Source organism: Erpetoichthys calabaricus, chromosome 2 (genome assembly GCF_900747795.2).
Source record: "Erpetoichthys calabaricus chromosome 2, fErpCal1.3, whole genome shotgun sequence".
NCBI classification, from domain to species: Eukaryota; Metazoa; Chordata; class Cladistia; order Polypteriformes; family Polypteridae; genus Erpetoichthys; species Erpetoichthys calabaricus.
Genome location: NC_041395.2, coordinates 89599046 through 89812277, shown reverse-complemented (window position 1 = coordinate 89812277; position 213232 = coordinate 89599046). Strand labels below are relative to the sequence as shown.

Below are 213232 nucleotides of genomic sequence, written 5' to 3'. Positions count from 1 at the left end.
ATGCTAAACTCAACCCCAGTATCATGACCATTTGTGTGTTGGATAGTGGTTGATTGTTTTAGATCTTTACTACTAAAATAATAAGTAGTTTTGGAAAGTTGATGGACTTATTTATTTAACAAAATCATAATAATATAACAACCCAATTATGGTTTTTATATGTCACTCATTATGATATTACACTCACTCTCAAGGTGCCTGACTATTCTAGCTCTTTGTTGTCTTGTTCCCAATGAACTTGGTGCAAGCAGACTCCATGTGCACAGCCTTTTAAATAACCCTTAGAGTTTATGCTTGGGAACATCAATGGACTGCTCCCTCCAGGTTTGCGGATGACATACAAAATACAAGTCAAGTGGCTTCATTGTCATACCATCCATACAAAGTACTGCAGCATACAGTGGCATGAAATAACATTCCCCAGGATCACGGTGTAGCATATAAATAAGCACAGGACAATGGCAAGACCAGTAAAGAAATATAACATATGATACTAAAAAGAGATAAATAACTGGTAAATAAATACCGTAGATAAAAATAAATTGAAATAGATAGTAATGAATAAATGATAACAACAACTAATAATAATAATAAAAAAACAGCAGTAGTAACAAATGCACTGCATATGAATAATCTGCTAGGAGCAGATCTGAGGGGATGGGGGGCTGAAACTGGTGGTACTGGTTTGGATGCTACAGAACCTTCTGCCAGATGGAAGTGGGACAAAGAGACCATGGAAGGGATGGGAACAGTCCTCCACAATGTTGTAGGCCTTACGGATGCAATGCTGGATAAAGAGGTCTTTAATGGAAAACCGAGAGGTCCCTATATGATTCTTTTCTGCTGTGTGCATTATATGTTTCAGGACCTTGCAGTCAGACAAACTGAAGTTCCGAATCCAGACAGTGATGCAGGTGGTCAGAACACTCTCAATGATCCCCTGTAAAATACGCTTATAATATGGGGAGGTAGGCTTGCCTTGCTCAGACAGCAAAGGAAATGGAGATGCAGCTCTGTCTTCCTAGTTAAAGTGGTGGTGTTACTTGACCAAGTAACATCAGCCACCATGTGCACACCAAGAAATTTGGTACTGATGACCAATTCCACCACAGAGCATTTAATGTGCAGTGGGGTGTGAACAGCATAGGCTTTCATGAAGTCAACAACCATCTCTTTCATATTATCTATCTTACACTTGCACCAGTCTGCCAATTTTCGTTTCTTCATTCTGTAAATTGACTCATCCCCATTGCTGATGAAACCATCCATTGCTGTGTTGTAGCTAACTTAATGATAATGTTGGAGTTGTATGCAGCTATACAGTCATGAGTCAACAGAGTGAATAGTAGTGGGCTGAGTATATAGCCTTTGGTGGATCAGTGTGATAGTGCTGGTAATGGTGTTTCTGATGTGGACTGTCTAGGGTCTCTCTGTGAGGAAGTCCAAGATCCAGTTTGTAGCTTAGCAGTCTCAACTTTCTGATGAGCTTCTGAGGGAAGATGGTGTTGAATACTGAATTGATGTCTATGAACAGCATTCTAACATGTCTCTTTTGTCCATTTGGGACACGGCCAAATGAAGAGTAGATGACATGGCATTCTCAGTGGAGTGGTTTGGGTGATAAACAAACTGGAGAGGGTCATGTGAGGTGGAAAGTCTGGTTTTAAGGTGACCTAAGACTATGCTCCCGAAACATTTCATGATGACCGGTGTGAGTGCTATGAGGTGATAATCTTTGGGGCAGGAGGTAGAGGACTTCTTCGGAATGGGTATGATAGTGGTGGTTTTGAAGCCCTTGGGGATGACTGCCTCAAAGAAACATTGAAGATGTGCATAAAGATGTCCATCAACTGGTTTGCACATCCCCGGAGCATACAGCCAGGTATGTTGTCTGGTTTAGCAGCTTTATGTGGGTTTTAACTTCAACAATGCTTTTTCTCATTTTAGATGAGGACAAACACAGTACCTGTTCTTCCCGAGGAGGGATGGACTTCCTTGCAAACGTCGTCCAGGGCATCAAACTGTGCACAGAAGTTGTTTAGAACATATGGAACTTCGGCATCACCCCTGCAGACAGGCAGCATTACAGGCTTCTAACAGTGCACGTTCCACCAGTGTCATCCACTGGTTCTGATTTGCACATGTTCTGATGGTCTTTGAGACCATAATATGTTAAAGCACAGATGACGAGACCTTTGATCAAAAACAGCCACAGGAAATAAAGTGTACATCGTAGGCTACTGAACGTTAGCCATTACCTTGCAGTATTTTCACACACGTGATAGCATTGCTAAAAAGCTACTTAGACCTAGTAATGATTTCCAGGTTTCCAAAGCGTAGCAGAGCTCCAACTGAAATATTTTAGTGAACAGACTTGGCTTGCACTTATGATTTGCACTGGTTTGTTATCACTTAGATCCTGGCAAAATTAGTATTAGTATTAGTAACCCTGAACAAAATGACCAATTCCCTTCTCTGTTAAAACTTGTTTATAAACAGTTACGATCTACCGAAATGCTCAAGCTGTTAATTACATATCGAGGGTTCCTTGAGGTGAAAAGCAGAATTCAAGGCAGCTTCACTACTGTAACAAAGCGAAGCTCTTACGATTTACCTCCAATAAACATAATAGACCGACGTTATGCACTGATACGGGTCTCTGGGGTTTTTCAGAATGATTGTTTCCGGATGCTGAGGTAATCACTCAAGAGAAGCTTCAGCCTTGTGATGAAAAACATCCAAAGAGGCACACACTTCCCTGGTTGTGTATAATATGGTACCACTGAGCGCTAACACAGCACTTCACCTGCGTTATGTCTGTAACAAATGAACAGGGTCACGTGGGGAGAGTTAGTCCAACAGCTTGTCGCTTATGCGCACTTCTGAGATGCTGAAACAAGGAAACTTGTGGTTGGTAAGCGCTCACGTGACCGACCGCCTCAGACAGGCAGCGCTGGTCCCGCCCAACGGCGTTCATCTCGCGTTATTTCGTTTCGGCCCTCACCGTGTTTGCGGGTTCACTGGCGTAATGGCCGCTGTGGGCTCGTTGCTGCAGAGAAGGGTGACTGGGGAGGGGAGCTGAAGGGCCAGACGACTTTAAGAAACATTGAAGATAAAGGCACCGACCAGACAGTTACACACCACTGGAGGTCGACGCCTGCCAGGGGCTGCGTTGCAGCCACGGAAGCGTTCGTCGGGCACGGTTCTCCGGCACGTTGGAGAGAGCGGACACCGGGCTCCCTGGCGGGATGAGCGGGCCCGGGCAGGACACCGAGCCCGAAGCGAAAATACTGCACACGAAGCGACTGTACCGGTGAGCACATTCACTGACGTTCTGTTGGTCAGTACCGCGGCGATGCCTCACACCCACTCTGTGGTGTTACAATTCCTTTAATGTAGCGCGATGGTAGAGACGATTCTATAACAGGGGCTTGGTGTTTTCGGAAGAGCATCTTGGTTTCAGGTGGCTTTTAGATTCTATTTTTGTGTACGATGGTTGCAGCTTTATAATTTGTATTAATCAAATTGGCAGTTTGTAACGTTAGTAGACATAGTGGCTAGTGATGTGGTTGCATACACGATCTACTGGTTGCAGTGTACACCTGTGAAGGTGTTAAGTGGAAAGAACGTTCAAACACGTAACTAGTTCCACCATCCTGCAGAAATTGGGCTATTCAGTCTTCCCTTTTTTAGGGTTCTGGTAACAGCGCGTTTTTATCTCGGTTATGTTTTTAAGTTCAATTATGGAGGTTCCGCAAACAACTGGTTATACATCTTTAATACTTTTGATCTGCACAGTCGTAAAGTGACTTTGGAAGGTGGCAGGACGTCTTTGACGCTACATCATCAGTGAGTGAAGAATAAAATGTTCTGATCAAGTGTTGCGCCGCCCCCACCCTCATCCTCCCCAAATATAATTTGTGTATTTCTTGTCTGCAGTTAAGATCTTGGTGAACAGGCAGTCTAAAACTGACAGTTATCAGTGCAAAAAGAGCACTGAACCTCGTCCTAGGAAATGACTTTTTAAATCTGTTATATATGAATGGTTGCAGAGTTGAGAAAAAAAAAAGTAAGCCGGCTTCACAGTGATTGATTGAAGTGTCTCCTTACACCGTTTGGCAGGAAATGTAATTTTTGCTCTGAGTTTTATTCAATTCACTTTCACTCAGTGTATATCTGTGTGAAATGTACATACATTTTCTGTCAAGTACAATTTTTAATTGTGTAAATGAATTTAAAGCTTACTTAGTACTAGAGTGTTGTACCGTGTTAGCCATTATGGATGTAGTGAGAAGTCCAGCAAAATGACACCTTTTATTAGCTAATTGAAAATATTACAATATGTAAGCTTTCCAGGCAATTCAGGCCCGTTCTTCTGGCAACACGTAATCAGTTTCTAAGCTTACTTAGGACAATGAGATGGAGATTTGTGTGTCAAACAGTCGGACAGATTTGAATATGAAACTCCTTTTTGAGTCTAACAAACTTTATTAAGTATATTTCTGAAAAATGCTTTTCATTGAGTATGGTCTTGGAGCGCTGTAACAGGTTTACCAGTAAACTACAATTAGCTGACTTTATAAATTTCATAATGTGCACAACTAACCACAGATTCAATTAAACATAATGCAAAATAAAGCAATTTCAAATTTATTCACATAAATAAATCCCAATGATGTTTGTTTATTAATGGTGTGGTTGAGGTATGGCCATTTGACAATGGACCAGAGGAAAAGAAAACCTAGTCAGCTGTATTCCTGAAGAAAGTAATCCTCTGGTGAGGGTACAGAGTCAGTTTAACACAAAGTCAATCACAGATTTGGAGACCTAAAGTAATTGCTCATCTCCTTCTGGGTTTTTATAAGAATGATATAAGTTTGTCCTTTGTAGCCCAGTAACAAGGCAACCCTTTCATCCTTGGATTTCAAGACTCCCAATTATTTTTGGTGTTTCCCATGGGCAGGAGAACAGCTGGTTGGCATAGCGGTGACAGTAAGTGTCACAGAAGGATTTTGAGGAGAGAAACGCAGAAGAGTAAGGGAAATAACAGTTCAGTATAAAAACAACACAACATGCTGGCCTAGTCAAAGAATCTGGACCAGTCCTTAAATGATAATTTTGATGTTTTTCAAGCCAGAGTTATTTCTTCAGTCATTTTGTATATTAAGTAAACACATTAAATTGTTTTACAGTGAATTGTTTTTATAATGTAAAAAACAATATGTTCTGTTCTTGCATATTCTTAAGGAAGTGATGGGTTTAACATATGAAAATAAAAGCCTTTAAACTTACTGATTTACATCTGTTTTTCAAGGCCAAAGGTGTTATTTAATATTGATCCATGTCATAGGACTGTACATGTGTTGCAAAACTGTGTTCATGTTGTTAGAAGAAGAAAAAAAAACAAATCTTTTTGATGATTTAACCTTTTTTAAAGAAGACCGGCTGTGCACTTTAACTGTGTATGGTTTCACACCTGTCTCAAAACGCTGTTACAATGGAAAATATTGAATATTGATTCAATAATGCGGTGTAATTGGTTCCTAATTCTCTGTATGAAATGTCCTGAAACTGCCCTCTATGTGTTAGAAACTAGAAAAAACACTCCCAAAAAATGCATTTTCCCAGGTTCCACATTAAGCATGGCAATAGGGATGTTTCTGTAGGAGTTCACTTCAGCTGCCATGGACAGTGTGAGAAGGACTTTAAAGCCACAGTGCTTATGGGCAACTTCAAGACATAGCCACAGAGAACAGAATGGGAAGTTAAACGGATGCTAAAATTTAACACATTACAGCATGGTTTATATAGAGACAAGACTTTTATGGCTAGATATGAGGATTGTTTACATCACCCTGACTCACCCAGACAACCTGACTACAAATTCACATTATATGGAAAAACTTATTAAAAACTTAAAACAACTTTGCTTTACAGTTATCAAAAGATCTTGACTAAACATTGTTCTCCCCTCTCGTTAAATGAATGTTAGCCTGGAGAGGTCTGTTAATTTTTTTTACATCTAAGATGTCTCCCTTAAAGGTTTTCCAATGCTGTATCTGCCCTAGTGTCTATATAAACACAAGGAATTTCAGTCTCTGCATTACATCTTGCCTGAAGAAGGGGTCTGTCTGAGTTGCCTTGAAAGCTTGCAAATTGTAATGTTTAGTTAGCCAACGAAAGGTGTAATTTTGCTTGACTTCACACCATGTATTTTAAAAGTAATAAGTTGATTTAAAATTGCTGTAAATTACAATTCAAAACTAACCTTGTCATGTGTGCTTCAGTAAATATCAACCAGTAAGAAACAGTGAAACTTGGTAATTATGTTTACTTACTCAGTAACTTTGTCCATGGTGCTGTAAAATAACCTGAAAATTGCTCCAGGGGCACTCTACAATGGCTGACCCTACGCTCTGATCTCCAAAGGTCATGCAAAAAGATAATTTAACCCCAGTAACTAAAGAATATAAAAAATCAACAATTGGTTTGTAATGCATCAGTCTATTTTCATCGTGTTTTGGTTCAATTGTACAGTCTGACTTTTTTGTTTTCCCTGTATTTTTTATTTTTATTGTGCATGCATATGCCATGCCCCAGAAGGTACATAGTGGTGGGTATCAATTGGCAATGTGAACTTAGTATTGATGTGTAGGTGATCTTGGCTCTTTCAAAACTCGAAGGCTTTTTATAAACAAATGCAATGCTGTGTAATTGCTTAACACTAGAATTCCTGAAGCCTACGAAAAAACTCGTAATCCCGGCCCACTTGCAGCTCAATCAGCAAGTAACCTTCTATACACAGCCCCCCCCACTTGATGGAGCTCAACTTGGGCAAAAAGTTCACCCAGCTCAAGGCTCCTTATCTGCGTGTGAGGTGCCTGGAGTTGCACCAGCTAAAGTCAGTTTAGTATGTGAGCAATTCGCCATGCTAGTGTTTAGATCTGGCAGTGTCATGCAAATGGTGTATTGACCACAAAGAAAAGAAGCATTTGATTTCAGTCTGTAACAGCTGATGTAAAGTTTTGCTACCTGTAAAAGATATTACTGAAGGGGTATAAGCAGACACACAAATGCTGTTTTCTTGGTATCTTGTTGTCACTTGAATTTTTTGTTACTTAGTTTTATCCTCTTTAATAAAATCCCTGTGTGCGTCCAGGTGTCCGTGTGTGTGTGTCTTCTGGTGAAGTGCGCATGCGCGGGGCACGGTGCGATGCACGATATTACTGTCAGAGAAAGTTAGAGGCATTTTACGGAAATACAAACCAGTATTACTGCAAGAGGAAATTAAAGGTACACAATACAGTGACTCATATTACAGCCACATACAAGCCAGTATTACCGCCAGAGAAAATTAAAGGTATATTACGGACGTACAAGCCAGCGGATGTACAAGACAGTATTACTGTCACAGAAAATTAAAGACACACAATACATGGCGGCAGCCCATGAAGAACGGTCAGCTCAGCAAGTAAACATCAACAAAACAAAGGCTGAAAAAGAGAAAAATACGACCAACAAAAAGAATGAGGTCAAAGTCCCTTGCCATTTAATATAGACTGTTCCTACTAATGTTTATGCAGTACTGTTCTAGCGCCCGTTATTGTAACGGGCTAAATGACTAGTTCTTGAATAAAAGCATACTTGTTTCATTATACCTTTGTGAAAGTGTTAATTTTATATTCCGGTAACCACTTGAATGAGATCGAATCTGTCTCTGCTTCTCTTGTGCATGCACACACACACAGTCATACGTGAAAACGTTACTATTTGAAATCATTCTGTCATTTGAACATTTTTTTTTGGTCCTGCTTATACTGTAAGAAGTCTGTCTACATTTTCAGAATCATGCACCATAATGTGTAGTACAGTGAAACCCTTATGTGCACCCTTCATCAGCACCCATAAATATTGGTTCATATGCTATGTGAAGTAACAACAAATAATGTAATGGGTGAAAAGTAGGAGTTGTTTAGGGAAAAATAATCGTGATTTGTGTGTGTCTCTCTTTAAACTGCTTTGTCTGTGCGTGATTCAGTATGTCTGTCAGCAAAGACTGTTGAATAGTATATACTAGTTGATTACCCAGTGGCTTCGCTCACTGAGTGCAAGGGAAAAAAATAAAATGTTATTGAACAGCAAAACATTAACATTTAAGAAGTAAAGATATATTGAGCACTACTGGAATGTTTTGGGATAAACTACATTTTAAAGGTGCTATAACACAACAGGTAAATAGTACTAACAGCAGCTGAAATGTATTTGGATTATCTCTTGGTAGTAGATCCCTTGTGAAAGGTGCTACACGAATGCTGTGGTATAGAAATTACATTTTCTATGTGATTGTCCAAATTTTTGTCTGACAACCTTGCACTACGTGCCTGTGATTTACTTCTTAAAATAATTAATCACAAAAGGAACCTTGAATGTTGCTGGTTTTAGTGACCCGAACTTACCTTAAGGGACAGTAAGTAGTAGTGCAGGGTAATTTACAAACAGAGTCCTGCTTCGATGGCGCCGATTACACTCATTCGCAAAGATTTCCACTCTCCCAGGAGCCGACGGGGCACTTGAAGTGTCACAAACAGTGCGAGAAGAGAGGACGCTGCCCGAAACTGCGAAGCTCTCGACCCCGCGGAGCAGCCCGACATTCCGCGCCTCCCAGCGTCCACTTTGTTCTCGCGCACATTGTTTACAGCTCGCCGCAATTAAAAAGTAGAAAGACGCAAAGCTGTTTTCCTCATTTCTTCTACTATCAAGTACTGCCAACTAAAAAAAAAGTTACAATGTGGCAGTTTCCGCGACAGTCACGTGGACGAATAAATAAAACGTCTGTCAGAATGAGCCTGGCGGCGGATGGCTCAGCGCTGTAGTCCAGAGAGGATGATGCGGGGTGCACTTCTTTGGGATAGATCGGCGTGTTTGTGTTTACTTCTTTTCAATATCAGTAAAATAACTCTCTCACAAATAATAACAATTCGTAAAGGCGATATAAAAATGGCGTCCACAAACGAACTGATTAGTTCCTATATTATAATATGTTCTGTGGTCATACGTAATTTCCATATCGCGTGGTCGTGCGTAATTTCCATTTCATATGTAATTTCCATATTGCATGGTCATATGTAATATCCATTTCAAACGCGAAAAGAATTTTATATATATAGATATTTGATGTGCTCTGGATGTTGTGAATCATGGCAGATGCATACTGAAATCAGATGGCATACTGACTGCTCTGACACTATATCAGACATGCTTTTTTGCAGAACACCATTTGTTATAAGCCATGGCAAAGAGTAACTGTCAGAGAAACATAGGACCGAGAATGGGCAAACAAAAAATGTAGTATACCCAAAAGCACTGCTGTAGTACTCAATGTATCTTTACTTCTTAAATGTTAATGTTTTACTGTTTAATAATTTATATTTATTTGCAGTGTGCTTCTTATATATTCATATTCTCATATGATAATGTTAATAATGTTGTTTGTTGATTTCTGTTATTGTAAATGCTCTGTATTTGTTGAAAAATAAAACTGGCAATTAACAAACTTATAAATACATTTTATTTGTTTCCCTTGTACTCCGTGAGCAAAGCCACTGGGTAATCAGCTAGTCTCTAATAAAATTCATTACTTCTATTTTACTTTAGCTGTCAAATGAATGTCTCAGAAACACAGAAGTCGCATTTTCCTATATCAAAACCTTTCTTGCCTCAAAGTGAGTAATTGTGTGTGGCAACATAATATATAACATGATTGTGATGAAAAAACATGAGAAATATCAAACTTATCATTTAAACATGAACCTCATTTTGTTTCAGTTGATCACCAGCTTTAAGCTCAAGTGGAACTTTAATGTGATACAGTGGCAACACTTGCTGTATCTTTTAATTCTAAGCAACTTCTCAATTAGGAGGGAATTTAAGCAATTATAGTATTAATTGTTGTACTGGTTTAGAAAGAAATGAAGCGGATAAGTGTCACTTTCTTAAGAAACCAGACTAGCTTGTGAAAGCCTAGTAAAAGAGGAAAACACATTTAGTAAACGGCTTGAAGTGCATCAGTACCAGAGCAAAGAAAGTGTGAAATAGAGCATCTTAAGCAGTTAATACAGAGGCTTAGAGAGGGCAATTAAGTACTAAAAAGTTGCTTGTGTTTGTTAAACTGATAATTTATATTTAATTTCAAAAGGATTCAACTATCTCCAAACAAATTTAAATTTCTTGAATGATTCAACCATGAAACTGTTTCCTCTTAGGTTTTCTCCATGTAATGAGGATGCCAGCTGTTCCATCACTTTGGGTACAGGGTCGCTGAACTTACATTTATATTTTCATTCATTTGCTTAGTACACACTTTAACCCAAAGTAACTTTCAAAGGAGTGTCAACATAATCAGTAACATCAGTCTAGGGGCTGTTTTAAACAAGTGTAGCAAGACAGGTTACATTTATATTTATTTGAATTTGAGGAGGAGGAGAACCTTGCAGAGCTGGACAGTGGCTCTGAGAATTCTGAGGTAATACGTTGGGATGAGGAGCCCCAGTGAGTCACCTCAAAACAGTCCTCCACAAAGAGAGAAACAGTGATAATGAAGGATAGAAACACAACTGTGCTTCAGAGACAGCGAGTTTTGTACAGATTGTTGCCTTCTGTTTGCACAGATGGCAGATCTCCATGAAAGGATAAATGGGCTTTTGGCCAAAGCAGAGGTGCATCTAATTGTCATTTGTCCATATTGGGTTAAATTACATAGTAAAAGCAGGCGGCCATTTCTGCAATTCAGTTTGAAAGCGTTAGGTGCCAAGCTGTAGTAAATAACTGACAAAGGTAGTTTTTTGAGTTCTACCTGTGAAATGAGCAAGTTTATGTAAGGCTTAATGTGTGGCTCAGATCTTCGTGTTGAATAAAGGGGCATAGGTTTATGGAGCACTGGGAGTCCTCCTGGATCAGATGGGAACTGCTCCACCATGACTGGCCTCAGTTGGAGAGGCATATAAGAAATTTAGTCAAGGATTGCTTAGGGTGTGGGTCAGGGGGGGTGCAGAGAGTTTAGGATATGCCAAATTTAGAACTTTGAGCAAAGGGGGGTAGGGAGTAGTACAAACTTTATAATAAAGTGTACAAATTTTAAAGTTTATATTACACTGTTAGAAAGCCAAAGAAAAGTTATACATAAAAAATGCTGTCTTAATGTCCGAAGTATGAAGAATAAAATAAGCCTGATTTATATGTAGCTGCAGATAACTGCAATATAATAGGAAAATTAGAAACCTAACTTAACAATAGAGCCAGAGACGAGTATAACATAGATGAGTACACAATATTTAGGAAATTTAAGCAAACACAAAAAGGTGAGAAAGTTGCCATTTATCTAAAATAGGATTTAAGTGCAAAATTTCAATTAGATGGTGAGCCACAACTTAGTGAGAATGTTTGGATTCAATCAAAGTATTAGGGATTGAGGTCTTATATTAGGAGTGTGTATTACGCCCTCTAATACAGACAGTAGTTTGAATTTACATCTTTTTAAGAACATTTAAAAAGGCAAATTTAGGGGGAATATTATGGTTAGGGGTGGGCGGTATGACCAAAATTTTATATCACGGTATTTTTCTAAATTATCCCGGTTTCACGGTATTCGACAGTATTTTTTTCCCCATGCATGAGTGGATGTTAACCGCATTTCCCACTGCAATTACTGCCTAAGAATAACCTATTCCACTGTCAAGAGTATTGTACATTGTACAAAAAATAAAAACATTTTAATGTGCACACAAGTATTAATACAGTTTTGCATTGCCTCATAAAGTGATAGTTTTCAAGGGGGTGGCACTAATGGAGAAGGTATCACATTGCATGACAGATGCAGTCAAAATATAGAACCTTTTTATTGAACAAATTTTGCAAAAACAAACTATAATTTTGACAACATATTTTCAACCATACAAAGAGGCATTTAGACTTAGTAAAATATCCAGAAGTGCTTGTCAAAAATTGTATTGCACCGAATGTCTTAGAAAAGGAATAAATTGTAAATATTTTTTGTAAACCAACTACACTTTCTGTTAATGTTAACAATCTCTGTCCACTGTCACGTTAAAGTGATTTTTAAGCAACTTTATCATCATTAAACTGCATAATATTTAAACTAATAAATAATAATAAATAATAGTATTATTACTGATAGTTGCACTATTACTTCAAGACTTAAAGCCCAGGTGCATTACACAGTATTCACCAAATTAAAATAAAATGCAACAAGTGCAACTTGGTGATGACATCTTTACCAGCTGAACCATCATTTAGGCAAACTGCATTAATATGGACCTTGCTTCAAGCTAAGCTATACTGGGAAGAAAAAATACAAACTATATGTCAAGAACAAAGTCAACATTTCCACTTTATTCTCATAGTTTACTTCATAATTAAAGTAGAATGTCATAAACTAAACTTCTTCCTAAAATTAATGTTTAATCAATTACTTAATTTACCTACTTAATTTACCCTGTCATAAATTAATGCAGCATATTAAATGCTTTGTGTTACGTTCCCCGACCCAGTGGTTAATCACTACGCTTCTTAAACTGACTTCCTCCGCACTAAGAGAAGACAGCGATCACTATACAGAATCCATTCACTTCATGATATTCCTGCTTTCTGAAAATTTAGAATGCTAAGATAAATACTTGATATCATTTTCATGATGAAATGCATTAAAGCAGGTATTACACATGCACGGTAGTGAGGCGGTAGTGCTGCTCCCTCGCAGGAAGGGGTCCCTAGGTGTATGTTCAGTGTAGAGAACTTTATGGCAGGTGTGACGAGGCTCCAAAAAACTGGATGTATGAATAGCTATCGCACAGGTTTAACTTAAATATTGTGTAAATGTTGGGTTTGTGATCTGCTGGTCAGAGAGACGAACACAGAATTCAATGCATGTTCTTCTGAGCGGGCTATCTTTATTGCATGCATGCTGTCTCTATCTGACGTAGGCTACCAAAACCCCAGTTCCTATCCTTCCCTTTTTCTTTCACCACATAACCAATCACCACACGATAAACGTCTTTGTGAAATTAAAACTAGTTACAAACTTAGCCCACGGAGTGTTCAGAAATTTAAAAATATCTTCGTTATACATGTTTAATTATGCCATCCATTCAGAGTTGCACCCATCTCTGAACGAATCACTTAACACAAAGCATTTAATGTGCTATATAACTTATGATGGGGTTTGAGAAAATCTAGTAAATTAAATATTCATTTTATGATGAAGTTTAGTTTGCGATGTTCTACTTTAATGACAAATTACGAGAATAAAGTCAAAAGAATATATTCTCGTCATAAGCGTCAAGATTAAAGTGGAAATGTCGAGAATAAAGTCAAAATGTCGTCACACTATTACACAGTACCCAGGTACATTACACTGTATTGAAAACAAATAAAACAAGTACAACTTGGCTTGCAGTATTATCCAGTAGTATAGAAACAGTATTTACACATCTGACCTTTTAAAACGAAAGCATCTCCAGGCGACAGATGTGACTGCTTTTTTTCGGCTCTCTGTCCATTTTTTGAAAAAGAGCCCTAGTGCAGCAAATCTGTGTTTAGCGGTGTAGCAGTGAAAAAGGTCCCCACTTGAACAGTTTCCCGCTGCGCCACGTTCCGAACGTCGTTTAGACAATTTAAACCGGTGTTGCGGTATAAGAAAAATCCATATCATAAAAAAAATAAAAAATGGTTTTCGGTATGAACCGGTATACTGCCCAGCACTAATTATGGTCATTACACAAATACAGTGGTACCTCGGTATACGTCTGCTTTGGAATAAGTCCATCTTGGTATACATCCTGTTTGGACTCGAAAAATGTTGCTTGGTATACGACTCGCGTGCTAGAACACCGTGTGTGGTATAGTGGGTCCGCAACTTCAAAAAAAGGGCCAGGTTTTAACCTGTATAGCCGTGTCATTCTCCGTGGGCGTGATTGCACAACCGCGGGGAAGTTAATGAGGTACTTGGAGCGAGTCGCACCTGCACAGGTGGGCTGTGATCGGGAAGAGTGAGATTGCATTTTTAACCTCGGATTTTATCCGATTTATTTATTGTTGTTTTTATCCCCACTGAACACTTGGTTTTATGGATATTTATTAAATAATTATTTATTGAAACCAGATGCACTGCACTTTTTGTTTGGACACTGATTTTTGTTTTAAATAAAAGTACTTGGCATTCTTGCACTATCCCCTGGCTTCATTTGAGAATTGTCCTCATTTGTCAGCTCATCTCGGTGACATTATCGACTCTGTCGGGTTCAGGGCTCCCCGTAAGGACATGCATCGTCACACCGCGTGCTACCCTACGCTGCCCAGGAGCGTCAGTATGCCAGTTGCTAGCATTCAGTGAACAACCCGCGCTATAACTCTATGTGAATTTTCATGTGATTTTGTGTTTTTTCGCGTAAATTTGAATTAATTGTTGAAAAGTATGAAGGTGGCATGCGTATCCGAGACATGGCTGCTGCATACCGTATGCCGAGAACGACGGTACGATTGTGAAAAACAAAGACGTTATTAAAAAGTAAAGTGAAGTTAAATTTTAATTTCATCTAATTGCTTTTGTATTTATGTATTTTAGTATTAAGCAGTGTTTAAATTATTTTATACAACCCCATCAATGTATAATATGCCAATAACAATAGGATTTTTTTTCTCATGGGAACGGATAAATCATTTTTTCTTTATTTCTTATGGGAAAAATTTGTTTGGTATACGTCCTGTTTGGTATAAGTCAAAGGATCTGGAACGGATTAAGGATGTATACCGAGGTACCACTGTATTCACTAGGCTTGCCTTACAAATAGCAGAGCACAATAACAGGGGTTAAAATTTTAACATTGTTTGTTAAAGCACCAATGCAGCTGTCTAGATTTAGTTTTCATTAATTATTAAGATAGGATTCACGGGATAGATGTCATTGAACTATTAGAATCTAGAGATCATAATGCAGTACATGTTTTTGCAAAGCGCATGTTCAAAAACAACTAAAACCGCTCAATTTAATTTTAGTAGCACAAATTTTGAGCTAATGTTTCAAAGCCTACATAAGATAAATTGGGATATTCTTTTAAGTATGGAGGTAGATGAAGAGATGTGGGGTAAGTTTATTACATTTTTACATATTACAATTTTACATATAATGACAAAAGTTTGTCCCAAAATTTAGAAGCTGTAACAAATTAAAATTAACTCGATGTTGGATAAATATAGAGCTAAAAATAAATTAACATGAAAAACAGCTGTGTAAGGCTTATCTGAATAATAACTCCAGTGCTCATCATAAGACATACAGTATGAGAACAACAGTTAAAAACGATACTAGGAAATCAAAAAGGCAGAAGTATTGCAGAAGAAGAGAAAGATGACCCAAACAGATTCATACAAAGAGTGTAGTAGTAAAAGAATGGTCATGGAGGAGGTGCTGAGTATTAGGAACAGTAAAGGTGAGCTAGAATGTACAGACATTAGAACGATCTAAACGAGAACAGGCCATTCAGCCCAGCAAAGCTCGCCAGTCCTATCCACTTAAAAAAAAAAAAAAAAATTAAGAAGAATAATTAAGACTTTAGGGACTTTCAAAACTTATCTACAAAGCTTCTTGGTTGGTTATTCCAAGTGTCTATGGTTCTCTGTGTAAAGAAAAACCTCTCAATGCTTGTGTGAAATTTACCCTCAAGTTTCCAACTGTGTCCCTGTGATCTTGGTGAACTCATTTTAAAATAAGTCTCAGTCCACTCTACTAATTTCATTCATAATTTTTAACACGTCAGTCATGTCACCTCTTAATCTTCTTTTGCTTAAACTGAAAAGGCTCAGCTCTCTAAATCTTTTTTCATAATTCATCCCGTGTAGCCCTGGAATGAGCTTAGGCCCTCTTCTCTGGACCTTTTCTAGTGCTGCTGTTTCCTTATGTAGCCTGGAAAACAAAACTGCACACAACACTCCAGATGAGGCAACACCCCATAATGACAATGTGAAAAAAGTTTACTTGAGGTTTTTGCAAATTTATTAAAAATAAAAAAATTGAGAAAGCACATGTACATCAGTATTCATAGCCTTTGCCATGACGCTCGAAATTGAGCTCAGGTGCATCCTGTTTCCCCTGATCATCCTTGAGATGTTTCTGTAGCTTAATTGGAGTCCACCTGTGGTAAATTCAGTTGATTGGACATGATTTGGAAAGGCACACACCTGTCTGTATAAGGTCCCACAGTTGACAGTTCATGTCAGAGCACAAACCAAGCATGAAGTCAAAGGAATTGTCTGTAGACCTCCGAGGCAGGATTGTCTCGAGGCACAAATCTAGGGAAGGTTACAGAAAAATTTCTGCTGCTTTGAAGGTCCCAATGAGCACAGTGGCCTCCAACATCCGTAAGTGGAAGAAGTTCAAAACCACCAGGACTCTTCCTAGAGCTGGCCGGCCATCTAAACTGTGCGATCGGGGGAGAAGGACCTTAGTCAGGGAGGTGACCAAGAACCCGGTGGTCACTCTGTCAGAGCTCCAGAGATCCTCTGTGGAGAGAGGAGAACCTTCCAGAAGGACAACCGTCTCTGCAGCAATCCACCAATCAGGCCCTAATGGTAGAGTGGCCAGACGGAAGCCACTCCTTAGTAAAAGGCACATGGCAACCCGCCTGGAGTTTGCCAAAAGGCACCTGAAGGACTCTCGGACCATGAGAAAGAAAATTCTATGGTCTGATGAGACAAACATTGTACTCTTTGGCGTGAATGCCAGGCGTCACATTTGGAGGAAACCTGGCACCCTAACCGTACAGTGAAGCATGGTGGTGGCAGCATAATGCTATGGGGATGTTTTTCAGCGGCAGGAACTGGGAGACTAGTCAGGATAAAAGGAAAGATGACTGCATCAATGTACAGAGACATCCTGGATGAAAACCTGCTCCAGAGCGCTCTTGACCTCAGACTGGGGCGACGGTTCATCTTTCAGCAGGACAACGACCCTAAGCACACAGCCAAGATATCAAAGGAGTGGCTTCAGGACAACTCTGTGAATGTCCTTGAGTGGCCCAGCCAGAGCCCAGACTTGAATTCGTTTGAACATCTCTGGAGAGATCTTAAAATGGCTGTGCACCGACACTTCCCATCCAACCTGATGGAGCTTGAGAGGTGCTGCAAAGAGGAATGGGCGAAACTGGCCAAGGATAGGTGTGCCAAGCTTGTGGCATAATATTCAAAAAGACTTGAGGCTGTAATTGCTGCCAAAGGTGCATCGACAAAATATTGAGGAAAAGCTGTAAATACTTATGTACATGTGATTTTTCAGTTTTTTTTATTTTTAATAATTTTTCAAAAACCTCAAGTAAACTTTTTTCACGTTGTCATTATGGGGTATTGTTTGTAGAATTTTGAGGAAAAAAATGAATTTAATCCATTTTGGAATAAGGCTGTAACATAACAAAATGTGGAAAAAGTGATGCGCTGTGAATACTTTCCGGATGCACTGTAACCTAACATTCTTTTTGCCTTCTTAATGGCTACTGAACACTGTTTGAAGGTTGATAGCGTAGACTCCACTGTGACTCCTAAATCCTTCTCATAAGGTGTACTCTCGTTTTTCAAACCTCCCATTGTGTATTCAAACCTATGTGTAATACCCTACATTTACTGGCATTAAATGTCACAGCCTGCATGCTGTCCAAGTCCTTCTGTAACTATTGAACAGATTTCAAGTTATCTGCTGATCCACATATCTTGGTTTCACCTACAAACGTAACCAGCTTCTTACTTATATTCCTATCCAAATCACATATGAACACCACTCATAACATCAGCCAATTCTGATAAGGTTCCTCACACCATAACCTTCTGCTTCCTGTGTCTAAGTCAATTCTGCATCCATCTACAAACATCACACTGAACTCCCAATTCTTTTATTTGATGTCTAACTTCTTGTCTGGCATCTTATCAAATGCTTTCTGAAAATCAAGATAAATTATATGTTGTACTTTGTTTATACCATTTTGTTGCTTTGTCACAGATTTCCAGCATGTTAGTGAAACATCCCTCTTCTGATCCCATGCTGACTGTTGATAATTTAGGGCCCTATGGAATCCATTTTATTTTTTCACAAATTACATTTTATATTTTTTGATTTTTTTACACTGTTTTATTTTTCCTTGATTCAGATTTCTAGGTTAAGAAGTGAGGTGATGATTAGTGAGCAGCAGTATGGTTTCATGCCAAGAAAGAGCACCACAGATGTGATGTTTGCTCTGAGGGTGTTGATGGAGAAGTATAGAGAAGGCTAGAAGGAGTTGTATTGCGTCTTTGTGGACCTGGAGAAAACATATGACAGGGTGCCTCGAGAGGAGTTGTGGTATTCTATGAGGAAGTCGGGAGTGGCAGAGAAGTACGTAAGAGTTGTACAGGATATGTACGAGGGGAGTGTAACAGTGGTGAGGTCTGCGGTAGGAGTGACGGATGCATTCAAGTTGGAGGTGGGATTACATCAGGGATCGGCTCTGAGCCCTTTCTTATTTGCAATGGCGGTGGACAGGTTGACAGACGAGATTAGACGGGAGTCCCCGTGGACTATGATGTTTGCTGATGACATTGTGATCTGTAGTGATAGTTGGGAGCAGGTTGAGGAGACCCTGGAGAGTTGGAGGTATGCTCTAGAGAGGAGAGGAATGAAGGTCAGTAGGAACAAGACCGAATACATGTGTGTAAATGAGAGGGAGGTCAGTGGAATGGTGAGGATGCAAGGAGTAGAGTTGGCGAAGGTGGATGAGTTTAAATACTTGGGATCAACAGTACAGAGTAATGGGGATTGTGGAAGAGAGGTGAAAGAGTGCAGGCAAGGTGGAATGGGTGGAGAAGAGTGTCAGGAGTGATTTGTGACAGAAGGATATCAGCAAGAGTGAAAGGGAAGGTCTACAGGACGGTAGTGAGACCAGCTATGTTATATGGGTTGGAGACGGTGGCACTGACCAGAAAGCAGGAGACAGAGCTGGAGGTAGCAGAGTTAAAGATGCTAAGATTTGCACTGGGTGTGACCAGGATGGATAGGATTGGAAATGAGTACATTAGAGGAACGGCTCAAGTTGTACGGTTGGAAGACAAAGTCAGAGAGGCGAGATTGCGTTGGTTTGGACATGTGCTGAGTGTATTGGGAGAAGGATGCTAATGATAGAGATGCCAGGGAAGAGAAAAAGAGGAAGGCCTAAGAGAAGGTTTATGGATGTGGTGAGAGTGGACATGCAGGTGATGGGTGTAACAGAACAAGATGCAGAAGACAAAGATATGGAAGAAGATGATCCGCTGTGGCGACCCCTAATGGGAGCAGCCAAAAGAAGAAGAAGACTAAGTAGTAACAGCTACAACAAAAAAAAAAAAAAAATGAAATAGCACTTTACATTCCTTTTAACACTAGAATTACCAAAGCCTATGAAAAAAATTCGTAATCCCGGCCCACCTTAAATCTGTTCGCACCTCTCTGTCAGCGTCTTTTGTGTTGTAAATGTGTTGATCAACACAAGCAGCCTGCTATCCCATCACCCAACCCCCCCCCTCCCCCCAATGCAGAAAGGCCAGAAAGTTCTCTCAGCTCAAGTCTGTTTACCTGCTTGTGAGTTGCTGGGAGTTGTATAGGGTAAATGTATCATTATTTGGAATACATGCATTTCTTGTGTGTACAACAATCTAATGTAAACACATTGTTTAAACAAACATTTTTCATGTTTTAGTAAAAATTGACAAAATGTAGACATGAAGTGTATAATGTGTGAAGCCTGAAGTCCAGATATCAAATAAACACTTTCACAAAAGGTACAAGTATAACAAAACAAGTGCGCTTTTATTCAAGACTATAACTGCAGAAAAGATCTCATGTTAGGGTGCGACATTTAAACGTCCTTAATACAACTGCTTTGGTGGTTCAGCGGTAAGTGCTGCTGACTTGTAATCAAGAGGTTTGTGGTTCGATCCCAGGCACTTCTGTTTTGAGAAGTGAGCTGCTCTTATTCTTAATATTTTATAATATAAACAACATACATTTCATTCGAGTCTGTAACAGCTGGTGTAAATTTATGGTACTTGTAAAGGTTAGCTTTTTTTTTTTTTTGTTTTTTTTGGAGCGCTCCATTCCACTGTTATGGTTCTGCTTTTGCCCAGAAACTGTTTCTTAAGCTTTATGACTTTAGTCTCGGAAAGTCTGTTCACCGTGGGGCAATTGAGATCTTTTCATGAATGGGATCAAGCACAGTTGTGTAAGGTGCGGCAGGAGCTTCCACCTGCAGCTGAAGTCACTTCAGTGCACAGGTACTTTGTGAGCATGCCTGTGTCAATCAAACAGAGGAAGCTCTGCAGTTTACTTGTGACTTTACGCTGTAGAAAGATAAGTAAATAAATATAGGTAAATAATATTTGATCTGGCTTTTATATAAGTAACATATACATGATTTGCATTTAAAGACCATCACAAAACCTTATCACAAACAGGACTTTGCATGATACTTTGGCAAGCTCTAGAAGCTGTGCTGTTTTTTTGAAGGACAGGTGTAGGGCAGACTGCATGGCAGATGATGTCCGACCTGTTGCTGCATCCAAACGGTGCCATCTTTCACCTTTACGCCTGGTGCACCTGCATTGTTCTTATATGTGAGTGGACTTTTCTTGTGACGAGAGCTTCTGTTTCTCTGATGTGGAACCCTCGTCCTCATCTGAGTTCACCTCTGCTATAGCACATCTTTATTTGAAAACTGCAGTGTCAGATCGGGGTGAACGTGACTGAGAGAATAAAACTGAATAATAAAAAAAAGCTAACCTTTATAGGGCTCTGTGATTTCCGCAATGCGGAAAACACGGACGGAAGCATGGAATTTACACATTAAAACGGATTTTAGATCTAAAAATGGAAATGTGCAGAATTTAGAGACAGAAGGGGTAACTGTTACAAAACCTCCCAATCAATTAAATGATTTAATAATCTGTAGTTCTATCTTTCAGATACTATTTTCTAGTTTGTTGTTTTTCAAGCAAACGCAATTCTTCGTAGAAATTCATTCATGCCTCTCTCTGTCTATGTGTGTGTTTCCAATATATTTTCTCGTTAAAGGCACATGAATTAGCTAGCTGCATGAGACAAATGTCGAAGCGAGCAGTATTGGATATCCTAACTACGTCAAAAAAACTAAAACACTGGTTTAGTTTAACTGCAAAATTGATGGCACAACAATATCCCAGCGACTTTTACGAATCTGAACTTTTCTGCAAGTTTTGCCAGCATACCATAGACTGGATATGAAAATGTACTTGCAGTAACCATGTCAAATCTAAAACCCATCTCAAGAACAAGGAGATATTAAGATCAAAAAGTGTTCCCCTTTAGGTAACAACAGAGGAAACAACAAAATTGTCGGATGCAAGACGCCAGTTTGTGGAGGACTTTGTGTTCATGCGAGTCAGACATACCACTCGAAAAAATATGTCCTTTCTTTATTAAACATTGTAAATGAGGATGCACGCTGGCAGAAAATGAGAGCAGTCTTCGTCAAACTCATTTGCCCTGTGTCTTTGAACAACATATGGACGCCGTTCTTCGAAAGATTTGTGGTAATAAAATTTATGTTGTAGTTGATGAAACCACTAATCGCTGATACCACAGCATTCTCAACATAGTATTAAGTGAGTAAACATTTGACTGCATGGTAATTCTTTTATGTAGGCAGTTCTAATCATACATAAAATTATATTTAACTGGTCTTCCCCGTAGAAAAATGTTATTAGTGAACGGCACTATTTGTTAACAGGTTGCCTTTTAAAAAATTAACAATGATGTTTCTGGATTTAATAAATGTCTTGCCTCTCAAGAAGGCACGCGAGGTCTACATTTGACTCTTCAGTTATAAACTCGGCACCTACGAACCTGGGCAGAACAGCAGGCTTCACCTCAAGCTTATCCCAATCTATCCTCCTTAGACTTCACCACATCTTCTCAAAATTTGCCCTACCAAAGTTAAACTTAAGAATTTAAGTCTTTGCCATCTGCACTCTTATAAAACTCTGAGAGTTGTATTATGGGCACTTGACCCTAGTGATTCAGTCACCTCTACACCCTCAATTCTATGCTATCATTTATTACAAAATACAAAATCCTGCTTTGGTGCTTTAACATACTATGTTAAAAAAAGTCACTGAATACTTATGTTCTTGTGCTCCACAAGTGGTTTTAAAATTGCATTTAGTTTATACATATGAAGAACTTGATAAGCTCCAACATGTAACAGGGAATAAGTAAGGAAGAACTTGTTGATGTGAAAATTGTAGGGGGAGTGTCCTGAAAAGTGCTTAATGACATTAGTGAGTACAGTGATCCCTCGCTATATCGCGCTTCGCCTTTCGCGGCTTCACTCCATCGCGGATTTTATATGTAAGCATATTTAAATATATATCGCGGATTTTTCGCTGCTTCGTGGGTTTCTGCGGACAATAGGTCTTTTAATTTCTGGGACATGCTTCCTCAGTTGGTTTGCCCAGTTGATTTCATACAAGGGACGCTATTGGCAGATGGCTGAGAAGCTGTCCAGCTTACTTTCTCTGTCTCTCTCTCTCTCTCTCTCTCTCTCGCTGACGTAGGGGGGTGTGAGCAGGGGGGCTGTGTGCAGCTGCTTCCTGAAGGACATGCTGCACGGAGCTTCGCATACTTAAAAGCTCAAAGGGCACGTATTGATTTTTTTTATCTGTCTCTCTCTATCTCTCTCTCTCTCTCTCTCTCTCTCTCTCTTCCTGCTCCTGACAGAGGGGGTGTGAGCTGCCGCCTTCAACAGCTTTGTACCGGCGGTGCTTCGCATACTTAAAAGCCAAAAAGCCCTATTGATTTTTTTTTTTGACTGCTTGCTTTGCACTCCTTTGAAAAGGAAGATATGTTTGCATTCTTTTAATTGTGAGACAGAACTGTCATCTCTGTCTTGTCATGGAGCACAGTTTAAACTTTTGAAAAAGAGACAAATGTTTGTTTGCAGTGTTTGAATAACGTTCCTGTCTCTCTACAACCTCCTGTGTTTCTGCGCAAATCTGTGACCCAAGCATGACATTCTAAAAATAACCATATAAACATATGGTTTCTACTTCGCGGATTTTCCTATTTCGCGGGTGGCTCTGGAACGCAACCCCCGCGATGGAGGAGGGATTACTGTGTATATATATATATATATATATATATATATATATATATATATATATATATATATATATAATATAAACCCCTGACACACATTTTTTGGAGAATTCACACTGGGGAAATACCCAAGGACTGCATACTAGCAAATATCCAATTGTGTCAAAAGGGTGATCGGGCTGACCCAAGTAACTGTAGGCCAATAAACTTAACACGATTCACAGGTAAATTAATTAAAGCAATTCAGGAAAATATCATGCAGCACATGCTAAACACAGGTGTATTGGGAGATAGCCAATATGGGTTCAGATGGGGGAGTTTGTGCTTTGCTAATATACAAACGCAACAAAAATCTATGTTAAAAGAGGTGCATATGTTATTATTTATCTTGAATTTTCAGAAAGCTTTTGATAAAGTAGTACATGAAAAGTTAGCCAATAACTGCTTTTTCTTCTTTCGGCTGCTCCCGTTAGGGGTTGCCACGGCGGATCATCTTTTTCCACAAGGGGGCTCCGCCCCCTGCTTTCTTTGCTCGCCTACCCCCGGGGTTGGGTAACTCGAAATACATTGATGAATGTATGAGATATATTGGAGTGTAAAGGTGTAGATGACGAACAAAGGAAGTAAAGAACCCATAGCATGGCACATTAGAAGGATCTATTGGAATACTTCTTTATACACAACATTTGTAGTAAAATCGTTGATAGATTGCGTCATCTGGATCTAACACGTAGATCTGTACATATTTGCGTTCGTGATTTGGCTCAGGGTGCATCGTTCCAATCCGATGTAATATTTGTCCACATACGCGAAAGCAGTATGGGCCATTGCCAGCTGGTGGCCTGATATTTACCCCGGTAGATGCTAAAGCAAATGAACTATTGTAGGATCTAATGCAGTCCATAATGTTTTTACTTTCGGGTACATTGTTAGTTAGAAACATCCGTAGATATTCAGGATATTCATCTAAAGGAGGCAGTCTAACCTGACCCCTTTGACAATAAACGTGTAAACTCATTAGTTGTATTGCCAGTTGTTTCTTCAGGGAAGTTAAGTGAATGACAATGACAGCAAATCATATTCATTAATCCTAATGAATGTTCATTAATAGTGGATGCACTTAAAACCAAAAAGCCCTCAACCTGGGCGGGACGCTAAAATACTTTTGAATTTTACTGCTTTCATATTGTGTACCTTTGTCTGCATGTGTATCGCGCCATCATTTGTTTGAGCCTTTCGAATTCCACTGCTTTCATAATCTCTTATCTGCCTTTTTTTCTCTCCAATGCCTTTGGGTCTCTATTCTCCATATTGTCCTTATACGCTTTCTATACGCTGAGAGCACATGGTTTGTGTGTACTATGTGCTTTTACACGATTGATTTTTTTTTTTGATTGTTGTGCTCTTATATATTCCGTACTATTTTTATTGAACTTTGCGGACCCCGTAGTGTCTTAACCCGTGCCTGCTTTGCTTCCGCAGCTTCTGACGCGCGTTGTAGGCGCCTGCGTTCATTGATCTTATTCAGGTGGGCTCGTGTGTGCATCGTTGAGCTGTATTGTGTTTGAATTTGGTGTAAAGCGTTCAGCGGTTTGTACAATCCCAAGCAGCACATTATTCCTAACTTCACTCCGCAGTAGTGCCATTCACAATATGGCGGTTGTTTTATTTGCTATTTCCATTAGTTGAGCTGTATGCGCCTGCGCAGTACGTCTCATGGTCCCATCGCCGTGTACGTGCGTCCATGCCATCCGGTTTACCATTCTCGGTTAGTAATATGGATATCTTCCTGTCCTCTTCATCTTGCTCTGTTACTCCCATCACCTGCATGTCTTCTCTCACCACATCCATAAACCTTCTCTTAGACCTTCCGCTTGCCTGGCAGCTCTATCCTTATCATCGTTTTCCCAATGTACCCAGCATCTGTACTCTCCATAAACCGGCCAACCTGAGCTTACCCTCTAATGTATTTGTTCCTAATCCTATCCACTCCCAATACAAATCTTAGCATCTTTTAACTCTGCCACCTCCACCTTTGTAATATGTTTTTTGGTCAGTACCACCATCTCCAACCCATATAACATACAGTGCATCCAGAAAGTATTCACAGCGCATCACTTTTTCCACATTTTGTTATGTTACAGCCTTATTCCACAATGGATTAAATTCATTTTTTTTCCTCAGAATTCTACACACAACACCCCATAATGACAACGTGAAAAAAGTTTACTTGAGGTTTTTGCAAATTTATTAAAAATAAAAAAACTGAGAAATCACATGTACATAAGTATTCACAGCCTTTGCTCAATACTTTGTCGATGCACCCTTGGCAGCAATTCCAGCCTCAAATCTTTTATTAAAAATAAAAAAACTGAGAAATCACATGTACATAAGTATTCACAGCCTTTGCTCAATACTTTGTCGATGCACCCTTGGCAGCAATTCCAGCCTCAAATCTTTTTGAATATGATGCCACAAGCTTGGCAGACCTATCCTTGGCCAGTTTCGCCCATTCCTCTTTGCAGCATCTCTCAAGCTCCATCAGGTTGGATGGGAAGTGTCGGTGCACAGCCATTTTAAGATCTCTCTAGAGATGTTCAATCGGATTCAAGTCTGGGCTCTGGCTGGGCCACTCAAGGACATTCACAGAGTTGTCCTGAAGCCACTCCTTTGATATCTTGGCTGTGTGCTTAGGGTCGTTGTCCTGCTGAAAGATGAACCGTCGCCCCAGTCAGAGGTCAAGAGCGCTCTAGAGCAGGTTTTCATCCAGGATGTCTCTGTACATTGCTGCAGTCATCTTTCCCTTTATCCTGACTAGTCTCCCAGTCCCTGCCACTGAAAAACATCCCCACAGCAGGATGCTGCCACCACCATGCTTCACTGTAGGGATGGTGTTGGCCTGGTGATGAGCGGTGCCTGGTTTCCTCCAAACGTGACACCTGGCATTCACACCAAAGAGTTCAATCTTTGTCTCATCAGACCAGAGAATTTTCTTTCTCATGGTCCGAGAGTCCTTCAGGTGCCTTTTGGCAAACTCCAGGCGGGCTGCCATGTGCCTTTTACTAAGGAGCAGCTTCCGTCTGGCCACTCTACCATACAGGTCTGATTGGTGGATGCTGCAGAGATGGCTGTCCTTCTGAAAGGTTCTCCTCTCTCCACAGAGGACCTCTGGAGCTCTGACAGAGTGACCATCGGGTTCTTGGTCACCTCCCTGACTAAGGCCCTTCTCCCCCAATCGCTCAGTTTAGATGGCCGGCCAGCTCTAGGAAGAGTCCTGGTGGTTTTCGAACTTCTTCCGCTTACGGATGATGGAAGCCACTGTTCTCATTGGGACCTTCAAAGCAGCCGGAATTTGATTTGTGCGTCGAATCAATCCTATCTCGGAGGTCTACAGACAATTCCTTTGACTTCATGCTTGGTTTGTGCTCTGACATGAACTGTCAACTGTGGGACCTTGTATAGACAGGTGTGTGCCTTTCCAAATCATGTCCAATCAACTGAATTTACCAATTGGTGGACTCCAATGTAGCTGCAGAAACATCTCAAGGATGACCAGGGGAAACAGGATGCACCTGAGCTCAATTTCGAGCTTCATGGCAAAGGCTGTGAATACTTATGTACATGTGCTTTCTCAATTTTTTTATTTTTAATAAATTTACAAAAACCTCAAGTAAACTTTTTTCACATTGTCATTATGGGGTGTTGTGTGTACAATTCTGAGGAAAAAAATGAATTTAATCCATTTTGGAATAAGGCTGTAACATAACAAAATGTGGAAAAAGTGATGCGCTGTGAATACTTTCCGGATGCACTGTAGCTGGTCTCACTACTGTCTTGTTGACCTTCCCTTTCACTCTTGCTGATACTCGTCTGTCACAGATAACTCTTGATACTCTTCCTCACTCTAAATACAATACCACAATTCCTGTCGAGGCAACCTGTTATATGCTTTCTCCAGGTCCACAAAGATGCAATGCAATTCGTTCTGGCTTTCTCTATACCTCTCCATCAACGCCCTCAGAGCAAATGTTGCATCTGTGGTGCTCTTTCCTGGTATGAAACCATACTAATTTTTCACTAATCATCATCTCCCTTCTTAACCTAGCTTCCACTACTCTTTCCCATAACTTCATGCTGTAGCTCATCAGTTTTATCCCCCTGTAGTTACTACAGTGCATCACATCCCCCTTATTCTTAAAAATCGGTACCAGTACACTTCTTTTCCACTCCTCAGACATCCTCTCACTTTCCAAGATTCATTTAAACAATGTGGTTAAAAACTCCACTGCTATCTCTCCTAAACACTTCCCTGCTTCCATAGGTATGTTATCTGGACCAACGGCCTTTCCATTCTTCATCCTCTTCATAGCTGTCCTTACTTCCTCCTTGCTAATCCGTTGCACTTCCTGATTCACTATTGCCACATCATCCAACCTTCTCTCTCTCTTTCCATCTGTATCTTTTATCACCCTAACCTACTTCACATCTTTCTCAGCTGAGTCCCTCTGTCTAGCCAATCAGTACAATTCCTTTTCTTCCTCCTTAGTGTCCACCCTCCCATAAAACTCATCATACACCTTTCTTTTTAGTCTTTGCCATAGTGCTGGGCGATATACCGGTTCATACCGAAAACTGTTTTTTAATTTTGTTATGATCTGGATTTTTCTTATACCGCGGTATAACGGAGTACATGCGTTAGTGGAGGTATTGAGCAGTGATAAAGGACAGAACATTATTGTCTGCTACAGCTTCAGTTTCGGAAAGTTGAACATGATGACATAGATGAACTTTTGCCGAAAAAAGGAGTCATGTCTGTTGTCTGGAGATACTTTGGTTTTAAAAGGTCGGATGTGGACCATTGCTATGTTCAAATGTGTGAATACTGTTTTTATACTACTGGATAATACTGCAAGCCAAGTAGCACTTATTAAATTTTTTTTTCCTCAATTCTTGAATACTGTGTAATGTACATGAGTACTGTGTAATAGTGTGACGATGCCGGTCCCCTGCAGACTCCCTCTTCCCACATGGGAGTCTGTTGAACCAACACCATCGACAGTTATGACCGAGATGAACTGACAAATCTCATTGAAGCCAGGGGATGGTGGAAAGTGCTCAAGTGCTTTTATTAAAAACAGTCAAAAGTAAAAACCAAAAGTGTCCATTGTGCAGTGTTAAAAAAAAATACAGTACCCAAATAAATAGCAAATCCATAAAACCAGTGAAATGTGGGGATAAAATCCATAATAAATAAATCTGTTAAAACAGAGGTTAAAATGCAGTCTCTCTGCTCACCCGATTGCAGCCCACCACCTTCTGTCTCCCCTGCTCACCCATCACTCATCTTGCCAGTGGAGCCTTTTCCTGCTGCCCCCCATCTTGGCTGCCACCACACTGCGCAGCCAGACCGTCTGAGGTCGGCACACCTCCCGTCTTTCTTGGCGCTTACTCAGTCGCCCCTCAGATCCATTGGGAGGTGTTAAATCTTGCTTGCCCCACTCTACATGCTTAGTCAGTGGGGCAAAGCAGCCCCTAGAGCACCTCAGCCTGTGCTCCCTCACGGAGCCCTAGCTCATGCTGCCTTCTCCTTACTGGTGTCTGGATCGTCTCCCATGACTGTCTTTTCCCTTCTTTAACCTCCTTCTGTTCTATCTTCTCTTTTTTCCTTCCCCCTATCCTGCTGGCCCATAAATATATGTCTCCGTTTTGCGACTTGCCCCAATTACCTCATCAACTCCCCATGGTTGTGCAATCACGCCCATGGAGACGGACACGGCTAACGATGTAAAAACTGGCCATTTTTTTTTTTTTTGAAGCCGCGGACCCACTATACCACAAATAGCATTATAAATGCAAGTTGCCGTTTTATTATGCATATCGCTTAGCTTGAAGCAAGGTCCATATTAATGCAATTTGCAATATAATGGTTCAGTTCGAAAAGATGTCATCACCAAGTTGCACTTGTTTTATTTTATTTTTATTTGGTGAATATTGTGTAATGTACCTGGGCTTTGAAGCCTTGAAGTAATAGCATTATTATTGGAAGTTGCACCATTTACTTTATTTATTAGTTTAAATATTATGCAGTTTAATGAGGGTAAAGCTGTTTATAAAGTCACTTTAACGTGTCAGTTGACAGAGATTGTTAATCATTAACAGAAAGTGTAGTTGTATTTATTCCTTTTCTATGACATGTTCAGTGCAATACAACTTTTGACAACTCTTTGGATGGTTGAAAATATGTTGTCAAAATTATAGTTCTAAGTTGTTTGTAAAATTTGTTAAATAAAATGGTTCTATATTTTGACTGCAACTGTCATGCAATGTGATTCCTTCTCTTCATTAGTGCCACCCCCTTGAAAACTGCCCCTTTATGGGGCCATGCAAACTGTATTACCCTAAGTTCTTGTCTATAAGCCGCGGCTTATCTAAGGAAAAAAGTTGTGAAAATGAAAAAATAGAATATCGGCTTATACATAAGTCTGGCTTATACAGTAATCCCTCCTCCATCGCGGGGGTTGCGTTCCAGAGCCACCCGCAAAATAAGAAAATCCGCAAAGTAGAAACCATATGTTTATATGGTTATTTTTATATTGTCATGCTTGGGTCACAGATTTGCGCAGAAACACAGGAGGTTGTAGAGAGACAGGAACGTTATTCAAACACTGCAAACAAACATTTGTCTCTTTTTCAAAAGTTTAAACTGTGCTCCATGACAAGACAGAGATGACAGTTCTGTCTCACAATTAAAAGAGTGCAAACATATCTTCCTCTTCAAAGGTGTGTGTGTCAGGAGCACAGAATGTCACATAGATAGAGAAAACAATCTCTAGCAAACAAATCAGTGGTGCTGTTTGGCTTTTAGGTATGCGAAGCACCGCGGCACAAAGCTGTTGAAGGCGGCAGCTCACACCCCCTCCGTCAGGAAGAGAGAGAGAGAGTTTGTTTTTCAGTCAAAAATTAATACGTGCCCTTCGAGCTTTTAAGTATGCAAAGCACTGTGCAGCATGTCTTTTCAGGAATCAGCTTTACAAAAAATAGCAACGTGAAGATAATCTTTCAGCATTTTTAGACGAGCGTCCGTATCGTCTAGGTGTGCGAACAGCCACATTGCTCAATCCCCATACGTCAGGATCACAGATAGTCAGCGCAAGAGTGAGAGAAAAGTAAGTAATCTAGCTTCTCAGCCATCTGCCAATAGCGTCCCTTGTATGAAATCAACTGGGCAAACCAACTGAGGAAGCATGTACCAGAAATTAAAAGACCCATTGTCCGCAGAAATCCGCGAACCAGCAAAAAAATCCGCGATATATATTTAAATATGCTTACATATAAAATCACAATTTAAATGACCGCTACGCGCGCGTGTTGACTCGGCGACGCCCAGAGCAGAAAGAACGCGCTCCGGCCGCTCCAACCGCGCCATGCGGGGAATGAGAGAGACGCCAATATCTCACATTCTCTCCCCCCTTAAAGAAATTAAATGGGTGCGAGTGAGACCACTGACCTCCCTCCCTTCTATTAGTTATAGGTTATAGTATGTTCGGCTTATCCATGAGTCCGGCTTATCTATGATACGATTTTATTTTAAAAATTCGTATGATTTTTGGTCTCCGGCTTATACACGAGTCCGGCTTATAGACAAGAACCTAGGGTAATACTTGTGTGCACATTAAAATGTTTTACTGTACAATTCTCAAGACCGTGGAATAGGTTATTCTTAACCAGTCTTCTGCAGTAATTGCAGTGGAAGATGTGGTTAACATCCACTCACGCATGGGAAAAAAATACCGTAGAGTACCGTGAAACCGGTATAATTTTGAAAAATACAGTGATATAAAATTGTGGTCATACTGCCCAGCACTACTTTGCCACCTCTCTCTTCACCTTATGTCTTATCTCCTTGTACTCTTGTCTACTTTCTTCATCTGTCTGACTATCCCACTTCTTCTTTGCCATCCTTTTCCTCTGTATACTCTCCTGTACTTCCCCATTCCACCACCAGATTTCTTTTTCCTCCTTCCTCTGTCCAGATGTCACGCCAAGCACCCTTCTTGTTGTCACCCTTACTACTTCTGCTGTAGTTGCCCAGCTGTCTGGTAACTCTTCACTGCCACCCAGTTCCTGCCCTACCACCTCCCTGAACTCAATCTTCCAGTCTTCATTTTTCAGCTTCTACCATTTGATCCTGTGCTCTGCCCTCACTCTCCTCCTCTTCTTGATCTCCAGCGTCATTCTACAGACTACCATTCTATGCTGTCTATCTACCCCTTCCCCCGCCATTACTTGGCAGTCTTTAATCTCCTTCTGATTGACCCTTCTGCATAGGATATAATCTACCCTGTGTGTATCTTCCTCCACTCTTGTACGTCGCGCTTTGTTCCTCACTCTTCTTAAAATGCGTATTCACCACAGCCATGTCCATCCTTTTCGCAAAATCCACTATGATCTGACCTTCTTCATTCCTCTCCTTGACACCATACCTACCCATCACCTACTCATCTCCTCTATTTCCTTCACCAACATGTCCATTGAAATCCGCTCCAATCGCCACTCTCTATCCCTTGGGTACACTGTCCACCACTTCCAGCTCACTCCAGAAATCTTCTTTCTCACCCTTTGCACACCCAACATCTGGGGCACTAACAACATTTATCATTACACCTTCATTTTCCAGCTTCATAATAATCACTTGTGACAATTTTTTTTCACCTCCAAAACACTCCTGACATTCTGTTACAGGGATCCCTCCTCGAAAGGTGAAAATCCGCGAAGTAAAAACCATACGTTTATGTTGTTATTTTTATATTGTCACGCATGGGTCACAGATTTGCACAGAAACACAGCAGGTTGTAGAGACAGGGACTTTAAAACACTGCAAACAAACATTTGTCTCTCTTTCAAAAGTTTAAAGTGTGCTCCATGACAAGACAGAGATAACAGTTCAGTCTCACAATTAAAAGAATGCAAACATATCTTCCTCTTCAAAGGAGTGTGCATCAGGAGCAGAGACGGACAGAGAGAGAGAGAAAAAAGCAAACAATCAAAAATCAATATGGCGGTTCGAGTTTTTAAGTATGCGAAGCAGCACCCGACAAAGCAGCCGCAATAAAGGGAGCAATGTGAAGGTAGTCTTTCAGCATTTTTTAGAGGAGCGTCTGTATCCTCTAGGCCAGTGTGCGAACAGCCCCTCTGCTCTCACCCCCTCCCATTCCCCATCCAAACCCCCTGTCGGGAGCAGATAATGTCAGGGAGAGAGAGAGAGACAGAGAGCGAAAAGCAAACAATCAAAAATCAATAGGTGCCATTAGAGCTTTTAAGTATGCGAAGCACCGCGCGGGAAGCATATCGTATATCATTGAGGAGTTTTATTTAATACATAATACGTGCTCTGATTGGGTAGCTTCTCAGCCATCCGCCAATAGCATCCCCTGTATGAAATCAACTGGGCAAACCAACTGAGGAAGTATGTACCATAAATTAAAAGACCCATTGTCCACAGAAATCTGCGAACCAGCGAAAAATCCGTGATATATATTTAGATATGCTTACATATAAAATCCGCGATGGAGTGAAGCCGCGAAAGTCGAAGCGCGATATAGCGAGGTATCACTGTATAAAATAATAACCCCTACCCCATTTCTCCTCTCATCCACACCATAGAACTATTTGAATCCACCTCTGAGTCACCTGGCCTTACTTCTCTTCCATTTAGTCTCTTGCACACACAATATATCAACCTTCCTTCACTCCATCACATCAGCTAACTCTCTCCACTTACCAGTCATACTGCCAACATTCAAAGTTACTACCCTCAGTTCCACTCTCTTTACCTTTCTCCTGCATCCAGACACGTCTCCTCCCTCTTCTTCCCCTCTTCTTCTCCTTCTTTGGGCAATGGTAGCACAGTTTCTGTCAGTACCCTGTTGGCTAACAGCACTGGTGGCAGCCGTTGTTAATCCGGGCCTCGACTGATACGGTATGGAAATACTGATCTGGCAAAATTTTACACCGGATACCCTTCCTGACATAACACTCCCCATATATCCGGGCTTCGGACCAGCACAAAGAAACACACTGGTATGTACATCCCCTGTGGCTGGGTTGAAAAGTTAGCGAATAGCAATCAAACTAAAATAAGTGGGAATTCAAGCCACAATGTGTCGATGGGTACAAAGTTGTTTCAAACATGGGAAGCAAAGGACTAGGTTGAAGAGAACTTTCAGAATTAGGTGATAAAAGTGGTATACCTCAAAGATCAGTGCTGGTACACTCTTTAATATACGTACATGATCTAGAAAAGAATATAAACAAGAATTTGGTTAAGTTTGCACATGGTACAACTATGTATAAGGGAAGATAATGTACAATCAACTAAATTTTTACAGAGCAACCTGGGCAGCATACTGGCTTGGGCAAATTTAAGGCAGGTGAAATTGAATATCAGTGAATGCTAGGTATGACATGTAATAAGTAGAAATGCTAGATACGAATACACAATGGGAAGTCTGAAACTTGAAAGTACCCCTCATGATAACGACTCCCAGTGTCTACATTGAGAGTGTGTACAAAATGGAACAAGAAGGCTAATAGGATGTTAGGTTATACACTGCCCTCCATGGTGTTGGATACAAAAACACATTATTTCCTCATTTTACCACTCTGCTCCACAGAACCTTAACAGTATGTTTGGGATGATTACTTTGTTGTAGGATGAAGCGCCGTCCATTGAGTTTAGAGACATTTACTGGAACTTGAGCAGATAAGACATTTCTGTACACATCCAAATTCATTGTGCAATTTCTGTCAACAGTTACATCATCAATGAAGTTTTTTTTTTTTTTGTTTTGTTTTGTTTTGTTCTTTATTTCGCCTTATACAATTTCTTGTATTAGGGATTTGTTAGTTTGTTAGCATACCCCTTGGGGTCAGAGTGCAGGGTCAGCCATTGTACAGCACCCTTGGAGCAATTTCAGGTTAAGGGTCTTGCTCAAGGGTCCAGCAGAGTAGGATCTCGTCTTGGCAGTGACGGGGATTCGAAACGGCAACCTTCTGGATACCAGCACAGATCCTTCGCCTCAGAGCCACCACTCCGCTCCAACAGAGTGTGCCAATACATACAGCCATACATGCCCAACCCATAACACTCCTAGTGCTAAGTTTAACAGATGAGGTGTTGTGCTTTGGATCTTGGGCTGTTCCTTTTCATCTCTACACTTTGCTCTTGCGATCACAGGTTCATCTTTATCTTGTCTGTCCACAAGGCCATTTCATAGAATTGTACAGGCTCTTTTAAGCACTTTTTCCACAAACTATAAGCTGATTTTGTGGCTGACTGGTAGTTTGCATCTTGCTGTATGGCCTCTATATTTCTGCTTATGAAGTCTTCTGTGGATGTTAGTCTCTAACACATACACATCTGCCTCCTGAAGACATCCTGTGTCTGGTCTATTTTGGGCAGGTGTTTGGGGCTTTTTCATAGGATTCTTCTGTCAACAGCAGTGGATGTCTTCCTTGGTATACCAGTCCCTTTGTAATTAATGAGCTCACCAGTCTGTTCTTTCTTCTTAATGATATTCCAGTTGATTAATGTAATTCTAAGGTTTTGCCAATGTCTCTAGTGATTTTATTCTTGTTTTTCAGCCTAATAATAGCTTCTTTGACTATTGGCACAGCTTTTGTCCTCATATTGAACAAGCACAACTACAGACTCCAACGGTAGCCTGTAGGTAGAAGCAAGTCTAGATATCTCATGCCTGCATGAATGAAAAAGTAAAATACACTTGAGTAATCACAAACACCAGTGACACAATTGTCCTAAATATTTTGGTGCCCCTGAAGTGGGGGACCATGTATAAAATGTGTTGTAATTTCTACATGCTGTGACTGAAATGTATGCAAATACCCTTAAGTGAAAGTCTGCAATGTGCACTTTAATCATGTTTGAATTGTAATTTTAAACCGGGGAGCAGAGGAGTTAAGTAAAATTGTGTTTTTGTCCCAAATGTTACAGAGAGCACTGTACGGTGAGGTTAGCTTATTCTTAAGTTATGTAACGTACTAGTGAGGGTCTGCATTACAAAGATGATGTGGCAGCACTAGGGAAAGTCCAGGGGGAGTAACAAGGCAGGTTCTGAGACAGAGATGTATGATCTATAAGGAGAGGTTAAAGGAGTCGAACCTTTTCAGTTTAAGCAAACTGAGATTGAAAGGTGACATGTTTCATAATTTTAAACACTTTGATCAAGTTAGACCTGTTGATCCAAGCTATTACTTTAAAATAAATTCTTGAACAAGTACAATGTTATAAATTTGTCGATTGCATATTTTACACTGTTAGAAAGGTTCTCTTTACGTACAGGACCCTTAGACTCATGAAAGAAATTACCAAGTGCTGTGGTGTAGAGTAGGATTTAGGAACCTTCATATTGGATGTACAAGCTTGATGTGCTGAATGACCGTGCTGTCGCAATTGTTGCAGTGCTTTAATAAACCAGTTTTACAATTTTTAAGTGCTTTCGTAGCTAAATGAAGGTTTTATACTTAGTGTTTTTTTTCCAATTACCATGTGCATATTGAAATATGTATGCATAAGTTATTTACCTTTTTTTTTACAAAATATGAAAATTAATAGTGCACATTTAAAGAAATAGCTTCTTTAAAATTTTTGATTTTAGCCAATAAGTCATCTTGTTTATTTTTTCACCTTCATTATGAATAAACCGGTACAAATATTGCTGAATGTGCTGCAGCTGTTTGCAGTGCATTGTCATTGTCTCCTGTGTTATTACCCAGTGTCATATTATGTAAAGTTTTAAAATTTGATGGATAAACTACCTCACATCAAATAATATTTGCCGGAATAAAGCACTTCAGATACTGCTAAAGTTAAGGTTACTTATCACCCAGTTTTGATTGGTATAGTCATAAAGCAGTATGTAATTCATATAAACTAATTTCAATATAAAATAGCAGTTTTTTTCAGCAAATGACATGTCAGACAACTCGTTCACAGATTAGGATTTATGCCTCTGCTGTTAGATTCTCACTATTTCAGTCATGTAGTAATCCCAGCAATAAACCATTTTAAAAAGCAGCATTATGATCTGCTTATTGCTGACAGTATGTCTGTACCAACCAGCATTATGAAGGCTGTATACTAAGTTCTGTGCCTGTATTTATCAAGTGTCTCAGAGCAAGAAAACAGTTGTAACTGGCACCACTAATTTACTAACTTCAAATGTGATTTAGGAAATCTCGTGAGCTGTCCCAACTTGCTAAGAGCTGCCAGAAGATTTAGTTCAGGCAGAGATTGGTATACACATCACAGGAAAGATTGTTTTGGTAACGCTGGTTAAAAACAAGCTCATAAAAAGATATCAATTTGACAGAGATAAAATAATATTTGCACAAAGTTTGTATATTACATGATCGCTCCATCTATGTGAAGAAAAGTGCTGTCATCTGAAATGAAAGTGTTTGTAGTGTTAAGTAAAATGCAACTGTGTATTAGCAGTGATCTCTATATGTCAAATCCAACTATTTTTCAGATTTTACGCCAAATTGTAATTACTCTTACAACACATGAGGTAATACGCAGGCGTGTACATTTTCCCACAACTTCACGTGAGGTAATATTAAAGCAAGCTGCGTTCAGGCAAAGCGGTATGGCCATAAAAAGATTATTGCCCCAAATCTGAATCATAAGCAGCATTACAGTATCAACATACACATGATCATGCATGCAAAATGTATTGTATAGCCAGAAAATTACCCTGAAGATAAGTGGGATTGAATAGACACACAGGTACCCTGGCCTTTGCATTCCGTGTACCCCATGAGCATTACTGGCACATTTTACAAGCTTGGGAATGTCCTAGAAAGTAGATGGAGACTCCCAAGGCAATGGGAAACTAGAGCCTTGCAGAAGATAAGGGCACAGTGGTAGGTGCTAGGGACACTGGAATTGAAAATGTGCCTTCAGAAACAGTGTAACAATAGCCGTGGTTAGTTTCAGTAAAAGTGTTACTATGCAAGGTGTTTTCTGATGGCATAACTGCTGAAATGTAATTCATATGAAAGTATGGCTGTGGCTCCACCATCCATCCACCATCTGTTTTATAAACCCGCTTTACCCTGAGTCAGATCCGCAGGGAAGCTAGAACCTGTCATACTCTCATTCGTTGTGTGTGTGTATTATATTCATGTTGTAAGGTGGCAACAATTATGTGCAGCATAGTGTAATAGCCTACCTTACAATAATATTTTCTTTTTAATTACTGTTATTATTTGTGGAGAAACTTCAGTGTAAGCATCAGAAAATTACAAAACGTCATTGTGTCTTCAAGTTTATGGCTTGGGGTGTTGTGAAGTCATAATGTCATTCAGTCTCAGACATGGCCTCCTGTTCCCTGCTGTGACAAGGACTATGACGCTTTGTAAATGCTTATGTCCTACTCTACTAGTACAAATTTTTATCCTAGTTTGACTTTTAATGCAATTCATTGGAGTAATTCCGAGACCCCTGATAGTTACAGGTGCTCGTCTAATTTATGACCTATTGAGAAATTTTCTAAACCCTAGTGTAAAAAGCACACTATGGTTAAACGTTTAAAAGTTGTAACTCATGCTGCACGATAAGCTTGACAACCTAATGATTAATTTCTTCTGTATTCTTCTCACTGCTATACAATATACCAGATTGAAAGACTCTTGCATTCTTAGATTGATCATGTTTTTAAAACTGTAGTATGATAATTGTTAAATGTGTGCATTTTATCAACTTAGTTTCACACACCATACATGGCTGAAAGATCCAGCAAGAAAAGAGTTTTAGCAGTGTTTTTTTAGTGTGTAAAGATCACATTGGATGGCTCGTGAGAGACTAGCACTTGGAATCTATTTTGTTTTCTGTAATTTTTGTGGTGGTTCATTCTAATTTTTCACTATATTTCTTTTTTTAGGTCAGTGGTGGAGTCCGTTCACAAGCTGGATGTTATAATTGCCAACAAGTCATCCTACAGGGAAGTCTTTAAACCAGAAAACATCAGCCTCCGCAACAAGTAAGCATAAAGATGGCCAAATGTAGTGTTATTCACCAGGGTCTTTATGTATAAAACCTTGCTTAGATTACATTCAAAAAATTTGCTTATGCTTTAAAGGCAAAAAAAGGTGTACACGTTGAAAAAAAATTGCATTTATAAAACCAAACATACACTACGTGCCACACAAGGTTCCTTTATAAATCTCAAATCAACTTAAAACTCTTGTGTGTGTGCTCACACTTTTTGCTGTTCCCCATCACTGCCAGTTCTGCAAGTAACTATGTATGGCTAATAAAATGCATTTTTTGAATATTCATGATCTAATATCCATATATATTTGCCATTTTCTGGAATGAACCCTTTACTACAAACCATGTGGAAAAGAGTAAAGAAAGAAAACTTACGTGAATGTGAACTTGAAGTATTACTGATTGAAGTAGAGAACCTCAGACACATTCTTTTTGTTGGTCTCTCCATGGGAGTCACAAATGAGAAAAAAAAAACTAGAATGGGAGCATGTGACAGCAGCTGAATGGACATTGTAGAAGCAATGTGCTGTCTTGCAGTGCCCAGACCACCACCAGTACACAGAATTGACACACGATGTATACACAGAACTGTGAGGTATTAAGAACATTCTAATTGAACATGTAAAAAAGTAAGATCAGTTTGCTAAGTAAATATCAGTGTTTCAATACAAATATGTCTTTATATTTGACTTACAACATACAAATGTCTTTGAATTGCCATTGTGTTGATGTTCTGAGGGGCAAAGTCTGGGTAATCCATGTACTCATCTTGGCCTATCTCAGGTGGCAGAGACAGTCCATGATTCTGCGCTATGTTGATTAGTACTGCACAAGCCATCACAATGTGATGAGTCTAAGGATTGACATCTACCTTTTAGTGAACCAATTGTCTATTCTATTATTATTATTTATTTAGCAGTATGTGGGAGTGTCTTTTATTATATCTCCTCTTTTGTGGTCTGTCCATTATCACTTGACAGAAAGAAAGATTGCCACAGCAACCACAGGTTCACAGCGCAGCAGCAGAGTGCCGCAGAAACAGCAACGAACCGATCAAGATAGTGCTATATGTGTCTGTCGCCGATGGATGATGCAAGGGACATTATAAATACAGGGAACAGTATAACTTGACCACTGACCTGGCCCCGACTATTCCTTTTTGCTGTGTCTGTGTATAGGAGAGTGGTAGCTCCCGCTGCAATAAATAACCCTTCTGTTCCTGTTTCAAGTTGAATAAAGCTGGTTTTGCTAAAGTACTGAGACTCAGCCTCATGTTTTGGGATGCAAGACAGTGACTTACACATCACAACATAATAAAAGAATCATGGGTTGAGCCGGGATACCTCACAGCAATGTTAGTCCAACCCATTTGAGCATCACATATTAGTTGAATATTAATTGAATGAAAGTACTTTCTGTTTACAAAAGCAATTAATTCTGTACTTGTGCCTTTGTTGCATACTGTATGCAGTTAATTGTGGTGATTACATTATTAAAATCAGTAATCACTGTAAATTACCTTTTGATCTCGGCTTGGTTACCTTGACTGTTAGGAAATTGTGGGTATCAGAGTAGCATCCTAATTATACCATCGCATTCAGATGACATGATGCAGCTCATAATGAAGCCACCCATCACCAAATATCCTGCCGTTATTAAAATCTGTAACAGAACAGGGATCACGTGATTTTTGTGTGTTGGTCTCTGTAATGTAGTCTTCAATTCAGTACACGGCTTCCAAGAGGATGGTTTTAGGGAGTCCAAATTGGCTGAGAAACCAGTTTTCATCCAGAGCCAAAAAGTCATTGTGTTCCCTGACAACCACTCTTTGGCAGTATGCTCCAAAAGAACAGCTTTTTCCAGTAAAGTGATATAAAATGCGCAGCAGAAGATACTTGTTTATTTCCTTGTTGCTGAAATGCCAATTCCAAAAGTCTTTGTAGGACTTACTGATGGTCGAAACTTGCTGTAATGTTAAGCCAAATTTTATGTCAAGTTTGTGTTTAATAAATTCTGAGTTTTGCTTAAGAAATGGCTTATGCATGTTTCCAAGCATGAGCAAAATTTATACACGAGGACCCAGATATATTGGTCTGAAAGTTATTTTTTTGCACCTTCAGCTTTCTTAATTTTCCAAACAAATGAAAGCATTTCTAACATCTCCAAGCCCACTGTTACTGTAATCTAGCAAAGCTAGTAATATGTAATTTAGATATACTTTTAGTATTTTTTGAGAATAAATTTAATACTAATTATGCTAAACCTGGATAAGTTATAAGTAATTTGGGGCCATATGGAAAAATTTCCACAAATTTCTGTTTGCTCAGTAAAAGACGTTTATTGTAAATGTAAAAATGCCATACTTTGTACACATTTATATTTAGAAATACATATTTGTCATTTTATCCAAAATAATGATAAAATGCATAATATGTTTGTTTAATTTGGATGAATTTTTATTTTTGTTTTGCAAGGGATATTGAGAAACATTGCATTGAGCTGATGTTTGATTTGGTAGTTTTGTGTGCAACTATAAGGGTTTATTCCTGTCCACGTACTTACCTACAGGTATATCTTGAACAATAGTACCAAAGTAGCATGTAATACTTCAAATATGTGTGTGTATATATATATATATATATATATATATATATATATATATATATATATATATATATATGCGAGCTACAGGTGATTTAAAATCCTGGACAGACAAACCAATAGCCACGGTAGCAAATTACAGAAGAAGATTTTACTGTTTAATAATTTATATTTATATGAAATGTGCTTCTTATATATTACTTCATATTCTCATATGATAATGATGTTAATGTTGTTTATATTGATTTCTATGTTATTGAAACTGCATGTTTGTGTGTGTATATATATGTATGTGTGTATATATATGTATGTGTGTATATATATGTATGTGTGTATACATATGTATGTGTGTATACATATATATATATATATATATATATATATATATATATATATATATATATATATATATATATATATATATATATATATATATACTAGCAAAATACCTGCGCTTCGCAGCGGAGAAGTAGTGTGTTAAAGAGGTTATGAAAAAAAAAGGAAACATTTTAAAAATAACGTAACATGATTGTCAATGTAATTGTGTTGTCATTGTTATGAGTGTTGCTGTGTTTTATATATATATAAAATACAGACACACACATATAAACATATATATACATATACATATACACATATATCTACATATCTACATATCTACATATCTACATATCTACATATATATATATATATATATATATATATATATATATATATATATATATATATATATATATATATATATATATACATACATATCCACATCCACATATCAACATATATATATATATATACACATATATACACACACACACGCTTTATGGGTGATGATCGTTTTACTCTTTTTATCTTTATTTTATTTTATTGTAGAATCAACTCCTATCTGCGCACAGCAGGGCAGCCGTGGACGGATGCGTATGGTGTATTCACTCCATGTTATCGTGCATTGCGCTGTCAGTGGTATTTTGATAAAAGAATTTGAACAACATATAAGAAGCGTATAAATTATTAAACAGTAAAACATTAACATTTAAGAAGTAAAGTTACATTAAGTAGTACTGCAGTGCCTTCGGGTATACCTCATTTTTTGTTTGCCCATTACATGCTTAAATGTATACATTTTTTGGTGCACCTACCCGAGAACACGCGACATATAACCGAGCGTGGGAGAAGCATGGATTTTAAACACGCGTTGAGTTCATCTGCTGGTCTCCCTCGTGGAATAACTGGTAATGTTTGACTAAAATCTACAGCGAGTAAAACGACATTACCTCCTATTTTTTTTTTTTTTACGATCTCTGAGATCTTGCTTTTTTCGGTTCAAGGCTTCATAAGCTCTTTTATGTTGTATGGTGTACTTATCCCAAACCATCATCTTTGAATGTTGCAAGACTTTCGCCTTGTATGTAGATCAGGGTAATTACATTCATTGCATTACTAGTCTGAATCACAATCTGATTGTATGGGTGGTTACCTGGCACTGTAGGGTTGCCACCTGTCCTTTAAAATACGGAATCGTGCCGCGTTTGAGAATGAAATTGTGCGTCCCGTTTTGAATCAATACTGGACGGGATTTATCCCGTATTTTTTTTATCATTTTTTTTTTTTAAAGCAGCGTCTCATGCAAATCATCCCACACGCATTTTATGAAGATGCCTCCTTTCCTACTTTTGATTGGGTAATACTTGATGTCATCGTTAGTTTGATTGGTGTTTTTAACTGTCCAGTGAGGAGGGCGTGTCTTTTAAGTGAGTGAGTGAGTCAGTCAGTGAGGGCTTTGCCTTTTATTATTATAGATATATCTATAATAATAAAAGGCAAAGCCCTCACTGACTGACTGACTCACTGACTCACTCATCACTAATTCTCCAACTTCCCGTGTAGGTGGAAGGCTGAAATTTGGCAGGCTCATTCCTTACAGCTTACTTACAAAAGTTAGGCAGGTTTCATTTCGAAATTCAAAGCGTAATGGTCATAACTGGAACATATTTTTTGTCCATACACTGTAATGGAGGAGGCGGAGTCACGTATCGCGTCATCACGCCTCCTACGTAATCACGTGAAATAAAAACAAGGAAGAGATTTACAGCACGAGTCACACGCGGGAACGAAGGTAAATGACGTTAATTTTTGACTGTCTTTTAATACTGTGTAAGCATACATATTAACACATGTGCAATTAAACGTGTGCATTTACGGGGTGATTTCTCAGGCTTAAAAGCTCACCTTTTATCAAATGCGGGAACAAAGGTAACTGACGTTGTTCACTGTCTTTTAATACTGTGTAAGCATACATATTAACACATGTGCAATTAAACGTGTGCATTTACGGGGTCATTTCTGAGGCTTAAAAGCTCGCCTTTTACTAAAAAGGTAAATGCAAAACTATTTTCAATCAGTTTATTGAAACGCTCCCGTTAAGGATTGCAATAACATATTCGCGAGATAAAAGAACGAAGTAGGGGGAAATGGAGGAACAGCCGCAAACAGCGAAGAGCAAAAAATTAATTAAACAATTGAGAACGGAGCGAGTTAAGCATACAAGCATGTTCATAAGGGAAACAAAGCACGGTGTAAAACGTAAGTTTAAATTAAGTTTATAGAAACGCTCCCGCTGCGGATTGCAATAACATATTCGCGAGATAAAAGTTTAATGAGAAGACACGAGGTATAAACGAACCACACGCCGTGGCGCAACGTTAGGGGCAACAGTTTCAACCATTCTATGATCTGCTTCTCGCAACTGAAAGACGGCACATGGCGGATGTTAGCCGACTTGCTGACCGCAACGTTAGGGGCTTCAACTATGGCGCTGACGCCACATCTCAGTGCCAACACTTTGCAGACTGTACTTAAAAGACACGCCCTCCTCACTGGACAGTTAAAAAGACCAATCAAACTAACGATGACATCAAGTATTACCCAATCAAAAGTAGGAAAGGAGGCATCTTCATAAAATGCGTGTGGGATGATTTGCATGAGACGCTGCTTTAAAAAAAAAAAATTATAAAAAAAATACGGGATAAATCCCGTCCAGTATTGATTGAAAACGGGACGCGCAATTTATGTGAATGTATGTATGTATATAGCTATGTCTATATATATATATATATATATATATATATATATATGTAGATATGTAGATATGTAAATTTGTATATGTATATATATGTTTATGTGGATGTGTATATACGTATGTATATGTACATGTAGATATGTATATATATATATATATATATGTATATATATGTTTGTGTGTGTGTGTGCATATTATATATATAAAAGACAGCAACACTCATAACATATATATATATATAATATATGTGTATATGTATGTGTATATATATATATATATATATATCACAGCAACACTCATAACAATGACAACACAATTACATTGACAATCATGTTACGTTATTTTTAAAATGTTTCCTTTACTTTTTCATAACCTGTTTAACACACTACTTCTCCGCTGCGAAGCGCGGGTATTTTGCTAGTATATTATATATATATATATATATATATATATATATATATATATATATACACACACATACATATGTATACACACACATACATATGTATACACACACATACATATATATACACACACATACATGCAGTTTCAATAACATAGAAATCAATATAAACAACATTAACATCATTATCATATGAGAATATGAAGTAATATATAAGAAGCACATTTCATATAAATATAAATTATTAAACAGTAAAATCTTCTTCTGTAATTTGCTACCGTGGCTATTGGTTTGTCTGTCCAGGATTTTAAATCACCTGTAGCTCGCAAACCGTTTCACCTATTGACTTGAAATCTGGTACACATATAGAACGTCACGTCTACTATCCGCTTTATGGGTGATGATTGTATTACTCTTTTTATCCATCCATCCATCCATTTTCCAACCCGCTGAATCCGAACACAGGGTCACGGGGGTCTGCTGGAGCCAATCCCAGCCAACACAGGGCACAAGGCAGGAAACAATCCTGGGTTTTTATCTTTATTTTATTTTATTGTAGAATCAACTCCTATCTGCGCACACCAGGGCGGCCGTGGGCGGATGCGTATGGTGTATTCACTCCACGTTATCGTGCATTGCGCTGTCACTGGTATTTTGATAAAAGAATTTGAACAACATATAAGAAGCGTATAAATTATTAAACAGTAAAACATTAACATTTAAGAAGTAAAGTTACATTAAGTACTACTGCAGTGCCTTCGGGTATACCTCATTTTTTGTTTGCTCATTACATGGTTAAATGTATACATTTTTTGGTGCACCTACCCGAGAACACGCGACATATAACCGAGCGTGGGAGAAGCATGGATTTTAAACACGCGTTGAGTTCATCTGCTGGTCTCCCTCGTGAAATAACTGGTAATGTTTGACTAAAATCTACAGCGAGTAAAACAACATTACCTCCTATTTTTTTTTTTACGATCTCTGAGATCTTGCTTTTTTTCAGTTCAAGGCTTCATAAGCTCTTTTATGTTCTATGGTGTACTTATCCCAACCCATCATCTTTGAATGTTGCAAGACTTTCGCCTTGTATGTAGATCGGGGTAATTACATTCATTGCATTCCTAGTCTGAATCACAATCTGATTGTATGGGTGGTTACCTGGTACTGTAGGGTTGCCACCCGTCCTTTAAAATACGGAATCGTCCCGTATTTGAGAATGAAATTGCGCGTCCCGTTTTGAATCAATACGGGACGGGATTTGTCCCGTATTTTTTTTAAAGCAGCGTCTCATGCAAATCATCCCACACGCATTTTATGAAGATGCCTCCTTTCCTACTTTTCATTGGGTAATACTTGATGTCATCGTTAGTTTGATTGGTCTTTTTAACTGTCCAGTGAGGAGGGCGGGTCTTTTAAGTAGAGTCTGCAAACTGTTGGCACTGGGATGTGGCACCCGCTGCAGTATGCGTCCCTTATTTTTTTGTATTAAAAGTGGTAACCCTACCTGGTAGGTAACACTTATGTTTGGTCATGAAGTCGTCTAAAATCCGCCACGTGCCCTCTTTTAATTGTGAGAAGCAGATATATATAGCCAAATTCTTGCGCTTCGTTGCGGCAAAGTACTGCTTTTAATTTTTTAAGAAGAAAATAAAACCTTTTTAAACGGATCGAAAATATACCAATAACAATTTGTTAAGGATCTGTTTTTTTGTGAACCTCGCTTTTGACAGCTGTCCCGCTACGGTGTGTGTTTCGTTTATTTGACAGTATGTAGATTGTGGTAATTAAATTCATGGCATTCGTTTTCTGAATCACAATCTGACTGTATGGATGGTTACCTGCCAGGTTACGCTTGTGGTTGGTCAGGAAGTTGCCTTACATCCGCCACGTGCCCTCTTTCTGTTCCCAAAAGCTGATCATAGAATGGTTTTAATAGTTTACTTTCAAATAATGCAGAGTATGCGACACGTGTTTCTCCTTAATTCTGGGCTCATCAGGCATACGCACTCACTGCATCCCCTCTCGAGAATCGAATATCGTCAGCGCCAAAGTTGAAGCCCCTAACGTTGCGGTCAGCAAGTGGGCTAACATCCGCCATGTGCCGTCTTTCAGTTGCGAGAAGCAGATCATAGAATGGTTGAAACTGTTGCCCCTAACGTTGCGCTACGGCGTGTGGTTCGTTTATACCTCGTGTCTTCTCATTAAACTTTTATCTCGCGAATATGTTATCGCAATCCGCAGCGGGAGCGTTTCTATAAACTTAATTTAAACTTACGTTTTACACCGTGCTTTGTTTCCCTTATGAACATGCTTGTATGCTTCAGTCGCTCCCTTCTCAATTGTTTAATGAATTTTTTGTTCTTTGCTGTTCATGGCTCCTCCTTCATTTGTCCCTACTGCGTTCACAGTCTTTTGACGTAATTACGTGGAAGGCGTGATGACGTGACACTCAACTCCTCCTCCCACGGCCATCGAGCTGCCGTCCATTACAGTATATTGTGAAAAAAGAGGTTCCAGTTATGACCATTACACATTGAATTTCGAAATGAAACCTGCCTAACTTTTGTAAGTAAGCTGTAAGGAATCAGCCTGCCAAATTTCAGCCTTCCACCTACACGGGAAGTTGGACAATTAGTGATGAGTGAGTCAGTCAGTCAGTCAGTGAGTGAGTGAATCAGTCAGTGAGGGCTTTGCCTTTTATTATTATAGATTCTCTGCTAAACAGCAAAAGAGGGAGGTTTTGGTTTAGGGAAACGTGTTCAGTGATGTTTAATTAATTTCCAAAGTAGCTTTTTCTTTGTATAGTGGCAGCTAATGTCCTTGAAGCAGGTTAAAAATCTGCCAATGAGGGGACATCAGTACACTGCAGTTTGCATGCATACAGTTTACTCATGCTAAACCAATTAACTTAAACTGCATGACTTTAAGTTTTGAAAGGATAATCAAAGAAGACAGATGTGATCATGCAAGCTACATACAGATATTGACTAGACTCAGAAATAACCCAGTCAGTTTCAGCTATGAGGCAATTGACGTAACCGCTGATTAGTGTTGGATTGGTACCAAAAATTTGACTTTGATATCAATGCCAGCTTTTGGAACTTGGAACAAGTACCAAACAAATACCTCACATCCCAACTACAGATACACTGTTACAGGATCTTGCTCCATTTTCTTTAAGACCTTCTTGGAAGACATCTATGATTTTTTTTTTTAGTCCACATGCAGGACTAGAGTTTAATACATTTTTTTTGGTAGACTGAAGCATCCTGGACTATTCATGATATATTTAAGTATTTATCATTGAGATCACTTCCAACTATTCTTGGGAGCCAAAAAAAAAAATACAAAGTGAGAAGTTTGTCTAAAGTTTGCAAACTGAAAACACAACTGTATCTTTCCTATTAATTCAAAACATGTATTTTTATTATTATTGAGAAAAGGTCTTAGTAAAGAAAACAACTTTCTGTGCAAACATTTCTGTACTTTTTTTTTGTAGTTTGTTTTTACATTTGCATCCCTTGCTCTTTTTCCCTGTGGCTCTGCTTAGACTTTCACATCACTTATGGGAACTTTTTCTTAAACTCTTCCTTTTGTACCGTACTTTTTTCTTCAAAAAAAAAAAAAAAAAGTTTCACTTGCAGATCACACCAGCCAGTTTCTTATATTTATTATAACTACTGGCAGGATTGGCCCAAACTACTTTGTGGCCTTAGGCAAGTTTTTGCTGTTGGGCCTCAGCTTGCATAATGCAAACCTGTATTGTGACATTGTCATTTTTTTATGAAGATAGTCCACCGTTGAGGTTCAGCTGTAAAGTACCTATAAAACCTGTGCAGATGTCCAAAGAAAGCAATGCTATCAGTTGTGGCTGCATCTGTTACCACTAAATTTAGGGTGTGGGCAGCACAAAGCAAACAGGGATTTTTTTTTTTTGTTTGTTTTTTTTACTGCAGCAGTCAGGCATGCACACCTTTGTGCTTCCAAATCATGTTGGGAGTATTGTCATATGATTGACCATTGCAGTCATCAAAAGGAATATGTAGCTATTAAAGTCTGTCCAGGGTAAGAGAAGACAAAAATTCTCCAGTTCAGGTGTGTTGCTGAAAGGAGTCCCATAAAGTGCTCTTTAGTCATGGGTACTTCATTCAGTGTGATGATTCTTGTAATTGGTGTCATTTGCTCCTCATGGCTAACATTGGGTGTACAATTCAAAATAATGCAGTAATATTTGGAATTCTTGATGTTACTCTGTATGCTTAATTACCTACTAATTTATGGAATTAAACTACTTTTTAATTGTTTTTGCCATGGTAGCTTTTGTGAGTGCCGGTGGCACTCAATGTGTTCTATATACTGTTTCACAAGTACCTTTTTGTTGAAGCAAACAATGATAATCCGATTCCTTGAACAGTGAACATGAAAGCTTACCACTTGGTAAATGCTGAAGACTTCACATATATTATAGTGGGGAACACCAACCTTTATATTTATTTATTGTTTCTCGTTTAAATAAATAAAAAAATAAGTATTAGCAGTCCCAACCCTATTTTGTTTCTCACACGCAACAAGTTTTCCATCTTAGAGATTTCCAGTTGATTATTATTTGGTTCAATAATTTGAAAATGAATTCTCATTCTTATGAAGGGAGACGCTGCTTTTCTTGTGGTGTATTCTGCGTTGTAAATAAAACCCTCAACCGTTATTAAAGTGATAAACTTTGATTAGTGGGCTTGAAACATAAAAAGTGATTTAAAAGAAAAACCACTTAAACATTCTACCACAGCTTGAAGGTTAAATACATACAACTTTCTCTTCTATACAGTGGTTTGAAGATGAAAGCTACATTGTTGTGTTATGACCACAGTGCAGGCTCTTTCAAGACAGAGCTCCTTTAGTTCCTATTTATAATGGAGACATACATAGAAGATAAACATTTAAGGGCATAGAATAAAATTTGCAGTCACGGCAAGAAATGATAGAGCTACTGGCTACGACAGTGTTAAAACAGCTACTGAAGAAAAATATTCAGAGTGATAACGTGCAGCTCAGAACAGCTGTATGAGCAAACCATATGTTTCATGTCTTTGTGCATGGTTTAGTTGCTATCCAGTTAATCTGTCTGAGTTAGAATTGCATAAAGGATTTTTACTAGTAATAATGCAGGGCCTTTCTCAAAATTATTGTCACATTTTGTTGGAACAAAATATTTTATTAGTAGATGATCATTAACACTGCCAAAATTACTAATCTGAGAGGAAATTTTGCAGCATCAGACATGAGCCTATTTCAGGCTCAAATACAGTATTTAAATAGTAAATGTGGAAAAAGGCAAGGGTGAAAGGGCTGTAATCCAAATCAATTGATACTATTTATACAGTTTCTGCTGTTTCATTTTATATACCTGTATGTTACCATTTTGCTTGGAAGTCATGAGAATAGCAAGTAGCTTTGCATTTTAGTTTAGAATGTTCTCATAACAGGGATATTTTATGTGCATTGTGTCATTCTAAGTAACATTTTACATCAACAATCAATTATAAAAAGCAAGGGTTAAGATTTGTGAATTCTTAGCTACTTATTGCTGAGTTTACAGCAGTGAACTATTTTGTATAAAATGTTAAGCAAGCCTAATTAACTTTTTCTTCAGAACATATAGTGTGGATAGCACTTCAATTGATCCAGAATGCAGCTGCAAGACTCGTTTTTAATATTCCCAAATTCTCTCACACTACACCTCTGCTGCGGAACCTGCACTGGCTCCCTGTGGCTGCCCGCATCAGGTTCAAAACCCTAACACTTGCCTTTAAGGCCAAAACTGGAACTGCACCACCTTACATATCAGCACTGGTTAAGCAGCGTGTCACTTCTCGCTCTCTCAGAACATCAAGCACTGCTCGTCTCGAACCACCCTCTCTTAAAAGAAGAGGACGACATGCATCAAGACTCTTTGCAGTGTTGGCTCCTCAGTGGTGGAACGAACTTCCTCTTGCTGTACGAACAGCGGAGACCCTCACTGTCTTCAAACGTCGTCTGAAGACACACTTCTTTAAACAGCACTTGGGGGACTAAAGTCCCCATACTTTTTTTTTCTACCCTTTCTCTTTTTTAAAAAAAAAAAATTGTACTAAACTTACTCTTTTCTTCTAGCATGGTTTTGTGTACAACTTGGTCAGCGGTAACTTGTTTAATGACAGTAGATTTAATCCTAGCCTAAAAAGACTGAAGAACAGTCGTAGACTACTAAGCACTGCTGTAAGTCGCTCTGGATAAGAGCGTCTGCTAAATGTTGTAAATGTAAATGTAATAGCAGCCTACTATCAGATCTAATTAAGCAACACAAAATGGTTAACAGTTTCTTGCTACTTATTTTGGTTTGTTTACATTATTGATAAAAGCGTACAACTTACAAATTGTATTTGTTGGTGTCTCCAGAAAATAACATCTGATATTTGTGTTTCATCCTTAGGCTAAGAGAACTGTGTATTAAACTTATGTTCCTTCATCCTGTGGATTATGGGAGGAAGGCCGAAGAGCTACTTTGGAGGAAAGTTTATTATGAAGTTATACAACTCATCAAAACTAATAAAAAGGTGTGTGTTTGCTTTCTTTTTTCCCCAGCAATTATTCATTATGCACTGTTCTGAATTTGTGAAAGAATCCATTTTTATTTTGCAAAAATTCTGAATGCCTAGTTTTTACTACGTCATGCTCGTAGTGATGTTCTGGTTACTTGAAATATTTTTCCTGCTGATGAATAACTTTAGTAAATGTAGAAAAACATGATCAGATTACCTCTGGCACATTTTGGGAAAGCTTTGTTCCATAGGTTGTAAAGTTACTTAACAGGCACTCATAGTGACAAGTATTCAGAACCTTTGCTGTGGCACTGTACATTTAGGTCGGGTCACTGATGTGTCTAGAACTTGATTGCAGTCCACCTGTGACAAACTTAATGGATTGGACATAGTTTAGAAAGGCCCACACCTGTGTATATGAGGTCTCTCAACTTGCACTGCCTGTCGGGACAAAACTCAAGCCAAGAAATCCAAGGAAATTTCTGTGTTCAGATTGTGGTGAGGTACAGGTCAAAGCAAGAGTATAAAACCACTTCTAAAAATGTGTGTGTTTCCAGGAGCACAGTGGCCTCAATAATTGTGAAAAGGAAGAAGTTTGGATTCTCTTGAACTTGTACTAGAAATGTCCTTCTGGCCAAATTGAGTAACAGGGTAACAAATTGATTTTGGTGTAATGTCTGTGAAAAATTGAAGTTGATTTTCACATCTTTAAAGTATACATTTTTTGGAAGAATTATGCTTTTTTGCACTGTGTAGCGCAACGTGACAACCACGTCTCAATAAAGAGAAAACATTTTTGAACAAGCAATTTCTGATATACAGACATGTACAAATTTGTTGGTTCTCTTGCAGCTCATTGGAAAAAGTGCCATGTCTTCTGAAAAGTGATTAATTGAAAAACAATTGCCCCATGTATTCCTGCATGCCTTTGATATGTCAAGCAAAGCAAGTGTTAAAAAAGAGATAAAGCATAGCTTTTCTACAGATATTCTAAAATGACCTGGACAGATTTGCTGGTTCCCCTTAAAAGAGTGATTTCTTTTTCAAACTTAGCTGTTTTCTTAATTAGTATCACATGTCTTCAATCATGCAGTCATTCAGTCTATTTAAATGGAAAAAAGTAGTTTAGTATCATGTTTACAATCCCTATGTCCCACGCTGATCATAGTCCAGAGAAAGCAAAGGAGAGAGTTGTTTGAGGAGATCAGAAAGAAAATTTATAGACAAGCATGTTACAGGCAAAGGTGATAAGATCATCTACAAGTAGCTTAATACTCCTGTGACAACAGTTGCAAATAATATTAAGAAGTTTAAGGTCCATGGAACTGAATCCAGCCTCCCTGGATGTGGCCGCAAAAGGAAAGTCAACCAAGCATGGGCAAATCAATAATGAGAATGGTAGACAAAAACGCAAGGACAGCTTTCTAAAGAGATACAAGCTGAACTCCAAGGTCCATCAGTGTGTTATCGCACCATCTGTCACTTTTTGAGTGGCAGTAGGCTAAATGGACAAAGAACCAGGAGGACTCCAATGTTGAAAGAAAAATATTCTAGAAGAATGACCTTTGGACAGATGAGACAAAACTGGAGCCTTTTTGCCAATCACATCAGCTATGTGTCCACAGATGAAAAAAATGAAGTTCTCAAAGAAAAGAACACCATACCCACTGGGAAACATGGAGAAGGCTCTGTTATGTTTTAGCGCTGCTTTGCTGCATATGGCACGGGTTGCCTTGAGTCTCTGCAGGAAACAATGAAATTTCAGGACAGCCAACAAAGCAAATCTCTTTTTTGTTATAGAATAAACAATGATGAGTGCGAATTACTTTTGTCACTTTCAAGTTATTTCAGAGACAATTATGGGTTCTTTTTTATGTGGAGATAGAACAACAAATTTGTCCACTATGTACAACGATGACTTCTGGGGGGGAAAAAAAGTGACCTGTCTTCTTCAAACATGTTGCATCATATTTACCTTGTTTCAGGTCTATTGGTTTTGGTCCAGTTTGGCCTATTATTTAACTCTTCTCTTCAGAAATTGTTTGACCTATGTCTATTTGAAACAGCTGTAGGAATTGTTTAATTTAAGCAGGATTTTGCAGTCTACTCCATTTAGCTCTGGAACCAGACCTATTTTTTTTTTTTTTTGCAAAAGTAGTTTTGAAGATGCATAATTTTTTTTTTTTTTATAATTCATTCATAGAGGTACATATACACAGTCAAAGAAATTTATAAGTGAACATAGCTGACAGCTCGTTTTCCCTGCCAGAGTGTACGTTTGATGGTTAAGAGAAAGTAATTAGCACACAAATATAGACACACCTAGATTTATAAAGGTTGACAGAGACATTAAACTCCAGCATCACTCACACTCAGAATTATATATTCACTTTCACACTGCAGGAAGTTTTTTTCTCAATCCAGGGATTTTTTTTAAAACTCTAGATCCTTTGTACCATTCCCATTACAGAAACTGGTACTTTTTTTAGCTCCTTCTCCAGGGTATGAACTTTTCCTTCAGCCAGGAGCTATTGTGGGTAGGACTCAGGCGATGAGTTGATATGATTAATTAACTGTAAGCACTGGCGCCATCTTACATATCTGTTAGTTTGTTGGACTCTGGACAGTTATCAGTGTAATGGAGTACCGCACTAGTGTGCAGCACCTTGCAGTGCATCAAAGCTGTTGTGTTGTGGGGTGAGGCGGGTTGTTCCTGTGAAGTCCAGAGTGCATTGAAGCAACAAGCGGGATGATGGTCACCCATTAATTCCCTAACACACCTCACTTTTCACAGCATCACTCTTCTTTTCATGTTACATATTATGCATAAAGGTTATAGCTCCTGTTGTGTGGTGGGAAAGCAACACACAAAGTGTGTTAACTACAGATGTCGCATTGACAAAGGCTTAATTGAAACAGGGCTGTTGGCTGATGCTGTTGAATATTTTAGGTTTCCGTGAGTCACTTCATCTGAGGAGACCATCCACCTGACCCTCTCTGATTAAAATGCCCATTTATCCAGTTTCCTGTGGTACCTTGACCAGGGAAAAATATAAGGCCACCAATTTAGACCTTTAAGTATCGTAGAAGAGAGTGGCGGATAACAAATTTGACATCCTGTATGTATTTGAATACATAAAATATTTACACTGTAAGGCTATCCAGTGGGGCTTGGCGATCATAAACCAGCATAGCCTTAATCACAACTTGGATAATGGAGACCACAAACTAAATGATTGCAAGAAAAGTGTAGTAGGTAACAGATGGCTATCCAATACATATACTGGTGCTGTCTTCATAGTGATTTGAATTGTGTGCTCAAAACCATGACATTTTTGTGTTTTCAGGAAGAAGAGAGAAGAGGGTGAAATTGGTGATACCATTGATTTTATGTGTGGTTTTGTATTCTGTTTCCATTCTCTATTAGGGTCAATGTGTATGGCAAGCAAATATCTTATGAACAAACATTTTTTAGAATTATGTTAATACATTTTTTGGAGTCATCTTGCATCTGCAAAAGGAAAAATACTGTGTATATAAAAATATATTGTAGCTCCATAGTGATTAACCCACACAATGTTATTTTTGACCTACTTTTTCTTCTGGATGGTTCTCTGCTTATCAGTTGTCTTAAACTGCTCTTGGACACCCAGTTAGATGTTTTTTTTTTTGGTAACTCTGAACCATGCATTCTTAAATTAGCAGACTATATAGGGTGAGCCAAAAAGAAGTACTGCTTTTCAAAGATTTATTCTAAAAAAAATGCTACAAGATATAATAAATTTCATTACGATACACAGGGTATAAAAATAGATTTTTTTCACTGTGTTTTAAAAATGTCTTCAAGGTGGTAGCCATCATTAGCGATACTCTTCAAGACAATTTCTGAACGCTTGCATGACTCGTTCAGTCATTTCAAGGGGGATACCGGCGATTTTGAGGCAAATAAGCATTCTTGAGTGCTTCAAGGTTTTGAGGTCAGTGTGTGTATACCTTTGACTTGAGAGAGCCCCACAAGAAGAAGCCACACGACGCGAGAGCAGGCGAACGTGAACACCACCCGACATCTTGGGGCTGCAAAAAGTTCTCTAGCATTTCAGTGTAACGTTCTGAAGTGACAGTTACCATTGCTCCCCCCTCCTCAAAAAAAGTAAGGGCCTACAATGCCAAATTCTGCAAGGGTGACCCAAACTGTAACACGCTTACTGTGCAGGGGTCTCTGATGAAGTTCACGGGGGTTGGTTTCAGCCCATTAGTGGAAATTTTGCTTATTTACGCAACCATTCAAATGGAAATATGCCTCGTCACTGCACATGAAGATGGCATTTCGGAACGATTTGCAGAATGTTTGCGCACAACTCTCTTCGGCTCTCCCAGTCTTTCACAGCGAGTTCCTGCACTACCATCATTTTGTATGGATGGAAATTAAGGTCCTCATGCAAAATCCTTCTCCAAGACGTGTTGGAAATGCCTCAGGCAGAAGCATGTTTACGTGCTGAATGTCTAGGAGACTGCAAAATTGATGCGCTTGCAGCGTGGATGTTTTCAGGAATTTGTATAGTCAGGACGACCTGGAGATTTTCTGTTCAGTGTTGTACCCATCTGTCTAAATTTAGCCACTGAAGCATTGTTTTCCGATTTGAGACATCCCTGTTAGGAGAAATGCTGAAGTGTGTTCAGAAGGCGCGTTGCGTAGTGATGATGGATTCGTTGTTTTTGAAGAACGTTTCGACAGTGATAGCACGGTGCGCACCAGACCAAGGCATTTTGCATACTGAAAACCACAGGGGATCGCCTATCAAAGGACCCCAACCCACTCGGCTGTCTCTACCTCGCACAGTGAGCTTGAATAATGTAATACTTCATTTTGGTTCACCCTGCAGATATACATTTTAATTTTGTCTTCTAATTTGTTTTCACCACTGATGAAATCAGTACCACTTTAAAAATGTATTTTACTTTTAATATTTGAATGGAATTTTTGTAGGAATTATTTTTTGTAGTGGTACTTAACAAAATTGTATTGCTCACAACAGTGTTGTATAAATGTGTTGAAAGATAAATTACACATACAGCATTAGTTTAACACTAGAATTACCAGAGCCTACGAAAAAACTCGTATATCCGGCCCACCTTAAATCACTTCTTAAATCCGTTCACACCTCTCCGCCAGCATCCTTTGTCCTCTAAATGTGCTGATAAAAGACAAGCTGCCAGCAGCCGGCTATTCCATCCCCCCACCGACTTAGAACGTGAGCGAAGTTTTCCCAGCTCACACCTTGATTGATTATGTGGGAGTGAAGTGGAGTTTTACAGTGGAAATAGGTCATTATTCTAAAGTAATCTGTGTAAACACATTGTTAAAACAGAAACTTTTTCATATTTTAGTAATAAATGTTACAAAATGTAGTAGGCATAAACTATAGAATATATAAAGCCCGAGTTCCAAAGATCAAATAAACACTTTCACAAAAGCTTCAAGAATGATTCAACAACTTCAGTGGCGTAGCACGTTAAGATTTGCCTCTTAGCGCAGAGCAGCTTTTCCTTGCCTCACAGACCTGAGTTCGATTCCCCACTGGGGATGAAGTGTTGCTTTTTTTTTCTTTTCTTTTAAACCTCAAACGGACATAAAATTTATACATTGGTATGCACTGTCAGTTACTGAGATAGTTATATTTTCATGTGGGAGGCTCCTTTTCAAATATTTTTTTAACAATTGAGACTGCAATTAACAGGAACAACTGTCCTTATAACTTATTTTTAAGATCCATAACACACAGACAGACAGAGCACTGCGTAATAGAGAGACAGACAGGCAGAGAAGTCACTAGATATAGAAATAAACAGGGAAGCCATGTGTACTGAAAGAAAAAAAGAACAACATGTGCGTTGTCCCTGACTCTCTAAGTAAGATCGGGGAGGGGTGATGTTAGAGTGCCTGCGCTTATTCAGTGCAGCTGGGACAACGCACATGTTGTTCTTTTTTTCTTTCAGTACACGTGGCTTCCCTGTTTATTTCTATATCTAGTGACTTCTCTGCCTGTCTGTCTCTCTATTACGCAGTGCTCTGTCTGTCTGTGTGTTATGGATCTTAAAAATAAGTTATAAGGACAGTTGTTCCTGTTAATTGCAGTCTCAATTGTTAAAAAAATATTTGAAAAGGAGCCTCCCACATGAAAATATAACGATCTCAGTAACTGACAGTGCATACCAATGTATAAATTTTATGTCCGTTTGAGGTTTAAAAGAAAAGAAAAAAAAAAGCAACACTTCATCCCCAGCGGGGAATCGAACTCAGGTCTGTGAGGCAAGGCAAATCTTAGCGCGCTACGCCACAGAAGCTGTTGAATCATTCTTGAAGCTTTTGTGAAAGTGTTTATTTGATCTTTGGAACTCGGGCTTTATATATTCTATAGTTTATGCCTACTACATTTTGTAACATTTATTACTAAAATATGAAAAAAGTTTCTGTTTTAACAATGTGTTTACACAGATTACTTTAGAATAATGACCTCTTATTTCCACTGTAAAACTCCACTTCACTCCCACATAATCAATCAAGGCGTGAGCTGGGAAAACTTCGCTCACGTTCTAAGTCGGTGGGGGGATGGAATAGCCGGCTGCTGGCAGCTTGTCTTTTATCAGCACATTTAGAGGACAAAGGATGCTGGCGGAGAGGTGTGAACGGATTTAAGAAGCGATTTAAGGTGGGCCGGATATACAAGTTTTTTCGTAGGCTCTGGTAATTCTAGTGTTAAACATTATCTTAAAATGCTACCTAAATGTTGTTGTTTTCAAGGTAATATAAAATGCTTGAATTAGCCAATCAACAGTTGAAATTATCTTTACTTTTATAGATGTGGTTAATATGTGAAATTTACTTCTTTGTACAGGTGTTTATTATATTCTTTTTCTTCTCTTTACAGCATATTCATAGCCATAGTACTCTGGAATGTGCTTACAGGACCCACCTGATTGCTGGTGTTGGGTTTTACCAGCACTTGCTTCTTTACATACAGTCTCATTATCAATTGGAACTGCAAAACTGTATTGACTGGACCCATGTTACCGATCCTTTAATTGGTGAGTAGTTGTATTATTTATTTGGACATCTCTTTAGCCAAGGCAGTTATCGATTTTAGGTATGGTGCAATGGTCTCAGAGCAGCTAGATGATAAGCTATCAGCATTATTAGAAAATTGAGTAAGTGCAAATATGGCCAGACTGTTGTCAGGTATCATGTGAAGATGACAGTAGTAGATAATGTAATGAATTTAGAATTTAGGTTTAAATAGCTAACATGTTATCTTCACTAGTAAAACTTACCCATTCACAATGGGTTTTTTTCCCCCAGTTCAATTAGTGTACACATTCATCTACAAATGTACTCAGTTTTTCCAAACACTTCTGTTATGTCTTTAAATTATTGTTTTGCATCTTAAACCTGCATTCCCTGAGTGTTGGTTAATGCTAAGGCCTGCTCATTAAAGCAAAAGGAAAGTAGTTGCCATAAATCAGATTTTCCTTTTATTATAATGCTTCCAAGTACCCAACTTTAAAGAGCCTCGATAGCCAACACAACATGTCACACAGTTAATTTGTGTTACATGGTTACTGGCTTGACACACAAAGCCTAAAAAAAAAAAAAAGGTGTAATTAAAAATATTAATATCACTTTTAATTAAACATTGGTGCACCTGTAAAAGGAGGGAAAAGTGGACAAATTTTGCAGACACTGACTTTATACTGTTACAATCCCACTTTTGAGAGTGAGTCCACAGGTGCTGACTGACTTTTTATTCTGAAAGCCATGCTATAAATGTTACCCTCCCTTTGCTCATTAGACATTACCAAAATAATTAAACAAGTATGCCTTCAACCTGCCTATCCACTTTTACTTTAGTTGCTTTTCTTACCTTGTTGCTGTCTGACTAACCAACCAACCCATATGTCGGAGCTGAGTCATCTTGTAGGATTATATTGAGAAGCCAGAAACTGGAGTTAGCGTAATGCAGAAGAGAATTACAGGGAATTATGTCAGGATGCAAGAAATGGAATAGACCTTTATTCACAGAGCAAAATAGAGGACTATTGTGAGTATAATAAGGATCAGAAATAGAAAAGACTGGTTGAATAATAACATTTTGGATGAACTGTGCAGGTAAAATTGTTGGTAGCCTTTCTAGCAGTGAGTTAGTCGTTGTACCAAGAGCATGAGAGCCTGAGCAAGCAAGTGTTGTTTAGTTTGAAGTAGCATGGAAGGAACGATTTGTATGCATATTATGAAAAAAGAAATTACGTTAAGTTCAGTGAAGGAAAAAAAATGATTGGAAGAGAGAATTATTGATGGTCGTAAGGATTATTGACATCTTCTGTGGGAAAAAGGTTCTGTTAATGGAGAAGCAGATGGTAAATGCAAGTGCATTTTTACCCTGAAACATTTCAGTTTAATTCCTTATGCACTGAGGGGTTTTTGGCATTATTGCGCCTAAATTATATACCCAAAAATAAACTGTTACTCTGCTTATGACGTAAAGGAGATATGAATGGCTAAATATGTAGCGAGTACAGCACTTCAAAGTTTTAAAAGTACTTATATGATTTAAAACCTTTGGTTGCATTAATATCACACAAATAATTTGGTGCTTTAGGGATTTTTCACTGAAAAACTGGATTTTATAATGTATGATAGTGCTGGGCGGTATGACCAAAATTCTATATCACTGTATTTTTCAAAATTATACCGGTTTCACGGTATTCAGCAGTATTTTTTTCCCATGCATGAATGGATGTTAACCACATCTTCCACTGCAATTACTGCAGTAGACTGGCTAAGAATAACCTGTTCCACTGTCATGAGAATTGTACAATAAAACATTTTAATGATAACACAAGTATTAATACAGTTTGCATGGCCCCATAAAGTGATAGTTTTCAAGGGGGTGGCACTAATGAAGAGAAGGAATCACATTGCATGACAGTTGCAGTCAAATTATAGAACCTTTTTATTGAGCAAATTTTGCAAACAACTTAAACTATAATTTTGACAACATATTTTCAACTATCCAAAGAGGCATTTAGACTTAGTAAAATATGCAGAGGTGCTTGTCAAAAGTTGTATTGCACTGAAAATGTCTTAGAAAAGGAATAAATAGTAAATATTTTTTGTAAACCAACTACACTTTGTTAATGTTAACAATCTCTGTCCACTGCCACGTTAAAGTGACTTTTTAAACAACTTTACCATAATTAAACTGCATAATATTTAAACTAATAAATAATAACAATAAAATAAATAGTTCAACTTCCAGTAATAATATTACTTCAAGGCTTCAAGCCCAGGTACATTACACAGTATTCACCAAATAAAATAAAACAAGTGCAACTTAGTGATGACATCTTTACCAACTGAACCATCATTAAAGCAAATTGCATTAATATGGAGCTTGCTTCAACCTAAGCTATATACATAAATAATAAAACTGCAACTTACATTTCTAATATTATTTGTGGTATAGCGGGTCCGTGGCTTCAAAAAAAAAAAAAAAAGGCCAGTTTTTAAATCCAGTTCGCCACTGGACACGATTGCACGACCGCGGGGGGTTGTTGAGGTGATTAGGGCGAGTTCTCAATTGCTTCATAGGCTTCCTGCGGTGTGTAAATAAGGCGCTGCGCCCACGGAAACGTATATTTATGGGCCGGCAGGATAGGGGGAAGAAAAAAAGAAAAGATTGAACAGAAGGAGGTTGAAGAAGGGAAAAGGCAGTCATGGGAGACGATCCAGACACCAGCTGGTGCTCCGTGAGGGGGTGCAGGCTGAGGCGCTCTAGGGGCTGGTTCGCCCCACTGACTAAGTGTGTACAGCCTCCCAATGGATCTGAGGAGCGACTGAGTGAGCGCAAGGGAAGACTAGAGGTGTGCAGACTTTGGATGGTCTGGCTAGCAGTGTGGTGTCAGCCAAGACGGTGGTCGGCAGAAAGGAGTTTGTGCTGCAGAGGCTCCGCTGGCAACGCCAGTGAAGGGTGAGCCGGGGAGACAGAAGGTGGTGGGCTGTGATCGAGTGAGGAGAGAGACTGTATTTTAACCTCTATTTAAACGGATTTATTTATTATGGATATTATGCCCACATTTCACTGGTTTTATGGATTTGCTATTTTTTTGGGTACTGTGGGTTTTTTTTAACACTGTACAGTGGACACTTTTGGTTTTACTTTTGACTGTTTTTAACAAAAGCACTTGAGCACTTTCCACCATCCCCTGGCTTCAATGAGATTTGTCAGCTCATCTTGGTTATAACTATCAATGGTGTTGGTTCAACAGACTCCCATGTGGGAAGAGGGAGTCTGTAGGGGACCGGCATCGTCATACTATTGCACAGTACCCAGGTACATTACACAGCATTGAAAAAAAAAAAAAACAAGTACAACTTGGCTTGCAGTATTATCCAGTAGTATAAAAACAGTATTCACACAAATTGAACATAATGTTCCACATCTGACCTTTTAAAGACACAGCTACTTTTTTTGGCAAAAGTTCTTCTGTGTCATTCAACTTTTTCATCTGTTACAGCTTCAGTTTCGGAATGTTCTCTGTCCATTTTCACTGCACAATATCTCCACTAACACGTACTGTGGTGCAGCAGTGAAAAGGATCCCCTCTTAAACAGTTTCCCGCCACGCCTCATTTCCGAACGTTGTTTAGGCTATTTAAACCGGTGTTGCGGTATAAGAAAAATCCATATCATAACAAAAATAAAGTTTTTGGTATGAACCGGTATACTGCCCAGCACTAGCCGCTGCTTATAATTTTAGGTAAATGAGAGGCACAGACTCTGACTAGACTGATGTATTTTATCTAGCTGAGTCCTCCTTTTCATAGTGTTCTGTTGTTTAATTTTTCCTCCATTTTTTCTTAGCTTTGCAACTGTCTCTTTTGAGTGTTCAAACAGGTTCAGTTTGGCATGGTACTATTGTAATTTTTCAGGGATTACTGTGTCAGTGCTTCCTTCCACTTGGCTGTTAATATTTATGGCTTCTTTATTTGTTTCTTAGAATAGCAGCTAAGTTCCTACTGACTATAAATAATGCTAGAAGATGCTGAGGCAGCTGCTGCATCAAAATACCGTTTATTAACAACATGTTTATTTACTAATTATTTTGTTACTAATTATTTACTTGTTGCTTTAGAACAGGGTTCTCCAACTCCAGTTCCGAAGTGCTACTGGGGCAAGAGGTTTTCATTCTAACCCTTTTCTTAACTAGGGACCAGTTTCTTGCTGGTAATGAACTCTTTTGCGTTAAGTTTAATTTACTTGCTATATAAGACTCGGACACCTTAATTGTTTTATCCATAATTAGCAGCCAAACAGTAATGAGATACAAAATTAACCAACACATGAACCTGTTTCTATCATACAATATCTGAAAATAAAGATAAATGAAGGTCTAAATAATGTTGTTTTGTGGACTTGAGAAGATCATTTTGATGGTAGTAAATCAATAGTTTTGGAAATGTCTGCAGTGGTGGAATGAGAGCACCAGCAAGCCATGAAATTAAATTAACAGTGAGAATCTGCTGCTAATTAAAAAAACTGGTTTGAGTGAAATTGGTTGGATTTTGAGGCCTCAACTTAGCTGGTCATCTATTGGCTCAATTAACATCTCATTTCTGTCTTGGTGCCATTCAAGGAAAAAGTGAAGTGATTCAAGGGACTGAATATTAACACTAGAATTCCTGAAGCCTACAAAAAAACTTGTAATCCTGGGCCACCTTAAATTCCTTTGCACCTCTCCATTAGCATCATTTGTTTTGCAAATGTGTCGATCAGCACAAGCAGCCTGCTATTCCTTTCCTGCACCGTCGTAGCTCTACTTGGGCAACTCGTTCTCCCAGGTCAAGTCTTGTTTATCTGGGTGTGAGGTGTTGCTGTTTTGCGTTGAAGGACATGCGTGTGGCAGGATGACGCCTGACCTGTTGCTGCATCCAAACGGTGCCATCTTTCACCTTTATGCCTGTTGTATGTGCATTGTTCTTGTGTATGACTGGACTTTTCTTGCAAGGAGAGCTTCTGTTCTCTTTCTCCGATGTAGAACCCTCATCTGAGTTTATCTCTGTTATAGCACATCTTTATTTGAAAGCAGCAGTGTCAGATTTAGGGGAGCGTGAATGTGACCGATTTAAACCGGCTGTTACATATTCAAGTCAAACGTATGTTTTTAATCTTTAATAGTAACAATAAGAGCAGCTCAGTACTCAAAACTGTAATTCTGGGAAGCGGCTGGAACTGAGCCGGTGACCTCTTGATTATGAGCCAGCAATTCTTATCGCTGCGCCATTTGTTTTGTTTTATGTGGACCTTTTGTGAAAGTAAAATTTGATATTTGGACTTGTCATTAGTATTATAACGTGAAAAATATTTCTGTTTTAGGTATGTGTTCAACGTTTCCTGTCATCCTTCATTTACCCAGATCATTGTAGAAAAGGAACACACATGAAATGTGTGTGTTCCAAATAATGATATTATTTACCCTGTACAACTCCAAGCACCTCACACCCAGATATACAAGGCTTGAGGTGGGAGAACTTTTGCGCTGCAGCAGTGGGTGAATGGGATGGCAGGCTGCTTGTGCTGATCGACACATTTGCAAAACAAAAGACGCTAATGGAGAGGTGCAAAAGAATTTAAGGTGGCCCGGGATTACAAGGTTTTTCATAGACTTCAGGGATTCTAGTGTTAAAAAACAAGTCAATTAAAATGAAGGGAAAAGAAGTTAGTTAGCACCAAAATTGGTCATTAATTAAGAAATGGTTTGAATGAAAATCGGTACCCACAGTAGCTCTCCAGGACTGTAGTAGGATACCCCTCCTTCAGGGGTCTACAGGGAGGTAGATGCCTTGTGGCAAACAGTATAACTTTGCAGTGCTATGGGATATAACATCTAAACTTGGTACAATGATAGCTGACAGATTGCAAACCAAAAGAAATTTGATTCAATAGTTGTGAATTATAAAATTTCTTGGTTATGTACTGTAAAATCTAGGATTTTTGATGAGAAATCCCTAAAGCATCAATTTTTTGTTTTATTTAGTTGTTATTGATGTAAACAAAGGTTTTTAACGCTTAACTACACGCACCAGTTCTCATCTCATAAGTACTCGTGTGGTGTACTTTATGTACCATAAATGGCTATTTATATGCCCACTGTGAGGTTGTAATGTAAAATTTTGCAGTCATTTTAAATTGTACATGTTTTTAATGTAATTTAATACCGTATTACTGAATAGTATGACATAGTCTAGGACTATATGAAAATAAATCTTCTCCAGTGCTCATTCATCACCGGTTGCACTTTCACCCACTGCAGGATTTGCACATGTATCACATTTCACTTGAGTTGTTGAATATTCTACACAGACAAAGTCATTGCAAAAAGAATATCTCATCATTGTCATACATACTAAGCACCTGTGCGGTGTTCCAAATGCACCATATGGAACTTGCAACTGTGCATCCACTCATAAAACCAGCTGGAGGCACACTGGAGGGAAACCATTGCAACACTGTACTTGTAGTGAATCAAGCTGAGGATAGATGATGGATGCTGCCAGTATGTTCAAGTTAAAGGACTTTGGACAAAAATAACTGAGATTGGTGTACAAAATACACCAGTGCCAATATTTAAGGGTTAATGGTATATATACTTTCTTTTAAAAATTTGAAATGCTATACTCGCTACTCCAGCTATTTTAAAGTGAGAATTAATTACCTGAATATACTCTGAAGTGGAGCAACATGGGGTTTATTTCTTGGGTGCCCCCTGCGTCTCACACATTATAATTAGATTGATTGCAGCTAGTAGTAAGAATGTAAGCTTTTTTATTTATTTTTTTTTTAACTCAAGTCTTTCTCACCTTTGATTTAACTTTACTTGCTGTAATAAAAAAAACAAGTGCCTTGACTTGCTTGATTAAATTCAGTGGCTCAATTTGACTTGCTTGAATGTAATCTTTTCAACTTGAGACTTGAAGGTAAGGACTTGAAGCTTACTTGGGACTTGCATATGTAGGACTTAGTCATTTTTTCCGACTCCAGTAACCTAATAATTGGTTCCAACTCCACAGCTATGCTTACAAAGCGGAGGACTACAAGACGTGTTTGTCCCACGTATACTGCCTGACATGCACTGTATGGAATGCTGTTAACTGTGTTTCTTGTCTCTGTGGTTGACCTTTTGCTTTTGGCATTGAAAGGACAGTCTGTAAAGTATCTGCTGGTTTGTTCGCTATCTTGATCTGGACAGGTTGCATGTGGTAGTTTACGACACACCACAATGATAAGGGAGGATGTGGTAAGTGCAGTGGGGAACCAAGTTGGAGCTGACTGCAGAGGTCTGGGGTATCTCTTATATAGGCATTGTTAAATAAATGACTTGGAGTAGCTTTTTGATGTGAATAGATGGGGGGAAAAAAAAGACGAACAACTACCCCAAGACATTTATTAAACAAACAGCTAACGGTCAACTCCACTTTGGTCCAATCCCAAGGGAATAAAATAGTAATTTATAACTGAACTACAGGTGCATGAACATTACAGTCTGGATAAACATAGACTGTTCTGAAGTAAGGTAAATTGTACAGCATACAATAAAGAATAAAAATCTAATATACTTTAGTGTACAAATCCAAAGTTCTGTCTCATACTGCACAGGGAAAAAAATATAGCATTTGTAAATGAGTTACGTCATAAAGATATAGAAAAAAACCAAACCTGTAACATTTTTAAACTAATTACTAACGTAGACTTCTGCCGTTCTGAACCATACTATATATCCAAACTGATGTATCTCAACGTATCTCTCTTTTTCTCTGTCCTTCTATCTCTATATCCATATATACCAATGTATATACTGTATTTAAACCTATATATATACAGTAATCCCTCCTCCATCGCGGGGGTTACGTTCCAGAGCCACCCGCGAAATAAGAAAATCCGCGAAGTAGAAACCATATGTTTATATGGTTATTTTTATATTGTCATGCTTGGGTCACAGATTTGCGCAGAAACACAGGAGGTTGTAGAGAGACAGGAACGTTATTCAAACACTGCAAACAAACATTTGTCTCTTTTTCAAAAGTTTAAACTGTGCTTCATGACAAGACAGAGATGACAGTTCCATCTCACAATTAAAAGAATGCAAACATATCTTCCTCTTCAAAGGAGTGCGTGTCAGGAGCACAGAATGTCGCATAGATAGAGAAAACAATCTCTAGCAAACAAATCAATAGGGCTGTTTGGCTTTTAAGTATGCGAAGCACCGCAGCACAAAGCTGTTGAAGGCGGCAGCTCACACCCCCTCCGTCAGGAGCAGGGAGAGAGAGAGAGACAGAGTTTGTTTTTCAGTCAAAAATCAATACGTGCCCTTTGAGCTTTTAAGTATGCGAAACACCGTGCAGCATGTCGTTTCAGGAAGCAGCTGCACAAAAGATAGCAACGTGAAGATAATCTTTCAGCATTTTTAGACGAGCGTCCGTATCGTCTAGGTGTGCGAACAGCCCCCCTGCTCAATCCCCCTACGTCAGGATCAGAGAAAGTCAGCGCAAGAGAGAGAGAGAAAAGTAAGTTGGGTAGCTTCTCAGCCATCTGCCAATAGCGTCCCTTGTATGAAATCAACTGGGCAAACCAGCTGAGGAAGCATGCACCAGAAATTAAAAGACCCATTGTCCGCAGAAATCCGCGAACCAGCAAAAAATCCGCGATATATATTTAAATATGCTTACATATAAAATCCGCGATGGAGTGAAGCCGCGAAGCGCGATATAGCGAGGGATCACTATATATATATATATATATATATATATATATATATATATATATATATATATATATATATATATATATATATATATATATATATATATACACACACACCCATGTATTTCTAAACCAGAGATACTATATATCTAAATCAGAGATTTAAAATGACTGTTCCTGCTTCACAGATAAATGATGTTTAATTCTTTTTATAGTTAAACTAGGCCCGCTTACACCTTGCAAGGACAAAAGTAACTGTTCTGGGTATTTACTTGTCCCTTCTCACTTTAAGCACAAGACATTGCTCACTCAGTAATGATAAGGATGATGATGATTTTATTTATACAGTGCCTTTCCTGTGCTCAAGTAGTTTACTGCTGTGAGCGTCCAATGGTACGCGCTTCGGGGGCGGTAATTTATATTGTAATATACATTGATCAACATCAGTTATTTGTGAAACAGTAATATTCTGATCAATGTGTATGTTTAAACACTGATCGGCATTCATAAACATCTGTGCAGCTACCCTTCCTGCTCTGAATTTCTCTTAAATGAAACAGTGCCAATAAGGAATAACAGAAATTATCAGTACAGATGAGCTGTACTATCTTTGCAAAGGAGAAATCATTTTTTTACTTTTTCATATACGAAGTATAGAGAAAGTATAGTAATCATGAAAAAATTCAACCTCGATATTTTGATGAATCTTGACATTATAGACTAACCAGTGTCCAACAATACTGTTTTTTGGAATTGTGTGTGTACGCGCACACGTGTATATGTGTGTCTCTGTGTGTGCATAAACAAAATAACTCAAAAACGCAACTAGTTAGATGGATGAAATCCGGCTTGTGGTTGTTACACCACAATTATAGATCTGTATTAACTTTTGGGACAAATCCATCACCTGGAAGTGGTACTTTACCTGAACACATACTCGATTTTTATTTATACAGCTGCAGAGTTCGATTTATTCAACTTTACTTTTATAATAATTGTTCAATATATTATTAATTTGATTTGTTGTTGATGGTTCCTTAATGTACATAATATAAAAATATAATCATTGTCTTGCAGTTTACTCCTCAAATATCCATCCCCATATCTGAGTATACAAGAAAGTCGAGGGGAGAGCACTCCCGGTTTTTGAAAATAAAACGGCACTAATCGAGAGACTGACTAGGTCATCATACAAGATCAGCATATTGTTACTGACCAATCACTTTTGCTTTAAAAACATCGTTTAACAACGAAACGATACAAACAAAGGTAGAGAGTCTGACAAGAGATGAAAAACTAAACATACTGTGTTTTTGTATTTATTCCATATTTATTAATTTATCTTTTTTTGTACATAGTCACAACTCAAAATACCTGATATTGTGAAAGTAATCCATTATCAGAATTATATTTTAAAATATTTGTCTCCCTTTTTTCAATGTTTTTCTCTCTCTCTCAAAATAGATAGTTGAAATATAATATTCTTTTTGTTCTTAACATCAGCCATATCATACATATTGCATACCAGGGATTTTTCCTGCCTTGCATCCAAACCTGCTGCAGTAGGCTCCAGATTTCTTGCAGTCCTACTCTGGATAAACAGGTTTAGATAATGTATATATTGTTCTTAATCTCAGATGCTGTCTTTGTTGTTTTATGCCTATCTGTACTCCTATTACCTGCTCTTGCTCAGCTTATTATGGGTTTACTGTCCTTTATGGTGGGCTGTTCAAGTCTCACTGCACCTAACCATGACACTACATGCTTGTTGTTCTTTGTTTCCCTCGTGGGGTCTGCACACTGATTCAAGTCTAAGAGCCCTGTACTTCCTAAGCCCCTGTGATTTTCATGAGAAAATATTTTAAAAATTGTGTAAAATTGTTCATATTCAGTCTAGTTTTGATTATGCTTGTTTTCATCAGACAAAACAAAAACGAGATAGTAAACCAGGCAGTGTAGTAAGCTTCCACTAACATTAAACTCATATCTAAATCTGTTAAGTGTATAGTTCTCTCTGATTGTGACACAAAACTAACTCCGTAGGCACTCCATGCCAAAATTACTAAAACTAAAACTGAAACTAATATACAGTATATAAAAATAAAATAAAAATGTCTCTGTGAAATAAAAACTAAACTAAAACTAAAAATACATGATGAAGGAAAACTAAAACTAAACTGAATTTCCAAGTAAGGTCAGAAAAAATATAGAAAAAAAAGGCAAAACTATAATAACCTTGGTATGTATATGATACTATGCCTCACAGTGGGATAAAAGGTGTCCCTTCCAGAGTTATTCTACCTTGTACAAGATGCTTAAAGGATATTATTAGAGAGACTCTGTCATTAAAAAGAAAGTGTAAGCAAATAATGCATAAAAACACTATTTTTGTTTACCTTTTCAGGGAGTCGGTTTTGATTTACATAATTTCGTTGTGTTTTAATCATAAAAGATGAGTCGGTGAGATGCTTTACACTAACCTTTTTGTATATGTAGGGATATATCATCAAGAAACAAGAATCACTATGTGCTTCTCTTTTGTTACACCTTTTAACCCAATACATAGAACTGTACAAATTATATTTTTATTTATCTAATGTTCAAAATTAATGTATAATTTCAGAAAATGTGCACTTGCTGACTTTCTAATATTTTATACAAATGAATTTTTTCACAATACCTGTTTAGGATAATATTTTGCTTTGTTTATTATTTATATATGTAATTCAGGACGAAAGAAGCCAGTTTCTGCTACTACAAAGGAAATGGAATGGGCACAGATGGCTTGCCACCGATGTCTTGTCTATTTGGGGGATCTCGGTAAGAAATGCCTTGAAATAATAGTATTATTGCTTAATATTTTTATTTGTTTAGGAAAAAATTAAAAATGTCATGCAAAACTCCAATACAGTTAATGAAAAAAGCTGTTTAAACTTGAAGTCTTGCTAGAAAGGAATTACCACATGGACCACCTTTGATGAAAACAAGCCTTAATGGGTCCTCTAAGAGTCAAAACACATAGGAGACCCTATGTAATAATAACAAAATATTTATTACTATTTATAAGACGTTTCTATCTTCTTGATGTATAATAAAAGTGCAAACCATCTGCTCAATTCGAAATCAAGAAACATGTGCCAGCTGCTTGAAGCGTGACTTCAAAAAATAATAATGCCGTTTGTTGCATGACCAGTTAGTGTCCGGAAGACTTGAACTCTGTGAGTTGCTCTTTATTTTTTTAAAACTTTAAAACTTGCTGCTAGTTTGTGGCAAATTCAAGCCTGTTGTAGCTGAAAATTTGTTATCTCCATGAAAACATGAGAGTGAATGTTTTTCTAGACCACTAAAAACAATGTGGGATGTGCAGCATGTGTAACAGCTATCATTTTTGGGTGTAGTATTTCTTTAAAAGTGATTTAATGGTACCGCCTTGTGGCCTATTAAACTTAACAGCATAGTGTTCTTTGGCATCATGTCAAATGTTAAAACATACCATATTTGTATTTTTAGCTTTAACCACTATACCACTTGTTTGCAGACAGTCGTATGTTCCACGACTGTCCCACATAGGATCCTTGGAAAATTGTGTAATGACCGCTAGTCATTAATTTGCATTTTTTCATTATAGAATGCTACTTCATTCAGGACAAATCAAATAAAGGAGTGTGTTTCCCTGGTCACTAATGAACCATTTGGAAGGTTTAGAAATGTGTTTTAGGGCTTCCTTTAAACACATAGCTGCATGAGTCTCACCTGCCTCGGGAAAGTAGTCTTTGTTTTAAATGACTACAGCTCAATCCTAGCATTTCTTGTATATTTTGCTGAATTTATAGGGTCATCAGACGTTTAAAAACAATTCCAAAATATGTTCCAAAAGATTTGTTTCAGGGAAATAATTAGAATGTATCATATTCAAATTAAGTTTTTCAGTAAGTTATAGTAAACATGAAGGCAAGACCGGACTATGCTGTACACAAACATGCCAGTGTTTCTTACTCTGACTCTTTCCAAACTATTATTTTCAATATTTTTGTCGCCTACATAATTTATGACTGGAGTTTTAATCCCAGCATCCCTGATGGTAAATTATTTTTTACATTAATTGCACTGTGCTGGTCATGCTGTCTAGGTAGCGTCCAAGCACAGTCTAGTTTCTCAAGGTGATTACAGTAATCTATCATTTCCTAAAATCTCTGGTTTTATTAAAGAGTATAAAGATGCCATTCAAAGACATAGTTATTCAGTTAATACAACTTGCTTCTCTTTAATTCATAAAGTTGAATGATTCTATGATGGTTTTACTGTCTTAAATGTCACATGTACATAGTTTATAATGCTAAAATACAATTTAAGGTTTATAATGGAAAATGAAGTGTTGCTTTACACTTTTAATTAGTTGCGCCATAGGATAAAAACTCACATTTAATGTATAGAAAATTTTAAAAGGAATACTCCACCAAAAATGTTATGTTATTTATCCCATGCAGCTTGTAGTGATGCATGAGAAAAATGTTCAATCTCATATTTTCACATAGAATGAGAGATACAGTGATCCCTCGCTCTATCACGCTTCGACTTTTGCGGCTTCACTCTATCGCGATTTTTTTCTCATACACGCTTACATCACTACTCATGCGCTTTCTGAGAACTTTTATCTAAGCCCCACGATGGCTCCTAAACGTGCTGCTTTTTCTAAGCCTTCTGACAATGAAACTAAGCGCCGGAGGAAGATGCTTACCATCCAGGAGAAGGTGAAACTTTTGGATATGATCAAAGATGGCAATACCCTACAAAAGCCTCCTCATGCATATGAAAAGACAGCACCAGCAACTGCCTATCAAGATGTTCTTCAGCCGCACACCCAGACACCCACTGCCTACTCCTAGTATTCATTCAACGGAAGAAGACAATGACGCACCTGCTGAAGATACTGCACCACCTTGTCACGCTTGGGTCACAGATTTGCACAGAGACACAGGAGGTTGTAGAAAAAAAAACTTTATTCAAAGCACTGTAAACAAACATTTGTCTCTTTTCAAAAGTTTAAACGTGCTCCATGACAAGTCAGAGATGACAGTTCCGCCAGGAGCAGAGAATGTCTGAGAGAGAGTGAGAGAGAGAAAAACAAAACAACCAATTCCAAAGCTGAGAGGCGCTGCACAATACTTTTAAGTAAGCGGAGTACCGCGTGAGAGGTTTATCGCGCATTCTAGCGCAAGTAAGAAGGGTAAGGAGCAATGTGAAGGTAGACTGTCAGCTGTTTCAGGGGTTTTCCCAGGGGCGTCTGTGTCCTCTGAGGGTGAGATCAGTGCTCCAACTTACAACCTGAAGACTCTCCTACTGAGCTCGTGCCTTCATAGGTTAGTGGTTGTGTGTGAGAACTGTGTGTGTGTAATTAAATGTACAGTACAATAATAATAATGATATTTGTAATGTCTAATGTCTTATTTTCTCTTATTTTGTCTAATATATTGGGTAATATGAGTGTAATGGTGACTAAAGGGTGTTATTTCATGTCTAGAGGGCTCTAATAATGTTAAAATACGTATTTAGAATGTCGTAAACAAGTTTTCTATACTCTAATTGCGGAAATATTCAATTTATAAATAAAGAATCCTACTTCGCGAAAATTCATTTATTGCGGTAGTCTGGAACGGATTAACCATGATAAACGATGGTTCACTGTAATGGAGTCTAATGGTGACCTGTTTAAAGCAAAGGCAAACAATGTGAAAAAGTCCATGGAGGAAAAAAAAAATGCATTAGTCATGTCACATAAATACATGCCTGTTATTCAGCTGGTAATTCACGGCATGTAAAATACATGGTGGTTTTTTTTGTTTTTTTTTTTTTTTTAAACACTAAAATATTAATAGTTATATCCTGGAATGGTAGCGGTCCTAATAAACGGCAAACTCTCATTCCCCGTAACTCTTTGTTTTTGAATTGCTCTCCCACTTCCCTGTTATTCATTAGTAGAGTACAGTCTTCAATTCAAAAATTACAGGTTATTTTTATTCATGTTTTTGATTGACTACAGATTTTGCAGTTTGGTCTAGTATTTACTTTCTGTCTTGATTACCTGTTAATGTGACTCTGTTGGATATATAGACTTGCATAGAGTTTTTATTATTGCATATAGTCTCTCCCAAGGTTTAATATCGACACCTGTGATCTAGATTGAATTGGTTCTAGGAAACCGGTTTTGTTGTTTTTCATTGAAAACAAATTTCCTGTTGTGTTTCATAAAGAGAGTAAGAGGTTCAAAGGCAGTACAGGCAGATTGCCTTCTCCTTCAAATGAAATGCATTAAAATACATACAATCAATTTGACAACCTGTCATAATCCTACTGAATTTAACAAAAGTGCCAGACAATCAGCATGGGCTGCAACGGATATATAGAATCTGTAGTCAGTAGGTTTGGAATTTTTAAAGCACTCCCAAATAGATTGTTCAGCTGTGTAAGCCAATTTGCTTTCACTTCTGTTTTTCACACATGTATTTTTTCACTGCTGAAGAGTTACTAAGCAACAGTCGGAAGAAGATATTTATCTACTGTTCATGCAGCTTGATATTCCTTATTATAACACTAGGGGGCTCCACCCCTCCTTGCTTCGCTCACCCACCCCGGGGTTTGGTTATCCAGCTATACAATTTAAAGAGATTATTTTTATGGGAAATGTTACATACTCTTTTGATTCTATGTTGCATCACTTCTCTGTGATCATAAATATATAGCGTATGGTCCATTATTGTGTAAAGCTATGTTTTGAGCATTGAATGATGCGAACGCGAAAAGATTATTGTGGACTCTGATTTTTTTTTTGTTTTTTTTTTGCCTGTAGTGTTTTTGGATTTCACTTTCACCAAATAACAAATCTTTTAATTCTCACGGATATGCCTCTTCATTGGGAGGCAACACTACTTTTCCCTGATGGCAACACGAATTAGACAATCTACAAGTCTTGGACTTAAACTTTAAAGCTTTACAATATCTACATACTTCTGACGTATCACTTAATGTCCATATATTCAATCTCATTTTGCTGTTCCGTTATTTCACCGAGTAATAATTTCCATTTGTTTTTCTTTGATACTTTCGAATTTTACTACTTTCATAATCTCTAAACTGCTCTGCTTGTGTATCGCGGCAACATTTTTGAACGTCTTTATGAAGTCTTTTATTTCTGACCCCGATTGGACCTACAAGGTTTTCAATTCCACTTGGTCCAGGCTGATAATTACTTTCCGAATTTGCACATAGCTGCTCTTTCTTCTTTGCTTAGTCGTTGACGTGCCATCTAGAACATTTAAAATTTTTGGGTTTGGTCTTGTCCGTTATAGGAGATGGACGTCTGAAGCCGAGCTCCGCTAGCAGCAGCTTTATTTTCCCATGTATTTCATATTGTTTAGAGGTATCCTGTATTTAACCCGACCAAGGAACTTCCACTACAATATACAAGCATGAGTATCAAGAAGAAAAGTCAGAAAGAACCGGAAAAGAAACTTAAAGCTGCTTCAAAGTCTGGACAGACATCCGGCCAGAGTGCAAGGTATGGCCTCTCAGAAACTGACCTGGAACAAGCAGACGAATGCACAGATTTCCTAGGACCCCACTCCATTGTATCGTCTCCAGTCGAGAGTGAAAATGGGAGTGAAGGTGCAAGCGATACAGGTCGCGATGGATCGCCAATTTCTGAGGATCATTTGAGACTAGAAAATGCCCTGCAGGATGTGCTCTCATCTACTCATCGCGAGCCTGCAGCACCTGCTGTAACAGGAGCTGCATTTCCACACACGGAGCACGAAAACCGAAGCGAACTGTCCGAACTGAAAGAGATAATTACTACACTGACTGCCACCATGGTAACGGCCATAAATGAGCTTAAGAAGGATAACAAGAATGAGCTTAAGAAGCGCTAACAGTGAGCTTAAGAAGGATATCATCGAGATTAAAAAGGATAACAAAGACCGGGAAATGCGTCTATTTAAACGTTTTGACGTGAACTTTAAAGGCATGTTGGAGAAATTAGAGGAACACATCGAAGAAAATAGATCCAAACTGAAAATGCTTGCCAACCAGATTAATGATGTTACAGATCAGCTGGATGACGTTAAGCAGGCATTCACGGCTCGAGTTGAAACAGCGGAACAATTGGCGTCTTAACGCTGATGAAAAAGCTACAGCTGCGAATTCCGAATGCAAAAAGCTTGGAGACAGACTTGAGGCCCTGGAAGATGGAAACAGAAGAAATAGTATAAGAATTGAGGGTATACCTGAGAAACGAGAAAGCTCAAGCCCAGTGAAATTTGCAGTAAAATTACTGTCTAAAATTGGAGATGATTTTAAACTCGACATTGAGATAGAAGCTGCTTATCGCACATACAGATCAAGTACCTTTAAACCTAGGTCTTTTATTGTCCGCTTCGAGCGACTACGATGTAAGCTTGATGTGATGGCACTTCTCAGACACAAGCAAGAGATTATATTTGAAAATAATCTTATTTGTATTTTCCCCAACTTCTCACCATTAACAGCTGCAAAACGCGCAGCCTACTTTGACATTAAAAAGTTGCTACAGAAAGCCGATATCAAATACAGCCTCTTGTATCCCGCCAAACTGAAAGTGGAAGTTCAAGATCAATATTATATTTTTTCAAGCAAGGAAGAAGCTGAAAAGGAATTAAAGAAGCTGTTTCCGACACACTCTTGAAAGTTAATAAGGAGCCGTATTCTATCAAGGCATGGGAAGGACATATCATCTGCTCTCGGATCCAATTTTAAAGAGACTGGTATTATAATTATACATCTTTTTCTTTACTTGGACATTATATGTTTATGTCTTAATTATAGTTTTAGATGCGAGTGTGGAAGTAATTAAAATAGGAATTTTTTTTTTACTACCTTAAAGTAGACTGTTTAACATCATACTCTTGGTTTATTGCTATTTCTACTATTACATTTATACTTTTACATTAGGAATTACCTTTGTTTATCCTAGACTACTTTTTAAAATCATTCCCAGGGTTCATTCTTTTATTATCTTAATATCTTAAAATTGCTGAAGATTATTTTAAGTTTAAAGACTGTTAATGATTATATTTTCGGCAGATAGTATTAAGAAATCAGCAACAATAGATATCTCTTTGTTTTAATTCTCTAACGCCGCTGCGGGGTGGGGTTTGTTTTGTTTTGGACGAGCTCTGTCTCTTTGTATGTCAGAGAACCGGGACATTGCGAAGTGGGATCAAGCCTCATGTGGGGAGGCAAAATGGTGTGTGGGGGGATAAAGGGGGGAGAGAAGGAGAGCAGGCTATATCTAATCTATTCTTCTAATCCCTATAACTATAAATATCAATGCAACAATAGGCTAAAATGCAATAACTCATGGGGAATTTTGAAATTACGATTAAAACTGTCTCACTAGCAGTTAAGACTATAAAATGACATTAAAAATTCAGAATCAATTTCTCCATGATGGGACAGTTAACTTTGTGAGCTGGAATGTTAAAGGCCTGAATCACAAATTAAAGAGAAAGAAAGTATGCTCTCACCTAACAGGCTTAAACGCTAAAATAGTATTTTTACAGGAGACCCACTTACTAAGCAAGGATCAGTTCAGACTACGAAAAGACTGGACTGGCCAAATGTTCCATTCTAGCTTTACAAAGAAAACTAGAGGGGTGGGAATTCTCATACACAGCACAGTTCCATTTGTAGCATCAGATATAGTATCGGACTCTGAAGGGAGATATGTGATGGTCATGGGCAACTTATATAACAGTAAAATGATTTTGATAAATGTTTATGCACCCAATGTCGATGATAAGGAATTCATGCAAAATCTATTTGCATCCATTCCCAATGTGAACACTCATAAAATTATAATGGCTGGAGACTTTAATTGTGTTTTAAATCCACTCTTGGATAGGACTCCTGTGACAGGGGGGGATGACGTCTAATACTACAAAGACAATTACACAGTTTTTAAATGACCACAACTTATCAGACCCCCTGGAGGTTTCTTAACCCAAACTCAAGAACATATTCGTTCTACTCACCAGTGCATTATAGCTACCCAAGAATTGATTATTTTTTATAGATGATAATTTCCTGCCTACGATTAAATCTTGCAAATACGACACAATTGTTATCTCCGACCATGCCCCTCTAGTCTTGGAGCTAAAATCATTAAGCCCCTCACACTCTCCTCGTAGATGGCGCCTTAACCCTCTTCTATTGGAAGACGAGAACTGCACAGAATTTATATCCAAACAAATCAGCTTCTGCCTAGAGACAAACACGCCCACAGAGGTTTCTGCAGGAACACTGTGGGAAACTCTAAAGGCCTTCTTAAGAGGACAGATTATTTCATATCTTTCCCACAGAAATAAATTAGAAACCAAGAAAGTGTCAGAGCTACGAAGCGAAATTACTAGAATAGATGAACAAGCCAGGCGTCCAAGTGAAGCTCTCCACAGGAAAAGGTAGGCCCTGCATACAGAACTTAACATCTTAATAACTAAAGAAACTGAACAACTTATTTATAAGTCTAGACATCATTACTATGAACACGGAGAAAAAGCTAATAAGCTTTTAGCTCAACAAATTCACAAACAAGAAGTTCGCAATGCAATACCAGTAATCACCAACACAAATGGGGAAGAAATTATTGACCATAAAAATATAATGCACGCATTTAGAGATTATTATAAATCCTTATATTCTACTGAGCTCAAAGACAACACACAATCTAATGCATTTCTGGATACATTACAGACACCACAAATAGATGCTTTAAGTGCTGAGGAACTGGATAAACCTCTGACGCTAACAGAATTACTAGATGCTATAAAGTCACTTCAGAGCGGGAAATCAGCAGGCCCTGATGGTTACCCTGTAGAATTTTATAAGAAATTCTCCACTCAGCTAGCTCCCCTCTTAATGGCAACATTTATAGAAGTTAGAGACAACCAAATACTACCTCAAACATTTCATCAAGCATTAATCACCGTCTTTCCTAAACAAAATAAGGGCTTGTTACAATGTGCATCATACAGACCAATTTCACTCCTGAATAATGATGTTAAGATACTCTCAAAAATTCTAGCTAGAAGGATGGAGAAAGTGCTGCCCTCTGTAATATCACAGGATCAAACTGGATTTATTAAAGGCCGACACCTATCTTCCTATCTCCGACGCTTGTTTAATGTTATATATTCACCAGCAAAATCAAACACCCCAGAGATATTACTATCATTAGACGCAGAAAAAGCATTTGATATGATTGAATGGAACTACCTTTTCACTGCATTGGAGAAATTTGAGTTTGGCCCGAATATTTGTGCATGGATCAAACTACTGTATACCAATCCAGAAGCTTCAGTTTGTATTAATAACATTTGCTCAGACTACTTTAAGCTAGAACGTGGTACCAGACAAGGATGTCCCTTGTCGCCACTGCTGTTTGCAATTGCCATTGAACCACTGGCGGTTCACTGCCGAAATTCTTTTCAGATAAAGGGGGTGTCAGAGAAGGACTGGAACAGAAAATTTCTCTATATGCAGAAGATATGGTTTTATATATATCAGTCCCAGAGAACACTATCCCTGCAGTTTTAACAGCTCTAAACGAATTTCAAAAGATATCTGGTCTAAAAATTAATCTGAATAAAAGTATACTCTTTCCAGTGAATTCACAAGCATATATTAGATTGGACACCCTACCTTTTACCATGGCAGATCAGTTTAAATACCTAGGGGTAAATATCACAAGTAAACATAAAGCTCTTTATCAACAAAATTTTGCCGTCTGTATGGAAAAAATTAAGCAAGACTTGCATAGATGGTCAACCCTTCATCTCACTCTAGCCAGAAGAATTAACGTGGTTAAGATGAATATCCTTCCTAAACTTCTTTTTTTATTTCAAAACATTCCAATATATATCAATAAATTGTTTTTTAAACAGATTCAACAATAACCTCATTCATGTGGAACTCAAAACACCCACGAATCCGAAGAGCGACCCTACAAAGACCTCAGGCAGAAGGTGGCATGGCTTTACCTAATTTTCAGTTTTATTACTGGGCAGAAAACATACAAGCCATAAAAACCTGGACACAAATATATGAACATACACAGGCTTGGTCCGCAATAGAAGTAAAATCCTATAATAGTTCTTTATACTCCCTGCTCTGCTCTCCAATAAATGCAAGTTATCGCAAATATACTAAAAACCCAATTGTGCTTTACTCACTCAGAATATGGAACCAACTTAAGATTTTCCATCTTAAAATGCTTTCTATCTGTGGCACCTCTGCAAGAGAACCACCTCTTTCAACCCTCGCAAACATATCCAGTTTTTAATACCTGGAAAAGTTTTGGGATTAAAATGCTCAGAGATATTTATATAGACAACATATTTGCATCTTTTGAACAATTACGTTCAAAATTCAACCTCCCAGCTACACATTTCTTTCACTATCTTCAAATTAGAAATTTTGTTAAACAGAAATTGCCCGATTTTCCCCACCTCGCACCCTCCACAATGCTGGAAAAAATACTGCTCAACTTCGAGGAATTAAACACCATTTCCGCACTATATAAAATCCTATTAGAGTCCCTACCTTTCAAAGATCCAAGAGGACATTGGGATGAAGATCTCTTAATCAATATATCAGAAAAGGAGTGGAAGGTAGCAAAGCAGAGAATTCAGTTGAGCTCCATATGCGCAAAGCATAGAATTATTCAACTAAAAATTATATATCGAGCTCATCTGTCTCGTTTAAAACTGTCCAAAATGTTTCCAGGGCAAGATCCAACCTGAAAACGCTGCAACCAAGCTCCTGCCTCACTGGGTCTCATGTTCTGGGCCTGCACCAAGCTAACATCATTTTGGACCAAAATTTTTAAGTGCCTTTCAGATAGCCTTGGTATCACAATTTCTCCTAACCCATTAACAGCTGTGTTCGGTGTTCTTCCAGACGGACTTGAAGTGGAGAAGGACAAGCAAACGGTGATTGCATTCACTACACTTTTGGCACGCAGACTTATTTTGTTAAATTGGAAGAATCCTAACTCTCCTCTGATAAATCAGTGGGAAACCGATGTTTTATATTATTTGAAATTGGAAAAAATCAAATTCTCAGTTAGAGGATCTGTACAAAATTTTATCAAAACCTGGCAGGATCTAATCAATATTATTTTAGAATAAGAGAAATAACTATTACCGCATTTAATTCCCTTCTCGATTTCTTATTTACTTGTATATTTATTCCTCCCTTTCTTTTGTTTATTGTTGCCTTATTAAAAAGCCCTAAGCAATTCTCCTTTGGCTAAGCTGTCCTTCTCAGGGGTGGGGTTTGATTTGTCTTCAGTTGTTTGGTTATAAATTGATCTATTTGTATGGAATGATTACAATAAAAATTAAAAAAAAAAAAAAATTTTAAGAGCTGGGAGCGCATGAAGTGTGTCTGCCAAAAGCATTCTAACAACTGAGAGGTTAGATGTCCATGATCTTCTTTTAAATTGTTTGTAAGTAGGGTGTGACATGCAAAAGTGACCATCTCACGGGTCTTGCTTCCAAAGGTTGTAAAGTCTAGTCTCGCGGGACGTCAAAGTGTCTTTCCAAGAAGATCACGTCTCGACCCAAGATTTTTTTATTATAATAGAGAGATGTAAATTCAAATTAAGAAAATCTTTTTTTTAACATTTAAATGAAATAATACAACAATCAGTTTTTAAATGTGCATACTGAAATTCTAAAATAGCAATTTTGCATTAGAAATCAGGTACAATGGATTAAAATTGGCCCTAACAAATTCCTAAGGTTCAGTTGTGAAATTTTGTAACTTACAACTTTCTACACTCTTGCACAGAATCCAGTTGAGTCCCGTTTGAAGAGAAAATTCAGTGCAAAAAGGGACTGTTTATTTTTTGGTTAAAAAGTAAATCCTTATCAGTAAAATGTCTGGTAGATAGTATGTAATGGTACAGTTCATCTTACAAGGATTTCAAGAATGTGTGAGAATTTGTTGATAAGCAGACAAAATGTATATGAAATACATGATTTCACTTCCAGAAAATTTAAAAACACTAATATTATTAAAACTTCTTTCTGGTTCCTCTTTTTCTAGTCATAATTGCAGAGCTGGATTGTCAATCCATCTACCTATTCATTTTCCAAGCCTAATTGCTTATAAAAAGCATGAAAGGTGATTTAAAAAATTGATTGCATATTCAAAAAGTGAGGACTGTTTTTTTTATCTTTTAAATGAGAGCCATATAGAAATAATGTGCTTTATCTAGTTGTTCTCAATATATATTTTCTGTTAAAATATTACATGATTTTTGACTTTTGATGTTGAACTGCAATAAATTAGTTTTCCTCATTCATGTTTCTTTCAGCCCGTTACCAGAATGAGCTAGCAGGTGTAGATGCAGAGCTACTTGCAGAGAGATTTTATCACCAAGCTTTATCAGTGTCACCAAACATAGGTAAATATAGGTTTTTGCTTTTTTTCTCTTCATAATAATATACACTTGTCATTGTGGAATATTTAAACTTGCAAGACTTGCTGTGTTGTAGATTGATCACACTTGTTGATGTCTATTATGCGTTCTTCCATTCTAGGAATGCCTTTTAACCAGCTTGGAACGTTAGCTGGAAGCAAGTATTATAATGTGGAGGCTACTTATTACTACTTGCGATGGTGAGTAATATATTTTTGTCAATTTTTTGATTAAAACATACCATGTTAGGGGAATTGTTTTGTAGTAGTAAAATGTGACCACTGGCACTTAGTTATAACTGATAGTAATACTCAACTTTTTGTACTACAAAGAATGTTCAAATTGTCTTTTGTCACATTTTCTTTTTAGGTAGGCAAGACTAGAAAAATTCTGTTCTATAAAATGTATTGTTAATTATAAAATACCAGTAACCGTACACTGCGCAATAATGTGCAGTGAATACACTTGACTTGAGCATTTATAGCTTTCATACTCTTTCTCTGAGCATTTGTTTGCTCAGAGGTTGATGCCCTTGCTGCTTTCTGAGCAGCTCTTCTTTTTTCCACCCTAGCGGCCTACTTCTTCTTCTTTCGTCTGCATCTTTTCGTGTTAAAACTGATTAGGTCAGTGTTTGTGTTTCAATTACTTAGGACGTTTTCCTTAATTTTTCTCTTAAGCTGGCACTTGAGTCTTTAATCTGCCTCAAGAATGATTTTAAGATATGAAGAGGTAAGGGAAGTGACAGCTAAGGTGGTAGGGATGAGAATGGTGCCTGTACACATGCGACACACAGCCACCCTGCTGACTGCTGCCAAGAGTTGATTCTATAATAAAATAAAAATACAAAGAGGAATAACCTTGGAGGTCAGTCATCACCCCGAAAGTGGATAGTAGACGTCTTGTTGTATATGTGTATCAAATTTCAGTTCAAAATTTTTTGCAAGCTACAGGTGATTTAAAATCCTGGACAGAGAAACGAACAGCCACGGTAGCGTATTATATAAGACTAGCCATGTGCGCCCAACTATGTTGCGCATGTTAAAGTTGTCTGTGATGGGCTCCCTGTTTAAACGCCGCTGCGAGTCGTGAACTGGGCCCTTCGTCACACAGCATTATGATTTTTTATAAGGGAAACAAAATTACAAAACAAAACCCTTGGACATTGATTCGATAGGAACGGCCTACTCGGAATCACTGTCTGAATAGTAATTATGTGGTGGTGGAGGAGCATTTCTGCTTCTCTCCGTTCACAGTCCGTCTCGTTTTCATGACGCTGTCGTTCTCTCTCACAATCTCTTCTCAACCTTTCTCCAGTCTCGCAGGTTGCTTTGTGGCAATCCAAAGAGTAAGGAAGAACCGATGTTTCTTTTTTGAACTCCAAACGCCAACTGATGGAAAATCACAGAAGTGTGTCCGACTTACATACTCTGACTGCCGACTCCATGAAGTGGGTGAACATTCGATTTGGACGAAGTGCTGCCAACAACGGTCGATAGAAACACAAAAAACCACGGTCCCAACAACGAAACAGGTGTCGACGCCAGATCTAAACACAAAGCACGGTGTTGACGCCAGATAAAGAGTGGTATCGACAGTGTTTGTAAACAAAAGTAACAACCAAGGTGTTGTGTATTCAGCCAGTACAAACAGCACGTAATCTCCTTTAGTTCAATCCTCTTTAATCACCACACTCTAACGATCCTGCCCCTCACTTCCTCTCCTCCTCCATCACTACTTCCCTCTACTGAACACAGCAGAAACACCACACAAGGCAGTGAATTCGCGGACAAAGATCAAGATCCAAATGAAGATTATATATAAAGATAATTCAGTGGACCCATCTAACACAATTTCATCTTTTGCTCACTACCTCATATTTTGGTATGCAAATTATCAGTGTTTTTTATGGAATTCACCCCTTAATGTTTGCAAATCTGTAAATTAATTTCTGTATTGGTAATTTGTATCAGAATATATGACTTACTAAGCAGAGCAAGGTTATAGGAGTTATACCAACTAAAAGTTCAATGAAGAGATTTGGGTTAAAAGGGGGCAGTGTCATATTTTAGTCTGTGCACTTTAATCATATCTGAATTGTTTGATTTGTAATTTTAAATTATAACTTATAGATTATATTTGATTCCTTATGTTGCATAGATAGACATTTAACATGTTTGAACAGACTTTGTGTGTGGGATATAAATAGGTGGGTCAGTGAGTGGGTGTCCAAGATTGAGTCTACTTCATTAAAGAACTTCAAACTATGTCAATATATGAAGATTTGTTTTTCTTAAGACTGTAAATCTCATACTGCTGCTCTTTTTTAAGTGTTGGATTACGAAGAAATGAGACCAGCTAATTAAACAGTTAGATTCATTAGAGGTAAAATAACTTTAATTATGAACCTGGTATGAAGAAAAGCTTGCAGCCAAACAGGTCTCATTTTAAAGGAGAACTCATAGAATGAAAATCACAAACATTGCGCTGCATTTTTTTTATCACACAGATGTTTCTAGTCTCCTTTATGTCAGAAATTATTCATCCATTTTTCTAGGCAGCTTTCAAGATTTTGGTGTATTTTAGATAGCTCATAAAAAGATCTTGAAAATATTTGCTATTGTGAATAGCCTACTTTTGTAATTTTCTAGTGTTTGTTGTGCTGACTTGTATATTTTTGATCAGTTCACCAAAATGCTAATTCTTTTTGTAGTAACCTTTTCAAGAAGCATGATTTTGTTGTTGTTTCAGCATCCAATCTGAGGTGCCCTTTGATGGAGCCTATGGTAATTTGAAGCGTCTTTTTGAAAAGTCTGCCAAGATGTATCATCAGGTGAAAAAACAGGAACTGAAGAAGCTGACCCCAGCAAAACAGAGGTGATTGTTTTTCTTTTTACTTCACTAATGTTTTTATTTATTTAATGGTTTTGCATTTACATATATAAAAAGTTTTATTGCAAGCATAGACACTGTATAATTTGCCTTTTTTCCATTGGGTTCACATGGGTTTGCTCTGGATTTTGAGATTGTAATAAGACATGTATGTGAAATTATGTATGTAAATTCATAAATTGGCTAGGGGTGGCAAAGTTCCCTTTGTTGAATTGGCTTACTATCCTTGGGCGATTACTGGAGTTGTGGGGGAAAAACCCTATTCAGAAGAATCTCTTATATATACTGTATTTCTCTTCTGTTTTGTCCTGCTTCCACTTTAAAACGGGTCCCGCCCACACGCAGCCGACACGGCATTTCTCGATTTCTATTCATCGTCTTCCATGTCACGCACTATACTGGCCTCCTGAGCATAATGCATCAAACAAATGCTAGGATTTTCAACCAGTCCCTGTCCCAGGCCACTGTCCCATCCTGCCTCAAGTCCTCAATCATTGTTCCGCTGCCGAAAAAAATCCATCACGAACAGTCTGAATGATTTCCGCCCAGTGGCATTCACATCTGTCATCATGAAGTGCTTTGAGAAACTGGTGCGGAGTCATATCATCGCCTGCCTGCCAGCAGACCTGGACCCATTTCAATTTGCTTACAAAGCAAAGAGATCCACGGAGGAGGCTGTAGCCACAGCCCTTCATGCTGCCCTGACCCATCTGGAGCAGCAGGGGAGTTACGCCAGACTGCTCTTTGTAGACTTCAGCTCGGCGTTTAACACCATCATCCCACAACGACTGGTGTCCAAACTGGCAGATCTGGGACTTCCATCACTCACCTGCAGTTGGATACTGGACTTCCTGTCTGGTCGCTCCCAGAGGGTCAGGCTGGGTCTCCACACATCCACTGCTCTCAGCCTCAACACCGGAACGCCGCAGGGCTGTGTGCTCTGCCTGCTCCTCTACACATATGACTGTGTCCCCACTCACCATAGCAACAAGATTATAAAGTTCGCAGATGACACAATGGTGGTCGGACTCATCTCGTGCAAGGAGGGTGAGCTGGCATACAGGGACGAGGTGGAGCGTCTGTCAGAGTGGTGCACAGTCAATAACCTGCTCCTCAACACCACAAAAACGAAGGAGCTTGTTATTGACTTTAGAAAAAACAAAACTGACATCCAGCCACTCATCATTGGCGGGGCCTGTGTGGAGAGGGTCCCAGTGTTCAGGTTTCTAGGTATTGAGCTGGAGGATGACCTGACCTGGAGCGCCAACACCAAGAAGCTGCTGAAGAAGGTGCAGCAGAGACTGTATTTTCTGAGAATTCTCAGAAAGAACCATCTCCCAAAAAACCTGCTCCTTGCTTTTTATCACTGTTCCATCGAGAGTGTGCTCACGTATGGACTGTGTGTGTGGTACGGCAGCTGCACTTCCTCAGAAAAGAAAGCGCTCCACAGGGTCATTAGGACAGCGGAGAGAACAATTGGTTGTACCCTCCCCACTCTGGAACAAATCTACACCTCCCGGTGCCGCAAAAAAGCAATAGACATTTCACAGGATTCATCACATCCCAGTCATTGCCTCTTCCAGCTTTTGCCATCGGGCAGGAGATACAGAGCAATGAAAACCAGGACAAACCGCCTTAAAAACAGCTTTTATCCAAAAGCAATCATGGCCCTGAACTCAGAATAAAACTGCTCCATATCATTCTACCAATGTGCAATATAGACCTTAAGTCAACAAGTGCAATTTGTATATTTTAAGTACTTTTATTACTATTCGGTTTGTTATTATTTTCTCTATTTTTGTCTTTTTAACTCTTATTCCTCACACTGAGTCGACTGCACCTTCAATTTCGTTGTTCCTTTGTAAAAGTGACAATGACAATAAATATCTATCTATCCTATCTAAATACTCGAGGTGCTGCCACAACGGTAAAGTAGCTTTACCACCTTTGCGGGAGCCACCTGTGTCTTTACAACAGCTTCTTACACAGCAAACATCAGAGGCAAAAAATTATCGTGAACACAACTTATCAGACCCCTGGAGGTTTCTTAACCCAAACTCAAGAACATATTCGTTCTACTCACCAGTGCATTATAGCTACTCAAGAATTGATTATTTTTTTATTGATAATAATTTCTTGTCTACAATTAAATCATGCAAATACGACACAATTGTTATCTCTGGCCATGCACCTCTAGTCTTGGAGCTAAAATCAATAAGCCCCTCACACTCACCTCGCAGATGGCGCCTTAACCCTCTTCTATTAGCTGACGAGAACTGCACAGAATTTATATCCAAACAAATCAGCTTCTTCCTAGAGACAAACACGCCCACAGAGGTTTCTGCAGGAACACTCTGGGAAACTCTAAAGGCCTTCTTAAGAGGACAGATTATTTCATTTGTTTCCCACAGAAATAAATTAGAAACCAAGAAAATATCAGAGCTAAGAAGCGAAATTACTAGAATAGATGAAGAACAAGCCAGGCGTCCAAGCGAAGTTCTCCACAAGAAAAGGCAGGCCCTGCACACAGAACTTAACATCTTAACAACTAAAGAAACTGAACAACTTATTTATAAGTCTAGACATCATTACTATGAACACGGAGAAAAAGCTAATAAGCTTTTAGCTCAACAAATTCACAAACAAGAAGTTCGCAATGCAATACCAGTAATTACCAACACGAATGGAGAAGAAATAAAAATAGACCATAAAAATATAATGCACACATTTAGAGATTATTATAAATCCTTATATTCTACTGAGCTCAAAGAAGACAACACACAATCTAATGCATTTCTGGATACATTACAGACACCACAAATAGTTGCTTTAAGTGCTGAGGAACTGGATAAACCTCTGACGCTAACAGAATTACTAGATGCTATAAAGTCATTACAAAGCGGGAAATCAGCAGGCCCTGATGGTTACCCCGTAGAATTTTATAAGAAATTCTCCACTCAGCTAGCTCCCCTCTTATTGGCAACATTTACAGAAGCTAGAGACAACCAAATACTACCTCAAACATTTCGACAAGCATTAATCACCGTCTTTCCTAAACAAAATAGACTTGTTACAATGTGCATCATACAGACCAATTTCACTCCTGAATAATGATGTTAAGATACTCTCAAAAATTCTAGCTAGAAGGATGGAGAAAGTGCTGCCCTCTGTAATATCACAGGATCAAACTGGATTTATTAAAGGCCGACATCTATCTTCCAATCTCCGAAGCTTGTTTAATGTTATATATTCACCAGCAAAATCAAACACCCCAGAGATATTACTATCATTAGACGCAGAAAAAGCATTTGATATGATTGAATGGAACTACCTTTTCACTGCATTGGAGAAATTTGGGTTTGGCCCGAATATTTGTGCATGGATCAAACTACTGTATACCAATCCAGAAGCTTCAGTTTGTATTAATAACATTTGCTCAGACTACTTTAAGCTAGAACGTGGCACCAGACAAGGATGTCCCTTGTCACCACTGCTGTTTGCAATCGCCATTGAACCACTGGCGGTTCACTGCCGAAATTCTTATCAGATAAAGGGGATTGTCAGAGAAGGACTGGAACAGAAAATTTCTCTATATGCAGATGATATGGTTTTATATATATCAGACCCAGAAAACACTGTGCCTGCAGTTCTAACAGTACTAACAGAATTTCAAAAGATTTCTGGTCTGAAAATTAATCTGAATAAAAGTATACTCTTTCCAGTGAATTCACAAGCATATCATATCAGATTGGACACCCTACCTTTTACCATAGCAGATCAGTTTAAATACCTAGGGGTAGGGCTGCACGATAACAGAAAAAATGATTATCACGATTATTTTGCTCAAAATTTTTATCACGATTAATTATGACGATTATTCCTTTGGTAATGAACTTTTATTCACTTGTGTATTCTTATTGCACTTTACAGCCACAAATAAAGAAAAATAAACAAACCGAACATGTTTAGAATGGAGAGTTTTTCTTAGCTGTGGTAAATAAATAAAATTAAACTGCCTCTTTTACATCAACTTGTAATAAAATCAAATAAGAATAAAAAATGTTTACAACATGTTACAGATTTTTGGCTAAGAACACAAGCCTGTCAACTTGATCGGGCTTTAGGGAAGACCGCAAGCAAGTAACTACATTTCCACCAGAACTAAAAGCCCTCTCTGAAGGAGAGCTTGTGGCTGGTATGCACAAGTATTTTTTTTCCACTTTTGAAAGCCTTGGGTAGATCTTTTCATGTTCTTTCCACCATTGTAATGGGTCCCCCTCACTATCCAGGTAGCTTGACTGCAAGTAAGATTCCAGCTCACAGGCTCCACTGGATTTCTGGTTGTTATGTGGCAAGGCTTGTTCAGCAGTTTTAAAGTAGCTTCCTAAAGTCATCTTTTTCTTTGGGGCACATCCAGCTTCAGCATCCTCCTCGCTGGTCTCTTGTGCTGTTTCTTGGGGTGGCACCTAAACACAGAAAAAGGCATTTAGAACAAATTTAACTAATTGAGACTCAAAACACTAATATAGATCTCAGTGCAGCTCATTTTTATTACCATCATTACCAAAGTCTGCATCTCAGCTTTGAGTCTGGATTGAATTGTTGTTTTGTTGTCCTCAGCCGTGTATCTCATCTTAAATCGTGGATCCACCGTAGATGCCATGTCCAATAGAGCTTGGATGTCTGGGTCACTGTATTTTTCGTTTAGGTACTCCAAAATTTTAGACTTGATTGCTCTTGACAGGTCAGTATCATTATCCTTAACTTTCAAGATTGATGCGTTGAAAAGATGAAGAACTGGCTTAACAAATGACACGCTGACGTACTTCTCGCCAGACAGTGTATCTGTAAAATTAACCCCTTAACCGCCCTCTGCCGGATATATCCGGCACCGTTGTTTTATTGCTAACGCCATACTGCCAGAATTATCCGGCACATTTGCCTGTGGTTATATGAATGCCTGGCAAGTAGTATAACTGACGGTTTGGCGTGGGTATTATTACTACGTTGTATTTCGACAAGTCTGTGGTTGTTTTGGCTGGTCATGTGACGTGATTCGCATGTAACAGCTGTGAATATGGTGAAACGTAAACTGACTTCAAGTGAGGCTTTGCAGGCGATTTTGGACAGTTCTGATCATGATTGTAGTAGTTCTGAAGAAGATTTTAGCGACAATGATGAGCAGCAACGTGCGCTGCATGATACTGTGAATGAAGACGCATCGGATGACGGCGCTCAGTGGGTGTATCCCCAGCATCTCAGCTGGGCTGCTGCCCGTGGTGAACTACCTTTTCTGCATCCGTTTGAGGCAACGTGTGGCTTTATTGTTGATGTAAACAATTACACTGCTGAGCAGTTTTATGAGCTGTTTGTGTCACCTGATTTGATCAGACATTTTGTTCATCAGACAAATCTGTATGCAGCACAGTTTATTGAGAAAAATCCCAATTTACCTCCACATTCCCGTGTTCGTGCTTGGTTTGACACTGATGAAAACGAAATGAAAAAATTCATTGGGATTTTGATGTTGATGTGAATAATCAGAAAACCAGATATTGAGATGTACTGGTCTACAGATCCTATGTATGCAACACCTATTTTTGCAGCTGTCATGACACGTAACCGATTCTCTTTGCTGCTGAAATTCTTTCATTTGAATGACAACAGAAATGAGCCAGATAAGAAAGATCCAAACCGTGACCGCTTGTTCAAGCTACGTCCTTTGATTGATCATTTATTTGAAGCATTTCAGTTGCCCTACATGCCAGGACCGTCAGTTGCAGTTGATGAAAGTTTATTGTTGTGGAAGGGCCGCTTACAGTTTCGACAGTATCTACCATTGAAAAGGGCACGGTTTGGTATCAAGATGTTTTGCTTAGCTGAGAATTCAGGTTACATTTATAGATTTCGTGTATACACTGGAAAAGAGGATCCTATGAGTAGTATTTCAGCAGTGTTGCCAGATGAATGTAAGGACTTTGGACTTTCAGAAAAACGCTGTCGTGTCTGTTCAAAGAAGGGTCAGCGTAGAGACGTCAAGACCTTCTGCTCAAAGTGTCCCAGCAATCCAGGACTTTGTGCAGTTCCCTGCTTTGGCCTGTGGCACAGCAAACTCAAATACTGGGAATGAAACTATGATTGACTGAACTACTTTTGACTTTTGAATTACTTTTGACTGTTCCGTTTTGTAGTTGACAATAAATCCAGAAGCCTGAGAAAAGGTACATTTTGTATTTGATTATGTGTTTGCCCATTTCTAGAACTTGCACAACATTTAGTGGTCAATACTGCTTGAATAAATGTAAAAAATGTAAAAAAAATGTAAAAAAAGTAAAAAAAACGAAAATTGTTCAGATTTCGCCTGGCGTGGGGAATATTTAGGGAGTTGGCGGTTAAAGGGTTAACTAGAGGCTGCAAGGATTTGTTGATTGCCTCTAGTACATCCATGTCCTGCCATGTTGAGATAAGATGACGAGACTTCTTGTCAGAGGACAGGACATGTGCAGTGGCCTTTTGCTGCTCGATGATTCTCTCTATCACATGGCCTGACGTGATCCCCACCTTGTTGGACACTCTGTTTTCAGTGAGTGCTCTGGGAGTTTCATCTCCTTTTGTGCAGCTAAAAACGCTCTCTTACGCTTCCAACTGTAAGAGAAGGAGCTCACCAACTTTTTACAGAGCCCCACAGCCCGGTCAATTCTTGGATCCTTCATGGCATTCTCTTCAGGAAATAAACATGATCAGAAAAAAAAACAGTAAGACACAGGAAGACTCTTGTTGTTTATGCAACTTTTGATCAGAAATAAAAAAAAAAAAAAGTTTTTTATTTCACTAATTATATACACCTACATAAGACAATTATCAAATATTTATTAATAAATAATAAACACTCACTTATTCTAAACTCATCTGGGTTCACAAACATTAACATAATAGTATTTGACTAATCAAATATTTTTTAACTTTTAAATGTATCTAATTTGATAGATTAGCAGAATAAAAATGATGATTATTATACTGTAGACATATGACTCATTGTCATTATAATTTGTCATTATAATCAGGGGTGCATATAACTTTTTGAGTGTGTTCCTCAGGTGAGTAGCAGGAGCTGGTGTTTGGTACGCACTCCGCAGCGAGGTCTTAATAAGTGCAGATCGCTCCCTTAAGGTTTTGTGGTTTTTATCGTCATTGTGCAACTTGACGGAACACAAGGTTGCGTCTTGAGCGTAATATGCATTAAACAAATGTATTGCATTTCATTAAAAATGGTATGAAAGAATCAGTTGTTCTTTTGTGATAAAACCGAAATAAAATAAAATGCTATTTGAGTACGTATCTAATATCACGTGAGTGCGTGGCGCTTAAATATCGTTTAATAAATAATGTCACTGACTAAAGACTGTTGGTGAAGAGCGCACTGTCATTTGGCTGTCTTAAAGTAGCCGAAAATGCGCACAGCTGCGCCTCATTTAAAAATTACCACTGCCACAAGCGGAAAACACGCAAAATTATTTTATTTCAAAACGAAACCACTTTGTATGGTGCTTTCCGCCAGTGCAGAATAGGGTCCTGAGTCGGAGGAATAAACACTTTTCGAACATAAACGCAGTACCTAAACCGAAAGGACATAAAACAAATGGTGAAGGTGAAATTTTAATCGCACGCTGTCAAAAAACGGTCACAGTCAAGAGCTCTTCTGTTTTGTACGCGAAAGCGCTGTAGTAACAAAATGACGTTACGCGTTCATCATTTTTGCCACGCATGTGTACCTGCGTACCAGTTATGTGCACCCCTGATTATAATATCACTAAAACAACAACAACAATTAATATTTTTAAATTGTCAAATTGTTTCAGTATATCTGGGAAAAAAACATACAACTTACCGATGGCTAAATGAAGTCTGTGACCAAAGCAGTGTAGCCTCGGCCAGTTATTCACAGATGCTGCCCTAATCATATTAGCTGCGTTGTCCGTTGTGATGCACACAAGTCTTCCACCAAGCCCCAAGTGGACATCGCTTCTTTGAGGCCCACTGCAATAAACTCCGCTGTATGGTCTTGTGGGAAAAACGAAGTTTGCAAAAGCTTGCTTTTCATCTCAAACTTGCTGTCAATAAAATGAACTGTCAAGCTCAAATACGGTTCCGCAGTTCTGCTTGACCATAAGTCGGTCGTGGCAGCAAAATATTCAAGGCTGAGCCTGAGAATTTCTCTTTCTATTTCTTTTCGGCATTTCGCATACAGCGAGGGCAGCGCAACATTGGAAAAATGGTTGCGTGAGGGAATGCTATATCTTTTATCAAGTGTTGCGATCATTTTTTTAAACCCCTCACTGCTCACGGTGGTTATTGGACACATATCCTTGGCTATATGATACGTGATCGCCTCTGTTATTTCCCGGTGTCTTTGCGAGCTAGGCAGATATGGTATTGTGTTGAACAATGTCCCTGATATTGTTGTCTGTGTTGTGGATGGCTGGTAATTTTTTGTTGTTGCTGTTTGTGCCTTCAGTCGTTGAAATTCTTGATAGTGTACTTTGTGGTGGCTTTTAAGGTGGTTGATGAGGTTTGTTGTGTTATCTTGGGACGTTTGGACGGAACAGGAGCAAAGTTTGCACAAGACTCGTACCTGATTAACATCACATTCCTCGAAACCGAAATAGTTCCAGACAACTGAGTGTGACCCCTTTTTAGGAACTAACGATCGTACTTCTGCACCTTCCTCGCGTTGCTCCGCCATCATATGTTTATTCTGACTGACTGTTATTGCTGCTATTGACTTCTACTGCTTCAGAAAGCGCTTGCAATCTAGACGCAGTAACGTCATAGTGACGCAGTCCAATCCGTAAACTCAACCCATAAAAAACAGTTTGGTCTTTATACTGTAAAATCGCGACGATATTTATTAACTGATCGTGGGTCATAAATATCGTTATCATGAGAAAAAAAGATTAATCGTGCAGCCCTACCTAGGGGTAATTATCACAAGTAAACATAAAGCTCTTTATCAACAAAATTTTGCCGTCTGTATGGAAAAAATTAAGCAAGACCTGGATAGATGGTCAACCCTTCATCTCACTCTAGCCGGAAGAATTAACACTGTTAAGATGAATATCCTTCCTAAACTTCTTTTTTTTATTTAAGAACATTCCAATATATATCAATAAATCGTTTTTTAAACAGTTAGATTCAACAATAACCTCATTCATTTGGAACTCAAAACACCCACGTATCCGAAGAGCAACCCTACAAAGACCTCAGGCAGAAGGTGGCATGGCTCTACCTAATTTTCAGTTTTATTACTGGGCAGCAAACATACAAGCCATAAAAACCTGGACACAAATAAATGAACATACACAGGCTTGGTCCGCAATAGAAATAAATTCCTGTAGTACTTATTTATACTCCCTGCTCTGCTCTCCAATAAATGCAAGTTTTCGCAAATATACTAATAACCCAATTGTGCTTTACCCACTTAGAATATGGAACCAAATTAGAAAGCATTTTAAGATGGAAAATCTTTTATCTGTGGCACCTCTGCAAGAAAACCACCTCTTTCAACCCTCGCAAACATATCCAGTTTTTAATACCTGGAAAAGTTTTTGGATTAAAATGCTCAGAGATCTTTATATAGACAACATATTTGCATCTTTTGAACAATTATGTTCAAAATTCAACCTCCCCGCTACACATTTCTTTCACTATCTTCAAATTAGAAATTTTGTTAAACAGAAATTGCCCGATTTTCCCCACCTTGCACCCTCCACAATGCTGGAAAAAATACTAAAAACACCATTTCCGCATTATATAAAATCCTATTAGAGTCCCTACCTTTCAAAGATCCAAGAGGACATTGGAAAGAAGATCTCTTAATCGATATATCAGAAAAGGAGTGGAAGGTAGCAAAGCAGAGAATTCACTCGAGCTCCATATGCGCAAAGCACAGAATTATTCAACTAAAAGTTATGTATCAAGCTCATCTCTCTCGCTTAAAACTGTCCAAAATGTTTCCAGGGCAAGATCCAACCTGCGAACGCTGCATCCAAGCTCCTGCCTCACTGGGTCACATGTTCTGGGTCTGCACCAAATTAATATCATTTTGGACAAAAATTTTTAAGTGCCTTTCAGACAGCCTTGAGGTCACAATCCCTCCTAACCCATTAACAGCTGTGTTTGGTGTTCTTCCAGACGGACTTGAAGTGGAAAAGGACAAGCAAACGGTGATTGCATTCAGTACACTTTTGGCACACAGACTCATTCTGTTAAATTGGAAGAATCCTAACTCTCCTCTGATAAGTCAGTGGGAAACCGATGTTTTATATTATTTGAAATTGGAAAAAATCAAATTCTCAGTTAGAGGATCTGTACAAAATTTTTTCAAAACCTGGCAGGATCTGATCAATATTATTTTAGAATAAGAGAAATAACCATTACCGCATTTAACTCCCTCCTCTATCTCTTATTTACATATATATTTATTTCTCCCTTTCCTTTGCTTAATGTTGTATTATTAAAAAGCCCTAAGCAATTCTCCTTTAGCTAAGCTCTCCTTCTCAGGGCTGGGGTTTGATTTGTTTTTAATTTGTTTGGTTATAAATTGATCTGTTTGTATGGAATGATTACAATAAAAATTAATAAAATTTAATAAAAAAAAAAAAAAATTATCGTGAACACATTCGAGAATACAACTCTTCTCTAGCGTTTGTTTCCATGGGTGCACAGATAACTCAGCCTCTTGGCCACATACCATACTGTTTTAAAATACACGGGCAAATTTACAGGGTAGGATTCAAAAGTAATGAGCCTTTGTTCAAAAAGACAAATTTATTGAGCAAATCGGTATAACTAATTAATAGTCTTCAAAGTAGGCACCTCCTGTATCAATACACTTTTGTAGGTGGCTTTTCCATGACTCGAAGGCGTCCACGTAGGCTTGTTCTGGGATGGCTGCAAGGGCTGCCTTGACATTTGCTTGGATGTCCTCGATCGAGTCGAAGCGTTTTCCTTTCAGCGCTGATTTTAAGCGTGGAAACAAGAAGAAGTCAGAAGGCGACACGTCCGGACTGTAGGGAGGCTGGGGGACCACCAGAACGTTCACCCGGGTCAGGTAGGCGCTCACGATGAAGGTGGTGTGGCTGGGCGCGTTATCGTGGTGAAGCTTCCAGCTATCCTTGATGTCCCTTCGCTTGCTTGCTTCTTTTCAGCCTTTTCAGGACTTCCAAGTAGTAAGCAGCATTCACGGTCTGTCCTTGCGGGACAAACTCGTAGTGGATGATCCCCTTCACTCTGAAGAAGGCAATGAGCATGGTCTTCGTCTTCAACGCGTACCGTTGTTCTAACGAACTTTCCATTCCGCCGTGTAACACTATCGCACAGGTTCCCGTCAAGGCCGATCGGTAGGAGCTCCATTGCGTTGTGAAGCCAACACCCACCGTCGCCGTCGCTGGCAAGTGGGGCGCGCGGCGAGGTACGTTCGCGTCAGAACAAAATGAGGCTCATTACTTTTGAATCCTACCCTGTATTACCAAATCTCTCCATTATACGCTGACACTTCTATCTCTCCAGGATATGGACAGTTGTATGTTTTTGACACAGCGCAAGCTACTGAAATACGCTTACAAAATAAAGCAAACTCTGCATGCGGCGAAAATGTACTTCTCCAGCTAGATTCCATGTTCAGAACCATCAACCCCTTCGCTAAATCATACAAACACATGCATGTAATCGCTCAGTCCAATCCAACAGCATCTGTACGAATGGTTTTCAAGGAAAACCCTAGGCAGGATTTATGACGATACAATGCCCCGACATGTCACACCGATGTTGCAGCAGTTTTCGTCGGAGAAGATGGCAAAACGCCTGCCGAAAGGGACATTTGCATCTATCCCATAGGCAACTCTTGTAAACAGATTTCCACGCTTAATATGAGTTGTGATCCTATGGTTTACCCACCTTTATTCCCTTACGGAGACGTTGGCTGGCACAAAGATTTACAACATGTTCCCGATAAAAGAACCGCCAAGCGAATAAGGCTTATTCAATGCCAATTTTATGCGTACAGATTAGCAGTGAGGAATACATTTAGTATTTTGCACTCCAGTGACAAACTATTTCAACAGTACGTCGTAGATGCGTATATTAAAACAGAGGGCGAGTGTCTCAACTACAGTATTCTCAGATTACATCAACAAGATCTGGACGTAGAACTATCAGACGCACTACAAGCAAACGCTGAAAATAACATACGTGTAGGCAAAATGATCATATTACCGTCCACATTTCCAGGAAGTCCAAGATACATGCAAATAAACTATCAGGACGCCATGGCCATAGTACGTAAATTCGGAAAGCCTGATTTATTTATCACTTTCACATGTAATCCTGCTTGGCTGGAAATTCTACACACACACTGCGTCTTTCAAGAAGTATTTATTTATTCTTGATTTCTGAATTCCTTTATCACTGTTTTCCGTTCATATTCTTACAACGCCGTATGCTACGGCAGGCGTTGGCTAGTATTTCAATATTTTTGTGGCAAAATATATCAGATGCACTAAGGAAAATTTTCAAAATGATTTTGCATTTCAAATTTTTAATATAAATATGACAATTTTTCCAACAGAGGTAACATTTATCCTATCCCATTTGTTAGAATAAACAAACTCTTTGAATTGTATTAGTACATGCATTTAAAAATTGAATCCACCTGGTGCCATACTGCAAATGTTGGCACTGCTAAAAACATGCATCTTTTACATTGAATGTTAGGGTGTATTTTAAATTTTCAAACATTATAGCAATGTGTAATCTTAGTAAAAAACATATAGTATGTAGATATTGATATATTAAAATTAACTGCTCCAGAAGTTAGGATTGTCTCTGCAACCTGAAGACTGATTAATTCTTAAAGTTAACTTTGAATGGTAAGTTTGACTTTAACTGGGAATATACCGTACACGTTCACAAGCATTTGAGATATTGGTTAACATAATATACACATCATTTGGATTGGATGTTGTGAGACAGCAGCAGGGTAACTACATGACCACCATGCCACCCTCTTTTAATAAATCCATCCATTTATTTTCTATTCCACTTATCTAGTTAAGGATCCTAGAGTTATTTAATAAATGGAAAATATTAATTGTTGCCATGCTTTATGTCAAAGGTGTGATTAATCAATTGCCAAATATCATACCCTGACCGTAGCTCTGGGTGCAGGCACCATACATTTTCAACTCAATCTCTCTGGTTTTGGTGTGTACTAGCATAACCTTTTATTACAAAATCAATCTGACCTCAAGTCCTTGCACATGATATCAAAGACAAGAAGCATTAATGTTTTAGTGCTCAAGTGGTTTATGTTGTATTTTATTGAAAGTGTAGAGAATGCATGAATAAAGCAGTTTGCATTACTACTGTGTAGGGCAGGGTATCAGCACTGATGCTCTGATTCGATATTGCTTTTATCTTGACTGAACTAGCATATACTGATATTTGAAGTGGTGACTTTTTAGAAATTACTTAACCATGAATAGAGAACATTAATATAATGTGACAAATTTCAGTAACACTTTATTTGAAGGAGTCTACATAGTGACATTTAAGAAGAGATACTTGATTAGTAATGAATAGTTAACATCCATATTTGGAAGATATGGAACAACATATCAGTGTTTAAAAAAAAAAAAAAAAATTTCACAGCACTGTACTTGTTCAAAATTCACCATAATTTAGCTAAAATATGTATTGCCACATTAGAGTCCACACATTATGGGGAGCTCCTTGTTGTAATACAATGCAATGACATCTACTATATATACTATATAACTATGTCATTGTTGTTATTGTATACATTCCTCCTCGGGCAGACGTGGAGTCAGCGAGTGACATCATCCATTCCGCTGTTGCTAAGTTACAAACGCAGCACCCTGAGGCGCTTGTGCTAATCGCTGGAGACTTTAACCATGTGACGCTGGACAAAACATTGCCTGCATTCTCCCAGTATGTGGACTGTAACACCCGGGGAAATAAGACTATTGATTTACTGTATGCAAACGTTAAAGACGCATACAGCGCCACCCCGCTGCCTGCGCTTGGGAAAGGAGATCATAACCTGGTTCAGCTTCAGCCTCACTATAAACCAAAAGTTAGAGTCCTACCTGTAACCACACGATCATTCAGGAAGTGGACCCCGGAGGCTGAGAATACTCTGAGAGAACTTTTTGGAACTACAGACTGGGATATCCTGCAGGGATCTCATAATGAGAACATTGAGGAAGTTGTTGACTGCACTACTGACTACATCAACTTCTGTATGGACATTGTAGTTCCAGTAAGAACAGTACGCTGCTATGCTAACAACAAGCCATGGATTACAAGTGACATCAAGGGCCTTTTGAACCAGAAGAAAAGGGCTTTTAAAGACGGTGATCAGCATGAGCTCAAGCGCGTGCAGAAGGAACTCCGAGTCCAACTCAGGGTGGCGAAGGAGCAGTACAGGAGAAAGCTGGAGCAGAAGTTGCAGAATAACAGCATGAAGGAAGTGTGGGATGGGATGAAGATCATCACTGGCTGCAGCTCGAAGCGGGGTACCACCATTGAGAGAGACGTGAAGAGAGCAAACCAAATGAACAACTTTTTTAACAGGTTTGACCACCCTAACCCACTCTCACTCTCACCTCGGAGTACTGCACCCTCCACACATCCTTCTGCTGATACCAGCATAGGAAAAACATCCCCACCCATAATAACAACAGCGCAAGTGAGCAGAGAGCTGAGGAGACTTCGTGCCAGCAAAGCAGCGGGTCCAGATGGAGTATCGCCACGACTGCTGAAGGTCTGTGCATCGGAGCTGGGGGGTCCTCTACAGCGCATCTTCAACCTGAGCCTGGAACAGGGGAGAGTCCCGAGGCTTTGGAAAACATCTTGTATCACCCCAGTCCCAAAGGTATCACGTCCTAGTGAGCTGAATGACTTTCGGCCTGTTGCTCTGACATCACATGTGATGAAGACCATGGAGAGGCTGCTGCTTCACCACCTTAGGCCACAGGTTCAACACGCCCTTGACCCTCTGCAGTTTGCATATCAGGAGAAGGTGGGAGCGGAAGATGCCATCATCTATATGCTACACCGATCCCTCTCTCACTTGGACAGAGGCAGTGGTGCTGTAAGAATTATGTTTCTAGACTTCTCTAGCGCCTTCAACACAATCCAACCTCTGCTCCTTAGGGACAAGCGGACAGAGATGGGATTAGATTCATACCTAGTGGCATGGATCGTGGACTATCTTAAAGACAGACCTCAGTATGTGCGTCTTGGGAACTGCACGTCTGACATTGTGGTCAGCAACACAGGAGCGCCACAAGGGACTGTACTTTCTCCGGTCCTGTTCAGCCTATATACATCGGACTTCCAATACAACTCGGAGTCCTGCCATGTGCAAAAGTTCGCTGATGACACTGCTATCGTGGGCTGTATCAGGAATGGGCTGGAGGAGGAGTATAGGGACCTAATCAATGACTTTGTTAAATGGTCCGACTCAAACCACCTACACCTGAACACCAGCAAAACCAAGGAGCTGGTGGTGGATTTTAGGAGGCCCAGACCCCTCATAGACCCAGTGATCATCAAAGGTGACTGTGTGCAGATGGTGCAGACCTATAAATATCTGGGAGTGCAGCTGGATGATAAATTAGACTGGACTGCCAATACTGATGCTCTGTGCAAGAAAGGACAAAGCCGGTTATACTACCTTAGAAGGCTGGCTTCCTTCAACATCTGCAATAAGATGCTGCAGATGTTCTATCAAACAGTTGTGGCGAGCGCCCTCTTCTACGCAGTGGTGTGCTGGGGAGGCAGCATTAAGAGGAAAGACGCCTCACGCCTGGACAAACTGGTGAGGAAGGCAGGCTCTATTGTTGGCATGGAGCTGGACAGTTTAACATCTGTGGCAGAGCGAAGGGCGCTCAGCAGGCTCCTATCAATTATGGAGAATCCACTGCATCCATTAAATAATGTCATCTCCAGACAGAAGAGCAGCTTCAGCGACAGACTGCTGTCACTGTCCTGCTCCACAGACAGATTGAGGAGATCGTTCCTCCCCCAAACTATGCGACTCTTTAATTCCACCAGGGGGGGTAAACGTTAATATTTAACATTATACATAGTTATTGTCTGTTTTTTTCACCTGTATTATTATCATTCTTTAATTTAATATTATTTATTGTATCAGTATGCTGCTGCTGAAGAATGTGAATTTCCCATTGGGATTAATAAAGTATCTATCTATCTATCTATCTATCTATCTAAAGCATCTATTTCATCTTGCAAATAACATAAAATAATCATATATTCTTAAGTGATGTTATTCAATAACCTATTTGTGCGTAATGAATATCCATGTAGACACCTTTCAACTAAATGGTTAGCCATATTTATTCCCCTATAGGACATTTAAAATAACGTTGAATTAGTTAAAATTAAATATACAGCAGGAATACTCATTTCTTTCTATAATTCTACATGTTAAACATATCTTCAATTGCTTACTTGTAGCAGTCACGTTAATCAGTCTCAAAAGTGTGTCCTTACTGTCGTCAGACAAAAAGGAACCATTTTTAAATGAGGATCATTTGTGACTGATAACACCGCTATTGTGAAGTTACTTCAAGTTAGCTGCTTTGTGCACATGATCACTTTTGTATCGCAGGCTACTCTGAAAATTTAAATGATTGCCCATTTCCTTTACTGGATGAGACGTGTTGCAAACTTTTCCACAGCAGCAGTACAGCTAGCCATGTTTCTTAAAGAGAAGCAACATTTATTGGATTAGGCAAAACACAAACTTGTGATTGATGCAGTCACACAATGGAACAGCAAATTGGAAATTCTAGAAAGGTTTTTCGAACAACAGAAAGTCATCTCAGCAGCTCTCTATATAGGCAATGAGGTTGCTTCTAGTATGATTGGCATATAGCACGCTTGTCTGCAACACATCCAAGATAGGTACCCAGTTGTTTTTAATGTGCGATTATTACATAGGAATCTGTTGCCCTGGATGTTCAGCTGTCGCAAGTTAGGGCTAGTCTCTCCACTGGCCTGAGGTACCTGGCAATGCTTTGCTTAAGGTCTTCATAAAGCCTAGGTACAATAACTTCACTCAGTTGTTTTCTGGTTGGTGTAGCATACCGCAGTTCAAAAACCTGTATCATTTGTCGAAAGCCCTTGTTTTCAACAACAGTGTAGGCTTCTTTTATCTTTTCTGGGGAACAGCCCGGACACAGACAGGCAGACATTGTTTAAAGCACCACAACACGTTTATTTACAAGTAATATTTACAAGTAATATTTACAAGTGGGACTCACAACCCAGTGCTGCAGCATCAATCACCTCAAAATCCAGGCCTCTCAACCACCATGCCTTCTTCACCGCCTCCACTCCTTCAAGCTCTGTCCTTCTACACTCCCGACTCCAGCCATTGAATGGAGGGAGGTGGCCCCTTTTAAGCTCACCCGGACGAGCTCCAAGTGCCTCCCGATAACCTTCAGCCGGCACTCCCAGATGTGGCAGAAGTGCCGGCTGTGGAGCCGGAAGCACTCCGAGTTTCCCTGGTCTTCTTCCCCCCCAGCCGGAAGTGCTGAGGGCCAGGGCTCCACAGGCATTGGGGCGCTCCCTGGCATTGACCACGGGCCCCTATAGAGTTGAGCTTCTAAGCTCTGTTCCCGTGATCCCCAAAGCCACCAGGATAGAGCCTTGTGGAACACCATATAAAATATCATGTCTTTGAAGTATAATTACCACAACTAACAAAGAATTTTCTACCTGTCAGGTAGGATTCAAACCAATTTAAGACACTGCTAGACAGGCCCACCCACTGACTAAGGCCATTTCTAAGAATATTGTGATCAATGGTATCAGACGCGGCACTCAGATCTAAGAGGATGAGAACAGATAAATGGCCTCTGTCTGCATTTACCCGCAAGTCATTTACTACTTTGAGTGCAGTTTCTGTACTGTGATTTGTTCTAAAACCCGACTGAAACTTATCAAGAATAGCATGTTTATTGAGGTGGTCATTTAGCTGCATAATGACTGCCTTCTCTAGAATTTTACTTAAGGAAGGCAGGTTAGAAATGGGTCTAAAATTTTCAAAAGCAGAGGAGTCGAGATTATTTGTCTTGAAGGGGTTTAACTACAGCAGTCTTAAGACAGTCTGGGAAGACCCACGTATCTAATGACGAGTTTACTATGTCAAGAATACTATCAATTAGCACGCTCAATACTTCTTTGAAAAACTTGTTGGTATTGGGTCAAGGACGCAGGTGGAGGGTCTCAGTTGAGAAATTATTTTATACTAGCAAAATACCAGCGCTTCGCAGCAACGAAGTACTGCTTTAAAATTTGTATTAAGAAGAAAAGTAAACCTTTTTAAACTGAGGGAAGATATACCAATAATTATTTAAGGATCTCTTTGTATACCACGTTGTCAGTTCGGCTCTCCGGTTGTAATATGACCAAGCTGTGCGCTGAACTTACTCTTGAGCATACAACGTATAGTTGGCCATGTGAAAAGCAATCTTGCCTCAAATCAATGCCAACCTTTTGTAGGGTCTGTCCCTGAGACTTATTAATTGTCATTGCGAAGCAGAGCCTTACTGGAAATTGGAGGCGCTTGAATTGAAATGGGTTTCATCGATAACTTCGCATCCAGCTTTTGAGAGTTTAAACATTCATAAACATCAAAGTGTCCACTACTCAAATCGTCACCTGTGAATCTAAGATGTTTAAGAGGCATTGGCGGTTGTCCAAGGTGTAAAATATTTGGCCATTTCGGTACACTTGAAAGCGACAACCAAACAATTCAGCGGCAGCCATCAACTCACATGCAGAACCATAGGTGAAGGGCTTAAGCATTTCACTCTTATAGTGCTCCTGTGTAGTATAATTATCTCCTGTACCGTCATCAGTCCACACCTTGAACCTGTCCCAGTCATTCAATACATAAGACACAGTGTTCTTCCGGATATCAAGAGTGAGTCTGATATGGCCGTGCAATATGTAATACAGAGAATGGAAAAGGCAGTCGCTATCTCCAGGCATGGAAACCACTCGGTAAGTGACAGTTCTTTGAACGATGGTGATCACCTCGATAGACATGTTAATGGGGGTACAGTTGGAACGATAAAAGAAATGGGTACCTGAACAATGTAAACTAAGTCTAAAATACCTACACAATAACTATAATCATAATAAATGAACAGTAAAACAGCGGAGAAGCCGTGGATTAAATAAAAAGGCTGCAGTTATTAGCAGGGAGACGTGAATACCGTGGCGAAGCAAGGAAGGGAATGAAGAGACCTGAGCGATGGACGGCCTTATATAGGCAGGCAGCCAACTACGTGGGAGGTGTGGGGATGGGGGACCTAACGCCACCTCACACGGCGACTGAGCTGCAGGCTATGGATGTATATATGTACGTAAGTAGGATTCAGTTAGCGTTGGGAACCCACGTACCAAATTTCTTGAAGATGGGCACATAAGTAACAAAGACCATTGGAAAGTTCAATACACAGTGGCGTCATACCACTGAAATAAGTACGTACATCGGTTTTGGTTAGCGCAGGGAAGCCGCCTACCAAATTTCGTGAAGATGGGGCCATAAATAAGAAAGTTTAACATGGCGAACATTGTCGACCGTTATGACCGTTGCGTGTAGAATTTCGAAATGAAACCTGCTTAACTTTTGTAAGTAAGCTGTAAGGAATGAGCCTGCCAAATTTCAGCTTTCTACCTACACGGGAATTTGAAGAATTAGTGATGAGTGAGTCAGTGAGGGCTTTGCCTTTTATTAGTATAGATAAATCAGGTAAATCTATCCTGGTGAAAGAATTTAATTTGTTTATAATGGAGTACTGGGGCTCAAGAGGATGTGCAGTGTTGGGGAGATATACTATATTATTTCTAATATTAATTTTTTGATTGAAAAATACAGCAATAGCCTCAAGTTTCACTTGAAGTATTCTGGAGGCATTCCATTGAGTTACCTGGGTTTAGCAGACGATCAGTCATAGAGAATAGGACTCTGGGATTACTAGCATTGTTATTTATCCAGTTGTTCTTTACGGATGCACCTTTTGAATCCGTAGTAGGTCTCACGTCTAATTTAACATAGAGGACACACCATTTTATGCAAGATGGTAAAGTGCTTTTTCCAAAGAAAGCCTTAACTGGATCGGACACCAAAAACGAAGATAAGCAAAAATCTATGTATAGTAACTGAGCAGGATAGAAATAAATCTTGAGACTTTAAGAAACAGTATTGAATTATTTAAACGAAATATGATTAATTGGAAAATTAATATTTTTTCCCAGGCCTATTACGGTGTATTTGCCACTTCTGTGGAAAAGTTTGAGTATGCAGCACCATGTCACTTGTAATTAGTGAGCCAGATTTTGCTGCTAATTAACTTTTTGCCTTAATTTTAATTGATGCACAACTTAAGACTCAGGCCCCTTAATTATTTCTTATTTCCTAAATTAGCATCCAAACAATATTAAAACACAAAGTGTGCCAACACATAAACAACAACCTACGCCCATCACACAATAACTGAAAATTAAGAAAGGTGAAGGCCTGAGTAATGTTGATCTGCTCAGGTCCACAAAACATTTTGACAGCGCTCTTAAAAAAGAAAATCAAGTTTTGGAAGTGCCTGCCATGGCAGAATGAGCGCCATTAAATTAAATAATGGGTTTAATTTGCAACGGGAATTGGCTTCAAATTAAGAAACTGAATGAAGTGAAGTTGGTAGTAGTTTGAGGCCCCAACTTAGTTGGTCATATGTTGGCTCACTTCACATCAAATTTGTTTAGGTGCTGTTTAAGGAAAAAAGAATCAATTCAGCAGTCAGTCTCAAGAAAAGTCAATTAAAATAAAGGGAAATAGTTAATTAGCAGCAGAATCTGGTAACTAATTAAGAAAAGAGTTAGAATGAAAACTTGCAGCCACAGTAGCTCTCTAGGACTGAAGTTGGATACCCCTGCTCTAGGCAATGTCTCAGGTGATTTGATGTAGCTTCTCCTTTCTGATAATTGAAAACACAATATTTTGTTTCCATTTCCTAATATATGCATTATTATTATTTTATCTTTAACTTATTTATTCTGCTTGTTAGTCTTTATTTTTACATATAGGTGTTCATCAGTGTCATAATGGTTCCTCAGTTGTTGGGTTTTTATCCAGGAAATGTAGCAGTTATTTTAAAGATTCACTGATGGAGTCCAAATCTATGTAAACTTCCTGTAACACTGACTAAATGCATAGCACCCATTTTTTCTTGTTAATATTTTTAGATGATGTAAAATAATATTTTAAGTCTGCTACTTGGTGAAATTAGAGAATTTGTCAAAGTTTAAGTATTTTTGCTAAGTTGTCTGTATGTGTGCGTGTGCACGTGAGTGTGTGCAGTTATACTACTGGTCTTCCAACTTTTATTGAAGTCCAGTCCCCTGAATAACCTGAATTAATACAAGCAGTAAACTTCCAGAGGTTAAAAAAAAAGGATGTAGGTTACCAATAACTGAAAAGTAATATAATTTTCATAGTTACACAAGAGCCTTTTTTAGGGAACACGTACTGGGTTAACAACTTAGAGCTTTTCTGCAGAAATAGAATTTAACTATGCCTTTAAGGTTGATGTAAACAATTCCTTCAAGTGACCCATCTTTTGTTGATTATTTACAATCCCTTTGTTCATTTAAAAGCAGTATTGGAACAAGCTGTGTTGCTACACCCTCTGAAACATTATTTGCACAATATTGCACAAACATTGCTATCATAATGGTTAGAAAATGGCAATTGACAAAGGAAGACAGACCAACTATTGTAAGGTCTTTCCTTCAGTGAAATTGCAAAGAAAGCCAAGGTGTCGGTGAGTACGCTTTCCCATACTATTAAAAGGAATTTGGAAGCTCTGAAAAGTCTGCCAGACCGAAAGCCACAACAGAATCAGAAGACAGGTTTCTTAAGAGTCAACACCCTAACATGATAGGTGCTTCACAGGTTAACACTAGAATTACCAGAGCCTACGAAAAAACTCGTATATCCGGCCCACCTTAAATCTCTTCTAAAATCCGTTCACACCTCTCCGCCAGCATCCTTTGTCCTCTAAATGTGCTGATAAAAGACAAGCTGCCAGCAGCCGGCTATTCCATCCCCCCACCGAGTTAGAACGTGAGCGAAGTTTTCCCAGCTCATGCCTTGATTGATTATGTGGGAGTGAAGTGGAGTTTTACAGTGGAAATAAGAGATTGTTATTCTAAAGTAATCTGTGTAAACACATTGTTAAAACAGAAACTTTGTCATATTTTAGTAATAAATGTTACAAAATGTAGTAGGCATAAACTATAGAATGTGTAAAGCCCGAGTTCCAAAGATCAAATAAACACTTTCACAAAAGCTTCAAGGACGGTACAACGGCCTCCGTGGCGTAGCGCGTTAAGATTTGCCTCTTAGAGCACAACAGCTCTGCCGCCTCACAGACCTGAGTTCAATTCCCCGCTGGGGATAAAATGTTGCTTTTTTTTTTTTCTTTTTAACCTCAAACGGACATAAAATTTATAAATTGGTATGCACTGTCAGTTAATGAGATCGTTATATTTTCATGTGGGATGCTCCTTTTAAAATATTTTTTTAACAATTGAGACTGCAATTAACAGGAACAACTGTCCTTATAACTGTTGTTTTTAAGATTTATTATTAATCAAGTGCATGTGTGTACTGTATAATATTAACAAAAAGAGCAGCTTACTACTGAAAACGGCAAATATAGGAGTGAGTGGGGATCGAATCAGGACTCTTGATTACACTTGGTTTGTGTCTGTACTTGCGCTGTTACTAGAGAGAGTCAGATCGGGGGAGGGGTGATATTAGAGCGGGTGAGCTCATTCAGTGCTGCAGAAACAACGCACGTTGATCTTTTTTTTTCTTTCAGTACATGTGCCTGTTTATTTATATATCTCTGCCTGTCTGTCTCTCTATTACGCAGTGCTCGTCTGTCTGTGTGTTATTGATCTTCAAAATAACAGTTATAAGGACAGTTGTTCCTGTTAATTGCAGTCTCAATTGTTAAAAAAATATTTTAAAAGGAGCATCCCACATGAAAATATAACGATCTCATTAACTGACAGTGCATACCAATTTATAAATTTTATGTCCGTTTGAGGTTAAAAAGAAAGAAAAAAAAAAAGCAACATTTTATCCCCAGCGGGGAATCGAACTCGGGTCTGTGAGGCGGCAGAGCTGTTGTACTCTAAGAGGCAAATCTTAACGCGCTACGCCACGGAGGCCGTTGTACCGTCCTTGAAGCTTTTGTGAAAGTATTTATTTGATCTTTGGAACTCGGGCTTTACACATTCTATAGTTTATGCCTACTACATTTTGTAACATTTATTACTAAAATATGACAAAGTTTCTGTTTTAACAATGTGTTTACACAGATTACTTTAGAATAACAATCTCTTATTTCCACTGTAAAACTCCACTTCACTCCCACATAATCAATCAAGGCATGAGCTGGGAAAACTTCGCTCACGTTCTAACTCGGTGGGGGGATGGAATAGCCGGCTGCTGGCAGCTTGTCTTTTATCAGCACATTTAGAGGACAAAGGATGCTGGCGGAGAGGTGTGAACAGATTTAAGAGGCGATTTAAGGTGGGCCGTATATACGAGTTTTTTCGTAGGCTCTGGTAATTTTAGTGTTAACAGTGGTTGAACTAAGCAAGTCTTACTTTTTTTGCTTTAATTTCAGATAACATTGAGACATTAAACTGCATGAATTCTAGGCAAAACTGGAAAATTAGGGGGTGTTCTAAAACTTTTGACCATTTTAGCAATGACTTTCTTACTGCCATTAAACCTGAAGAACCTACAGTTCGAAGTCTTCTCTTTACAGTTGAAAGTGACACTAGCTTTGGAGTTGTGTGGAGTTTTATTATCCTGTTGATTTACTGTGTGTGTGTTTTTGTGTATACTGTACATATTACCAGGTGCTGACAATTTTTTAACACTAGTACTCTGAGTACCTGCATGAGCAGACTTGGCCCTTAAATTAAGCCATCCAAGTCTCTGTCCACTTTCGTCTTCATTTACACTTCAACCTGACATAAGCTTTTTTCTTTTTGATTGATTAGTGATTTTTCAATGACAGTGGAACTACAGGCTTTGGGTCAATTGTTTCTGTGTTCAGTTAACTGAAATAAATATGCATTAAAGTAAACAAGCTGTTATCTGACAAACAGCTTCTGTACTTATTCCTGGTAATGTTTACTACTGAATATTCTCAGTCACCATCAGCACTGCTTAAAGGCAGTGTGAGAGCCAACAGTATTTTATGAATTTTGAGATAGGAATCGTAACTGCTAGAATTGGCAATATTTAGCAGATCATGCACAGAGGAGGCAGTTGGGACATTTCCCAGCTTTCTTCAAATGCATCCATTCCCTCAAAGCAGACTCTATCTCTCCAGACAGACCAGTCTCAAACTTGTGAATTATCTCACTGTGAATTTTGTTTCCAAAAATGTGATTGTCCTAGGCTCCTTCATAGGCCAGGTAGGTAGATCAGAGATCAAAAAATTGTCACACGCATTTAATGATGCATATTGTGCTTTAAATTTGGAAATTGATGCTGTAAGCATATCCAATTTTGTCCCTGTCGGCATCAGTATCAGCAAGTGCCTTTGACCTGTATTGATCGCTAGTTTCAAGTAAAAGTTTGAATGGTCTCAATGGCACCATGAGCTCATCTTTACATTTTCCAATAGTAAGCTGCTCAATCTGAAAAGCAATTGATGTTTATCACAGAATAGTGCTAATATCGAATAAATTCGAAGCAGTGAAAACATTCTGTACAGATTTCTTGCATGTTTGAAACTGGTGACACTTCATCTTGAATTGCTGGTAAAAGCCTCCCAATATTTGTTTAGAGTTTTCTTTTCAAATCACTATGCACTCCACCGAATATTGTGATACTTGTCAATTTTTACAAATTAAAGATCTTGCTCTTCACAGATTCACTTTAGCACATCTATTTATTTATTGTGGTGCCTGTCTGCAAATATTAAACTAACAAGTTTAGTTGCCTTGAATAATTATCTCACAGTATTGAACTAATCAATCAGCTGATTCTGTGCAGTTCTCGAGTATGTTTGTGGTGCAAATTATGTGAATAAGGGATTCACTAATGGTATCTTTTTGTTTTTTTGGGACAACTCTCTTGTACATGTTGTTATTAACAACAGCCCAATCTGAGCATGTTGACACTAGCTGTGTCTCCCATTTTTTGCCTTGGTATGGAATAATTAGTCATGTCTTATCAGTTATATCCTGTACAGATCAAGCAGGACTTAAATGAACTAAATCAAACAAATGTGAATATTTGCCTCTTTCGGAAACTGTGACAAGAAACAATTTCCTGTTCTATTCTATGGATGTCCTCTGACCTGTCAAAAGAAATTGCCCAGAACAGAACACAGTAAAACTGATTGCAGTAGAAATTCTACACATATTTCATCTGCCAACCACATCAGTGTGATAAACAGTTCTAAAATTACTGCCAAGCCTCTTCCACAGTACTTTTTTGCAAAATCCAGTATGGGCTATGCATGTTTAGCTTCATAGAAAGCGAGTACAAAGATATTTTTGAGAGCTTTGAATTGTTTATTTAGTTTCCATTGTTCAAGGGAGAAGATCGATCATTTTTGTCTGTTTCAATAGCTTCTACAGCTGTTATTGCTCTTTGTGAACTTCATATTTATTGAAAACTGAATGTCTAAAATTTTTGTCTCCTATATAGAAGTCTTTTTGGCAAGGTGTGGGTACATTTGGTGAAATGTGCACCACATTTCATTATGTTCTAAACTAGCCACTAACCAGGGAACATCTTCTGATCACTTCTCTGAAAACCCTCTGCATTTTTTAGCAGGTGGTGGGACACAAATTGCTGAGCTGGCCCTGCCTCGACATTTTATTTTTATGTTTTGAACAACAAGAAAATAAATTTGAAGTAGAGAAGTGTTTTTATTTTTTTTATTTATTTATTTTGTATGTGGTCAAAACAAGGCTCCTGCCACTGGCTAAAAACTCTAAAACGTTAGTGAGTTGTTTACTTTCTTTTAAAGATTTTCTCCCTGTCAGGGTTTTTTCCCCATCTTGATTTTCAGTTTGTGGAAACCACAGTGTGTACACTGCTACGCTGTGTTGACCCTCACATCGCCTTCCTCTGTTGTATCATTCAGGTGGCAAAGAGGCAGCTTCTACAGAATTATAGTAGACTGATTTAAAATTAAGATAAATTAGAGGAATCTTAAAATTCACAAGATGTTCCCAAACTACAGTAGCACTTGCAATTAACAAGAAAACAGGGAAGAACAATAGAAACCTTTTTAAAAAATTACATACCAGCATACTTTATGTATGTACGCAGAAGCATTAAGGAAACGTATACCTGTAGTATACCATATCTTTCTGAATTATGTCTTACCACTTACCTCAGTTGTAAAAATTAGACTTCTTGTGTTCAACTTCCATCATATGACGGAAAAACCCTGTGTATTATAATTTTTTTTCCCGTGCATGTGTACTTATGTCTACCTTTACTTATTACTTTATTTTAATATATAACTAGGGGGCTTCACCCCCTGCTCGCTTCACTCGCCAACCCCCGTGTTTCGTTTTCCGTAAACACTTAAGATTTTTTTTTCTTTGAATTGTTGCTATTTCATTAGTTTCACTTTTATTTCAGAACTTCTGTAAAAACAATATTTGTAATCTTGCAAGTCTCAATATGCTGAATCTTTTTAATGAGGTCAGGACAGGTTCTTTGTTTGGAATTTCAGCTCAGACAAAACGATCTACATCATCAGCAGTTAATAAATTTTTTTTACAAAGTAAAAAAGTAAGTAGAGTTCTGCATTGGACTCCTGTCTGTAAAGTCGTGCTATTTTCCTCTCACCGTTCCAAAGGTACATGGGGCTACCAAGGTGATACTCCAGCTTTTGTCTAGGGTTTTTGTACAAGGGCTAGACAGAACGTTTTTGACTCCTGGGGTAAATGTAGCTTTTTAAATAAGCAGACAGATAAATATATATACACTAACAAAGTAACCAATAAATGCATGTGCGGTAAACTCCGTTTTTGAAATTCTCAAGATTCTTTATTTGTCACATGCCTAGTTATACAAGACAACACGCAGTGAAATGCATCCTGATCCGCTTATCAAAAACTGTGCAAAGTTAGAAGAATATCAGTTAAATTAACAAAAAGTCATAGATTGAAAGAAAACAGTATAGTAGAACATAATAAATAAGTAAAATTATGTGAATAAAGTAGAATTAAGTGTTAAGGTGCAATAGTGTAGTAATTATTGTGCAAAACCAAAGTTAGACTGGTGTATAGTTAAATGAGGCAGTTTGTTTGCGCAACTGCGATCTTTACTTTTTTTTATATTTTCTAATTTTCCTACTTTCATATCCTTTAACTTTCTCCACATATGTATAGCGCCGTTTTTTTTTTTTTTTTTTTTTTTTTTTTTGAGCCTTTCTAATTTCATTGGTTTCATAGTCTCTAACCTGCTCTGCATGTGTTTAGCATCCACGTCTATAAACGTCTTTATGAAGTTCTAGTTTGTCATTTTACTCATTGTCTTTTAATTCTGAGCCGTACAGTACAATACATAGAACAGAATAAATCCTCAATACAATATAAAAAATAAAAATTCTAGAAGTACGGAATAGAATTTCACATTAGATGATATCACATAATATGATTTGGATTTGTTTTAAGTCCTGGAGACCTCATTCATCTAAGCTGCCCATTTTGACATTCAACATCTGAAGTAGTGCTAATCCGATGAAAGAACCCCTCATTCCCATGTCCCCATTCATCAGGGATGACTTTACCTTAGGCAGGCAATCTACAATTTAAAGAGATTTTCTTGTGAATTGTTACATATGCATTATTTTCACTTTTACTTTAAAACATTTTGTAAAAACAATACTTATTTCTTTATTTCCTGCCCCGCATGTGTTTACATCTCTTTCTTCCCAGATGTATAATACTGCTCGTGTTGTGAAGGGTGTTGAGGCTGAACGTATGCTAAGGATATGCTGTTGGATCATTTGCTGTCTTTTTGCTGCTTGCTGGCTACCTCTTCTGCCTGTCGCATGTTGTTATTTTAAGAGCTCCGAGCACATGATGCTTGCCTGCCAAAAGCAATCCAACAACTGCTAGATTAGAGGTCTGTTGACTTGTTTTAAATGATGGCTCACTGCCTGGTCTCGCGTGACTTTGTAAAAGCAATACCTGTCTTTTATTTCTGGCCCCGGGCGTGTTTGGAGTCTTTCTTGCAGGATGTATAACGCTGCTCATGTTCGTGATCATTTTAAAGCCTGTACAGCCGCTGTCCTTTTTGCTACGGCCCCTGGACAATCTCTTGGCACCAAGTCTCATGTTTACGGTCCCCGCAAGACGCATCATGGCAAGTCTCCTTAGTCTCGCGGGTCTTTTAAATGTCTTTCGAGATTATCACATATTTGCGCAATTTGCTTTCCATTCCAGAATTTCCTTTTATACTGTATATAGAGAGATAAAGTCTGTCAGCCCATTATGTAGTGTTTTTGTTTTTATTTATCCAATGTGTTTTTTTTTTTTTTCTTTTTTTCTCTTGCAGGTCTCAAGACATTAAAAGATTGTTGGTGAGCTTTATGTATCTCCAGGGCCTCTTCCAACCTAAGAACAGGTAAGTGTTATTACATTCCTGAGGCTCATGGTTAATTTTTTTGTGGTTTAAACAGACTTGGTACTTGTGGTACTGTATATTTCAGTAATTTCACAGACTACCTTGAAACAACATTAACATTTGTATACATATTATAAACTGTGTCAAAATTTTGTCATCAGTACTATAACATGAAAAAAGTCTGTTTTAGGTATGTGTTCAACATTTATTGCATTTCTCGTATTTCCTCTCATCCTTCATTTACCCAGATCATTGTAGACACGGAACACACATGAAACGCATGTGTTCCAAATAATGATATATTTACCCTATACAACTCCAGGCACCTCATAACCAGAAGAAAAAGACTTGAGCTGGGAGAACTTTTTGACCAAGTTGAGCTCTGTCGATGGGGGGATAGGATAGCAGGCTGCTTGCTGCATGTGCTGATCGACACATTTACAAAACAAAAGGCGCTAATGGAGAGGTGCGAACGAATTTAAGGTGTCCCAGGATTATACGTTTTTTCGTTGGCTTCAGGGATTCTAGTGTTAAGTTGCACTGAAGGCAAATAGATCAGTGATTACCAAAATGTGGTAAGTGTACCCCGAGTATGTGAAAAACTCTAATGGTGATTTTTATATTTATATATATATATATATATATATATAATATACAGTGGGGCAAAAAAGTATTTAGTCAGCCACCAATTGTGCAAGTTCTCCCACTTAAAAAGATGAGAGAGGCCTATAATTTTCATCATAGGTATACCTCAACTATGAGAGACAAAGTGAGAAAAAAAAAATCCAGAAAATCACATTGTCTGATTTTTGAAGAATTTATTTGCAAATTATGGTGGATTGTCTGATTTTTGAAGAATTTATTTGCAAATTATGGTGGAAAAAAAGTATTTGGTCAATAACAAAAGTTCATCTCAATACTTTGTTATATACCTTTTGTTGGCAATGACAGAGGTCAAATGTTTTCTGTAAGTCTTCACAAGGTTTTCACACACTGTTGCTGGTATTTTGGCCCATTCCTCCATGCAGATCTCCTCTAGAGCAGTAATGTTTTGGGGCTGTCGCTGGACAACACGGACTTTCAACTCCCTCCAAAGATATTCTATGGGTTGAGATCTGGAGACTGGCTAGGCCACTCCAGGACCTTGAAATGCTTCTTACGAAGCCACTCCTTCGTTACCCGGGTGGTGTGTTTGGGATCATTGTCATGCTGAAAGACCCAGCCACGTTTCATCTTCAATGCCCTTGCTGATGGAAGGAAGTATTCACTCAAAATCTGACGATACATGGCCCCATTCATTCTTTCCTTTACACGGATCAGTCGTCCTGGTCCCTTTGCAGAAAAACAGCCCCAAAGCATGATGTTTCCACCCCCATGCTTTACAGTAGGTATGGTGTTCTTTGGATGCAACTCAGCATTCTTTCTCCTCCAAACACAAGTAGAGTTTTTACCAAAAAGTTCTATTTTGGTTTCATCTGACCATATGACATTCTCCCAATCCTCTTCTGGATCATCCAAATGCTCTCTAGTAAACTTCAGATGGGCCTGCACATGTACTGGCTTAAGCAGGGGGACACGTCTGACACTGCAGGATTTGAGTCCCTGGCGGCATAGTGTGTTACTGATGGTAGCCTTTGTTACTTTGGTCCCAGCTCTCTGCGGGTCATTCACTAGGTCCCCCCGTGTGGTTCTGGGATTTTTGCTCACCGTTCTTGTGATCATTTTGACCCCACAGGGTGAGATCTTGCGTGGAGCCCCAGATCGAGGGAGATTATCAGTGGTCTTGTATGTCTTCCGTTTTTTAATAATTGCTCCCACAGTTGATTTCTTCACACCAAGCTGCTTACCTATTGCAGATTCAGTCTTCCCAGCCTGGTGCAGGTCTACAATTTTGTTTCTGGTGTCCGTTGACAGGTCTTTGGTCTTGGCCATAGTGGAGTTTGGAGTGTGACTGTTTGTTTGAGGTTGTGGACAGGTGTCTTTTATATTGATAACGAGTTCAAACAGGTGCCATTAATACAGGTAATGAGCGGAGGACAGAGGAGGCTCTTGCAGAAGAAGTTACAGGTCTGTGAGAGCTAGAAATCTTGCTTGTTTGTAGGTGACCAAATACTTATTTTCCACCATAATTTGCAAAAAAATTCTTTAAAATCAGAATGTGATTTTCTGGATTTTTTTTTCTCATTTTGTCTCTCATAGTTGAGGTATACCTATGATGAAAATTACAGGCCTCTCTCATCTTTTTAAGTGGGAGAATGTGCACAATTGGTGGCTGACTAAATACTTTTTTGCCCCACTGTGTGTGTGTGTGTGTATGTATGTATATATATATATATATATATATATATATATATATAGATATATAGATATATAGATATATATATATATATAGATATATAGATATATATATAGATATATAGATATATATAGATATATAGATATATAGATATATAGATATATATATAGATATATATATAGATATATATATATATAGATATATATATATATAGATATAAAATATCGAGAGAGAGAGAGAATCCCTGAAAAAAAGTCGTAATCTCGGGCCACCTTAAATTCCTTCTCACCTCCTCAACAGTGTCTTTGTTTTACCAATGTGTCAATTAGCACAAGCAGCTTGCTATCCCATCCCCACCCACAACTGCCATTGTAGAAGGACATGTGTGGCAGATTCACTGGCAGGATGTCACCCAACCTCTTGCTACATCCAAACGGTGCCATCTTTCACCTTTATGCCTGGTGCAGCTGTGTCGTTCTTATGTGTGACTGGATGTTTCTCGCAGGGAGGGCTTCAGTTCTTTCTTCGATGTAGAACCCTTCTCCTCATCTGAGTTCACCCCTCTTATAGCATGTCTTTAATTGAAAATTAATAGTGTCAGATCGCTAACCTTTACAAGTACCATAAATTTACATTGGCTGTTACAGACTCAAATCAGAAATGTCTTTATTCTATAATAGTAACAATAAGAGCAGCTCACTACTCAAAATGGGAAAATCTGGATTCAAAATCACAATCTCTTGTTTACGAGGATGCAGTTTTTACTTCTACACAAGCCAAACGTACATGTCAGCATCGTCCCCTAATCCAATTTTTTTCTTCACTTGTATTCTTGAGTAAAAGCACATTTGTTTTGCTATACTTATACCTTTTGTGAAGGTGTTTATTTGATAGTTTCACTTCAGTCTTCACACATTATCTTCTTCATGTCAACATTTTGTCATTAGTTCTATAACAAAAAAAAAGTGTCTATTTTAGCTATGTTTTCAACATTTCTTGCCTCGCATTTCCTGTCATCCTGTATTTATCCAGATTGTTGTAGACCCCTAATACACAAGAAATGCATGTGTTCCTAATAGCGATATATTATTTACCCTATACAATTCCATGTACCCCACAACCAGATAAACAGATGGAGCTAGGAGAACATTTTGTCCGACTTGAGCTTTGTCGGTGGTGGGGGATGGGACAGGGGGCTGCTTGAGCTAATTAACACAGTTGCAAAACAAAGACATTGTTGAGGAGGTGCGAAGGAATTTAAGGGGACTCGGTCATTACAACTTTTTTTGTAGGCTTCAGGGATTATAGTGTTAATAGCAGGTTTTCATCCATTGAGCTACACCGGGTTTACCCCCTCTAGTGCGTGTAGTATGTAAAACCACCATTACCCAAAACCGCAGTTTTCTTTTAAACGTTGCAGTGAAGAAAAAGAGTGTAACCACTTACTGATGCATCTGCATGAAACATTTGGCAGACTAGTTATATTCTATCTTCTTTAAATCTTATTTACCATCTTAACAGAAAAAAAATACAAGTTGGATACAGAATGGAATGCGTGGTTGAAGTCAGCCAAGGCTAAATCTTCTTGTAGCGCTACTTGCAATATGCCAGATGCAGCAGTTAACCAGTAGTTCATCTGGGACTGAGAGAGAGCTTCTCACTGTCTTGTCAAAAATTCTCAGCAGCAGAGATCAACAAAAAAGCAACCTAGTGAAAGCAGCCTGTGGCAAGTAGGAGTAAATATGATGATAAATACTTTGAGCTAGGCATCACTTGTATCAGTACAGACAATTACCCTCAACCACAGTATTTGTTGTGTGGAGAGGTTAGCTACTGATTGGCTAAATCAGAAAAGCCTCACAAACTAACCGAGGAATTAGTACTTCCAGCTACTCTAGTATAATGTTATACTAATATAATATAATAATATATTGGTTAGAGAAAAGGCAAAAAGAACAATACAAATGGTGCTATTATCAAATACAGTAATACATTCTAATGACACATCGATGACATAGCAGATGATGCTGTAGCACAGTTAGTGAAGCATGTAAAGAAAAGTGATTATTTTGGTTTATAATTGGAATAGTAACAAACGTAGCAAACTTAGTCCAACTCCATGTATACATCAGCTACTGTTGTAAAGGCACCAAAGAGGACATGTTGCTTTGCCAGCTATGCCCGACTCGAATTACAGGAGAAGATATTTTTGATAAGCTTCATATTGCTGTTAATGTTCATGAACTGACCTGGACCAAATGTATTTGCATTTGTACTGATAATGCAGAATCAGTGACTGCAAGTCACAGTGGTGTAGAGACACATATTCAGGCAGTTACTCCTGATGCAAGTAGGACCCACTTCAACATACACAAAGAGCATGCAAGACAGTCTAAAAGAGGTGTTGAATACCACTATGTAGATTGTTTATTTTATTAAAGCAAAGCTGCTGAATTTGAGAATATTTTAAGCTTTGTGCAACAAAATTGGAAGTAATTATACAGTTTTGCTACTTCATACATTCGTCGTTGGCTTTCACAAGGTAAAATACAATTTGTGAGGTGAGGTTAAATTATTCCTTTATGATCATCTGTTCCTATGTAGTGAAATCACTTTGTAAAATAACTCATAGTAATTTAAGTCAAATTTACATTTCACATGTCTGAACTACGCTTGCGTTTCAGAAAATTACCGTATAATTCTCAAACATTAACAAACTGTCAAAAAAAAGACATTGGATGCACAAGGCATTCACTACAGAGGACTTAACAAATGATTTTCGATAGTACGCATGTGCCACATATGTGGAAAGATGGAGTTATTTTTGATAGCAATCCTACCCCATATGTATGGGCTAAAACTTCCGTTGTTGGTTTAATTGCCACCTCTGTGTAGCATATTTGTGATATAACTGGAGGTCTTGTGGACTGGCGCCTTCCCTAGCAACATTTATTGAATGACCATTGGGCAATCGGTCCAGGCTGTGATGCTAATCCATCACGAACGTGTGCCATTGGGCCCTCAGTTTACTTCACGTGCAAGTTGTCCCGAGGTCTGCCATAAAGCCGACGGATCTGATTGAATACTAAGGAGTTGTGTCAAGTTGGACCAACTTCATTTTCAGGACAGACAGGTGCCTTTGGTAGATGGCAGTTCAATTTTACCCACTTTAGTGGCAAACGTGGCACACTGTCATATCTAATGAGTAAAATGTATTCTGCTTAATGGGGACAGTAACATGTTAGGTGATGTTGGGCTGCTCTTATTTTGTGACAAGACAGATGCCTTTGTTATATATGAGTTTAGTTTTGCCTAACCTGGGAATATTGGTGAAATTGTCATGAAAACTTGACACATTCCTAAATCTAGTGAGTGGAATTAACTTTGGTGTTTAATGGGCAATGTAGAGGGTTAGAATGCATTGGGCTACAGTAGTTTTGATAAAAGACAGATGCCTTTCTTAAATTGCAGTTGATCTCTGTCCAACCCAGCGTGGGTACATGGGTCAAGTTGACTGGGAAATTTGTCATGCTCCCATATATCTAATAAACAGATTTACTAATGTTCGACTGGCGTTCTACAGGATTAGGTGCTGTTGACCCACTCTAATTTTCATAGAAATGTGAATACCTTTGTTAAAGTGAAGTTGAGTTTTGCTGGCCTAGTGCAGTTACATGGGTTGGACTGACTGGCAAACTTGGCAATGGTTTAAAAAAAAAAAAAAAAAAGGTCAAATTTCGTTTACCAATCCAGTCCATCACAAGACACTACCGTACACACAATACTCCCAACTACACACTAAGGTCAATTTAGGATTACCTATTCACCTAACCTGCATATTTTTGGCCCGTGGGAGGAGACCCCTGCAGATATGGGGAAAGCATGCAAACTCTGATATTTAATGTTATGCATTTATTGTCATATTTCTCAGTACTTTGATTTGTTTTGCTTATTTATTTTTGTCCTAAGGATTCCTCCATTATGAAGGCATAACATTCTTCGCACTTGGTCATTAATCTAACGCATTGCTTCCACAGCAAAATCGAGAGCATTAAATCAACTCACTTAACACTAGAATTACCAGAGCCTACGAAAAAACTCGTATATCCGGCCCACCTTAAATCGCTTCTTAAATCCGTTCACACCTCTCCGCCAGCATCCTTTGTCCTCTAAATGTGCTGATAAAAGACAAGCTGCCAGCAGCCGGCTATTCCATCCCCCCCACCGACTTAGAACGTGAGCGAAGTTTTCCCAGCTCACGCCTTGATTGATTATGTGGGAGTGAAGTGGAGTTTTACAGTGGAAATAAGAGATCATTATTCTAAAGTAATCTATGTAAACACATTGTTAAAACGGAAACTTTTTCATATTTTAGTAATAAATGTTACAAAATGTAGTAGGCATAAACTATAGAATATATAAAGCCCGAGTTCCAAAGATCAAATAAACACTTAAAAAAGCTTCAAGAATGATTCAACAGCTTCTGTGGCGTAGCGCGCTAAGATTTGCCTCTTAGCGCAGAGCAGCTTTTCCTTACCTCACAGACCTGAGTTCGATTCCCCGCTGGGGATGAAGTGTTGCTTTTTTTTTCCTTTTCTTTTAAACCTCAAACGGACATAAAATTTATACATTGGTATGCACTGTCAGTTACTGAGATAGTTATATTTTCATGTGGGATGCTCCTTTTCAAATATTTTTTTAACAATTGAGACTGCAATTAACAGGAACAACTGTCCTTATAACTTATTTTTAAGATCCATAACACACAGACAGACAGAGCACTGCGTAATAGAGTTACAGACAGGCAGAGAAGTCACTAGATATATAAATAAAGGGGTGATGTTAGAGCACCTGTGCTTATTCAGTGCAGCAAGGACAACGCACATGTTCTTTTTTTCTTTCGGTACACGTGGCTTCCCTGTTTAATCTCCCATTAATTAAGTAAGAGAACTTGATAAAGATTGCAACGAATGGGAATGTGAATAGAGAATATCAATACAAACTGGTAGCGGACATTTAGATAGATAGATAGATAGATCTTTATTGTCATTGTCACTTTTACAAAGGAACAACGAAATTGAAGGTGCAATCGACTCAGTGTGAGGAATAAGAGTTAAAAAGTAATAACAAACCGAATAGTAATAAATATACAAATTGCACTTGTTGACTTAAGGTCTATATTGCACATTGGAAGAATAATATGGAGCAGTTTTATTCCGAGTTCAGGGCCATGATTGCTTTTGGATTAAAGCTGTTTTTAAGGCGGTTTGTCCTAGTTTTCATAGCTCTGAATGTCTTGCCCGATGGCAAAAGCTGGAAGAGGCAATGACCGGGATGTGATGAGTCCTGTGAAATGTCTATTGCTTTTTTGCGGCTTCGGGGGGTGTAGATTTGTTCCAGAGTGGGGAGGGTACAACCAATTGTTCTCTCCGCTATCCTGACGACCCTGTGGAGCGCTTTCTTTTCTGAGGAAGTGCAGCTGCCGTATCACACGCACAGTCCGTACGTGAGCACACTCTCGATGGAACAGTGATAAAAAGCAAGGAGCAGGTTTTTTGGGAGATGGTTCTTTCTGAGAATTCTCAGAAAATACAGTCTCTGCTGCACCTTCTTCAGCAGCTCCTTGGTGTTGGCGCTCCAGGTCAGGTCATCCTCCAGCTCAATACCCAGAAACCTGAACACTGGGACCCTCTCCACACAGGCCCCGCCAATGATGAGTGGCTGGATGTCGGTTTTGTTTTTTCTAAAGTCAATGACAAGCTCCTTCGTTTTTGTGGTGTTGAGGAGCAGGTTATTGACTGTGCACCACTCTGACAGCCGCTCCACCTCGTCCCTGTATGCCAGCTCACCCTCCTTGCACGAGATGAGTCCGACCACCGTTGTGTCATCCGCGAACTTTATAATCTTGTTGCTATGGTGAGTGGGGACACAGTCATATGTGTAGAGGGTGTAGAGAAGCGGGCAGAGCACACAACCCTGCAGCGTTCCGGTGTTGAGGCTGAGAGCAGTGGATGTGTGGAGACCCAGCCTGACCCTCTGGGAGCGACCAGACAGGAAGTCCAGTATCCAACTGCAGGTGAGTGATGGAAGTCCCAGATCTGCCAGTTTGGACACCAGTCGTTGTGGGATGATGGTGTTAAACGCCGAGCTGAAGTCTACAAAGAGCAGTCTGGCGTAACTCCCCTGCTGCTCCAGGTGGGTCAGGGCAGCATGAAGGGCTGTGGCCACAGCCTCCTCTGTGGATCTCTTTGCTTTGTAAGCAAATTGAAATGGGTCCAGGTCTGCTGGCAGGCAGGCGATGGTATGACTCCGCACCAGTTTCTCAAAGCACTTCATGATGACAGATGTGAGTGCCACTGGGCGGAAATCATTCAGACTGTTCGTGTTGGATTTTTTCGGCAGCGGAACAATGATTGAGGACTTGAGGCAGGATGGCACAGTGGCCTGGGACAAGGACTGGTTGAAAATCCTGGTGAAGATTCCGGCCAGTTGATCTGCACAGTCTTTCAGCACCCGTCCAGCCACACCGTCGGGTCCTGCGGCTTTCCTCGGGTTCACTTTCCTCATCACCCGCCTCACCTCACACTCTTCCACTGTGAGTATATTGCTGTTGTGAACAGGCTGTTGTGATGGAGCTGCTGTTGGTGTCGCCTCAAAGCGGGCAAAGAAGATGTTCAGCTCCTCTGCCAGAGAAGCGTCTCCCTCAGCGGCCAAGGAGTTGCTGGATTTGTAGCCGGTGATGTGCTGGACACCCTGCCACACCTGCCTGGTGGTGTTACTCCTCAGATGATCTTCTATCCTCCTTCTGTATGCTGCCTTGGCCTCTCGGATGCCTCTCTTCAGGTTCGCTCTGGCTACACTGTAAAGAGACCCATCCCCAGACCGGAAAGCAGTATTCCTAGCTTTCAGCAGACTCTGGACATCCCTCGTCATCCAGGGCTTCCTGTTAGGATAAATCCTTATGCGTCTGTCCCTGGTGACGTTGTCCGTGCAGAACCTGATGTAATCCAGGACTGCCGTAGTGTGGTACTCCAAGTCTTGGTGATAGAAAACCTCCCAATCGGTTCTCTGGAAGCAGTCCTGCAACTGTTGGGAGGCCTCCTTGGGCCATATGGTAACAGTCTTGGTCATAATGGGAGCTTGTTTCCTGAGGGGAGTATATGCAGGGATTAGAAGCAGAGATGTATGATCAGACTGGCCAAGGTGTGCTAGGGGTTTAGCCCTATAGGCCTGTCTGATGTTTGTGTACAACTTGTCCAGTGTTTTTACTCCCCTGGTTGCACACTTTATGTGTTGATGGAATTGAGGGAGAACTGCTTTCAGATCTGCATGATTAAAGTCCCCAGAAATGATGTGAACAGCCTCAGGATACTTGCTCTGTTTACTGCTGATGGTGTCATGCAAAAGCCCCAGAGCCGAGTTAGCATTAGCATTATTTAAGTTTACATCCTGAATATCCAGAGGTTTCAAACATGGCTGAAAGGTTCCTGCTGCCATTAGTAACTACATACCTCTGTAAGAGTTTTTTATGCACTCACTGCACTAAAATTGAACTGCAATGACTTTCTACCGAGGGCCGCTTAAAACTAAATTGTCATGCATTTCTCTAAAAAGAAACAGCTCTAAGAAGCAAGTCCACCTATCACATTAATGATGAGTAGAATAAATTAAAAATAGAACAAAATAATAATAAAAAAAAAAGTATTTTTTTGTTACCAAGAAAAGTCTATATACAGCAAGACGTTTATTGGTGTTAGTATGAACTAGGCTTTCTTAAGGCTGTATGCAGAGTGCCTGTGGAGCTGGAAAGAGGTACCAGATTCTGAAGTGTGGGTGTCACTAATATAGATGAGTGAGTTAAGTTCTTAATGTTCACAAATTCAAAGTTACATTGATACTAGGGGTGGGCGGTATGACCAAAATTCAATATCACGGTATTTTTCTAAATTATCCTAGTTTCACGGTATTCAACGGTATTTTTTTCCCCATGCATGAGTGGATGTTAACCATATTTTCCACTGCAATTACTGCAGGAGACTGGCTAAGAATAACCTATTCCACTGTCATGAGCATTGTACAAAAAAAACATTTTAATGTGCACACAAGTATTTATACAGGTTTGCATGGCCCCATAAAGTGATAGTTTTCAAGGAGGTGGCACTAATGAAGAGAAAGAATCACATTGCATGACAAATGCAGTCAAAATATACTGTAGAACCTTTTTATTGAACAAATTTTGCAAAAACTTAAACTATAATTTTGACAACATATTTTCAACCATCCAAAGAGGCATTTAGACTTAGTAAAATATCCAGCGGTGCTTGTCAAAAGTTGTATTGCACTGAACATGTGTTAGAAAAGGAATAAATAGTAAATATTTTTTGTAAACCAACTACACTCTCTGTTAATGTTAACCATCTCTGTCCACTGACACGTTAAAGTGACTTTTTAAACAGCTTTACCATCATTAAACTGCATAATATTTAAACTAATAAATAATAACAATAAAATAAATACAGTAGTAGTATTACTGATATTTGCACTATTACTTCAAGACTTCAAGCCCAGGTGCATTACACAGTATTCACCAAATTAAAATAAAATAAAACAAGTGTAACTTGGTGATGACATCTTTACCAACTGAACCATCATTTATTTAGGCAAACTGCATTAATATGAACCTTGCTTCAAGCTAAGTTATATACATAAATAATAAAACTGCAACTTGCATTTATAATGCTTTTTGTGGTATAGCCCTACGGAATCGTATTAGGGCCACGGTGAAGAAAAAAAAAATACAAAGGAAAGAAAAAAAACAACTATATGTCGAGAATTCTCAGTTTATTTTATAAGTAAAGTAGAATGTCGTAAACTAAACTTCATCCTAAAAATTTACTAAATTTTTTCAAACCCCATCATAAGTTAATGCAGCGCTTTATATGCTTTGTGTTAAGTGTTCCCTGACCCAGTTGTTAATTGCTACACGCTTCTTAAACTGACTTCCTCCGCACTAAGAGGAGGCGCCGGCAGCAATCACCGCACAGAATCCATTCACTTCATGATATTCCTGCTCTCTGAAAATTTAAAATGCTAAGATAAATACTTGATATCATTTTCATTATGAAATGTATTAAAGCAGGTATTAAACATTCACGGTAGTGAGGTGGTAGTGCTGCTCCCTCGCAGTAAGGGGTCCCCAGGTGTATGTTCAGTGTAGAGAACTTTATGGCAGGTGTGACGAGGCTCCAAAAAACTGGATGTATGAATGGGTATCACAAAGGTTTAACTTAAAGATTGTGTAAATGTTGGGTTTGTGATCTGGTGGTCGGAGACACGAACACAGAATTCAATGGATGTTCTTCTGAGCGGGCTATCTTTATTGCACGCTGTCTGACGTACCAACACCCCAGTTCCTATCCTTTCTTTTTCTTTCTCCACATAACCAATCACCACACGATAAACGTCTTTGTGAAATTAAAACTAGTTGTAAACTTAGCCCACGGAGTGTTCAGAACTTTTAAAATATCTTCGTTATACATTTTTAATTATGCCATCTATTCAGGGTTGCGCCCATCCCAGCAAGCATTGTGTGCGAGGCAGGAGCAAATCCTGAACGAGTCACCAGCACGTCGCAGGGTGAATATGAGCAAAACATACACTAGCAGGGTCAATATAGCATAACAAAACCCCACATCCTACATGACTTTGAAAGGAAACTGAAGCACGCCGAGTAAACCAACCAGGAAAAACATGCAAATTCAAGGCAGGGTACATCCGAGACACCTTTGCTGGGAGGCAGCAGTGCAACCTCCACGCCGCCGTCCCCCCACATGATTAATACATGCTTTAATGCATTTCATCATGAAAATTATATCAAGTATTTATCTTAGCATTCTAAATGTTCAGAGAGCAGGAATATCATGAAGTGAATGTATTCTGTACGGCGATGGCTGTGGGCGCCTCCTCAGTACAAGAGGAAGTCAGTTTTAGTAGCATGTACCGATTTAACATGGCTCGGGGAACACTTGACACAAAGCATTTAATGTGCTATATAACTTATGACGAGGTTTGAGAAAATCTAGTAAATTAAATATTCATTTTACGATGAAGTTTAGTTTACGATGTTCTACTTTAATGACAAATTACGAGAATAAAGTCAACATGTCGACTTTTTTCTCGTCATAAGCTTCGAGAATAAAGTAAACATGTCGTCACATTATTACACAGTACCCAGGTACATTACACTGTACTGAAAAAAAAATAAAACAAATACAACTTGGCTTGCAGTATTATCCAGTAGTATAGAAACAGTATTTACACATTGAACATAGTGGTCCACTACCGACCTTTTAAAACCAAAGTATCTCCAGGCAACGGCCGTGACTCCTTGTTTTTCGGCAAAAGTTCTTCTGTGTCATCATATTCAACTTTATCGTCAGCTACAGCTTCAGTTTCGGAATGTTCTCTGTCCATTTTCACCGTGCAATACCTACACTACCACTACCTATTTAGCAGTGAAAAAGAGCCCCCGCGCAACACCTCTGTGATTAGTGGAAAAGGTCCCCACTTGAACAGTTTCCCGCTGCGCCATGTTCCGAACGTTGTTTAGGCAATTTAAACCGGTGTTGTGGTATAAGAATCCATTATCATAACAAAAATAAAAAATGATTTTCGGTATGAACCGGTATACCGCCCAGTACTAATGGACACAATATTCACCTCCTCTAGGTAATACACAGAAACAGATAAAGATTAATAAAGCGTGGGGTTATGTTATACAAATTGTTGAATATTATTTAAGGGATGTTGTGTTCAAATTTTATAATACTAGTACCATGTGAACCTGTTACCCTCTCACAATATAAAAGACATAATAGATGCAGAGGAAACAAGTAGTATGTGTTAGTGTTATAAAGAGCCATGTCACTTGACAGGATGGGTGTGTTAAACTTCAATTATTCTATTGTGGTTCTGTTCAAAACTAATCTAGGTCTTCAGAGGTTTGTCAAACTTAATCTAGCAGAGTTCTTTTAATTAATCAAGAATACCACACATCAAACAATGCGAATTAAAAGTTTCATCTTTTCAATGCAGCCCTTAACTTGACTGTTTCAGCATGTTCATCAATCATCTTTACATTTAATCAATTGTCGCTCTGTCAAAAGTATTGCACTTGCTTAGTTAATTGATGCTTATGATTTTGCTTTTGCCAGACTGTTTTGGTTCTTCCTTGATACCAGTCTGACCAAAATGAAATAAATACAGTTAGGTCCATAAATATTTGGACAGAGACAACTTTTTTCTAATTTTGGTTCTGTACATTACCACAATGAATTTTAAATGAAACAACTCAGATGCAGTTGAAGTGCAGACTTTCAGCTTTAATTCAGTGGGGTGAACAAAACGATTGCATAAAAATGTGAGGCAACTAAAGAATTTTTTTAACACAATCTCTTCATTTCAGGGGCTCAAAAGTAATTGGAAAAATTAAATAACTGGAAATAAAATGTTCATTTCTAATACTTGGTTGAAAACCCTTTGCTGGCAATGACAGGCTGAAGTCTTGAACTCATGGACATCACCAGATGCTGGGTTTCCTCCTTTTTTTAAAGCTCTGCCAGGCCTTTACTTCAGCAGCTTTCAGTTGCTGTTTGTTTGTGGACCTTTCTGTCTGAAGTTTAGTCTTCAACAAGTGAAATGCATGCTCAATTGGGTTAAGATCAGGTGACTGACTTTGCCATTCAAGAATTTTCCACTTCTTTGCTTTAATAAACTCCTGGGTTGCTTTGGCTGTATGTTTTGGGTCATTGTCCATCTGTATCATGAAACGCCGCCCAATCAGTTTGACTGCATTTAGCTAGATTTGAGCAGGCAGTATGTCTCTGAACACCTCAGAATTCACTCGGCTGCTTCTGTCCTTTGTCACATCATCAATAAACACTAGTGTCCCAGTGCCACTGGTAGCCATCACACTGCCTCCACTGTGTTTCACAGATGATGTGGTATGCTTTGGATAATGAGCTGTTCCATGCCTTCTCCATACTTTTTTCTTGCCATCATTCTGGTAGAGGTTGATCTTGGTTTCATCTGTCCAAAGAATGTTTTTCCAGAACTGTGCTGGCTTTTTTAGATGTTCTTTAGCAAAGTCCAATCTAGCCTTTCTATTTTTGAGGCTTATGAGTGGCTTGCACCTTGCAGTGCACCCTCTGTATTTACTTTCATGCAGTCTTCTCTTTATGGCAGACTTGGATATCGATACGCCTACCCCCTGGAGAGTGTTGTTCACTTGGTTGGCTGTTGTGAAGGGGTTTCTCTTCACCATGGAAATGATTCTGTGATCATCCACCACTGTTGTCTTCCGTGGACGTCCAGGTCTTTTTGCGTTGCTGAGTTCACCAGTGTAGATTTTGCCACTCGTAATATTGTAGCAATTTCTCAGATGGGTTTTTTCTGTTTTCATAGCTTAACTCTTTTAGGGCTAATTTTTTTTTTGTTTCTTTTCTCCCAGGGCTGAATATTTTTCCAAAAACTAACATTTTTTAAAAAAGAACACAAAGCAATTGTTTAACATATCAAATCAACAAAAAATATTTACTTTTGACAAATGTTACTGTCTTGCATGTTGTATGAGCCTGCATACTCTATGATTTCACATACATATCACATACATTTTACACAGCAAAGTCTGATCTCGCTCAAAGCAGCCAATTTCAGTCATTGCCACATTGCACTCCTTACAATATGTGTTGCTTTGGTGCCTATTTTTCAATTGTCTGTTGCTGCACTTTCTCACATATATTGTTAGTGTGTACTGTATAGAGACAAGTCACCCATTTGCCATCGTGCCATGCCACTGCCACCAAGTTTTCTGCCTGCATGAAAACCGTATTGTCACCTCTTTTCATCTTCTGAAACTTTATTAACTTTATGTATGGCATTATAGCCTGGCTCACCCCATGGGATTTGCTTCTGTTTATTACAGAAGTGAATAAAACTTTGCAGCAGCACGTACCTAAGCCACCAGGGGACAAAACACGTTTGGACCAATGCTCCCTGAAGTTATATCACCAGTTCTGTCCCATCTCTATTTGTAATGCCACAGCGCGCTTCATCTCGTCTTTCGTTGTGGGTTTCCACTTTGAAAAACGAGAATGCGATGCAAACGCAGCCCGCGATTCAAAAAAAATCTCTGCCTACCTGTTTGTCTCGTCTGACAGTAGCTGAAAAGCAGCATCAGGAGAGAGCAGCCTGAAGTACAGCAGCTGGTGATCTGTCGTGTCCAACAGCAAGCCATGCCGTCTTGTAAACTCCGGTAGCCAGATCGGCTCTCAACGGATCAATGTCTGTGTATTTATCCCATGCGAACCTTGCCGTAGATGCATCGGCTGCGCGAAGGCACTCAACTGGCAGCAGATCCGCTGGCGCGGCATCAGCTGGTGTCTGATCAGCTGATGCCTGCTTCTCACTCTCTCTTGCTCGATCTCCTGATCACTGCCAATAAAATCCGATTCTGAAAAATCAAGAGTCCGACTCCGCGATAATGCGCAAAACATCGTCTGCCGAGTGTTTTCTTTTCTGCACTTGCTTCGCTGCCTTTTCACATGTCGGTGCCATCTTGCCTTTGTTTACATTTCGCAACTCATGCACACACAAGGTTTAGTTGCTGAGTCAACGAGTCTAGCATTCCTCCAAGCACAGAGGGAATGCCTGTGACATGACAGTGAGCTTTGTCGCCATTAACAGCTGATTGTCGCCCCCTATCCCTGGATGTCGACTTTTGTCGACATTAGCCTTCAACCCCTCCTGTCGACAAAAGTCGACATCCGCCCTAAAAGAGTTAAGGATGGCTTCTTTCACCTGCATGGAGAGCTCCTTTGACCGCATGTTGTCTGTTCACAGCAAAATCTTCCACATGCAACTACCACACCTCAAAGCAACTCCAGGCCTTTTATCTGCTTAATTGATAATGACATAACGACGGACTTGCCCACACCTGCCCATGAAATAGCCTTGGAGTCAATTGTCCAATTACTTTTGAGCCCCTGAAATGAAGGGATTGTGTTAAAAAATGCTTTAGTTGCCTCATATTTTTATGCAATCATTTTGCTCACCCCACTGAATTGAAGCTGAAAGTCTACACTTCAACTGCATCTGAGTTGTTTCATTTAAAATTCATTGTGGTAATGTACAGAACCAAAATTAGAAAAAAATTGTCTCTGTCCAAATATTTATGGACCTAACTGTATATGTAGGTATGCTTGCCATATAAAAAAGGAGATAAATTATTTTTATCATTAAAAACATAAAACATCAAGTATATTGTTTGGTGTTAGTATTTTCATCCTAACAGACAGAGCCAGATTAACTCCCATTGTGCTTCTACCTCATTTGACAAAACAACAAAAAAGTGGAGGGTGTTGGGGGAATAATATAATGGAATGAAAAAATAATCAAGTGAGTAAAAGTGATATCACAAATGAAACTGAAATGCAGAAATTATTAAGCTCTAAACTACACAACATATTCCACTTTGAAAACTACATACTGTATAGCTGCGTGATTTCAAGACCGTTAACAGAGGAAGAACACGACAGCTTGCCCCAGAGAGGGCAAATTCAATAGAGCTGATTTTAAGAAATTGGCCAGTTAAAAAGTTTGCAAATGATTGGTCTATGTCCCACTCTCACTAATCTCATGAAGAACATAAAAGGTACATCCACTCAATTGCAAAGTTTTGACTCTACAAGACTTACTCAGTCAGTGGACTTTTAATTTCTTGGGTCTGGTTGTCAATGCATTGCATAATCAAAGAAACGGTTCCGGTGAGCAACTCTGTCACTATGCACGGCAACTCAATGAATTAGTTTCTTGATAATTGTCTAAGGCTTTTACACTTAGCTATTTACACTCCGCTTCAGCTCAATAAGAAACCATGGAAGTCTATGCTGCAGAAAATCAGCATGACATTTGCTGTTTTTTCACCTTCTTTTCTAATAAGTATTTGCTGTTTGCATTATGTATATTATTTCCTCTTGAGTTAACCATTAGATTAAAAAAAATTAAAAGGGCGTAATCTTTTTGATTTTTTTGAGACACTTTTTCACCTTGATCATCAAGTGTATGTTTTAGCCAGAACAAAGGATGAGGCTAGAGATGATGTTTTAAAACAAAAATAGGCTTTAATATTAGCAGCTTGCACAGACACATCAGATAGTACAAAGCTGTCTTAAAAGACATCCAGCCACAATTTATTAATGACAAGCAACGGCAACGACATAGCAATCCACATTCTCAATTTAAAAAAAAAAGCTGCATTCTGCCTCGAAGCCCACTAGGCTTTAAATATAAAAGAATTGTTATGAGAAAGAGCAACATTGTGATTTTAAAGAAATAAATGTCTATATTGAACAGATTAACACTGCTGTCTACATCCTAGAACAGTGGTCCCCAACCTTCTTGACAGCAAGGACCACTTTATTAGATGCAAATTTTTTCACGGACCGGTCAGTGGGGTGGGGTGTGGGGGCAGTTTTATACACAATTTACATAACATTTCTATTATTATTAAGTTATTAAGCAGCTCACATACGTTTGCAACCCAAGATTTTTCTTTTTTTTTTTTGCATATAACAAAGACATGCTTTGCATTTGTCATTCCAACAGATTGCACATCACAGACATTAACACTGCTATCTTTCTTTCGTGTCTGCCGTTTCTATAGGAGGGTGACAGTGAGTTAAATTCCAATGGATGTTTTTCAAATGTTGACAAGCAATAAGCAAAAGGTATCACTGAAAACCACAGAAAACAAAAACAGCAAAAAAAAAAAAACAGTACGAGGAAAGTTCAAAGAAAGAGATTTTTTTTTTTTTTTTTTTTTACAATGTTTCTGTTTGGGGATCGTTGTGCAAACATGCACAACTGAACTGTGACCACAGTTCTAACTCCTCTGTGGATGATTCGTTCAAGCATTTCAAGGTCACTTCGTTGTAATGAAAGCATCTGCTGAATGTACTTCGTAGTAACGCGATTTCTATAGACTCGTGTCATATGGGGAAACTGTCGGGACCATAAAAATAACTTTGTTGTAATACTCTCTCACCTCGGTCTCTCTCCTCTCTCTGCGCTGCTGCAAAGCCCCGCCCGCCAAGCGTTCTGAAAAGTCTGAGTGAGTCTCCGTTGCCAGCAGTTCTGTCGTGGCCCGGCTGTCAGACGGCTGCGACCCGGTAGTGGGCCGCGGACCGGGGGTTGGGGACCCCTGTCCTAGAAGACTGAGACCATAAAGGGTTGCAGTTCTACAAAAGTGTAGGATGCCATTACCCCCTGCCATAATTTCACAGACGTGTCAAAACACTTTGGTGTGTCCTAGAATTTACCTCACATCGACATTCTATGGACCACTACACACTGCATTAGACTACAAGTTCTGGATGTGTTTATTGGCACTCTTAAATTAAATCACTACCATGTACATTTAGTGGGAAGAAGTAATCTTTTTTTTTTTTTTTTCTTTTCCCCCTGTCAGAGCCATGTGTCTTCCCAAAAACCTAAGCCTGTGCATCATATTATCCTATTCTAGCACAAATTTTACATATAGGGGAACAATACTGTAAAACTAAAAATGTATGTTTCTATCTTTCAGAATAAACTACTGCAACTATAATAATTTCTTGATACTTAAATGAACTTCTGAATATGGATTATGTTATTATTATTTAAGCTTTTAAATTGAATGTTTAATTCTCTACTTTTTACTTCTAGCTTGCTGGAGTCAGACTTAACATTCCTTTGCCAGTCTGTTTTGGAAGATTTTAATCTGGTCCTCTTTTACTTGCCCGCCCCTCCACATTCTTCATTGACTACTGAAGATGATGATGACCATGAAAATCGCTACTCTTTCATCCCTGACTTGCTCACCTTTAGAATGATGGTCACATGTCTCATGGTTGTTCATAACCTTAAAAGAACAGGTTGGTAAGAATTCATAAAAGCACAGTAAACTGCAGTGATGCCCCACTTTGTGTGTATTTTTTGTTATTATTTACTAGTTTATCTGATGCCAAATCCAAGCAGAGTTAAAATATTAGTGAATTATTTTTAAAATTAAGAAATATTGCCTACCTTTATCTGTGTGTGTTTGTTTTAACAGGCTCTAAGCAATACAGTGCAGCTATTGCTTTTACGTTGGCACTATTTTCTCACTTGGTGAATCATGTTAACATTCGCCTTCAGGCTGAATTAGAAGAAGGGGAAAATGAAGTTTCTGCATTGCGTACTGATAATGCAGGTTTGGATACTTTTTTGGTCAATATATCATATAACTGTTTATTCTAGCACATTTGGTTTTTCTTTTACTAATGTGTTACACTCTCTTCTGGCAGTCATTTTAATGAGTCTCTGAATAGTATTCCATTTGTTTTTGTTGAACTAGTTCTAAATGCATGGTTGTTGTAGTGTTAACACCACACTTACTGAATTACATAAATGGAAATGTACCTTTCTTACCACTTTTATGCCCTTTTGGTTGTACTGTATTTTCCAGTTTCTTCTAACCAAATCAGGTTTAAACAGTATGTATAATTTCTGAATATGGGTCTGATAAATGGTTTTGGTATTCCATGTGACAGTGCAATTTGAGATGTAAAATGAATATGTTAATTCAATTCATGCTGAAGCTGTATAATAAATATTTTAAGGATGAATTTGGCATATCAGTATGGGGCAGGGTGTCATTTCAGATTTGTACATTTTGTAAATCTTAATACTATTTTTTTGTTTGGAAGTGCATTATATTATGTAAATGGGCATTTATCCATGTTTAATACGTTTTTCTGCTGTATTGGTATTTTTACTAAATAAGTAGAACTGCACAGTTCTCAATTAAACAGGAATCTCAAATTTTTTGGCTTAGAATTTATATTACAATTCTGACATTTGTTCGTACTTTATTTTACTTTATTATTTTTTAAATAACTGTATATTAATTTATACTGCATATCTTTGGATTTGTGCACATTAGTACAAAAGTAAAAGATCAAATTTAAATTTAAGAAAAATTGCAAATAAAATATAAACACAAATCATTGCTAAATAAACCTGTAGAACACTCTAAATGTCTTATTTAAAAGGTATGCATAGTGTTTGTTTGTTTACCGGACTCAATGATTCGAAATATATTAATCCAGAAATGTTACATTGCTGTCTTCTGATACATGGGAAATAATTGCATACAGTGCATCCGGAAAGTATTCACAGCACATCACTTTTTCCACATTTTGTTATGGATTAAATTCATTTTTTCCTCAGAATTCTACACACAACACCCCATAATGACAACGTGAAAAAAGTTTGAGGTTTTTGCAAATTTATTAAATATAAAAAAATTGAGAAAGCACATGTACATAAGTACTCACAGCCTTTGCCATGAAGCTCAAAATTGAGCTCAGGTGCATCCTGTTTCCCCTGATCATCCTTGAGATGTTTCTGCAGCTTAAATTGGAGTCCACCTGTGGTAAATTCAGTTGATTGGATATGATTTGGAAAGGCACACACCTGTCTATATAAAGTCCCACAGTTAACAGTTCATGTCAGAGCACAAACCAAGCATGAAGTCAAAGGAATTGTCTGTAGACCTCTGAGACAGGATTGTCTCGAGGCACAAATCTGGGGAAGGTTACAGAAAAATTTCTGCTGCTTTGAAGGTCCCAATGAGCACAGTGGCCTCCATCATCCGTAAGTGGAAGAAGTTCGAAACCACCAGGACTCTTCCTAGAGCTGGCCGGCCATCTAAACTGAGCGATCGGGGGAGAAGGACCTTAGTCAGGGAGGTGACCAAGAACCCGATGGTCACTCTGTCAGAGGTCCTCTGTGGAGAGAGGAGATCCTTCCAGAAGGACAACCATCTCTGTAGCAATCCACCAATCAGGCCTGTATGGTAGAGTGGCCAGACAGAAGCCACTCCTTAGTAAAAGGCACATGAAAGCCCACCTGGAGTTTGCCAAAAGGCACCTGAAGGACTCGCAGACCATGAGAAAGAAAATTCTCTGCTCTGATGAGACAAAGATTGAACTCTGGTGTGAATGCCAGGCATCACGTTTGGAGGAGACCAGGCACCGCTTATCACCAGGCCAATACCATCCCTACAGTGAAGCCTGGTGGTGGCAGCATCATGCTCTGGGGATGTTTTTCAGTGGCAGGGACTGGGAGACTAGTCAGGATAAAGGGAAAGATGACTGCAGCAATGTACAGAGACATCCTGGATGAAAACCTGCTCCACAGCGCTCTTGACCTCTGACTGGGGCGACGGTTCATCTTTCAGCAGGACAACGACCCTAAGCACACAGCCAAGATATCAAAGGAGTGGCTTCAGGACAACTCTGTGAATGTCCTTGTGTGGCCCAGCCAGAGCCCAGACTTGAATCCGATTGAACATCTCTGAAGAGATCTTAAAATGGCTGTGCACCGACGCTTCCCATCCAACCTGATGGAGCTTGAGAGGTGCTGCAAAGAGGAATGGGCGAAACTGGCCAAGGATAGGTGTGCCAAGCTTGTGGCATCATATTCAAAAAGACTTGAGGCTGTAATTGCTGCCAAAGGTGCATCGACAAAGTATTGAGCAAAGGCTGTGAATACTTATGTACATGCGATTTCTCAGTATTTTTATTTTTAATAAATTTGCAAAAACCTCAAGTAAACTTTTTTCACATTGTCATTATGGGGTGTTGTGTGTAGAATTCTGAGGTAAAAAATGAATTTAATCCAATGTAGAATAAGGCTGTAACATAACAAAATGTGGAAAAAGTGATGCGCTGTGAATACTTTCCGGATGCACTGTATTTAAGAAAACCATAAAGCAAATAGCCTACCTATTGCAAGATGTAGCTTATACCCAAAGCACTATAGTCTGTATCCTTTTAAAGGAAATAAACTTTCACAACATCTGATCCATTATCTGTTATACAGCTCATCTTGTTTTATGGAATATTTGCAAGACAAGAATGTCCTTAAACCTGTGTAATCGTCAATGAAAAATGAATCTTGTAGAGAATGGATTTGTGGTGTAAAATCTGCACTAATGAAATAGTAATTGTCAAGAAAAAAAAATTGTATTGGTTTTTAGTGTAACATATTTGTACTAATAAATGGTTTAACAGTAGAATCCCTGGAGCCTACAAAAAAAAGCTGTACTGCTGGGCCACCTAAAATTCCTTCACACCCCTTCATCAGCGTCTTTGTTTTGCAAAGGTGTCAATCGGCACAAGCAGCCTGCTATCCCATCTCCTCCACCAATGCAGCTGAAGGTCCCCCTGCTCAAGTCTGTTTACCTGGGTATGAGGTGCCTGAAATTGTATCGGGTAAGGTTGGGAAGTGTGCACTGGTACAGGATAAATAATATATCATTATTTGGAATACATACATTTCATGTGTGTTCTGTGTCTACATTGATCTGGGTAAATATAAGATGACAGGAAATGCAAGCCAAGAAATGTTGAACACACAAATAAGACAAGCATTTTTTTTTCATGTTATAGTAATTGACAAAAGGTTGACCTGAAGTATATAATGTGTGAAGACTGAAGTCCAAATATCAAATGAACACTTTCACAAAAGAAAGAAAAGAAAAGTAAATCATTCAATTTACACGTTGCTGTCAATGATTAAAAAAGCCAAGTCCAAATAATATATCAGTCGACAGAAAACTGAGGTGTCTGCTTAGCTGGTGTAGAGGTAAGAACTGCTGCCTTGTAATAAAGAGCTTGCTCGTTCAGTCTCCGGTTCTACCCGTTTGAGTAGTGAGCTGCTATTATTATTACTATTATATAATAAAAACATACATTTGATTTCAGAACTTTGTTTTGAGTTACTACCCAGGGCATTATATTACTGACCCAGGGCAACATATTACTGTACATGAGCAACCGTTTCCAGCCCAAGGTCCGTTGTCCTTTCTTGCAATACATCTTGACCATGCCTAACAAGTTTGGCATTAAATTTTGCATTGCATCAGATTTGGAGACAAAGTACACGTGCAGTGTTACTCCTTATTAAGTAAAAGATCCTAGTTGTCCCACTGGAGAAAGACTTTCCAAGACTGTGGTCATAAAGCCATTTTTGGACAGAACTGTAACAACAGACAACTTTTTCACGTCACTTTCGCTGACTAATAGAATGCTGCACTGCAACACAGCTCTGCTTGGCATCATAAATAAAATGGGATGAAAACTTCTACCTGTAGCTAAAGTCACTTTAGTATGCAAGCAATTCTCCACGATAGATTTTAGATCTGGAAGTGCCATGCTGACAGTTTATGCGCCCAAAAAAGAAGCCTGTCTGCACTCTAAGTACCAAGCACCATAACAGAGTATGGGCAAGATAGAAAGAAAAAAACTGTTCAAAAGATAACTCATTTCCAAATGGAATGGCATTTTCAAATAGTGATGTTTTCATGCATGGATGTGTATGTGCATGCGTGAGAGAGGCAGAGACCAGATTTGATGTCATTCAAGTGGTTACTGGAATGTAAAATAAACACTTTCACAAGGGTATAACGAAACAAGTGTGCTTTCATTCAAGAATAAAACTGAATAACAAAAAATTCAATTGACAACAAGATACCAAGAAGACATGATTCACCAGTGCTTGTGTGTCTGCATATATCCCTTCAGCGAAATATTTTACAGGTAGCAAACATTTACATGGCGTGTTAGACTCAAATCAGATGTATGTTTTTATTATATTGTAGTAACAGTAGCTGCAGCAGGCTCAAAACGAGGAACTCCCGGATTCGAAGTGGCAACCTTTTGATTATAATGCAGCAGTTCTTACTTCTGCACCATTGAAGAAGATATGTCAGCTTTCTGTTGATTGACATTTGAGCTTGGGTTTTTATGTCATTGACAGTTAAATGTAAATCAAACTTTTTTTTGTTTATATTCTTTAATAAAGGTACACATGTTTATTTGATATTTGGACTAAAGTCTTATACACTTCACATTATACACTTCATGTCATTATTACTATAACATGGAAAAGGTTTCTGTTTTAGTTATATGTTCAGGATTTCTTGCCTCGCATTTCCTCTCATCCAACATTTTCACCCAGATCATTGTAGACACGGAACACACATGAAATGCATGTATTCCAAATAATAATATATTATTTACCCTATACATTTCCAGGCACCTCACACCCAGATAAAGAGACTTGAGCTGGGAGAGCTTCAGCTGCGTCGGCAGGGGATGGAATAGCAGGCTGCTAGCTGCTTGTGCTTATTGACATATTTGCAAAACAAAGACTGATGAAGAGGTGCGAAGGAATTTAAGGTGGCTTGGCATTACAAGTTTTTTCGTAGGCTTCAGGGATTCTAGTGTTAATCACATGTAGGACTTCATGGTTAAGCTACACCATAAATCTATTACAGCTGCAAAATATTCCAGAAGTCTGTTTCAGGTTTTCGCTTGATGTCTGGTTTATAGGGCAGGCAAATCAACTTTTAAAAAATAATTGTGAAACAGGATTGCATTGTTAAACACAAGATCTCTTAATGGCAAAACATTGGTGCTGTCAGAATTCATTACAGACACCAATCTTGATATGTTATGCTTAATAGAAACTTGGCAAAAAGCAAACAAATATATCTCTTACAGATGCGAAACTCTGCTGATATATTTACTTCACAGAGGTTTGCAGCTCAAGACAAGGCAGAGGGATCTCAGTGATTATTAGTTAAACATCAAAAGAATCTCAGTTTGACCCATTGTTTTTTTGAGTGTCTGCCTCTTAAACTAATAGTGACATCTGGTCCTATCTTACTTGTTGTTCTCTATTGTCCCCAAAATACAATGGGTGTTTCTAATCTTGTTTGTCTGAAATATTAACCCATTTAAGTTCCCTTTTCCAGATAGTCATTCTTCTTGACGATTTCAGCATCCATTTTGACATTCCTACGTGTAAACTGAGAAATGAATTCCTGTCCTTGCTGGACTGTTTTGACTTGATGCAACATGTTGATTTTCCTACCCTCTCTGGTGTCATATATTAGTCCTGTATATGTATGTATGTATGTATGTATGTATGTGTATAATTCTGTAGTGTGCAAGTTCTCCCACTTAAAAAGATGAGAGGCCTGTAATTTTCATCATAGGTATACCTCAACTATGAGAGACAAAATGAGAAAAAAAATCCAGAAAATCACATTCTGATTTTAAAGAATTTATTTGCAAATTATGGTGGAAAATAAGTATTTATTCACCTACAAACAAGCAAGATTTCTGGCTCTCACAGACCTGTAACTTCTTCTGTAAGAGGCTCCTCTGTCCTCCACCCGTTACCTGTATTAATGGCACCTGTTTGAACTCGTTATCAATATAAAAGACACCTGTCCACAACCTCAAACAGTCACACTCCAAACTCCACTATGGCCAAGACCAAAGAGCTGTCAACGGACACCAGAAACAAAATTGTAGACCCTGCACCAGGCTGGGAAGACTGAATCTGCAATAGGTAGGTAGCTTGGTGTGAAGAAATCAACTGTGGGAGCAATTATTAAAAAATGGAAGACATACAAGACCACTGATAATCTCCCTCGATCTGGGGCTCTACGCAAGATATCACCCCGTGGGGTCAAAATGATCACAAGAACGGTGAGCAAAAATCCCAGAACCACACGGGAGGACCTAGTGAATGACCTGCAGAGAGCTGGGACCAAAGTAACAAAGGCTACCATCAGTAACACACTACGCCGCCAGGGACTCAAATCCTGCAGTGCCAGATGTGTCCCCCTGCTTAAGCCAGTACATGTGCAGGCCCATCTGAAGTTTGCTAGAGAGCATTTGGATGATCCAGAAGAGGACTGGGAGAATGTCATATGGTCAGATGAAACCAAAATAGAACTTTTTGGTAAAAACTCTACTCGTCGTGTTTGGAGGAGAGGAGAAAGAATGCTGAGCTGCATCCAAAGAACACCATACCTACTGTAAAGCATGGGGGTGGAAACATGCTTTGGGGCTGTTTTTCTGCAAAGGGACCAGGACGATTGATCCGTGTAAAGGAAAGAATGAATGGGGCCATGTATCGTCAGATTTTGAGTGAAAACATCCTTCCATCAGTAAGGGCATTGAAGATGAAACGTGGCTGGGTCTTTCAGCATGACAATGATCCCATACACACTGCCCAGGTAACGAAGGAGTGGCTTCGTAAGAAGCATTTCAAGGTCCTGGAGTGGCCTAGCCAGTCTCCAGGTCTCAACCCCATAGAAAATTTTTGGAGGGAGTTAAAAGTCTGTGTTGCCCAGCGACAGCCCCAAAACATCACTGCTCTAGAGGAGATCTGCATGGAGGAATGGGCCAAAATACCAGCAACAGTGTGTGAAAACCTTGTGAAGACTTACAGAAAACGTTTGACCTCTGTCATTGCCAACAAAGGGTATATAACAAAGTATTGAGATGAACTTTTATTATTGACCAAATACTTTTTTTTCCACCATAATTTGCAAATAAATTTTTCAAAAATCAGACAATGTGTTTTTCTGGATTTTTTTTTTCTCATTTTGTCTCTCATAGTTATACCTATACCTATGATGAAAATTACAGGCCTCTCTCATCTTTTTAAGTGGGAGAACTTGCACAATTGGTGGCTGACTAAATACTTTTTTGCCCCACTGTATATATTAGACCCTAGTATTATTATTATTATGTGCTTATCTGTTGGCAACACTGATAGCAATGATTTGGGCCCCTCTGCCAATAAAGCAGTACGTTTTACTGTTTCATTACCTCTCCATCCTCTTATCTGTAAACATCAAATTTCTTTCAGAAACTTAAAAAATATCTGTCCCTCTCTCCATGTATCCATTTCTGATCTTTTTCCGTCTTCCCTATTCCATCCGTGCGAGATAGTCTTGTTGACTACTATAACCCAGGCCTTCTTTCATCACTAGAAAAAACAGCTGCTTTAAAAATATAAGGAGATTTCCATTAAGCGTTCATCTCCATGGTACAACTCAGAATTATTGTCTGTGAAAGCAGCTGGCTGATACCTTGAGAGAATGTCTTCCAAGACTGGCCTCACTGTGCACGTCCAGGCTTTCTGTGATCCACAAAGGGCTTACAGAGATGCGCTAGCTGCAGCCAAGAACACTCATTATCGCAGAATAATAGAAATTGGCAAGATAACCCAAGGGTTTTTTTCTTTGTAGTTTAACTGTTTCAACTGGCATCTGGCTCAATTACATCCTCTACTGAAAGCCGACTACTTGTGTACTGAACCCCATCCCTACCACACCAATTACTTACCTTCTTATAAATTGATGGAACCCTTTCAGCCTGTTTCAGAGTGCAGCACAGTTGTCAAACTGCTCTGCTTCAGGTGACTAATGGTTTGCTTTTGGCAATAGACTCTGAACAAACCAACATATTCAATCAAACCTCAGTACAGCATTGCAACATGACATTCTACTGTCCAGAATGGAGAACATTATGGGTATCTTTGGCACTGGGAGTTACAATGATAGTCAAGAGTTTGTTAGTCTTGGCAACAGCAGATCCATCTCCACGCCAGTTACACAAGGAGTTCTTAAGGGTTCTTTTATAGGCCCCTCTGCTCTTCTGTATCTACGTATATGCTTCTCCTTAGCCATATTATTCATAACTATGGACTGGGTTTTCTTGGCTCAAAACTTGCTTCAGTGAAATTTAAAATTTGGAATGAGGATAACTCGTTAAAGTAAAACTGCAGCAAAACTGAACTGCAAATTGGCACTAAAGCACAACTTATGAAAATGAGCACCTTTTCAGTCACTCTTGATGTTGATCACATCAGACCTCCTTCTAATGCAAGGAATCTTGGTGACATTTTTGATTCCTCCCTTTCTTATCCCAACCACATGAAGAAACTTTCTAACTTTCATCTCAGTAACGTATCTGTGTTTGCTCATTCCTCTTCTTTTCTAATGCTGAGAAACTTGTCTATGCTTTTATAACATCCTGCATTGATCATTGTAACTCCTTACTGGCATGTGCCCCTTCAAATGTTATATCACAGCTCCATTTGATTCAAAACTCTGCTGCAGGAGTCCTTTCACGAAGCAACAACAGTGAGCACATAATACCCATCCTGCTTCGCCTTCACTGGCTCCCGGTTTCTTATAGGATTGAATATAAAATTCTTTTAATAACTTAGAAAGCTTTAAATGGCATTTCCCCAGACTACATCAGTGACCTTCTCCATCAGTATGCTCCTCTTCACCCACTAAGGTACTCTGATTCTGGCAATCTTATTGTGCTTCACAGTAATCTGTTTTAGTTTTCTATGCAGAAATCATTTGTATCTAATGTTATATATACCCTACTGTTCTTTCTGAGACTCTGAAGTCCTCTTGAGAAGGGGAAAGGTGTTAAATAAATATATTATTATCATCTTATATAATACGCTACCGTGGCTGTCTATTTGTCTGTCCAGAATTTTAAATCACCTGTAGCTCGCAAACCATTTGAACTATTGACCTGAAATTTGGTACACATATACAACGTGCCATCTACTATCGCTTTCGGGGTGATGATTGACCTCCAAGGTGGTTCTTCTTCTTTCAGTTGCTCCCGTTAGGGGTTGCCACAGCGGATCATCTTCTTCCATATCTTTCTGTCCTCTGTATCTTGCTCTGTTACACCCATCACCTGCACCTCTCTCACCACATCCATAAACCTTCGCTTAGACCTTCTTCTTTTCCTCTTCCCTGGCAGCTTTATCCTTAGCATCCTTCTCCCAATATACCCAGCATCTCTCCTCTGCACATGTTAAAACCAACGCAATCTCGCCTCTCAGACTTTGTCTCCCAACCGTCCAACTTGAGCTGACCCTCTAATGTACTCATTTCTAATCTTATCCATCCTCATCACACCCAGTGCAAATCTTAGCATCTTTAACTCTGCTACCTCCAGCTCTGTCTCCTGCATTCTGGTCAGTGCCACCGTCTCCAACCCATATAACATAGCTGGTCTCACTACCATCCTGTAGACCGTCCCTTTCACTCTTGCTGATACCAGTCTGTCACAAATTACTCCTGACACTCTTCTCCACCCATTCCACCCTGCCTGCACTCTTTTTCACCACTCTTCCACAATCCCCATTACTCTGTACTGTTGATACCAAGTATTTAAACTCATCCACCTTTACCAACTCTTCTCCCTACATCCTCACCATTCCACTGACCTCCCTCTCATTTACACACGTGTATTCTGACTTGTTCCTACTGACCTTCATTCCTCTCCTCTCTAGAGCATATCTCCACCTCTCCAGGGTCTCCTCAATCTGCTCCCTACTATCACTACAATGTCATCAGCAAACATCATAGTCCATGGGGACTCCCGTCTAATCTCGTCTGTCAACCTGGCCATCACCATTGCAAATAAGAAAGGGCTCAGAGCCGATCCCTGATGTAATGCACCCTCCAACCTGAATGCATCTGTCACTCCTACCGTAGACCTCACCACTGTCACACTTCCCTCGTACATATCTTATACAACTCTTACGTACTTTTCTCCCACTCCCGACTTCCTCATACAATACCACAGCTCGTCTCGAGGCACCCTGTCATATGCTTTCTCCAGGTCCACAAAGACGCAATGCAACTCCTCCTGGCCTTCTCTAAACTTCTCTATCAACATCCTCAGAGCAAACATTGTGGTGCTCTTTCTTGGCATGAAACCATACTGCTGCTCACTAATCATCACCTCACTTCTTAACCTAGCTTCCACTACTCTTTCCCATAACTTCATGCTGTGTCTCATCAATTTTATTCCCCTGTAGTTACTGCAGTCCTGCACATCCCCCTTATTCTTAAATATCGGCACCAGTACACTACTTCTCCACTCCTCAGGCATCCTCTCACTTTCCAAGATTCCATTAAACAATCTGGTTAAAAACACCACTGCCATCTCTCCTAAGCACCTCCATGCTTACATAGGTATGTCATCTGGACCAACGGCCTTTCCATTTTTCATCCTCTTCATAGCTGTCCTTACTTCCTCTTTGCTAATCCGTCGCACTTCCTGATTCACTATGTCCACATCATCCAACCTCCTCTCTCTTGTTCTCTTCATTCATGAGCCTCTCAAAGTACTCTTTCCATCTGCTCAGCACACTCTCCTCGCTTGTGAGTATGTTTCCATCTTTATCCTTTATCACCCTAACGTGCTGCACATCTTTCCCAGCTCGGTCTGCTCTGTCTAGCCAATCAGTACATGTCCTTTTCTCCCTCCTTAGTGTCCAACCTCTCATACGACTCATCATAACCTTTTCTTTAGCCTTTGCCACCTCTCTCTTCACCTTGCACCTTATCTCCTGGTACTCTTGTCTACTTTCTGCATCTCTCTAACTATCTCACTTCTTCTTTGCCATCCTCTTCCTCTGTATACTCTCCTGTATTTCCTCATTCCACAACCAGGTTTCCTTTTCCTCCTTCCTCTTTCCAGATGTCACACCAAGCACCCTTCTTGCTGTCACCCTTACTGCATCTGCTGTAGTTTCCCAGCTGTCTGGTAGCTCTTCACTGCCACCCAGTGTCTGTCTCACATCCTCCCTAAACTCAACCTTGCAGTCTTCCTTTTTCAACTTCCACCATTTGATCCTTGGCTCTGCCGTCACTCTCTTCCTCTTCTTGATCTCCATCGTCATCCTACAGACCACCATCCTATGCTGCTTAACTACACTTTCCCCTGCCACCACTTTTCAGTCTTCAATCTCCTTCAGATCAACTCTTCTGCATAGGATGTAATCTACCTGTGTGCATCTTCCTCCACTCTTGTACATAACCCTATGTTCCTCCCTCTTCTTAAAATACGTATTCACCACAGCCATGTCCATCCTTTTGGCAAAATCCACTATCCTCTGACCTTCTTCATTCCTCTCTTTGACACCATACCTACCCATCACCTCCTCGTCTCCACTGTTCACTTCATCAACATGCCCATTGAAATCTGCTCCAATCACCACTTTCTGTTCCTTGGGTACACTGTTCATCACTTCATCCAACTCACTCCAAAAATCTTCTTTCTCACCCATTGCACACCCAGCTTGCGGTGCATATGCACTAACAACATTCATCATCACACCTCCAATTTCCAGCTTCATAATCATTACTCTGCCTGACACTCTCTTCACCTCCAAAACACTCTTGACATACTGTTCCTTCAGAATAACTCTTACCCAATTTCTCCTCCCATCCACACCATGATAGAACAAATTGAATCCGCCTCCAATCCACCTGGCCTTACTCCCCTTCCATTTAGTCTCTTGAATGCACAATATATCAACCTTCCTTCTCTCCATCATATCGGCTAACTCTCTCCCCTTACCAGTTATACTGCCAACATTCAAAGTTCTTACCCTCAGTTCCACTCTCTTTACTTTCCTTCTCTCCTTCTGCCTCCGGACACGTCTCCCCCCCTCTTCCTCTGCTCCTTCTTCTTCTTCGGCCAACAGTAGCCCAATTTCCTCCAGCACCCTGTTGGCTAACAGTACTGGTGGTGGTCATTGTTAACCCGGGGCTTGACCGATCCGGTATGGAAATTTATTTTGTTGTCCACATATTGATTTGGCAAAATTTTACAGCGGATGCCCTTCCTGACGTAACCCTCCCCATTTATCCGGGCTTGGGACCGGCACGAAGAAACACACTGGTTTGTACATCCACTATGGCTGGGTTGATTGATCTCCAAGGTTATTCCTCTTTTTATTTTTATTTTACTGCAAAATCAACTCTCAGCAGTGGTCAACAGGGCGGCCGTGCAGCACATACATACGGGAGCCGTTCTCATCCCTACCACCTTCGCCATCACTTCCCCAACCTCTTCATATCTTAAGTCTTCAATCTGCCTCAAGAATGATTTAAGTGCCAGCTTAAGTGAAAAATTTTTAAAAAATTAAAAAAGTAATTGCAACACAGACACTGACTTAATCAGTTTTAACGCGAAAAGATGCTGACGAAAGAAGAAGCTGGCCGCTAGGGTGGAAAAAGAAGAGCTGCTCAGGAAGCAGCAAGCGCATCAACCTCTGAGCAAACGAATGCTAAACGTACAGAGAAAGAGTATGAAAACTGAATGCTCAAGTCAAGTGTAAACGCTCCATTACTGGTAATACAATAAATTAAATGTGAAGAATGTTATTATTTAAGATATACATATCTTACGTGGGTGAAATTGTATTATGCAGTCTGCAAATAAAGTTAAGTTTCATGCAGAAAATGCAGAAAATCCTATTTTCATCAAACACACACAGTCTTCAATATTGGTTCTCCTAAGGACCGCAACAGCTCTGCTCCGACTCTGGCGAGTGCTGTCCACCTCAAGAACAATCTTATTTTTTGAACAACAATTTACAATAACACTGCTCTCTACGAGCCTAACAAGACCAATGATTTCACTTTCCTTTTTTTGTTTTTTGAGGTTACAGGAAATTATGCAAAAATTTATATGAACTGGGAACTAGGCCCCTCTGGCTCATGCTGTTCCCCACCAGAACACTGTTGGTATCGTGACATCAGCAATCGCCATTACACTCTTCATAATCACTAAGATGATGCCATATAAAGGAAAGCACTAATGCTTAATCTGGAGTTACGATCTTCTGATTTCATAAAAATGTGACTGCCCTCATTTTCAGACCCTCCTGATTTAAAGGTGTGATGTCAGGCAGACAACTCATCCCCAAATTAAAAAAAAAAAAAAAAAAAAAAAAAAAAACTATGATGAGCTTTATGCAATATACTACAGTATTTTTTTTGCAAATGCAGTAATGGACATTGAGTAACTTGTAATACTCCAACATGTTTATATATATATTTTGTTTTTATATAAAATTTCCTCGGATCAAACTGCCAACCCCCCGGTATTTGATTTATATGGTTTTTCATGGCATGCCCAAGTTTTATTAGTTGATCTAAGGAATCCTGTCCCCAATTCTGTGTTGCACTCAGTCTGATACTAGTTTTAACAAACTGCAGTTTTTCTGTGCATGTCTTGTGTTCAATTCAGAAGCCTGTAGTTGAAAGGCATTGGTTAACAAAACCTTTACTATAAATACCTTATGGAGAGCAGAGCACAAGCAAAAATGTTTCATATTTTGTTGACAACAAATTATGTCTCACTTCGCACATAGATGATAAATGCTTTTTGATAATAACCTTTCTTTGAGGTACTGATAAGAGATTCTCTGCATTTTGCACACCTCTGTAGAATGTTGTTTATTCACACATTTCCATATGTTGCAAACTCTGCTCCAGGACTCCATGCTGTGCTCATATAATCGCAGAATCGAAGTATAAAGGGTATTTACACATAATTCGTGTTAACTGCATACTGGTATGCAAAGAATGCAGCGTCGGTATTCAGTCAAAGCATGATATTAGTTATTCACTGCTTGTTTTATAAATGTGTATTTTTTTCTTGTTTTGTTAACAATACCCATGTATTTGGAAAATTAAACATACTCTGTGTTAGTCCAACACTAACTTCCAAAAAACAAGTTAATTATTTAAGCCATTCTACCATTTAACTGCTGTAGGACTAAAGATCTTATTGAAAAAGTAGAAAGTGAATGAGTCTAATTCATGACAATGGTTGAAAACAAATAAGAATATAGTACAGTATCAACATCCATCCATCCATCCATCCATCCATTTTCCAACCTGCTGAATCCGAACACAGGGTCACGGGGGTCTGCTGGAGCCAATCCCAGCCAATACAGGGCACAAGGCAGGAACCAATCCTGGGCAGGGTGCCAACCCACCGCAGAGTATCAACATTGTATACACAAATGCAATATTTAGATTTTTATAGATACTAATTTCTCTCGATTGGCATTGCAAATACCACATTTTGATCATTTTTTTCTAGCCAAGAACAAAGAGTAGTATCTTGCCCATGGAATACTGTGAGCAGAGGTTGTACTATATAAAGAAAGTAAAGTAAAATAATATAAATATATGTGTGTATGTATGTATTAAGGCTGGGTGATATATCAAGTTTTTAAAAAATATCAATATATTTTCATGAGATATAAAATGAGACAATACCATTTATATCGAGTTTATGTTGCGTTATTCTCGTAAAGCCGCCAGTTCGCCGTTCTTTTCTCCCTGTTTGTTTCTCGCACAACTTCACCCTGCCCCACCTCTTTCCCTCCCTTAACACAATTCATCCCTTCCACACCACTTCATTCAGTAAGTCCTGCAGGTAGCGATGGGATGGAGATGGATAAAGACACAAAGGAAGCTATCAAAGAAGAGCTGGTTGGTTAAAAGATAAACAATGGCACAATTATTTGGAGATTGTTCGGGTTCAAAGTGTCAGATGAGCAGTAGAATAATGCATTCTGTACAGCAGTGTTTCCCAACCTCGGTCCTGGGGGCAAACTGTGGCGGCAGGTTTTTGTTCCAACCAGCTTCTGTTTTTAATTTGTTTCCTGGGCTAATTAAGTGAGGTTATTTCCTAACTTTTTTGTTTTGGGAACAATATAAAAATTAGAAAACTAAGTTTGGTAAAAAAAAAAAATCTATAATATTGTTTTCCTGCGCTGCATTAAAAGTTGCATAGTTAGATCTGGACCACCCTATATAAAAAATTTTATATACTGTATGTAAATTTTTTTTTATATAGGGTGGTCCAGATCTAACTATGCAACTTTTAATGCAATTTAGGAAAGCAATGCAAGACAAAAGAATTGTTCAAAATATCTTGCAATAAACGAATGCAGGGCAGGTGCTGCCATCTATTGGCAACAAAAATAATTTTTTGTGAATTCTCTATGTAATAAACTTAAGTTATAGCATATTGAAAATTGCATAATTAGATCTGGACCACCCTGTGTATATACTCTGTGTGTGTGTGTGTGTGTGTGTGTGTGTATATATATATATATATATATATATATATATATGTATGTACAGTGGAACCTCGGTTCACGACCATAATTCATTCCAAAACTCTAGTCGTAAACCGATTTGGTCGTGAACTGAAGCAATTTCCCCCCATAGGATTGTATGTAAATACAATTAATCTGTTCCAGACAGTACGAACTGTATGTAAATGTATTTTTTTAAAGATTTTTTAAGCACAAATATAGTTAATCACACCATAGAATGCACATCGTAATAGTAAACTAAATGTAAAAACATTGAATAACACTGAGAAAACCTTGAACAACAGAGAAAACTAACATTGCAAGAGTTTGTGCTATAGCCTTACAACCCGATCGCTGTATAAACACTTTTTTTTAATGAGTTTTAAGCACAGGGGGGGAAAAAAAGGAACATTTGAACAAATCTGAACTTTATTTAAAAACCAATCACAAGCAACCAAGAAAGTAACATTGCAGCAGTTCACGCTATAGCCTTACAACCCGATCGCAGGGAAAAAAAGTGGACATTTGAAAAATCCGTAACTTAATAAACAACCAAGAAAAGTAACATTGCAACAATTCAAGCTACGAACTGAAAAATGAACATTTGATAAATCTGTAATACAAAAACTAACCATAAACCACCAAGAAAACTAACCTTGCATGAGTCGAGTTCTGGCATGAAGTGAGGAGGAACTGGGTGGAGAGGAGGTTACAGTGCTTAGAAGCCATGGTTAACTGCAAAAGCACACGAAATACTGTTGAGCACAAAGAGTTCACAGGTAAAGCACGCACGTCTGACTGAGAACAATGAACAGGGAGAGGCTGAACACTTGCTTAAATACAGTAATTGGCGCGTACGAACCAGAAGGGAAATGAAATAGAGCACAAAGAGTTCACAGCGAAAGCATGCACACACGTGCAAGCACGCACGTCTGTCCGAGAACAATGCAACACGTGCGGAAATCATCGGCGCGCACAAACCGAAAGGGAAACTGGCTTGTTCGTATACCGAGTGTGTGATCGAGAACCGAGGCAAAAGTTTGGCAAACTTTTTGGTCATAAACAGATTTGTACGTGTACCGAGATGTTCGTGAACTGAGGTTCCACTGTATGTATATGTATATATGTGTATGTGTGTATATGTATATATGTATATGTATATATTAAAATGTACCAAGCAGTTATATGGGAATAATGTATTTTTTCTTTTTAACAATATTTTCATCTTGATTTTCATTCTACTTTTCTAGGTGTTCTCATTGTTTAATTAATCCATTATTTACTAATTAATTGATCTGATGCTGAAGTAGTTGCAGCCTTTGATTATTCGGTGTTGTTTGCCAGCGTGTCTACTCTGCTCATTTTTATTTGTCATTAATAAGATACAACAAAGGGGAAAAACTGCACAGAGAAAGGGCAAAATATAATGAAATCAACAAAAAAGAGTTAAGCATTTAAATTTATAGCAAAAGCAGGAATATTTCTAAATGTCTTATAAATGTAAAAACCATGCTATTGTGCTTTTCTGAATGTAGAATAAAAGAAAAATAATACCAGCTAATTAAGTGAGACCAGTGTTATCAGGTGTTGTCACTGATTAGGAATCTAGTTTGAACAAAAACCTGCAGCACAACTGTGAGTCTTTTGTTATATAGGAAAAGAAATTTATTTTATTCAAGGAGCATTATTATTTACTATATGCCATTTTTTAGATTATTTTTGAGCCATTTCTCATGTGCATCTTCAACTGTATGTTAATAAAGTGTATTTTTGACATTTGAGACATGTGGCTTTAACTCAGAACTGTCTTTTTTTTATTACTTTATGGGAAGAAAAAATACTGATATTTATCGTATTTCGCCATTCAGCTAAAAATATCGAAATATGATTTTTAGTCCATATCGCCCAGCCCTAGTATGTACATATGTATGTATGTGTGAAAATATAAAATGTGTGTGTGTGCATGATAGGCACTAAAATAATTTAAATATAAATCTTTTAGAGCTGTATACCTACTGTATGCAATATGCAGTGATGAAGTCACATTTGCCATTGTTTTAATTAAGGGCTAATCTGAGCACTGTATTTTGCTTTCATGTAGTACTGTAGAAATGAGGTGAGAAACAAGATTGCCTTATCTATTTTTTCCTGTGAGCATATCAGCCATTTTGTCTTTCTGTGCATCTTTTTAATTATCTTAATACTAAGATTTGTCAGGTAAAGAAGACAAAAGGTTTTAGGGGAATGCAGTTATACTCGCATATAACAGTGACAGAGAATGTTGATATGCTACATGTTAATTAGCATGTGCAAGTTCACTCAATTTCCCTTTGATATTTTTTTAATGTTTTTTGTTTCTGAAGTTTAAGGGCTTTACCACTCTTCATTGTTTGCTAATTTATATCAATGTATGTGCTACAACTTTTGATATGCAAAGCATTAGTGCTGGGCGGTATACCGGTTCATACCGAAAACCGTTTTTAATTTTTTTTTATGATATGGATTTTTCTTATACCGCAACACCGGTTTAAATTGCCTAAACGATGTTCGGAACGTGGCGCAGCGGGAAACTGTTCAAGTGGGGACCTTTTTCACTGCTACACCACTAAACACAGATTTGTTGCACATGGGCTCTTTTTCACCGCTACACCACCAAATAGTGGGCGGTAGCATAGGTATGCCGCGCGGTGAAAATGGACAGAGAGCCGAAAAAAAGCAGTCACATCTGTCGCCTGGAGATGCTTTAGTTTTAAAAGGTCAGATGTGTAAATACTGTTTCTATACTACTGGATAATACTGCAAGCCAAGTTGTACTTGTTTTATTTGTTTTCAATACAGTGTAATGTACCTGCGTACTGTGTAATAGTGTGACGACATTTTGACTTTATTCTCAACATTTCCACTTTAATCTTGACGCTTATGACGAGAATATATTCTTTTGACTTTATTCTCGTAATTTGTCATTAAAGTAGAACATCGCAAACTAAACTTCATCATAAAATGAATATTTAATTTACTAGATTTTCTCAAACCCCATCATAAGTTATATAGCACATTAAATGCTTTGTGTTAAGTGATTCGTTCAGAGATGGGCGCAACTCTGAATGGATGGCATAATTAAATATGTATAACGAAGATATTTTTAAAATTCTGAACACTCCGTGGGCTAAGTTTATAACTAGTTTTAATTTCACAAAGACGTTTATCGTGTGGTGATTGGTTATGTGGTGAAAGAAAAAGGAAGGATAGGAACTGGGGTTTTGGTAGCCTACGTCAGATAGAGACAGCATGCATGCAATAAAGATAGCCCGCTCAGAAGAACATGCATTGAATTCTATGTTCGTGTCTCCGATCAGCAGATCAAAAACCCAACATTTACACAATATTTAAGTTAAACCTATGCGATAGCTATTCATACATCCAGTTTTTTGGAGCCTCGTCACACCTGCCATAAAGTTCTCTACACTGAACATACACCTGGTGACCCCTTACTGCGAGGGAGCAGCACTACCACCTCACTACCGTGCATGTGTAATACCTGCTTTAATGCATTTCATCATGAAAATGATATCAAGTATTTATCTTAGCATTCTAAATTTTCAGAAAGCAGGAATATCATGAAGTGAATGGATTCTGTATGGTGATCGTTTAAGAAGCGTAGTGATTAACCACTTGGTCGGGGAACGTAACACAAAGCATTTAATGTGCTGCATTAATTTATGACGGGGTAAATTAAGTAATTGATTAAACATTGATTTTAGGAAGAAGTTTAGTTTACGACATTCTACTTTAATTATGAAGTAAACTATGAGAATAATGTGGAAATGTCGACTTTAATCTCGACATAAACGGCGAGAATAAAGTGGAAATATTGACTTTGTTCTCGACATATAGTTTGTTTTTTTCTTCCCAGTATAGCTTAGCTTGAAGCAAGGTCCATATTAATGCAGTTTGCCTAAATGATGGTCCAGCTGGTAAAGATGTCATCACAAAGTTGCACTTGTTGTATTTTATTTTAATTTGGTGAATACTGTGTAATGCACCTGGGCTTGAAGTCTTGAAGTAATAGTGCAACTATCAGTAATAATACTATTATTTATTTTATTGTTATTATTTATTAGTTTAAATATTATGCAGTTTAATGATGGTAGTTGTTTAAAAAGTCACTTTAACGTGTCAGTGGACAGAGATTGTTAACAGAAAGTGTAGTTGGTTTACAAAAAATATTTACTATTTATTCCTTTTCTAAGACACATTCGGTGCAATACAATTTTTGACAAGCACTTCTGGATATTTTACTAAGTCTAAATGCCTCTTTGTATGGTTGAAAATATGCTGTCAAAATTATAGTTTGTTTTTGAGAAATATGTTCAATAAAAAGGTTCTATATTTTGACTGCATCTGTCATGCAATGTGATACCTTCTCCATTAGTGCCACCCCCTTGAAAACTATCACTTTATGGGGCAATGCAAAACTGTATTAATACTTGTGTGCACATTAAAATGTTTAATTTGTACAATGTACAATACTCTTGACAGTGGAATAGGTTATTCTTAGCCAGTAATTGCAGTGGAAAATGTGGTTAACATCCACTCATGCATGGGGAAAAAAATACCGTCGAATACCGTGAAACCGGGATAATTTAGAAAAATACCGTGATAAAGAATTTTGGTCATACCGCCCACCCCTACAAAGCATGTTTGAATTTTGTCCGGCTTATAATTGTGTGAGTTAGCTATATACTTATGTGTTTTTTTTCTTATTGGATACATTTCTTAATCAGTTTTTCTTCCATTCTCTTATGCCATTTAGATGACCGGGAACTTAAGGATCCTTTAATATTAACATTAGAGGAGAGAAATATGCAGAATGGAACAGCTGATGAGGAAGATGGCGATGAAGATGAGAATGAAGGGAAAATGGGCTTAGAAAGCAATCATAAAGGTGGAACTTCAGATGAGTTAAAGAAGTGCACCAAGAAGAAATACTCTCGACTGTCCAGGTTGCGTCGACGGCGGTACACTCGTAAAGAGGATGAGAGTGACCTAAGTGAAGGCTTTGACAGTGAGGGAGAGATTGGAGCAGATGATGAAAACAGAGATCTTGTTCCTGGAAAATGCAGTAAGGATACTGTTTCTCCAGAATTAAATTTGATATCTGAGTCTGTAAGCAGCAGACAATCCGGTAATGCCTCAATACCCTGGGACAGTGGATCAGACAAAAGTGATGGGGCAGATGAAGAGGAAGAGGAGGAAGAAGAGGAGGCAGAAACAGCATTTGATGTTGAAACTGATTCTGATATGAACAGTCAAGAATCTCGTTCTGATCTAGAAGACATTGAAGAAGGTCCAAAGGAACAGACTCAAGTGGACTTTGCAGAAGGCAGTCTTAATACAGTATCAAATGCTAACAATGAACATGAATCCCATATGTTTGAAACCTCTAAAATAAATGACCTCACAGATGGAAGGATGGATGTCAACACTTCAGTGAATGGACCCATTTCCGCCCTAGCCCTTGGAAGCAGCAACAGTGATTCCAGTATTGCCAGCAATCTCCAGGCAATGTCTTCTCAGCTATTCCAAACAAAAAGATGCTTTAGACTTGCTCCAACTTTCAGTAATGTCCTGCTAAGACCTTGTAATCCACATTCTACTCCAGTAGAGCCAGTTCCACCCTCCAGTAGTAAGCCTCTGAATAGAGCTAGCAGTCCAGAAACAGCTACCACTAATGGAGCTCTCGACTGTCCCAATGAAAATGGTACAATTTATAATAATTTTCAGTATAATCTATTCATCATCCCCAGTTTAAGTTAGTTTGCTTTTTGATAATTGATCACTCTGCATTAACTTTCACCTCAATATTTTGTCAAGCTCTTTTCCTTCACAACCATTTACCCTGCTGGCCACTTTCTGCAAAATATAGGGAACTGCCCATTTTACATAAGCCAGTTCTAACAGGTGGTGGTTAAAAATGTGTTGCTTTTTTCAATAGCCAGTTAATCCAAGGGCAGAAAATAGAAAGGCAGTGCTTATTCACATTATGTGGAAGTTCTCATAACTTTAAATGGTATAGCAGAATGCAACTGAAATAATAAAAGCTAAAGGTGACATTAAAAACTGCACCAATATACAGTACTAAGCATGAAGTGGCTGTAATGTGAGTAATTTTCTTCAGTGCTTTGGAGGAACACTGAAAATGGAAGATACAAGACAGCCCCACAGCATATTAGTTGATTCCCTGATGTTCTTTGCGATCTCATAGTTTCATGTACTTTGTTATTGCAGTGTTTTTTGCTGGATGATCTCCGCTGTACAGAGTAGTAATATCGTTTTAAGATTAGTGCTTTAACAGTCTGCTCCTAAATTTATGGTATGTAGTACAGTAGCTGTGCAATAATTATATTATTAAAAAACAGGTTCTGGCTGAATTGTGAAAAAGGTTCTTTTGTGTTACCTCCTCATCACAATATTTTGATGAGACATCCACCTCAAATTAGCCTTTTAATACTGCTGACTATGTTAAAAGATTCACCAACAATTTTCTGCAAGGAAAAAACGCACACGACACCTTTATTATATTTATTGCCTTTTTGTAGTAAACAAAGTAGTTATGCAAATAAACTACAACATTATACTTTTTTCTAGGTAGGACATGAAAAAAATCATGATTGAAATGTAAATTCTAGTGCTGTACCCACCACTTAGGCAGTGATTCTCAGACCATTGTCATGTCTTTATCAAAAACAAAGTACAGTTTTATTTTTTTGTTAATTTGTACATATTGTTATATGCGGACAATACAGATATGAAAAAAGATGATCCACTGTGGCAACCCCTAAAGGGAGCAGCCAACAGAAGAAGAAAGCAGATTACAGGAAAAATGCACAATATTTTAGAAGGTTCACAAAGTATGTGTGAATACACTAGGCATGCAAATGCTGAGAATTTTGCAGTTCTTGGTAAGATTAGCAGTTTTATTTGATAAAATGTTTTAACTTTGGAAATTTAATAAAAACTGTTTTGGTTTTTTTGCCATTTTGGGGCAAACCTGAGTGCTTCCTTTTAATTTTACCTGTGGTTTGTTACAGTTAATAAAGATTATTGTTTTGTGTACTAAACTTCATGATGTAAAATATTTTATAGTTTATTGCAGGCAGAATATTTTTAGTCTGTTATTTCTGCTAAGGGTCGCAGCAACATAGATGTCTAGATATACTCACTACATGAGTCAATAGCAGTTTCCCTCCCAGCACTAATTGGGACTTCCCAAATGTTTCCAGACTAGTTGAGAGAGATGTAATGTAGCCATCATGTACTAATATCTCTCTCTCTCTCTCTCTCTCTCTCTCTCTCTCTCTCTCTCTCTCTCTCTCTCTGTCTGGGGTTTCTTGCAGTAGTACATTCTTGCATGCAACATGCTAACAGACATTCTAAACTAAAATGGTCTCATGACTTAACCTGGCTTTTCTCAGTGTGGAGAAACAGTTGAGCTTGTAGGGCTGTCCTGTAGAGCGATTCCAACATTGCTGCAGTTTTGGGTGATTAAACCTCCAAGCATTTTAGATCTGTAGTTGATGTTTTTTGCAGAAATTATGGTTATAAACATTTATAATCTGCGTACTTGTTAGGTCATTAAATGAAAGTATTGCAATAGCTTCATGTTATGTGGCATTAATAAACAATAATACATTGTTACAGCAATTTTTTTTTACCAATAGGCCAATGCTGTAGGTACATTTTGAAGGCAAAATTGTTTGTGTTCAAATGATATTGCAAATATCAAAACCCAGTATATTTACTTACTTTGAACAGATGGTGGCTCTGATTCAGAAGGAAGTGTGACAAGCAACCATTCTTGTTTAAATGAAAAGGCAATCCCAGAACGAGTGGAAATTTTGATAGGTCAAGGTCTGCTTCCTGCTGTCAAGATCTTCCTGGACTGGTTGAAGGCTAACACGGATATTATAGTTATGTGTGCCCAGGTATGATCAAAGATTTTGGTTTTCTTTAGTGCAACATAGTCTATTTCAGTGTCTGGAATTATAATAGGCGTTAAGTTTTCCTTTTAATTGAAAAACTGATTTTCTTATTGTGAGATAAAAGTAGTTTTACATCAGTAATAATGAGTGCTGTAAAGAAGCCCTCAATTTTTCTCTTTGAAAGCAAAATTTCAAATTAGTTAAGTACGTAACTTTATCAGAGCCTTGCTCTTTACTAATTTCAAGATCTCCAGTAATGACCCATGTGTTACTGAAAGAGAGGCATTCACTCTGTATGTGGTAGAAACAATAGACATGTTTACCCTAGGTTTGGTACATATCAAATACATTTACATTTTATGGAAATGATGAAAACATTGTTTTGGTTATACACTGTTGTAAAAAATTATTTGTATCCTTCCCAATATCCTCTGTTTCTGGATGCTTTACACAGTAAATGGCCACAGACTTTTTGACAAAATGCAATATAAAAGAAAGGTATCTGGGTGAACACACAATACAGTTTTAAAATTATTACTCTCTTTATTTAGGCAATAAAGTTATCCAGTACTTCATCACCTTTGTGAAAAATTGTCCTAAACATTTCTTATAATTTGATATTAGTGTTTCACATGGCTATAAAGAATTTTAGCTCACTTTTGTTTGCAGAAGTGCTTTAACAGTAGAATCCCTGAAGCCTACGAAAAAACACATAATCCCAGCCCACCTTAAATTCCTTTGCACCTCTCCATCAACGTCTTTTGTTTCGTAAATGTGTCGATCAGCGCAAGCAGCCTGCCGTCCCATCCCACCTACCGACTGAGCTCATCTCAGGCAAAAAGCTCTCTCAGCTCAAGCCTGGTTTATCTTGGTGTGAGGTGACTGGAGTTGTATAGGGAAAATAATACAGTATATCATTATTTGGAACACATACACTTCATGTGTGTTCCGTGTCTACAATAGATCTATGTACTGTAAGTGTTGATGACAGGAAATGCAAGAAATGTTAAACATGTATGTAAAACACAAACGTTTTTCATGTTTTAGTACTAATGAGAAAATTTTGACTTGAAGTGTATAATGTGTGAAGACTCAAGTCCAAATATCAAATAAACACGTTCACAAAAGCTAAACATATATCAAAACAAGTTTGCTTTGATTCAGGAATATAACCAAAGATAAAGAAATCGGATTAGGGTATGACGCTGATACAACTGCTTTGGTGGTACAGCGGTAAGAACTGCTGACTCATCATCAAGAGGTCACGGGTTTGATCTGGGCTGCTTCCCGGAATTAACGTTTTGAGTAGTGAGATGCTCTTATTGTTACTTTCATACAATAAAAACATTCATTTGATTCGAGTCTGTAACAACCAGTGTAAATTTATGGTACTTCTAAAGGTTAGCGTTTTTTTTTTTTTTTTATAATTATTATTCAGTTTTATTCTCACAGTCGCGTTCATGCTCCCCCCCGATCTGACACTTCTGTTTTCAAATGAAGACGAGCTATAACAGAAGTGAACTCAGATAAGGATGAGCCAAGGGTATGCCGAACTCACCAAGGTATCGTGCAAAGGTCTGAATGTTATTTATCGGTTTACCTTGATTTATTTACTTATCTTTCTACAGCGTAAAGTCACAAGTAGACAGCAGAGCTTCCCGTGTTTGACTGACATGAGCATGTTGACAAAGTATATATGTAATACCACTAAAAGTGTGGCGGCAGCATACACTGTTAGATCTAAACACTAATGTGGAGAATCGCTCATGTACTGAAGTCTAAAGCAGCAGGTGGAAGCTGCCGCCACACTTTTAGTGGCATTACATATATACTTTGTCAGCATGCCCATGTCAAACAAACGCAGGAAGCATTTCATACCAAAATTTTGTTGTTAGTACTAAAACATGAAAAAGTTTTTTTAGGTATGTGTTCAACATTTCTTGCATTTCTCACATTTCCTGTCATCCTACACTTACAGTACATAGATCATTGTAGACACGGAATAAACATAAGATGAGTGTGTTTCAAATACCGATATACTGTATTATTTCCATCCATCCTCTTCTGCTTATCTGAGGTCGGGTCACGGGGGCAGCAGCTTGAGCAGAGATACCCAGACTTCCCTCTCCCCGGCCACTTCTTCTAGCTCTTCCGGGGGAATCCCAAGATGTTCCCAGGCCAATCCCAAGATGTTCCCAGGCCAGCCGAGAGACATAGTCCCTCCAGCGTGTCCTGGGTCTTCCCCGGGGCCGCCTCCTGGTTAGACGTGCCCGGAACACCTCACCAGGGAGGCGTCCAGGAGGCATCCTGAACAGATGCCCGAGCCACCTCATCTGACTCCTCTCGATGTGGAGGAGCAGCGGCTCTGAGCCCCTCCCGGATGACTGAGCTTCTCACCCTATCTTTAAGGGAAAGCCCAGACACTCTGCGGAGGAAACTCATTTCAGCCGCTTGTATTCGCGATCTTGTTCTTTTGGTCACTACCCATAGCTCATGACCATAGGTGAGGGTAGGAACATAGATCGACTGGTAAATTGAGAGCTTCGCCTTGCGGCTCAGCTTCTTTTTCACCATGACAGATCGATGCTGGGCCCGCATTACTGAGCATACTGCACCGATCTGCCTGTCGATCTCGCGCTCCATTCTTCCCTCACTCATGAACAAGATCCTGAGATACTTGAACTCCTCCACTTGGGGCAGGATCTCACTACCAACCCTGAGAGGGCACTCCACCCTTTTCCGGCTGAGGACCATGGTCTCGGATTTGGTGGTGCTGATTCCCATCCCAGCCGCTTCACACTCGGCTGCGAACCGATCCAGAGAGAGCTGGAGATCATGGCCTGATGAAGCAAACAGGACAACATCATCTGCAAAAAGCAGTGACCCAATCCTGAGTCCACCAAACCGGACCCCCTCAAAGCCCTAGCTGCGCCTAGAAATTCTGTCCATAAAAGTTATGAACAGAATCGGTGACAAAGGGCAGCCCTGGCGGAGTCCAACTCTCACTGGAAACGGGTTCGACTTACTGCCGGCAATGCGGACCAAGCTCTGGCACCGATCGTACAGGGACCGAACAGCCCTTATCAGGGGGTCCGGTACCCCATACTCTCGGAGTACCCCCCACAGAATTCCCCGAGGGACACAGTCGAATGCCTTTTCCAAGTCCACAAAACACATGTAGACTGGTTGGGCAAACTCCCATGCACCCTCCAGGACCCTGCTAAGGGTGTAGAGCTGGTCCACTGCTCCGCGACCTGGACAAAAACCAAACTATTCCTCCTGAATCCGAGGCTCGACTATCCGACGGACCCTCCTCTCCAGGACCCCCGAATAGACTTTTCCAGGGAGGCTGAGGAGTGTGATCTCTCTGTAGTTGGAACGCTCCCTCCGGTCCCCTTTCTTAAAGAGGGGGACCACCACCCCGGTCTGCCAATCCAGAGGCACTGTTCCTGATGTCCATGCGATGTTGCAGAGGCGTGTCAACCAAGACAGTCCTACAACATCCAGAGCCTTCAGGAACTCCGGGCGTATCTCATCCACCCCCGGGGCCCTGCCACCAAGGAGTTTTTTGACCACCTCGGTGACCTCAGTCCCAGAGATGGGCGAGCCCACTTCCGAGTCCCCAGGCTCTGCTTCCTCATTGGAAGACATGTTTGTGGGATTGAGGAGGTCTTCGAAGTACTCCCCCCACCGACCCAAGTCGAGGTCAGCAGCGCACCATCCCCACCATATACAGTGTTGACACTGCACTGCTTCCCCTTCCTGAGACGCCGGATGGTGGACCAGAATCTCCTCGAAGCCATCCGAAAGTCGTTCTCCATGGCCTCCCCAAACTCCTCCCACGCCCGAGTTTTTGCCTCCGCAACCACCAAAGCCGCATTCCGCTTGGCTTGCCGGTACCTATCAGCTGCCTCCAGAGTCCTACAGGACAAAAAGGTCCTGTAGGACTCCTTCTTCAGCTTGACGGCATCCCTCACTGCTGGTGTCCACCAACGGGTTCGGGGATTGCTGCCACGACAGGCACCGACCACCTTACGGCCACAGCTCCCGGTCAGCTGCCTCAACAATAGAGGCACGAACATGGCCCATTCGGACTCAATGTCCCCCACCTCCCTCGTGAAGTTATGCTGGAGGTGGGAGTTGAAGCTACTTCTGACAGGGGGCTCTGCCAGACGTTCCCAGCAGACCCTCACAACACGTTTGGGCCTACCAGGCCTGACCGGCATCCTCCCCCACCATCGAAGCCAACTCACCACCAGGTGGTGAGCAGTTGACAGCTCCGCCCCCTCTTCACCCGAGTGTCCAAGACATGTGGCCGCAAGTCTGACGACACGACCACAAAGTCGATCATCGAACTGAGGCCTAGGGTGTCCTGGTGCCAAGTGCACATATGAACACCCCTATGCTTGAACATGGTGTTCGTTATGGACAATCCGTGACGAGCACAGAAGTCCAATAACAAAACACCACTCAGGTTCAGATCGGGGGGGGGGGGGGCATTCCTCCCAATCACACCCCTACAGGTCTCACTGTCATTGCCCACGTGAGCATTGAAGTCTCCCAGCAGAACGAGGGAGTCCCCAGAAGGTATGCCCCCTAGCACCCCCTCCAGGGACTCCAAAAAGGGTGGGTATTCCAAACTGCTGTTCGGCGCATACTGTATTATTTACCCTTTACAACTCCAGTCATCTCACACCGATATAAACAAGGCTTAAGCTGGCGAGTTGAGCTCAGTCGGTAGGGGAGATGGGACAGCAGTCTGCTTGGTGCCAGTGCTGATTAACACATTTACAACACAAAACACGCTGAAGGAGAGATGCAAAGGAATTTAAGGTGGGCTGGGATTATGAGTTTTTTATGTAGTTTTGTAGGCTTCAGGGATTCTTGTGTTAATTCAGACACAGTAGTAGGTTTTCAAACGTGAACATTCTTCTTTAGAATATCCTGGTAAAGTGCAGGATTCATGGTTCCTTCAATAATGGCTTAATAATAATGACAGTTCCTGAGACTGTAATGCATCCCCACACAGCAACACTACTACCTCCATGTTTTATTGTAGGTATGATGATGATACTGTTGATTGCAGTATTTGCTTTATGCCAGACATTGTGGGACCAGTGTCATTTACTATTTACTTACCTGTCCATAGAATAATTCCATCGAGAAATAGGGTGCAGTGGGATTTAGCATTTGAATTTACACAAGGCAATTCCCATAAACAAGAGAGCTCTCTTTTTCAAAAGTTTAAACTGTGCTCCATGACAGGACAGAGATGACAGTTCAGTCTCACAATTAAAAGAATGCAAACATATCTTCCTTTTCAAAGGAGTGCAAAGCAAGCAGTCAAAAAAAAAATCAATAGGGCTTTTTGGCTTTTAAGTATGCGAAGCACCGCCGGGTACAAAGCTGTTGAAGGCGGCAGCTCACACCCCCTCTGTCAGGAGCAGGAAGAGAGAGAGAGAGAGCCACAGAAAATCAATACGTGCCCTTTGAGCTTTTAAGTATGCGAAGCTCCGTGCAGCATGTCCTTCAGGAAGCAGCTGCAAACAGCCCCCCTGCTCACACCCCCCTACGTCAGCGCAAGAGAGAGAGAGAGAGAGAGGAAGAGAGAAAGTAAGTTGGGTAGTTTCTCAGCCATCTGCCAATAGCGTCCCTTGTATGAAATCAACTGGGCAAACCAACTGAGGAAGCATGTACCAGAAATTAAAAGACCTATTGTCCGCAGAAACCCGCGAAGCAGCGAAAAATCCGCGATATATATTTAAATATGCTTACATATAAAATCCACGATGGAGTGAAGCCGCGAAAGGCGAAGCGCGATATAGCGAGGGATCACTGTATTACTAGATATTTTTAAAGTTGATATTCTAGCATATTACCAAATTATTATAGGGTAGTTCATGCTGCTAAAGCTGCTGGATATTAATTTTTTTATATATTTAAAATTATATACATATACAGTGGTGTGAAAAACTATTTGCCCCCTTCCTGATTTCTTATTCTTTTGCATGTTTGTCACACAAAATGTTTCTGATCATCAAACACATTTAACCATTAGTCAAATATAACACAAGTAAACACAAAATGCAGTTTGTAAATGGTGGTTTTTATTATTTAGGGAGAAAAAAAAATCCAAACCTACATGGCCCTGTGTGAAAAAGTAATTGCCCCCCTGAACCTAATAACTGGTTGGGCCACCCCTTAGCAGCAATAACTGCAATCAAGCGTTTGCGATAACTTGCAATGAGTCTTTTACAGCGCTCTGGAGGAATTTTGGCCCACTCATCTTTGCAAAATTGTTGTAATTCAGCTTTATTTGAGGGTTTTCTAGCATGAACCGCCTTTTTAAGGTCATGCCATAGCATCTCAATTGGATTCAGGTCAGGACTTTGACTAGGCCACTCCAAAGTCTTCATTTTGTTTTTCTTCAGCCATTCAGAGGTGAATTTGCTGGTGTGTTTTGGGTCATTGTCCTGTTGCAGCACCCAAGATCGCTTCAGCTTGAGTTGACGAACAGATGGCCGGACATTCTCCTTCAGGATTTTTTGGTAGACAGTAGAATTCATGGTTCCATCTATCACAGCAAGCCTTCCAGGTCCTGAAGCAGCAAAACAACCCCAGACCATCACACTACCCCCCACCATATTTTACTGTTGGTATGATGTTCTTTTTCTGAAATGCTGTGTTCCTTTTACGCCAGATGTAACGGGACATTTGCCTTCCAAAAAGTTCAACTTTTGACTCATCAGTCCACAAGGTATTTTCCCAAAAGTCTTGGCAATCATTGAGATGTTTCTTAGCAAAACTGAGACGAGCCCTAATGTTCTTTTTGCTTAACAGTGGTTTGCGTCTTGGAAATCTGCCATGCAGGCCGTTTTTGCCCAGTCTCTTTCTTATGGTGGAGTCGTGAACACTGACCTTAATTGAGGCAAGTGAGGCCTGCAGTTCTTTAGACGTTGTCCTGGGGTCTTTTGTGACCTCTCGGATGAGTCGTCTCTGCGCTCTTGGGGTAATTTTGGTCGGCCGGCCACTCCTGGGAAGGTTCACCACTGTTCCATGTTTTTGCGATTTGTGGATAATGGCTCTCACTGTGGTTCGCTGGAGTCCCAAAGCTTTAGAAATGGCTTTATAACCTTTACCAGACTGATAGATCTCAATTACTTCTGTTCTCATTTGTTCCTGAATTTCTTTGGATCTTGGCATGTCTAGCTTTTGAGGTGCTTTTGGTCTACTTCTCTGTGTCAGGCAGCTCCTATTTAAGTGATTTCTTGATTGAAACAGGTGTGGCAGTAATCAGGCCTGGGGGTGGCTACGGAAATTGAACTCAGGTGTGATACACCACAGTTAGGTTATTTTTTAACAAGGGGGCAATTACTTTTTCACACAGGGCCATGTAGGTTTGGATTTTTTTTCTCCCTAAATAATAAAAACCATCATTTAAAAACTGCATTTTGTGTTTACTTGTGTTATATTTGACTAATGGTTAAATGTGTTTGATGATCAGAAACATTTTGTGTGACAAACATGCAAAAGAATAAGAAATCAGGAAGGGGGCAAATAGTTTTTCACACCACTGTACATGTGCACAATCATATAAAAAAATTATAAGTATATTATCGGCTTCCTCAGTCAGACTTTATACATTTGAAAGCACACGATATTTTTGTTTTGGAATCAGCTTTATGCTGAAAGAATTCTTTTTGTTCCTTATCCTCTCAACAGCAGTACTATCCATTATCCAACCCGCTATATCCTAACTACAGGGTCACGGGGTCTGCTGGAGCCAATCCCAGCCAACACAGGGCGCAAGGCAGGAACAAACCCCAGGCTGTTCACCTGCCCACTGCAGCAACAGCAGTACTAAATCAATTTAAAACTAATTTAAAGCTAGCACAATGACAAAAAGTCTAAACTTACAGACGGAATTAAATACTTTATCTCCTTGCAGAGCTCACAGAGCCTGTGGAATAGACTGTCTGTGCTTTTGAATCTCCTGCCTGATGGAAGTAAGATTCTTGAAGCTGGTGAGTAGTTTGCTTTTTTTATTTTTTATTTTATATCTACAGTTCACAGATATTTGTTGCCATGTGGCAGCTGGGCACCTGTATTAGGAGACTTTATACCACATCATGTGTAATTAATATTACGTTTAGTCTTCAAGTTTTATTATGTATTCTGTTAGATTTCTTTGAAGACAAGTTTGTAAGTTAATCTTAAGCAAATATGGTACATGCCTTCTATATACATTTATATATTTATTATCCATTATCCTCTTCTTATTTAAAGCAACCTTTATTTAACTTGTAAAACTGCACAGATTTAGACTCTGAGATTAATCTTGGTTCTTAAGGAAATAAGTTGTAGGAAGTTGTAGGTTAATTGGTTTGAGGGCTTTATGAATACATCCTGTAAGCCACTGTGATCGTCTACTCATAACCAAGGAGATGAGAGGCAATGGGCGATGCAACCATGAAATGCTGATTGTAGGAGACATAAGACAGGGTAACCATATTTTGTTTTTCCAAAAATTTGACACATGGAGGATAGTAGAATAACTGACAATTAACACAGGCCTCAAAAAGCCAATTTGTTACTTTCTCTAATAAAATGATCAATTTAAACTTCTTGGTTTTTATTATGCATCTTACTAAACTTCAAACATTTCTAGGGTTGGTATTTCTGTTCTGAAATGGGATAAAAATAAAAATAAAATATAGCCCTACATTAAAGTACATTTTTCCCTTTTTCACAACATGAAAAAAGTTAAATTGGTCATTAATCAGCAGAAGTGCTTTTTGGTTGTAAAAATGATCAATTTTAGTAAAATGTGTAAAACATAATGAAACAACTAAAGCATTATTTCCCAGGCTGTGAAACAACCACTCACACAGTCATCCCCTTTTCATCCACTATGTTTCTATGGACAAATGGAGATAGGGCTCAGGCGATACATCAAATATACTCCATTCATCTTGCCTTATTCATGGGATATAGTAAATGATTACATCGAATACAGATTGTCACTTTTTTTTTTTTTTTTTAACCCTTTGAACCTGGCAGGCCTTTTTTTGGGTCAGTCACATATGTGATGTCCTGGATAATGGACTTTCTGTCGGGCAGACCACATTTTGTGAGACTCAAAGACTTTGCTTTTGGTGCGAATGTGTGCAACACTAGAGCATCACTAAGAACAGTCCTGTCTCCTTTACTTTTCACTCTGTACGCCTCAATTTCAAATATAACACCCGGACATGTTACATACAGAAATTCTCAGGAGATTCTGCACTTATGGGGCATATTGCTAAAAAGGATGAGACAGAGCTCAGGAGTCGGGTAGAAAAGTTTTTTTCTTGGTGCAAAGAGAATTGTCTGCATCTTAATGTCAGCAAAACCAAGGAACTAGTTGTTGACTTTGGCTGCACCTGCTATGACCTTCTATGTCAGAAAGTGGATATAGAAGTGGTCCATTCCTACAAGTACTTGTGGGTCTACATTAACACTAGAATCCCTGAAGTCTAGGAAAAAGTCGTAATGCCAGGCCACCTTAAATTCCTTCGCACCTCATTGCTCTTTGATAGCAACATGTAAATTGAATCATTTCCTTTTCTTTGGTTATATTCTTGAATAAAAGTGCAGTTGTTTTGTTATACCTTTTGTGAAAAGTGTGCATTTGATATTTGGATTAAAGTCTTCACACATTATACACTTCACATCATTATTAATATAACATGGAAAAGGTTTCTGTTTTAATTATGTGTTCAGCATTTCTTGACTTGCATTTCCTGTCATCCTACATTTACCCAGATTGTTGTAGACAAGGAATACACATGAAATGTATGTATTCCAAGTAACAATGTATTATTTACCCTGTACCAGTGCATGCTCCCCAACCTGACCTGATACAATTCCAGCTGCGTTGGTGTGGGGGATAGGATAGCAGGCTGCTTGTTGCCTATGGTGATTGACGACATTTGCAAAACAAAGATGCTGATGAAGAGGTGCGAAGGAATTTAAGTTGACCCGGCATTACTACCTTTTTCGTAGGCTCCAGGGATTGTAGATTTAATGACAGGTTGGCCTTGTCTTGGAACACAGTGGAACTATATATGGCCACTGTGATTTTGTATGCTGTGGTGTGCTGGGCTGGTAAAATCACTGCAAGAGATGCCCACCGAATCAACAAGTTAATTTAAAGGGTAAGCTCAGTTATAGGACGCACTCTTAAGACCCTATTAATGTGGTAGCGAAGGAGAGAATTAAAATGAAACTGAGTGCCATTATGAAAAATTCTGTACATCCTCTCTCTGACACACTTGACACTTTGAGTACTTTCAGCCAACAAATTCAGCAGAAGTATGTCAATAAACTATACTGGGGCTCCTTTACACTAACAGCAATGTGCCTGCTTAATGCTTCACTGGGAATTTCTTTCTTTTCAATATTTTTTATAGTCATTCTGGTTTGTGTTCAGACCAAAGTGTGTGTGTTTATATTTTTTACATGTTAACTCATCTACCTACTGTGTTTCCCAGAAAATAAGACCGGGTCTTGTATTAATTGTTCCAAAAGATGCACTAGGGCTTATTTTCAGGGGATAAATGGCTCAATGTGAAGCAAAATGCCAACATAAAAATGTATTCATGTTGCTTTTATATTCAAGCGTCGCATATTTCCTAAAGTAATGACACAATGCATTTTAAAAGTCTCACATACCATCTTCTGTGCTGTCTTTTTTTTTTTTTTTTTTTTTTTTTTTTTTTTTGCAATTTCACAATATCATCAGAATGTACGGTTGCATATTTGAGCCACAGAGAAAAAAAATAAGGATATAATGAAAATGTCTATTTTGTGATTAAAGTAGAAATTTCGACTTTAAACTCAATGTCCACTTTAACCTCGTAGTTTACTTTATCATTAAAGTAGACCGTTGTAAATGTCATCTTTAAACTGACCCAGTTGTTAATCGCTGGGGCTTCCTCCTGACCTGACAGCAGCGGCAAGCAGCAATAGATCGCCACACAGAACACGTTAAATTTATGATATTCCAGCTCTCTGCACATTTAGAATTCTTAGATTTATACTTTATCACTTTTATGATGAAATGCATTAAATTGTGTATGCTACATTTTACTGATAAATCGTTAACTTAGTTTAAATAATGAATACTGTTAATAGTTAAACATATGGGGTGGCACTGTGGTAGAATGGTTGCGCTGCTGTCTCGCAGGGAATCACGTCCCATGTAATCCCTGCCTGGAGTTTGCATGTTTTCCTGGTGGGTTTGTACAGTGTGCTCAGTTTTCCATCCAAAGACATGAAGGTTTGGGGATTTGGTGAAGCTACAATGACATTGGTGTATGTGTGTGCTTGTGTTCACCTTGCGATGAGCTGATGCCCCGTCCAGGGTTTTTGTTTCTGTCTTGCGCTGATGCTGCTGCTGGGCACATCCCCGAATTGATGGATGTAATCATTAAACATTCTTTTCAGAGATATTTTGGCAAGGTGTCCTCGGAATTTAATGGATGTTGCGGGCACATGCGTCGCATCGCGCAAAGTATAAACCTGGCCTTAGGCGCCTTACTTTTCAGCTGATGATCTTGATTGACTAGGGCTTATTTTTTGGGGTAGGGCTTATATTACAGAGCAGCCTGAAAATCATGCTAGGGCTTATTTTTGGAGTAGGTCTTATTTTTGGGGAAACATGGTATTTATGTATTTATTTATATAAAGAGTTTCTGTAAAAAGCTAAATTTCCCCCGGGGACAAATAAAGTTCTGCCCATTTGTCTATTGTAGTATATACCCTAAAGGCCGATTATAACGACCTGCCTATCTATCTTCATAACTCTGCTGGCCTGAATAACAGCATGTGCATATCTGTTATGCTGCACTACTGTTATACTACTCTATTCTCTAAATTTTGCAGTTTGTCTGCTGTCGTAACTCATCTGGCCAAAATACCAGACCCCTCTCTATTTTGAGCATGAGAAAAGTTATATAAAAAAAATGTATTATTAATATTTTAGAGCTCACACATAATATTCCACTGTCTAGTTATGCTACCTAACGCAAGCTATGCATTTTTTTGGCTTCATGTCAGCTTTGTTTTTTCTAGTAAGTTTAAAAAAAAAAAAAAAATGAAAACAGATGATTTCCGTTGTACTTTAAGATGAGATCAACTCAAAACAGTGTACGCAGAGAAGTACCAGCAGGCAAAGTGGGCTTTTGCCCTTCTACTCCGTCGGAAGTTATCTTTACTCCCTGGGCTCACCTTAGGACATCTGCGTTACGATGTAACACACATACTGCCCTAGTCAAACTCCCTATATGTCACTGTCTCCAGCGTGAGTAACACTGTGCCTGAGGCAGTTTGGGCACTTGACTGTAGAAGTGAAAGCCCCACGAGGAAGGAGGGATGCGGGACAATTGATCGGAAGATGGTGAAAATCATGTGAAGTGTTCTAGTGACTTGCTTCTGGCACTAAAAACTGTTCTGAAGTATATCAATCAAAACTGCAGTTTTTGCATTAGGTCCTTATAATGGAAGGTAGAAAATGATGAAAACTGTAAGACTGAACATGATGCAGCATGTTCTATAGTATCAATCTGTTGTTTTAACATTTTGGCTTATTATATTATCATTAACTTAATGTGATGTGACTGTTATTGTTCTGCAGAGTGGTTTGTCACAGTGAAACATTTTGTGTGCTTTAATTTATGTTTTGAAATGTTTCTTGTTGTATGCAGTTACCAGGTTTGAATAAATATTGTTTGGTTAAATTTAACTTGTTTGTGATTTCCCCCAGTTTTGCATACAAGTTTAAAATTATTCATTAGTAGTGTAGATCAGGAAATTTCGCCAAAGTGTTATTTGCAGCGAGTTGGCTACATTCACATTCGCCCTTGGTTCGTCAAATGATTTACTGATAATCGGCTGGTTCAGGACAACTTCTTTCCCCAGTGCCCCATAATGCTTTGTGAGGCCAGCACAACATCCCCTGGAGCTGTAACAGCCAACATTGGATGGGACCACCACCCAGGTAAAAAATGCTGAGAATCTGCATTACAGACTCTGTGGGACTTAGTTAGTGGTAGAACAGATAAGTAAATAATGCAGGTTCTCAAAACTATATTTTTGAAACATATACAGCATAAAGAAGTTATCTTTGATTGTCGCCAAATGTATAACCTTGAAGGAGCCTGCAACAACGCGCCCAATCCCCCTCCCCCGAAAACACGGGATACTCTATGAAATAATAATAACAAAAGATTTCTTACTATTTACAAGATATATATCTTTTTGATAGAGGAAAAAGTGGAAAGCATCAGCACAGACAGTATAGAGAGCCTTCAGCATGACTTCAAAAAATGGAATGAGCCAGCGGCTTCAGTCATGACAAGCTGCTTTGAATTTTGAAATTTCTGTGCACATAACAACTGTCTATTCTAGTTAATATGACATTTGCTGATTTCTTAGTCATCCTTCAGTACATTTTGTATATTACACCAACCTTTCTTCTGGTACATTCTTTATTTACTTGACAATCTCGGTATTTTTCCTAAACCAATTCTTATATTTCAGTGTATATTTTGTTTTTTCACTTGATCTTTATCTGTTTCCAACATTAATTAACCCTTTATGCTATTTCTTAAAGATGAATGCTATGTTACCCTAAAATTATTCTTTTGAACCGTTGACTTCAAAGTATTTTGTCACGTTCAGTGATATCCGCAAACAGTTCTGTGATTTCAACTCGAGGCGAAGGAAACACAGTGGAGTTCTCTCATCACTATTCATTAGTAGTTTCTAATTAGAACATAAACAAGAATGATTTGGTACAGACATGTTGCAGCTTGCAGGTACTACTAGAATTATCATATTGATGTGATTGTATAAATCAAAGGGTTAAGTCAAGCATTTATAAAGCGCTTTAAAAAGATCTCAAAATATTGAGATACATATACTGTATATTGTGTCTTGAAAAATATCTCAAAAATTATTTGTAAGCCATATCACCTGGCCCTAAATGGTTAGAGTTATAGACTCAAAGTTATAGACTCAAAGGGTTTCTCGAGGGGACCAACACTGAACAAGCACCAAACAATATCTCAAATTTACTTGTGTCTCATAAGTCCAATCATATGCCATCAGCTTCTCAAACCGGCATGTATTTTTGTTAAAAATGGTGAAGTAAATCATTTTTAAGAAAACCCTCTTATGAACATCTGGGTTGTGCATTCAAACTGGAAAGAAGTTTGAATTAAGGACCCATCTCATTTGTTTTTTCAGCTAAATACCATGTTTTTTTTAATGCAGTTTGTGAAAGTGCACTGTTTAATTGACCCTTTGTTTGTTGAAGCACCATGGTTATGCCCAAATTCAAGGCATATTTTCCACATTATAATGTTTTCACTCATTTTTCTTTCATTATTGTTAACTTCTTTCAGACTGTTGTTTCTAATGCTTATATGATTGTAAGCTCTGTGTTAGCCTACTGAATAAAGGGTCTGCACTAAAGAAGCACATTAGGCTTCCCATTCATTTCATTCAGGTCAAAAATATGGTGCTTATTATTTTTTTAACTTGTTTGTAAATTGAAACTTTCATTTGGGCATTGTTAGTATTTAAGATCTGATGTTCAGTTGTAATTTGCCTGTGCCCTGTCTACCTAGCTATGAACCGAGTCAAACTTCCATTCAGACTTTTCTTTAAACAGATACCTTTGTTTCTTAGGAATGTCTCTTGTAAAGTACGCATGGTTTGAATTTATGCCAAGTGTAAGTTTAAAACATTAGTAATACATAAAAAAGAACATATGTATCCTGTGTTTGTTTATGCAGTCTGGGTAATAGGCAAAACAAAATCTCAGGCAGTTTAAGTAGTATTAAATTCTGGCCATACTGATATTATAGGCCTAAAAAAAGGCTTTTCTGGAGGGGAAAAGAGGATGCTTTCTCTCCCTACATGACTTTCAAATTAGATAGTCTTAACTTTGTATAGCATATGGCTATGTATTGGTCAAGATTAAATGAGTGTTCAAACTGTAACTATGATGTAAGTGGTTCCCTGTTGAGGCTTGTTTCCTATTATACACTAAAAAACTCTCAGGACAGGCTACATCCCCTTCAAATATGGACTATGGGTTTAAACAATAGACAGATGGCTTAAAATTTAGCCTTCACTGCTAAAATGCGACCTAAAAAATAGTTGTCCAGATGCACTTTCTTGACACTTCCAACTTGTAGTGGCAGAAATATAGTATGCACCAGTACCGTCAGAATTGGCTGCAGCTGCCTACAAGCCAATAATTGCATTAAACAGGTTTAAACAATATTTGGATATTTATGGAATAAATTACTTTTCTTTCTTTTTGTCTTATTGTAATTTAGGCATCCTTTGTCCAACTCCATTGTATATGATGCTAGCATTTATGGGATTTGCTTTATAAACTGTTTAAATTTTAATGTAAATATTTGTGTTAATTTTTTTTTAGACTTGCACTTATGTGAAGAGGTAACTGACCTCCTGAGTGAATGCGAGTGTCCTGAGCTTAAACAGAACCTGCTTCTTCCAGAAGATGTAGCATTGCGGCATTTACCTGCTTTGCGAGTCGCCCACAAAAAGCTGAATTTTGAACGTGACCAACCTACACTTAGTTTACTGGAGGAGGTAAGGAAATTAATATATATTTCATAATGTATAAAGTGTTCTTTTAAGGAGTGTTACCAGGAAGCTGCGATGACTACATACATACCAATATTTGTAGTTTTTCTTTATGCATAAACATTTGGCTGAATTTCAGTTTATATCAGGGTTATACTTTTAAATAGAAAATGATTTTAAACATGCATTTTTGCTGAACAGTTTTATAAATACCTTTAGCAGTAAATAATATTAAATCAGAAAATACGGCTATGGCTGCTTATAAATATAAAAAACATAATATGTATGTGTGTATACAGTCATGTGCTGACATATTGCTCCATTTGGGACTGGCCATTTGGCTGTAAGTCCATCTTAACATATTCAGGTGATTACAATTCAGGCTCTCTGGGTCTAATGTGGTTCAATGGTATGCATCAGTGTTAGTGCTACTGACAGTATAAAGTAGCACAAACCAGTCGTAGACTCTGTGTGAAGAAGGTAGAATGTCTCAACTACTGGGTTTCAAGTTGCTGTCATTAATTCGTGAGTAGGTTGCAATAGGTTGTGTAAGCAATCAAAAGTGCTGTGCGACATGTTTTCCTGTTTCAAAGTGAGCTTTTTTCACTTAAGAGGGACCACCCCACCTGTTCTACCAGTCACCTCCATTTCACCAAGGGGATGGTTTGCAATTTCTGCTATAGAGGTTCATCAGTGAATTTAACTGACCAAAAACTGAGTAACAGGACCATAAAGGTTGAGAAGAGCTGGTGGTGCAGAACGAATGTTTAAGAATTAGCCATGTAGAACATCGCCAATCAAGTAAAACCTTACCACTAGAATCCCTGAATACTACGAAAAAAGTCGTAATCCCAGGTCACCTTAAATTCCTTCACACCTCTCCATCAATGACTTTTGTTTTGCAAATGTGTAAATCAGCACAAGCAGCCTGCTATCAAATCCCCTCCACCGATGCAGCCGAAGTTCTCCCAGCTCTAGTCTCTTTATCTGGGTGTGAGTTGCCAGGAGTTGTACAGGGTAAATAATATATTGTTATTTGGAATACATACATTTCATGTGTGTTTGTGTCTACAACGATCTGGGTAAATGTAGGATGACAGGAAATGTGTGGCAAGAAATGCCTCAGAATAATACAATATTTGACAGTTACTGGCGAAAGCGTGATGCAGTTGGGGGTTCCTGCAGTCAGCTCTGTTTTTTTTCAAGAGTGTGGGAGGCATATTTCCTAGATCTGGGCAGGAGAGGTGTCTTCATCTGTCCATAGGTAAGCTCTACTTTTCAGTGCAGTTGCCCGAGTTTTATACCTTTTCTGGTCCCAAAATAAGAACATGCATTTGCCAAACATGGGATTCGTTCACAGGGTCATTCTAAATAGCAGACAATGGACCTGGCCATGTATTGCTCATCACCAAACATGGAGCACATCAGCACTTCTAAATACCTTGTTCTTGAGTTGTGTTTCCCTTAATTTTTCCCCATCTCCCTGTCAGGTTCTCTCTGTCAGATGATTTGCATGGTTTCAGTAGTATTTATTTATGCCCTCAATTACTAATTTCTAATAAAATAATGTGTTTGGAATAACCCTCACAGTGGCACAGTTTAAACCTTTTGCTACAAGTGATGGTGGAGAAAAATTTTTAGTCTCATGTTTTCATGGAGAAATTAAGTATTCAAATGCAATGGTGTTTAAATGATCAGTGCTGGACAGTGGCAAAGGATGTGAATAAAATCGGTATAAAGAACCAAATACAATTCTAACATAAATTATGTCACTTAATCGAGCTTCTGTGAAGTTCTAATTTCCCATTGTGGACAAATAAAGTACATCTATCTATCTATCTAATCCACATGTCTGATATCTATTAGTGTGGTCAAAATATGCAAAATGTGTGTTTATTTTTTGTTAAAATATTAACAGTTGCTTCCTGAATATGACTACATTGAATGTAAACATGAAAGATGTCCTTCCCACAGTGCTGTGTGTTTGACTATATAATGTTGGATTTCTCCCTTTTTTATATACATTTGATTGTCTTTAGAATGCAACAGGAGATTGCTGAACCTGGAAGAAATCCAAACAAACGTTTAAAAAAAAAATGGGCTTTGACTTGAAGAATTTTAACATGTCAGTGCTTTCTTTTCTGGCATACAGATTCACAAAGTAGCATCAGTATAATTTATTAATGATTATGTTGGCATTAGTGGGAGGTTTCATGATTTGGATCTCATACTGATTATATTTTAAACTAGCTGAACGTGTGGACCTCTGGTCCTCAAATGAACAGGAAGTGAAAAGGGAAGTCAGAACTGGACAAAGGAAGTCAACAACGAATTGGTTTTGCAGTTAGGAAGCACATTTTAACTTATTGAATCTGTGGTCTAACTGTGTTGTACATATTATAGTTACTGTAATTTATATCCAGCACACACCACTTGTACATTGACAATGTGCTGCGGTGTTATGGTCCTGGTCAGTGGATCTGTATTTAGGCTGATGTCTCTAGTTTGACATTTGCGGCAGTGTCCTGCTGTCTCTGTTCTCGTTTGTCATCAGTGGAACGGCTGTTGCTTTTGGCTTGATGTTTGGCTAATTTTACAGATGTTGTTTTTTATTGGCATAATGGTGAGCACGAGTTTGTTTTGTGTTTGGAATGTATGATTTTCAGTTGCAATGAGAACAATCGGTCGGATGCCGAGACCTGAGCAGACCTCAGTTTGCATGGGGAGCTGTGTCTGTTTGTCACACCTGCTTTTTTTATGCAGCAGATGTGTGTTTGATTGGCCCGAGCAGTGTTCTTTACTGTCAACAGATGTCACCTCTATTATTTTCCTTTTATCAATGGCACATGCATGCATGCATGCATGGCTGTTCTTTTCCTTCCAGCCATTAGATTAGATTACAGATCTTTATTGTCACATACACTGCAAGAGCATAGTGAAATTCTTGTGCCACAGTTGTGATGATTTATAAATAAATAGTTATTAAATAAGAGTAGCAGAAGATATGCAAATAAGTACTGTAAATAAGAGTGGGGAAAAAGTAGCATACAGTATAATTACACATAAACCAGCAGGTGAATATAGTACACAGTGCAGGGCAGATAGGTGTTGCTGGGAGTTCAATGACCTTAGCTCAGTGAAGTTGTCCCTGAAGATAGAGTGAGTAGTGAGGCTTTTGTTGCACTTTCAAATACCCAACCACAGATGGAGCTGCTCTGAAGGAGGTCTCTGACCTTTAACACCAGGCTGGAGGGCACAATGGTATGGAAAGCATAGCTATAATCAGTGAACAGCATCCTGACATAGATGTTCTTACTTTCCAGATGTCCCAGAGCAGTGTGCAGGATAAGGGAGATGGAATCATCCAAAAATCTGTTAAGCTCATTTGCAGGGATTGTTGTGGTTAATGTGGGTTATGATCATTGCATGTTCCCATGGCGAAGAAGTAGCCCGTGACTCCAATTTATTTGGCGTGTTACATCATATCAAAAGCTTTCAGTTAAGATCTAGATCAAAGTTCACAGCCGTTATTTGTTTTTTTTTTTTTTGGATTATGTTATGTTTTGCATATACATTTACTGAGCCCCAAACCTCAGACACGGTAATTCCCCTACGCAGTCCTGGGTTCAAATAATGAATTTTTAAATTATCAACTGAGCAAAACCAAGCAAAGCACAATTATAAAGCAAGTGTATCTTCTTTCTCTCTTTACGCTCCTCCTTTTGAGTGTCACTTGTGTCATACTGTGTTCTCTTGGAAACACTTCTGGGTTATGTGGAAACTAAGGAGTTTGTCCCCTACAGTGACCTCCCAGTGGCCCAGACAGGGCTGTACTTCCAGACTTCAACTCCCATGTACCCCTTTGAGTGCCCGCTTTGGGAGGACCACTTCTACCTGTAGATTGGTGTTGGGTACTCCTGGCCTCTGGCTTCTGCTACTCCATCTGCGGTTAGCCGCCTACCAGGCATTACCACTTTAACTCTTTTAGGGCTAATTTTTTTTTTTGTTTCTTTTTTCCCAGTGCTGAATATTTTTCCAAAAACTTAACTTTTTTTAAAAAAAGAACACAAAGCAATTGAAATCAACAAAAAATATTTACTTTTGACAAATGTTACTGTCTTGCATGTTGTATGAGCCTGCATACTCTATGATTTCACATACATATCACATACATTTTACACAGCAAATTCCTGCAAAGTCTGATCTCGCTCAAAGCAGCCAATTTCAGTCATTGCCACATTGCACTGCTTATAATATGTGTTGCTTTGGTGCCTACTTTTCAATTGTCTGTTGCTGCACTTTCTCACATATATTGTTAGTGTGTACTGTAGAGAGACAAGTCACCCGTTTGCCATCGTGCCATGCCACTGCCACCAAGTTTTCTGCCCGCATGAAAACCGTATTGTCACCTCTTTTCATCTTCAGCCTGTCTGGCTTCAACTGTGAAGCCATGTGTATCTTGTTCACCCTCACTGTGCCACAAGCTCCAATTCCCCTGCTCTGTAGCTCCATGAACAATTCTGGGCATGTATAAAAATTGTCCAAATGTACACAACATGACCCAAATGTTCATAGCCCTGAAGCAGCTCCAGCACAACCTGACTTGTCAAGGGACAGTTCTCTCTTTGAAAGAAATACTTTCCTGTATATGTAATTACTTTCAGGCAGAAACCAGTGTTTGCTTCTGCCAGTACAAAATCCCTTATGCCATACTTTGTGGGCTTGTCTGGCATATATTTGCAGAAAAAAAGGTGTCCCTTTTATTTTACCATAGATTCATGCACAGACAAATCACAGCCAGGCTAATAAAAATGTCAAGCAGGGGCTCAACTTTATGCATGGCGTTATAGCCCGGCTCACCCCATGGGATTTGCTTCTGTTTATTACAGAAGTGAATAAAACTTTGCAGCATCACGTACCTATCATCATGCTGCATAGCCTGTCCAAAGCCACCAGGGGACAAAGCACGTTTGGACCAATGCTCCCTGAAGTTATATCACCAGTTCTGTCCCATCTCTATTTGTAATGCCACAGTGCGCTTCATCTCGTCTTTTGTTGTGGGTTTCCACTTTGAAAAACAAGAATGCGATGCAAGCGCAGCCCGCGATTCAAAAAATTTCTCTGTTTGTCTCGTCTGACAGTAACTGAAAAGCAGCATCAGGAGAGAGCAGTCTGAAGTAGTTCAGCAGCTGGTGATCTGTCGTGTCCAACAGCAATCCATGCCATCTTGTGAAGTCCGGTAGCAAGTTCGGCTCCCATGGATCAATGTCTGGGTATTCCTCCCACGCGAACCTTGCCGTAGATGCGTTGGCTGCACGAATGCGCTCAACTGGCAGCGGATCAGCTGGCGTGGCATCAGCTGGTGTCCGATCAGCTGATGCCGGCTTCTCACTCTCTTGTTCGATCTCCTGATCACTGTCAATAAAATCCGATTCTGAAAAATCATAATAATGCGCAAAACATTGTCTGCCGAGTGTATTCTTTTCTGCACTCTCTTTGCTCCCTTGTGACATATCGATGCCATCTTGCCATTGTTTACATTTCGCAACTCACGCACACGCAAGGATTAGTTGCTGAGTCAACGAGTCTAGCATTCCTCCAAGCACAGAGGGAATGCCTGCGACGTGACAGTGAGTTTTGTCGCCATTAACAGCTGATTGTCGCCCTCTATCCCTGGATGTCGACTTTTGTCGACATTCGCCCTCAACCCCTCCTGTCGACAAAAGTCGACATCTGCCCTAAAAGAGTTAAAGGAAAGAAAAAGTCCTAAGAATAGGGTAAAGTCACTTTTATGGAATACATGTTATAGCACTTACCTGTTTAAATCATTGAAGTGTGGGGGTGTGCTTTTGCGATTATTTTTACTTTGTCTTTGGCAGCTTCACGTAGCAGGATGGCGGAGACAGTTGGGCACGCCTCCAGGTCAGGCATGCTGGAGGATGCTGCGCATACCCTGTCACAAAGGCGAGCGTCTCTCTAGCCCTGCCGCTGGCAAAAAATGAAAGGTGCGGAGCATTTAGTTAGTGCATGTGTTAGTGTGAAAAGGGTATTCCCAAGAAAATATAACTTACTTTTGTAGTGCGTATCGGCTCTTCCTAGGGGAACGGGTCGGGATGCGCTCATTCACATGCGAGGCCGCCAGCCATATTTAATACATGCCTTGCAAAGACTGAAGGGAGCACCTGTGTAGAAAGTGCCTGTGTCAGTTGCAGTTGGTAATAGGGAGTAACATGTTGTGGGATTGGCTGAAGATTTGTTCCCCTTCTATAAGAGGCACTTCCTGCCTCAAAGGGGTGGTTGGTATAGCTCATTCTCCGGTATACCAAACAGCAAACTGTGGCTTGTGCATTATTTTGTAAATACTTTGTGTATAAATAGTTCTCTCCTAGTTGTAGTTTTATTTTGGTGGAGGTATTTATATAGATTTTGGGTTTGTGGTGCACTTTGTTTTTTTTGTATGTGCACTGTTTTTTTTCCCTTGTAAATATTTTTTTGGCTTTTTTTTGGATTTTCATTGCATGTAGATTCTTCCTGAAAACCATTTCTTCATTTAGGAGAGCTACAGTATTTGCGTATATACATCTTCGTCTTTATTTTTCATTTTGGGACTGGAAACTATATATATTGCTCAATATTTTTGATTGGGACATTAGTTTTTGTGGGTTTTTTTTTTGCTGCATCTGTAAATAAAACCCACTTTTGTTTTAGAACTGCTTCCTTTTTGTGTCTATGTCTCCAAATCTGACTTCTCGCAAGTCTGATCCCGGTCGGTCCCGAACTACAAGATGCCCATTGTGTAGTCTGGTGCTAACCTTGCCACTACATGGGGTGTCACAACATCCTTTAAAACCCTCCGTGTATACAAGAAGTAATTTTCCTGTCCAACCAGCATACCCGTCTGTTCATTATTGCAGTGGTGATCTATAATAATAAAAGGCAAAGCCCTCACTGACTGACTGACTCACTCACTCACTGACTCACTCATCACTAATTCTCCAACTTCCCGTGTAGGTGGAAGGCTGAAATTTGGCAGGCTCATTCCTTACAGCTTACTTACAAAAGTTAGGCAGGTTTCATTTCGAAATTCAAAGCGTAATGGTCATAACTGGAACATATTTTTTGTCCATACACTGTAATGGAGGAGGCGGAGTCACGTATCGCGTCATCACGCCTCCTACGTAATCACGTGAACTAAAAACAAGGAAGACATTTACAGCAGGAGTCACACGCGGGAACGAAGGTAAATGACGTTAATTTTTGACTGTCTTTTAATACTGTGTAAGCATACATATTAACACATGTGCAATTAAACGTGTGCATTTACGGGGTGATTTCTCAGGCTTAAAAGCTCACCTTTTATCAAACGCGGGAAGAAAGGTAACTGACGTTGTTCACTGTCTTTTAATACTGTGTAACCATACATATTAACACGTCCAATTAAACGTGTGCATTTACGGGGTGATTTCTCAGGCTTAAAAGCTCGCCTTTTACTAAAAAGGTAAATGCAAAACTATTTTCAATCAGTTTATTGAAACGCTCCCGTTAAGGATTGCAATAACATATTCGCGAGATAAAAGAACGAAGTAGGGGGAAATGGAGGAACAGCCGCAAACAGCGAAGAGCAAAAAATTAATTAAACAATTGAGAACGGAGCGAGTTAAGCATACAAGCATGTTCATAAGGGAAACAAAGCACGGTGTAAAACGTAAGTTTAAATTAAGTTTATAGAAACGCTCCCGCTGCGGATTGCAATAACATATTCGCGAGATAAAAGTTTAATGAGAAGACACGAGGTATAAACGAACCACACGCCGTGGCGCAACGTTAGGGGCAACAGTTTCAACCATTCTATGATCTGCTTCTCGCAACTGAAAGACGGCACATGGCGGATGTTAGCCAACTTGCTGACCGCAACGTTAGGGGCTTCAACTATGGCGCTGACGCCACATCTCAGTGCCAACACTTTGCAGACTGTACTTAAAAGACACGCCCTCCTCACTGGACAGTTAAAAACACCAATCAAACTAACGATGACATCAAGTATTACCCAATCAAAAGTAGGAAAGGAGGCATCTTCATAAAATGCGTGTGGGATGATTTGCATGAGACGCTGCTTTAAAAAAAAAATGATAAAAAAAATACGGGATAAATACCGTCCAGTATTGATTCAAAACGGGACGCGCAATTTCATTCTCAAACGCGGCACGATTCCGTATTTTAAAGGACGGGTGGCAACCCTACAGTGCCAGGTAACCACCCATACAATCAGATTGTGATTCAGACTAGGAATGCAATGAATGTAATTACCCCGATCTACATACAAGGCGAAAGTCTTGCAACATTCAAAGATGATGGTTTGGGATAAGTACACCATACAACATAAAAGAGCTTATGAAGCCTTGAACCGAAAAAAGCAAGATCTCAGAGATCGTAAAAAAAAAAAAAAGGAGGTAATGTCGTTTTACTCGCTGTACATTTTAGTCAAACATTACCAGTTATTCCACGAGGGAGACCAGCAGATGAACTCAACGCGTGTTTAAAATCCATGCTTCTCCCACGCTCGGTTATATGTCGCGTGTTCTCGGGTAGGTGCACCAAAAAATGTATACATTTAAGCATGTAATGGGCAAACAAAAAATGAGGTATACCCGAAGGCACTGCAGTAGTACTTAATGTAACTTTACTTCTTAAATGTTAATGTTTTACTGTTTAATAATTTATACGCTTCTTATATGTTGTTCAAATTCTTTTATCAAAATACCACTGACAGCGCAATGCACGATAACATGGAGTGAATACACCATACGCATCCGCCCACGGCTGCCCTGCTGTGCGCAGATAGGAGTTGATTCTACAATAAAATAAAGATAAAAAGAGTAAAACAATCATCACCCATAAAGCATGTGTGTGTGTATATATGTGTATATATATATATGTTGATATGTGGATGTGTATATATATATATATATATATATATATATATATATATATATATATATATATATATATATATATATATATGTAGATATATATATATATATATATATATGTAGATATATATATATATATATATATATGTAGATATGTATATATATATATATATATATGTAGATATGTATATATATGTGTATATGTATATGTATATATATGTTTATATGTGTGTGTGTGTATTTTATATATATAAAACACAGCAACACTCATAACAATGACAACACAATTACATTGACAATCATGTTACGTTATTTTTAAAATGTTTCCTTTTTTTTTCATAACCTCTTTAACACACTACTTCTCCGCTGCGAAGCGCGGGTATTTTGCTAGTATATATATAAAATATAGATGCTGTACAGCTTTTGGAGTTCAGTTACGTTTGTATATATGCAAGTTTAAGGTAAAATCCTTTTGTATGAATATAGCCAACCCATTTTTTGCCAACAGTAATCAACCTTCTCTTTACAGCTTTGTCAGTTTTTCTTTCCCCAAGAGGTTTTTATTCATTCTGCAGTATGTATTTTTGCACACTAAGTACACTTCTTGTAGCACTGTATTTCCCTAATTTTTGTATGGAGTTTAGAAAGTTCCTCTGAATGCAAGTTTTTTAAATGTCTTTTTGTGCATAAACATACAAAAGGCATGGATGCTCAGCTGATCAGTAATAGAATATATATGATTATTTTCAGTTGTGTACAAAATAGTATTTTCATTTTTTGCTTAAATTCATTTTTGACATGTTATTGGCATATGATAGACTATTATTGGTAATGTTACTACTGCTATTAATGATATGTATTTTGTTTTTTATTTCTATCCTGGTGTTTAGTCATTGACCTCTGTAAATATAAGTATTTCTTTAAGCATTTTGAGTAGTTATTTTGAGGTATGCCTACGGCTAATTACTTTAGAACACTGCAGTGTTTTTCTGTGCATCACAACGTTCTTGACTCATTACCCTCTCTATTGCTTTATCGTTAAACAGTCAATTGTGAGGCTGTGCTGCATTCGTAGTTTTGGTCACTTCCTGACTCGTCTTCAAGGTAGTGTACTGCATTTTAATGCAGAGGCTGGTATCTTTACCAGTGTCTGCCAATCAGAAGAGGATAACCTAGTACAGCAGGCCAGAGCTCAGTTTCGTATGGTAAGTTGGGTATTTATATACTGTTTGAAATGTTCGAGAGAGGTGATTTAGCTTAATGTTAAGATTGATCTTCAACCTTATTTTATATTATTGTACTTATTTAGTTTTTTATTTATCTTAAGGCGGAGGAAGAAGCACGTAGGAATAGGCTGATGAGGGATATGGCTCAGCTACGTCTGAAAGTGAGATACATAGCTTATATGTTGTTAATTTTGGTGAAATGTGTATGTTTTTTGAAGTTAATGAATAAGTATTAAAGTTATTGGAAAATAAAGAACTTTAAAAATGCTACTGTTTGCACCTGCAGTTGGAGGTGTCACAGCTAGAAGGTAGTCTACAGCAACCAAAGACGCAGACCTCTATGTCACCCTACCTTGTGCCTGACACTACCACACTGTGCCAGCACTTGGGGCTCATCAGACAACTTGCAAGCAGTGGCCGCTTCATCATTATTATCCCTCGCACAGGTAATTTTTTTTTTAGATAATTCTTACCATAGTGAACATACCATAGTTCCAGAATACTGTACAAGTACATTATTTTATAGTTAAATATGTATGTGTTACTAAATTAGGCATGCCATAAGTTTTAAAAAATTGGTAAAGTTTAGTATAAAGAAATTCTTTGTTGATATTGAGGTTGACTGTGGGAAGAAATGAAAGTGTATGTGTGGGGTTGGGTGAAATACCCACGTTTTAAAAAAACATCTTGATATTAATTTTTTCAGGCATTTTTTTGAATGGCACAACTTGTTCTAATATTTACAGCAGTTTATAAAATTGAACAGATAAATCAGCCAGGCTTTCAGGTAGTTCATTTCTGGTCTTTCAACTTTAAATAAGTAATTCTTTAACAGAATATTCCACCCAAAAAGGTATTTTTTTCCCAGTTTCTTACCTTTATGTAGATTGTAGTAATGGCCTTGAAAAAATTTTAATCTCACGATTTCTTGTAGAAACCATCACTACAAAGGCTCTGATAGAATGGGACATAATGGTGACCAACGTTGGGCAATAGCAGAAAAAGTATCAAAAAGGCATTGTTTTCTATTTTTTTGCGTGTTGTTGATTTTACTTTTCAGATTCAAGTTTAAAGGCAGTCAGTCCATTACAAACATTTTAAAGAAGTGATGATTACGAGTGTATTTAAATAACACAAGAATGCCATGAATTGACATGAATTGTTGTAGTTACTTGAGCTCAAGTATACAGTACTTCATCCTGCTTTTGCCCTTCAATTTAACAAGCGTAGTTTGCGTACATAAAGCACTATGCGTTGGCCATGTCTCTGACTATTACTGCGTATTTGTGTAGCTTCACTGAATAGCCAGTCACATTGTAGAGTTCCACCATTTACTGTAACAGTAACATTCTAGGAATGTGAGCTAAAGAAACAATAAAATATGTAAACAATAAAAATTTATTAATTCCTAAGTAACAAATTAGGCACAGTTATAAAGTAGTAATTTAATAAAACACATTGTATATTGTAGCAAGTGGATACACTTTGCAGGAATTACTGTTTTTTGGAAGATGTTTGCAATCCCTCGCCAAATTTCAAACCCGGAGAATCAGTGCCCAGTTACAGCAGCTGAAAACTGACACATTTAATTTGGTCTGAGGTGTCTTCTAGCATGACAGGATGGCTGGGTTAGTTATTCTGTGTCTTAGCCTTAAAAACATTTTATCAGTCTAATGCCTGTCTGTAGATAGAATAAATTGCTCCCAAATGTTGGCTTGTGTAACAGGGAAATGAAAACATAATTTCATAAATAGTAATACATCTCTCTTGAACCAAAAAAAAATACATCTGCACCAATTAATTTCAATCCAAAGTTTTTATCAAAAGAAAAAGAAATGTTTATTCAACATGACTGATATGATCTCCAACATATCGTAGTTGTACTGCATCTGCTGCTGCTGTATGTGTCAGTGCTGTGTCAGGTAAACAATACAGTGAAGTAACACCTTCACCCTCTTCCTCAGTCTTTAGACTTCTTTATTTTTTACTGCTGTAATAAAGCTTAAAATGGCACGCTGAGCAATCAGATGTAAGTTCTTCTTGAGACTGACTACAAGCTAGGAAGTGCGAACAAGCTGCCCTAGGTGACAGAATAATTAAAGCAAATGCAGCGAGCAAATAATCAAACATACTGTATGGAGTGTTTGAAGTTGGTCATAATATCACAATTTAATTATTTCTAAACAATGCAAAGTAATACTATTTAAAGTGGGCTAAATTCTGTTTTCTATTCTTGACACGACAAAAAGCAAGTTTCTTTAATGGTAGAGGAAGGAAATACAGTCATATGAAAAAGTTTGGGAACCCCTCTCAGTCTGCATAATAATTTACTTTCAACAAAAAAGATAACAGTGGTGTGTCTTTCACTTCCTAGAAACATCTGAGTACTGGGGTGTTTTCCGAACAAAGATTTTTAGTGAAGTAGTATTTAGTTGTATGAAATTAAATCAAATTTGAAAAACTGGCAGTGCAGAAATGTGGGTACCCTTGTAATTTTGCTGATTTGAATGCATGTAACTGCTCAATACTGATTACTGGCATCACCAAATTGGTTGGATTAGCTCATTAAGCCTTGAACTTCATAGACAGGTGTGTCCAATCATGAGTAAAGGTATTTAAGGTGGTCAATTGCAAGTTGTGCTTCCCTTTGACTCTCCTCTGAAGAGTGACAGCATGGGATCCTCAAAGCAACTCTCAAAAGATCTGAAAACAAAGATTGTTGAGTCATGGTTTAAGGCAGCGTTTCTCAACCTTTAAGTATTTGCGACCCGAGTTTTCATAACAGTTTTAATCGTGCCCCCCTAACGTTTTTTGAAACCCTATTAAAATTTATTCCTATATTTTTTGCTGCCGATACACCGCTACAAGTTTAAAATTTCCTTATGAATAGCGAAATTACGCCACATATGGCAACATTCGCGCCCCCTTTTTTGTTACTCCGGGGTGCGCCCCACAGTTTGAGAACCGCTGGTTTAGGGGAAGGCTACAATAAGCTATCTCAGAGGTTTGTCAGTTTCAACAATAAGGAATGTAATCAGGAAATGGAAGGCCACAGGCACAGATGCTGTTAAACCTAGGTCTGGCAGGCCAAGAAAAATACAGGAGCGGCATATGCGCAGGATTGTGAGAATGGTTACAGACAACACACAGATCACCTCCAAAGACCTGCAAGAACATCTTGCTGCAGATGGAGTATCTGTACATGGCGGAAGAAGAACACCTGCTACCTACTGTCAAATTTGGTGGAGATTCCATCATGCTGTGTGGCTAGTTCAGGGACTGGGGGCCTTGTTAAAGTCGAGGGTCGGATCAATTCAACCCAATACCAATAAATTCTTCAGGATAATATCCAAACATCAGTCACAAAGTTGAATTTACGCAGGGGTTGGATATTCCAACAAAACAATGACCCAAAACACAGTTCAAAATCTACAAAAGCATTCATGCAAAGGGAGAAGTACAATGTTCTGGAATGGCCGTCACAGTCCCCTGACTTGAATATCATCGAAAATCTATGGGATGATTTGAAGCAGGCTGTCCATGCTCGGCAGCCATCAAATTGAACTGAACTGGAGAGATTTTGTATGGAACAATGGTCAAAAATACCTACATCCAGAATCCAGAATCTCTTGAAAGGCTATAGGAGGCGTCTAGAGGCTGTTACTTTTGCAAAAGGAGGCTCAACTAAGTATTGATGTAATATCTCTGTTGGGGTGCCCAAATTTATGCCCCTGTCTAATTTTGTTATGATGCATATTGCATATTTTCTGTTAATCCAATAAACTTAATGTCACTGCTGAAATACTACTGTTTCCATAAGGCATGTTGTGTATTAAAAGGAAGTTGCTACTTTGAAATCTCAGCCAATGATTAACAAAACTCCAAAGAATTAAGAGGGGTTCCCAAACTTTTTCATATGACTGTATAAGCACATTGTGTAATTTATGCACTTTTTCTGTACTTCACATGTACATTATTCATGCCATATAACATGCAGAGACTGAAAAACAGATCTAATACATTTAAATTCCATTCTGAAAGATTCTTTCAGCTATACTCCAATCTCTCAATCACTCATTTAGAGTAAGTCAGCTCCTACAAGTAAATGACTAATATTGTGTAGTGTTATGTTAATAATCTAACTTGGGTTATCTTTTCAGTTTCTGTGTGGGAGATTTTATGTAATTTGAGTATTTAGCACTGACCAGGTTCTCTCAGTGTAGGATATCTTTCTGTTTCCTATGTCCAAAAATAATAAATTGCTTCCCACTCATATTTGGATCCTACCGTAATTACTTTTAGATCTAATAATAAAATGAGGCAAAAAACGACCACAGACAGACGGTGTATCTTTATATCAATTTTACACCTATGCCAGAAAATTGTTTTTGCTATAAGTAACCATATTTGTACTTGGTTATAGACTGTTTTGTCTTGGTAGAGCTCTATATTACTCTACTTTCCCCATTTATATTCTTTAATGTGTAGCCTTTGTCAGAATGCCTCAAATCCCATATACTTACCACCATTTATAAGGTATTGTATTTTATAACTTCTCCCCACCTTCTCTTCTACATCTGCTGTATAACCTCAGGCAATTACATAGAGTAAAAGGGCAAGCAGGAGTTAAATTACAATTTAAATAATGTATTATTGATAATATTCATAAAATAACAACAAGGAAATACATTTGAATATTGGCAACCATACAACCTGATAAATGCTGATGTGGTGTTTCAGGGTGCACACAACTAGAGACATTTTAAATGACCAACAAGTCGAAGTCCTCATTTCTGGCTTTCTTCAGAACAGGCTGCTCGTGTGTCTCAACATGGCTGCTGAGATTTGCTTTATAATTTGACAACATATTTTCAACCATCCAAAGAGGCATTTAGACTTAGTAAAATATCCAGAAGTGCTTGTCAAAAGTTGTATTGCACTGAACATGTCTTAGAAAAGGAATAAATAGTAAATGTTTTTTGTAAACCAACTACATTTCTGTTAATGTTAACAATCTCTGTCCACTGACACGTTAAAGTGACTTTTTAAACAACTTTACCATCATTAAACTGCATAATATTTAAACTAATAAATAATAACAATAAAATAAATAATAGTGCAACTTCCAGTAATACTATTACTTCAAGGCTTCAAGCCCAGGTACATTACACAGTATTCACCAAATAAAATAAAATAAAATTTAACAAGTGCAACTTGGTGATGACATCTTTACCAACTGAACCATCATTAAGGCAAATTGCATTAACCTGAGACAGGTTGTGCAGGGGTGACCCTCGCAGTGAGACGCAATATGGTTTGAACCTCGTGTCATCGTAAGTGTCGGTCATCCCAGTCGAACATTGCCACTGGTGCATCAACTACAGGAATATGTTAAGCACCACGATCAGCTGGGGACTGATCAGCTGATCCCGGTACCTCACTTTCGTTTTCAATCTCCATCTCCAGATCACTTGCATCAAAATCGGAGTCCGATTCAGCGATAATAAGCAAAAAGTCATCCACGAATTATTTTGCTTTGACCATTCACTTTGGTATCTCTCCATATGCCATTTTAAAAGCTGTTTGCTCTTCGCTACTCACGCACACGCAGGTCAAATCAACAAAGTTAACAACAAGATCACTAATCTCCATCGGTCGCTAGCTAGACTGAGGCCTCTCACAACGTGGGAGTTTCCAGCAACGTATTGTACTGCATCACTCGGATCACAGAAGCATTCGCTTGCCGTACCAACTTGAAAATTTATATTTTGCAAAATTTTATATAAATTATTGTCTCGCTTTCGACATTGTAACTTTGAAAAATCTATGTTGAACCATCGTAAGTAGAGGACTACCTATACTGACGGACAATAAAGATAACAGAAAACTGATTATACACACATTCATTGTACATTTCTTATTAATATGGTATGTTTTTACTACCATTACTAAAAATAGTTTATTTTAATAACTATTATATACCTATGGCTGTGTGAAGCCTGTGTCCAAAGCATGTTTGCGGCTAAGGTGGTACAGCAAATTGCTCATGTTGCCACCTCCGGCAACAGCTTTAGCTCGTCAGCATTTGCAGTAAATAGTTGATTGGTCCACATCCATCCTTTTAAAACCAAAGTATCTCCAGACAAAGATACGGCTCCTTTTTTCACAAAAACGTTTATCTGTGTCATCATGTTCAACTTTGTCTGCTACAGCTTCAGTTTCGTAATGTTCTCTGTCCATTTTCACTGCTCAATACCTCCACTAACACATGCACTTTGTTGTATGCGTGTTTAGTGGTGTAGCAGTGAAAAAGTCCCCCCCCCCCTTAAACAGTTTCCTGCTGCACCATGTTCTGATCATTGTTTAGGCCATTTAAACTGGTGTTGCACTATAAGAAAAATTCATATCATTACAAAAATAAACAGTTTTCGGTATGAATAAATAAGATTAACTGTAGTGATAGATTGGTTCTGTAGTAGTCTCTAAACAGCTAAATAACCAAGACAAAATCCATCCATTACATTTAGTCTCTTAAGAGGTACCTTGGAATTCATGGCAAAACCAACCTTGAATTTGGGTGCCAGGGTAGGTCATACTCATGTGCATGTCTTATACCAGTCCAATTTATAGTCACCAGTAAATCTAACATATATGCAGTCTTCTAGATGTGGTGAGTAATTTGAATACTTTGGGGAAAACCATGCAGATTTGAGCATGGGGTAATAGTAAAAAAAATAAAAATTAAATAAATAACAAAAACACTCAAGCTATTTTTTTAAATAATTTCAAATAAAAATATTTTTGTTGAGGATGACCAACATTTCCAGCAGGAAATGCAAATATTTGGTTTTGCAGCTTATATCATCACCAGTAGAATTGTGCAAGTTTAGATTTTTATGTAAGTAATTTTATAAAGTGAGTGAGTTTGCATTTTGGTTGGTTTATGCAGCTCAATGTGTGCTTAATCTGTCTTTTGTATTATTTTGAACTTTGGTTGTTTCTATATAAGAAATGGGGGGGGAAAAGTCTACATTTAGTGGCTCAGCGATGCTATAGACTTCTTTGGAGCTTCACAGTTATGTACATGTATAAACCAGCATGGCCCTGCTAACTTTTCAGCTTCAAAACTTGCGTTCTCTAGGTCCCAAAGCTTGTTTTCTACACCTTCATGGGCATCCTTTTTTTTTTTTCTACTGAGGTTAAAAAAAATATGTATATACAGAAACTATAAATCTGCCCATTGCTGAGGCAAGACTGATTTTTTTTTTTCTCTAGTTTAGCACCACAGATCTATGTACTGATGTTAAGAAATTGATTACTCTGCTTAAACAAGATATAGTGGATATTGTAGAATGCATGTCACATAATGGAAAGAAGAAATTCTGAATTAGTGAAGGCTCATAACAAAATTATAACTGTTTCTAATGCAAAGGAGGATACAATAAGCAGAAGGTCTAATATGGTTGGTGATTTGAAAGATGGCTCCAGGTGGAGCAATGTTAGAGGAATCCCTGAGGACAAAATAACTTTATAGTTACCTCAATACCTATAAAATGTTCTAGAGATTACTTTTCCCAGAACTTGAATCTTTTGGGTAGGTGCCGTATCTTTTGGAATCTTTTGGTTTAGGTTGGCATAGACTACCTAAACCTAAGCATGTTTTTAATAATTTACCCAGTGATGTTATATTCCGACTACATTTCTGTCACATTTAGAAGAAGCTCATGTACAGTGATTTTTATAGAACTTTCACAGGCAACATTTGATAAAAGAAAAGAATACATCACTGCTTCAGCAAGCATGGCATATTCTAAAGGTAGGGGTTTCCCATGAAATTATTGTATATGTGACAATATGTTAGCAAAATTCCTGAAGTTGTAATTAAATAAATGGACATCTCTGATATTCCTGTTTTTCCCTCAAAGGCTAAAATGGCGGTTCAAAAATTGCAAAATAATTTGAAAGCAGTTATGTGACTTATCAGCCCATCTTATTTACTTTACTCTTAAATTTTGCTTTTAAACATTGGCTTAACTTTTTCTTTACAAGTTACATTTTTTTATACCATGCACATGGGTCTATGGGGTCTTTATTTTGTCTCTTGCTGAGTTACTTTTTGGTCCCAGTTAATGTTAATGTCAAGTAATATCTGCTCTGCCACTTTCTTGTGCAATACTTTGTGTTCTTTTAACTGTTTACCTGCGCAAGAATTTACTTGTCAAATCTTTGACAGGCATTGAATGCTCCTTTTTAGTGCTTTCTCTTTGTATTTCTCTTTTGCCTTTTAATTCGATCTCACAATGGAGTCTTTTGCTGAGTGCACAAGGTCTCATCAGGAGATTGTGTTCAAACAGGGCATGCAATACTTACAACTTTATGAAGATGATGTTTTAATTGCATCAACAGTTAATATTCCCTCATTGGAATTGTTTCAACAAAGGCTGACTAAGTCTGCAGTTTCTCTTATAGGATTATTGAAACTCAGGATCAGTATACTTATTTCTGCCTCTTTATTTTCAATAAGGAAAGCTAAGTTTTAAATACGATTGGGGAAAATCCTTCAGTATCATATTTGGGCATATTATTAGCAGTGTTAATTTTCTTAATCTATCAGATTAGATTAATTAAAACTATAAATGTCTTAACCCACTGCTATTACGGTTAGAATTTCAGTAACAAAAATAAATAATTGTGCTTCTAAGAAAAAAATTTTTTTTTTGTTTGCACTATAAATTTTTTGCTTCCTAGTAATATTGTATAAACATTTCAAAAACGTGTTGAATTTATTTAGAAATCCCGTAAACCTTAAATAAATGAAATTATTTTGACGATACTCAGTCTCTTGGACTATATGGTAGGTCACAGATTTGTATTAATATAATACAGCAGCAGTGCTGAATAATCTGAGGCAGTGGTGGTTCTTTCACAATTCTAAACCAACCATCCATCTATTTTCTAGTGCGTATCAGGGTATGGGTCACTGGTGCAGCGGTCTAAGCAACGATACCCATGTATCCCTTTTCTGCACCACCTCCCCAGTTCCTCTGGGGGATACCGAGGTGTTCCCAGGACATATAAGAGATCTCTCCACTCTGTTCTGAGGTCTTCTCCAGGTTGGACATGCCCGAAAAAGTTCTTCCCAGGATGCATCCTAATTAAAAGCCTGAACCACCTCAACTGGCTCCTTTCTGTGCAGAGGAGCAGAACCTCTACTTTAATCTGTAAGGCTGAGCTCAGACACCCTATGAAGGAAACTTATTTCTGTTTCTGCAATCTAGTTCTTTCTTTTACTAGCAACAGCTCATAACCATATGTGAGGGTACAAATGCAGATAATCTCTAGGCTTAGCTGTCTCTTCACCACAACTGACTGGTACAACATTCACATGACAGCAGACACTAATCTAATCTGATCTGCCTGTCGATCTCCCATTCTGTCCTTCCCCTCACTATTGAAAAAGATCGAGATACTTCCAACTCCTTTGCTTGAGGCAGAACCTCATCCCCAGCCAAGAGAGGGCACTCCACCATTTTCTGGCTGAGAATTGTGACCTTAAACTTGGAGGTGCTGATCTTCATCCCGGCTGCTTCACACTTGGCAGCAAACTGGCCCAGTGCGTGGCTAAGGTCACAGCCCAATGAACCTAGCAGGAACACATCATCCACAAAAAGAAGAGATACAATTCTGAGGTCACTGAACTGGATACCCTCCACTCCTTGGCTGAGCCAAGAAATTCTGTCCAAAAAAGTTATGAACAGAATTGGTGACAAAGGGCAGCCCTGGCGGGGTCCCACAACAACCGAGAACTAGTCTGATTTAATGCTGGCAATGCAAACTAAGCTTTCACTCTGGTTATTCAGGGACTAAACAGCTCACAACAGCTGGCCGGGTAGCCCATACTGCCAAAGCAATGCCCCATATGAACACTGTTGAATGTCATTTCCAAGTCTACAAAACACATGTAGACTGACTGGGCAGAATCCTTGTTAGGGTGAAAAGCTGGTCCAGAGTTCTGTAGCTAGGATGTAATTTGCAGTGTTCTTGCTGAATTAAAGGTCCACCAACAGCTGGATCTGCCTTCTCTGGGAGGCTGAGGAATGTGATTCCTCCTAAAGTTGGAGCACACCCTCTAATACCCTACCCCAGTTTTCCATTCCAGAGGCACTGTTCCTAAACTTCGTGTCAAACAAGACAACCCAACAATATCCAGAGTTTTTAAGAACTCGGGGCGAATATCATCCACCCCGGATCCTTACCACCAAGGAGGTTTTTTTTTTTTTTTTTTTTTTTTTTTTTAAACCAAGCTCGGTGACTGTGGGATCTAGGAGATCCTCACAGTGCTCCTTCCACTGCCCGACTGTATCCCCCAGTGAGACTAGCAGCACTCCATCCTTACTATAAACAACATGGGCAAAGCACTACATCTCCCTCATGAGTCACCTGACAGTTTGCCAGAATCGATTCAAGGACAACCGAAAGTCATTTTAATGGCCTCACAGCTTCACCGAACTCCTTCTGGCGCCTGAGCTTTTGATTCCAGAAAATGTCCGTGCCGTGCTCTACTTGTCCTGTTGGTACCTGTCAACTGTCTCTGAAGTCCCATAGGCTAACCTAAGCTCAAAATGACAATTTCTTCACTCTGTTGGCTCCTTTTACTGCTTGCATCCACCAGTGGGTTCTGGGATTAACTGCTGCAACAGGCACCAGTGACCGTATGGCTGCAGCTTTGTCTAGCTGCTTTAGTAACAGAGACACGAAACATGGCCCATTTAGTTTCAATGTCCACAGTATCCCTCAAGATACAAGAGGAATTCATCCAAAGGTTGAAGATTTCCCAGACGGGGCATCTGCCAAATGTTCCCAGCACACCCTTACTATACATTTAGGTTTGTCGGGCATCTTCCCCCATCATCTGATCAAACTCATAACCAGGCAGTGATTACTTTACAGCTCAGCCCCTCTTCTTCTGAACATGGTTTGGTGCCAAATGCAATGATAAATATTTTTATGCTCAAACGTGGCGTTCGTTATAGACAAAATGTGAGTAGCACAGAAGTCCAGTTACAAAACACAGTTCTGTACACTGGGTTTTAGTAGAGCATTTATTTATAGAGGCATTTTACATTAGCAGTAAATCTCAAAGTGCAATGAGAGAGCAGTGCGTAAGTGGATATTTGGATCTGGTAGATCTAGTTTGGTTGTTTCAGCTTGGGCATAGTTTACCTTCCTATTAACTTTAATTTCTTTAGCAATGTCTATTTAAAAATTTTGTCACAATGAAAATATAGATTTCTATCTTCCCTTTATATTTCTTCCCTTTACAGTATTTTGACACTTAATCTCAGGTTTAAATCTATTCAGATGGTTTCAAAATGGACTTAATACATTGGTTGCCTTTTTTTTTCTGGCAATGGCCATCATTACTTTCATTATCGCCATGAACACTTTAAAATTAGTATTTCTTTACGTTTGGCTCACTTGTTCCTATTGAAAGCTCTCCTTTTTGCACAATGGTTTTCCAGTCCTTCTTTTAAAATTAAATGAATTAAAGTGTGTTATTCATTATTAGATAACAGAAGTAATTTTTCAAAATTCACACCTGTCTTAAGGTGGGATAGGGATTTTGATCATTTTTTCTACTCAGCATTGGCTCTTGGCTTTAACTTTTACTATGTAAGACTATGCACAGTATTAAACATACTAGGATTAGTTTAAAACTAATCTATAGGTGGTAAGTCAGTCCTGTGAAATTAAAGCTAAAGCCTTTGGAAATATATGTCCTCTCTGCTGGAGGCAATATGGTAAAAATTGTACGCTTTATATACAGTGCCCTCCATAATGTTCGGGACAAAGGTGCATTTTTTCCTTGATTTACTCCAGTTTAAATTTACAAATCAAAACATTCAAACGTGATTAGAGTGTACATTGCAGACTTTAATTTTAAAGGGATTTGCATACTTTTCAGTTACAGCATGTAGAAATTTCAACACTTTTTGTATATGGTCCCCCATTTCAGGACACCACAATGTTTGGGACAGTTGGCATCACAGATGTTTGTAATTACTCAGGTGTGTTTTCATTGCTTCATTAGTGAAGGCATACTATACCTAAGCTTGAGTCTACTTACAGACTACCTTTGGAGTCTGTAGTTGTCATTGTTCAACATGAGGACAGGAGCTGTGCCAATGAAAGTCAAAGAAGCCATTATGAGGCTAAAAAACAAGAATAGAGACATCAGTAAAACCTTTGGCTTACCTAAATCAACTGTCTGGAATATCATTAAACGCTTGTCAGACAGATCAGAAACTGTGTTCAATAAGCTGATGTATATGTGTCAGAGACTACTATCCATCAGAACACTTCTGAACAGAAATGCAGAGGCCATACTGTGAGATGCAAACACTTAGTTAACCACAAAAACAGGATGGCAAGATTACAAATTGCAGAAAAGTGCTTAAAAGATTCTGCAGAATTCTGGAAAAGGTATTGTGGACAGATGAGATACTGTATATATGAATCTGTATCAGAGTGATGGCAAGTGCAAAGTGTGGTGATGAAAAGGATCTGCCCAAGATCCAAAGCATATCACTATATCTTTTAAACATGATGATTGAGGGTGTTATGGCTTGGGTATGTATGACTGCCACAGATACTGGCACCCTTCTTTGCATTGATGATGTAACTGCTGACAGTAGTTGCACAATAATTTTTGAGGTGTACAGAAACATCCACTCAATTCCAATGAACGCTTCCAAACTTATTGAATGGCACTTCGTCCTACAGCAAGACAATGAAAAGGCAGCACAGTGGTTTTTAAAAGCAAAAAATGGACAGTTTTTTGAATGGGCAAGTCAGTCAGGTTATTTAAATCCAGTTGAGTATGCCTTCCATATGATGAAGAGAAATCTTATGGGGATAAGCCCCCAAAATAAGTAGGAGCTGCATTAGAGGCTTGGCAGAACTTCACCATAGAAAATATTCAGCCTCTGGATGGTGTCTGTGAATTGCAGACTGCAAGCAGTCATTGCGTACAAGGGATATACAACAAAGTGCTAAATATGACTGCTTTAATATACTGACCATTGCAATGTCTCAAAAACCATGTATTAAAAGTGTTGTAATTTGTACATGCTGTGACAGAAATGTATGCAGTTATTCTTTTTTTTAAAAAAAAAGCCTGCAATGTGCACTTCAGTCACATCTGAATTGTTTGATTTGTGATTTTAAACTCTAAAGCAGAGGGGTAAATCGAGGAAAAATATGTCTTTGTCACTAACATTATAAAGAGCACTGTATGAGGTGGTCCTGTAAGTCACTTTATCATTATTCGTTGGCAATTCCAAAAAAACGCTTTCATTTTCTTTAAAATTAGATGTTAAATTAACTCCTCAGTTGTCTTTGGTTAGGTTGGAGATAGACAGTTATCTATCCAAATGTCGTATTTTTATTTGCAGCTAGACTGTTTATAACATGGCATTGGAAATCTCCTGTTGACTTAAATGTTTTTGAGGACAAAAATTGCCCTCTGTACGTCTTTTGAAATAAATGATTGCAGTTAAAAAATACTCCTTAACTAGATATGAAATGCTTTGTCATAATTTTTATAAGGGTCCATATATTATATAAGGAGGCTGTTTTAATTACCTGTTCAAGTTAACTTTTAGGCTAGACCAGGGGTAGGCAACGTCGGTCCTGGTGAGCCGCAGTGGCTACAGGTTTTCATTCCAACCCAATTGCTTAATTAGAAACCAATCATTGCCAATCTCAGACCTTATTTAATTTTATGGCTTGTTAGTCTGTGCAATGTAAGGCTCTTATATCGTAGATTTTTTTCCTTTCCAAGGATATCATCCAAATGATATGAAGCCTAAAACAGATCATTTTCAGTCTGTCACATTTTTCTATTAAGTGTTTTATTAAATCAAACAGTGCATGATGAACACACACAGATGTAATTGGAAAAAAGCTAGCTGGAGAACTGCTGGCTGCTTTGTCTTTTACATCTTATTGCTAATAAGGAGCAATTAAAACACTGAATGCAGCAGTTTAAGATTGAAATAAGCAATTAAGGTTGGAGAACCTTAACAAGCGAGACCACTAAAATGAAGCATCAAAATGTCACTTAAGCAATATGTGCTTCATCAGCAATAATTGAGTTCTCGTTAAGGAACTGGATTGGAACAAAAACCTGCACATACTGCGGCTCACCAGGACCGACGTTGCCTACCCCTGGGCTAGACTGTTATACCCTTATCAGTTATTTAATGGATTTGGGATGGCTTTTTTTTTTTTATTTATTTTTTTTTATCTTTGCTACTATATTTGCTTATGTTGTTACTGATAGTGTTCCTTCTCACTAGTTTTACTGTATTGGTATATGTAACTTTTGTGTTTTGACTTTTTCATTTAATGTTTTAGGTAACTTCAATCTGTAATAATGGAGATAATTTCATTGCTATAGCTTATCAATGTCATTTTGATATTGTGTGATCAATATTTGACAGTATTGTTATGATGCAGCTCTCATTTGTATAGTTTCATGCATACCCTTAAATAAAATTCAGTTTACATTTTTTTTCTGTAATATTTGAAGTTAAGTGCATCTTAATAATGAAACATTTTAATGTTTTTTTTTCTTTTAATTTGGGTTATACTAAGTAGAGTGTGTTTTCCTTATGTTGTTACAGAAATGCATGTTGTTTACAACTTTGTATTTATTTTATTTACAGTCATTGATGGGCTAGATTTCCTCAAGAAAGAGAATGCTGGTGCCAGAGATGGAATTCGCTTCCTAGAGTCAGAATTTCGCAAAGGAAATAGGTGGGCTGAAACCGTTAGGGCTCTCCTAGATATAGTATTATATATTTTACAGTAATTCAGTTTTTAATTTTTCTAAATCTTGACATACTCTGGTAATATTTTAGGCAGTCTAACTATGGTAAATACATTATTTTGAAAGTCCAGTATAATGTGAAATAGTGGCATGATCAAAATTAATTCTTAACCTGCATAATTCTCAAATCATGCTTAGTATTTAGTACTGTATCATAGCAGACATCAGCCTTTCCAGCCGTGAAAAACATTAAAACCACCTGCCTAATATTGTGTGGATCCCCCTTGTGCCACCAAAATAGCTCTGATATATTGAGGCATAAACTCCACAAAACCTCTGAAGGTGTCCTGTGACATCTGGCACCAGGATGTTATCAGCAGATACTTTAAGGCCTGTAAGTTACAAGGTGGGGGGTCTCCATGGATCGTACTTGTTTTTCCAGCACATCCCATAGATGAGCAATCAGATTGAGATCTTGGGAATTTGGATGCTAAGCCAACACCTTGAACTCTTCATCATGTTCTTCAAACCATTCCTTAACAATTCTTGCAATGTGGGCAGGGTACATTATCCTTCCACTTCTATCAGGGAATACTATTGTAATGAAGGGCTGCACATGATTTGCAACAATCTTTAGGTAGGTGGTAAATGCCAAAGTAACGTCCACATGAATGCCAGGATCCAAAGCTTCCCAGCAGAACACTGTCTAGAGTATCAATCTGACTCTGATGGGTGTGCCTTCTGCCTGTAGAACTCGCCTCCATATCTTCCCCAGGTAAACAGCATACATGTACCTGGCTGCCCATATGATCTAAAAGAAAATGTGATTTATCAAACCAGGCCACCTTCTTTCATTATTCCATGGTCCAGGTCTGACATTCACTTGACTATTGTAGGAACTTTCAGCAGTGGACAGGGATCAACGTGGGCACTCTGACTGGGCTGAGGCTACACTTCCCCATACACAGCAATCTGTAATACACTGTGTGTTCTGACACCTCTTTCTCTTATGGCCAGCATTAAGTTTTTACTGCAGTTTGTGCTACAGTAGCTGTTCTGTGGGACTGAAGCAGATGGGCTAGACTTTGCTCCCCTTGCACATCAATGAACCTTGAGCACACATGACCCTGTCACCAGTTGTCCTTCCTTGCACCAGTTTTGATAGATAGTAACCAGTCCATACAGAGAACACCTCAGAAAATCTTCTGTTTTTGGAGATGCTCTGACCTAGTCATTTAGCCTGCACAATTTGGCCCTTGTCAAAATCACTCATATCCTTACACTTGCCCATTTTTCCAGCTTCCAACACATCACTTGTAAGAATTGACTGTTCAGTTTAACATAACATTTTTGGTAGCCTGATGAACTTGTAGGGTGAATGAATTACTAGTCCTAGCAAATTGGTATTGGTGGTAGTTGTAAAATGCATCAGACAAATATCTAGATTCGCAAAATTCTGTTTCCTAGTTAGTCTCCTACTTATTGTTGTAAAGTCTACTATCAACAAAGTGGCCCACCATCACAATCTGGACCCATTTCTTGAATTTCAACAACATTGTTAAAGTTCAAGCCTTATAGGCAATCAATCATATAGTAAAGGTACTTTATCTTTTAACATTGTTAATGCTAATTCCAATCTTTGACATTGAGTTATATTATGGGTTGATATTTATATACACTATTGGTTAGTGAAAGCTGAAGAACGTTTTTCATTGACTTGTATGAAGCTTTCAGTTAGAAATTTCTAACTGTACTTATTTACTTGGGTTTCAACTATTCAATATGTAAGATGTTGGACTATTTTTTAATATGTTTATATTAAATTACATATTTAATATCTGTATTTGAAGCAAATTAAAGATATCTGAAATTCATATTTTGTCTAGACCCAAATAAAGTCAAAAGTCAAGGTGGTTGGGTATGGAGAAAAGTTTCAAAGGCTGGATGGCTGCATTACTTCCAACTAAGGCAGGTTTCGGTTGTTAATCTATGAAGACAAATTGATCCAACAGGGTGCAATACCTGCCCACTTTTTAACATCTTACACAAATATTGTTTACAACATACAATTACCTTTCCACCCAGTCCTTCCCTCTGTAATCAATAATTCAAGTAACTTCTAGGACTTCAGCCCTAATCTTGTTTTTACTTTGTCTTGATTTTTACATTTCAAAAGTGCCATTTCTTGTTCTGTAGTTTGTAGTGTCTTATAATCATCAATGATATTGTACTTCCACTTCCTTATAATAAATTATACTAAACAGCTGCACATTATTTTGCTTCCCAAGATTCATTGTATAGGGATTTATTGTAAGAAATGATGTTGGATCTTTTAAGGGTGCTTAGTGGTTAAGAGGTGGGTTCAAGAGTCGAAAACCATCAGTGGTGGTCTTGTAGTCATCCTTCGGGTTTGGAGGCAAAACAAAAGGAGAGGCATTAGTAGATAGCACCATCTGTCCACCTGGGATGGAATTACCACTAGAAGAGCCCTGAAGTTGTCTCCCAAGCACATGTGTGTGACAACTGTTATTTGTATTAAATGCTGCAACAGTGTAATTCTTTGCTTGAGTTAGAGTGCTTGGAGCTTTTTTTTTTTTTTTTTTTTTTTTAATTTGGAGTATGAAATGTAGATTTTGTTTATTTTTACTGTATATATGATAATTTTATTTCATATAACATCAGGACTTATTAGTGCTTGCCTTAATTTTTTTTTTCTTTACTTCAGGGCTGTTCAGTTATTAATTCTTCTTAATTCTTGCAAGGCTAGTTTCTATTTTTCCATGAAATATTAACTTTTTATAGGCAATGTCAAAATTCTTTATTACACTAATTATTCAAAGCATACAACTATCAAGGTCTGAAAATTTAAGGATACTCTCTGCACTCTATACAAGATAGTTTTAAACTGCATGATACTGTTCAAAGCAGCCAATGTCATATATTGCTGAGTTACACTGTTTTCCAAATATAGTGGATTCAGATAGTATTCAGGTTCTGTCACTTTCAGAACACTTTTTGTGTTATATCCATTAAGAAATAAAACCAACATTTCATTTTTTTGCCCAACAATCTACTGTTAATTACTCATAAAGACAAACACAAAACGTGTTTGAAGATTGGTTTACAAATTTATTAATAATCCATAAATGAAATCTGCTATGCATATAAGTACAGTAATCCCTCACTTATCGCGGGAGATAGGTTCCAAGGCCGACTGCGATAACTGAATTTCCGCGAAGTAGGGACACTATATTTATATAATTATTTAACGTGTATTTGGACGTTTTTAAACCCTCCCTGTATTGTTTACAACCCACCATTTACTCTATTAAAAACAGGGACAACTGCTAAGCCATATGAAATCGGTAGATAAGTTTACACTTACTGTATAGCGAAGTACACGTAGCAGCTTGTAGGCGGTCATGACGTCGTCGACCTTGTTGCAAAGATTCCTAAAGCAGATTCCATCCAGACTACTGCCTTATCACGTCCACTTGCAACTCGTTTTGCACCCTGGTTAACGGACACTGCGGCCGTAGATCTTATATGCTTTTCCTCCTTTTTAAATAAAAAGAATCGATGTCCTGCAGCGGTGTAGCTGTTCCCTTCCTTCAACATATCCAAAACTTTTACCTTTTCTGCAATCATTTGCATCTTCTGTTGGTGCTTGGACACGGCTCCTGAAGCATTAGCACGTTAATGATGAATGAGTGAGATGAGACTTCCTGGTTAATGCAACACTCCGTCGCTGAGCCAATCAGCAGCACACAGGAACTTAACTGCGTGCTCTGATTGGGCAGCTTCTCAGCCATCTGCCAATAGCATCTCTTGTATGAAATCAACTGGGCAAACCAAATGAGGAAGCAAGTAAAAAGACCCATTGTCCGCAGAAACCCGCGAAGCAGCGAAAAATCCGCGTTATGTATTTAAATATGCTTACATATAAAATCCGGGAAGTCGTGAATTCGCGAAAAGTGAACCGCGAAGTAGCGAGGGATTACTGTATTCAGCGCCAATAGCATCTCTTGTATGAAATCAACTGGGCAAACCAACTGAGGAAGCAAGTAAAAAGACCCATTGTCCGCAGAAACCCGCGAAGCAGCAAAAAATCCGCGTTATGTATTTAAATATGCTTACATATAAAATCCGGGAAGTCGTGAATTCGCGAAAAGTGAACCGCAAAGTAGCGAGGGATTACTGTATTCAGACTATTAATTTGGTACTTTGTAGAAGCCTCTTTGGAAGCAATTACAGCTTTTAGTCTTCTTGGGCAAGTTTGTACAAGCTTTTCACACCTTCATTTGGGCAGTTTATCCCATTCTTCCTTGTAGATCATTTTAGGTTCTGTTAGATTGGATATAAACTGATATCTTGAGGTCTCTCCGCAGATGTTTTGTGGGGTTTAAGTCTGGACTTTGGCTGTGTCACTCAAGAATAGTCAGAGACTTATACCAAATCTGCTCTAACATTGTCTTGGCTATAGGCTTCAGGTTATTACCATGCTAAAAGGTGAACTACTTCTGCAGTCTGAGGTGGCTCTGAAGCTGGTTCTCTTCTATGGCCACTCTGTATTTGGCTGCATTTATCCTGCCCTAAATTCTTTCCTTGTTGTGGAGTTGCAACCCCATAGCAGGATGCTGCTGCCACCATGGTTCACCATAGGGATGATATTGGATAAGTGGAAAGAAGTACCTGGTTTTGGCTTGGAGTTCTGCCCAAATAGTTCAGTTTTTATCTCGTCAGAAGAGGGAATCTTATTCCTCATGCTCACCGTCCTTTAAATATTGTGTGGCAAACTCTTAAGCAGGAGTTAGCCACTCTTCTGTAAACACTGATGTAGTGCTACTGTGATAGGAGAACCTGTCGGAGCACTTCTGAAGCTTTGTTAGATTGACCTTGGGTTTTTGCCCAGTTACTGAGTTTGTCCGGACAGCCAGCTCTAGGAAAAGTCCTGCTAGTTCCAAACTTCTTCCATTTCACAATTATTGAGGCTTCTTTGCTCCTGGAAATACTAAACGTTTTAGAATTGGTTTAATACCTTTGCTGTGATCTTTGATTTACCACAGATTAATTGTGGAGGTCTACATAGAGTTCAGTAGTATGTCAAAAGGCAAGAAACAGTGTGATTGTTGGTGGATGACTACTGGGTAACAGTGGGTATCCCCATCGTGCATAGCTGTCGACAGTAGTATCTAACCCCAGGCAGTGGCCAAAGAGTAATGCAACATAACACATCAGCAAACCCTCGGCATACTGGAAAGCAAGGTATATGCATAGCTATATGGAAAATACACCACCACTGTCTTTATAAATCACTGGGTGGCATCAGATTTTCACCTTCACCTTGCTGCATTGTGGTAGCTGTATGTCCAGTGCCGCAAAATATTGCTACTAGAATAGGTGTTACCTTGTCAAAGAAGAATTGACCAGTCTTAAGGCAAAGAGTGTATACCAGGCTGGCATGTATGCTTGGTAGGCCATCAGCAGTACCATTTTTGCATAATTTTCTTTTGTTTATTAGATTCTAATTAAAATATTTCTCTGTATGTCATTATGTTTGAGTTATTTACTGTATATTCCAGGAATAAACAGCTTGTATCTTACATACTTGCTACCCTCCGAGTCATTGACTGTTTTAGTACACAGTGACATTTATTTACATCTTTTAAGAATTGTGGAAATATTAGAGATAATAAGAATTAAATACAACTGTGCAAAGGTTTGGACACCCCTGGCCAAAGCCTGTATTCTGTTGATGTATGAAGTAAAAAACAGTAAATACAACTTAAATATTAAACAAATTAAACCAATGTCATTTTTATGACAATGTTAATGTACAGTTTTGATTTATTTGTTGAATTGGAAAAAATGAAAAAAAAGTAAATGTGACATTTACAAAACTTTAGGCAACCTTTCAGTAATAAGGTCTTAGAACTCATTTATCTGTGAGTCTTGTTGTGCGGCTTTAGCAGAGAAAGGAGTGGTGGTGTACTTTTTGTACTTTGCAGAATCAATTACATTAACATAGACTTAATGGAAGAGCTTTCAGAAGGAACCCTTGCCTGTAGTCTCATCAGAAAAACATTTTAAGTATGCAAGACAACATCTGCATAAGTCAGAGACATTTTGGAAGCAATTACTGTGGACAGATGAAAATAGCCCATTTCACATATGTAAACCAGGAAATTCCTAGGTTAACTCTTGGGTTTCATTCATTCACACGTAATAGGAGAACCAAGTAGTTTCCCACATCAATCAATCCAATCAACTTTAGGTAAGGGGGCAGGTTCCTTAAAAGGGGAAAAAAGCATTTTGAAAGTTTACTTTTAGCCAAATGGTACAGTGAAAAAATGTTTAAAATTAGAGTCTAATGAAGCAATGATAGCTATTTTAAATATTCTTTGTATTTGGGCATCCAAATTTGTTATCAATACTAAATTCAGTTTTAGCTCAACATTTGAAAACACAATGAAAAGAAATGTTTGAGCTATACTATTATACATGCTCAGAATAAAAAGTAAACTTTTATAAGTATTAGTTGGACACATTTTTCTGTAATTCAGTTAAAGCATAGTATCTTTTAGCCAATGAGCTCTCAGACATCATGCATTCAAATGACTGTTTTCAGTGTTGCATCCAAAATAACTTTTTTTAATTTGGTTTGATTTGTTTTCCCATTACTGATTTGATGGTAGGTGTGTTTATACAAGAATGTGTCTTTTTCTCACTTTTTACATCATGTATAGGTATATTCGGTGTCAGAAGGAGTCTGGAAAAAGCTTTGAGAGGCATAAATTGAAGAGAGATGACATAGATGCCTGGTAAGTGATTAGGGGTTTTATATGATACTGTTGAAATTTATAGGCAAGATAGTATCAAATATTGTAACAGAAGCCTACTGTGGATGTTGTCATTAATTCCAAGCAGTGTCTCGGGCACAGACAGGTTTCTTCCTTAAATTAAATCACTTTTATATATATATATATATATATATATATATATATATATATATAATATAGGGATAGAAATTAACACAATTTTGTAACAAATTATTCTGAACGATACCTTTGTTGTGCATGTGGTTTCACAAGACCTTTTTTGCTAACAATGTTCATATCAGTCTTAGTGCAGTAGAAAACATTGTCACTTCAAAGTTCTTGGGTGGTTGTTGTTTAGTTTTCTGATGCAGTGACATTACTAGATTATATGTGTTATCCATCTATATGTTTACATGAGTCCTGCAGCTTTATCCCATGGTCCAGAGGCTTGTGTTTAATTTTATTGGTGGCTCTGAATTTCTTAATGTGTTTGTGTGACTGCTTAATTGTAGACTGAGAAGGAGTGGACTCCTTTTCCCTTGTTCAGATTATTCGCTAGGATAGGCTCTGTGCAATAGAAATTAATAAACTGCTCTATTGTCCGCTTTTTTATGTGTTTCCTCAAATTTATGGGGCCATTGTTTTAGGGTATGGTTTTGATTTAAGAACATTCTGATTTAACATTAGGCATTGCCTATTTTAAGACATATTTCATATTATTAATACTAAAGATTTAATAATCATTCTCTTTGACTGTATTCTTTGTTCTACAGTCATTGTCAGTATGTTGTTGCTTTTTGAGTTTGGCCAGAGGTAATTTAACTTAATGTCTTCTTATGGTTCACATTTCAAGCAGACTTAATTGAGACTGTTACCTTGTAGGCACCTGCACAAAATTATTGATAGTTGTCGTCAGCTGACAGTTTCACAGGGTAATGGAGAAGAGGATACTGCGGGAATGGTGACAATCTTGACAGGATTTCAAATAGACGAAGATAGCTTTTCATCTCTGTCTCCACATATGCAGGTTAGTTTTAGGTATTTATTGCTTAAATGAAAATTCGGTTAATTGATATTTGTCTAATTAATGCTTTTGTACAATTCAAATTACTATTTTTACACTGACATCATTGTTTGAGTTGTGCAAGGTCACAGTGAATAAGGGGTGTCCGACAAGAAGGCTGCAGTGGCTGTAGTTTTTGCTTCTACCAATTTCTTCATTAGTAATCAGTTACTTTAGCAAGTTTAACATAGTTATTTTGTTTTAATTATAATTGATTTGCTTATTTTATTTTTTTCCTTAACCAGCAGTCGTACACTAAAGAAATGCAAAGCGCGACAAGTAGCGAACTGAGGAGTCTCAAACAGTTCTTTAGGGCCATAATTTTCATTCCAGCCAGCCAATCCCTTACTTAGCTATTAATGAAGTATTTAACTATATGGCGCTTCAGTGCTATTATTCTGCCACACAAGTCATTTCCAGATCCCATTTTATTTTTTCTGAGATTAACATCCTGATGTATTATAAACCAGAGCATCAATATTTTCAGACTTATGTTTTCTTTTCATATATTTTATTGGGGCAGATATTGTATGAAAAACACAGATGCAAAGGGATCTTAAGTTAACTTTACCATCTGTTGGCTCACTTTGCATTTCATTATTGTTTGACTGCTTGTTAAAGTAACAATGGAACAGCTAAAATGCAAGTCAGTTAAAATCAAGGCAACATTGGTAACTGGTTAATAATGGAGAAAGTAGCTGTAACAAAAACCTGTAGCCCTCCAGGAACTAAATTTGAAATCCCTGGAATAGACCAACATATCTCACTTTGTTGTGAGCTAACTGAACATACATTTAAATACTTAGTGAAATTAAAAAATCAGTTTTATGTAACACTGGGAAAGAACCCTTGTTTATAAAACAGGTATATTAAAATGTATAGTGATACTAACATAATTTTTCAATAGATGGCAGTGATGACCACTGATGTTTGTCTTATTCTCTTTCCTTTAGTCTGCTGTTCAGGCTGTCGCTGCTGCTGGGATAGAAATAAAAAATGTGTTGGATTTCTACAAGCAATGGAAGGAAATGGGTTGAAGACGAATTGCCGAGATGCTCTGGCTTTCAACAATTCTCCCACAGAAATGCGCGCGTGCACACACACACACAAAAACACATGCACACACAAAACACATACACTGTTCTGTGTGTGACCCTGAAAAAGGAGGCAAGGAAGAAAAGTACAATCCGATTGAGCATAGCAAAGTGGCTATATGGGGAAAAACAGAATAGAAACAACCTTTAAAAGTGAGAAAGTGTTCTTGCTTAAAATAACTGTGTGTGTGTAATATTATATATATATAAATATATATATATATATATATATAATTGTGTGCACAATATATATATATATAAATACACCAAGTGGTGTGTTTTTGAAGCAGCATAAAAGTGAAGTAAGACAAGCTTGTATGTCCCAATGCTTCACTTTTTTATTTTATAATAGAGGAGGCACAAGGAGGTCTAGTGCAGTTGGAGACTTATTTTTGAGCTTTTTCTGCCCAGGTTTGCCTCCTTGCCCTTTATCTGCAAAGACCTATTTTTAATAAGTGAAACCTGGAAAGCAGTTGAGAAAGAAAAAATAAAAGTGAATCCAATGGGCTTTGTTGTGTGTTTTTTTTTTTTTTTTTGGCCAAAAGTCCAAGTCTTTTTTGGACTTCATCGTATATATGTAAATTGTCAGGGATTAATTTTTTTTTTTTTTTTTTTTTTACTTTTTAATGTACTTTTAAAAGAGGAAAAGCTGGTGTAATAAATTGCTTGGGAAAGTGGTTAGTCCGATCTCCCTGTGCATAAAATTTTTACTGCCCTCTCCTTTAATTTTGACATTATTTTTGGGCTATACTCCAGAGTGTCAAAAAGTAGCAAAACTTTCCTTTCACCACCAGCAACTAAGCAAAAGGAAGTGGTCTTGCCCTTGATCCTGTTTAGTTCTTACAACATTCTAAAAAGCAAGTAGTGTAATGATGGGGGCAGGGGATTTAAACTGTTTTCTTTTATTGTCTGACTACTTTGGTAAACCTTTAAAAAAAAAAAATTCTACCTCCATTCTGTACAGCTGTCAGAGGCAGAGGTGGAGATTAGCATCATTTTGGATAATTGCCAGTTTGGGTGTCATCTACTTTAGCATTATATTGTGGTAAAAAAAAAAAAAGCCTTGCTCGGCACAAATATAACATTGTCTGTTGGGATTGTTGGAAGAATTTTGATGCAATTTTTAAAAGTCTTTCAGTAATGTAAGTGTGCATCAAAGCTGCCTCATATGTTTGTGAAAATAATTTGCCAAAAAAGTGCTTGAAATTAATTTAACTCCTCCTGTGCTTGTTTTGAGGGACATTGGTCAGGGAATGAGGATCACTTAAACACATTCCTGACACAATTAAGATGTGAAATTGTGAAGCATTGCTTTGAAAGTCCCTTGACACCTTAACAGCCGTGTCTCTAGTCTTCTCCCTATATAAAATACAACCAGGCTGTAATTAAAGCAGAAGATTTCCAGTGATAACATTGCACTGTTCTTCCTCTGTGTCGCATTGTGTTCATTTAGAATAAAAAAGCAGATGCTTAAACAATTTTGTCTTTTGGTGTTAATCATAAATTGAACTATAAAAGTATCTGTAAAGATGAAACGAAAGGAGATGGCATCTATATAATCTGTATAGAAAAGCACCTACAATAAAATGATTAGCACTGAGAAGTGGCCATAGTAACTAGAACTTAACTGTAAAATGATTTTATTCAGAAGATTCTTTCTGTGTGTAATATACCCTAAAACGGACATGTTGGAAGTGAGGCATAAACTGTGACATCCCACAAGTTATGGAATACAAAGCTGTGAGCCTTCACAAAGCCTTCAAAACATATCACCCAGACAGACTTCCACACCCTCAGTTTGTGAAAGCTGGTCCACTTTTCAACAGTTAAGGTAAAATATTCAGTTGTCCTTTCCAGAGCTGTTGTTCAGTTGGAGTATTTTCTACAAACATCTATACTGGGTGCTGGAATAAAGTGGTGGGATTAATCATTATAGGTAAGGCCTTAATTCAGTAAAGCATTTGAGTCCTGATCTTTATGAAGCACCATTCCACCTTCTTTATGATTCAACTCTGCAGAAAAAAAACCTTACTCATTGACTTTAGACTTAATTCAAAACTAATAATTTGGCAAATTAAGTTAAAACAAGAAAAATGCTTTTTCTTCAGTTCTGCGCCTGTATTAGTGGTCATAGTCACGGATACCTAATGGATGGAGCCAACCCTGCAATACATTAAGCATGTCAATGCAAAAATGCTTTTATGCAAAAAAATATAACCCCTTAAAACAAAGACACAAGCAAATTTGTAACACTAGGTTTAAGCATGGTGTGTGATTATTAAACTGTTACATTTGCAGCGTTTTATCCTAGGTCTGTTGCTTCCTCTTATCCCTGACAACTCCTATATCTTTGGGAAGTAAATTGAAAACACCAATTCAGATTTAAAAAACAAAAAGTGTTATTTTGTAATTAAAAGTGATGTGCTGTTTGATCAAGAATACGGTTTTAAAATCTTTTATGAGTTTGGCAGGGCCCCAGTTATAGATAAGAAAATGTAATTAAATAAGCAAAACGTAAGTTACATGTGGAATATGTTTGAAAACAGAAGGACTTAAAAATTTGTCAGTGCAGTTGCTAAATTGGAAGGGACTGAACAGTTCAATCAGCCAATTTAGCAGTGGTGCTGAAGTCAGCTCAAAGTGATGTGGTGAGAACATAAAGTTCACAGAAAAGTGCTTCTAATGAGTTTTTTCCCAATTTACGTTTTGAGGCCTATGCTAAAAACACAGGCAACAGGCACGGTCTTGCCTGACCGGCTTCCCCAAACACGTATGCATTGTAAGTGCAGGAAAGGATGTAAACTTGGTTAGAAGTTCTGTCCTTTTCATAATTGCACCAGAGCAGGCTAGTGCCACTGATGTAGAAAACATGCACATGTTTACTGTGTTGATAGAAAGCTCCCTTCGTCTCTCACAGCCTACTCGGGATCTGTGCATTTGGTACACGTTCCATAACGTGCTGCTACCATGTGCTGTATTGTTAAATAAGCTTAATGGACCATAATTATCTGTTTAGCACATGGTTGCGGAAGTGGCTGCCAGACAGAAACCAACTGTATTATGCAGAAAATATAATCAATATAGTACATCACTGTAATTTGTACTGTGTATATTTTTTGCAAAATGTAATATTTTATGTGTAGATTTAGCTTGCATTTACACTTACAAAAGTCAAAATGAGAATGTATGAGCTTTAAGAATAAGGCATTTTTAAATACAAACCTCCAAAGAGAAATCAGAAAAACAAAATTTACAATTGCAAGCCTAAAACTGTCAATTTCTAATTAGAGAGATAAGCATATATTGAAGTTGTATTATTTTGTGGGCAGATCTTGAAAGTAATATTTGAATAGGAAGATAACGTGAAAGAAGGTAGTATATGTTGCTACTAATGTCAGTTTCAACTTCATAAGTTAATGTCGGAGTGTTGCTTTGTTGGAAGTCATCAAGTAATTCATCCTGCTTGGCAGAGTTGGAGGGCCAAGGCACACAACCACAGACAAGAAACCAGCCCTTATTCTAGTTGTGTCCTGATAAAGATAGTAATGGTACGCTTCTTGTCTGTACAGTATGGAGGAATATTTCTGTCAAAAATAAATTAATACAAAAATAAAGTACTGTGAAACGTGACAGTAAAAAAAAAATAGCATGAAATGTTAAGTGTAAATAAATGTCATGGAATTTTTTTTTTGTTGCTTAGCTAATTAATTTTGTCCATAATATCCCTCTAAACACAACATGAAGTACAGCTGAAATGTAAAACTGTCACATGTCAAAGCTGAATTTTTTGATTGGTGAATTGTCTGCATTGCGGACGTACATGCTTTGCTTGACTTGGGAATCCTGAGGCTCATGCACATGCCCAAAATTGTGACTCTGCACATTGCCTACAAGTGCAAAAAAAGTTGGCCAGAATTACTGTATGAGGTGACTACTTTAATTCTGTAAACTCTGATGAATTTATCATTAGGTGCCTACGTCTGAAGTGTCTGCTGTAAATATGACATCTGATGGCAGAAGGTCTAAGTTTGATGTACTGATGATTCACCAATTAACTTTTTACCCCTTTCGGTTTTGGTTGCTAACCTCTTGTCCTTTACCGTTTGATTTTGGCTGTACCATAAAAAGGTATCTGCCTCTCTAACCACAAAAAACAGTCATGCAGATTTTTGCAAAAGTTGCATCAGTTCTTGCAAAAGTAACTAAATCACCATATTTATGGGAGGCCCCTTTTCATCTTTAAAGACTGCAGTTTTTAAAAATCAGCTTGTTAGCTGTAAGAGCATTCATAGGTACGTGTTAGGTAGGTTAGCAGGCTGCTGTATTAATCATTCTATGTTGGTCCTCTTTGATGCATCATGGATCTAGTCTGATAAATATAATCAACTGAAAATAAAATGTCTTTTCTTTAAGAGTACATGGCTTATGCTGCAAATACAGTATTATTTAACAGCTACACTTACAACAATGCAGTTTGATTAAGTCTTGCAGTTAAGTAAAGAGTACTGGAGAGGGTAAAGCAACCCAGCTATTTATTCTTTTTGCAGAGTAAATTGATTAATTGGAAGTTATACCCTCTGTCCACCATTGGTTCACCTTGCATGGACATTGGGCAAGGATTCAAATGGAAACATTTGTATGTTACAAGTAGCAGGCCTTCTCTTTACTTAATGGTCAATGGACAGTGTAAGTCTGTTCTGATATTGGAGTGCCACTATGCCTTCTAATTTCTGGTCCAACTATTTTATTTATCAGGAGACAGTTGCTTCTGTAATTCAACAAGACACATTGGTGCATATACAGTAACTCTGTATCCTTAAGAGGACTGTTCTTTATATTTATGCATACTTGTTGTTATGTAATTAGTCATTTGTAAGGTTTGTAATCTGTGTCTGTGATGTTGTCGCTTAGTGAAAGTACTACACAACAATACTTTAATTGAACACTTGTGTGGTCAGTATTTTGTAGTTGCTTTAGTAACAGAATTGTGAACAAAATGAATGTCCAAAATCTTAATAGCAAAACTGATCAGTTCCTGTGAATAAAATATACAGCTATTTGCTAAATTCAGTAGTAAATTAACACACTTTAGATGAGTAATTTCAGCATAGCAACATTCATGACTGCATTTGGGAAACACTGCCACAAGTGATGACAATTTACAAAGGCTCACTGCCAAGCACACAGCAAAAACATACTAGAAGGAGTCTGTCCCAAAAGACTGATGCCAACACTGAGCTGCTTATTTGTTCTTTGTTTTTTAGGACCTATGGCTATCGGCCTTCACCTCTTTTGATGTCACAAACCAGATGGTGAGTGGTCAGTCCAGTAAGGGGGTACACGATGGATATTGAGGCCTCCTTATGCTATCCACTGTACAACCCTTAAGTGCTAATCAATTTGTTTCTCTTTTACACCTGTGATGAATCCTTTTCCTCAGGTTGCATGTTTCACATTCAGAGTTGCTTACAACCTTCAGTGCAATGCAATGCAATAAAGGCTGTGCAGCCTCTTTGAGGAAAAATGGATGATATGTTCGCTTTCTGTAAAATGAAAAATGATTCAGTGATTGGTAGGTGGCAAGGTAAAATCCTGCTCAACAGTAAAGTGTAAATCACCCTATCATCTTTTGTTCAATTTAAAGTCACTTCTCTAAAGACCCTGTCTTTGTAACAGCAGGTGTGAATATGGATTAGTTCAGAAACTCGCACACTCCCACAAAAGGCCAACCTGAGGTCACTAAAAACTGGTGTTCTCTAAAGGGAAACATACATACACATAAGGAAAATGTATGAACTTAACATACAAGTAACTGCAGCCAAGAACTGAACTGGGGGCCAAGTGCTGGTGAGCAACACTGGCAGAAAACATCAAATCAGCCCTTGGGTCTTACAGCCATTCCTTTTCAGTCACCTTCAACATATTCTCTTTTAGATGCAATACACCTGTCCCAATATTTCTCCCATTCTTATTAACATTGTCTTATCTTTTATTATTATGTCTATCCAGTGTGTGTGTGTGTGTTCCTGTATTTCTTCCACAGTAGCAAGTCTTCTCTTCAGTCTCGGTTTTAATTTCAGGAACTAAAAAGACACAGGCAGGGAAATCTGGATAATATTGCAAAGCAACAACTACATTTTTTCTTTTTTTTTTTTTTTCCAAAAGCTCTTTTGAGTGACACCGTAGTGTTTACAGATGCACTGTCATCATGCAGAATGGCATTCTGACTGCGCCACTGCTCTGGATTTTTTTTTTTATTAACCTGCTGTTTTCCTATAGATGAATCAACAGTTGACAAGGATAACAGTATTTTCACACTGAACAAACTCTTAATCAAAAAAATCTGTCACAGTTGAAAGATGTGATCATCATTCTGTCTTGATAAATCTCGAAAGTTACCTGTATGATTGTAGAACAAACAGCAGAAATATGCACTTGAGCGACTTGGCGTGATGCCACTTGGCGGACTGATTAACCAACCACACTTTTAGGCCTAGTTACTACAACCTACTCCTGTGCTATTGACCAATTCTGAGAATTTTGGGCCCCCCTAATATGTAGCAGTAGAATACATGTAAAACATGTTTTAAAATAACATTTTACAAAGCCATTAGTAAAAATATTAGCTGAACTCAGCATGTGGTAGCAGAAATAGCTTTCATAATATGCATGTCGACTGATACACTATTGTGTTTTTTTTTTTTTTTTAATTAAAATATTTTTATTTGTTGAGGGCTTATGTAGCTACAGTATTTTTTAAACAAAATTTTTGAAAGAAGCACCATGGTGGATAGCACATCTTTGTGTTGGTTTACCAGTAAATTGCAGTGTCAGTGCAGTATTGAAGAATAACCTGAATGCAGCAGTGAGGTTATTTTAGTGTAACTTGAGGACATGTTTATTAAGTGAATGGAAAATAGCTGATAGAGCCATGCTTAGGGGGCTCTTCCCACTTCTGTTCATTTCTAGATAAGTGACTTTGTTTTCCTTGATTGTAGTTTTTACTTTCATGGTTATGAAGATCATTTATCTGTTATAGCTTTAAACAGCAGGAGAAGTGAGATGGTGTGACAGAGATTCACTCAAGCCACTGATGTGACTATGTCTTCCGTGCCACCTCCACAACTCTGCTAGAGTTTGTAATAACTTGTATTGAAAGGTTGTTTGGTCTCCAGGAGTGGCTATCAGACAAGGAAAATGCAAGTTGAAATAACCTCTATCAAGATAAATTTAAAACAGCAACTTAATCGATAACTGAAGATGTACAGAATGGTTTTCCTCATCAGGAGAAAATTCACCAATGCTTTTAAAATGGGAGTTTTCCAAGTTTCAAAAATGTGTTCACAAAACTGTGATCAAGATAACTCGATGAAAATTGATGTTTCACGACAAATGCTCCCCAAATTTCACTGGCAGATGTGTTGTTTAATGCAGACAGGCAGAAATGATGGCAGCAGTAGTTGTTCTCCACATTTTATGTGA

General features: G+C 38.5%; 1 protein-coding gene across 1 annotated transcript; it reads left to right on the top strand.

Annotated features, from left to right (window-relative positions):
• Positions 1-2986: 2986 nt before the first annotated feature.
• Positions 2987-207218, top strand: smg5 (SMG5 nonsense mediated mRNA decay factor). The gene is made up of 22 exons (XM_028794085.2): positions 2987-3313; positions 38161-38259; positions 50823-50946; positions 57861-58017; positions 69476-69565; positions 81156-81245; positions 81382-81460; positions 84009-84134; positions 112882-112950; positions 132008-132216; positions 132396-132533; positions 152955-153902; positions 155957-156126; positions 164072-164147; positions 171617-171792; positions 181763-181921; positions 182044-182103; positions 182229-182388; positions 196672-196762; positions 203522-203596; positions 204476-204620; positions 205610-207218. Exons 1-22 carry the CDS (start codon positions 3249-3251, stop codon positions 205691-205693), a joined length of 3390 nt encoding a protein of 1129 aa, XP_028649918.1. The 5' UTR covers positions 2987-3248; the 3' UTR covers positions 205694-207218.
• Positions 207219-213232: the final 6014 nt, after the last annotated feature.

Excerpts from the sequence above, each read along its gene's own strand:
- smg5 (XM_028794085.2), top strand. The coding sequence starts at position 3,249 with ATGAGCGGGCCCGGGCAGGACACCGAGCCCGAAGCGAAAATACTGCAC. Across the intron at positions 132,534-152,954 it reads ATTGCGTACTGATAATGCAG|ATGACCGGGAACTTAAGGAT; the intron begins GTTTGGATACTT and ends TATGCCATTTAG. Across the intron at positions 182,104-182,228 it reads TGGCTCAGCTACGTCTGAAA|TTGGAGGTGTCACAGCTAGA; the intron begins GTGAGATACATA and ends TTGCACCTGCAG.